The sequence below is a fragment of the Hemicordylus capensis genome, chromosome 5, assembly GCF_027244095.1.
Source record: "Hemicordylus capensis ecotype Gifberg chromosome 5, rHemCap1.1.pri, whole genome shotgun sequence".
NCBI lineage: Eukaryota > Metazoa > Chordata > Lepidosauria > Squamata > Cordylidae > Hemicordylus > Hemicordylus capensis.
This window is the reverse complement of record NC_069661.1, coordinates 256,082,377-256,366,994: the sequence shown is the minus strand read 5'-3', so window position 1 is coordinate 256,366,994 and position 284,618 is coordinate 256,082,377. Positions and strand designations below refer to the sequence as shown.

Below are 284,618 nucleotides of genomic sequence, written 5' to 3'. Positions count from 1 at the left end.
GGGGCCTGGAGCACCTTCCTTATGAGGCTAGGCTACGGCATCTGCGGCTCTTTATCTTGGAAAAGAGGTGACTAAGGGGAGGCATGATCATGGTGTATAAAATGATGCATGGAGTGGAGAGGGTGGACAGAGAGAGCTTTTTCTCTCTCTCCCAACACTAGAACCAGGGGTCACCCCATGAAACAGAAGGTTGGGAAATTTAGGACTGACAAGAGGAAGTCCTTTTTCACACAGTGCATAATTAATCCATGGAATTCCTTGCCATGGGATGTGGTGATAGCCACCAGCTTCGATGGCTTTAAAAGGGGCTTAGGCAGATTCATGGAGAGCAGGTCTATCTATGGTTACTAGTCTGGTGGCTGTGGGCCACCTCCAGCCTCAGAGGCACGTTGCCTCTCAATCCCAGTTGCAGGGGAGTAACAGCAGGAGAGAGGGCATGCCCTCAACTCCTGCCTGTAGGCTTCCAGCGGCATCTGGTGGACCACGGTGTGAAACAGGATGCTGGCCTAGATGGGCTTGCTTGGGCCTGATCCACCAGGGTTGTTCTTTTGCATGTCTGTCATGTGCTGACCAAGGCATCACTCCTCACGCTGTGTTATATGGATGCAAGCACAGGTTTGCTGCAACCTGATAAGAGCGGGCCCTGGACAAGGAGCTTTAGGCAGTCCTGTCTCTGATGGGTGCAACTATATGATATGCCTCTTCCCAAACATTTTGTCTCATTCTCATGTTACATGTGGGGATGTGCACGGAACCGGTTCGGAGGCCCTTTATGCTCCTCCAAACCGGTTCGAAGAACCAGAGATTCTGCCAGTTTGAAGATGGAGGGAGGGGGTCTCCCTTTAAAAGCGGGGGGAGGGTGCACTTACCCCTCCCGCCCCTTCCCCCCTGCCGGCTGCCACCCCGATGGGCTTTTAAAAAAACTGACGCCGGTGGGGGGAAAGCGGAGGGAAGGGTAAGTGCACCCTCCCCCCACTCTTAATGGAAGACCCCTGCTGCTTTTGAACCACCCCGCCACAGTTCCATGCACATCCCTAGTTACGTGTTTAGATGAATAAAAAGCAGGGAGGGATGCACGAAGGTCAAACAGACAGAAGCTCAAACACATCGTATGCTTTTGGATGGAGAAGAAATAAATATAAGGATGTCTGTACGCTACGTGAGCTGGCCCTCCATTGCTCAGATAAAGATGGGAGGAAAGGTTTGCCTAAGTCAGTGTCTACACTGATGATTTCACTTCATGCTTAGGAGTCGGTTTGCAAGCAGACAGTCTCCAGGACCCCGTCTTCCCACAGCAACCTGCCCACATGCTTTGTTCATCAGGGGAGATTCCACTCTGTGTACCTCTGCCTTCTGGGGTGTGATGGGCTGGGATGTGAAGCAGGGCCTTTTTAATTGTGGTGCCCAGATTATAGAATTTGCCCAGGATCAGCTGATCTGATCTCTCTCCCTGCCTTCTAGTGCTAGGTAAACATGATGCTTTTGGATAGAGTTAACAACTGGGAATTTTCTTATGGATATTTTTGCTTCTGCAGACAGCAGCCATGCGATCTTTTATTTTATTGGTAGATTATTTATAATTGCTATTTCATAGGTGTATGAATAGGTCTGCTGACCAAACAGACAGAACTTTAGCATCCCCCCAAACACAAAGTATGCTTTCTAATGAAGCCCATTCACCTAAGGCAGGGGTTCTTAAACTTGGGTCCCCAGATGTTGCTGGACATCTTGGCCTTGTGGCTGGGGATGAAAGGAGCTGCAGTTTGGCAACATCTGGACACCCAAGTCTGAGAACCTCGGACCTAAGGGGAAAGCATGATGGCCATACAACAACTAGGTGCCCCCTGGAAAGCCCTTTAAATGGGGTGGAAAGGTGGGGCATAGGTATTGGAATGACATAAATAAACAAGAGTGGGTGCTTGCAGTTGCACCTGAACCTTCTATTCTGCCTGCACCATTTCATGTTAACAACACCCTTTTCTGTTATTATTTACAAAGCCAGGTATGTCTCCAAAGTTCTCTCCTCCAAGTGAAGCGGTCTCCTAATCCGGAATCCCCACTCTTGGGAGAAAGAGGCACCCAACAGCGTCTGATGCAATACTCCGAATTCCTCTTTCACCCAGAGAAAAAAGAAAGTGGTGCCTCCTCCTCTCGTTCCAGATTTCCTGCTAGTTCCTGTTGCTGGAGGGTCTAGCCTGACATCCGTGCCAGTGAGCCCAAGGCAGCTGCTCCTTGCTTACGTACATGAAAAAGGGCTGGGGAGGGAGGGAAGGTTCCAAGCAGCAGGACCACACACACAGTCCCAGGGCTGGCAGCTCCAGAGCCTCTCCTGCATCTCCCAGCAAACAGAGCTGTGATGGAGAACGAACCACCCACCCACGTTCAGCTGGGAGGCCAAGAGCAGTGGCGTCACAGCCTGGCGAGGCACGGAAGGAGCCTGTTGGTGGGGAGGAGAGCCTGGGACCTCGGCACGCTGGGGGATCCGGGACAGAGGATTTCTCTGCGCCTCCCAAGTCTTCTGGGGAGATTTGCTGCAGAGCTGAGAGGAGACCAACACGGGGGCCCAGTTTGTGCTTCCTTCCTCTCCGCAGTGCCAGGAGGCTGCATGCTTCAGGCATCCAGCAAAGGGGAGTCTAGTCCATGGAACTTCTGTTGGAATCAATGCGCTGGGCATGAAGGTGCCAGAAGGCTGTTGGTTGTTTTTGTTGCTGGCTGCCCCTCTGGAATCCGCTTCTCTTCCTCTTTTCTGTGGCTGATCCCCAAATGGTGCCTCTGCGCTGGTCAGATGCATCTTTATGGAGAAACAAAGCCCCCTTGTTCATAGACCTCTCTAAGCTTTTGCATGGCGGAGGGTCCGTGGACCTCATCCATGGGTCGTAGGCTCATTAACACTGTTTTTAGGGAAGGAGGCTTCTCCTGGGTGTGTGTGTAGTTTGGGAGCTGCACACAATCTCGTTTTCTGCTCGCCTGTGAGTTAAAACCAAGGTCAGAGGCGCGGGCAGTGATCGTGTGCTAAGCGCAAGCTGGATCGGAGGACTCCCTCTTACCCAGCGGCTCTACCCAGGCCTTTAACAAGGTTGGAGAAAAAGCCCCCTGCCCCAGCAGCTGCATAACACACAATCGCTTCTGGTGCCTCCTGGTTTTTTACTCACAGACCATCAGAAAACAGGAGTGTGTGAAGCTCCCGAACGAATTGTAATCGTGTGAATGAGCTTAATGTGAAGTAGAACCTGGGCACCACCCTGAGGTGTGATGCCTGAACATGCTGAGGCCCCCACTTGCTTGATTTCACCCTCTCCCCCATTTTTGAGGGAGAGAAATAATAGGAGCCTCTGCACTGTCACACATAGTATGGAGCTCCATCTCACCCTTGCATTACCTGGGAGCCAGAAAGAGTGCTGCACATCTGGGACTGGCCCTTCGGGTTTCCTGATTCCCAGGACCAGAAAATGACTGGCCTCCAGCGCTTTCATTCTCTGGGCTCTGAGTCTGAATCCCAACTGCGGTGAGTGTGGAATCCACAGCAGGGAAGGGCTTGCAGGTTTCCTGGAAGAACCCAGCTGGCAAATGTGGGAATCGGAATACTGGACTAGATCCGGGTTGCAGAACCTCAGCCCTCCTGCACATGTTGGACTACAAATCCCATCATCCCTGACTATAGGCCACTGTGACTGGGGATGATGGGAGGTGTAGTTCAAAAGCAGCTGAAGGGCCAAAGTTGTTCAGCCCTGGGCTAGGTGGACTCTTCAGGTCAGATTGCACATTACAATATGCCGGGGGGGGGGTTCACTCGGGGGGAGGGGGGAGGCAGGCCTACAACTCCCATCATCCCCTGCTACAATAGCCAAAGGCTACAACTCCTGGGTCCCTGTCTGAGAACCTCTGCATCCCACCATTAATATGAGTCTTAAGAGTATTTAAAGAAGGGCCTTCTTCTTCTCCTTCTCCTCCTCCTTCTTGAGCCCTGCTGCCGCCTATTAAGACCATCAGGGGAGTTCCGGCTGTGGTTACCTCCGGCTCGGTTGGTGGCGTCCCAAAACCGGGCATTCTCTAGGGTTGCCCCAGGGCTCTGGAACGCCCTCCCAATGAAATCACAACCTCCCATCTCTGGCTGTTTTTAAGTGACTCTTGAAAATGCACCCGTTTTATCAGATGTTTTAGTTTACAGTGCTTTAAAGTTTTATTGATGGTTATTCTAATTCCTTTGATTTGATTTTAGGTTTTAATTATTGTTGGGTTTTAACTGTAAATCACCCAGAGGTTTGATATGGGGTGGTATATAAATACTATAAGTATGATAGATAGATAGATAGATAGATAGATAGATAGATAGATAGATAGATAGATAGTCAGTCAGTCAGTCAGTCTGTTTGTCTAAGGTGCCCCCTTTTAAATAAATAAAAGGCCCTCATCTAGTTTGGGGTGCTAAGAGTTTCCCCCCCTGGGCTGTTTTCCAGCTGAAAATGCCCCCAAGCAAATCTTGGCCCCTGAAATGCTACAGTGTGATCCACCAATGCGGCTCTTCTGTTTTCATCCCTTTGCCTCATCTGACAGGTGATGGTTCTGATGAGTTTTTAAAGCAGAAGCCAAAGGTTAGACAGGGACTCCTGGGTGCTGCTGGGGCTCTGAACGGCTACTGTATGTTTACCTGAATCAAAGACTAGACTTTCCCCCCAAGTTCTTTGATGTTAGAAATCAGGGGGTTGTCTTGAATGCAGCGTACCTCTTCCTTTAAATCGAGGGATAAGCTGTATTCAACCTGTATCCTTGAGGGTCTTAAATTCAGAGTCGTCTTTGATTGGGCCAATGCAGTCTTCGCTAGGAGAGCTCTTGTCAGCATGGAAGCTCCATTCTGCTAGCAGAAGGTGGCCTTCTCTTTCCCAGATGCTGAGGAACGGCTCAGCAGCAAAGAGCTCCTCTCTGCCAAGCCCAGTCGCGTGTGCGTTTCCCATGGGGCACTGGGCCGCAGAGCAAGGGCAGCTCCAAGGGTGGGCATGGGGGGGGGGCAAGCATCTCCCGAAAAGTGCCCCCCCCCAACTGCTCTCCCAGTTTCTGTTTCCGAAATCTAATGTGTGGGACCGGGCTTGCCCACCCATAAATGGACTTGGCCCAGGGGCAGAGCCACCATTGAGCAGGTAGGTTCAAAGAACATGGGCTGCCCACCCCCTCAGGGGCTGCACCTCGTGCCTCAGACACGCCCCCCCATCTGATGTAGGGGGTGGAGCCAGGGGGCCACGGGGGCAGCAGAACCCCAGGCCTCCACTGGCCTCCCTCCTCTTCTGACTTCGTCCCTTCTGTGCCTGCCCTCAATTCATGTTCTGGTGCTGCCACTGTCGAAAGGCTGGATTAGGACATGCCAAGGCCCTAAACTATGTCAAGCTTAAAAGGCCCCATAGAGGGTTACCAAGTGGGTCAAAAGTCCCACCCCAGCACGCCACTCGCCCCACCCCACCCTGCTGCTCACAGATACAGCAACTGTGAGAGCCTGAAGAGGAGAACGCCGCCTGTAACCACGATGGCAGGGCTTGGAGCATTCTCCATCTGCCAAGAAAGTTTTGAATCCTAACCCACAGGGACATAGGAAGCTGCCTTAACCTGAGTCAGACCCTTGGGCCACCGAGCTCAGGATTGTCTACACTGACTGGCAGCGGCTTCTCCAAGGTTCCGGGAAGAGGGTCCCTCCCCACCTTGTCTGGAGATGCTGCCAGGAGTGACCCTGGGACCACCTTCGGCATGCACAGCAGGGGCTCTGCCACTGAGCTACGGCCCCCTCCCCTTGCCAACTGGGCAAGGAGCCCCTTGGTGCAAGGGCTGACTTTCTGCTCTTGAGCCAGAGGAAGAGAGCAGCCAATCCTATTGGGCCCAGCACAGCATCCCTACAACGGCTGTTGCTGGGGTCTCCCTGGTGTTCAGACTGCAGACCAGTGTTCTCTCTCATTTTTCTCATCTGTGTGAAGAACGAGTTTTGTTCTGGGTGGCAGTAGCAAAGCAGGGGGTGTGCACCTGCATTCAGAGATTCAACCTCATTCGACATGCCTTCCTGATTCAACCTCAGTGGGATCTAAAATTAACTGAGTGGACATCTAAAAACTTGGGAGCATGCGTCCAGGCACACACCTTAGAGGGAACACTGCTGCAAACCCATTTGGTTTGGGGACAAGGGCCTTCCTAAGAACACAAGAGTAGCCCTGCTGGATCAGGCCCAAGGAAGCCCATCTAGTCCAGCATCCTGTTTCATACAATGGCCCATCAGATGCCACTGAGAAGCCCACAGGCAGGAGGTGGGGGCATGCCCTCTCTCCTGCTGCTACTCCCCTGCAACTGGTACTCAGAGGCATCATGCCTCTGAAGCTGGAGATGGCCCAAAGCCACCAGACTAGCAGCCATTGATAGACTTGTCCTCCATGAATCGGTCTAAGCCCCTTTTAAAGCCATCCAAGCTGGTGGCCATCACCACATGGAATTCCACAGATTAATTGTGGAATTCTCTGCCACTTGTGGAACCTGCTGCCACAGGATGTGGTGACAGCCAACAACCTGGATGGCTTTAAGAGGCATTTGGATAACTTCATGGAGGAGGGGTCTGTCAACGGCTACTAGTCAGAGGGCTATAAGCCTCCAGCCTCAAAGGCAGGATGCCTCTGAATACCAGTTGAAGGGGAGTCACAGCAGGAGAGGGGGCATGCTCCCACCTCTTGCTTGTGGGCTTCCCAGAGGCATCTGGTGGGCCACTGCATGAAACAGGATGCTGGACTAGATGGGCCTGTTCTCATGGTCTTAATTCTGCGCTGTGTGAAAAAGGACTTCCTCTTGTCGGTCCTACATTTCCCGACCTTCCGTTTCATGGGGTGACCCCTGGTTCGAGTGTTGGGAGAGAGGGAGAGAAAGCTCTCTCTGCCCACCCTCTCCACTCCACGCATCGGGGTCCCTCTTTTGCTGAAAAGCCCCATAGATAATATGGAAGGCAAGTCACCCCAGGGGGTGGGCAGGACCCCTTGGGGTCCTTGGGTGCAGGGGCAAAGGCCGGCGAGCGGTGGTGGGGAAGCGGCTGGCCTCGCAGGAGCTTCTTCCTTCCTGCCTTCCAGGGGTTGTGGTGACTGGCGGCCCACCGGGCAAAGGCCTCGTCCCTTAGTGCAAGAGCTGCGCCGTTCCAGTCCGTTTCCTAAAGAACAGGAAAGATGGCGAAGGTGTGAAGCGCTCGAGGGCCCCGCAGCAGCAGACATCATCTGGCTGGCACACCGCAGCAGCAGCAGCAGAGGAGATGGAGCACCCCGTGCGGCGCCGGCCGGAGTCTCCCTCCTCCTGCCCGCCGTTGCTGCTTCTCCTCGGTAGCGAGACGGAGCGGGCTGCAAAGGGCAAGGAGGAGCTGCCGCCGCCAGACCGCCGAGAGGGAGAAGAGCCCCTTCGCCGGCCTCTCCCCGCCCCTGCAGTCGAGTCCCTTGTTACGCGCGGCCGTGACCAACGGCTGGGATGGGAAAGGCTTTCCCCCCCGGAGGGGGCAGAGCGAGCGGCCGCCAGTGACTTCTCAGCCAGCCCAGAGGAAGCCCGAGCGGCAGCAGCAGCAGCGAGCCGGGCGCCCCTCCCCGCTGCCAGGCGGAGTTTCTCCTCCTCCTGCTGCTGCTGCTGCTGCTCTCCCCCAACTTTCTCTCTTCTTCTTTTTCTCCCTTCCCCCCCGGCCCCCCCCCCGAAGGAAGGCTGAGCCTGAGGCCGCCCCCTCGAGCTCGCGCTCCGCTCTTCTTGCCTCGGGGGCGGCTGTTTTTGCTCTGCCGGAGGAGCCTCTCCACGTTGCCGCCGCCGCCGCCGCCGCGCTCCCATTGTGGACTGGAGGCAGGAGGGGGAGAGGGAGGCGGCGAGGCTCGGCGCCGCTTCGCCCCGCTTGGCCGCCACCATCCTTCCCCGCCGCCGCCGCCGCCGCATTCTTGAGAAGGGAGCAGCGAGCACAACAAAGAGAGCCCCGGAGCAGCCGCGGCGGGCAGGAGGGGAAGTTGGGCGCGTGTTGGGCGGCGCAGGAGACAAAGGCGGCGGCGCCCAAGAACTTCGGGCAAACTTTTTGGAAAGTTGCGGGGGGCGCCGCTGCCGGGCCTGGAGCCCTCCCCTGGGGCGGCGAGCCAGAGCGGGGCTCGGGGAAGGGGCGGCCCGCCGGCCGATCATGGCCTCCGGGCGCGGGGGGCCCCAGGCCGAGGCGACGCTCCCTCGCTGCTGCCGCGGCGGGGGCGCAGCAGCCCCCCGACGAGTGCCCGGGCGAGGCGGCGCGGCGCGCGGGGCCCCCTAGGCGCACGGAGAGCGGCCGGCCGGATGGCCCGCGGGGGCTGCCGCTGCTGCTGCTGGCGCCTGCTCTGGGGGCTGCTGTGCGCCGGGCTGGGGCCCCTGGCGGGAGGCGGCGCGGCGGCGGCTCTGAACGGCAGCAGCAGCGCGGTGGCGGCCCGCGGCGAGGAGCGCTGCAAGCGCGCCGCGCCCTGCGAGGCGCTGGAGCAGAGCGTGTGCCTGGGCTCGCCGCTGCCCTACGCCGCCACCTCCACGCTCCTGGCCGGGGACTCCAACTCGCAGGCGGAGGCGCACGACAAGCTGCTCCTCTGGTCCGGTAAGGCGGCGGGGGGGGGGGGCGCGCAAATGTCTGGGTGCAGGGCGAGCCGCGAAAGGGGCCCGCTCCAAGGGGGCCCGCCCGCCCGCCGCACGCACAGGGGGAGTGGGAGCAGGGCCTCTTTGGAGATGGGCCGCCCCCCCCGCCCCGCCCCGCCCCTGATTCATCCCATAACCCCAGTCTTCATCTCCAGGAACAGAGTTCCTTTCCGCCTCTTTGGGGATGGTTAGGATCCCATGTGGGGGTCGCTCATCAACTTACTCCTCTAAGAACAGGCCTGTCGCACAATCCCTAAACAGGTTGCAACCTCATTCTTCCGGGGTGTGCACAGATCACATTCTGCGATTTGACTCGAGATCGAGTCGCAGAGCCCGCCTTGAACGGATTCGTCGAAAACACCTTGCCGAATTGCCTTGGAATCACCCAGCTCGAGTCGGGTGGTTCGAGAGCCATTTTGAGGCCCCTCTTGCTGGGGAAATGGGCCTCAAAATGGCACTCCCCACCCCTGCATGGAGAGCTGGTCTACCAATAGGGGTTGGCAAGTAGACCAGCCCCCCCCCCAGACTTGGCGTGTCAGCCCGCCTCGGAGGACTGGCCTGTGGACCAGTCCTCCGAGGCGGGTTGACACGCTAAATCCTGAGCCTACCCACTGACCCCAAAAGCGATTTGTCGAGGTCGAATAGAATTGCAGAACCCTTGAACGGATTCATCAATGAGAAGTGGCTTTCCCCCCTGCGACAGCTAGTCTGCCAATTGGGGTCAGCCCTCCACTCCGGACTCAGCGTGCCAGCTCGCCTCGGAGGGCTAGTCAGTCAAGCGGGCTGACACGCGAAGTCCGGAACGGAGGACTGGTCTACCTGCCGACCCCAATCGGTAGACCAGCTCTTGCTGGGGGTGGGGGAGAGAAGCCGCCGCTTTTTGACGAATCGGTTCAAGGGCTCTGCGATTCTGTTTGACTTCAATGAATTGCTTTTGGGGTCAGCGGATCGACCACTCCTCCGCGCCGGACTTAGCGTGTCAGCCAGCCTTGGAGAACTGGTCCACCCAGGTGGACCAGTCCTCCAAGGCAGGCTGACACGCCAAGTCTGGAGCGGAGGGCTGGTGTACCTGCCTACCCCAATTCTACCTCGATGACTCGCTTTTCTTCTGCCAAAGGCCATTACAGCTGGGGATTAGGGGAGTTGTGGTCAGCCACAACTGGGAATCCCTGTTATAGGGAACACTGGTTAATGGTGGTTAGTGGAGTGGAAGACAGCGTATGCCTTTTCACACCCAGTAAAAGCTCCCGCTGGCCACCTAATAGTGCAGTGGGGAAATGACTTGCCTAGCAAGCCAGAGGCTGCCGGTTCGAACCCCCGCTGGTATGTTTCCCAGACTACGGGAAAACCCTGTATCGTTCAGCAGCGATCTAGGAAGATACTGAAAGGCATCATCATCTCGTACTGCGCGGGCGGAGGCCATGGTGGTCAACCCCTCCAGTGTTCTACCAAGAAGACCACATGGCTCTCTGGGTCCCAGGAATCGACACGGGCTCGACGGCACTCTTTACCTTTTCAAAAGCTCCGCCTGCCCAGCATCTCGTATGGCCAACCGACTGCACATCCCACCACTGAGTTGGCAGATGCACATGTGCCAGCTGAGGGGTGGCGAGGAACATGACTGATTGGCTGAGGGGAATGCTGGGGCGGAGCGTCAAAGTGTACTCCACCTTCCACTCCTGCCCTTGCCTCTGCACCTTGAGTTGAGCCTGGAAGCTGTCTGTTGGCTGGGGCCACTGCTGCAGAACTGGCTTCCTAGACCACCGCTGCCTCACATTCTCCAGGATGTGGACTAGGCCCAGAACCTGGTTTATATCTCGATGAAGACGTGCCATTTATGTATCCGTTTATATCTAGAGGGGAAGAGAGCTGGTCTGGTGGGAGCAAGCATGACTGGTCCCCTTAGCTAAGCAGGGTCCGCCCTGGTTGCATATGAATGGGAGACCAGAAGTGTGAGCACTGTTAAAATATTCCCCTTAGGGGATGGAGCTGTTCTGGGAAGAGCAGAAGGTCCCGAGTTCCCTCCCTGGCAGCATCTCCAAGATAGGGCTGAGAGAGATTCCTGCCTGCAGCCTGGGAGAAGCCGCTGCCAGTCTGTGAAGGCAATACTAGATGGACCAATGGTCTGACTCAGTCTATGGCAGCTTCCTATGTTCCTATGTAAGAACAAGGAGTACCACAGGCCTTGGCAGCTTTTATTTGGATCTAGGAGCCAGACCAAAAACTTAGGAGCCAGCCATTGGACACTTGACAAAATTACTGGACTTCGTGACATGCTATGGAGGGAGGAGGTAAATGGGCTTCTCTTTATCCCCTTTATGGGTAACTTGCTTAGAGCAGAATCAAGGCTGTCTGGGACAAAGAAAGAATTTATGAAATAACTTTGATCTTGAATACCCTAGTGCAGGTGCCATGGTTAAATTTCTAGGCGCCATGTTTACCTGGCACCTGGGATTTGTCAAGCCCTGGAGTACCACACATACTATATTGAAAATCTCCCTATGTTTTTGGTAACTGTACACGCAAAGCCATTCTGAGTTTCCTCCTTTGAACACTAAATCGTCGAAGTAGGATTGGTTTAGGGAATGCAGCTAAAATATCTTGACTTTACAAGGTTTTTTATCTAGTTGCACATGAGATGCATCCAAAGAAATCTTATGGCATGTGCAGTGCATGGTACTGAAAGCAGTCATTAGTTGAAAAACAAAGACCACTCCCAGGGCTATCCAGTGGTCTCCCAAAGGAGGGTGCACACTGGGTCTAGTAGTGACTTTGGAGAAGGAATAAATGCACGACGCTGAATGGATTCACAAATGGCACAAAACTGGGAAGGACCGCGAGCTCTTCAGGGGATGGTCTGTGGCCAAACAGAAGCATTCTTAAACTGGAGAACTAGTTGGATCCTTCCATTCTGTTGCTGTCAAGAGGGAATGTAAGCCAGGCTAGGCAGGGAAGGGGTGGAGTGGGAGGCACCCTTACCTGCAGGTAAACACTCCCACCATTGCCACCTGAGAGCCGGAGTGGGCAAGAGCCGCAACTCCCGCCTCTGCCACTCAGCTGTGCACCCGTGTGGCGGCCATTTGGGGCCAGACCAGGACGGGTGTCCGCCACGGATTACGCCTTGCAAGCATCCTCCGCTACCACGTGTGGAGAATCCTGAGATGGCCGCTGCCCACTTCCGGCCTCCCAGCACCATTCTTCGCCCCCCCCTTTGCATCTCAGTCAAATGGGGTGAGGGCTGAGCGCCACCCACCCAGTCTCCGTCGCTGTTGTCTGGGAAGCTGCTGCCGTCTCCTCCTCCGCACTCCCCTCGGATGGGGATGGCAACCTTTCGTGAGGGGGCTGCCCCCAGCCTTGGCTGTCACACCGCCCTGGCGTGCCCCATCTCTTGTCTGGCCCAGCTTCGCCTGCCCCCTGCCTGTCCACTTCCCCTCTGGGAATGCTCTCCTTTGTTCCTGTCAGCACTCCGGCCAGCCCCATAAGCCTGGCAGTGGCCTGGACAGAACTGCCCCCTGCTGATAAAGGTGAAGTGGTGCTGTCGAGTCGGTGTCGACTCCTGGTGCCTACAGAGCCCCCCTGTGGTTTTCTTGGGTAGAATGCAGGAGGGGTGGACCATGGCCTCCTCCCACTCAGTGTGAGATGATGATGCCTTTCAGCATCTTCCTATATCGCTGCTGCTGCCTGATCTAGGTGTTTCCCATAGTCTGGGGAGCATACCAGCAGGGATTCGAACCGGCAACCTCTGGCTTGCTAGGCAAGTCCTTTCCCCACTGCGCCATTAGGTGGCTGCTCTGCAGACAGAGCAGCTGAAGCTCCCTTCAACCCTGGGGTTCAGATCTCGGGTTCTCTGAAGCAAGTCCATTCAGATAAGTTGGGGCTGGTGGGCTCAGATGTTGCAGTCGATGCCAACAGAAGAAGCGAAGGAGACGCCAGCTTCTTTCCGAGCTCTTGTAGTCTTGCTTACTGTCCAGGGGCTGCCCTCATCAGCAGCGGTGTAGCGAGGTTGGAGCCAGCCTTGGGACAAAAAGTGAAGATGGGCCCCTGCCCCCCCCCCCCATCCCTGTGATCTTTGGAGAGGCGGGGGGGCAGGCCCATTCTCCCCCCCCCGGGCCCAGGGACACCCCCCCCATTTCTGATGATGGCTTACTCCCTGCTCATCAGTTATAGTCTGCTGTAGTTGCTGAATTCCCAAGACTTAGAAAGCCATTTTTGAAATACTTGTGGATTAGGGTTACGCAAGTATTTGCCTATTCCTATCTTAGTTGCTGTTAAGAAATTCCATACAAAAGGATCATGCTTTGGATGCAGCTTCTTAACTGATCCATAAGGGCCGGAGGGTATCCTTTAGTGGTTCGGAAAAGCACCTCCCATCCCAACACCGCTTGAGTGACTTGGTGGCCGAGGTCAGAGGTTTCCAGTTGGCTGCCATTTTATCCAGCCTTTGGCAACCAGTTTTGATCAAGGAGTAGGAAGCATTTTGCTCACGGTTTGTGTGCAGCAGCAGCTGCTGCTGCCTCTGCTTCTCTGAGCTCTGCTCTTCTCTCTCTCCCACCCGGCCCGCTGCCTGCAGAAAGGCCATTTGTCAGAGAGAGCTGCATGGATAGAACTGCGCAGCCCTACCTGATGAATGGCCAGCCTGCAAGCAGCATGGCAAGCAGCATTAGCACTGGGGCAGGCGGGAGACAGTGGAGCAAACAGAGCTCCAAGAAGTCCTGCTTGCCCCACGCCCCGTTCATCAGGATGAGCTACTCCTGTTTGTGTGCAAGAGATTCCATGTTTCACCCAATCCATGTCCAGCCGGGAGTACATATAGCAGCTCTTTGAGACCTAGAGTTTCTAACTCCGAGGGACAGTGGCCTCCCACGGACCTGTTTGCCCACTGTCTTTCTGTACTCTCAATTCAAATAGTGGCCGTCCATTGGCTAGAGATGTTATTTGACTGATCATTTACTTTCCCCCCAGCTCTGTTGGTTTCAGAATGTTTTAAAAATGCATTTTCAGCCAAGTTTCTAGTCCTTGTGGAGACGAATTTTAAAAATGAAGAGCAAGAATGGCCAGTGTTGCTGCTGGCAGCGCGTGGTGCCCAGGCAGTTATTTTCACCCCCATTCTTGTCTCTTTCTCCGAAGGTCTACGCAACGCCCCTCGCTGCTGGGATGTGATCCAGCCCCTGCTGTGTGCTGTGTACATGCCCAAGTGTGAGGATGGCCAGGTGGAGCTGCCCAGCCAGACCCTCTGCCAGGCCACCCGGGGGCCCTGCACCATTGTGGAGCGGGAGCGAGGCTGGCCCGACTTCCTCAAATGCACCACAGACCTCTTCCCGGAAGGCTGCCAGGTAAGGAGGCCCAAGGCCGGATGGGATGCTGGCCCAGGAGGAGCACCCCATCTGGGGGCCGTGCACAGACCTCGTCTTTCTGGGCCCAGGACAGACTTGCAGAATGGCTTTGCTGCTGCCCTGTAAGAACAGGAGGCCTTCTCCGTTGTGGGAGATCGTGGGGTCCTTTAGCTGCCCAAACTCCTTTTCAGCAGGGGACCTAAAGCAGCCTTATTTGTGTTCCTAGCCAGACATGGGAGCATTGCGTGCAGGTATCCTCATCCTACCCGAGCGACAAACGGGTTTTGTTCCCTGCTCCTGGGATCTTGGCTCAGTTATTCTGGGCACTTTGGAGGCCAGAACCTGACCTCACCCATTCTGTATTCCAGGCCTTGTCCATCCTAGCAGACACTGAGATCCCTGAAACAGGGATTTCCAGTTGTGGACTACAACTCCCATCATCTCCAGCTGCAGCAACAGCCTTTGGCTGGGGATTATAGGGGTGGTAGTCAACAACATCTGGGAATCCCTATTACAGGCAACGCTGCTGAGATCCCAAAGTCCCCAGTTAAAATGGCGCTTGGCTCTCCCTCCTGCCACACACCTCCCAACTCCTCCTGCTTGTACATGGCGATAAATGGGGCTTACTGACTTCTGGGAGAGTGTGGGTGGGGTCTCACCCTCTGAATTAGGGCCTCTTGAGGGCAGAGATCTGGACCAGTGTTCCCTCTAACAGGGATTCCCAGATGTTGTTGACAAAAACTCCCATAATCCCCAAGCAAAATCCATGGCAGCTGGGGATTCTGGGAGTTGTATTATTTTATTTTATTTAAAATATTTCTATACCACCCAAAACTTGTGTCTCTCGATGGTTTACAATTTAAAATATATTGTAGTCAACAATATCTAGGAATCCCTGTTAACACACAAACGCTCTTCATTTTCTGTCTCTGAATTGGGTGGTTTAACATTCTGTACTCTGCCAATTATGCTCTACTTTTGATGTCTGACACCTAATGACATCTTAGAGCTTTTTGTTCACTCAGACCTTTTAAATTTTTATTTTTAAATTTGATTTTTAAAACTGACATTTAAAAGGATTTTTTAATTGTTTTGTATTGTATTGTGTTTTGGGGTGTGTGTGTTGTGATTTCATGTGTTATGTGTTTTTACTTGATGTTTTAATTAGTATCATTATTTATTTACACAGTCAGACAGGTGTTATTGACTGGTTTGTTTTATCCAGACATCAAGTTCTTCCCAAGGACCTGGGATGGCTGAATTTTATTATCAATGTTGTTGCTGTTATTATAGATATCGTCGCAGAATATAGGCTGTTCCCAGTAAAGTTGCTTTTTGTAATGTGCTGATGGAGATTTCTGTGGCCCCTATGGTGTTGAGGTGCTCTTCAAGGTCTTTTGGAATTGCACCTAGGGCGCCAATGACCACTGGGATTATTTTGGTCTTTTTCTGCCACAGCCTTTCAATTACAATTTGTCGATCTTTGTATTTGGTGATTTTTTCTATTTCGTTTTCGTATTGCTATGTCGATTATTTTAACTTGTTTTTCTTTCTTCTCGCTCGACTACAGTTATATCTGCTGTATTGTGTGGCAGATGTTTGTCTGTTTGTAGTCGGAAGTCCCATAATATTTTTGCATCTTCATTTTCTACCACTTTTTCAATTTTATGGTCCCACCAATTTTTGGCTACAGGTAGCTTGTATTTTTTGCAGCTGTTCCAGTGTATCATCCCTGCTACCTTGTCATGCCTTTGTTTGTAGTCAGTCTGTGCGATCTTTTTACAACAGCTGATTAGGTGGTCCACTGTTTCATCTGCTTCTTTACAAAGGCAGCACTTGCTGTTTGTTGTTGATTTTTTGACTTTTGCTCTTATTGCATTTGTTCTTAGTGCCTGTTCTTGTGCAGCCAATTCTTAGTGCCTGTTCTTGTGCAGCCTCTGTTTCTTTCTTCAACTTGCCTTTCTTAAGCCATTGCCAGGTCTTGGTGATGTCTGATTTTCCACATATTGTGCAAATATTGACCATGCAGGGGCTTATTTTTCCATTTTTCTGCTCGGTTCTTGACTTGTTCTTTCTTGTAGGCCTGCTTTGTTTCATTGGTGTTGAATAGTTTCGCATTATTGACCATTTGAAGTGCATCTTCTTCACTGTCCTTGATATATTCTTCGAGGCCTCTTTTCTCCTCCTCTACTGTTTGATGGACTTGCAGCATTCCTCTTCCACCTGAGCTGCTAGGGAGGTAGAGCCTATCGACATCACTGCAGGGGTGCAGAGCATGATTGATGGTCATGATTTTCCTGGTCTTACGATCCAGCGTCTCTAGCTCTGCCTGCGTCCAGTCTATTATTCCTGCCGTGTATCTGATAACAGGTATAGCCCAGGTGTTTATGGCTTGTATGGTGTTCCCGCCATTGAGTTTGTACTTGAAGATTTTTCTAACTCTCCTGATGTATTCACTTCCAATTTTTCTTTTAACTTCAGTGTGTGCGATGTTATCAGCCTGGAGAATGCCCAGGTATTTGTAATGTTCTTTATCTTCCAGGTTCTTGATGTTGCTTCCATTGGGCAGTTCTATTCCTTCTGTTTTTGTTATTTTTCCTCTGTTCATTATGAATGCAGCACGCTTGTCTAGTCCAAACTCCATTGCTATATTGCTACTGAATATACGGACAGTGTTTAGTAGTGATTCGATTTCTGACTGGGACTTTCTATACAACTTCAGATCGTCCATGTACAGCAGATGGTTGATTTGACTTGATGTTTTAGCTGTTTGGTATCCGAGGCCTGTTTTGTTTAATATTTGTGAAAGTGGAGTCATGGTGATTACAAACAACAGAGGGGATAGTGAGTCCCCTTGGAAAATGCCTCTTCTAATGCTAACCTGTCCAAGTGTCTCGCCATTGATTGTTAACTGTGTACTCCACATGCTCGTTGATTTTTTAATAAATATCTGAATGTTTTTGCTGACACCAGTTGTTTCTAAACATTTTAGTATCCATGTGTGAGGCAATGAGTCGAAGGCTTTCTTGTAGTCAATCCATGCAATACTTAGATTTGTTTTTCTTCTCTTGCAGTTTTCTAAAATCATTTTGTCAATCAGCAGCTTGTCTTTTGTGCCTCTGGTGTTCGGGCAATTTCCTTTCTGTTCAACTGGAAGCTGTTTGTTAGTTAATAAGTGTTGCATCACTTCATCTGCTGTTATTCCAGTTAATAATTTGAACATGGTTGGCAGACAGGTGATCGGTCTATAATTACTTGGAACTGCACCTTTTGCTGGGTCTTTCATGATGAGATGAGTTTTCCCAGTTGTTAGCCATTGTTCAATATCACCTCCTTGCAAAATGTGATTGAACTGTTTTGATAGTTGTTTATGAAGGCTTGTTAGGTGTTTAAGCCAAAAGCCATGCAGTTCATCGTTGCCTGGTATTACTGTTGTTATTATTATTATTATTATGTATTAATGGTGTGCTTGTTGCACTAGTCCGCTTACATTCCAGACTAGTGCTGTGTGACTGTGCTGTGAGACTTGGGCAACAGGTGTGTGACCAGCGGCATGCCTCATGTTTTAAAAGGAACTTGAGCACAAAAGTGTACAGTAGTTGTAACAATCCCCATGACTTTTTGTGCAAGCACAACTTGGTTCATTGTGCAAACACACCATTAGTCAGGATATCGGCCAATATCTTTGTCTTCTGTGATTAATAGATTGCATAATTTTCTAACTTCTAATAGTTAAGCTTGAACCATAATACATGTCGGATGAAATATTGGTGTGGGACAGGTGAGGGGAGCCCTGAGCACCCCAGCTCCTGAAAAGGGTCTTGGCAATAAGTGGTTTGCTTCATTTCTGCCCTGGGATTGTTTTTAATGAAAGGTGGTATATAAATTCAACAATAAATAAATTCATAAATAAATAAATAAATAAATAAAATGTCCCTCCTGCCCCATGCCCCGCACAGAATGTGGTCCAGGACATCAAATTCAACAGCTCAGGGCAGTGTGAGGCCCCCCTTGTCCAGACAGACAACCCCAAGAGCTGGTACGAGGATGTGGAAGGCTGCGGCATCCAGTGCCAGAACCCTCTTTTCACCGAGAAGGAGCACCGTGAGATGCACGTCTACATCGCGGCCTTCAGCTCTGTCACCATTTTCTGCACCTTCTTTACCTTGGTAAGCAGAATGGCGTGTGGGGAGGGGGCAGGGGTGGAGGGAGATGGGGTAATCACAGGGCCAGCATAGCCAGCTTTCTGGGGGGACTCAGCCCCATAGCTCCTGCCGGCAGAAGGTCCCAGGTTCAGTCCCTGGCAGCCTCTCCAGCCAAAAAGATCTCAGATAGCCGGTGCTACGGAATGGACCAGGGATAGTCCCAGCTTTGGATCTCCAGATGTTGTTGGGCTGCCGCTCCCACCCTCCCCAGCCACAGGGGCTGAAACAGACCGTGGAGAGCTGCTACCTGTCCGAGTAGTCAGTACTGGCTGAGATGGGCCGGGAGTCTGACTCGGAACAAGGCAGCTTCGTGGGTGCTGGGTTAACAGGGGAAATCTACAGAGAGGAGAACACCGTTGCCCTCACCCTTGAGACAACAGGGTCTTGGGCAGTGTTCTCTCTGTACCATTATTATTATTATTTCTTGTTTGCACCGTCAGACAGGTGTTATTGAGTGGTTTGTTTTATCCAGACATCGAGTCCTTCCCAAGGACCTGGGATAGCTGAGTTTTATTATCAATATTGTTATTATTATAGATATCATCACAAAATATAGGCTGTTGTTGTTGTTATTGATTTGGCACATTTCTATTCTGCCCCATTTAGAAATCTCCAGGCGGTTTACAATTTAAAATACATCAACAATTAAAACAATTTAAAATATAAATAAAAACTCTAAAACTTTAAAACTTCAAGGCTAGACATTAAAAGCCTGATTAAACAGATACAATTATCCCTCACCAACCAGGAGGGTTCCCTTCCGGGAAAACCTCGCGGTTGGCGGATTCGTGGTTGGCAAGCCATTGAAAAGCATTGTGAACAGAGGGTTAGGGGAATCATGGTAGTGAAAAGACCTAAAAATAAAGAAAAAATGACAAAAAAAACCACCCACCCAGAATCCCTTCAAGTCCCCAATAGACAGCAACCCGAAATCACCCCCAACCCCCCAGAAATCACTGGGACACCCCCCCCTTGCCAAAAAATCTCACCAAACCATGGATACCCGGGTCATGGTTGGCGTGACCTTGCCACAAATTCCTGGTTGCAGATACTTAAAACTACAGTTGGGAAACCCGCAGCTGGCGAGGGATGGCTATGTTTTCAGAGTTTTGTCAAAAACATCGGCTCTGATTTTGTTAGGGAGCACATTCCAAAGTCCCGGGGCAGCCCTAGAGAAAAGACCCAGGTTTGAGTCGCCACCAACCGAGCTGGTAGCAACCGCAACCAGACCTCCCCCGATGATCTTACTAGGTGGCAGGGTTCATGAAGGCGAAGGTGTTCTCTTCCATCCCCAGGGCCTAAGCTGTTTGAGGCTTTGTCGGTAATATCCAGCTCTTTGTATTTTGCCTAGAAACTTATTGGCAGCCCGTGTAGTTCTTTTAAAATGGGTGTAATGTGATCTCTTTGGACTCCCATCATCCAAAGGCCATTGCAGTTGGGGATGATGGGAGTTGTAGTCAACAGCACCTGGGAATCCCTGTGAGAGGGAACGCTGGTCTTGGACAGGCAAGTCCCATTTCCAGTTACTTTCCTGTTTTCAACCCCTTGCTGTCACTCGATTCTTCAGGAATGGGCCTGCAGTGGGGGAAATCATCCACGGCTAATTTCTTTCTTTATTTAAAATATTTATACCCCGCCCCTCCGGTGCACTACAGCTCAGGGCGGCTCACAACAATAAGATAGACACAAATACAATAAAAGTAATAAAATTAACTAAATTTAATTTTAAAGGTCAGAGCACAATTATTAGGTTTAAATTAAAACTGAAAATTATAAAAAGCTCAAGAAGCTCAAGAACCTACCAGATATAACAAAATAATAATGGAGCATTAATTAAAATAATAATGGAGCATCCCCTTTAAAAGGTGTGTTTTAAGATGTTCTTTAAAAACACTGATGGAGGGAGCATGGCGAAGCTCTTCAGGGAGGGCATTCCAAAGCCAAGGGGCCACAACCAAAAAGGCCCTGTCTCTAAACCAGCCAGATCTCTGTTAGTGGCGGCGTCATGAGCAGGGCTTGAGATGATGAGTGGAGGGCCCTGGCAGATTCATATGGGCAAATGCAGTCCAACAGGCACCCTGGCCCTAAGCCATGTAGGGCTTTAAAGGTCAAGACCAGCACCTTGAATCTAGCCCATGAAGCGACTTGCACCCATGAGCATCCTTGCGGCAGCATTCTCAACCAGCTGAAGCTTCCAAACAGTCTTCAAGGGCAGCCCCACGTAGAGCGCATTACAGTAGTCCAATCTGGATGTTAGCAGTGCATGAGTGACTGAGGTCGGGTCCGACTTCTCCAAGTAGGGTTGCAGCGGGCCTACCAGCCGTAGTTGGTAAAAGACACTTCTGCACATTGCCGCCAAGTGTGTTTGTGCTTTTGGACCTGCCCTGCCTTCCCTGCCCTCCTTTCTTCTCCTCTCCAAACGTGCCCTAACTGAGGCCGCCTCCTCCCACAGGCCACCTTTGTCGCTGACTGGAGGAACTCCAACCGCTACCCAGCCGTCATCCTCTTCTACGTGAACGCCTGCTTCTTCATGGGCAGCATCGGCTGGCTGGCTCAGTTCATGGACGGGGCTCGGAGTGAGATTGTGTGCCGTGCCGACGGGACCATGCGTTTGGGGGAGCCCACGTAGGTGCTTCGGGTTGTGTGTGTGTGTGTGTGTGCTTGTCAAGAGAGCTTCCCGCTCCCTTCCTTCTCTGATCTGCAAGAGGACCAGAAATAGACTGCCGGCGTCCATCTCCCCAGGGGCAGCAGGAGGAAGGGGAGCAGGCTGGCACTTGCAAATTGGCGAGACCAAAGCATCACACACATGTCTGAGGTTTCACTGTGGTGGTATGTGCCCCTTCAGACTTCATGTGACTGAACGTTCCAAAGAAATTTGTTGCACGTAGAAAGTGAGTGTGTCAGGGAGAAGGCTCGGCTGCTTCTTAATGGGCTAGCTATCTCAGATTATTTTTATTTTTTGTATGGAAGAGGATTCACTCCCTTCACCCTGCAGTCTGAAGAGGTACAGCCCAGACACCGGTTGACCACCTCGGTGAGAGCTAGGCCTGAGTGAGGGTTCTTCAGCTCCGGGATAAGCTGTGCCTGTGAACAATCTTTGTGGCCAAGCATGTCAGGCTGATGGGGAAAAGAGCGATATGTATTCCTTGATTCCGTGTTCTTGCTGCCCAAGTGGAACTGAGCGCAGGATCCGGCACCCTGGGAATCTTGGTGCCTAGCTTAAGAAAATGAATGTTCTGGGCCTTCTGGAGAGTAGAGGGATCCTTCTGCCCTTGTCTTTCCTTCCTGTCTGGGTGGTGGAGGATACCCTTCTGGCTCAAGGATGGTGCACTGCCAACCCCTAATGCTGAATGTTTGACAGGATCATTTTGGCTCCCCATTATTGATCCCGCTTCAGAGCACTTTGGTAGAGGGGTGCTGGGACTTCCATTTTGGATTATGTCAGGGTGGGGTGTTGTTAGCATTTGGGTGGTGGAGAATTTTGAGGTGTGGGCTAGACCCCCCTTCCCTTTTCCCTAGAAGGGGGATGGCTGACAAATGTCATGTCAGAGGAGAGCTGGTCTTTTGGTTGCAAGCATGACTTGTCCCCTTAGCTAAGCGAGGTAAGCCCTGGTTGCATATGAATGGGAGACTTGATGTGTGAGCACTGTAAGATTTTCCCCTCAGGGGATGGAGCCACTCTGGGAAGAGCATCTAGGTTCCAAGTTCCCTCCCTGGCAGCATCTCCAAGATAGGGCTGAGAGAGACTCCTGCCTGCAGCCTTGGAGAAGCCTCTGCCAGTCTGTGAAGACGATACTGAATGAGATGGACCTATGGTCTGACTCAGTATATGGAAACTTCCTATGTTCCCCTCTCCAGCTCCAACGAGACGCTTTCCTGTGTTATCATCTTCATCATCGTCTACTATTCCTTAATGTCGGGTGTGATCTGGTTCGTCATGCTGACCTATGCCTGGCACACATCCTTCAAGGCGCTGGGGACCACCTATCAGCCGCTGGCGGGCAGGACCTCCTACTTCCACCTTATGACCTGGTCCATTCCCTTTGTCCTCACGGTTGCCATTTTGGCTGTTGCTCAGGTAACTGGGTGGGTGTGATGTCTTCCCAACAGGCTCTGAGCAGCTTTTTAAATGGCATTTAAAAAAGTAATTATCCAGCACCCCAAAGGGGCTCACAATCTTCTTTTTTTTAAAAAAGCAAGTCAGGGGAGAGTCTGGAAGGCATTTGATCCTTCCCAGGCCAATGGGGGGCATGTTGCTTGCCTCCCCCTCTTCTGCAATCTGAAGGTCATAGCTGTGGAAGAGCACTTGGTTCCTCACTGTTGGTTGTCCTCAAGCCAATGGAGAGGTGTGTGTGTGTGTTTGTTTGAAGTCTGTCCTTCCTTTTTTCAAAAGATGCAAGGCGACTGACATGAAAATTTGAACAACCATAGACTACAATGTGAAACATCGTACAAGAGTTCTGCTGGACAGGGAGAGAAACAAAAGCAAGCATCAAACAAGCCAGTTGAATCTGTCTAGGCGGGGAGTTCCACAGGCTGACTTCCATGTGGTTGCCCAATGCACCTCAGAAGGAAAGGGTGCTTGGGAGAGGGCCTCTTGAGATGTTCTCATGGGAGGTTCCTGAGGGAGAAGGTGGCCCTTTGGGTCCAGGTTTAAAGCTTAAGATGAGCATTTTGAATGGTGCCCGGAGAAAAACTGGAATGCAACTGCAGAAGTCCTAGTGTGGTATGTTCTGACGATTTGCTAGAGGTCAAGACCTCACAGATGGATTCTGGACTATTTGATGTTTCTGAAGGGTCTCTGAGGGCAGCCTCATGTAGAGCGCAGCCCATCAAATTCAGCTCTGTCTGGGGAGCTCCAGCATCTGAGAACTGAAGCCTGGTCAACGCATGTCATTGAATGAGGTGGTGGAGTGGGTTGTGTCCTTTCAGAATGCAGGTCGGGGGTCCCATTTTTTAATGTTCTCCTATGGGAAGAATCTTCTGCAAGTGGAAATCTAGCATAGCAAAGAGTCTAAACACCTTTCCCTCTGATGTGCTAGGTTTTTGTTTATTGTTTATTTTTTATTATTTCTGTGCATGGAGTTTTATTTATTTGTATTTTTATTGTGGTGGAACACTCAGGTATGGCACTGTCCACCCCCCGCTGCAGTCTGAATTGTTGCATGGTGCCAACTTTTAAGTAGACCAGGCCTGAGTCTGCAAGCCTGTTTGCTTTTACAGACCTCAGTCTAGGAGTTCAAAGCACTTGGCATGTGACGTGCTCTCCCCGTATCTAGTGATAAGCAGGGAGGAGGGCAAAGCCTGAGAGCAGCCTTGGAAGAGGGAGCAGAAGCAGCTGGCTTGGGAGACTAGCTTGTTCTCTGTGGTAGTGGGAGGAGAGCTGGCCATGTGGTAGCAAGCATGACTGGTCCCCTTTGCTAAGCAGGGTCCATCCCAGTTTGCATTCGAATGGGAGACTGCATGTGAGCACTGTAAGATTCTCCCCTTAGGGGATGGGGCCACTTTGGGAAGAGCACTTGCATGCAGAAGGCTCCAGGTTCCCTCCCTGGCATCTTCCAATAAGGCCGATGGAGATCCCTGCCTGTAACCTTGGAGAAGCCGCTGCCAGTCTGTGTAGGTAATACTGAGCTAGATGGACCAAGGGCCTGATTCAGTAGAAGGCAGCTTCCTCTGTTCCTGATGCCTTGGGCTCCTCTTCTTCTCAGCGTGTTTAATGGGGAGGTGGTCTCCTTTCAAGTTGCATGATGAAGGTGGGAGGCATTTGCAGGCTGAAGTCTGGCCTGTGCTTATATCTAGGGGACTGCAGTGCCCCCCTGTTTATCTTTTCCGTGGCTATGTCTTCTTTGTGTTTTCCTGATAGATTGTGAGCCTTTGTTGGGGGCTGGGAATAATTTTCTCGTCTTTTTGCTATGTAAACCACTTTGAGAACTTCTTGTTGAAAAGAGGTACAATAATCATACGAATACAGGAGGCCCTTGTTTTTCACAGGCGTTCCATTCTCGCCCACACATTGCAAAACCAGAAATTGTGAATAACTCTAAGGGAGCCTGGGGGTGGGGGGGTTAGGTTCTTGAACATACCAAAATAGCCAAAAATCAGAAAAAAGCAGGGGGGTGGAAGCCAAAATAAGAGTGGTACAGCACAATACCTGCCTCTCCAGCTGTGTCTCTCCCGCAAACCCCAAAACAGTATGTGTGGAAAAGTGCCACAAAATGGCTCCATGCTGCCTACAAGTCAGACATGCCACCAGAAGGCTCACTGGAAGTCATTTCCAAGCGCACAGGAACCGCAAATAGGCAAAAACAGCCTATTTTCACCCCTAAAACAATGGAAACTGAGTCCCTATGACCCAACTGCAAATAGCCGAAATCGTGATGGGAGAACCTGTGAAAAATGAGGGTCTTCTGTCATTTCGTACTTGTAAACCTTAAATGACCTTATTGGTAGGAAATGGGCTGGTAGGTTGTGAGAGAAAAAAGCTGGGGCTTGTGTAAGGGGAAGGCAGATCAGCTTTCCAACTTCTCTCTCTGCCCTTCCCAGGTGGACGGGGACTCTGTCAGCGGCATCTGCTTTGTAGGCTACAAGAACTACCACTACCGGGCTGGATTCGTCCTGGCTCCCATCGGTGTGGTGTTGATCGTGGGTGGCTATTTCTTGATCAGAGGTTGGCATCCTTCCATTTGAATGGTCTTGCTCCAGGTCCCTCTTGCCAGGGGTGCTGGTTTTCTGCACTAAAAGAATATTGGATGTTGCACGTGTCTGAAAAGGGATGACAGGCTGCTCTGTTCAGGCTGTGGTTCTAGGTGGCCCACCTCAGGGCATAGGGCTTCCTTCTTATGGAAGAGAAGATGCACAGATAGGCAAATAGACAGAGATTTCGATAAATACACTTAGAGGGTCACATTGCAGGGAGAGACAATGCATGCAGTCACCTATTTCTGGCATGAATGTATATGCTGGTTTGGAATTTATGTGTTAGCGTAACCAGTTAATTCACCACCTTAGAATTAGAACAATGATGTTCCTGAAAACCACAGGAAGGTGTCTTTTAACAAATGAGATAACCATCCAAAGCAGACTTTCATCATAACAGACAATAAAGCTGCTCTATATTTTATGGTCATGTTGTGTATGTTTTTCAGACTTTTTATTAGATTTGCATTTTTATATTCCAACTTAATATTTTTATTGTGTAACTTTTATAGTCTTATATTCTTTTAAACATTGTGTAAACTGCTTTGAGATTGTTTTAATGAAAGGCGGTATAACAACTGAATGATAAATAAATAAAAAGCTTATGAGCTCGACAGAAATGTCCAGCATCGCATAATGCTTTCAGTGAGTAGCATGAGAAGATTCAGGCTTTCAGTCAGATTGAAGTTGAGAGCTCTTTAATATCAAAGCTATTCTGAGCAAGGGGAGAAGTGCAGGTCCATACAGCATCTAGAGTAAATGTATGCAAATAAGCATGTCTTTTAAGACTTCTTTTATCCTGCAGCATGACTCCCTAGAATCCCCACTGTGGCAAATAATTTTTCAAAATTATACATGACAATAAACTTAATGAAAGCAGTACTGTTGACACACTTGCATAAATATGTATGCTTTTTAGCACTGCGCTTCCTTTCAGAGGGATAGTAGTTTGCAGATCTTTATGTTCTAGGTCCTTTTAGCGCAAGATTATGGAAGAAGGCCTTTGTTGAGGGAGAGGGATGGAGAAGACCTACACATTTCTTGTCTTGTATGATTTAATCTTTATTTCGTAGGATTTATCTCCTGACTGCTGGCCAGCCACCCTGACCTTCTCTGATTTCTAATTGGGGAGGAGGGCTGGTTTTTGTTATAGCAAGCATGAATTGTCCCCTTTGCTAAGCAGGGTCCACCTTGGTTTGTATCTGAATGGGAGACTACATGTGTGAGCACTACAAGATACTCCCCTTAGGGGATGGCTCAGTAGAAGAGCACCTGCCTGCTTGCATGCAAAAGATCCCAACTTGTCCTAGGCATCTCCAGCTAAGACTGGGAGAGACTCCCACCTGCAACCTTGGAGAAGCCGCTGCCAGTCAATGTAGCCAATTCTTAGCTAGATGGACCAAGGGTCTGACTCAGTATAAGGCAGCTTCCTATGTTCCTTATTCTTTAAGCGTAAGGTCCAGTGTATTACAGGGCTGTGGTTCCATGAGGCCTATAATCACGGTGGGCTTGTTTTTGCGTCTTTCAAATCAGAAGCTGACAAAGGGTGTTCTGCTTGCCTTTTGCACTCCGAGCTCTCTGGAAGGGAATTCCAGGGCTTTTGCTGCAGCCACTCATCCTGGGCCACGCTGGTGGTCCCGTTAAGGTACCAGACATATCACAGAACTTTTGTGGGTTCCTTCCAGGTGTGATGACCCTGTTTTCGATCAAAAGCAACCACCCTGGTCTGCTGAGCGAGAAGGCTGCCAGCAAAATCAACGAGACAATGCTTCGCCTGGGTGAGTGAGTCCTTCTGGGTGGTCTCTGCCCCTCACACAGATGGGCGTCCGCTGGAGAGCCAAGGCCTAATCGGGAGTTTGCAGGCTCCTTCTTTTCTCTCTCCTGATTGGTGGCTCCTCTCCTCCAATACCTGTGAGGTTGTGTGGCAAACCCTTGCCTTCTTCGTTTCTCATTGTCCGTGGTATAGTGGTTAGAGTGCTGGACTGGGGCCGGGGGTCCCGGGTTCAAATCCTCATTCAGCCATGAGACTTGCTGGGTGACTCTGGGCCAGTCACTTCTCTCTTAGCCTAACCTCCTAACCTACATCACAGGGTGGTTGTGAGGAGAAACTTAAGTATGTAGTACTCCGTTCTGGGCTCCTTGGAGGAAGAGCAGGATATAAATGTTTAAAAAAACAAACACCTCAGGCTAGTCAGAGAGTTCTTCATTCTGTGCCCTGTTTTCAAAAGAAAAGAAAGCAGGCGTTCTCTTCCTCTCAGATTCTCTTTTATATTTATCTCTCTCCTCCCTCTATCACTTTTTCTTCTCTACCTTTCTCTTTTTGTGTTTTTCCTCAGCCCTTCCTCCCTCTGGGGAGGCCACCTTCTGAATCTGCTGCCGCAAAGGCCACATTTAAATGCTGTTCCAGCTGTAAAGTAACATTTCCCCTCTTCTGACGGCCGCCATCTTTGTTTGCTCTGCCTTGGTGAAACGCACATTGTTCAGTCCCGTGTACATTGTCGGAACTTTGCCAGGCAAGTTCACCGGAACAGAGTTGCTAGACTGCCAGCTATTCTGCGGGAGACAGCCTCGCTTCACGCTGATGACAAGGCCTCCTCAGGCGCTGAACACTCTTTGGAAACGTTTAGATTTGGGAGGCGGGGGTTTTGTGGGCAAAGTCCCGGCGGGGGCATTTGCCACCCATGCTTCAGACGATAATGCCGGTCCCAAAGGAGCTCTGCACACGAAGAGCCGCAAAAGAAAAAGAAGGTGCCAGTTCCTTCCTCGACACCCAGCACTGTGGTGGCTGGCGCTGCCCCATCCCTCCTGCAGAAACCTGAGTGCCTCTCGCCTCGGCCAAGGAAACGCACAAAACAGATTGCACCCTGACGATGCCAAGCACCACCTGCTTCTCGGTACTAGTACTTGCCTAGGGCGCAAGGGACTCCGTGGCTACTTTCCCCATGCCTTGGACAGCCCGTCACTGGGTCGAGCTGTCTCCTCCTGCTCTGACGCAGCTTCCGTGGCCTTGCCCTCCAGAGGGACCCTGCTCTTTCTGGAGGGGAAGACCACCCCCCTTCCCTCGCCCACGGCCGATACCGGTGCTCTCCCTCTTGGGAGCATTATCATTCAACCCCTCCTTGAGTTTGAAGAGACTACGCGCCTTATGCAGACACTTGCTCACAATCATCCTGCTCCCTGGAGAGTCTGCCTGCTCCTTTGGGCATCAGTGGCGCTTCTGTTATGGTCCTTATGATTTGGGCAGACACCACCACCACCGCCATTCCTCCGATTGGCCCTTTCCTTATGACAGAGCCTGCCTTCCCAGGCCGCGCTCAAGATCACGCTCTCCATGCCGTCGCTGCTCTGCAGCTTCACCCTCCAGCCACCACCCGATCTCCTCCGCGCCCAGGCCAGGAAGGCGGGCCCAGGGTTGCCCCCAACTTTATGCCACCACCAGCCTTTCACTCCACACTGCACCACCGCCTGTCACAGCCTCCTTGTGCTCTAATGCTGCTGTCAAACCGCCCGGAAGCCAACAACCTCCTGTGTCTCTAGAAGTTGTGGACCATCCCACCCGAACAGACTCTTCAGTCCTCTGACTCAGAATTGGACTCGTGGGAAGGCTTGAGGACCCAAAACCTAAACCTGCATCGCCCTCAGAAGCTCTGCACTCTTTTACTGAACCAGTGTCTAAAATGGCTTATATTGCCCTTATATCACCAACTACAAGGCCGAGTCAAGCCTTCCTCCAACCCGATTTTTAAAAAATATTTTTTATTTAGTTTTTCCACAACACAAAAAGAAAAGCACAAATCAAACAAACAAACAGAAAAAGGAGAGAGAGCACATAAGGACTTCCGTCTCATCAGCGAAACAAGTGTCAGTAACAATACCCAGGTTTTGCCTTTAGTTTCATCATTCTCTCCCCGATAAATCATACAGAAATAAACTCTGGGACATTTTTTAAACGTTTGTTATTACCCCTCGAAGGCCTGATAAAAATCCATTTTATAATGTCTTTTTTAGATAAACAAGAAGACGGTCCCAATCCCTTTTAAATACTTCAAGTTTATTTCTTAATAATGCTGTTAATTTTGCCAATTCTAATACTTTAAGTATCCAATCCTCTTTATTCGGGCAATGACTGTCTTTCCATTTGTGAGCAAATGTCAGTCTTGCTGCTGCTGTCAGATACATAAAGAGGATCCAGTATTTCCTCGGCAACGCATTGTTGTGAATACCTAATAGTATTGTTTCTGGGCTCTTGGGAAAAGTCATTTTAAACACTTTTTTGAGCTCATTATAAATTAAATCCCAATAGCCTTTAGACTTTTTACGTCCACCATAAATGTATATAGGAACCCTCCTCTTTTTTTATACTTCCAACATTTATTTGACATGTTCTTGTAGGTTAAGGCCAACTTCTTGGGAGTTAAGTGCCATCTGTACATCATCTTGCGATTATTTTCCTTTAAACTAGAACAGGCAGTATATTTCATGTCTTTTATCCATAGCTTTCCCCATTTCTCCAAGTCAATATTATAACCAAAGTCCTGAGCCCATTTTACCATAGAAGTTTTCACTACTTCCGTTCTTGTATCTTCCAATATTAACAGACCATACATCCTAGAGACTAGTTTTCCTTCCTTATCACACAACTGTTGTTCAAATTCTGACTGATTGGTTAAAACCTTTTTTACAATCTTGCTTGACTAAGGTACTGATCTGATGGTACTGAAACCAAGAGATATTCCAGTCCTGCATAAGATCTAGCTTTTTGAGTTCGTATTTTGTGCCTTGAAGAACAAGCAGTTGTTGATACGTGGGCCATGTCTGTTGCATATTTTTCTGTTTTCTAGATATAACTTCCAGTGGAGATACCCATAGTGGGATTTTTGGTTCTAACACAAGTTTGTTATTCATCCATACCATATATAGACTTTTTCTAATGTAATGATTTAAGAAATCTTTATTTACTTTTACCTTATCATAAAATAGATATGCATGCCAACCATATCTTATATCGAATCCTTCCAAATCCAACAATCTTGGGTTTTTTAATGTAATCCATTCTTTCATCCAGCTTAGACATATTACTTCAAAATATAACTTAAAATTTGGTAGTGCAAACCCTCGTCTCTTCCTATCATCCGTTAGATTTTAAAAATTTATTCTTGGTTTTTTCCTTGCCAGACAAAATTCTTTACATTTTTATGCCATTGTGCAAAAATTGACATTGTATTTATTATTGGTATTGTCTGGAAGAAATACAGTGGTCCCTCTACTTACGAAATTAATCCGTTCCGAATGCACATTTGTAAGTCGAAAAGTTCGTAAGTCGAAAAGCGGTTTCCCATAGGAATGCATTGGGAACGGATTAATGCGTTCCGGAGCCTAGAAAAAAGACCCAGACCCCCAGTAAGGCTTGCAAACTGCACAGGAACATTTCTTTTCAAGAATAAACAGGCAGTAAACAGGCAGGCACGTCAAGGAAACCGCATGTAAAATTCGTAAGTCGAGGAAACCCCATCTAAAAATTTGTAAGTCGAAAAAACCGCATCTAAAACCGGATCTAAAACTGCTGTTTGTAACTCGAAAAATACTTATGTCGAGTAGTTCGTAAGTCGAGGGACCACTGTATAACATTTCTTCCAACCCGATTTTTGATCTCATTGATGCTGACCCTCAGTTGTCTGTCGCTCTACCCAGGAATGCAGCACTGCTGGAAATTACCCACTCTTGCTGGGAGAAACCATCTTCCATTACTCCAACCTCAAAGATAATTGAAAAAATGTATCGGGTGTAGTTGGAAGACTGCCCTTTTCTTCAGAGACATCCTGCACCAAAACTCTATCGTTGTCAAAGCCACACAAGCCAAGTCCCGCAACCACATTCTTTCTACTCCAGTTGACAGGGAAGGCAGGAAACTTGACTCCATTGGTAGGCGCTTTTACTCTACTTCCCCCTTGTTACTAAAGATAGCAAATTACCAAGCCTGCATGTCCAGATATAACCACCTCCTTTGGGAACTCCTCTCACCAGTTTTAGACTCCCTTCCTCCAGATCAAAAGGAGGCCTCTCTCACCTTGCAATGCAAAGCCTTCCACCTTAGTAAGTTGCTTTTCCATAGCTCTAGACATGTCACGATTCTGCTGCCAGGTCCATGGCAAGCTCCGTAGCCTTGTAGATGCACTCATGGCTCTGCTCCGCTGGCCTTGCCCTGGAAGCAAGAACGCAGATTGAGGATTTGCACTTCGATGGGTAGGCTCTCTTTGGGCCTAAGATAGATGATACAATGAAAGAGAAGTGGCGTACTACTGCCGACAAATGGAGGTACTTTTCCACACAATGCACAATCAACTTGTGGAATTCTCTGCCCCAAGATGTGGTGACAGCCAACAACTTGGATGGCTTTAAGAGGGGTTTGGATAACCTCATGGAGGAGAGGTCTATCAACGGCTACTAGTCAGAGGGCTATAGGCCACCTCCAGCCTCAAAGGCAGGATGCCAGTTGCAGGGGGGATAACAGCAGGAGAGAGGGCACGCCCTCAACTCCTGCCTGTGGGCTCCTCAGAGGCATCTGGTGGGCCACTGTGTGAAACAGGATGCTCAACTAGATGGACCTTGGGTCTGATCCAGCAGGGCTGTTCTTATGACAAAGGTGCTTTGGGACAAGGTTCACGCTCTGTTAAACAAAGGTGCTATAGAACCGATACCTTCGCATCTAATGGATGGTTTCTTTCCCCTCCTACTTCGCAAACCCAAAGACGGACAGCGACCTATGTCCCATCATGGACCTAAGAGATATGAACATATTCATCACCTACAAGAGATTTTGCATGTTCACTGTATTCAAGATCCTGCCCTTGCTTGTACAGGGAATGTGGTTCGCCTCCATAGATTCAGAGGATGCATACTACCACATTACAATCACCCCACAACATAGGAAATACCTACGTTTTCAGATAGACTCTCAAAAGTTCCAGTTCCGAGCCATGCCGTATGGCTTGTCTTCAGCCCCAAGTTCTACACAAATTGCATGGTGGTAGTAACTGGACACCTGCAAGAACTCTGTGTCCAAATATTCTTCATTTTGGACCATTGGCTCTTGATGGTGCAGTCCCACGCTACCCTGTGCAAGCGTCTTATTCCATATTTACTCAGGCGCTTCTGACTCAACTACAAGAAGTCTCAGTTGCAACCGACACGTGTCATCAAGTTTCTAGGGACAATTTAAAACTCTAATCAGGCAGCCATTTACTTTCCACCAGAGCAGGTAGTGCATGTAAAGGATTTTTCTACCTCCATCCGATAAAGTCCTTTGCACTTGGCAAGGGACATCCATCAAATGTTGGGCCTCATGGCTTCAACCATTGCCACCCTGCTTCTTGCTCGGCTATTCATGCACGCACTTCAGCATTGGTTCTTAGATGTCTTCAACCCCCAACGGGACTCTCAGCACAAGATTCTATGCGTCCCCTTCAGGGTTCACCAATCCCTCCTCCGGTGGACCTCTCGGACTGACCTCTCCCACATCTCACCGGTTATGATGGACAATGCTACTGTAAAAGCATATATAAATCAGTAAAGCTACCTCTACAGGTACCTTTTGATAGAGGATTGCCCTTGGACTTCATCTGCTGAGCCACTACATAGACTGCTTCTATCTCCTTTGTTAAATATTACAATTTGGATGTTCGGGCTAGGAGCAAGGCTGCCTTCGGACGCACGGATTTGCAGTCCATCTTTTCCTAATTCCGGAGTCCCTCACCTGACATTACCTTGAGTATCTCTGCTGCAGTGTTCCCTCTAACAGGGATTCCCAGATGCTGTTGACAATAACTCCCATAATCCCCAAGCAAAAGCCATTGCAGCTGGAGATTCTGGGAGTTGTAGTCAACATCTGGGAATCCCTGATGGAAGGAACACTGCTCTGCTGCCCAGACTCTACTGATGAAAGCTTGCGATGTGCCCATCTATGGGATGGACAGAGACCACCCAGAAGAACTTCGGTTGCTTACCTGTAACTCTGGTTCTTCTGGTGGTCATCTGTCCATTCACAGACACTCCCATCCTCCCCGGTGCAGAGCTTTGTGTCTTAGTGATGGATTCCTAAACCAAGGAGGTAAGGGTTTGCCACACGACCTCATAGATGTTGGAGGAGAGGAACTAATCATCATGAGAGAGGAAAGAGGAAGCTTGCAAACTCCCGATTAGGCCTTCCTTCTCCAGCTGGAGCCCATCGTTGTGAATGGACAGATGACCACCAGAGGAACCAGAGTCAGAGGTAAGCCACCAAAGTTGCCTTTGGTCAGTGGCATCATGTCTGGGAAGACGCTGCCAGGGTTTCGGTGCCCTCCATCACCATGAGCTGTGGGGAAAATAGAAGGTCCCACAGTGCAGTGGAAAGAGCACCTGCTTTGCAAGTGGGGAGTCCCAGGTTCAGTTTCTGGTGGCATCTCCAGTCGTGGTTTTCGGAACGACCGTTCTCTGCCTGAGACAGAGGAGAGTTGCTGCATCGGCAACTCTGGGCTAGAAGGCCAGAGACCTGCTAGGAGACCTAGCCTGGCCTTTGTGATGAAGGGCTGGGTAGGGCACAGCAGACCTGTTGTAGCCGGCAGCTCCCCAATACACCGTTTTCATAATAGCCCTGTGAGGTATACAGTTTTTTTGCATCTGACGAAAGGGGATATAGGGGTCTAAGTGGGTGCATGGTATCGATAGAAAATTTTCTGCTCCAGCAGTCATTCCCCACACCACCTCTTAAATTCAATATATTACCTTCAAATCCCAGCGAGGTGTGGGGTGCACGGAGAGCCTCCCATCTTGCCTTGAATCCCCCAGCTGCATCCCCAAGACATCCCCAGGCCTTGGGAGTGGCGGTGAGTTCCATTCAAAGGGCAAATGAGGCCAGCTCCCCGACAGGTACCCTGCGGGTTTTACACAGGTGTTTCTTTTCAGAACTGGTGGCTTTCTGTGGGGAATACTTGGGTGTGAGTTATACTCCATTGCGGGGTGCCATACGATATGGTATGTTATATGTTCTAGCTGGCTCCAGGCAAATGTGGTGCACCCTGGAAAAGGTTTTGCATGCGCAGTGGAGGAAAGGAGGCTTTCACCAGTCTCCTACTTCTCTTTGCAGCCTGCTGTGCCTCCTGAAAATATGTCCCTGACAGGCATGTTTTCTGGAGGCATGGTGGGCTGCCGAAAATCACTCCCCTCCCATTGTGTGCTGGAAATCACTTCCTTTATTTGCCCCAGTGGGCTAACAGATGGGAGAACATGTGGCTGGGGGAAAACACACCCTAACCCACAGAATACTGACTCTTTGGTTTTCCTGAAATGAATTAAAGGGGTTTATTCAGGCATTAAGTGTTCTACAGAGAAAATAAGGAGAAATTAAAGGAATAGAAAAGCAACAGAGAAACGCTTTCAGTGCAACACAATAAGCTTCATACGACGATGCAGTTCAGTCAGACTCCTTCTCTCCTGCTTAAGTCATGGAAAACTCTACTCGTTTCCAGCAATAGAAAGTATTAAAGAAAATTCACAGTCAAAATACAAAGAAACAAAATTTGATATCTACCAGTCTTCAAGCTGAAGAATCTCTTGAAGTCTCGGGAGTTAGAGGCACTCTACCGCAAAAATAAAGGTTTGTCTGAAAAGGGGAAAACAAGGAAAGGTGGAGAGAGCGCCTCTCAAAGAAGCTTCCTTTCATCCTGAAAAACTATTAGTTTAAAAAAAGAAACAAACAAAAGCCCAAAGGCCCTGAAAAGAATCACTCTCAACGTATCAGGCCTCCAGCCTTTATACCTCCGCCAAATTACCCCAACCTTTCAGGCCTTCCATTGGCTGCAGTCTCTTCCTAACCCAGCAATATCCATATTAATTAATAAAATAAGTTCTGTATTGAGTAATGACGACTCGGGGTATTTTCAAATATATCTTTTTTGTTCTCAAATTTTCCATTGCGGGTACACAAGCAAGCTCAGATTTATACAAGCAATGTATCAAGCAGCAACGAGACAATCAAGGTCCTTCCACTGGTTACAGTTTTAAAATCTGTTGTTTTCCATGTCTCAGTGTTGGCTTATCCAAAAAGCAGCATGTGGTCTCGCTCCATCAAACTGCTAACGTGGTTAAAAAGCAAATCATGGCTCAGAATGGTCACTTCGTGGCTTGGGCTACCCAAGATGGATCCTTCCAGGTTAAGTCTTCATCTAGGTGAAATGATCACTTCATCTTCAGGCGCTTGAACCTTTTTTCAGTGTGTGTAACGTTAGTCTGGATATCGGCCAATAATAACAAAAGGTAGTTATTTCTTGCCTGTACTTGATACCTTTCTTGCCCATCCTTTACAGGGATTTTTGGATTCCTGGCCTTTGGGTTTGTGTTCATCACTTTCGGCTGTCACTTTTATGACTTCTTCAACCAAGCGGAATGGGAGAGGAGCTTCCGGGAATACGTGCTGTAAGTAGGGCGTGTTTCCATCCCCTTTCTCTCTGCTTTAGGCAGCATCGCCAACTTGCTTGACATGTTGGCTCATTGCTGATTGATCTGTTGTTTAGAGGGGAAAGTGTACTGTGCCAAAGACCCTACCTCACTGAATTCTGCACCAAGAAATCCAGATCCTGCAACCGAATTACACTAAAACTCAGTTCCTCATCTGGGAGATAGGTTCAAAAACATTACAGCATTGGGAATTCCCAAGAATATGGTGTGCTTTGCTTTCAGGTTCCAAGTAGTACCTTTTTGTACACAAGCATTTTTCGGATAGCAGTATTTTTGACTCCTGAGAATAAAGGCTTCTTGTTAAAATATCAGCGTTGAAATTGTAATATCGCTGGAAACTTAGAGGGTACAGTCCAGCTAGGGTTCAGCACCACTTTTAAGTCCCTTCTGCTCTAATGGGAGTTGTTTAAGCACATGTGTAACGCACATTTGAGAACCCATGGCTTAGGCACAACTGCAGAAAAAGCCCCTCTTGTAATTGATGGCCTTAATTAAATCTGCAAACGTTTGCAGATGAGGAAAAACAATAGTTCTGAAGAAAAAAGCCTAGTTCATTTTTACATGTTTGAGAATGCACTCCCCAGAATGCATTTCAGATCTGCTTTTATCCACGGCAGGTGTGAAGCCAACGTGACAATTGCTACACAGACCAATAAGCCAATTCCAGAGTGTGAGATCAAGAACCGGCCCAGCCTGCTGGTAGAGAAGATCAACCTCTTTGCCATGTTTGGGACGGGCATTGCTATGAGCACCTGGGTATGGACCAAAGCCACCCTCCTCATCTGGAAGCGCACCTGGTGCAGGTAGGAGGAGCCAGATTGTCTGCTGTGGGTTCCTGGGTGGGGGTCCCTGTTCTCCAGGTGGGGCCTGGCTGAGTGATCTAGCACTCCACTGGTGCCTCTCCTCTCCCTTAGGCTGACCGGCCAGAGCAGCAACGAGCCCAAGAGGATTAAAAAGAGCAAGATGATCGCCAAGGCCTTCTCCAAGAGGAAGGAGCTGCAGCACGACCCCCACCAGGAGCTCTCCTTCAGCATGCGCACCGTCTCGCACGAGGGTCCTGTTGGTAAGTCCTGGAGAAATGGGAAGCCAGGTGCTGAGTGTGTGCATGACGCAAGAGACAGGATGTGGACACAGAGAGCGCAGGAGCAGGAGGAGCAGAGCAAGACGGAGTTAGGGAGCCCGAGAGAGAGAGCGAGAGAGCGCTTGTGGACTTGAGATGTCAGGAGGGTTGGGGAGAAACAAGCCAGGAGCTGCCGGTCTGTGCAGTGAAGAACAGTGCTTTATTTATTTATTTTAATTTATTTATTTATTTGATTTCTATACTGCCCTTCCAAAAATGGCTCAGGGCAGTTTACACAGAGAAATAACAAGCAAATAAGATGGCTCCCTGTCCCCAAAGGGCTCACAGTCTAAAAAGAAACACAAGATAGACACCAGCAACAGTCACTGGAGGTCCTGTGCTGGGGGTGGAGAGGGCCAGTTACTCTCCCCCTGCTAAATAAAAGAGAATCACCATGTTAAAAGGTGCCTCTTTGCCAAGTTAGCAGGGGCATAACTCTAGGGCCTGCTTAATGTGGGCCAGGCTGAGGAGGAGAGCTGGTCTGGTGGTAGCGAGCAGGAATTGTCCCCTTTGCTAAGCTGGGTCCACCCTGGTTGCATTTGAATGGGAGACTACATGTGTGAGCACTGGGAGATATTCCCCTGAGGGGATGGGGCTGCTCTGGGAAGAGCAGAAGGTTCCAAGTTCTCTCCCTGGCAGCATCTCCAAGATAGGGCTGAGAGAGATTCCTGCCTACAACCTTGGAGAAGCCGCTGCCAATCTGTGTAGACAATACTGAGCTAGATGGACCCGTGGTCTGACTCGGTAGAAGGCAGCTTCCTACATTCCTATGACTGACAGCCCTCTTTCGGAAGAGTGTTCCAGTACTACGGTGCTGCTCCTGAAAAACATATCTTAGCTCTTTTCATCCTCCTTTAAAAGCCATTTGAACGAAGAGCCACCCTAAATCTGTCTCTCTCCCCTTCCTCGCAGCTGGTTTGGCTTTCGATATCAATGAGCCCTCAGCAGACGTCTCTTCAGCCTGGGCTCAACACATAACCAAAATGGTGGCCAGAAGAGGAGCCATCTTGCCTCAGGATGTCTCTGTCACCCCTGTGGCGACGCCCGGTAATGCTTGTTCTGCGGCGGTGTTCAGTCACGAGGGGCGAGGGTTGGCCTTGAAGCATTAAAACTTCTACTACGGTTCCTTGTTTTGAGGTTCTGTCGGGCACTGTAGGGTCTGAACCGGGAGCCCTTTGGGCCAGGTACTGCCTCACCAGAGCTGCTGACTGGAGGGGTGAATGGCCAAGAGTTCCAGCCAGGAGACTCAGAGAAGCAGCCCATAATCCTCCTGGCCTGACCAGTGGGGTGATACAGCTGGGCCGGTCCAGCATGATCAGAAAGTAGAAAGACCTTCCGGCCTTCTGACTTCTTCAGTCTGGGCAGCCCAATGCTAAAAGAGGCCCCGTGCCTCTCCTGCTTGCCGGCCTTCTGCCTGCCCGGCTCCAGAAAACATCTGTCTGCCGTCAGTCCTGAGTGCCTGAAGAGATCCCATTTGGAGGATATAGTCAAGGGTGGGTTCGTCTAGCCTGCCGTGGCACAAACTTGGCAAAGGAAATATCAGCCCATTTAATTTATTTTATTTTAAAATTGCAAACCCTGCCGCTCTTACAAGTAATTTGAAGTGGCTTGTAAGATAAGAGACCTCTTAAAATAAAGCAGTGGCTCATCCTAACGAGCCAGGATGAGTCGGGGGCGCAAAGGAGGTGCAGCCGCCTCTGCTTCCTGGCAGCTCGGGTTGCTCCTCTCTCTCTCCCGCCCCGTCCGAGAGCTAAGCTGCCTGCAGGCTGGCCATTTGTCAGGTAGAGCTGCGACTGAAAACAATAAAATGCAACAATAGGAACAAAGGCAGCAAGTATTCAAGTGTGGCAGAGCTCAGACCGTGTGTACCAGCCGAGTCAATCCATTTCCAACTCCTGTGTAAAAAGCCAAATTCTGGCCAGGTGTCTGAAGGTATGCAGTGAAGGGAGGGGCCCTGCAGTCTTCCTTAAGGACGGTGTTCTACAGGGTTAGTGCCAGCACAGAAAAGGCCCTGCTCCTTACAGAAGGTGACTGAATGTCAGTCTGGCTTGGAGCACGGAGCTGAGAGAGGCAGAGGCTGCCTGCTAGCATCCATATTGCTGGCCTGTTCCTGTCACAGGGCTTCATCTTCACCCAGCTCGGGATTCCTTCCGAAAAACAGGTTTGGGGGCATTGGGGTGTGTCCTCAGGGGTGTACTGTAGGCAGTTTTGTTAACCCTTAATCCTGGGGTTCTCAACCTTGGGTATTATCAGTATTTCCTCTAACAGGAATCCCCAGATGTTGTTGACTACAACTCCCGTAATCCCCAAGCAAAAGCCATCGCAGCTGGGGATTCTGGGAGTTGTAGTCAACAACATCTGGGAGTCCCTGTTAGAGGGCACATTGCCCATGATGTAGGACTGTCGCTCCCATCACCCCCAGCCTTTGGCCACTGTGGATGATGGGAGTTGTCCATCAAGATCTGGAGACCCCAGGTTGCGGACTCTTGGTGTGCCTAGTGATCCCACTTTCCTGGTCTCTTTTCCTCTCCCCTCCCTCTCCTAGTGCCCCCAGAGGAAAGGGCCAACTTGTGGATGGTGGAGGCAGAGATCTCTCCCAGGCTGGAGAAGAAACTGAGCCGGAAGAAGAAGAAGAGGAGGAAGAAGAAGGAGCAGGTGTGTCCCGTGGGGCCAGTGGGCGAAGTCTACGACGCAGACTACTTTGCCCCACAGGGCCTCAGCTCCATCCCACACCTTCCTCAGCTCCCCAAGAGCAGCAAGGGTCTGGTCTCCGGCTCCAGAGAGTCCCAGGCTTTGGATGAGGTGCTGTCTCCTAGGGCCTACCCGGATCTGAGGCCTGGGGCTTGGCAACAGGAAGGCCCGTCTTCCAGAGGCGCGTGGGAGCCCCCTGCTGGGTACAGGCGAAGCAGCGCTCTGAATCTCATCAGCCACCCCTTTTGCCCTGAGAACAGCCCTCCGGACGAGGTGGGGCCCAGAAGCCATGCCTGGCTGTTCCCTGGGCGGCGGCAGCAGCAGCAGCAGCAGCCTCTTCATCATGGTGGCTACCTCCAGCCTCCCTCCGGCAGCACAGACTCTGCCTCCCTGTTCCTTGGGAACACCCCGTCCAGGTGGCAGACTCCAGGAAGGAGACGGGGGTTGCCCCCCATCCACTCCAGGACCAACCTGATGGATGCTGAGTTGGTAGATGCCGATTCTGACTTCTAGGGAGGGGCTTTTCTAGGAGGGGCTTTTTCGGGGTGGGCTTGGTTGTAGATCAGCCATGAATTTTCTTGGGGTGGGGGTGTGAAGTGGATGTTCGGCTTTGGGAAACGTCCCCCCGCACCCCACCCCGTTCCCCGGCTTCTGCTGTATCTGGAGACCCGGTATGATGCTGCTTGAAAAAGGAAGAGGCCGCGTCATCAGGATTGCCATCTTGGCTTCAGCCCCGCCACAAACCTTTCTCTCTCATTGGAAGCAGGTACCTTGGTCAAGTGGCCAACCTTTGAGCGCTCCGTGGTTACTTTTTGAGCTCCTGCTGCTCGCCTTCCCACCGAACCGTGCTCGATCTTACAAGCCCAGCGTGACCTTGGTTTGCTTTGTGGTGTGCTAGACACATGGACAAGCCTAGAGATAGGATAGCTCCTCTTCCCCCCACCCTCCCAGAAAGCTGCCTGAGTCTTGCAAAGTATTTATTGCTTTGAGGAACTGAGGACAAGGGGGGCTTTCTGGCAGCCACCTCTGTAGGAGAAAAACCAAGACGTTAGAGGGTAGTCTATCTTCTCCCTACTCCTCTTGATAGAACCATCTCTCAGTCTGTGGGCACCTCTGTCATCCTGCTAAATTACCACCTCAGCGCAGTCCCTGCTCCAGAACAGATTTGGAGTCCGTTCCTTGAAGGCGGTAGGCTTCTGCAGAGGCGTGACACCCAGGGACAGGTGGGGGGCCCTCTTTCCGGCAGAGAGAGAACCCCTTCTGGAGGCAAAGGTGCAGTCGGATGACACTTGGAAGGAAGGAGTGTCACCAGTTTATCCCACTGGGCCAAAGGAAGGCAGTTGGGGATTCACACTCTCTAGTACCGGAAGATGGAGCGGCCTCGTGATGTACGGCAGCTGTGCTTTGGATCTCTGGCTCTGTTTTGCCCCTTTGCAAATTAGCAGTTAGGCAGGAGGGCACTGGAAGGGTGGAGAAGGATTTGGGGTGGTGGGGAGGGGAGGTGTTGATTTGACAAGGTGCTGGAGAAGGGGAGCAAGTTCCAAGTTCGATTTAGGTTTATATATGTGCTGTAATTGCCTGAAATGCCATTTGGACAGACTTCTCCGTGGGGTGAGGCTATAGTTCTGTGGTAGAGCATGCACAGTCCCCCAGGCTCAACCCTTGGGCATCTCCCGTTAAAAGGATCTTGAGCAAACGGACTTGGAAAGGCCCTCCTCTCTGACTTGGACCTTGGGAAGCCTCTGCCGCGCAGTACGGAGAGTGCTGGGCTAGGTGGATTGAGGGCTCTGTTGCTGCTTGCAGGTCACCTGACAGGAAGTAGCCCTTCACTGCCTCTCCCAATCAGAGCAGAGAATAGTGAGCTCGTTGAGCCAGTTTGAGGCAACTTCTTGTGTCCGTTTAAGTGGGCTGGTGCTCTGGAATTCACCCCATTCTGCAAACATTTCCAGCAGCAAGGTTTCCAGGTGAGGCTCTTAGGGTGAATGCCATGGGCCTCGGGAGGGCTATGCCTGCCAGCAGGAGGCGCTCTGCCTTGATCTTAGGACATAGCCTGTTGAGAATTGTAGTCTTTCCTGTTAATCCTCTCTATTGTAGACCCTCTTCAGTTGCACACGGTCGTGCCCAGATGGAAAAAAGCAACCGTACTATTAATAGGACGGTGTTCGTGCCCCATGGGCAGCGGCTGCTCTGCTCTTCATGCTGAAGTCTCTCTGTTGCTTTGGGGTTTAATTTGTTCTTTTTTATGTGTTGCTCTTTAACATATCTATGTATAATGCACAGAATTTTTTAAGAGTGTCAAAGCTTTGCCTTTACCCACTTCTCATAGGGAAACTAATTTTAAAGGCGAAGATTCTGCCAACAGTTCTGTGGAATAGTGCTCCCTCTGATCTTCCAGTTTGTAAAATCATTCCTTTTCCTAATTTCCAAAAAACCTAGGGCAGAAGTGGCCAACCTGAGTCTCTCCAGCTGTTGTTGGACTACAACTCCCGTCATCACTGGCTACAATTTATTACAACTGTGGATGATGAGAGTTGCAGTTTAATAACAGCTGGAGAGACTCGGGTTAGGAACATAGGGCGCTGCTATATACTGAGTCAGACCATTGGTCTATCTAGCTCAGTATTGCCTACACAGACTGGCAGCGGCTCCCCCAAGGTTGCAGGCAGGAATCTCTCTTGGCCCCATCTTGGAGACGCTGCTAGGGAGGGAACTTGGAACCTTCTGCTCTTCCCAGAGCGGCTCCATCATCCCCTGAGGGGAATCTCTTCCAGTGCTCACACATCAAGTCTCCCATTCAAATGCAACCAGGGTGGACCCTGCTTAGCTAAGGGGACAAGTCATGGTTGCTACCACAAGACTAGCTCTCCTTATTTGGAGCTGGATTGGGTTGGCCAATCCTGTTCTAAAGTTCTGTTTTGGAGAGGGATTCAACTACAGAAAGTGGCGGGGTGGGGGGGAGAGAGAGAGAGAGACCGATTGAAGCCTACAGTTCATACTTATTAGAAGGAAGCTCCAAATAAGGACTCCCCACAGTGTCAAAATATATATTGCATTAAGCAGTTAACAAAAGCGGTCTACAGGGCTTTTTCTATGCAGTAATTGGAAATAAACTCCTAGAATACTTCCTCCTTTGCATTTGCATATCACTTTTGTATTCATAGGAGTTGGGGCACTTGAGCTCAATTCAGACATTTCAACAAACACCATCATTTTGTGGGCTGTCTGAATCGACGAACAGTGGCTTGCAGTCAGCTGCCAAACTAGAATCAGAAACCAGGGTCTGAAGAAGGTTTGCATGCCATGGCTTAGAGTGAGGTCTGAATATGTAAAGATTGATAACTGGCTTTTCCACTTAAATATATGCACGAGGCAGCTTACAGGAAGTTAATAACAAGAAATAAAACACACCAACAATGCAGCAAGAGCAACAGCTCTAAGTGACAGAAAAATGAAGTGATTGCAAAAAGCCAGAGGTGAGTGGAAGGAACAGGAAAGCAGATAAGCAGCTCTGGAATATGATCTGGGTTCCACACCCTGGTTTGGTATGCAACGTCTTAGAGTGATCATTGCAGTGCCCCTTTATGGTCACTATTATCTCCATTCTGCAGATGGAGGGGATAGCAGGGGACGTAACAGAGACTTGCCTGAGCCCACCTAAGGTTTCCCCCCAGATGCTCCGATGATCTGACTCTGCATGAGGCAGCTGCCTATGTTCACTGAGTCAGATCACTGGTCCATCTACACCAGGCCTGCTCAATTTGGACACACACACCCCAGTTGTTTTTGGACTATCCCCAGCCACAGTAGCCAGGGATTATGGGAGTTGTAGGCCAACATCTGCAGGAGGGCTGAAGTTGAGCAGCCCTGGTCTTCACTGACGGGCAGCAGCTGTTTGAGGGAGGAGCTTTTTCCTCCACCCTACCTTGAGATCCTGGCAAGGACTGAACCTAGTTCCTGCTGCCTGCTCAGCAAATGCTCTGCCACGGAGCCTTGCCTCCCTCCCACAAGCCAACCAGGAGCTCAGTAAGGATTGTTCAGATTGTGCGGCTGGAGCACTTTGAATGCTCAGAAGTGCTAAATAAATGTTAGAGGAGTTTATGTCTGATTAATGCCCACAAGGCCTTGTGAGAAGCTTTTAAAAATATAAAATACCTTAATCTGAATGGCATCCTGTTTGGAAAGGAATGATCTGTTTGAACAAGATCAACTCACCTGTGCTTCCTTTTCATGTTAGTGCCCCCAGATTACCAGCATCGGCAGCCTCAGCGGAAGATAAACCTGGCCTAACATGCTCTTTTGTCACAAGCAGCTGAGTGTAGTGTAGACAGGTACCGGTATGCCCAAGTGATGTAGCACACACAGGTGTGCACTTCCTTCCTGTATCCCCCATTTCAGGGGACCTGTACTCTTTTCACTTTTAAAATGAACGCAGGTACGGTCATTCACACAAAAACATACTTGTGTAGGGACATCTGAAGACAGGTATGTCTGAATAGCTCTAGTGTCGATTCCAATGCAGATTCGCACCAAGGCAGTTTCCCAACAATCTAGACTCAGATGGTTGGGGGGGAAATGAATGGTGCTGTGGTGCTATTTCCGCCTCCACCCCAGGCTACACACACACCCCCAGTGGAAAGCAAGACCATTTCATGGGCTGAGCCCAGTTGCCTGAAATCAATCATTCTCGTTCATCAGCAAGGCCTGGGAACAGAGCCCTCTGGCAAGGGGTGGGGCCTAGCATAACAGCAGTCTCTCCCCAGAGATGAATAACATTTACAAAAGGGCGGGGGGGGGGGGTAAAGCACGGCTTAGCCTCAGTTGCTTTTCTGGCAAGGGTCTCCGAGCAAAGCACAAACACTTTCTGGCTGGTTGGTTAACTCTCGGAGCAGGACAGACTGTGAAGCATATACGTCACTTGCTGTAGGCTACAATGATTTCATGTGGGGGTCTCAAACGTGGGTCTCCAGATGTCAGACTGCACAACTTCCCTCATCCCCACCGGGGAGATGATGGGAGTTGTAGTCCAACATCTGGGGCCCCACATTCGAAAACCCTGATTTAATGTCAGTGCCAAGTACTGCATGAAGCAAAGACGTAGCCTGATCCCTGCTGAAGAGAGCCAGGTGGACCCCAGAGGAAAGTGGGGGGGGGGCGGTTTCACACTTGGGTCCCCAGTTGTTGGACTACAACCTCCATCTTCCCTACCCACAGTGGCTCAAGTGGTTGGAGAAGATGGGAGTTTGGAGTCCAACAGCAGCTGAGGACCCAAGTGTGAAAAGCCCTGGGGTGAAGAAGGCACCACGACCTGCAGGTGTGCAAGCATCCTCCACCAATGTCGCTAACCGCGCAGGCATTTTCCTTCCTTGGTCCCCGCCTCTTCTCTTGCAAGGAAGCCGCAGCCTGAGGGTTGCTGGTGGTAGCCCTGGAAGGTGCAGGCAAGAAAGCCATTCACTCCCCGCCGGGCCACTGGGAATGGTACAAATCCACGTTCCAGTTTTGTAACCCAAGTGCATGGTGGGGGGAAAGGAACACACAAGTATAATTTCAATATGCTGTTCTCAAATAAATATATCCTGTTTTATACTCCAGTTGATTTCCGTGTGTGCCGGCATTAGGGGTGGGGAACGGGCATTCAAGAACTTTCCCCATCTAGAGCAGGGGTAGGGCCACCTTGGCTTCCCAGCAGTTGCTGAGCTGCAACTCCCACACTCCCCAGCTGCAATTGATTCTTATGTCTGGGATCTAGAAGTTGTAGTTGAGCAACAGCTGGCGTGCCAAGGTTGCCTACCCCTGCAGGACTAGGGGCTCCCAGCTGTGGGTCCCCATCAGTGCCCCCGGTCACAGGAAACCCCAGATGTTGTGGGCTGCAATGCCCACCATCCCCAGGCACAGGCCATTGCAACAGCATCTGGGCTGTCCTGTTACAGGGGATGCTGGTCCCAATATGCTGAGGTAATGGCAGTTGTCGTCCAACAGCAGCTGGGGACCCGAGATTGGGAGCCGCGGCCATTGCCTATGGCACTTTATTTATCTATTACATTTATATCACACTCTTCCTCCAAGGAGCCCAGAGCGATGTACACGGTTATGTTTCTCCTCACAACAACCCAGTCAGGTAGCTTAAGCTGTGAGAGAAGTGACTGGCCCAGAGTCACCCAGTGATTGGCATGGCTGAGTGGGGATTTGAACTCGGGTCTCCCTGGTCTTAGTCCAACGCTCTAACCACTACACCACATTTGAATGGAGGCTGCTGTACAATGCTCCTGAACAAGCATTTATTGGGTTTTCATTGGCCACATTATTCATCCCCATTGATCTGCTTGTTGCATTACAGAATAAGAGGGCAAATCTCTGCCCTGATTGATTGATTGATTGATTGATTGATTGATTGATTGATTAAGTGCCGTCAAGTCGCTGTTGATTTAACAACCACATAGATAAGTTCTCTCCAGGATGGTCTGTCTTCAACTTGGCCTTTAAGGTCTTTTAGTGGTGCATTCATTGCTGTCGTGATCAAGTCCATCCACCTTGCTGCTAGTCGTCGTCTTCTTCACTTTCCTTCAACTTTTCCCAGCATTATGGACTTGTCGAGGGAGCTGGATCTTCGCATAATGTGTCTGAAGTATGATAGTTTGAGCCTGGTCATTTGTGCCTCGAGTGAAAATTCTGGATTGTTTTGTTCTATGATCCATTGGTTCATTTTCCTGGCTGTCCATGGTCTCCTCAAAAGTCTTCTCCAGCACCAAAGTTCAAAAGTGTCAATGCTTTTTCTATCTTGCCTCTTCAGCTTTGGCATCCATAGAGTGTCACAGGAAAAAAACATGGTCTGAATGATTCTAATCTTTGTAGGTATAGACACTTTACGGCATCTTAATATCCTTTCCATTGCAACCCTACCAAGTGCTAGTCTGCAGCGTATTTCTTGACTGCTGGATCCTTTACTGTTGATAGTCGATCCTAAAAGGCAGAAGCTACCCACCACTTCAGTGTCTTCATCAGTTCTGAGGCTGGTTGCTGTACCTGTTGTCATGAGTTTAGTCTTCTCTACATTTAGTCGTAGTCCAATTTTTTCACTGTGCTCCTTGACTTTCATTACTAGAGCTTACAGATCATCCACATTCTCAGCCATCAGAGTGGTGTCATTAGCATCGTGCAAGTCATTGATGTTTCTTCCTCCAACTTTAAAACCACGCTCATCTTCCAATCCATCTTCTCTCAGTATATGTTCAGCATATAAATTGAATGAAGATGGAGAAAGTAGACAGCTTTGTCTTACTCCTTTGCTAATCTGGAACCAGTCTGTTTCACCATGTTCTGTCTGGACTGTGGCTTCCTGCCCTGTGTATAGATTTCTCATGAGAACAATGAGATGTTCTGGGACGCCCATTTTCCCAAGAATATTCCACAACTTGATATGGTCGATGCAATTGAATGCTTTTCTGTAGTCAATAAAGTACATATTGACTTCTTTTTGGTATTCTTTGGCTTTCTCCATTATCCAGCATGCATCAGCAATGATGTCTCTTGTTTCTCGGCCTTTTCTGAAACCAGCTTGAACATCCAGCATTTCCCTTTCTATGTAGGGCTCTAATCTGCGTTGGTTGATGCGTTGGATGATTATTTTGCTGGCATGTGAAATTAAGGATATTGTGCGATGGTTTGCGCGATCTGTCAAGTCTCCTTTCTTTGGTATGGGTATGTAGACTGACCTCTTCCGATCTGTTGGCCACTGTGGTGTTCTCCAAATTTGCTGGCATAATTTGGTTAGAGCCTTGACTGATTCTTCTTCTGTTGCTTACCATATTTCAGTAGCTATTCCTGTAGCCTTCCGACTTGATAATGACCGGAGTGCTGATCTAACTTCATCATCCTGTACTGGAGGTTCTTGCAAGTAGGGAACATCTTCTAGAGCAGGCCTGCTCAACTTAGGCCCCCCAGCTGTTTTTGGACTACAACTCCCATAATTCTCAGACACAGCAGCCAATAGCCAGGAATTATGGGGATTGTAGGCCAACATCTGCAGGAGGGCCGAAGTTGAGCAGGCCTGTTCTAGAGTATCTTGGATGTTGACGTCCTTGCTGTACAGATTTTCAGTATACTCCTTCCATCTCCGTTTGATCTTCTCTGAGTCAGTTACTATCTGTCCTTTGACATCCCTTAACATACCAATTTGAGGTTGGAACCTCCTTCTGAGTTCAGAGATCTTTTTGAAAGCTTTCCTTGTTTTTCTGTGTCTATTTCCCTCCATCCTCAAGGTCTTTACAGATATCATTGTAATACTTCTCCTTGTCTCTTCTAACAGCTTTCTGATATTCCCTATTAAGTTCTTTTGTGAGGTTTTTATCTTTCTTGACTTTGGCTTCTTTCCTCTTCTTGGCAATTTTCACTGTCTGTACTGACATCCATTTTGCTTTCTTCTGTTTCTTGGTCTTTGGCAGTCCCTTTTCACATTCATCCTTAACAACTTCTTTGATTTCATCCCACAGTTCTTCTGGTTCCCTATCAATGAGGTTCAGAACTTCAAAGCGGTTCCTGATGTTCTCCTTGAAAATGGTGGGTACATTCTCAAGATCATGTTGTGGAAGCTGGATAGCTTTGTTTTTCCGCTTAAGCTTGACTTGGAACTTGCACAGGAGCAGTTCGTGATCTGTTCCGCAATCGGCCCCTGGCCACGTTTTTGCTGTTATAACTGAGGTCTTCCACCTCCTTGCACCAATAATGTAATCAAATTGATTTCTGTGTACTCCATCTGGTGAAGTCCATGTGTATAGGCGCCACTTTGGTTGTTTGAAGAATGTGTTAGCAATGGAGAGATCATTGGCTTGGCAAAAAGTAATAAGCCATTCTCCTGCTTCATTTCTGTTTCCGACTGTTTTCCTCCTTACCTTTTCCGACTTTGGCATTCCAGTCTCCAACCAGCACCAGCACATCTTGCTTGCATGTTCTGTCAATTTCAGGCTGATGAGCATAAAACTCATTAGCATCCTTTTTTTCTGCATCAGTTGTTGGGGCATAGACTTGAAGAACTGTCATGTTAAAGGATTGTCCACAAAATCTAATTGATTAGTCCGTCACTGACCACATTGTACCGAAGTACTGTCATTGCGATATCCTTGCTGCCTATGAAAGCAACACCGTTCCTTCTTTGTTTTTTGTGTCCTGAGCAGTAAACAGTATGATTTTCTGAGTGAACGTGTCCCATTCCAGTCCACTTTAATTCACTGATGCCCAAGATGTCAATCTGTAGTCGATTCATTTAATCTTTCACTGTGTCGAGCTTTCCCATATCCATGCTTCTCACGTTCCACGTTCCCATTGTAATTCTGTCTTTGCAGTTCTGGATTTTCTTTTCCCACATGGCAACATCAGCCACTAGATGTCTAAAAGGCTTTAGTCTAACCACTTCATAAACACGATTGGTACTCTGAGAGATCCTCAGCTCTTCCTCAGTAGCATGTTGAGTGCCATCCGATCTGAGGGGGCCCATCATCCGGCACTACATCGACAGTCATTCCATTTTGTCTACCTATGTGGTTTTCTTGGTAAAATACAGGAGTGGTTTACCATTGCCTTCTCCTGCGCAGTATGAGATGATGCCTTTGTCGTTGTCACTGAAGTGATTGTCCGCCTCCAGCACCTTCCCATATCGCTGCTGCTCAATATAGGTGCCTGCTTGCTTTAGCTGGGCAGCTGGGATGACCTTCGCGCTTTGGGTGACCTTACGGGGAGTATACCTCCCAGTGTACTCTCCCAGGAACACACACACACACTGCTGTGATGAGGCAGCAGAGCAGGACTTGGGTGGGAATCTCTGCCCTAGGAACTTACAGTCTAACATTCAGCACAGAGGAGACCACAGAAGGAGAAGAGGGAGGGTTCTAGCAGGGGCACACCCACTGGCTACGAATATATGCAGTTATTTCACTTGTGTGGAGTTAGGGCTAGTTACAGCAAAGCTGTGCCAAATATTTCGTAGAAAAAGGCAGATTTGGAGGGCGGACATGAAAGAAGACAGAGGCTCTCTCTTCTATCCATCACTGAGGTGGGTAAAAGTGTGTTGTCAGTACAGAAATTTCTTTTGCTTTAAAACACAAAACCAAAGAACGCAACGCCTGCCATTCAATCTATCAAACATTTCAGGATCATAGAAGTTAATGTCTTTAGATTTAAGGGAGGTTCAGTCCCTGAAAGGGGCCTTGCCTGGTTGTGTGAGCGCTGGCTCTGGGGTAGCTTGGGGGGTCTCTGCGGATATTGGTATGTTCTCAGACTCTGAGAACTCTGAGCTGGGGGTCAAGAGCTGGGAGTCCCAGCAACACAGGGTCACCCGGGTTCTCAGGCATAGCTTCTTCCCACCCAGCCTCATCCCCGGAATATTCTCTTTGTTCTCCAGGAACAGAGGAAGCTGCCATATACTGAGTCAGACCCTTGGTCCATCTCGCTCAGTATTCGCTTCACAGACTGGCAGCGGCTTCTCCAAGGTTGCAGGCAGGAGTCTCTCTCAGCCCTATCTTGCAACGTACTGTATGCTTTGGTAGTTTGTTGGTTCAATTAAAAAAATCTTGTCCTATTTAAAAAAAAATCAAATCTTGTCCTATCTTGGAGATGCTGCTGCCAGGGAGGGAAACTGGAACCTAGATGCTCTTCCCAGAATGACTCCAGGACCATGACATCTTTGCAGGCAGTCTCAGGCTCTCCCCCTTGAACAACCCCCTGAAACTGCCACTAGGGTTGCTCCCTTCGCTGATGCTCTTATTATTCCAACGTGATCCATTGCAGGGAGGTTCTGCCTTGCAGAAAGGACTGGAGCAAGAATCTGCCTGGCTCCTCCTTTTTGGCTTGAGTAGCAAGTTACAGCCTTTAGTCTTTGTCTTAAGTCCCTAGCGCTTCTTGATGCAGAGGAAGCACTGTAGAAATGGGTGGTGCCTGCAGCCTTCAAGCTTCGGAACTCCGGACCATCAAGCCTCAAGTTGTTGTCTCATGGTTTTAAAAGGTTTCTTTGAGAACCAAGTCCAGAAACAGAAGGGGAGCTGGCGTTAGCAATGCTTTTGCCAGCAGGGGGCACTGCCAGGCTGGATTGCACAGCTTTTCTCCTTGAAGGAGATGGCTCTGCTCAACCGTGGCCTGAAAATCCGCTCTTCCCTCTCAGAGGGGCTAAATTGCCCCCTTGTTATGGCTGCCACATTGTTGCAACTGTACGAATGTGTGTGTTTGTTCGTCCAATTTTTATACCATCTTTCATCATGTATCTCAAGGCAGTGAGCCTTCCATGAGCTGCATCCCATGCAGTGGTTTGGGAGGGATGGTCCCCCTCCTGGAGCCCAAATAAAAGGAACTTGGGAGCAGGTTCTAGGCAGAGCTTATGAAGAGGAGTTGTTGCTCCAGCAAAGGTCAGGTGGCAAAGGCTGGACTTCTATAGGTAGGAAACTGGAACCCAGCTTTTTCCTGGAGTTGAGGTGGGTCTAGGACGGCAGCAGAGGCATGAGCTGGCCTCCCTTCCTCTCAAGAAGGCCCATTGAGGGCTGTACTGATACTGACCCATACTGATGCTAGAATTCATCTCCTGGGGTCCCCCAAGGGATGATGATGATGAGGGCTGGGGAGATGGATCAAAGGGCCAGTTGGGAGGCATGTGATCCTCCAGATTCCCTGCCAGGGGCAGGGGGCGCGGAATCCTGAGACCAAGCCACTTCAATCAATCCAATTTATCCTTTAGAGAGAGAAAAAGGATAAAACAGTCTGCTTGGGGGCAATCAGTCCTAATCTTATAACAACAGTAAAGCCTGATCAGTTGTTAACAGAGTCACAAAGGGAAAATAAAATGTTTAAATTCAGAGGCTAAAGGGCAGTATAGCAACGACCATAATGCTCAGCTGGGTCAAACACCCAGTTGGTTGCCTCTCTGGGAAGCTCCAAATCAAAAGTCCGTAGCCCAGCAACTAATGCACTACCTCTGAACATGGAGGATCTATTTAGCTATTGTGGTTTGGAGCCTTTCACAGAAATATCCTCCACATATTTGTCCAAGCCACTTTTGTGGTGGCATCTGTAAATTGATTCTGCACTTTTGAAAGCCTGGCTGGTCCTTGAGTGAGGCTTAGCGATGTGGTCACCTCAGCTGATAGACTATCAGGGTGGTGGCACAGTCACGGCTCAGCAAAAAAACATGGCTAGATCATCCAGAAACAGGGATCAGCAGCCAAGTGGCCACATTTGCAGATGACACTAAACTCCTTCAGGTAGTGAAATTCAAAAATAAGATTGTGAGGAGCTCCAAAAAGATATCTCCAAATGGGGTGAGTGGGTGACAAGATGGAAAATGTGGTTCAGTGTTGGCAAGTGTAAAGTGATGCATATTGGGGCAAAAAACCTAAAACTCAACTTCACATATACATTGATGGGGTCTGAGCTGTTGGTGACTGACCAGGAGAGGGATCTTGGGGTCGGGTGGACAGCTCGTTGAAAGTGTTGACTCAATGTGCAGCAGCTGTGAAAAAGTAACATTCCATGCTAGGGATCATTAGGAAGGGGATTGGAAAGAAAACTGCTAATATTATAATGCCCTTATACAAAACTATGGTGCAACCACACTTGGAGTACTGCATACAATTCTGGTCACCACATCTAAAAAAGGACGTTGTAGAAATGGAAAAGGTGCAGAAGAGGGCAACCAAGATGGTCTCTCTCTCCCTTCTTCTCTCCCTCCCTCCCCCCCGCCCTCTCAGCACTGGAACTAGGGGTCATCCCATTAAACTGAAGGCCAGGAAATTTAGAACTGACAAATGTATAATCAATCTATGGAATTCTCTGTCACAGGATGTGGTGAAGGCCACTATTTTGGATGGCTTTAAAAGGGTCTTAGACCATTTCATGGAGGACAGGTCTATCGATGGCTACAAGTCTGGTGGCTGTGGGCTACCTCTAGCCTCAGGGGCAAGATGCCTCTAAATACCAGTTGCCAGGGAGCAACAGCAGGAGAGAGGGCATGCCTTCATCTCTTGCCTGTTGGGCAGCCTCTCAGAGGCAACTGGTGGGCCACTGTGCATAACAGGATGCTGGACTGAATGGGCCTTGGGACTGATCCAGTAGGGCATTTCTTATGTAATGTATGTGCCTCCTCCTCCTCCTCCTCCTCCTCCTCCTCCTCCTCCTCCTCTCTCACTGAAATGGCAGCTGCCATCTGACTCAGCAGGCTAGCCGGGGCACATACTCCCTCCTCCCCACCTCTGTCAGGTGGCTGCCAGCTATGAAAATGGGGAACTTGTGGAAGAAGAAATGCAGAGAGTGTAGAGTATCCTCTCTGGAGAGCGTCTTCCCAGGCCTCCATCGCCCCTCCCCTTCTCTGGGGGCTTCCTCTATTGCCCAAACACAGAAAATACCAAGAGCTGTTGACCCATTGAACAGGACGGCACTTGATTTAAGGGGAATTAAAGGGAATTAAAGTTCTGAGCTCTCTAAAACCTTAAATGCCCTGGCAGGAGAAGGGAAGGAACTATGGGTTTTGGAGCATGAGCAGTCAGCTGGGAAATTATACCGTATTCGCCCAAATAGAAGTTGACTTTGAATGTAAGATGACCCTCTTAAAAATTAGAGGTTAAACTCAGGTTATACCTCTATTGACCCAAAAGAAACAGGACTCTGGATTTAAGATTACTCTCCCAACTTCTAACATCAAAGAACCTAGACTTGGATTCAGGTGAATACGGTACGTATTAGATCATGAAATCCTTTGAACAGGTAACTCATGTTACAAACATGCTAAATATTGTTTGTTCTTCAGGGGGCTACGCACCTGGTGACTTACCACGCTGAATGCAACACATCTGCACTGGATCGTGGTCTGCCAGGTCCTTGGCAACCCTCCTGGCTTTTGTAGTTCTGGGCATGCCGCTAAAGCTGGGGGTGCTTTTGCCAGTCCCCTGGGAAACCACCCAATGTGACTAGTTAGTTCCCTGCACTGTTTCACAGAGGAAACTACCCGGGGCTTGTAACAGAGGTGCTCTTACCCCTGGACTTCCGGGCCTCCACAGTCCATGGCCTCCACAGCCCCTGGGCCCCCCTCCGAATCCTCTTTAGACTATCCTGGGTGGTGCGCTCACCTGGCCGAGCATGATGATGCTTAATTTGCAGAGGAGGGGGTGCTTCCAAAGGCCCTCAGGTCCAGGCTCCAAAATTACCTAGGGGCACCTCTGCTTGTAACATGCAAGTTCTCATACCAAGGATCACTTGCTGAGGCAGAGGTGCACGGTAATTTTGGATCCTGGGCCTAAAGGCCTTTGTAGCCACCCCCCCTCCCCACGTGCTGCAAGTTAAGCATCATTTTTAACATCAAGGTTCTTGAGGGCACAAACCACACCACCCAGGACAGACTAAGGACAAGGGGGGGCGGGGGTGTGGAGGCCCTGGATTTTGGCCCTGAAGACCAGGGGTAAGAGCACCACTGCCCCCCCCCGCAAGTTAAGCATCATCATCATCATCATCATCACACACACACACACGTATTTTTACACACATGTATTTTTAACCTGTGGGCTCTTGAGGGCACAAACAACAATGCCCAAGAATGTAAGAATATAAAACAGGTTGTCTCTTTATGCAAATATGCATCAGCAGAAACGTTTCAGCATGCCACTTAACATATTCCCATCCCACATCATTCTTTCTCCACTCCCCGCTCCCTCCGTCTCTAAAGCACCCGGCCCAGGTCACAATCACACTTGGCCACCTGGCACAGTGCCGGCCAGCAGCAACCACAGCACCCGGGCCAGACTAAAGAGGGGGCCCCAGGGTGCATTTGGAGGCCCTGGACTTCTGCCCCAAAGTCCAGGGGTCAGAGCGCCACTGCCCTGCAGTGCCCACCACCACACATTTACAGGAAGCTCTGCTGCTGTGCCCTGAGCATCTCTGTGTTCATCATGTCTGAGCCTTTCATTTCCATGGAGATGCAGCAATGGAGAAAATGCCAGACATGCAGCTGTTCAGTTGTACAGGTGATCTGCCAGGAGGCAGCCCGAGGGTCCCCTTCCACCCATAGTTTCCTTGGGGAGCAGGTGTGGAGGAGCCTGGTTTTCCTCCCCACAGACTGGGAGTAGTATGCCAAGTTTAGCCACAAAAGCAGCCTGGGCAGATTCATTGTCACAAGCAAGTTTTTGCTTCCTGCCAGCCCAGGGAGGAGAGTTGCTCTTGTGGTAAGGAGCATCACTTGTCCCCTTTGCAAATCAGCATCTGCATTGGTTTGCATTTGAATGGGTGATTCAAATCACCCTAGCACTGTAAGATATTCCCTTGAGGGGAGGGGGCCATCGTTCAGTGGAAGAGCACCTGCAAGCTTGCATGGAGGAGGTTCCAGTTTCACTCCCTGGCAGTATCTCCTCTTCAGGCTTGAGTTGGAAAAGCTCCAGCTGGAAACCTTGGAAAGATGCTGCCAGTCAGGGTAGACAATACTGAGCTGGATGGACCAATGGCCCGACTCAGTATGTGGCAGCTTCCTATGTTCCTAAGCCTGGAAGCCCACCAGCAGGGTGTCAAGACAACAGCCTTCTCCTGCTGTTCCTCCCCAGCAACTGCTGTTTGGTGGCATTGTGGATGTGGTGCAATCATATGCATGTGCACAGTGTGCCACTCCTTCTGATAATGTCTTAGGAAAAAGAGGACCACCTAGAGGACCTTTCTTATGAGGCAAGACTACAACACCCAGGGCTATTTAGTTTAGAAAAAAGATGACTGTGGGGAGATATGATAGAGATCTATAAAATTATGCATGGTGTGGAGAAAGTGGAGAGAGAGGAATTCTTCTCCCTCTTCCATAACACTAGAACCAGGGGTCATCCCATGAAACTGATTGCCAGGAAATCTAGGACCAGCAAACAGAGGTACTTTTTCACACAACTCATAATCCACTTGTGGAATTATCTGCCACAGGATGTGGTGACAGCCAACAACCTGGATGGCTTGAAGAGGGGATAACTTCATGGAGAAGAGGTCTACCAATGGCTACTAGTCGGAGGGCTATAGGCTACCTCCAGCCTCAAAGGCAGGATGCCTCTGAGTCCCAGTTGCAGGGGAGTCACAGCAGGACAGAGGGCATGCCCCTTTCAACTCATGCCTATGGGCTTCCCAGAGGCATCTGGTGGGCCACTGTGTGAAACAGGATGCTGGACTAGATGGGCCTTCTTGGGCCTGATCCAGAAGGGCTGTTCTTATGGTCTTATGTTCATGTGAGGAAGGGAAGGTGAGAGGCATAGAAATATTCTGCATTCATGAGGACTGGTAACTTGCTTTTTAAAAAGAAGTAAACTAAGATTGTTCCATGGCAAATAGAAGGTCTTGTTCTTGCATGGCAGCCCTATGGATGCTCAGAACATGCATCACCCTGTCATAGTAAGGTGAGAAAGGATCCCCTGTTTCTTCCTCTGTGGCCCGTCAGAGGACTTGCACTGGTTCCATGTTTGTGAGAGATCTGTGGGTGTGAAGGAGTGGACATTTTGGCAGAAGGATGTTAGTGACTTGTATTTTGTCTCATCACTGATACCCATCTGCCAGAGGGTCCTCCATGCCTTCACTCCCACAGATCTCTCATGGGCAACTGTGCCCAGTTAAGAAGTGGGAAGGGAAGTTCAAATATCAGAGAAGGAAAAACACAAGCAGATTGGGCTGCGCACATGGAACCAGCGCAAGTCCTCTGACGGGCCACAGAGGAAAAAACAGAGGGATCCTTTCTCATTTCCCCAGATGCTGTAACCTAGCCTCATAAAGAAGGTGCTCCAGGTCCCTGATCATCTGCACCTTTTCTAGTTCTACAATATCCTGCTTAAGATATAGTGACCAAAGCTGTATGCAGCACTCAGATGTGGCCACACCATAGATTTGTATAAGGGCATTATAATATTAGCATTTTTATTTTCAACCGCCTTCCTAATGACTCCTAGTGTGGAATTAGACTTTTTTTTTACAGCCGCTGCGCACTGAATTGACACTTTCAACAAGCTGTTCACCATGACCCCAAGGTCTCTCTCCTGGTCAGTTACCGACAGGTCAGATCCCATCAGTGTATATGTGAAGTCTTGTGATGGTGAGTTCCAAAGTTTGTTATGTATTGTATAGTGGGGAAGAAACTTTTAATTTGGTCTGCCCTGAATCAACACCTGATAAATGAATTAGTCCCCCCATTTCATAACATGACTAGAAGAAACATAGGAAGCTGCCATATACTGAGTCAGACCGTAGGTCCCTCTAGCTCAGTATTGTCTACCCAGACTGGCAGCAGCTTCTCCAAGGTTGCAGGCAGGAGTCTCTCTCAGCCTGTCTTAGAGATGCTGCCAGGGAGGGAACTTGGAACCTAGATGCTCTTCCCAGAGTGGCTCTATCCCCCGAGGGGAAAATCTTACAGTGCTCACACATCAAGTCTCCCATTCATATGCAACCAGGGCAGACCCTGCTTAGCTAAGGGGACAAGTCATGTCTGCTACTACAAGAACAGCTCTCCTCTCCTAGACCAGCTCTCCTCTTGGAAAGGGGAAGAGAAAAAGAGGACATTATTTATTTGTTTGTTTATTTCGTTTCTCTTCACAACAACCCTGTGAAGTAGGTTAGGCTGAGAGAGAAGTGACTGGCCCAGAGTCACCCAGAAAGTATCATGGCTGAATGGGGATTTGAACTCACGTCTCCCCGGTCCTAATCCAGCACTCTAACCGCTATGCCACGCTGGCTCACACACATAACCTGGGACACCTAATGAGACTGACAATGGTCTTCCTTTCTCAAGAACTCTTCTAAAAGAGGGAGAGAAAGTCCCTCTACTAAGTCAGCCCCCAAACCTTTTCCCACGCTGCCCCTCCCCACACCTGCAGTCAGCTGCAGTATTCCCTCTAACAGGGATTCCAAGATGTTGTTGACTACAACTCCCATAATCCCCAAGCAAAAGCCATTGCAGCTGGGGATGCTGGGAGTTGTAGTCAGCAACATCTGGGAATCCCTGTTAGAGGGAACACTGGTTAGGTGTCCCTCGCATAGCTGTGCAGATGGGGAATTCCTGCTCTTTTAAGAAAGAAAGGGGCTCCTGCCAAGAAAAAGTTGGCAACCTCAGCTGGTGCCAGTTTTACTCTGCACTTAAGGTTTTAGTCATTTAATCATGCCAATTTATGAATGAATTGATGATTGATTTTCTGGCTGGGGCCACAGCTCAGTGGCTGAGCACTTCCTTTTCATTCAGAAGGTCCAAAGTTCAGTCTCCAGTTGAAAGAATATTATGTATTTATTTATTTAACATATTTGTATACCACTCAAAATGCAAGTCTCTGGGTGGTCTACAACAAAACAATAACAACAAGAAGTACAAAGGTTAAAACATTACAACAATTTAAAACTTAAAATGTTGAAACTATTAAAAATCATCAAACGATTAAAACTGTATCTAATTAAAAGCCTGGGTGAACAAATGTGTCTTTGTAATGACTGCCTTTGTAAAAGTTGTCAGAGATAGGGAGACTCTTATTTCACTAGGGAGCACATTCCAAAGCCTCGGGGCAGCAGTGGAGAAGGCCCGTCCCTGAGTAGCCACCTGACGAGCCAATGGCAACTGCAGACGAATCTCTCCAGGTGATCTCAATGGGCGGTGTGGTCATAGCGAAGAAGACATTCTCTTAAATACCCAGGGTCGAAGCTGCTTAGGGCTTCATAGGTTATAACCAAAACCTTGTACTTTGCTTGGAAACTTGTCAGCAGCCAGTGTAGATCTTTTAAGGTAGGAGCGATATGGTCTCTCCGAGATGACCCAGAGACCAACCTGGCTGCCGCATTCTGGACTAACTAAAGTTTCTGGACTACGTGCAAAGGCAGCCCCACATAAAGCGCGTTGCAGTAATCAAGTCTGGATGTGACCAGCAGGTGTACTACTGTTCTGAGGTCATTTAGCTGAAGAAACCGCCGTGAGCCATTTTTGGAGGGGCAGTATATAAATAAATACATAAGAAATGGATGCAGCTGGCGTAACAACCGAAACTGATAGAAGGGACCTCTGGCCACTGCCTCAACCTGGGACAGGTTTGTGTCCAGAAGCACCCCCAGACTGTGTACCTGTTCCTTCTGGGGAAGTGTGACCCCATCCAGAACAGGCAGATCAAAATCATCTCCTGAGTTCCAACCCAGCACAATAAGTACCTCTGTCTTATCTGGATCCAGCCTCAGCTTGTCTCTCATCCAGCCCATCACTGCCTCCAGGCAGGCATTTAGGGCGGTTATGCCTTCTTCTGATGATGTAGTATTTGGGTGTCATCAACATACTGATAACACCGTGCACCAAATCTCCTGATGATCTCTCTCAGCGGTTTCATGTAGATGTTAAACAACTTCGGAGACAATACGGAGCCCTGAGGGACACCATACCAAAGTTCAGTTTTTGAAGATCAGTCCCCAAGGGATACCATCTGCCCGAGAGGTAAGAGTGGAACCACTGCAAAGCAGTGCCTCCCACCCACAACCCTCTCAGACGTTCCAGAAGGATACTATGGTTGATAGCATCGAAAGCCGCTGAGAGATCCAAAAGGACCAACAGAGTCACACTTCCTCCGTCAAGTTCTAATTGGAGATCATCCATCAGGCCAACCAAGGCTGTCTCCACCCCATAGCCCACCCAAAAGCCAGTTTGAAACAGGTCTAGATAATCAGTTTCCTCCAAGTCTTCCTGGAGTTGGGAGGCCACCAGCCTCTCAATTACCTTGCCCAACCACACAAGGTTGGAGACAGGCCTATAGCTGCTTGACTCTGAGGGATCCAAGGTAGGCTTCTTTAGAAGCGGTTTAATAATTGCCTCCTTAAGACAAGGAGGCATCCTGCCCTCCCTCAGAGAAGCGTTTATGATCTCTACCAGGCCTTCTACAACAACCTCCCTGCCAGATATTATAAGCCATGTCGGGCAAGGGTCAAGAGAACAGGTGGTGGGCCGCATCGCTCCAAGCAGCTTGTCCACATCCTCACGAGTCACAAACTGAAACTGATCCAGCCTGACCACAGAAGAGGAGTCACTGGACACCTCAGATTCAGACACTGTAGTAATTGTGGGGTCTAAATCCAAGTCAGTCCGAATATGAGAGATGTTATCCATAAAAAAACCTCATTAGGCATATCACAGCAGGTAATAGATGGTTCCAAGTTCTGATTCAAGGGAGGAGGGGCATTTACTAGCCCTCTCACAACCCTGAACAACCCCGCTGGACATGAGCTTGCGGACACAATACAGGCTGAAAATAATCTCCTCTTTTCAGAATCTCCTCCTGTATTGCCAGAGCATAGATCTTCCTATGTGCTCTATGTTGTAATCTGTCGGATTCGAGTCGAGTCTTCCTCCACTTGCACTCTAGTCATTTACCTTGCCACTGCAGCCCCCGTAGTTCTTCCATATACCAAGGGGCCAATTTTGGAGTGAGTCAGAGAGGAAGCTTAGGAGCAATCATGTCTAATGTACCTGGTGAGTTTGCTGTTCCAGTTCTTCTCCAGGGCATCAACAGGATCACCTGCAGAGCCAACATTAAATCCCTCCAAGGATTCTTGGAACCCTTCAGCAGGCTTTCTTAACCTTGGGCCCCCAGATGTTGTTGGACTACAATCCCCATCATCCCCAGATATGGCCTTTGTGGCTGAGGAAGATGGGAGTTGTAGTCCAACAACATCTGGGGGCCCAAGGTTTTTATTTATTTTATTTTACATTTTATATCCCACTCTTCCTCCAAGGAGCCCAGAGCGGTGTACTACATACTTAAGTTTCTCCTCACAACAACCCTGGGAAGTAGGTTAAGAAAACCCTGGTCTAGAGTACCCTGGAGGAAGAAGCTGGGACCACCAGCTTCCCCCAGCCAAGTCTCTGTAATACATACGTACCTGGTCTGCTCCTTCATCCAGTATCAAATCATGGATGGTTTCAGACTGATTCTGGACAGACTTGGCATTACAGAGGAGCAAGGTCAGGGTCAGTGGGAGCTTGGCACTGCTCCCCAAGGTCAAAGAGCTGGCACAGCAGCCAGAAGGGGAAATAGCTAATAGAGTTCTGGCTTCCCTTCACCTGTAATGACTCACTGACCTGCTAACTTTACTTCTTCTATTCCACACCTCCACCGGAATAGCCACCCCATGGTCAGTGGACGCGCCCCCTGTCTCCCCATCCCCAGAAACACCAAGACACATCTGAAACTCCCAGGACCTAAAAATAACAGAAGTCAAAATACCACCACCTGGCCCTCTCCCTCATTGTCCCCCAGGGGGGCAATCCCCTAGGGGCCCACTGCCACAGGGCAGCAGCCCTTTTATAGGCCCAGAAAGATGGCTAATCTGGGTAGATGGCCCTCAGGACTGCTGACTCACTCCCCCGGCCCCAATCCTGCACAGACTCACTCACAGGGGGGCAGCCACAGCCCCACATGTTAGAGGGGCACACAGGCTGGCAGGCCGACAACGGCAGTCAACAACAACACAGGCTCTCACCACTGGGCAGCAGCCGTCTCTGGGAAGCAGATGTTAAGGTGTCTTCCTCCCTGCAAGACTTCTGGGTAGGAGATATTGGGTAGGAGAGCTGAGTGGGACGCTAGGGCAGGGGTTCCCAACCGGAGGTCCTCAGAGGTTGTTGGACTACAACTCCCATCATCCCCACCCACAATGGCTGAAGATCATGGCCAGGGATGATGGGAGTTGTAATCCAACAACCTCTGGGGACGCAAGGCTGGGAATCCCTTCCTTAGTTAGGCAGCAATCCTGTGCAAACGGATTTGGGAGTCAACATGCATAGGCCTGTTGACATGCATAGCTGCTAGATCTCTAATGCTACAAGATTCAAATGTCTCTTCATTTATTGCTGCAGACAGAGAGAATCTGAGGAAGTGCCACGCTGTTCAGTAGGACATTAGCAGCATATAATGCAACCAGCAATTATAAATAGAAGACACCCAAATTCTATGCATCCCGACTATTCCAGAGAAGTAGCTGAGTTATGCTATGCAGCTAGAGCGGCTTGGCCAGCCCTCAGTTGACAGCACTGAAGCTCAGCTTGGACTACACCTCCCATCATCCCCAGCCACAGGGGTGGAGGGCAGGAAGAACAACCGCAGGAGACCGTCCACAGGCTGGCCAGCCCTGAGTGAACAGCGGTGTTCCGGTCAAAGAGGTTTCCAGATGTTGCTGACTACAACTCCCAGCATCCCCACAGCTGCAAGGGCCTTTGGCTGGGGGTTATGGGGGTTGTAGTCAACAACATCTGGGAAGCCCTCTGACAGGGAACAAGGGAAACAGCCTTTCAGCTCAGCTCCCTCCCGCGGGAATTTCTTCCCCCCAGGAGACAGGACAGGGATCCGGCCCGAGGAGAACTCCAGCTCCCAAGTCTCCCTGCGGCCACGGCCTCCCGTCGCGGTGCCTGCCGGGAGAGGTAGTTCTGCGGGCCGAGCCTCCTCCGCGGAGCCCGGCTGGCGGACTGTGCCTCCCAGGATGCCGCGCGCGCGGCCGCCAGCGGGGCGGGGCCAGCCGGGGAGCGTGTGTGAGCGAGGGGAGCCGGCGGCGGCGGCGGCGGTGGCGGTCTGAGGGAGTCATGATGTCGGTGCGGGTGGCGGCCCCGCCGGCCGTGGAGCTGAAGGACCTGCCCGGGCCCCTCGACAAGGCCGCTGGCGGCGGCGGCGGCAGCTCCGGGCCCTGCGCCCCCTCGGCGCCCAACCCGGCGGCGGCGGCAGTGGCAGCGGCGCCTTCTCCTCCTCCAGGCGAGCCGGGCCCGGCAGCAGGCGGCGCGGCCCCCAAGGCGCCCCAGGCTTCGGCCATGAAGCGCAGCGACCCGCCGCCGCCCGCTTCGGCTCAGGCCCACCACCACCACCACCAGCAGCATCCGCCGCCTCGGCTGGCCGGAGACGCGGGCGGAGGTGCGGGAGGGCCGCTCGGCGAGGCCCTGGTCAGCCCCGACGGGACCGTCACGGAGGCGCCGCGCACCGTCAAGAAGGTAGCGCCGCCGGAGGCGGGGTGGGGGGGCGGGCGGAAGGATGGAGGGAAGGGGACCCCCCGCCCCCGGTCTCTCCGGGCTCCACCGGCGGGGCAAATAGTGGGCGCTGCTGTTCTCCTCATGACCCAGACTAGGGGGTGGGGGGTGTATGTAGCTGCCCCTTCGCCTCCTGGAGCCCCCCCCCCCGCACGCTGGGCGTCTTGGAGCCCCCCCCCGCACGCCCCCCCTTCCTCTACTGTGCCCGGGCACGGCCGGGATTGAGCCGGTGGGTGCCCCTCTTGGAAGCCGCGCGATGAGGCCGGATTCCGCTCGCCGTCCTGGGGCTGCGTCTCGCTTCGCTCCAGGGTCGTCGGTCTTGCTCGCAAGGAGAGCTGCTGGCCAACCTCTCTAGGGAGGCTGTGCCCACCGCCACCGCCGAAAAGGCCCGGTTTCCGGTCGCCCTCTGCCTCACCTGTGCAGGTGGCGGGAGCCGGAAAAGGGCCTCTGAGCCCTGCACAGTGGGAGGTCCTGGCACGGCCCTTGACAGCCTGAAACGGCTGGCTGCTGGGCCACTCAGAAACCGCTTTTTCCTCTCCGCAAGCTTGCCTGTGGTGAACAGAGATCTTCCCGTAAACCAGTCTCCCCCCGGCCCCACATGGGTCCTTGACTGCTAGGTGTGGCGTGACTGTTCCCTGCACCTGCCATTCCTAAGACCTCTTCTCTCTTGCACGCTCATGGTTCCTTCTCATGAATGCAGATGGAGATGCTGTGTAGTCTCCCATCCCAGCCAGAGATCTCCAGCAAGGGGCCTTGTTCCCCACCTTGGCTCCACACATGTTGTTGGACTTTAGCTCCATTGGAACATAGGAAGCTGCCATATACTGAGTCAGACCACTGGTCTATCTAGCTCAGTATTGTCTACACAGGCTGGCAGTGCTTCTCCAAGGTTGCAGGCAGGAATCTCTCTCAGCCCTATCTTGGAGATGCTGCCAGGGAGGGAACTTGGAACCTGGATGCTCTTCCCAGAGTGGCCCCATTATCCCCTGAGGGGAATACTTTAACAGTGCTCACACATGTAGTCTCCCATAGGAAACTGCCATATACTGAGTCAGACCATTGGTCTATCTAGCTCAGTATTGTCTTCACAAACTGGCAGCAGCTTCTCCAAGGTTGCAGGCAGGAATCTCTCTCAGCCCTATCTTGCCATTCATATGCAATCACGGTGGACCCTGCTTAGCTAAGGGGACAAGTCATGCTTGCTACCACAAGACCAGCTCTCCTCTCCTAGCCTCATAGACATTATGAATGGGGATGATGGGAGCATTGTTCTCTCTCTATTTTTTTCTGTCTGTGAGCGGAATGAGTTTTGTTCTGGGTGGCAGTATCAAGGCAGTATCATGCATTCAGAGTGGGACCTTCCTGATTCAATCTCAGCGGGATCTAAAATTAACTGAGTGGACTTCAAAAATCTTGTGAGCACATGCATGTGCACATACCTTAGAGGGAACACTGGATGGGAGTTGCAACATCTTGGGACCTAAGGTGGGGAATCTCTGGTCAAGCACAGGGGAGGAGCATTCTTGGACAGCACCATTTTCTATGTGCCATAATTGCTGCTGGGTATAGCTGGGTCTACAGCTCCTGGTCTATAGTTTGTGTATAGCTCTTGGTCTGTCCCTTTTCATTTTTGTAAATATCTTGTCTGTTAACATGACTGTTGCAAAAAAACCCCAACAACACATACTGCCATCCCTTAACAGGAGTACAGAGTCCACTGTGACCCTCACAGAAACTGGATTGGTTGTTGTGGTTGTAGGGTGAAAATTGGTTGTTGCCTGTTGTAGAGTGAAATGTTAATGTTCAAACTGCAGGTACCCACATTCTACTCAAAAAGTAAATTCCACTGAGTTCTTTGGAGCCTTGCTCCCAGGTAAGTGTGTATAGGGTTGTAGTTTAAATGCCATAATATGGATTATCCATTGCTCCTTAAGAGACCTGCTTGGTTCTCTCTCCCCTAACGTGGTGAGTCTCCTTACTCCCATCTGGCCTGTTTTTGTTAGACCAGAATCCTGAGTGTCTTGAAAAAGCTGCTTTTTCTATACAGTGCAAACATTCCTTTTCTGTAGCAGGAGTTCTCTTGGAAAGAGTCTTATTGCTACTGCAGAATCCCCCCCCCAATGTTTCATAGTTATAGCATACTATGGCTTTGATCTTGGCAAACCTTGCTATTTTACATATAAGAGCCCCATTCCCACCACTCGTGTCTCCGGACCACTTGCTCTTGACCTACCATCCCTTTCTCTAACATCTGTCTGCCACTGAAATCTTTGGCTGCTCATGCACAGAGGCTGCTTCCTTACCTTGCAATCATCTGATTGTAGAAAGACATACTTGCAGTCTGTTTCTTTCAGTCACTCCTCCTTTTTCACAGAGGGATTCTCTGTGAATGCTAGCTCTGAGAGCCAGCGTTGTGTAGTGGTTAGAGTGCTGGACTAGGACCGGGGAGACCTGAGTTCAAGTCCCCATTCAGCCATGAGACTTGCTGGGTGACTCTGGGCCAGTCACTTCTCTGTCAGCCTAACGTACTTCACAGGGTCGTTGTGAGGAGCATCTCAAGTATGTAGTATACCGCTCTGGGCTCCTTGGAGGAAGAGTGGAATATAATAATAAAGCATATAGTGTTGGGTCTATATTTGCTATATTTACTATTTTTCTTTCTCTGTATCTATATCTCCTAGCATATGCTCTCATTCACTGGTTAAAATTTTACTTATTCTCCAACACACAAAAATATATGCAGCCATGTAGGTATATATTAATACAAAAAATCCAGACTAGCTGTAGCATGTGACCTCTGTATGGGCCAACTGAAAGCCACAAAGATACAAGCAAGCTTTCAGGTTTTGCAGAACTCTTTCTTAACAGCAAAGAATAGCACAGATGGGACTTCACCGCTGTTCTGTGAAACTCAAGGACTAGCTCAGAACTTAGTGACTTCCAGTTGATCCTAATTCAGGTATGATAATGCTGCTGTTTGATTTTCAACTATGCATGTTTCCGATCCAGGAGAATTAAGAGTACTGAGCCTTGGGAGGGAGAATTCTCTCATCATTGTAACTGCCCCCAAAGACAGAGCACCCAACAAGGCTATTATGCCTGTACTTTACTCCAGTTTCATAGGAAAATAGGAAGCTGCTGTCTACCAAGTCAGACCCTTGGGCCACCTAGCTCAGTATTGACTACACTGATGGGCAGCAGCTTTCCAAGCAGGAGTCTTTTGTAGCCATAGCAGAAGATGCCAGGGATCATGAATGTGGGCCCTTCTCCATTCAAAGCAGGTGCTCTGCCACTGAGCTACAGCCCTATCCTCAAAGTGCTGTCCTATACAAACATAGAAGCTGCTTTATGCTGAGACAGACCCTTGATCCATCTAGGGGCAGTATTTTCTACACTGATGTGCAGTGTCTGGCTGAGGTTTCAGGCAGGCTTACTTCACAGATTTACTTGGGAGATGTTACTAGGGATTTAAAACATTAGAACAGCCCTTCTGGATCAGGCCCAAGACCCAACTAGTCCAGCATTCTGTTTCACACAGTGGCCCACCAGATGCTGCTGGAAGCCTACAGGCAGGAGTTGAGGGCATGCCCTCTCTCCTGCTGTTACTCCCCTGCAACTGGCACTTAGAGGCATCGTGCCTTTGAGGCTGGAGGTGGCCTATAGCCCTCTAACTAGTAGCCGTTGATAGACCTCTCCTCCATGAAGTTATCCAAATGCCTCTTAAAGCCATCCAGGTTGTTGGCTGTCACCACATCCTGTGGCAGATTATTCCACGTCGATTATGCATTGTGTGAAAAAGTACCTCCGTTTGCTGGTCCTAAATTTCCTGCTAATAAATTTCATGGGATAGTGTTATGTGAGAGGGAGAAGAATTTATCTCTCTCCACTTTCTCCACTGCATGCATGATTTTATAGACCTCTATCATGTCTCCTCGCAGTCATCTTTTTTCTAAACTAAAAAGCCTCAGGTGATGTGGCCCTGCCTCATAAGGAAGGTGCTCTAGGCCCTGATCATCTTGGTTGCCCTTTTCTGCACCTTTTCCAGGTCTGCAATGTCCTTTTTTAGATGTGGTGACCAGAATTATACACAGTACTCTAGGTGTGGCCGCATCATCATTTTGTATAAGGGCATTATAATATTAGCATTTTTATTTTCAATCCCCTTCCTAATGATTCCTAGCATGGAATTGGCCTTTTTCACAGCTGCTGCACATTGTCAATACTTTTAACGAGTTGTCCACCATGACCCCAAGATCCGTCTCCTGGTCAGTCACCGACAGCTCAGATCTCATCAACATTTACTTGAAGTTGGAGTTTTTAATCCCAATGTGCCACTTGCTAACTGCATTTGCCATTTTGTTGCCCACTCACCCAGTTTGGAGAGATCCTTTTGGAGCTCCTCACAATCTGTTTTGGATTTGAACCTGGGACTCTGCATGTAAATCAGATGCTTTACCACTGAGATACAGCCTCATTCCCATGCTGGGATTGACAAATACCAGGCAACATGGCACCTGGACGGTTCCATGGCTACCCTCCATGGCATCACAGTGGACAGCTCCCACTATTCAGAGGTAGAGTTATGAAATGGTCTTTATCCAGGCAGCTCTGTTCCTCTTCCAAGTTATCTTACTTGTAAAGGGAATAAAGAGAAGACCATTTATCCTCTCCCTCCACAGTGTCCATCATGAAGTCCAGTAATGTCAACTGTCTGTTGTCTGGCTTCAAAGTCAGGTAACAGACAAAGGAAAAAAATATTAAGGTCTGTCTTATGTGGTGGAATTGCTTGTCTCCAATCCCAAGTTTTGGGGATCCATTTTCCTTTCTATATCTGAGTAGTGTTGTGTATTTTATCATGTCGGTAAGTTATAATTGAATCAAATTGATTTGTGCATTGCCATAGGCAATGAGATTTATTAAATACTGCAACAGCAATCTTTTCTTTCCTGTGGCTTCAGTGCAAAGACTTGTTCTAGCAATTGAAACAGGTTATTTTTCTTGTAGAAGTTTGCAGTTTTAGTTCCCACTCTCCAAGGCAGGTTGCGGGGAGATAGCAACATAAATCTATGAAACTGCTAATTGACATTCAAACAAAATGTTCCCAACTGGAGCTTGAAAAACCTGAGTCCTGGTTGGCACCTTTTGTCTGGGAGTCTGGTGCAAGTGAAATGGTTGTAAGAACCAAAAGGCATGATCTAAGCCAGTCCTTTGTGGCATTCCCAGAGACTGAAAGGAACCAGCTTATGAAAGCCGTGGTTAAGGTGTGCTATTTTTGCAGTAGTTAATGTGGCCATGAACAGTTGTTGCCCTGGGACTCTCCAAGGCATCTGTTTGGCTGCTGTGGTAGGTAGAATGATGGACTAGATGAGTATTTGGGATGATCCATCCATCAATCTACCAGTAATGCAATAGGAAAAGGTAAAAGAATCATGCATGCCTTAAAAGCATTGGAAGGATATTTTGTTTGATAGCCCAAATGAAAAGAACTCTAACCAGCCAATCATATTTTCTGAACAGTTTAGATAAGATCTGTTCTTATTTGAAATATCCTTTTAATAAAAGCAAAAATATGTTTTTTTACATATACTGTACACGAGTAATGATGATCTTGGGGTCTGGTGTAGTAACTGTCATGACTTTTGCTTATAAGGTGGATAAGCCCTTGTACATAAGCTGTCGATTTACAAGTCCTAGCAGTGATGGCTTTGCAAATGAATAAAGCTTAAGCTGCTTTGTTCCTTTATGGGAACCTTTTTGTTAGTCCTCCTTGTTACAGAGCTGCTGTCCACCTCAAGGTGGGATAAAGGTTTCTCGCAGCCTGGGATATAGCATTTGTAATGTCTGGAGGCTGATACCTCAGTGGATCTTTTTGGTGCTATGTCATTTTTGAAAATGTTTTTATTGAAAGGATGATTTTATTATTCACAAACAGTAATACCCAATTGTGGCTGAGCTCTTGTTGCTGGCAGTTGAAAGTCAAAGCTCAGTAATTAAGCTGGAGATAACATCTGCTAGATGTATTGCAAAGAGAGATCCTTAGGATTCATTGGTTTATATTTCAAATCTTATGGCCCCTTATGATCTGCATTGGCATGCAGATCTCGGGTCTCCCAAGTCCTAGTCCAGCACTCTAACCACTACACCACACCGACCCTAACCCATCTCTGAATCTGGTGTCACTGAAGTGTTCAATCTTGACACTGCCCTCAGAAGAGGCTACCTGTCATGTATTTCTGCCTTAAAGCTATCACTTCCCAATCAAGGGATATATCCAGTTCAGTGGTTGAAACCCACCACATAAGCTCGGCTCTGAGAACAGGGAATTGTTCTGCCACACTGTGGTAAACCATGTCTGAAATTCTAATTCAGGAAAGTGTCACTGCTATCAAGATTTGGGCAACAGTGCTCTAATGCTTATGAGGCTTATTAACATGTTAAGAATACAGAAACCTTTACAGAAATATTTTATCTGTTAGCATTTAAACTAAGAGAAGCTCTCTTTACCAAACACAAGCCAATCGTTGTCTTCTAACTGCCATCACAGCTAGCAAGCTTAAATCAAACTGTCCTTTCTACTTTTAAAAACATTTATTTTAAATTTGATGTTACAGATATTTGACAAGTAACAAAACACTTGCTACAAAAACATATAAAAATGTATTCTGGGATACAAATCTAACTTTTTAAAATGTTGCCATAATTTTAAAAACATTTTAACTTTAGCAGTACTTTATATTGGATGGCGCCTGAGTGATCAGCTTAATTCCAAAAAGGATATCAAGTAGCGCATCACGTTGGCATAGTCTGACCCTTTGCTTCTTTAATTTGGGTGAACTCTTCCATTAAGTGATTCTGGAGGTGAACCACACTGCAGTACTGGGATTTGATGGAACCTCTAGTTCATCCCTGTTTTATCTCTTGCTGCAACTCGGCGAAGCAAAATAAAATATTTTTTCAGAAGGCCTGCTCTGAAAATATGCTCAGGATCATGAGGATTGGTGCTTTGCATGCCACATTTTGTCTTATTTTATCAGTTTCAGGAAAATACCCAGTCTTGGGATTCTCTTACAGATGAAGAAGACCACCAATACAGTATGTGTGAACATTGCAGTTGCTTGGCAACTTCTCTAGCATTTGTTGAAGCTGTTTTTGAATTTCAGGATACAGTCAGAACTAGTCAGTGGATGTGAAATCTCTGATTAATGAGCGTTATGGATAAAGAGATGGATATACATGTAATAACTAGTTTTTGTATTTGCCAACTGCTTTCTCAGATTCACTGTAGATATACATCTTCCACCTGACAAAAGGTCACCCAAATACCTCACATCTTTGCTTGTCCAGCTGATACCTTAAAGTTGTTGCAAAGTTAGGATGTAAAAATAAGTAACAACAATTGAACCTGCCTTTTCCAGACTGCAAGGATCACCTGCATAAAGGGGCTCTGAACCAAGTGCCATTTTTATTCCATCAAAATGATCTAGCACTGAAACCAAGCTAACAATAGGATAGACTGAAGCTTTTCCATAATTAGAATGCCATTTTGTTAATGATGCCTGTAAAAGTGAACTTGATTGTTAAGCTTGTCAGATGCAAGAACTAGAAATACAGATCACCTATGTATATCGTATGTGATCTGGTTTTTTAAAAGCTGCATTTGACTGGCTTAACAATGATGCTTGTTTTCACAGACATGGCTACCAGTGTTCCCTGTAACAGGGATTCCCAGATGTTATTGACTACAACTCCCAGAATCCCCAGCTGCAGTGGCTTTTTCTTCGAGATTGTGGGAGTTGTAGGCAACAAAATTTGGGAATCCCTGTTAAAGGGAACACTGATGGCTACAACAACACAGAGCATACCCTTAATTTGAAACAATTGCCTGATACAACTAGTGAGCTGGTCAATAGCTTGCAAGGATGATCAAAGGGTTCGCTGATTCCTTTCTAAATGAGGCGTTTGACACAATCTGATCTGTAGAAGGGCTGAGAATTGCTGCTTTGAATGGGAAGCTCCCAACTATTTGCTTGATGTATTGGTTGCAGGGAAGGGCTTTTAGAGGCTCTGCTCCTTCAACTTAGAATTCATCTTGGTCATATATTCACTGACTGCTCAGTTTTTTCCTAATCAATAGGAATCAATGTTAATCATTCTATAAAATGTTTCCCTTCATGGGCTGAATCCCCAAGCTTGTTAGAAGAATCCTATATTTGGAGGCAAATTCACCCACAGCTTAATGCGTACATGGGTCATCTCCTTTCACATGTACTTGGTTTTTTAGGAAGCATCTCTGATGGATCTGCATCTGGAGATCCATCTCTGGTAAAGACTCACTTCCAGCTGTAGAATGTTACACATATATATGCCTTTGGTTTCTGGTGCCTTCAGCTGGACTGTAGATTTAGATATAGTCTCTTGCAGTCATGAGAATTAGAATTCTGCTTTTGATTTTACAAATCAAAACTGAGATGAGAAACCAGATCTGTTCTCTGCTTCACAGAACATAAAGTCCATTAGATACTCCACTGTTTAATTGTTGGGTATGGTGTATTTTTCTGAATACTTAGTATGCTACTGTAGAGGTGTGCGCGGAACTGTGGAGCTGCGGTCCGGCACTGGGGTGGGGGGTTCCTTTAAGGGTGGGGGAGGGTTTACTTACCCCTCCCACCGCTTTCCAAACTCAGGCGCACGTATTTCCTTTAGTAATTGGGGCAGCAGGATACCTCCCTGCCACCCCTTCTCCTGCTTGGCTGCAAAAGGCTTTAAGAAGCCTTTTGCGTGTGTGCACGTCGTGCGTGCGCTTCACATCTCTGCGATGTGCGTGTGCACGCGGCCACACACGCACGTGCACGTTGCAGAGACGTGAAGTGCGTGCACGACGTGCACATGCGCAAAAGGCTTCTTAAAGCCTTTTGCAGCCAAGCGGGGGAAGGGGCGACAGGGAGGTATCCTGCCGCCCCAATTACTAAAGGAAATACATGCGCCTGAGTTTGGAAAGCGGTGGGAGGGGTAAGTAAACCCTCCACCACCCTTAAAGGAACCCCCCACCCCACCCCAATCCACCTGAACCAGAACCGCCCTTGTCCAGTCCGGTCCGGAGGCCCGTAGAAAGGCCTCCGGACCGGTCCGGGCACATCACTATGCTACTGTCCCAATCTCTTAAAGAGCTGAGATGCTTTTAATTTAGTATCATGGGTAAATCTGAGGAAGATGTCTGTTTTACACCCATTTCTATGGATGAAAGGCTTTCTTTGGAAATGATACATAATGGTGGCAGTGTGATGAACTGCAAAGGCTGGGTTGACAGCTCCTGATCAATTAACTATGGCTCAGGTATTGGGATTGGGCTAGAGATTCACACATGGATTATCTCCCGCAGACCTTAGTAATAGGCAGATTATATATCTGCACCGACTCTGACCAACTAACCAGGGTTTGAAACTAGAATAAAGGGACCAGAATGGGGATGTCTGCATAGGCCTAGCATTATCCTTGCCAATGGAAAATGGAGTTGATGGAGTTACATAAGAACAGCCCTGCTGAATCAGGCTCATGGCCCATCTAGTCCAGCATCCTGTTTCACACCGTGGCCCACCAGATGCCTCCGAGAAGCCCACAAGTAAGAGGTAAGGGAATGCCCCCTCTCTTGCTGTTGCTTCCCTGCAACTGGTATTTGGAGGCCTCTTGCCTCTGAGATTGGAGGTGGCCTATAGGCACCAGACTAGTAGCCATTGATAGACCAGTTCTCCATGAATCTGTCTAAGCCCCTTTTAAAGCCATCCAAACTGGTGGCCATCACCACATCCCATGGCAAGGAATTCCATAGATTAATTCTGCGCTTTGTGAAAAAGTACTTCTGCTTGTCGGTCCTAAATTTCCCAACTTTCAGTTTCATGGGGTGACCTCTGGTTCTAGTGTTGTGAGAGAGGGAGAAAAATTTCTCTCTGTCCACCCTCTCTACTCCATGCATAATTTTATACCCCTCAATCATGTCTCCCCATAGTTGTCTCTTTTCCAAACTAAAGAGCCTAGATGCCATAGCTTTGCCTCATATGGAAGGTGCTCTAGGCCCCTGATGATCTTGATTGCCTTCTTCTGCACCTTTTCCTGTTCTTCAATGTCCTCCTTAAGATATAGTGACCAGAACTGCACACAGTACTCCAGGTGTGGCTGCACCATGGATTTTTATAAGGGCATTCTAAACCTAACATTTTCATTTTCAATCCCCATCCTAATGATCTCTAGCATGGAATTGGCCTTTTTCACGGCAGCCACACATAGAGTTAACACTTTAAATGAACTTTCCACCACGACCCCAAGATCTCCCTCCTGTTCAGTCATCGACAGCTCAGATCCCATCAGCATATATGTGAAGTTGGGGTTTTTGCCAACTACGTCACTTTACATTTGCTTACATTGAATTGCATTTGCCATTTTGTGACCCACTCTCCCAGTTTGGAGAGTTCCTTTTGGAGCTCCTCACAATCTGTTTTGGATTTCACTACCCCAAATAGTTTAGTGTCTTATGTGAATTTGGCCACTGCTGCTTACCCCAACTTCTAGATCATTCATGAACAAGTTAGAGAGCACTGGTCCCAATACAGATCCTTGGGGGACCCCACTTCCCTCCATTGTGAACCAAAGATCAAGGTCAGTGCAAATTAGCATTTATGTTGGACTGTAAAAATATGGTGACGCTTTTGTTAACAAATGTCAGAAAATATAAGTGAAAGGATTCAAAATCATGTTAAATGATTAACATGTATTTTACAACCAATTCTTTCAGTGTTCCTAGCCCAGAGCTCTGAAATACCAAGTGCAGAAATATGACTGAGTCACTCAAGGCCTATTGTTCTCAAGGATTTTGCAAGACGTATAAACACCTTTGGGCGTGACATCTTCAAAAACCTATTCTGTGTTTGTGTTTTTTGTTTGTTTGTTTGTTTGTTTGTTTGTTTTTTAAAGGTTGCTATGTGTTTACTGAAGAGGTTTTCTTGTCTAAGACCTTCAATAAAGAATGTGCAAATTTCCTTTTATGATTAAAGTGTCAGTGCTTTGCAGAGTTGGAGATGGGTCAGATCCTTGGAACCTAGTATCCTGTCTCCAATGGTGGTCTGCTATATACACAAGAGGAGCAGTTTTAAATTGCTCTATGTAAGAAACCTCTAACATAGTTTTTAGTTCACGAATATGAATATGACAAATATTTATATACCACTTTTCAACTTTTTCAACAAAAAGTTCCCAAAGCAGTTTATATAAATATAAATAAAATGGCTCCCTGTCCCCAGAGGGCTCACAATCCAAAAAAGACACCAGCAACAGCCACTGGATAGGGCCACTTGCTCTCCCCCTGCTAGATAAAGAGAACCACCACTTTAAAAAGGTGTCTCTTTGCTCAGTTAGCAGGGGACATCCAGTTTAATGCTTCAGGACTCTTGCCGTGAAGGGGATGTATGCTATGATTGTCTCACTTAGTAGCTGTTGTTCACATCTTCCTATGGAATGGTTCTGTCTAATCTCCTGATGTGCCAAGTAATATAGTTGTCTATATGCTAGCCCAAAGGACAATGGGCTGTTGTCCATATCTCCCCAAAATCTATTTCTGGCAGTTGATTGCAGAGGAAAATGTTGGCACAAGAAATGAGAAATCAGATCATGAGTCCACAGCAATATTTGTAACCTGAGGAGGCTACTCTTGAATTCCTTCCTGAAATTAATGGTAGAATGTTGAAGTTGTGAGGGAAGGAGCTATAGGCCTACTGTGAGAATGAACCAGATCTCTCACGTGTATATAGATAGAAGATCTGATGAACGAAGGCAAGTAAGCAAAGCAAGAGGCAGGCTTCAGTTTTATGAAACAACCTTTCCAGTAAAACAATAAAAGTGGTGAAATATACAGGTAATGTGCCAGTGGTGGAAGATGTAAAGATGATAGGAGGAGGAAGAAAAAGTTCATTTGATGGGAGAGGAAAAGTCCTAAAGCTAGAGGTTCCTCTTACTCAAGAGGGTGTTTTTTGTCCTGGAGGCATTTAAATAAAGGATGTTGAGATGTGCCAGAAGGCATGAGGAAGAAGGATGCGTCACTGGAGATCTAGATCTAGGGAATAAGGTAAACTCCAGGCAAGCATGTTGAGGAGAGGGGGTGACGCTGGGCTTCTCCCACTAGCTGGTAGTCAGAGAGTTGGAACTGGAACTGTTTGTACTAGAAGAACTGATGCTTGAGCATTTGTGTCCTTTCTGCCACACCCACCAAGTTCTTAGTGAATCCTGAGATGAGTAGCCCTTCCCTATTAGTATTGAGGCCAAGAGTTTGTGGGCTGGGTGGGCTTTCCTTGTACTGTTGCAGGCTTGCAAAAGAACAGAAGAGCCTGCTGGGACAGACCATTTAGTCCAGCATCCTCTTTCCCTCAGTGGTCAACCTCTAGGAAGCAGGACTTGGGCAGTAGCCATCCTCTGCTGTTGCCCTGCAGCTGGTGGTGGGTGGTATAGTTTCCTGGCCCACCTGCCCATGGACACATATGTGCGTTTTCTCTCCAAATGACTACTTTTTGTAATGTTTCCTTGCTTGGTTGCCTGGGATGGGCTCTTTCTTGCAACAGGGTGATCAGACAAGGAACTTTGCACAAACCTGTGCTATAGCTGGGGTAGTCTTGAGCAACAAATGTGCAGGGGGAGTAGGGTTTTGAAAGTTTCCTGGGGAAAATATGTGGCACTGAGGTTTTTGGAGAAGAAGAAAAGGTTAAAATGGGTCGGTGTTGAGATGGTGTAAGGTTGATTTAGCTTGGATGGGTTATTTAGTTGGGCAATTTGTGGTGACTCTCGTGATAAGCAGGAAGTGTCACTGGGTTCACATGTGTGCTGGAGACTGAACCGAGTGACTGCTTGGTTGTCACGTTTTCTTAAATGGAAAGCTGGCCAGAACTTCTTGGTCCCCAAAGCCCACAGTGCTCCCCACATTCAATGTCTAGCACAGGCCTTGACAACCTTTCTGGTTTTGGGATCCATCCCAAACAGGTAGGAGCAAAGCAAAGGACATGATGGAAGTACCAGGTTTAGTGATGGGGTGGGGGTGCAGTAAATGAGCTTTTCTTTATCCCCTTTACAAGTATTGTACTGTGAACAGAAACAATTATTTTTCCCATGTGTCTGGGACAAATAACTATTTTATTAAACAACTGTACTTGCTGAGTATCACAAATCCATTTTCCAGCTTGCTGGAGGTGGGGGAAGTGCCCCTGGCCCTCTGGAAAGCATGACACCCAGCACCACACAGATCTCCCCAGAGGTTCCAGTAGCATTTTTGAGAAGGTAAGAAGCAGCAGGAATCCTTTTGAGGGCTCCTGCTGTTTCTCACCCTCTTCATATCCTAGTGCAAATGAGAAAAGACCTGTTTCCCTCCTAAGCCTTTTGCCTGTGTGCCAGGAATGCATTGGGGGAAGAGGGGGTTGGTGGTGACCATAAATAATGGCTGGAACTGGAAAGATAACCCTAAAATTGTGGGCCCCTGCTAGACATCATGTCTCTCTGGTGCCTGGGATTTGTCAAGGTTAGGTCTCACACCCAGTAGGTGAATTAGCTACAGTCTGTGTCAGTCCTCCTACACTCCATCTTCAGTCTACAGATCTTTGGGGGCTCTTGTACCATACCCAACTTCCTCTGCTTTTCTTTGCATCCAGCAGGGTGAAGGGTTCTGGTGAGCTTGACAGCTGGCTTGCTCAAAGCTTTGTGTCACTTGGTGGGTCCTAATAAAGGCATCACCAGACGGTGGCTTAGAGATGGTTTCTGATGGACCGTCTTTAACTGTGTTTGTAGCGCTTTTGCTGTGTCGGTGTATGAAACGTGGCCATACTGAAGGAATTGAGGCACTCCAGTACAATATACAGTACGGTGTGAGTACGGTGTGTCGCGAGGGACAGGAAAGGGGGTACTGATGCAAATTCCAGTTAGTTTTATTGCTGATAAATATTTATGCCCCACTTGTTTGGGCAGGGTGGTTTACAAAAATAAGAAAACCACCATAAAGATAACAAACAAAAAGGCAATTCAGCAGCAACTATAAAACATCCTTTAGCAGCAGATACAAAAGCTCAGCCTTCAGGCAGCATAAAAGCCTTCTGGGATAAGAATGGTTTTACACAGCAGTAAAAAAACTTTAATGGAGAAAGGGCAAGACAAACCTTCCTAAACAAGGAGTTATAGAGTCTGGACTAGAGATGTAAAATGTCTGCAAATTTTGAAGCCATGGGGGGAAACCCAGAATATTTGGGAAATGTAGACAGTATTTATTTTTGCAGCATATTTAAACCTGCTTTACTTTTTTAAAGGTGCAAAATGAACTATTTATAGTTGAGCACATAAAATACTGCTTTTGTACTTAAAAAATGAAGGTATTATACTTTCAAATCTTAACAGTAATTATACATATATGTAGTGCTACAGGCTGCTGTAGTAGGCTGCTGCAACCTGAGGTATCTGGACAGGTCTGACATCTTGTTAGCTGAAAAATTAGGGAGCGGGAATGGAAAATAAGAACCATCTTGATGGGATGCAGAGGAGGGCCTCTTTAGCAGATCTTAGCATTTGGACAGGTTCGTACGGTAATAGGTACTCATTCAAGTATCCTGGTCCCAAGCTGTTTCAAGCTGTGAAGGTCAAAATCAGCACTTTGAGGTGAGCCTAGAAATGGACTGGAAGAGTGTTCCCTGTAACAGGGATTCCCATATGTTGACTATAACTCCCATGATCCTCAGCCAAAGGACACTGCAGCTGGGGTTTATGAAGTTGCTGCCTCGAGGCTTTGGAATGCGCTCCCTTCTCCATTGCTGCCCCAAGGCTTTGGAATGCACTCCCTAGTGAAATAAGAGCCTCCCCATCTCTGACAATTTTTAAAAAATCTTTAAAGACGCATCTGTTCACCCAGGCTTTTAATTGATACTGTTTTGCTTGTTTTTAATGTTGTTTTAGAATATTGTTTTAAAAATTTTAAATTGTTGTTTTAAATTTCTTGTTTTTGTTTTTAACTAATGTTTTAATGTTTTTATCTTGTAAACCACCCAGATACGTAAGTTTTGGGCTGTAAAAAAATATGTCAAATAAATAAATAAATAAATAAAATCTGGGGATCTCTGTTTACACTGGACTGGAAGCCAGTGCAGTGGCTTCAACAATGGAGTTGCTTGGCTACAGTCAGCAGTTTGTGTGTTTCCAGACACGGACTGGAAATTTGTGCAGAACGTATAGCAGGCAGTTGCATGATCCCTATATGCTGTACCTGGCTGCAGTAATCTGGACTATTTGCAGTATCTAAGCACTTTTCAAAGAGAGCCCTGTGTGAAGTGCATCACAGTAATCCAAGTAGCAACTTGTTACCAAGGCTTGTGCCACCATGGCCAGGTGACAGGTCTGCTCTCTCTTGGAATGGGTGCAGTTGGAGCACCCACTAGAGGTTGATCAGGTGGGCTCCTGGCACACTGGGGTGAAAGTTGGGTCCAGGAGCACTTCTTCATTACAAGTCTGGGCCAAATGGAGTGCTGAACCCCTGTTTTTGAGTCTGCAGGTGTTTTGACCAAGTGTTAACCTCTTTTTAATGTATCTTTAAACCCCTGGGTGCCTGAGAATAGGAATAAAACACTCCAAGACAGCTTGCCTACTTAATGGTTCAGTAACAACAATTCTCCATAACTGCCACGACCAGGCTTTGTTAGGTACCCCAAAATAAACACAGGCTGTAGTGAAGAACTGCCTTATGGCCAGAGACCGCCTTGTTCGAACCATCCAAAGTCTGGCATTTCTTTGGCTCACCTGAGTATGGAGCAGTGTTCCTTCTAACAGGGATTCTCAGACATTGTGGACTACAACTCCCAGAATCCTCAGCTGCAATGGCTTTTGCTTGGAAATTCTGGGAGTTGTAGTCCACAACATCTGGGAATCTCTGTTAGAGGGAACACTGGTATGGAGCCTTTTTCAGTGAGGCATGTAACCCACCAATCTAGGCTGGCACTCATAAAATACTGGTACCTTTAAACTCTTTTATAAAATACTGGAAGCTTATTACAGAAAAGATTTATTGGCTTCCAAAATGGAGTTTGGGCATTGTAAAATGTCAGTGGCTGTGCCAAGCTCAAGTTTATCACCATGGTACCCTGTTCTGCTCTGGAAAAACATTGTGAAGCTTTGAAGAAATAATCTCCTTTGACTGGTTTTTCTTGAGAGCTTGCACTACCCAGTTGCTTGCACTTTTGTTGTGGTTCTGGGCTCAGATAGGACTTCTTGGTTAGAAGAAGCTATTGGTTGACCTAGGCTGAACAGGTTGCATGAGGACATGCTTGAATAGCATGAGGTTATGCTATTTTTGGCTAGCCAAAGTAGTGGCTGCCTAATGCTGCCGCCCCCCCCCCCATGTTTTGGCCAAGCCTCCCTCTGCCGGGAAGCTGCCACTTGGTCGCTGCTCCTGGAATGCCCTGGCTGAGCCACAGCCAAGCCCTCTCCCCCTCTCCTTTTTCCTCCTCAAAAGGGAGGAGGGGAGTGTGGCTGGGGTGCTGCAGGTGGCCTGACCAAGCATTAGCCCTTCTTTCCAGCCTTGGTGCTGGGGAGGGATAGGGATTGCTGCCTACCTGCTGAGACAATCCCTGCCCATTTCTGCAGCTCTAAGCTGGGCACTCCTCACACTTGCCAGATGGCAGTGACTCGCTTTGCTGTGGTGAGGTGGCAAAGAAAGCTGTGGAAGCCTTTCCCTAAGGAGATGGACAGTTTAGGACTGACCAGTGCAAACATCCAACTTGATAAAATGCATTTCAGCAAGTCTAATTTTAAATGAACCACTTGTGCACTGGAAAGCTCTAAAGCTATGCCCTGTGGGGTTAAGTATGTAGATGTATCCAGCTCTTGTTCTAGTAGATCAGGAGTGAAGCTGGTGGGTAATCCATGTGGTATGCAGATTTCTTGGGAACTACACTCCAGGGTCTTTCCCTAGCAGGTGCTAATCTCTTATTTCAAGTGCTTACTGCAATATAAATTACTCACAATGTCATTCACTTTCCTATCAGAAATATTAGTTTACCTCAAGGCCACTAGTAAGGGTGTATGCATTCCTTTGAATAAGTTATATTGTCTATGGCCCTGAACATTGTGTTTGAACAGAAGCTACACTTGCAGGAAATAAGCAACCTTTTACTCATTTCGGGTCAAATTAAATCTGAGGTAAGCAGTTCAGTGCCTGCTCCATGTATGCTGAGATGGGCTAGTACCTCTCTTTTTAACTTTCTCTTCCTGTTACAACAGCAATTAATGACCAAAGGCAATGGCACTTTCACAAAGGAAGAGAAGGAAGAATGAGTTAGGTGCCCTTGGGTACAAGGACCCAACATAATCAAGCACCAGGCCGAATTGGTTCCCTGGGGGGATAGGAGTGCTTCAGAGACAGTTGGTGTGGAGCACTCATGAGTTTTGAGGAAGGGAAGGCCATTGAGTCTCCCCACATGAGACTAAATTTCTGTTTGCAAATGAAGTGGTAATAAGAGAGAGTGTGTGGCTTGTGTTCCAACTGGGTGCTGGAGACCAGTCTTCCCTGTAGCAGGGGTTTCCAGATGTTATCTACAACTCCCATAATCCCCAGATGCAATGGCCGCTGGGAAAGGGGATTCCCAGATGCTTTGACTGGGGATTATGGGAGTTGCAGTCAGCATCTGGGAATCCCTGCTACATGGAACACTGCTGGAGACACTCTAAAATGTAGTTTCCTGTGAATTCAGAGTGAATCTGTATTGGTGGTCAAGAAGCTAGCACTTAAGACAGTTAAACCACCTGCATGTGACCCAGAATAGGGGCAAGTGTGTGCAATCAAAATGCCTTGGACTCCTGCTAAGACACCCTAAATTAACCTCTGAAACCACAGTGATTGTGTAGAACAGAAGTGAAGCTGGGAGGTATGCTCTGACTCCTGGTTTTTGTGACCATCCAAATTTATAATATGCAGTCTTAAAAATAACAATGTGCTAATCTCTTGGGAACATTTGGGTATTATGAAAGATTCTGCCTCTGTACCTAAATGACCCTTAGGTCCTTTTTTACGTGATTAATTTGTTCTGTCCATTTTCCACAGCTACACATGCAATATAACAAGTTAAGATGCTGTGGTGTGCAAGTTATTTATGTAAGTTGATCACCAGGCTTGTTTAGGTGTCTCACTGGGAGAAACAATTAGTTTCCATGCAGAATACGGAGTGCTAGTTATAACTTATAAAGCCCTAAACGGCTTAGGCCCTGGGTATCTGCCTTCTTCGTTATGTGCCCCACCGCCCATTGAGGTCACTTGAGGAGGACCATCTCCAGTTACTGCCAGCTCGTCTGGTGGCCACAGGGAGACGGGCCTTCTCGATTGCTGCCCCGAGATTGTGGAATGCTCTCCCTGCTGAGATGCGATCCTCCCCATCTCTGACTATTTTTAAAAAACATCTGAAGACCCATCTCTTCACCCAAGCTTTTTCAGCTTTTAAAATTTGTAGGTTTTAATTTTATATTTTTTTAAAAAAATGTTAAACTGTTTTAACCTTTTATATTTGTTTTAATTGTTTTTATGTCATTGTTAACCGCCCAGAGACTAAAGTTTGGGCAGTATACAAGTTAAATAAATAAACAAACTTTATAAGAGTCTTTGGAGTCAGGTGGTATATAAACAAAATAAATAAATAAATGGCATGTTCTCCTATTTAAGTGTGCGCTGCTTCAGCTGCCAGTTTTGGTAGGAACGCAGCATATAAATCTTACATGTTGTAGTCCAATATGAAATGGGCAACTCTTTTGTGTCAGCTTCAATACAAATGTCTAATCTGTCAAAATAAAGTAGAATTTATCGAGAAATTCTGGGCACTGGGAATTTATTGAGAAATTCTGGACACATCAGCATCTAGACCAGGCTTCCCCAAACTGCGGCCCTCCAGATGTTGCTGAACTACAACCCCCAGCATACCCAGCCACAATAAATTGTGGCTTGGGATGCTGGGAGTTGTAGTTCAGCAACATCTGGAGGGCCGCAGTTTGGGGGCGCCTGATCTAGACCTTCTGTCTTTGTGTTTGCATTTGGAGATGTGTGTGGAGAAGAGCTGCTCATGCTTCACAGCCAGTGTGGTGTAGACCACAGAATTATAGGACCTAAGGGTCATTCAGATACAGAGGCAAAATCCTTCGTAATACCCAAATGTTCCCAAGAGATTAGCACATTGTTATTTTTAAGAGTGCTGGACTAGGACCAGGGAGACCCGAGTTTAAATCCCCCATTCAGCCATGAGACTTGCTGGGTACCTCTGGGCCAGTCACTTCTCTCTCAGCCTAACTTACTTCACAGGGTTGTTGTGAGGAGAAACCTAAGTATGTAGTACACTGCTCTGGGCTCCTTGGAGGAAGAGTGGGATATAAAATGTAATCAATAAATACATACATACATACATTCACTTCTCTTCACACAATGGGTTGAATTGGGGGGAGATGTATCTTGATCCGGCCCAAAGACAGAGAAGTAAATGCAAATGGCTGTCCGTATGGGTTGACCATACAAGATGAGAATATGCAGACTTTGGATTGCATGCTTTTGTATTGCTCGTTATGCTTGAGGGAAAGTGTTGTAACTAAAGAACCTGAATACTTTCAGCAGAAAATGGTCACGTAAGATCTGCCCATCTCATTTCTCAAACCTCCAGAGGTTGTTGAATCTGGAGAACTTGGTCCACACATACTATCAGATCCAGATGCTCTTGAAACTGTTTGCCATCCTATCTAAACCGGAATCTGGAGCTGGAATTGCAGCTCCCTCCTGTCAAAGGAATCTCAATCTCTTTTGAGGACAGCGGTTTCTTGAGTACCCTTTAAACACAACTTTTGTGGTTGCCAGACCTTATTGCTCTTGTACTTCATTTCAAAGTTGTACACAAAGCTGCTAGACAGTAAGCCTTGAGCATTGACCTTTGTGCACAGCCATAATGGTCGTCGGGTTTATAAATTTTTTATTAAATTAGGATGAGTAAACGGAATTATTTATTTGGCACAGTTGCTGGAAGGATCTTGGCTTAGCTGCCTTTCTCTTCCCTTTCGTAGCCTAAGCTGAGCCATAAAGCACATCTAATTCCTTGGTGGTTTTATTTTGAACTTGCTTCAGTCATATACTTTAAGGTAGGAATACCTGGAAGAAGTGTGATGAAAATCAATCCCATGTTGTGACCTGATAAACGGAAGAAAATCTAGAATGGGGTGCATTTCTGAAGCTGCCCTTCAGTGGAATGTTGGCATAAAATCTGCAGCATGGCAAACTTGCCATGCCTATAACATGGCCTGTAGGTCAGTTTGGTAACTGTTACAGAAGCCTGTTGGTAGTCATATGCATGTGCTCCATTGAAATAAGCATCCAAGCCAAAGTGGTTAGGATAGGGGTGTTCTGAGCTCAATGTCTGGGCCATGTTCTGAGCTCAATGTCTGGTGGCAGCATTTATCAGCGTGAAGAGTAAGAACACATGGGTGGAAGGCTGCCTGGGAAGGGAGGGAAAGGATTATCAAAACTAATCTCTTGAACACCAGAGGAGCCTTTTGTAAGCGGTGTGTCTATTTATCAAGCATCTCTGACTATAAGGGCAAGAAACTTGCTTTAATGCCTCACTAATTAGCAAAAACTGGAGTCCTGCACACTAAGGCTCACTCTTATTGTGGCATGAGCTGTAATACTATCCAAGATAACTACTCCTCTCACTTTCCCATCCCTATCCTACACCGGGGATCTGTGTGTCTGTGTGCATCTGATTTAGTACAGTACACAAGTTCATGCAATGATACATTTGTTCAGCTTTTAAATGCCAGAGGGAACATTGTGGAAAAACAGACTTATAAGGCTGCTCTTCTGGATTCTAGGTGTAATTTTGATAGCATGAAAAAGTAGAAAACCAGCTGTGCTAAGTGAATTAGGTTAGATTATGGGAACGGTGAAATTTACACCTTGTGATTGGAAAAGACATTAGGATATTAACTTTTACAGTCCTGGAGGTCTCTTCCAATTGGGCACAGTGCCCTGTCTGGTTGTTCAAGGAAGACTTGTGAGCCTTTTATCTACAGCTGTGTTTTGGCAATTGGGTTTTGATAAGAATAATGCAGGCAGTGGGGGGGACAACTCTCATTGGTGCCTTCCATTTCTAGACACGGGCATAAACAGGTGTGAAGCACACTGCTTCTTTTCTTTGTGACAACACAAATGGTGGATCAGATGGGAATTAAAGCCATTCACTGCTACAGGTGTGGCCTTCCCAGCATATCCAAGGATGTATTTCAAAGCGGCACTATGGCTTAATGATGCCTGGAGCTTTGATCTTGTCTGCAGTTGTCAGCATCTGTATATCCCATCCCCTTCACAAGTTGAGAACATAACTTATAAACATTAGGTGATCTTAAGAGAAAAATTTTCTTTAAAGCAAGCTACTTTGCTAGAAATTTCCCTTGCTCACCTTAAAAACTGACATTTGGCACCTAACTTATGTCTCCCTGTTAACATCCTGCTGTATTAAATTGTTGTGTTAAAACTTCCAACACATTTGGAGATTGTATGGTTTGTAAAAATGCCTATTTCATATTTCCCCTGACCCCTTCAAGGAACCTGGCTCCCTGCTGAAGAGTCAGGGAGTGTGATAATATTGAAAGTGTGATAGTTTTGTGTTTAGAATAAAGTGTAGAGTGTCATTGTGAGTGTATGAAGCTGTGTAGTATGGATGCTTTTGTACTGTTTATTCTCACCAGCAGGAGGTCTTTCCCTGCCCAATTGGTTGAGATCTTTGAACTGGAGATGCCAGGGATTGAACCTAGCGTCTTGTGCATGTGATTTACCACAAAGAATACAGGAGATGGGACTGTTGTTCAGAGGCAGAGCAACAGCATCCTGTCTGCTGAGGATTCTGGTCTGAATATCTGGCCATGTTGGTCCTGCTGAACAAGAAGTGGAGATGCCTTTACTAGGTCAGCTAATGTTTACGCTGTTGTTTGTGAGCTGAAAACTTGAAATCTTGCTTCTTAAACATTGGCAAGTCCACAAAGGTGCATCTTGCTCAGTGTCTGTGACACTAATGCAGAAGGTGTAATGTATGTTCTTTTGAACTGCTTAATCCAGAGCAAGAAGTTTTCAAAGGCCTCTGTGGTGATACCTTTTAGCCCAGGAGGTGGTAATGACTAGCACTTTTCCTCTTCCCCTCTCCACCTTGTTTTTCTTTGTTTGAAATTGGAAGGTTGGGAAGAGGCACCTTTTACCGTGGTGATTCTCTTTATTTAGCAGGGGGAGAGTAACTGACCCTATCCACCCCCAGCACAGTACTTCCAGTGACTGTTGCTGGTGTGTGTCTTATGTTTCTTTTTAGAATGTGAGCCCTTTGGGGACAGGGAGCCATCTTATTTGTTATTTCTCTTTGTAAACCGCCCTGAGCCATTTTTGGAAGGGCGGTATAGAAATTGAATAATAATAATAATAATAATAATTATTATTATTATTATTATTATTATTATTATTATTATTATTAATTAAGATCCTTGACAAACTCGCAGCTGCTTTAACTTCTTGCATCCTTGGTGATTAGAAATTTCTATCCTGAAGAGCACACCTGCAATTCAGACCGCCTTTTTCTCTTCCTGGTGAACATGTGTGGTAACCTGATTGAACTTACACACAGTTTCTGAAGTCTGGGTTGTGTTTGTATTTTGTATTTGGGGAAGCTGAGTTTTCTTGATTAAGAGACCCACACAAGGAATTGCCAGTTTGCAGCATTGCAGTACATAACATATAACGGACTGCTTATCCTTCCTTCCTTCCTTCCTTCCTTCTCAAAGCAGCCCATTGGAGATGCTGCCTGGGATCACCTGCATTCAGTATGCAGATGGTGTTCCACTATGGAACAGTGTTGACATGTTGTCACATCCAAATGCAAAGTGGTACCTGCTTAGCAAAGGGGACAGTTCATGCTCTCTACCACAAGACCAGATCTCCTCCAGGGCTCTACATTTGTCTGTTGATGTGGCAACTATAACATCACCTGCTGCTTGGGATTTGCACAAAACCGGCCAGGCTGGTTCAGTTCAAATCAGGGCCAGATTTGAACAGGCCCAGTTTTGATCAAAATGAACCTGGTCTGGTTTGACTGCCAAACCGATTTGAAGTGGTTGGGAGCTTTACTGGTAAAGGGGAATCTAGTGATGATTCCCCTTTACCAATCAAGAGGCAGGCAGGGGGGCTTCCCTAAACCCAGAGGTAGTGGGAGGGGAGTTAGTACCTATCAGTTCCAGGGGTGGGAGTGCCTCCCCCATCCCTGCCAGCCTATCTCAGAGTATGTCTCTAAAATGGCCCCCACTTGTACGCAGAGGCCTGAACCAGACGGTCGGCACCAGTGGTCCTGTCTACTCTGGGGGGAGGTTGGCGGGGCTGGGGGTGGGGAGCTGCTGTGCCCCCCCCCACCATTGGGACTGTTAAGTACTAACGTTAAGTACTAACTCCCCTCCCGTCTCTCTGTGGAAGCCCCCCAGCCTGCCCCTTTACGAGTAAAAGGGAATCCTCACTGGATTCCTTTTTGCCAGTAGAGCTTCGAGTTGGCTCGGTTTGGACCCGGCCCGGTTTGGTTTGAACTCGGACTGGCTGAGGCTGAACCCGTGGGTTCAACCCTGAACCCATTGAGCTGGGCTTGAACCGAACCAGCTTGCACACCCCTACCTGCGGCAATGCTCCTGAAAGCTGCTTGAAAGTCTTGGAATGATCAGAATCTAAGGGCCTAACAGGTGGGGGAGATGGGAGTATGTTGTATCAGTGCTGCTGTGCTTGCACTGGTTCCTGTTGTCTCCTTCAGTTATCAGGATGTGTGTTTCTTTTCTTTTTTGTAGTACTGTTGCAAGCAACACAATTTGCAGGCTCGAGCTTCTATACTTGAAACTGAGTGCAAGTGAGTCATCCTTTTGCTGAGAATTTAACCCTGTGGACATAAGCTCTGTATTTGGATCTTTTTTGATTCTACAGAGGCTCTCTTTCTGCATTCCCCTATCTTTGCACCTATTTGATTGTGTTTCTGCTGTGAAATCCTGGTATTAATGGAAACATTTGCCTGGGGTGATGGTGGGGCTGGTCTTGGCTGGAGGAATCTGTTAGCAGTGTCAGTTATATCTATTCATCCTTTATCTTGTGACTCTTGGTTTAGTGTGTCATCTCTCTCGTGTTCATTGGTTTTCAACCACTGGTCAGTGGATCATTTCCTGTCCATCTGGAGCTGGGTGATTTAAAATAGTTCTTTACAAGTCAAAATTATGGTACATTTTGGAAAAAAATCCAGTGTTTTGAAATTGCCTAGTTAAAAATGAAAACCTAAAACAGACATATGAATTATATAATTATAGCCACTTAAAACTGAATCCATGACCCTCAAATCTTATATTGAGTTAAATGTCAGTGTCTAATCTCCTTTTTTGGAAAAGGTGATTGAACTTTGGCAGAGCAGCTCCAGGGCTTCCTGGATTAGATATCTTTCCTTGACCTCTTTCAGTCTGGTTTCCAACCTAGGCAGCTTTAATTACCCTACTGGCCAATTTTCATCTAGAGATAGACAAGCGAAGTACTTCCTTGTTGATTCTTATTAACCTCTCAGTAGTGTTTCCTGTGAATTGTGACATCTTATTCCACCATCATATAGGGCTGTAGAGGTTGGCTGTGGACTGCATTAGCTCCTCATCAGTTATCCTAGAAGGTGCTTATTGATGATGTGGTTTTCCATCCTGGGAAAAGAGGTAGGGGTATGTGTGTGTGTGGCGGGGAGGGTTCCATAGATTCAGGTCAACCATGTATATTGTTTTATATCTTTATGAAACTGCTGGGTGAGATAAGCCAGAACTTTGGGATCATTCGGTATGCTGATTGACTTCTGATTCTAAGCAACTGGGAGTAGCTATTGCTGTTCTGAATTGGTGTCTGGAAGCTGTGATCAGGTAGATGATGAGGGTCAACAAGCTTAACTTGAATCCAGTCAAGGTGGAAATGATGGTTGTGGGGCTGGAAGCTCTAGGAGTGTGTGCTCTAGCTGCTATTGGTGGTCTGTGTATTTCTCTCTTGGAGCAGCTATGTAGTGCCAGTGTTTTCCTGGATTCTCTGCTGCCACCTGCTTTCCCAGGAATGCTTATTTACTGGTTGCATCCATACACCAACTGTTTTACAGAGAGCCAACACTCTGTAACAGTTACCTGTGTAACTCAGGGGTGGACCACTGCAGTGTCCTCCAAATGGAGTTGCAGCTGAAGACCATTCAGAGGCTGCAGCCAGTCCAAAATGTTGCAGCCTGCTTAATATAATTTGGTAACCAGTCCTAAGCTGAATTCAGCAGCAAGCTTCCAGGGCTAACTTTAATCCTGGCTATTGCTTTTTAATGCCTTTCACAACCTGGTGCCAATGGAGGAATCGTCTCCTGCTCGGTAAGTTCTTATGGCCTTGGAAAGCCCTACATAGAGCATCTTTCTTACGGAGGAAGGTTAAACCATCAATGGTAAGGAGGAAGGTTTTCTCAGGCTTCTGGTCTTCCTTCTTCCTGGTCTTAAATGCCTCTGCATTAACTTCAGAGGTCAAGCTCTGAAAGTGAGGCACTGTATATCAGTGATCTTCACTATTTTTCAAGCAGGGGCCATTTTGGCCAAACAAACCAGCACACCCTTCAGTGTGTGGGCTGTTTCCCACTGTGCTGACCTCTGTACAGCGTCGCACTGTTCTGCCCTTTGTGTGTGTGAGTGAGTGAGTGAGTGAGTGAAAGAGAGAACCCTTATTAAGAGCTCTAGAAAGCCCTGGAAAGGGTTACACTTCCGAGCACTCCATGCACACCTCCCAAGATGGCGCAGGGGCTCAAGAAGGTTCTGTTTCCCTTAAAGGAGCCTCCTAGTGCTGGGCAAAATACAGCACTGCATAGCAAGAATGGTAGTCTCTGCATGGTGCCAGGGAGATTGTGCAGAGTATTTAGCTTTGGGCAAAGCTTCACACTGGCCCAAAAAATTATGAGGCCACCTCTGGCCCCTAGGTCTTACAATGAAGAACACTGCTGTACATCATATATTTATTATTGTGGACGTCCCACCCATCTGGGCAATCTTGTCCCCTTTGTTTGTGTCCTCAGACTATATGAGCTCTGTAACTTGTTTATTTCTCAAATTATGAATACTTGATGCTGTCAAACAGCTTGGATGTTTTACTTTCTATGTAATGGACATTTATTTTCTGTCTCGGCCCAGTAACTAGCAGCTCTTGCTTCTGGAAGGTTCTGGGCACTTTATCCAGCATAGAGTAGTGGTTAGAGTGTTGGACTAGGACCAGGAAGACCGGAGTTTGAATCCCCATTCAACCATGAAACTCACTGGGTGACTCGAGGTCAGTCATGTATCTCTCAGCCTAACCTGCTTCACAGGGTTGTTGTGAGGATAAAATAAGCATGTACACTGGTCTGAACTCCTCAGAGGAAGAGCGGTATATAAATGTAAAAACAAAAACAAACAAACTTGATCTCCGTGTTTCAGTAGAGCTAAGCAGAAGTCCATGCATGTTGCAACTGCCCCCTTTATCTTTCTTGAGCTACAACTATGCAGTGCAAAAGACAAGTCGGCTGCATAAGGAAAGACTCTGGAAGTTTGCACCTAGATAACATGAATGATTCTGTTCCATTTAAGAGCATAAGAACAGCCCTGCTGGATCAGGCCCAAGACCCTAACAGCATCCTGTTTCACACAGTGGCCCACCAGATGACTGGGAAGCCCACAAGCAAGAGGTGAGAGCATGCCCTCTCTCCTGCTGTGGCTCCCCTGCAACCGGTATTGAGAGGCATCTTGCCTCTGAGACTGGCCTATAGCCACCAGACTAGTAGCCGTTTCATACCAATATGCTCTTAACTGAGCAACCCGCTAGTATTCATGCTTGACTGGGAAATTTAAAAACAGGAAACTTAAGTGCTGATTAAGTTGGTCTTTCCCCTGTACTGACTTAAATCATTGTCTTACATTCTTTGATTTAAATCAGTCTTCTCTGGTCTGGAGACAGGGCTCCAGATTTTGACTGATTTTGGGAGCCATTCAAAGTCTGTGCTTGTTCCCAACCCCTCACTTGAGGAGGAACACAGTGTGATGTGCTGTACTTTGAAGCTGCTCAGAGCACCTCTAAGGCCCAGCTCAATTGTAGGGACAAGCCTCCCCCATCTGCCTCACTTTCAGGCTGAATGTGGGGATGGGGGTTCATCTCTGTGCTGATCTCTTGCTGCTCTCCAAAGGTAGCACAGATCATGGAGATCCCCTGACCATTTCCAGACTTGGGAGAAGGCTAATCTTGTCAGAATGGACAACTTCACTTGGTGGTGGTGTCTACAAATGCAGACCCTATCTGGAATGGTAGGAATTTGATAGGTTTTGGCCACTGGTTTAAATTCTTGCACTTTCTAAACCATGCCACATTCTTGGCTTCCTCCTTTTCCTCCTGGTGAGAACTGTTTGGTAATTTGGGGGGCAGTCTTTTATGAGCAAGGAAAGCAAAACTGCTCCACAGAGTTGCCCTTTTAATTAGGCCAAGGGGTTACTAGTGAATCAGTGATGTGCTTCTGCTCTTGCTGGGCAGGTAGGTACCCTGGCTGGCTGAAATATAATTTCCAGAAGCTGGGCACTTGAGGTTTCCTTGGGAAGGCTGTGGCATGCCAATGGCTGCAAGTGCATTCAGAAAAGTGCGTGGGACGTTAACTGTAGCATCATGTTACTTAGCAACCAGATCTTTGCTTTAGCATTTCAGGAGATGCAACCTAGAGCAGCTTGTACTTGTTCCCTGAACATGGCAATATAATCAGCAGCATGCCCAGCAATTATGCTGCTGTTAAATCCATTTCTATAGTGCTTGAGAACACACAGATGTCTCTGATTGCTTTTATGGGCAAGGTAGGGATTTCAGAACTTTGGTTCAAAAGAGATGTCTTCCAGAGGGTAGTCAAGAGCAGGTCTGTGTTGCAGCAAGAATATGCTCCACAGAGTATTATGCTACGTTGCTGTGGATTTCAGATGTCATTTTATGAGAGAGTGAACAAAAATGATCTCCCAGGTAGACTGACTTTTGGTGTGTGGGAGGAGTAATGCCCAGCTACAGAAACTCTGTGCTGAGACTAGAGTAGCAAAGAAACTGCCGTGTGTGTCGCTCCAGTCTCTCAAGGTCTTTGAGTGGGGACTGTCTCACACATTTAAAGGCTAAGAAAAGCCTCTAACTTTAGATGATGAATATTTTCCCCCTTCTCAACTGAAGAGTTATCTGCCCTGTTGCATTACTCAGCAGTTGCAACTATCTAAATATTAGCACTTGGCAAAGCTGAAAGCCAAACAGATTTTCCTTGTGAGAGAACAAGTGCACTCATACTCCACCAGCCATTGTCCGGTTGCTGCCATTTCATGTTAAAGGTTTAAATGTATAAAGATAAACTATTCAGCAGTTTTGTCTTGGATAACTGTTGAGAAGAAGGGAATGCTCTTCTGTAAACATAGCTGAGAATGTGTGAACATTGAGACTTTAATTTTAGACTCGGTAATTCTGCATGCTTTGGGATGGCACATACATGTAACCCTGACCATCCTGTGCCTTTGGCATTTGCATCCACTGGAAGTGAGCTTTATAGAGGGCCGTGCGTGCTGTGCCATGTCAGAACTACATGATTGTGCCTACACTCAAGATTCATGCTCCTTCTTCCTGCCCCTTCAGCCTACACAAGAGAAGTCAAGTTTTGTCAGTCTGCTTCTGTATCGAATGCAGAGAAAGAGGGAACAAGCAGCATGCTCAGTTTGCATCCTATCTTGAAGAAGCATGTGCTCTATACCAAGGATTCTCAACGTTGGGTCCCCAGATGTTATTGGACTTCAACTCCCATAATCCCCAGGCCCAGTGGCCTTTGGCTGGGGATTATGGGAGTTGAAGTCCAATAACATCTGAGGACCCAACGTTGAGAGTCCCTGCTCTATACTATGCTACGGGAGTGGTGGAGGAAGAGCAGAAGCAACCACACAGATGCAGCATAGAGCAGTTGCTGCTGGCTTACTTGCATGATGCATAACGTGACGTGTATTCTTTCTCTAGCTCTTGTGTGCTTAAAAGTTGTTTGTATTTTTTCTTGCAAGAACTCTCTAATGTAGGTCCCCGAGACTGCCATTTGCACAGTTAGTGTTTAGGAACTAGATTTCCAGGACCATCTTAAGAGTCCTTGGCTAAGCAGGGATTTGAAACCAAGATCTCTAGTCTCAGGGCTGAGACTTGCTGGATTAGACAAATCCCTTTTAGAGGTGTGACTAGAGATTGGAACCAGACTGGTCTCCCGCTCATTTGGATTCCTGGAGCCTGTGATCTACCTCCTGCCACACATGGAATAGTTCTTTGTATCACTGTCAAAATGACTCTTGGAAAGTGAGATTGAAGTCTCTTCAGGGCATTGGAAACTGTAGCTGTCCTTTGCCAAGAAATGCCTCATTTGGTTATGTGGTGTTCACCATCAGTGCTGCACTTGTAGATTTCTAGAGTACTAGCTACAATAATTTGCTTGTAATTCGGGACTGGTGTGCTTTTATTTTTCTAAAGAACCAATAATTGTATGTTCACAAAAATAGGCAAGTTTTAAGTAGATTTAAGTTCTGGGTGCAGGGGCACCTAGTTTTGGTACGACTCAAAGCATGACTCAAAGCAATTAATAATCTTAGTAAAGCCATTTACCTTGAACTGGCTTCATCCCAAATAGCTAACCACTATTTAAAAGTTCTTTGCTTCATGGAATAACAACTGCAGAATTCTGAGGTCATATTTGTGGCTTCAATTTGAGGTTGGTTTTCCTAGGAGGAAAAAGCACTATCCTTGTGGAAGCTGTCTGTAGTTTCCTAGCTGTAAGGAATAATTGGAGCAGAGTGGCAAGTGCTGCCGGTGCAGATCCCACAGCATAATGGAGGCAGGGTCCAGATCTGTAGCCAAGCTTTGTGCCCTAGAATCTGCTTTCCATGAAGGGTAGTGATCTAACAGACTTCGTTTTACAAAATGGAGGGCTATTGGTGAGGTAAGAATAGTCCACTTAAGTTGAATTGTTGATATTACTTGTTGGATCCCACCTTATTCCAAGGAGGAGGCAGTTTTCTTTTTGAATGAAGGGAGACATCTAGTTCAGTATTGTCTTCACAGTCTGGCAGCGGCTTCTCCAAGGTTGCAGGCAGGAATCTCTCTCTCTCAGCCCTGTCTTGGAGAAGCCAGGGAGGGAACTTGGAACCTCAATGCTCTTCCCAGAGCGGCTCCATCCCCTAAAGGAAATCTTTTACAGTGTTCACACTTCTAGTCTCCCTTTCAGAGGCAACCAGGGCAGACCCTGCTTAGCTAAGGGGACAAGTCATGCTTGCTACCACAAGACCAGCTCTCCTCCTAGACATAACATGGCCATGGGGCATCTCTTTCCAACTGCATTTTTCTGTATAGCCCTATAGGCTTTCTACAGGGAATTTGGAAAAACATCAGTGCATGAGGAGAGTGGAGGCTCAATGGGTAACTTTTCCTGCTCTCAGTCCAGCTCCTGGGTTTTCAATATTAAGCCCCAAGAGGGAGTACATGTCAGAAGTTCATGATGGAAACAGAACATGATTGCTGATCACTTATATGAAATTGGTCCTATTGTTTATATTTCTATGGAAAGAGCTGGTGGCAGCCTAAATTGCAGCAACAGTTTTCCATTAATGTGGACATGGACCAAGCGTTGCCAGTCCTTTACCTGCAACTGAGCATTCCAGATTGTTCATCTAGTCCAGGAATTCTTAGACATTGCCATGTGGAGACATTCAGGAGCAACCATTGAAGTGTGTGGGCAATGTGTGGTTCACCTGATAGAACTTTTATCCCTGTCATTTAGGATAACCTTTCATTACAAAGGGATAAAATTGGAAGAAGAAAGAGAGAACTTAAAGATCTCTGGTAATTGCTTGCAAAAGGCTAATAGTTGCCCATCATTGCATCCTAGCAACAGAAAAAGGTGGGGCTGCCGATCTGAAGGAAGTTGGTGAGTGTTCCACTAGGCTCTCCCTGGCAACGCTTTGCTTCTTCGTAGGGAGGCTTCCTTCTTGTGCCTTGAGGTCTGCAGTTGACAGCCTGAGATCACAGGCTGTTAATTGGGTAGATGACACCTTCATCATTTTCTCTGAGCTAGCTGGTGCTGCTTGGCTTTATCTCCGGCAGATTAATAGGCATTCCTCTAGGAGTCTAGGTTGTTTGAGAATCTCAAACTGGGTCAAGAAGGTTTTAGTTTCCTACACTACACTTTTGGTACATGGCCCTTATTGTGACAGTTCCCTTGTCCCACTCCTGATGGTCCTGTCTCCAACTGCCAGACAATTCCCTCCATCCATTTCTTGAAACATTTGCCCCAAAATTCAAACTTGCATGTTACTGCTTGTGAATGGTGAGGATTCCAGAATCCAGTTTTCCAAAGAAGTTTTAAAGTTGTCTTAATGCAGTTTTCATACCAACATTGGTAGGTATTTTACATGTTGACTGCTGTGACTTAATGCTTCAAAGTGATGTATTTTGCAGTTAGCCGTTTAGGCTAGTGGGTGTGAGGATGAGGAATGAATGCTAATAAATTGAGTCTGCAAAACCTGCCAGGCTCTGATTATTGAAATGGAGTTGTATGAGACCATGGGCATGGTCTTTCATAAGTCTCATTAAGTTCAGTGGGGAGCTTGTGCAGAAGTGGCCCTTGTGGTTTATTCCCCCTTGATTCTTGATGTCACAGACTGTAAAACTTTAAATGCTACTTCCAGAGGTTCATGGCTCAAGAATAGGAAGGATGTCATCCTTCTCTCTTCCCTCACTCCTTCCTACAGTTGTAAAACTTGTCAGTGTTTCAACAATATATTATATTTGATTGATTGATTGATTGATTGACATTTCTATACCTTCCTAAACTCACGTCTCTGGGCAGTTTACAACAAAGACTCTTGTCTGTTATATGACACGAAATATGTAGAACTATCCAGTCTCACTAAAAAAAAAGTTTAAGTGTATTACTTGCTCGTGCTTGAGGAGTGTTTTTTCCCCTCTGACCTGCCAAGTTGGATCTTCTCTGCCTGTCTTCTGGACTGAGGTTTTCCTCAAGAGTCAATCCCCATTTTTTGGGGGGGGGGGGAGGAAGAGAGATGAATTTGGAGGAGATGCCCATCAGAGAAGAGTTGTATATCCAGCTCCGTCCGTTCTACACCACAAACCTGAATGGAAAAGTGTAAGTGTTTCTTCTAGTGACAGAAAGCAAGGATTTGATAAGGTTCTGGTTCTCTGAATAGGCTGCATTGCACAGTATCTAGTTTCCATTTTCTGGATTCTAGGGAGGCTGGGATCATGTAGGATCCCCAGAATCTTGCCATAAATAAAATCTTGGAAGACTTTAGAACTGGACCACTCAGAAACCAAAGGATTTATGGCTGTAATGATTGTTCAAAACAGAACATCCCTGATACAATTTAGGGCATGTTATGAAGTCAGACTGGTGGGAGAAGAGGTTGAGTTGGGGGTCTGGAATAGGGATGTTCAATTGTTGATGGTCAGACTTATAGTTAGAACACCTTGTTCTGAAAGGGAAAGGTGGGGTTTTTTGTAGAGGGAAAGAGCTTATGATAGTTTTCTAAGCATTCCTGACAAAATCAGAACAGCTGACATCTCTGCTGCCAGTGCCAATTGTAGCAAACTCATTGTGTAACACAGTTCCAGAGGTTGTCCTTAAGGTGTTGGCCACCTTAAAGGATCAGTTGCTATCTTAGACTGAGAAAGTAAAGGTTAAGTGGCTTATCAATGTCATTAGAGCTCCCTTAAGCCAATTACTTGGCTGGTCCTGCTTTACTCTGAGCAAAGCTGCTAGCCTCAGGAAAAAAAAAAAAACGCCTAAGTGTTCAGCACCTGACAACTTCATTGTTGCTTGAGATTCACAGCTTTAGTGTCTGTCTATCTGTCAGGGAGGGCAAAACAATCCTCACAAGCTAATTGACCTGTTCCCCTTGGCAGCAGATGGCACTAAACTGCTGGCTATTGAGGGATATTTGCTAAGGTGTCCTTTTTATACCCAGAAGGGCTGTATGCTACCCCGGCATTTAACATCTTCAGTGCATTTGTCAGGAAAGGTTGGCACACCTCACACATGAAAGGAACAGTGGCCAAATTATGAGGAACTGCAGCAAAGAAGCTGCTTCACACACCCTCTTCAACAGGGCGGCTCTCTTATAGGTAGCTCTAAATTCCTGATGTTGCATAATGCAGGCCAGAGCTTGGTGCTTCCTTCTGACCCTTGCTGTCAAGTGTGACTCCTGAGTGTGCGCTCCTGCATGTTCTGTAAAAAACCCTAAAGCTTGTTTTAACTTTAATCACCTCAGAGTTTCTCAAAGTACTTTGGCCAGTAGAACCAAAATGTAGGAGTGAGAGTGTTGGTCTGATGGCAGCACTGTCTTTGCAAAGAGAGGCGTGAAGTTCACCATTTGCAATAAAGCCTGGGAGACTGGACTTTGCATCAGAATGTCACAATGTTGAACATTCTTAGTGTAGAATGGAGCTGTTATCTTTGAAGAGAACCAACCTGGACTGGCTGGGCTGTGGACATGGTCTGTCATACTAGGCCCAAGTAAAATATTTATGCAGCTCCTTGCAACTCCCTAACTCAATGAACAATTAATTAGAAATGCTCTGTTCCCTTTATGACTTCTGGAGATTAGCAATATTGTTTAGGCAGGTTTAGTAGCTTTTTTTGTTCCAGAATTACACTGGGGAAAACTTGACATAAGACGGAAGAAAGTAGGGATGTTCACCCATTGGATTACCCATTTTTGTCCCAGTATCAGCTCAGTAATGGAGATTCTCTCAAATTTGGCTATCGCTATCTACACCAAAATGTTCCTTATGAACTGATTGGCTTCAGCAAGGATTGTATGGGCTTGGCCCTGGAAAGCCATTTTTATTATTATAATTAATTAGTGGCTGATCAAGATTCTGGAAATAGCAGAATGGACGATAATATGTTGAACTAAGCTGCATGTTGCAGTTACCTTAACTAAAAAATGGACTTCTTATTTACAGGGGTAACATATGCCTGAGTGATTGGAAATACCTGTGTTTGTAGAGTATCTTGATTGAGATCACATGAGCTGTACAGTGGTAAAAAGACTGAATTGTTAATTCAAAATCTGATTAGACAGTTTGGGGATTTAGGTATACTGTTTAATTTCTAAATTTCTAAAGCACTTTCAGTTCAATTAAACATTTGTGAGCCTAAAACTTAACTGCTACCGCAAGTATGTGAAAAGTGTTGCCAAGAACATTTCTTCTAACAAACTGTGCATCAGAATTCCATGGTCTCTTTGCATGTGCCAGGCCTCCCACTCCTGCTCTCTGCTTCATTCCAGTGAAACGAATGTCTCCCCCTTGCTTCTGTAAAGAGCTCAATTAATGCCATCTATTATGAATAAGATTTCCCCCATAATAGTAGTAGCCAGGACTGGCAAGGAGCTCTAGCAGTTGGCCTTTAGCTGTGGATATAATCCAAAATAGGGTCACACTCTGACCTTAACCATATTGCACCAGCACCAGCACCAATAGGTTTGTTAAAGAGAGAGGCAAAGAGAGACTGATGTGTAAACCAAATGAAGCTCTAGGTTTCATGTCGAAGGTGAAGGCTGAAGTGGTATCATACAGCCCAGGCTCTTTGTTCCAGACAGACAGGCAGGAGGACTTGAGACTGAACTGACTGGTAAAGATCTCAGCCCTATGAAGTCACTATTCTGATGTGCAGAGCCTGCAGAGCCAGATCTTAACTTGGAACAGCAGATTCATTTAGAGATGAAGAGGGGCTTCAGTTGGGTGGCAGAGCACATGCTTTGCATGCTGACAGTTTCCAGTTCAGTCTCCAGCATAGTGCTAGAAAAGACTCCTGCCTGAAACCTTGGAGAACAGCTTCTGGTCAGAATTCTAATCTGACTTAGTAAAGACAACTTTGTATGTTCAAACTAAGCTGCAAGAAACATGCTTGCTGAGTTCTGCTGACTATTATTATTAATGTCAGAGCAACCCAGATTCAGCAAACATTGACAAACGATACTTCATTCACTTCTTATCCCTTCTGATTTGGATCATTTTCCTCTCAACACTATCCTCACTTGCTTGTAACTCATTTAGAGCCAGCGTGGTGTAGTGCTTAGAGTGCTGGACTAGGACCGGGGAGACCCGAGTTCAAATCCCCATTCAACCATGAGACTTGCTGGGTGACTCTGGGCCAGTCACTTCTCTCTCAGCCTAACCTACTTCACAGGGTTTTTGTGAGAAGAAACTCAAGTATGTAGTACACCGCTCTGGGCTTCTTGGAGGAAGAGCGGGATATAAATGTAATAAATAAATAGATAAATAAATAAATTTAGGAGAGGGGAGGATGTATTCCTTTCGTATGCACAACAGTGAGCTTCCACATGCCTTCCATCTACACAACGGAGAGGCCAACAGAGGAAGAGACAGCATTAAATGCCGTTCAGTGTTTCCCAGGTGGGTATACATAGGTGCACCATAGCTGTTTGAAGGAACATTTCATGATATATGGATTGGATTGGCATAGGAATGGCCACTTGTAAGTGCAAGTTCTTTTGTAGCTGGGACACTTTAGGATGGTAAAGCTTTTGTCAAATCAGTGGCAAAAAATCAGGGTCTGATTAGAGTGGGGTGTATTGATATTAAATGGAGTTTTCCAATTTCCTAAAATACACAATAGGTGGTTTCCTTAAAAATCCATTTAAAAATTAACTTTGGATAGAATCCATAGGTTTCCTTACTCCAGAGCAAGAACAGCCGTGGATGCTGCCCATTATAAGTTTTCCTCTAAAAAAAAAAAAAAAAGCTCTGTTAATATTTCATCTGACTATAGGCATGTGCATACACTAAAACAATAAACAGTCTGCTATCAAGTACATTGTGTTAAAGACTGTCTCCTTATGTAAATAAAGAACCATGGGAAAATGTCTTTTTGAGCAAGCATTATAAATGATACACACACACTATATTGTTATGGGCTTGATACTGGGTGGCGGGGGGGGGGGGCGAGATTAAATCATCACAGGGATGCTCTTATCAGCATCATCAGTCCCCGCCCCACACAGAAAAGTTCCCAAATTGAAACCTTGAAAAAAAGCAGGAGAGGCCCCTTGTTCCAAAGGGGGCTCACAGTGTAGAAAAGGACACTCAGCCCCTGGAAGGGATGCTTTGTTGAGCAGAGCTGAATGGGGCAGTTGCTTCCCCCCTGTAAATATAAGAGAGCCACCACTTTAAAAGGTGCCTCTTTGCCTGGCTAGTAGGTGTTAGCAATACCTTGCTTTGTGTTCTATATTCTGATTACAGAGAACTAGAGGTTTGCTCTTGCATGGCTGAGTAGTTGAGTGAGCGACTCAGCCGCAACTGACCGCTTCCTTTTCCACCAAAATTTTCTAGAGAAATAGATTTTTCTTCTGCTGTGAACTCCCACTCTAGGCAGTTGACAGTATCCTGGGCATGACTTTCAAGTACAGAACACCAATCACCCAGTTTCCTGAGTGTGGGAGTAAGTTTTTGCCAACCCCACAGATGACATAATAAAGCATTTGCCACTTCAGCTGTCAGAATGTTCTCATTTGCCGAGACTGAAAGTGTTAGCTATTTTCCATTACTTTTTTTTAAAAAAATCACTCTCATTATTTAAGTATTCTTCTTGGTCCCTTAATACGTCAAATGCCTGACTAACTTAGCCATACTTAAGTTTTTGTTCTGTGCCTAATGCATGATTTGTTAACTTAATCTCTGTACCCCTCTCCACCCACGTCACCTAAAGTTGAGACTTTTTTCCTGCCAGGGTGAACTTTCCGTGAGAGTATCTGTAGAGCTTTGTGACTTGGCAAACATTTTTACATTAAGCCCCTTTGCTTGATGATGAGTTAAAGGAACTGTCAAGCTGAACGTACATCAGAACCTTGGTCTGTTAGTAACAATGGTGACAGATGCTTCAACCAAGCCTTCTCCTAGCTATTTGTTAAACCAATTCATTCATGTATTTTTAAACAATATTATTTGGAGGATTCAGTAACACAAGCAGCCATTGTGGGAATTATCAGTGTACATCTTTGTGTTAGAACCATTAACTCTAGTTAACACTCTCTGCCAGTGTGCCAGGGAGGAAAACAAATAGGATTAAATATGCATACGTTCTTCTTTGACTGTGTTTCCTGTCCCATGTTTGGAGTTGAGTGTGGCTTTAGATACTATTGAACAAAACTTGCAGATGGATCCAGAAAGACTTTTGAGAGGGATCCAAAGCAGACATACCCAGAGGAGTGTTTTACTCCTCTGGCCCATGCTGTATCACAAATTGCCATGCAGCATGGTGGGTGGATGGCAGCTACTGTTTTGGAAGCAAGCCCTCAAAAGTTCCTTGTGCAGACAGGACTAAGTTGTATGATTCTCTGGAGCATAGCCTTTGCCGTTAAAAATTTTGGATTATCCATTGGATTCAGTGTATTGTGTCAGACCAGTTGCTGGCTCAATTTGGACTTCATGTAAACATGGTTTGTGCCGATTATAGCTGATCTATTCCATAATTTTAGCCTCCAAATGCACATGCAAACTGTGGTTTACAGCTGCTTGTCTGCTCTCAAATTTGCTTTTGATCAGTACTCAACTCTTTGGGTGCTGTGCCTTCTGGAAGTGGGGCATCAGCCCTAGCTGTGGTTTGTCAGCTCAGAAACAGTACTCCAAACCATCGTTGACAACCGCACTTCAAGCTGTGGTTTCTAATTCTGGCTTGGCAGTTGGTGTCAATTCAGATATCACATTAAACCATAGTTAGTCTTCCTTAGCCATGGTTTAGCATGATGTTGAAATTGAGCCAGTTATATGGATAGTTTTCTAGCCTCTGGTTTATGTTTCCTTTGCTGGTCCGAGACACCGGCTGGGCCTCTTAAAAGTTTTTTCTATGCCACTGTGTTTGAAACACAGTGGATCATTGTGCTTGTACTAAATTGTAACTGCAGTGGGGTAGGGAAAGGAAGCCAACAAGGCAAGTCATATGGTAGCTGGACTACTGGCTTCTATTCGGTTAGTGTCTAGTTTTGGCACAGCCTGAGGCCTGGATATCTTGGGATCAGTGTTCTTTCTAAGGTGCATGTGCACACGGTCACATTTTTTTGATACCGGCTCCAGAAATTTTAGATCCCGCTCAGGCTGAATCAGGAAGGCTCCACTCAGTGCACATGTGCCTTGATCCTGCCGCCCATAACAAAACTCATTCCGCACACAGATTTAAAAAATGAGAACACTGCTTGGGATGCCTCTCTTGCTGATCTCTTAGTACTGTGAATGTATTGTTGGGGACTATTTGCCGTCTAATTTTGTGAGAATTTAGGTTGGTTTGTAGGATGGGCTTTTGACACATGAATGGCTTCAAAAGGTGGGAAGTCCTTAAACTTAATATTTAAGTCATCTGTATTGTTCCAACACTTTGATTTGTATTGTGGGCATGTTACTCATTTTCATGAGGTTTTGAGTAGCTGATCCCAAGTATGAGGGCCATGAGTCAACTCCTTTCCACCTCCCTCAAATCTTGAAGGTTTCAGAATTTGATAAACACAAACTAAAACTCATGTACCCAGTGATCCATAAAACTGCTGCAGCATGCAGTGTGGCTCACTTCAGTTCCTGTTGTGCCTTAGCACATTGTATTTGCTTAATTTATGTACTGCTTCACCCTTAAAAAGCCCAAAGCAGTAAAAGAATGCACATTCTTCTGGATTTGCACACACTTCAGCTTTTAAACTGGGATTTTTATTTCCATTATTCTGTTGTTTCATACTTCTTAGCTGTATTGGACTAAATTGTTTAGAAAGGTGGGGACTATATTTGTATAAATACTTTCTTTGGGATGCATCTGAAGAAGTGGGCTTCTCATCCATGAAAACATTTAGCATAGTGGTGGATATCCTGACAAAATTACATAATGGCTGTCCCACCAAAATTAATAGGACTAGTCAGTCGTGGCTGACTTGTCCTATTCATTTCAGTGGGACTTCGGTCAGCCACTGTATGTCTCTAAGATGCTGCAAGACCCCTGGGTTGTTGCAGGGAAAACGACAAACATGGGGCCGTGGCTCAGTGGCAAGCATCTGCTTTGCATACAGAAGGTTCCAGGTTCACTCCCTGGCAGCATCTCCAGGTGGGGCTAGGAAAGGTAAAGGTAAAGTTTGCCGACAAGTCAGTGTTGACCCCTGGTGCCCACAGAGCCCTGTGGTTGTCTTTGGTAGAATACAGGAGGGGTTGACCATTGCCTCCTCCCGTGCAATCTGAGAGGATGCCTTTCAGCATCTTTCCTATATCACTGCTGCCTAATATAGGTGTTTCCCATAGTCTGGGGAACATACCAGCGGGGATTTGAACTGGCAACCTCTGACTTGCTCGTCAAGCCTTTTCCCTGCTGTGCCATTGAGTGGCAGAGCTGGGAAAGACCCTTGTCTAAAACCCTGAAGAGCTGCTGCCAGTCAATGTAGACAATACCAAGCTAGACAGACCAACAGTGTGACTCAGTATGACAGCTTCCTTGTTCCCCATTGGAATGCTGAAGTGCTGATTTTACTCTCTTCCCATGGGGAAAAAGGGATGGGCATGAGGAGGCTGTCCATTATTCTCTCATATAGAAGGACACTTACTCTGACTGGAGCAAGGTCTGCTGATTAATATCCAGCTCACTAACTTCATTTTCTCCAACCCATTAATAGCTGTGTCTCTTGTGTGGTGTGAAGGAGAGCAACTAATTTCCCACTGAATGTTTCGCAAAATTTTTCTTCTACTCAGAGGGTAGGTTTTGGAGCACAAGAGGCCTCTCACAAATGCACAAACTAAACAGTGCAACTACCCAACTACATGTAACTTCTTGTTGGCGTGCTTTCCCTCCTGTGATTCACTGGGAAAGCAGGGTGTGTGTGTATGTCTTGTGTGCTTTACTAAGAGCAGTGACAGGTTGGTGATGCACAGTGGGGTGCAGAGAGGGAAGGCTAGCTGTTGTGAGCATGCAGCTGCACCAGGATGCTTGCAGCCTGCCTGATCCCTATGGAGAGTTCTGGGAGGAGAGCTAGTCTTGTGGTAGCAAGCAGGAATTGTCCCCCTTGCCCTGGTTTGCATTTGAATGGGAGACTACATGTGAGCACTGTAAGATTTTCCCCTTAGGGGATGGGGCCCTCTCTGGGAAGAGCACCTGCAGGTTTGCATGCAGAAGATTCCAACTTTCCTCCTTGGCATCTCCAGATAAGGCTGAGAGAGACTCCTGCCTGCCTGTGTAGACAATACTGAGCTAGATGGACCGACGGTCCAACTTGGTATATGGCAGCTTCCTATGGGATCTCAGCAAGACAAATCTCAATCAGGCCTGAACACAAGTTTTCTAACCAAGATCTTCTCTGAGGCAATGTGACTGTTCTTCCAGTTGGAATCAATGCATCATGGCTCAACAGAGGAAGCTATTAGTCTTGGACCTTTCATCTCATCGTAATTCTCTTAACACTTTGGAAGCTGCTTTTCTGCTGGTTCATCTAGCTCAGTGTCGTCTACACTGCTTGGCAGCGGCTCTCCAAGGTTTCAGGCAGGAGTCTCTCCCAACTCTACCTGGAGATGCTGCCAGGAACTGAACATGGGACCTAGATGCTATTCCACAGAGCTTTGGCAACAGGAGAGGAGAGCTGGTCTTGTGGTAGCAAGCATGACTTGTCCCCATAGCTAAGCAGGGTCTGCCCTGGTTGCATATGAAAGGGAGACTACTGTAAGATATTCCCCTCAGGGGATGGAGCTGCTCTGGGAAGAGGAGAAGGTTCCAAGTTCCCTCCCTGGCTTCTCCAAGATAGGGCTGAGAGAGATTCCTGCCTGCAACCTTGGAGAAGCCACTGCCAGTCTGTGAAGACAATACTGAGCTAGATAGACCAATGGTCTGACTCAGTATATGGCAGTTTCCTATGTTCCTATGTTCCCCAAAGGAGAGTATCTTACAGTGCTTACATGTAGTCTCCCATCCAAATGCAAAGCAAGGCAGACTCTGCTTAGCAAAGGGGAACAATTCATGCTTGCTACCATAAGGTCGCTAAGAGTCGACATGAACTCGTGTGGTTGCCAGGAATCGACACCGACTCGATGGCACAACTTTCCTTTCCTTTCCCACAAGCCCAGCTCTCCTTCAGCTGCTTTACACAGTATGTCTTCAGACATTCCCCTTAAAAAGTGTGTGAATGAGATGCACATGTGTTAGAAACTCATCATGGTGTAGTGGCCTGAATGACTGGGGAGACCAGAGTTCAAATTCCTGTTCAGCCATGAAACTCAGTGGGTGACTCTGGGCCAAGCATTTATCTTTCATTCTAACCTGCTCACAGGGTTGTTGTGAGGATAAACATAATCATGTTCACTGTTTGGGGGTCCTTGAAGGAAAAGGCGGGATATAAATGTAAAAATAAAATCCTATATCCTGCTCTGGAGAGCTAGGATTAACTGCAGCTTCTGGTTTGCTGCCTCATCATGCATGGCCCTGAGCTGATCTTTTAATCTTAATTCCTAGTCTCCACAACAAATTACTTGCTTGTTGCTACTCCTAGGTTGATAAGCTTGAGGAAATTGAGGGCAGTGAACCCAGAAAACAAACGTGTGCATGGAGAAAGATGGTAGTCAACATTCTACTTGAACCAAGGTAGCCTGAAGGGGGAAATGGGCCCTTAGGGTTCAGTTTCAGGGCAATGGATTTGGCTGGGGCCTGGCAGTTGCTGAATGCTGGTTGCAGGATAGAAATGGCTACTTATGAGTTTGGGGAAAGGGAAGGAAGTTGAGGTTAGGCTAAGGTGGGAAGCTAGAACCGGAGAGAGGCTGTGCACGTATTCAGGTGACTGGAAGGGAAGCTTTTAGGTGGATGGAATTGTTGTGTGTGATACAGTGGGAAAGTGCGTCCTTGGAATTGGAGCCAAAGGTGTAGGTGAGGCTTGGTGTAATTCTAGATGGTGAACCTCTGGGACAGGGAAGTTTTTATGTTATGGGGATGCCACAATCCACCTGGAGCCCTCTGGCTAGGGTGGGGTGCAAGTTAAACTCCTTTTGTTTTCCTTCTCTGTAGCTCTTAGTTATCTAATTTCTACAGTGCTAATATTCAAGTACTTAAGCCCTTCACTTACTCGGTGGATTGTTTTGAAAATGAGCACGTACATGGTGGTTCCCATTTTACAGATGGGGTGCTGGCTGAGAGAAAATTGCTGCCCAAGAAGTTCGTAATTTGCTTGCTCTTTGAACCCAGGTGTCGCGGATTAAAGTGCAGCATGTATTGATTGGTTCTATATCTCGCCTTTGACTCAAGGCAGCTTCCAAGAGCAGTAATAGTATACAAGAAAAGTACTGCGCTGTATTAAAGAAATCAAAGGAGCCGGCCAGTAGGTAAAAACAGGCATCTCAAACTGAAAAGGGCTTTGGACGGTAATTAAAAGCACCAGAGAGAAGGATGGACTTTCCTTGTCCACTAACAGATGTCTAGACAGTGTGTTCAATAGTTTGGGTGTCGCCACAGAAAAAACTGTGCCGAAGCAGAGGGCATGCAGAGAAGGGCCTCTGAAGATTATCTTAGTACTAGGCAGGCATGTTTGTGTGGGAGAAGCTGGTCTTTGAGGTAGCCTGGCCCCAGACCCACAGTGGCTTTAAGAGCTCAGGACTATCCCTTCACAGTGGACCCAGAAACCAATGGGAAGCCAGTGCATCCCACCGCAGCCTGTGAAGGGGTGTGGCCCCTGGACCTCAGCAGCTCCCATCGTTTGAGGGTTCTGGCATCTGTCATGTAGGCTTCTAACCCCTGTGTGCTCATGGCTGTGCCTCCCGTTGGCTCCTCGTCTACCTCTCCCAGTGATTTGCAGCTCTGCTTGAATGTCTCCAATGTACTTGGTGATCCTCCGGCACAGTATCGGGTAGCTCTTTGCAGCAGCTGCATGGAAAGGAGCAGGGTGGCTTCGAGGAGATCTTTCTTAAGCTGCTGTTGAAGCCAGGCTTCCGCCCCATCACCCCCAGCATTAATGCTATTCCATGCACTGATTATCGAGGTATGTCCTGGTCTGCTACTTCTGCATTGGGTGGCTACTTCAGTCAATTCCCATTTGGCAGTCTTCTGCACAGTGCAGGAATAGAGTGTTCAAGTGTGCAATGAAAACGAATAGGCTTTTAACTATTTTTGTACTGTCTGTTTGTACCATCTTCTTGAGAAGCTGAAATCCTTTGGAGACATCTTCCCAGTAAGCTTTGATCCAAGACAGTCACTGTCTATTTTGCTTTGAATTATTCCCTCTGTTTCTGCCCCGAAGTAGACTTAGTGGCTTTTGGAAATAGGAACCGCCTAATTCTTATGTTCTTATTTTTATTTAATTTATTTGATTTATATACCACCCTTCCCAAAATGGCTCAGAGTGGTTTACCTCAATTCAGTTTATTCTTGGCATTCATATAGCCATTTTTCATACTGTTCAAATGCTCCACACATATGATCTCAAGAATCCTTACAACAACCCCGAAAGGCTGTAGTCTCAAATTGCAGGCTGTGAACAGAGGCTGAGGGGATGGTGGCTTGTCTCAGGCCCTCCTTATTATGAGTTCAAGGCTGAAACAAGATGGGGATGCAGGGCACTCTGATTCACCTTCTTCACCACTACCATACGCCAGCTCTCCTTGCATTTTGCAGAAGTTGTCTAGGCCCTAATAGAGGAGATTGTAAACAACGGAGTTGCCAAAGTAGAAATTCTGTCCTTTTTCTTGAAAATTTCCAAGAGCAGAACTTTACCAACACTCCCTAGGTGTTCTCATCTGTTAAAAAGAATAGTGGATAGGTGCAGAAAAATGTTTATTACAAAAATCTCAAGATCCCAACGTGTGGAGTCAGATGCTCTTCATCAGGGGGCTGCATAAGAAAATAAAGAGAAAGATGAACAAAGTGTATCAATACATTAACAAAAAAGCAAATGTCATAAAGCTTGGAGTAATGTACTTAAGGGATGGCTATTATCATATATGCTGTCATCAATGGCTATTATCATAAATGCTGTCCAGTCTATAAAAATTGACCATAAAAAATAAAACTAAAAACATTTTGAAAGGTATTGAGCATGCATTGCTGAAAAACTACCTGATAAGAGTTTAATTTTAAAAAATATCTTCATAAAAATTTCCAAGGAAATACAATTTAAAAACAAAACAAAACATGAAAATATCACTTTCCTAAACATACAATTGAAGATGAAGGTAAACACACAAATTAAAATGATTGCGAGGTGCACCATTTAAAATATTGAAATAAACCTACATAAGAACAGCTCTGCTGGATCAGGCCCAAAGCCTATCTGATCCAGCATCCTGTTTCACACCATGGCCCACCAGATGCCCCCGAGAAGCCCACAGGCCAGAGGTGAGAGCATGTTCTCTCTCCTGTTGTTCCTCTGCAATTGCTATCTAGAGACATCTTGCCTCTGGGGCATCATAATACTCAGACTAAAAATAAGATAAAATAGCAGTGTTCCAAAGAGATATTTCTAGCAACTTGAAGGAGACTGAAGAGATTATATAGAGATGTAATGGATGTCAGTGGAAACACCTGCATTAGCAAAGCACACTAATTGAATTCAATCAATGCTGGGAGTACCATTTCTTCATTTAACCCCTTAAATGCCAAATGTATCAGTCTGGTCACTTAGATTGAAAAACTGTCAAAGAAAATCTCTGCAAAAGATATCTCTCGGATTGATACTGACAGATCAATTTCTTCATTTAACCCCCTAGGTCCCACTGCCAAGGTGTTAAGAATCCAACTAGCCTCTTTGAACATTAAAATACTGTCTTTGTGGTTGGGTATCTGTTAAATGGCCCCAAATGACAGATTAAATATAGTATGTTTCTTTTCTAGCCAATGTTTAACAAGAGGGATTGTGGTGTTCTGATATTTAATGTTACTCAGATGTTTCCCTATCCTCATTTCTATTCTGGTGGTCTTGCCTACATATAGACACTCACATGGGCATATGATAAAATAATTTGAGCTACATGTAGTGAATTGTAAAAGAACAAAACATTTATTGTCTGCAGGATTAACACATCTGTTGCTCCTCTTAGAATAACGGCAATATGCACAATCACTTCAAGGAAAAAGTTCTTGTGGAGCTTCAGTGCTCATCCATTACCAAACGGCTGTTGGAATTAGCAAGTTGTATCTTGTGTTGAGGCTGTATGCTTTGGTCTCCCACTTGCCCAAGATTATCAGAGCACCCTTCAATAGCTATGCAACAGTTCTTCTTTATGTTTGAGTATCTTACCAATAATATTTGTGTGAATTCATAAGCAGAGGATATGCTTGGGAATGAGGCGTCACCTTGGTGGTTGCCCCACCACTCCATGGGATGGGTAGTTGACTGATCCTTATTCTCTTCCACAAATCTTGGTTGGCCTTGGGAAAGTGGTTTATCTCCTTGCCTAATCTGGCTCACTGAGTAGGGAGGATAACACCAGAGAGAAGCTGGGAAAGAAATCCAAAATGGTTCCCCCCTACCTCATCCTCATTTTGAGCCAGTTTGCCAAATCTCAAACATGGGCAAGTTCCAGAAGTGATAAAATATTATACTGTGTGCTGGCAGAAGGCACGTGGCAGGTCGCATTTCAAGCAGTTGTGAATATTTTTAGGCTGATTTTTAAAAAAATATCCTGATGTTTTTAAATTGAATTGTAACCCACCTTGGGTCCAATGTATGATGAAAGGCATGATCATTCTAAAATTTCCTATGAGCTCTTTCGGACATGGTATTCTAATGAACTGCTCTATTGGAACAATACTTGGGTAGAGTAGAAAAGACATGTCTTCTCTCTTGCAAGAGCCAGACTACGAAGACCACACTGAATGACAGCCTGAAGCAAATTGTGGTAGGCAGCACAACTAATGGTACCATCCGTAGCAGATGCCACACGCAGTCACTTGCCAGTTTCCTTGGCGCTGTGACTTGTCTGTTTGAACCCACACGTTTGTCCAAGTTCAGAACTATGGGAGTGCTTCTTTCATTTAGGGCAGGGCTGCACAGCTTTGGCCCCCTAGATGTGTTTGGACTACAACTCCCATCATCCCCAGCCACAGTGGTAAATATTTATTTATTTATTTGTACACCCTCCCAAACCTCTATCTCTGGGCAGTTTACAGCAAATAATAAAACACATTAAAACCTTAAAACAATTTAAGTCTAGTTAAAGTCTAGTTTAAAAGCTGGGGTGAATAAATGTGTCTTTCGAGACTTTTTAAAAGTTGTCCGAGATGCGGAGGCTCTTATTTCAACACAAAAAATGATTAAAACATTAAAATCATTTAAAACCCAACATTAAAACCTATAAATCTAATTAAAAGCCTGGGTGGATAAATGTGTCTTCAGTGCTTTTAAAAAAGTTGCAAGAGATGGGGAGGCTCTTATTTCAACAGGGAGCACATTCCAAAGCCCAGGGGCAGCAATGGAGAACACCTGTAGCCACCAGTTGAGCCAGTGGCAACCTTAGACGAACCTCTCCAGATGATGTCAAATGGCTGGTGGAACTCATAGCGAAGAAGACATTCCCTTAAATATCCAGGGCCTAAACTATTTAGGGCTTCATAGGTAATAACCAGCACCTTGTATTTTGCCCAGAAACTTTTCGGCAGCTAGTGTAGCTCTTTCAACACAGGAGTAATATGGTCTCTCTGAGATGACCTAGAGACCAACGTGGCCACTGCTTTCAGTACCAACTTCAGTTTCTGAACTATGTACAGAGGTAGCCCCACATAGAGCACATTGCTGTAGTCCAGTCTGGAGGTTACCAGCATATGTACCACTGTCCTGAGTTCGTTCATCTCAAGAAATGGACACAGCTGGCCTATCAGCAGAATCTGATAGAAAGTTCCTTTGGTCTCTGCCTCAACCTGGGACACCAAGAGAAATTCAGATCCAGAAGCACTCTGTCTTCATACCTGTCCCTTCCGGGGAAGCACGACCCTATCCAGAACCGACAGATCAAAATCGCTTGAGTTCCAACTGGGCACAATAAGTACCTCCGTCTTATCTGGATTCAGCCTCAGTTTGTTATCCCTCATCCAGCCCATCACTGCCCCCAGGTAGGCATTTAGGGAGGTTATGCCTTCTCCCGATGATGTTGAAATGGAGTAATAGATTTGGATGTCATCAGCATATTGATAATACCCTGCACCAGATCTCCTGATGATCTCTCTCCCAGTGGTTTCATGTAGATATTAAAAATCACTGGAGACAGGATGGAGCCCTGGGGAGTAGTCAGGGATTATGGGAGTTGTAGGCCAACATCTGTAGGAGGACTGAAGTTGTGCAGCCCTGTTTTAGGGGAACATAATCTGAGACTTGAAGCTGGAGTATCATTTGCCACTGTAAAAAAAAATCTTTTTTGATAGCTGGCTGAATCCAAGTGATGTGACTACTTGGGTGTTTCTGAGCTCAGTTAAATCCCTGCAGAGGATAGGGAGACCCCCCCCCACACACACACACACACTGTGCTCTGCTACCAGAATGGGAGACTCTTGGCAGCACAGTCCAGCCTCTTGCATCTCCAGAGCAAGATCCAGTTCTCCTGGGGAAATCTGGGGCTTCATAGCCCTGGAAGCAGCGGCATCTTAGAGCCTGGGCAGATGCAAGCAGTGCAGTAGCAAGCAGTGTTTCTCCCTGGGAGAGAGTAAAGCGGATGGTTGAGGCTGACCAGATTGAGATTGAAAGAGTCACAGGCTTCGGAGTGGGAGCAGGAGAGCTTTCTTCCTAGCAAGCATCTTGGCAGTCATCCTTGTGTAGCTAGTGACTCCTTTCTCTGGCTCTCCTGCCCCTCAGTTACTGCACAGTGCTTAAACTCACAGTCCATACTCCCCCATGGGACTCAACCCAAGTATGGATTGCTGGAGTGGGGAATGGGACTGCAGCTCAGGTGTAGAGCACATGCTTTGCATGTTCCCAGGTTTGTCAACTTCTGTGGCAGTTCTTCTGTTGTGAAATGCCACCAGATGTATCTGCCCCAAGTAGTACTGCTTCTCTCCCCCATTTGGTGCCAGCTTCAGGTTTTGTCTGTTCTTGGTATTTTTTTTATTTTTTTTAAGGTGGGGGTGACATTTTCTGTTCAGGGTAATGCTCAGCCTGCAATCTGGCCTTTCAGGCTATCTAGCTACTGTTGGCAGCTCTATTTATTACAGAGGCGACAGCTTAGTTGACATAAGCCCCGTTAAGCCCATGGTGCTAAGAATAGTAAAAAGACCCCAGTTGCACAACCAAGATGGCTGAACAGGGCAAATGTTCCCATCTTAACACATAAGCAGGGTGATAAACTCTCCATTATTGGTGCTGATCTGATTATTTGCATGAAGCTAACGTGTGAGCAGTTGCACTCGGTTTCATGCTCCCTGTTAGCTAATAAACAGCGGCTCCTCAGTACATCATGCAAATCTCTTCCGCTGCTATATTCCTCTCCCCAAGGATATTATCCAGCGTGTTCTTGAATGACCCATCTCCTCCCTGTGAGTCAGCCTTTGACAGTTTTGCTAGCAGAGCTGGTTTCGCATGCCTGGGCTTGGTGTTCTTTCAGCAAAAAGGGCTTTGGGACCATCTTGGAGCTTTGTACTTTGGCTTTCTTCCTACCCTGCTCCCATCTCTCATCTCCAACCCCCTTTGTCCTCGCCGTCAAGAAGGAAAACACCGATCGCGGCTTACGTGCCTTTACTTGCCACTTTATCTCTTTCTACCTTTAATATATTGACATCTTCTTGTAATGTTTTTGAGGCTTCTTGTCATGAACTTGGACTTCTTTGCTTGTGTAGGGCTGCTAGATTAAGAAGAGATGTCATTCAGCGGATGTGATGGTGGAGAGCCATTCAGGAACACCCTGGATAAGAGAGTGGTCCGCTCCGAAGCGTGATACAGCTTTGTCGCATAAGAAGAATCTCTTATGCGATGAAATCCTGCTCATGAGGTTTGGCTGTGACTGAGCATGCTTTCACTCCAGGGGAAGGGGTGAGAGCAAAATTATGAAAAACCAAAGGGGCAAATCCTAAATAATCTTAACTTATTCATAGAAGTCTAATCCTATCCGTCCACACACAACCACTCTTACACAGGATAGGGAAGAGGGGTCTGGGGGAGGAAAATAATAAAAATCCCTGGAGACATGGGGAGGAATGGACGATGCATCTCCTAATATACCAGCTGGAGATTTGGGCAGTTGTGGAGTCCTGGACCTGGCATGAGGGCCGAAGAGTAAGAGAGAGAGGTACCTGATGCAGCCTCCTTGAGTAGGGTTGGAACCACGTGGTTGGAAAATTCCAGGGGTTCTGGGCCCCCTCGAGGTGTGGCCGGGAGACAAAGTTGGGGTAAGGGATATGTTAATGTGCCAGTCTTGGTGCCAGACAGGCAATGGGTTTTTCCTGTCCGGACAATCACCCAGGTGGATTGAAAGGGTGGGCTTTTGTTTGCCTAGGTCGCAGGGCTGTTCACCTTCGGCCCTCCTGCAGATGTTGTCCTACAACTCTGGCTATTGGCCACTGTGGCTGGGGATTATGGGAGTTGTAGTCCAAAAACAGCCAGAGGGCCAAAGTTGAGCAGGCCTGGGACTCTAGGGACTGTGTAATCCTGGGGGATCAAATTGCATCATCATCATCAATTCAATTTCTATACCACCCTTCCAAAAATGGCTCAGGGCGGTTTACACAGAGAAATAATAAATAAGATGGCTCCTTGTCCCCAAAGGGCTTACAATCTAAAAGAAACATAAGATAGACACCAGCAACAGTCGCTGGAGGTCCTCTGCTGGGGGTGGATAGGGCCAGTTACTCTCCCGCTGCAAAATAAAGAGAATCACCACGTTAAAAGGTGCCTCTTTGCCAAGTTAGCAGGGGAATGCAGGAAGGAATGCAGTCAAACATGTTTAGTAAACTGGAATAGGCAAAGGGGCTTCTGATTCATCAGTCGCAAGAGGCTAGGGCGACCTCGGTCCAGAAAGCTACCTTTTGGGCATCAGCATGATTCTGCAAAAACATGAGGCATGTTGCCAGGATTCTCATATGTGTGACTTTTCTGGCCCTTCCTTGTGCCGGCCTGTACATGCATCTTTCCTGGACTTCAAAATTGAGGTCTTTTATTCCAGCACTATGTGTGGGTGGGTGTGTTTAAAAATGGCCACTGCCTGGAACAGCCTCGTAAAACTAGAGCACAGTTACCAAAGATAAGAGCTGAAAAGCCATCTTGCTGAACTCTGCCCTGTCAAGTCATCCCATTTTATTATGTCGGACAACTCCAGCGTGTTGACCTGGCCTTCTCCAGTTTCTCGCTGGCAAGGTCTTTTGAAACAAGATGTGGTTACAGAGAGCTCCAATCCTGCAAGCAGCATTTCCTTGTGCATAATCTAGCAAAAGTATTTTCTTTGCAGTTGTACAAAATATCCCCAATTAATTCTGAATTCTCATCTTACTTAAAAGTTATACTGTGTGTCTCACTAAAAGTAGTAAAAGTTATACTGTGTGTCTCACTAAAAGTAGATCTGCAATTCCTGTGATTGTGATTTCCCTAGATAATTCAAATGCGAGTTTGCGTGCTGTTTGACATGCTAGCTAATGTGCAGTTAGCTGATCGACTTGCTATTACAAGGTGCCAAACTGTTGCTTGCCTCCCCCCCTTCAAATAGCTGGCTTCTTCTGTGTGCTTAGTTTACCCTGCTTCTGCTAGTCATGTAATACGGCCTAGTGAGCCGTATACAAGCCACTGAAGTCCTGCTTCAGAAGCTTTTCCATCATGAAAGGGGAGAGGTCATCCTAGCTTAAGAGCAGAGAGCTAAAGGCTTTGAGAGCTAAAGGCCCCATGTTCAGTCTTCAGCAAGCGGGGAAAGATCTCTGCTGGAAACCCTGGGGGACCAATGGTCTGATTTGCCTTAAGGCAGCTCCATATGCCACTGGGACTGATATTGTTCATATATGCATGCACAAAAAATGGGCGGCGGGCAGGGAGGGGAGGCAGAGACTTTTAGGACGATGAATACAGCAGCCAGTACTAAACTCAGTGGCTTTTCTCTGCTTGTACAAAACTGCAGAATATACACTGCCATAGTTTTGCCTGGCATTGAAATCTGTGCCGGGGCCTCCTGTTGAGATTAGGGCTTGGGTGCTGCAGAGAGGGTCTGGCACGGCCTTTTTTATAGTCATCCTTGGGGAGGGGTGGAAATGAGTGTTCAGGCATATGGCATGGGGGCGGCTTGGTGGGCTTTGTATCAGAGGAGGCATGAGCAAGAGCTGGAATGAATCGTGCTCAAAGATGGCTTCGTGGCTGCCAGTTCAACAGCCCAACCACTTCCGTCTCCTTTCTGAGCATCCTTGGAGCCTGGCGTGGCAATTCAGTATTGCTTGATATTCTGTGCTGCTCCCCTTCAGAGAGAGAATGTTACTGCAGTCATAACATTCGCTATGCCATTGTCAAAGGTCCACACAAAGTCTGAGTTTGCATTTTACAACTTCGGATTTTATTTTTTTTGGGGGGGGGTAGCAAAACAGTAGAGGGAAGCACAGAAAGCAGAGATTCTGTGCTGACAGGGAAGGCTGGCTGGCTGCTGGCCAACTTTCCCGACTGCAGGCTAGCAGATTGTAGATTAGTGGAAAATTTATACCACTCTGGTTTAGGTTTGGTTTAGGTTCATAGGGATCCTGGCCATTATTACCTTTTCAAGCTCAGGACCAAAGTTTCTCAAAGACCGTGGCCTAGCTTGCTTAGATTTGCCCATTCCATTCAGTCGGATGGGGAGGCCCTCTGGTGCATGCCACCACCTTTGGAAGCTTGACTGGTGATGATGCAGAAGCGGGTCTCCACCCCGTGGCACCTAGCCCGTGGAATTGCATGCCATGAGTGATGTGACCTTTGGTGGTGGTCGACCGCCTCTGAAAAAACCAACCCACTTAGATTTCCTTCTTGATTATGCTCTTCTGGTTCTCTTTTGAATAGGTTTGGAGTTTTGTGTTTGCTGCTTTTTAGTAACATTTTGTTTTATGGTTTATTTGGTTAAAGTGCTGGACCAAGACCAGGGATATTTGAGTTCAAATCCCCATTCAGCCTTGAAACTCACTAAGTGACTCTGGGCCTGTCACGTATCATGTCCGAACGAATGAATGAATGAAATATGTATATCCGGCTCCTCCAGCACACTGCTGCTTGGGGCAGCTTACAATAAAAGCATAATATAAAATCTATGATAAAAGCATAAAAGAGCAAAAAGACAATAAAATAGGATGAATCAGCTAAAACAATAAAAGACAGCAGATAATATAAGCCAGGATTATGACTAGATGACAATCATGGCCAGTCTTTAAAAGTGTCTTTAAAAAGTAAGGTTTTTCAGTTCTTTTTACAGCTAAGCAAAGAGGGAGACTGACGAAGCCCTTCTGGGAAGGCATTTGCACGATGGGAGGCCGCAGCTGAGGGAGGTTTCCGAAGGGTAAGCGTGGGCGGTGAAAGGTGCCCACGCTGCATTCCCAGTCACAGGGAGAATATGTCTCTGAGTACAGTTTGTCTCCTCCAACAAATCTGTACTCACACACAGCGTGCGAGCAGGCCTTGCTGATGCTTGCTTGTGGATGCCAAACCTGGATACGGCACCCGCGTCATGTCGGAAAAGAGCTAGTGGAGACTGCAGGCCTTCTGACGGCACCACGTCACAGTCTTACTTTATCCCCACAGCATTTTTGAAATGGGCGGCTCTTATTTCAAAGAGGGAGGGGCTGAGGGTTAGGGTTGGTTTGGATGAACTGGTCTTAGGGCATGCTTTGGAGTGATCAGGAGCAGCTGGCAGGGGTGGGGTGGGGGGCAAAAGGGGCCCTGCTGCCTCTCTCTCCCATCCTGCCCCACCCCAGCATTGTGGATTGTGCGATCTGCAGGGAAGGAGAGGCAGCTGTGCCTCCTGCCCCGCCCCAGCTCCTTAGGATGAGAGGCTCCTGAGTATGACTCCAGGGGCGCAAGAGAGGCAGAGAAAACAGAAAGGAAAATCCAAACAGGTTTTAATAAGGAAAGGGATCAGGAGTGAGCAGGCCTCTGTTATCCAGCTATGGGTATCTTTTGTTGCATCTTAAACTCATGGGAATAATTTTCCATCACTCTGGTGGAGGATAAAGGGGGTATAGGAACTGGCACAAGGGCCCCAGGGCAGTTGTGGGGCTTAAACCAGAGTGTCTCCTGTTTGGACCACACTAGCTGCTTAGCCCAGGGCTGTGTCTTACTGTGAGAGTCCCAACTTTCAACCTTCCTTTTGATGGGAACTTGATGGTATTGTGCTTGAATCTCATTAAGGCAGAAGTGTTGATGATGAATCTTTTTCTGAGTGCAGTTATGCTTGAAAAGGCCTTGAATGGGACAGATTACGCACTGTAAACCGAACAGAGCTGCAGTGACTAAACTCATAATCAATTATTGACTTCTCAGAGTTCTCAGCAAGAGATGTTTGATTTTAATTCCACTTCTTTTCTCCCCCCCCCAACTCCTTTTTGCAGCCACCTAACTTGTGAGAGATGGTTCTTGTGTATTCACAGCTCCCTCTGGTGTCCATGTTGAACATTTCACTACATTCTGCTTTGCCAGCCTCTTCAATAGACCATTCTGTTTGGTAACCCGATTCTTGACCAGCTTGGACTATTTGTAATCTAATTAGCAATGTCTGCATTAACAGACATTGTTATTACTTATGACTTTGGTCTAGGAGGAGAGCAGACAAAGCTAGGTTAAAAGCACAGCTACGGGACAGCATTCTGTACTGAATTTTTACCCTGGACAAGGGTTGTTGTGGTGTGATACAGAAGTTTACATCAAATGTTTCTAGCAAGGATCAGTCTTAATAAAGATAGCATCATGCTTGCTCTGTATTTATAATGTATCCAAGTACAGCACCATAGATCAGCTCTATACAGTAAGAATTAAATAGGGCCAGGTCACACAAGGTCTGAGATTTTTGTTTTTGTTTATTTATTGTTAAATTTATACCCTGCCTTTCATTAAGAAAATCAAGGCAGCTGACAATAAAATTTAAAAACAAGATTATAAAAAAGACACATTAAAACATTGAGCTAAAAAAATATAAAGACAAATCTGATTTTTTTTTAAAAAACACAAGCATAAAAACAGTACAGAATACAAAGAGCAGCAGCCGAGACAATCATATAAAAGCCTGGGTAAAAAGCCATGACTTGACATGCTTTCTAAAAGCTGTGATGGAGACCCAAGAGCGAATGGCCACTGGGAGAGCATTCCAGAGTCGGGGCAGCCACAGAGAAGGCCCTGTCCCCTGTGCACGACAACTGAGCCTCCCTCATTGTTGGCTCCCAGAGCAGAGCCCCCTCAGATGACCTCGTCAAGTGGGCAGCAACCCTTGGGAGCAGGCGGTCCCTCAGGTATCCCGGGCCCAAACCGCTAAGGGCTTTGAAGGTCAAAACCAGCACCTTGAATTGGACGCGGAAACGAACTGGCAGCCAGTGCAGCTCTTTCAGGATGGGTGTGATGTGCTCCCACCAGACAGCTCCCGATAAAATGCTAGCTGCCGCATTTTGCACTGGCTGTAGTTTCCGGATATTCTTCAAGGGCAGACCCACGTAGAGCGCGTTACAGTAATCCAGCCTTGACGTGACTAAGGCATGGGTAACTGGCCAGATCTGCCTTCTCAAGAAAGGGATGCAGCTGGTGCACTAGCCGAAGCCGCGCAAAGGCACCCCTGGCCACCACCTCCACCTGAGCTTCCAAAAGCAGAGCCGGGTCCAGTAGTACCCCCAAGCGGCGTACTTGCTCCTTCAAGGAGAGTGCAACCCCATCCAGAACTGGTAAAATCTCCTCATCCCGATTGGCTCTCCGACTGACCAACAGTACCTCTGTCTTGTCTGGATTCAATTTCAGTTTATTATTCCACATCCAACCATCACAGCCTCTAGCCCCTGATTCAGGACATCCACCACCTCCCTAGGATCAGGTGACAAGGAAAGATAGAGCTGAGTGTCATCCGCATATTGCTGACAACTCAGTCCAAGTCCCTGGATGACCCGAATGCAGAATCTGTGATACAGGATGCACAGGACCTCTGTGCATCCTCCCCTACCCAAGTACAAAAATGACCTGCTTTGCATTTGTGAAAGTGTGTGTGGGGGAGGACCTTTACTCCAAGCCAATCTGGAGAACTAGGATGCAGATGTTCTGCCCAGGGCCAGCTAGTTCTTATTATGTCAGTGTTCAGACTCTCTAAATTTTGATTTATTGTTTTGTCCCTCGCTATGGATGTGTCGCTTGGAAGGCTGTCCTGAAGTAGGGTGCTGCTTGTGTCTCTTCCCTTTGTTTCCAGCCACTCTGGAGTTTGGGCAGCAGGAGCGACTGACTCAGCTTTAGTCTTGGAGTTTGCCTTAGACTTCATAATCCTCTTGTGTGTTAACAAGGTGGTTTTCCGCTGCTGGGAATTTTGCAGACTTGCTGTGGTCTCAAGACTTTTATAGTCTTTGCTTATCTTCTTGTGCTGATCTTTCTACCACTGTAGCTTTTTTCTTCCTTCAGCAAGAAAACCAGCTTATTTACCTTTAAGTTGACACTTTGTCTCCTGATAATTCATGGGGTCAGAATCTGTCCTCTGCTTTCTCAGGAGACTTGAAATAAGTTATGGCAACAGGAAGCAATAAAATGTTTGAAGAACAGTGAAGGACTAGTAATCACAAGCTAATTACTTTAGTTCAAAGGGTATCAGCCCCGGTGGGTAGAATTAATTCATAGAAAAAGCTACTAGAATTAAGCACTGAGAATCAGTGTACCCTGCAACAGGGATACCCAGATGTTGTTGAATGCAACTCCCATAATCTCCAGCCAAAGGCCATTGCAGCTGGAGATGATGGGAGTTGTAGTCAACAACATCTGGGCATCCCTGATGCAGGGAACACTGTAAGGATATTTTTAGTGCTTGCTCCTTCATATATTGAACAAAAAGAGATTACTTTTTAGACAGCCTTGTCTGACTGGATGGAAAAAACAGGGCGACAAAGTAAATGTTGTGAAAAGGTGTGACATCTAATGGTGGTTTAATTTTGAACTAAGCAGAGTGAGTGATTTGCCTAGGCTGGTGTGGGAGGGGGCCAAGATGTCCCCCAGGCTTCAGGTAGCCCATGTGGCACTCTTCCATGGCCTCTGTGTACTCTTCAGAATTCTGCCCCAGGTCTTTTTTTCTTTCTTTAATTTTTTTTTAACCTATCCCGTTATGCTCAGGTAGGTGGTGATTGTGCAGACCTAAGAATACTATAGTTTTAAGCCCATACACCTGAAATAATAAAATATTTGAGCTAAAACAGCTAGTAGCTAGCTTAGATTTAGGTGCACAAGTCTTTGTAGGATGCTTGTCCCTGTATGCAGAAGATGAAGGCCCTGCATTCAAATGTGGGATGTGCCAGAATAGCAGTCTTGGCCATTTGGAAAACTTTGCAGAGTGGCTGCACTTCTGTTGAGACCCAGTTGGCTTGGTTCTCACCAAACGCTTTGCAGGTTTTTGCTTGTTTTGCATAATGTTGATATGGGAGGCTTTGGAGGATATTGGATATTTGGAGGGAATATGGGATTTCTTGGAAAACAGAGCATGGCAAATAATGCGCAGACCCCACTGTCTCTTCCTGGACATATATGCTAAGATCTCCTTTGAGCCATCCAGTTTGTGTGTGGTGGATTGACATGCATGCCAACCTGCTTGCTGTCCGGTAGAGGGAGCTGCTAGCAAGCAGATAACAGAAATGGTGCTTGGGAACAATTGCCTCCCAGATCTCCCAAAAGTCAAGACTTTGAGAAGTTAATTTTAAAAATACTGGCTTGCTGGTCTGCTGCCAGGCATACTTGCTTGGCAGCTAGAAATCCTACTGGGCCTTTTGCTTCAGTTACATGAACTTTTAATGCTATCAAGTACCAGAGCTACATGTGAGAAGACGTGTTTTGCAATGCATGCAAGAGAACACCTCCTTGACCTTGAGCTTTATCGATCCCGGTATCGGCTCTTTTGGTGACGTAACTCGTGGGATATACATAGGCTGGTGGTAGATGGCCGCGTGTGCGCACACAGCGAGGCTGCCTGTCGAGTAGTCTGCAGTCTGTCCGAACTAGGAGTCAGTACAATTTTCTTCTGAATTGTCTGTCTTGAACACCTAAAGTTATTGCCAGAGATACTTTGTCTGGCCCCAGGATTCCCAGCAGAAACGAGTCGCACTCTCTTTGGGAACTAAATGGTTTTTGTGGACTACTTGAGAAGAGCAAAAAGCCTGCTGAAAGGAGACTGCAGCCACCTTGACTCCGGCACCTGCATTTGTGCATGCACGCACACACGCCAGGTCTAATCTTTAGATTTAAACCAAAGCCTCGTTCCTGTGGCGGCAGCAAATCCAAGTTTCAGAAAGTGTTTGCCATGGAGAAGTGGGACAACAGTGCAGGTGCTGCAGCTTTCCACATGCCAGACTGGATGGTGAGTGGTTTGGCAGTCAGCTTCATTTAGCACCCAGCAAGAGGGGCCAAATGGATTTCCCCCATGCTGCGGGCTTTTGTCTTTAACTAGCACCCCATCCATAAAGTCCGAGGTTCTGCTCCTCTCCGTGATTTTATTTCTTTCCTAAACTGAGTAGTAAATGGGCAAATGTCAAGACTCCATCTATAGAGCATGGCATAGTGTGTCTGCCTTCTTTCAGAGTGTTTCTGCAGTTGACTTGAGCATTAAACAGAATTGTAGATAAGAATGCAGTACGGACCCATTTGCCAGAAGCAGCAAAAGGAGGCAGTCTCCATGGACAGGACGTTTTGGAGTGCCACTAAGTGTGGAATGATGGGTGCAGTCAGCTGGGGTTGTCGTTTGCAACCCCCATGGAAGCAAATGAGAGCTGTTCAAGGAACTGTATTCTTACGCAGCTCCATTTATTTCTATCAAGCTTGCAGAAGAATCTTGTGGTGGAGTGTTCCCTTGGGCTTTTTACTTCTAGGAACCCAAGTGTCTTGTGTGTTCCCTTTTGCTGTTTGCAAGCACTGCTCTCAACCCATCCTCCTGTACGTCTGTGATCTGCAGGGCCAGCTTGAGCAGTGGATTCCTGTGATCTGTTTGCCTGGAAGAGTTTGTGGCTTGCCTACTGGACAAGTGGCTAACTCCAAGGCTAATGTGAAGACCCGTCTTCTGTGAGAGTTAGGTTGTGCCTGCATCTTATGGGTTTTCCCAGACATGGGGAAATGGCTTTTATTACTGTGGACATTATTTCCCCCCACTATATGATCTTTTTTTGTTGCTGTTGCACTTTTTTTGTTGCAGCTAGGGATGCCTATCCCATATTCCTTGATAATGGACAGAAGTGTCGATGAGGCTGCGTGTGACAAGGATATCTTATGTGGCTAACTCCATTTTTATGGGAATGCACCATATTCCAGGACTCTGTGTATGCTTCCCCTTTTTAATTCTGGGTCCCTGGGATGCCCAGAACTTATTGCTGTTTCTTCATGCCATAATTAAATAGGAATTAATACTGCACTGCTAAAAGAAAAGTACAAACCCAGAGATTATAAGAGGGCGACCAGTGGTAGTTCCAGTAGTTGGGAAATACTAATGGAGCGATTCTTCAAGAACACATTCTTGAAGGCAGTTTGTCATGATACCTTATAGTGCACAGAAGTCTTTCCTCGCAGGCATGCCTTAGTGCTTCTGTTTTCACTAATGAGTGTTTAAAAGCTCTTGTTTGCTTAACAGAACAGTTTATGTTCTGCTGTTCCTTCTTGATTAGGGCAAAAAAAAAATAAGACAATAAAAGGCAGGAGGGAATTGTTAATAGAAAATGGTTAGACTTGAGGTTTTGTTATTTGCTGGATTCCTTTGCTATTGGGAACTATTCCATTTATGGTCTACTCCAGCTCAGATGTTCAGTGTGCGTAAAAGCATACTTTAAAATAAAAATTAAAAAGCTTAAAACTACCACCATTGATGCATTCCTGTCCACCAAAAAGCAGCTGAAATAAAGTTGCTACATACCTGAAATCTTAGCAGTCACCTAGTACTCCCTACATAAATACTTTGGAGTGGAAATATTCCTTGAGAGTCTATAGTTAAGTGACAGTATAATAGGATTCTTTGGTTACTGTAAGGGACTAAAGTTTGGTGATGGTTTCGATATCTTGGAACAGTGGAGAATAAACTGGACTGAGGCGCAACCCTCTCAAATATTTGAGGGGGGAAATGCTCGGTGAAAAATTCAAGATGGCTGCCACCAAACTAATTTTAACTCATTTTCCTTTATAGAAACCTGAAGAAATCTGAGTTTGGTGCCTAACTAGGAGTATCCTGGGTCAAGGCATAAGTTTTTGTCAGTGCAAAGCATTCATTGAAAAACACATGGATTCCTTAGCCCCAAATTACCTCTCTTTGAACATGGTGGGGGGAAATAGATTTTTGTAAGGGAAAATGTGTTAAAACTGCAGTTTATCTTGATTTTTTTTTTTTTTTTTGCCAAGAAAATGTTCAAGTATTTGGGAGGATTACCCTGACCTGATTCATACTCGGCCTTTCTAAGGTACCTAAGTAGCTGTCATACTTGAGTCTCTATAAAATGGATATAGAATCCTATTTCACCTCTACTAAGTGGTGCAGCAGGGAAATGCTTGACTAACAAGCAGAAGGTTGCTGGTTTGAATCCCCGCTGGTACTATATCGGGCAGCAGCGCTATAGGAAGATGCTGAAAGGCATCATCTCCTACTGTGCGGGAGGAGGCAATGGTCAACCCCTCCTGTATTCTACCAAAGAAAACCACAGGGCTCTGTGGTCACAAAGAGTTGAAATTGACTTGACGGCACGCTTTACCTTTATTGTTTGTTCAAACTTGTGTCTAGTTTCAACAGAGGGCTACTGGCTTGGTTTGGGGTCTTTTTGTCAATGGGGTAGATGTTGCATACGGTAATTTCTTAAAATCAGTTTGCTTATCCTTACTGCAACATTTTCCTGACTTTTAAAAGCACAGTGCTTCACAAATTAAGTCTCTCTCCCTGGACTAATTAGTGCTTTCCCCCCAGTTTGGTGTAACTACTCTGTATATGTTTTATATGCATGCACATGCTTCTTTTCCCCTGCACTTTCTACTTATCTTATATTCTATTAGAGAATGAATAAGAATATGGTGCATGTTGTATTTAAAATGCCATAGCCAACTATTTTCTATTAGAAATCTGGAACAAGTGGAAAGACACACTTGAGTGCTGGAACTCCCTCCATCATTCCTCGTGCTGGGATATTCTAAACTGTTGCTGAAACTTCCAGAACTGTGGATTTTTTTAAAAAAAAATGTATTGCCTTGCCTTTTCAAGTGCTCAGATTGGCTTAAAACCCACACAAACCACAAAAATATCATTCCTAACTCCACTAATTGCTGCACTCATGGCATTCTGTTGCCAGCATTTCTTTGTGCCCTAAACTGTTTTCTTAATAAATGGGCTTAGCCCAACTCTCTGTAGGCCAGGAAATTGTAGGGATGTGCACGAACTGGTTTGGCTCTCCTATTCTGGAGCGCCAAACAGCTTCAGAGGTCCAGCATTCAGGCCGGTTTGGAGGCAGGGGGTATACTGCCACCCAGAACAAAACTCATTCTGCACATAGATGAATAAATTAGAACACTGTTCTTTAGTCTGGATAGTCTTTTTAAGGTACAGGGAGGGTGGCCAGCACGTACACTTCAGGTACAACGCTGACCAGGGCGGCACGCTGCCGCCCTGCACCAGTGATTTTGGGGAGAGTGCTGGTGGGGATAATGAGGTGGGGCAGGGATGAGCACCCTCCCTGCACCTTAAAGGTGACCTCCCCGCCTCCCGGGAGTGCACAAACCCCGTTGTGCACATTCCTACACAATTGTATTGCTTGAAAGGAGGTTAGTCCACAATTCTGGTAAAGGTAAAGTGTGCCGTTGAGTCGGTGTTGACTCCTGGCGACCACAGAGCCCTGTGGTTTTAATTTGGTAGAATACAGGAGTACCACTACTGAAAAGTTCCTGCTTCTTGTTACAGCGGTCTTTGCTTCCTCTGTAGATGGGATCTGGAACAAGGCCCCTGGGAATCCCAGCAGATGTGGGGTGTGGTGTTGTAAGATATATTGAACTTATTTCAGGAAGCAGCACAACATCAATCTACCACTGAAGAAGCACAAAACCCTTGCTTCAGGGACCTTTGACCTTACGGGAGATAAACTGGACCTGTGATGCACTGAGGTGCTCAGCTTAATAGCTGGCACCTTCATCCTGATGCTGTAGTTAATTAGCATGTTCAGCGGTGGAGCCTGATCCTGTGGTCAAGTCTGACTTGCTGGAAAGCAGTTAAGTTCTGGGGTGTGTGTGTGTGTGTGTGTGGGTGTGTGTGTGTGGGTGTTGGGGCTGACTTTGTTATCCAAGAATGTAATTTTATCTTAAATAAACATACTTTTTCAAAATGCAATAGAGGAGGATAACTTATTAAAGGCTAGAAGGTGACCTGTTATTGGGCTTTGCATGGGCTGACATTGTTGGCTGTACTTTTACCCAACTTATCTTGCTCTTTGTAGCACCCTGTAGAAGACTGCTAAGATTAATAGCAATGGTGTCTACATAATGCTCCCTCTTTAAGTAAGGGGTGAGTACACATGCTTGTTTAGTTTAATGTATTCCTTTGCAATTAAAAGGTCACTGCAGTAATCAAGCTTTGCAAGATATATCTTTCGTAGGGACGTTGTGCGTCTTGGTTCTCTCTTTGCAGCCACAAAGTTTCTGGAATCAGTGCCCACTGTTTCAGTTGAATCATTGAGTAAGAGTTACTGTGTTGGCAAAAAGTCAGCATTAAATTCTAGAGCCATGAACCCTGTTTCTTATCCTAAAACATGCCAAATGTGCAGAGCTTGGTCATAATTTAAAGGTTAAACTTTAACCCCGACCAGAGCCAACTTGTTAAGAAAGCTGGTTAAAAGAAGATGGATTAGAGCCATGGTACAATGTGCAGAACGAAGTGTGGTTATAAAATGTTTATAGCCCCAAATGCTGTCAGGGGCTTGGTGATTTTCACCTCTCACTTATCCTGAATTCTGGAAATGCTGTGATAGCAGCAATTCTTGGAAAATCTGATCTCTTGTTTACTGAACCCAGGCCAGTGTGTGAAACAGGATGCTGGACTAGATAGGCCTTGTTGGGACTGATCCAGCTGGGCTGTTTCAATGTTCTTATCCCCCCTTGCCTACTTGCCTGAAATGTGGGTGATATAAAGCCACCTAATGGCGCAGCAGGGAAGTAACTTGCCTAGGGAGCAAGAGGTTGGTGGTTCGAATCCCTGCTGGTATGTTTCCCAGACTTTGGGAAACACCTGTATCGGGCAGCAGTGATATAGGAAGATACTGAAAGGCATCATCTTATACTGCGTGGGAGAAGACAAAGGCAAACCCCTCCTGTATTCTACCAAAGACAACCACATAGCTCTGTGGTCGCCAGGAGTTGACAGTGACTCGACAGCACAACTTTTAATACCCTCAGAAGAGGCTACCGTATCCATTATTTTCATTCAGTTTTGGGAAAGAAATAAAGCAGTCCTAGGCATATTAGTGATTTCTTTAGAGAATCATTTTAGCACAATTACAGTGTTGTGCTATATCACTCATTCCACCTCCCAGCTAATCAAACAGCAAAAAAAAAGCAACAATTAACATAGTTTTGTGTTTGTTTTTTAAATAAGAAGAAAATTATCTTAAGCACAATCTATGCATGTTTACTCAGATGTAAGTCCCACTGTTTGCTGGGTCTTACTCCCAGGAAAATGTGCATGGGATTGCAAGGCAGTCATTAAAGGGGAGCAGTCTGAAGGATTTCAGGAAGAAGTGATTAAGGATCATTGCTGCTGCTGATCCATAACAGCAATGTCCAGAGACACTGGTTGTCAGGCACTGTTTTGTTTCTTCCATTCCAAGCACCACAGAAGCCTCTGTACAAAATGTGCATGTGTAATGCTATGGAAGTTCAATAACCCAGAAGCCGATGACAATATAATTTAATTTTGTTTTTTAAAGGGCTGGGTGAGGCAGTAGGAGAGAGATGAGGGGTGGGGAGGGTACAGACAATGTTTTGCCCCCCTGTGTGAGTGGAAAATAGTGACAGGAACATACACACGAAACCTATGAAAACTGCTACATGTGGAAGTTCAGCTTCTTTCACATGCACATCTGTCTGGAAGCCCACAGAGGTGAGCACAGAAAAGCCCTTCGTCTGAAAGAGATATTGGTTCCTTTTCACCTACACCCCTGAAGTTGCCATTAGTTGTAATTATTTGTAATTCTACAGTGGTGTGTTATTCAAGAGTATCCAGACTAAAGAACAGTGTTCTAATTTTTTCATCTATGTGCAGAATGAGTTTTGTTCTGGATGGCAGTATCAAGATAGTGTGTGCACAAGTGCATTCAGAATGGGGCCTTCCTGATTCAACCTGAGTGCGACCTAAAACGAACTGAGTGGACATCAAAAAGCATGTGTGCGTGCTCACATGCACACACTGCTAAAGAAGTATTAACTTGTTTGGTTAACGTTTTCCCATGTTTTGTTTTGTTCCGGAACAAGGGACATGCAAGAGTTAGCCATTTGACTAGTCCAAAAAGATTTGGTCAATTATTTTAAAGCAATAACTGTAACCATCAACAGATTTTATATGAATACTCATTTTAAAAAAACCAAGTTAACTTATGAAACATAAGTTAACTTTAAAGAAAGGTAATTAATGAACTTTTAGGTAAGCTTTCTAGGAATGTGAATGATTCATGGAATAGTTCTTCCTTTCGGCTCTACAGTCAACCTTTCTCTTTGTAATGAAATTAAAGCAAAGATATAAAGTCAACATTTAAAGGCAGTTATGCTGAGTAGATTACCATCTTTTACAGCATCGTGGCTTCATGGAATACTTGACAGATCAGTTGACTGGTGTGCCAGCTTGAAGCCATGTACTCTCATTTCTTTGCATGTAGCACTAGCCTTTTTTATCCACTGGACTTGACTCCATTACTCTTTTACTGTGTCTCAGTATGGAATTGAAGACCAATTTCAGTTGCTCAATTAGCATGACGTAGTTGTTTGCCTTTTAGGGCATGTTTGCAGCTTTGGGTTTTTCCACCCTACATCCTCCCTCCAAGTTGTTTTGGTTCAACAAATCCTGCCTGTGACAAATGACCTGCTTGCCTGGTAATCAGTGGGGCAGATTAGGTGGCACTGTGGGATTTATGTGGACACTTCTCCATGCAGTGGAGAAAGGTGTGAAACTGTTTCGGTCTGTGGATTGGTGAGGGAGAGAGATTCAGGCTGAGCTTAGGAAATGTGAAGAGTTAAAAAGTGCAGGTTAATCCTGCTGCGGCCAGAGCTCACATGACATTCTAGCTGCAGGCTGGAATCTTAACTGCTCTGAGGATTTAGAAAAGGTCTTGGCACCAGGGCCCTGGTTTGAGGCATGAGAGTTTGGCACAAGCAGCCACCTCTGTGAGGGGAAAAGCGTTGTTGATCCCTTTGGCTGGAATTTAAGGAGCAACTGGCATTTCCCTGTTCTAGCACCCCATGTTATGTAAGCCAGCTGCTCTCGACAAGAGGAGGGAGGTGTGTGTCAGCCACCGAGCCCAGTCTGCCTTGGCAAGCCACCTGTGTGTGTTTTGGCTCCCCTCGGCTGGCATCCCGAGGCACATTTCTGGTTTCATGCACAAAAGTAGGGCAGCTGATAAGCATCTTGCCCCCTTCCCAAGGCATTTTATCTTAAGCTGCTTCCATCTCGTGGTTTTCCTTTTCTCCCGAATCAGGAGATCTTGGACACCTGGTAGGTTCCTTTCCCAGCCTGTTGGCTCAGTGGGTGGCACCATTTTGGGTGTGCAGAGTTCACTTCCAGGCGCCACTCCTCTCCCCGAGCCCAGTAATCCTGGTCCTCCAGTACTGCAAACAATACCTCCGTTGCCACAGAGTGAGGATACTCAAGACAGGAGATACTGCAGACGAGTGAACTGTTCGCAGTCTGCATAGCTAAGGTTTCCTGAGAGCTGGTTTCCTTGACTTGTACGACCCAGTTTTCCAGGATGTTCATTGTGGGGAATGAAAGCCTTTAGCATTACCTGCTCTTGGTTGTGCTCCCGATAGCCTGAGTGAGGGTTTCTTTTTGATTGGGAACTTTGGTATTGGAGTGCTCCCTTGAGATATGGTGTAGATTACCCTCTGGCCCACTGAAAGTGCTCTTGGGACTTGATTAATGAGTACGTATATGGCCGAACCTAGGCATGTGGTGTGTAACAGATGCCAGTCAAGGACCTTGGGAAGCATTTTGTGCTGCTGTTTAGCTCAGGGAGAGAGAGAGAGTGTGGTGTGTGTGTGTGTGTGTGTGTGTGTGTGTGTGTGTGTGTGTGTAAAACATGCTGCAAAGCCATGATGCTGTAGCATCTGAAACTGAAGATGGAATGGCACGCATGTTTACGTAGACAGCAATTTGCTTGATTAGATTCATAAAGTGTACTGAATGCCCTTTCATGATTTGGAGTAGCCCTCCACGCCAGAGCCAGCTGGTCCAGAAGTGTCCTTGCCTGCTTATGCCTTGCCTTCAGTATCAAGTGATGACTCACATGTGCAAAGGAGCTCTTGTGGCAGAGAACTTTTTCTCTTGCCTTCAGCACAATGGAGGCTGCTCACACATTCAGCTGACTGTTGATGATGTATATTTATGTGAACTAATCAATCATCAGTATCTTTATTTCGGTCTTTGACCAGCATAAGGTAAAAACAGACACTGTGAAATTAACAGCTCTAGCATTAAAAGCAGTCTGTGCCTAAAACTATAAGGTTAAAAGGTGGAGATGTAATTAAACTTAAAACTGAAATTTAGTTAAAACTAAAGGGATGACTGTACACTATAATAATAATATTAATGCTAAAATATATTAAGATAAGGTTGCTTTAAAACTTAGATCTATGAGAAGCTATAAAGTTAATTAAAATTCAGTTGAGGGCTAGAGGGATAAGCTGAGACAGTAGAAGCTGTAGGCCTGAGTAGCTGGAGAGACCAGTACAGGTATGAGCTGTGTGTCGGGTCTGATTAGCTCTTGCTGGCAGTCGGTTCCCGAGGAGTTTTGCACACTGCTGGGCAGAACTTGACAACATGGTGTGTTACGAAGGGGTTACAGTCAGAGAGTAGTAGAGAGACATAGAACTGGCCTGTACAGCCTGGCAACTTAGTAAGCAGCAAAAGCATAAGGATACTGCGGATGTCTCTGTAGAATAAGCAGTGAAGGAGGATGTGCTCTGTGGTTTCAGCTTGCCCGGTGTTCCAGGGGCCCAGATGTTCCGGGAAGGGGAACTTCCTTTATCTTCTGTCTAACACAGCCAAAGGGAGGGTGCTGCAGCAAGCCATGGTGAAGGCCCTTCTGAGGTTAGGCGCTTTTAGCTGTGTAAGATGATGATGATGATGATGATTTACATTTTATATCCCGCTCTTCCTCCAAGGAGCCCAGAGCAGTGTACTACATACTTAGGTTTCTCCTCACAACAACCCTGTGAAGTAGGTTAGGCTGAGAGAGAAGTGACTGGCCCAGAATCACCCAGCAAGTCTCATGGCTGAATGGGGATTTGAACCCGGGTCTCCCCGGTCCTAATCCAGCTCTCTATGTACCTTTTAGGCTTTCAGTGATAGGGAGTTTGGAGCCCTGCCTAAGTCAGTTTGGTGCTCTGTGTCCATTATGCACTGTTTGAGTGTTCTGGCCTGTTCATATCCCAGGGGAAGTAGGTGGGGAGGGAGGAGCCCAAGTGATGATAGTTTCACCAGCAGGGTTCGTTTCCATCTGGATTGATATCCATCTTCCAGTAGGGATGTGCACGAACCTGTCCTCAGGCCATGTTAGAGGCCTGCGAACCAGTTTGCAAGTGGCCCAGTCCGGCGGTCCGATGCCGGGGTGTGTGTGTCACTTTAAGGGCAGGGGGGTTGTACTTACCCTGCCCGCCGCTTTCCCCCCTCCTGCGCTCCATTTTTTGGTGAAATTTTCGGGGTGGCAGCATTCCTCCCTGCCGCCCCTGCCCCCTTGTTTTACCTGCGAAAAGTGGAAGTAACTTCTGCGCATGTACACGTCACATAGTGTGTGTGGCGTGTGCATGCGCAAAAGTTACTTCCGCTTTTCACAGGCAACAAGGGGGCAGGGGCGGCTGGGAGGAATGCTGCTGCCCCAAAAATTTCACGAAAAAATGGAGCGCAGGAGGGGGGAAAGCGGGAGGGGTAAGTACAATCCCCCCCCCGGCGTCGGACCGCACCTCCACAGTCCGTGCACATCCCTATCTTCCAGCATTAAGGAGGCTAGGCCCATTGGGCAGAAGGATAGTTCTAGCCAGAAAGGGGGTATGTATGGCCATATTCTGGCCTCCACTTTCAACAGGCCTGTCTCCAGTTGTAGACTGGTATTGGAGACACAGTGGGGTACCTGGAATACTGCTCTTTAGAGTTTTGACTGGGCGAGCTCAGTAGAGGAGCTGTGCCAGTAACATGGCTTCAAATCGTTTAAGGGTTGCAGATATGTAGTAGCCTCCTTCTGACCTGAAAAAGGGGCGTCGGGAGCAACATAGCTGCTGTGGGCCTTCCTAGTGCCAGAGGCATGGAAGAAGACCCTCAGGTGTGAATTAACCCACACGGTCTCAAGTGTCTCCGCCCTTTTGGGGTGTTTGATAGGAAGACATGTATGTTTGGATCTTTCAGTAGGCTGCATGCAGAATCCCCCAGGAATGTTTCCTGCACAAGTCCATTGGAATGAGCAGAATTGGCAAGAGGATTTTGGCTTGGCTTTCTAACCACCCCTTATTTATGGTTTCTGCCATCCCCTCAAGTCTTCTGGAACTTGCAAAGCACTTGGGTAGGGTGAGGTGGGGTCTTCTCTCACTCTGTGCTGGCCTTTGGAGAAGAGGAGCATGACAAGTGTCTCTCCTGAGCAGTGAGAGAGTCTGTCAGTATTCCTTACCACCTACCTCACCAAGTGAGAGAAGGGCCCTCAGAGGCCTCTTCAGGGAACTGCAGTAGGGAAAGAAATACGTTTGGGCACGTGATCGGGGCAATGAACAGATGGATACAGGCCACTGGCAGCTGGCTTTGTGAAGCCTTGATTATAGGGGGTTCATGTGTATAAGCAGAGGGAGTGGGAATAAAGAAGGCAAAGAGGGAGTGACTCTAAGAGGAATGGGATGCAGATGAGGATAGGGTTGGCATGCCAATCAATCTGAGGGATCGCATTTGGAATAAACGTCTTCAGGAAAAGCATTTGGTGTTGATGAGGTACTCTGCCCCTGCAGAATTGCTATTGTCCATTCATACTGTCCCTTATACATCGTTGGCCACACCAGCCGCCCGGGAGTCTTATGTGAATGCCAGGCTCTAAATTGGTCAATATGTGTAATTCAAAGTTTATTGTCTCTTGTCTATTTCCAGTAATAATTGAATTCTTTTTTCCACAGCCCATGGAGGTCATCCTCCATAGTATGGGATTGTGGACTAAGCATGCTCCAGACAGGACTAATGAAAGAACTGAAGGCATGGCTAGCTTACTGTGTAGGAGGCCAGCCCCGGTTCCGGTCCTGTCTTTGCTCCACACATAGGTTGGTTCTTTTGGTCTTGAAGAAGTTGTATTTTTTACCAAATTCAAAAGTCTTTAATTTTGTGTCTGTCTAATTCGGCTATATCATTGGCGTGTTTTCCATTTTGCTTTCATTTTTCCATTCGTGTCCCTATGGAATGCGCTCATGCGGGCACTCCATTGGAGGGCTCTCTCTCTGAGGGGTCCATGTCTGATTGGTGGCCAGAACAGCCCTTCCATGTGTCTGCTCTGCCAGGAGAGATTGTTCCACCTATCTCTTCCCGTGGCGAATGCTGTCCCCAGAAACGGCCAACTGTTCCCACCACCTCAACGGGGCACTCAAACAGGGAGCAGAAGAAAGAGAAAAAGAAGTCCAAATACCTAAAGGACGAAGCTCAGAAACTCTCTTCTACCTCCAAAACATGCTCAGTGCCTTCTTCGGCTGTGCACCTGAGCGAGTGTTGGTTGATCCAGGCAGTTTGTGAGGAGTGCCTGCCCCGCCACCTGCCGGAATCTGAGCACAAGGAAGCTGACGCAGCGGTGGACCAGGGCACTCGGCTCCTGCTTTTAACTCCGATCCCTCCTCTCCTTGTTGGAGGAGGTGATCAAGAACCAGTCTGCATCAATCGACCCTCCTTCTCCCCAACCATTGAAAGGGGAGACGGAGTTGCCTCTGAGAGAGACCATGTCTCCGCTGCCACCCAGAACGCCTCTCCCGCCCTCAGCACCTGCCAGCTGAACCGGCCATGCTGACGCAGGAGTGTCCCCCGTCGCCATGCCTGAGCCTTCCAGCCCGATCGTTGCCCCTGCAGCCTGATCCTCCACCGGGGTCTTCTGCACTGCCTGCAGGCTTGGGGGATGTGAGTAGCCTGCCAGTTCCTGGCGTTAACCCCTTCCCACTCAATATTGCGGCTTGGCTAGGGGATTTTGTTAACCGGCAATGCACTGATCTTATTAGGGCTCATGTGCCACTCTTGATTCCGCAGCCCTCTCTCCCCCCACCTTTGGTACCCAGGGCTAAGCGCCACCATTCTCGCTTGTCGTCCCCAGACTCTAGTCTGCTAGACACCCCATTCCAGCTAATGAGAGGGGCTTGTTCCAGCCTCACCTTAGGGCTCCAAGGAGAAAGAGGAGACCTATATCTCCTTCACCATCCTCATCCTCATAGGGGGCCTCTTCACCCAAGTGGCCTACCCCTCACCAGCAGCCGGGGTGCCATCTAGACCCCTCCCTGCTCCTTCTGCACCTGTACAAATCCCTCCTGTCCCACGCCTACCCCCCTCTCAGCCCACCAACCCCCTCTCTGACCATGAGGAGGGATCGAGTGGTAATGATGGTGATGATGTTGCCTCCCAGTCAGGCAAGGAAGAGGGAGAATTCTTGAATGAGAACACTGTGGCTCCTCTCCCATCCTCTTATCGCCTATTCTCCTCCTCTGATTTTGAGTTTATGCTCTCTAAGGTCATGCTCTCCTTCCAGTTTTTGAGGTCATGCTCTCTTTCCAGTTCTGCACCTTTGGCTACAGTCCCTTTCCCCCAGCAGTTAAAGGATGTTATGCTGGCTGAATGGGCGACCCCCGCCTCATCCAAGGCCTTGTGTCTGATCCCTAAAAAAACATTACAGCCTACCACCGGAAATTTCCTCTCTCCTGGCGGTGCCCATGGTGGATCCTCCCATGGCTCAATTGGTATCTGCTTCTGTAGTGGTCAAGGAAGGTGAGGGACAACTCAGATCTCCCAAGGATCGTAAGGCAGATATGCTCCTTCTCTAGTCGCATTCTTCCTTGGCCATAGTTATCAAGGTGGTCACCACAAACTCCATTTTTGCCAGGGCGTCCATGCTCTGGGTTAAAGAAATCGCTGCTATGATTCCTCCCAAGCTCACCAAAATACATCAGAGTTTAAACAAATTGGCAAAGGCCACTGCCCTTATGGCGGATTCTGATCTGGTCTGTATCCAGTATGCAGGCCGCGGGGGCTTCGGGGGTGGCTGTCCGCTGTTCCTTGTAGCTCAAACACTGGAATGTGGATTCATGGTCTAGACTTAACCTTTCGGTGACTCCCTTTGCAGGAGCCTGGTTCTTTTGGGAAGTTTTGCGCCCGATCTTGGTAGAGACGAAAGATAAGAAAAAAGCTCTACGAACTACCTGTAGGGATTTTTGTAGACCTTTTAAATCAAATACCCAGTCCCTTCAGGGGAAATCAAAGGCCTTCCTTGGCATCACCAAGAGACAACAGGGGCTTCCCTTATCGCCCCTCCTAGCATAACCAGTGGTGGCAATGGGGAGGTGGATCAGCCAGAGATCACTCATTCTGACCCTTTGCCCAGACATCATCCCTCCCCACTAGAAAGCAATGACTATCCTCTGGTGGGAGGCAGGCTTCTCAACTTTTCTGTGCAATGGGAGGCCACGTTGCAAGATTGTTGGGTGCTCTCTACCATCTCCCATGGGTACACCGTGCACTTCCTAACATATCTCCAGGATCACATCACCAGAACCCAAAGATCCAAGCTTTCGGACAACATCTGCGGATGACACTTGCTATTCAACATCTCCAGCAGATCAACACCATTGAAGCTGTGCCGTCGACCAAGTTATGGTGCGGTGTTTATTTGCTTTTATTTCTAGTTCCAAAAAAGGATCGAACTTGGAGAGCTGTCTTAAACCTCAGTTCGCTCAATTGGTTCATACACAAACGGAAGTTCCGCGTGGAATCTCTTTGTTCTATCAAGGAATTGATAGCACTTCACAACTTCCTGGCATCGATCAATCTGTCTGAAGCTTACCTTCATGTACCTATCCTCCCTGCTCATTGTCAGTTCCTCAGATTCATTTATGACAGCCACCATTATCAGTACAGAGCCCTCCCCTTCAGCCTGTCATCAGCCCCGAGGGTTTTTACCAAGATAATGGTGGTTCTGGTTGCCCACCTTCGGTCCAGCTGAGTCCACGTATACCTGTAACTGGATGATCTTCTTATCTGGGCGTCCTTGTTCACTCAAGCCCAACTATCTGTGCAGAAGAACCTGTCTGTCCTCAGTGCCTACTCTTTCCTGGTGAACCACCAGAAGAGTCCGCTTGTTTCTTCCCAAACTCTCCAACATCTGAGGGCTATGTTCTACACCTGGTGTCCGTTCGTATCCTTACCACCAGAACGTCGTTAGAAACTGGCCTCTCTCATTGGTCCCCTTCTTCACGCACCTTTGGCGGACCTCATGATGCTGGCTCAGGTGCTTGGGTCCATGATCTCATGCCTGGAGTGCACTCCATGGACTCGTTGGCACTCCTGCCCGCTTCAGTGGCTCCTCCTCCCTTTCCAGGAGGACATCATGACCTCATAAGAAGATCCTCTTACCATCTGAGGTCTGTCACTCTCTACGATGGTGGCTGTCATCCACCATGCTGAAGGGTCTCCCTCTCACTATCCCACATCGGACGATAGTAACCACGGATGCCAGCCTGTTCAGCTGGGGAGCCCACTGCAGCGGCCAATATGCCCAGGGCGTATGGTCAATATGGGAGAATCAACACAAAATCAATTGGTTGGAGCTGTGGGTGCTCCGGCTGGCTCTACTGCAGTTTCGTCCTCTGGTCCTTCACACACATGTCCTTGTATGCACGGACAATGTAACCACCAAATCACATATCAACAGACAGGGAGGCACCCGGTCCCGGACGCTTATGGCAGAGACCGACAGTTTCTTTGGGCAGAGTGTCACCTATCATCAGTAGTGGAAGAACATCTCCAGGGCACGACAGACATTCAGGCCTACTGGCTCAGTTGACAATCGATAGATCAAGCGGAATGGTCTCTCCATCCGGAGGTTTTTCTTCAGGTTGTACATCGCTTCAGCCAGCCACTCGTGGACCTGTTTGCCTCACCATGCAATCATCTACTCCCCAGGTTCTTCTCCCACTTCTCCCCTCAAGCAGAAGCGATGGATGCTGTGACCTCGACTTGGCCACCAGTTCTCCTATACGCCTTTCCCCCCATTGCTGTGATGGGCAAGCTGGTTCCAACACTTAGTCTAGAAAAGGCAGAACTTATCCTCATTGCCCCATTCTGGCCTTGGAGGCCGTGGTTCTCCAACCTGCAGCTCGCCGTCGCTCCACCATGGTATCTCCCTGTACGGCTGGATTTTCTTCTTCAAGGCCTTCTCCAAAATCCAGAGTCTCAGTGACTCTACCTGGCCGCCTGGAGGTTGAATGGGCATTGTTAGCAAAGTAGGGTTATCTCTCTTCAGTTCAAAAAATTATTCTAGCCTCGTTTCAACCCTCTACAGCCCACATAAACCAGGCTTCTTGGGAAGCTTTTTCCAGATGGACGCACAGGAAACATATGGACCTTCTGTCAGCAGGTGTTCCCAAGGTCCTTTCCTTTCTCCAAGCAGGTCTCTACATGGGGCTTCGCCCCAGCACCCTGAAACGCCAGACCTCGGCCTTGTCTTCAGTTCTCCGCTAACATTCTAGTTCATCTTTGCAACTTCATCCCCATCTTTGGAGGCTCTTAAGAGGGCCCTCCTGTCCACAGATTCCCTACTTGGAACCTGAACAAAGTTCTTAATGCCCTTACCAACCCCCCCCCCCTTCAAACCTCTCTTGGAGGTTGACCTTCATTTCCTTTCTCTTAAAGGTCCTCTTCTTGGTGGCTATCACCTCCGCCCCTAGGGTGTCGGAACTAGGTGCTCTGTCAGCACGGAAGGAATCCTGCGTTTTCCAATCAGATGCTGTAATCCTGAAGCCTGACCCTATTTTCCTGTAAAAGGTCAACACTCCCTTTCATCGGTCACAGCACATAGTCCTGCTTTCCTTTTGCCCCTTCCCTTCCCATCCCAAAGAAAAACTTTGGCACTCACTGGATGTCAGACGGGCCCTCCGCCTCTATCTGCACAGGACCAAATCCGTTCGACGTTCAGATTCCTTTTTTGTCTCCTTCCAACAGTCATCCCTGGGTCTTAAGGTCTCCAAGGTCACTCTTTCCTCCTGGATAAAATCTTTCATCTTGGTGGCCTATGACTCCATTAATCTTCCAGTACTGTCAGGAATCAAGGCACATTCTACCTGAAGTGCGGTTACCTCCGCAGCGTTCACTCCAAATGCCCCCTTAGTGAAGATTTGTAAGGCGGCCACCTGGTCATCCATTACGGCCCTTATCAAACATTATAAGATTGCTTCTTTTGATGATCTACAAGCGGCTTTCAGCCGCACTATCTTACAACAAGTGGTCTGATCCACATCCTCTTCTGATCCCTCCCATTTGGTTTCCATTCTTAGCTTGGGTATGTCCCATACTATGGAGGATGACCTCTTCAGGCTGTGGAAGAAAAAAACATTGGTCTTACTGTGAAGGCTTCTTTTTCATAGCCGAGGAGATCATCCAGCCCACCCGAGGATGTGTGCTGCAACTTCTAATCGTGACTTGTTTTTGCGTGGGGCGGGGCATGGTGTTTCTGAGTGGAGGTGACTTCTAGGGTAAATTAGCTTTGTAGGCTTTTGTGGTTCATTTGGTTTTACTGACTCTGTTGTATTTGAGCTAACCTTTCTGTTTTTCCCTGTTCTCTTGAGCACTTCAGTCCCAGAACTGGGGCTGGGTCACCTCTTGCACAGTAAGCTAGCCATGCCTTCAGTTCTTTCATTGGTCCTGTCTGGAGCATGCTCAGCCTGCAATCCCATACTATGGAGGATTACCTCCTCAGCTATGAAAAAGAACCCTTCACAGTAAGACCAGTGTTTCTTTCTACTTGGGTGCATGTGTGCGCTACTTTACACACTCAGTGCTGTACTGTATACTGTACATGCTTACATTATTCAGCTTGCATAGCAATGGATACCAAGAATAACTACTGGAGAGTGTGAGCAGAGAGTTTTGGCCAACCTAGAACACAAGTACATGCTTGGAATCCAGAGCCCTGGATCTTCATATGCCAGCTACTAACCCTGAATTGCAGCTGAAGTGCAAACCCTCTCTAGACACTTTAATGCCAGTTCCAGCAGTACAGTAGCAGCGTTTGGGACTGCTTTAGTCATGGACAGTGTGACCTTTGCCTTGGACATGGATCCCTCAGTCTCAGGCCTGTTCAGTAAACTTAAAAAAATTGGCCAGGTCAAAGGTTTCTGGTTGCAAAATAATCTGAATATGGTTGGAGAGTGGCCCTTGCTGCTGCCCATTCAATTGGTGGTTGAGTAACTCCAGAAACAGCTCCCCCACCCCCTTTTGTATGCTAGTATCCTGCATGTTAAAACATGAGCCTCAAGTGAACCACAGCTTGCCACAGCTTGTGAGTAACAGGGGGAGGAGGCCTAAAATATCCACCAGGTCTTTTACAATGAAGAACTGTGATGTTGAATTCAAACCAGCAAGAGAATGGCTTGAGACAGTTACCTCCACATGTGGGACCAGCTCTTCTGGCCCCATCAAGGAGGTTGAAGAGAATGGCAAAAGAAAGCACTGCTTACACTCTGTGAGTGCTATATTTTTAAAGAGGGCTTAGAAATATGACCAGAGGGCTAAAATTACTAGTCTTGGCAAAGTCAGCATTACAGCTAGTGATGGGCTTCTCTCTTTGAACCTTGTGATCAGATTGCAGGGACCTTTGGATAAATCGCCTCCTCTCAGTCAATCCCTCTGCCTGCAAAATGGGTAGAGTAGCTTTCTATTCTCATAGTGTGGTGGTGAAGGAAAATGAGAAATACAGAAATTACTTGATCCAAGCTCAAAGTTAGGTTGCATCTGTCTTCATGGCAGAGGATACCAAGCATATACCTGTGCCTGAACTGAGCTTCTCAGGGACAGAGGCTAAAGAACTGAGTCAGATAGAGATGACAAGAGATGATGTACTAAACTGTCTGAAGAAATTAACAAATCACCAGGGTGAGATGACATCCACCTGAGAGTCCTTAAAAGAACTGAAATGTGAAATTGCCGACCTCCTTGCAAAAAAAATGTAACTTATCCCTACAAACAGGCTCTTTACTAGAGGATTGGAAAGTAGCCAATGTAAGACCAGTTTTCAAAAAGGGATCCAGGGGGGATCTTGGAGATTATAGGCTGGTTAGCTTAATATCTGTTCCAGGCAAATTCATTCATTCATTCGATTTTTATACCGCCCTTCCAAAGTGGCTCAGGGCGGTTTACAATTAAAAAAACCCATTAAAACCAATAACAGTTAAAAGAGAAATATAAACAATGTAAAACATCAATTAACAATTAAAACATCATAAATAACAATTAAACAATCAGAACAGTTAAAAAAAACCCTGAAAGGCAGGTTACATTATTAAAACAATGTTGGTCACATTGTAGCTGAGAATGATGAGAGTTGTATTCCAGCAGCATTGGGGGACCAAGGTTTTGGAACCCATGGTGTAGGAAATGGCATTGATGAAATGCTGTGTATCGATGTATGTGCTTCAGTGAACAGAGATCAGGAACCCAACTCTGTTTCTGAGTGAGGGAGGGGTGTGTGTGTGTGTGTGTGTGTGTGTGTGTGTGTGTGTGTGTATAACTAAAAATTGCAGTTTGGTACTATAGCTCTCCAGAGAGGGAAGGCCATAGCTCAGTTGTACAGCAGATGATTTGCATGCTGAAGATCCCAGGCTGACTTCCCCGCAACTAAGTACATGTAAACACAGAAAAATACTTATTTGAAACAATAACAAATTCACATCATCTGAACCATGCTCGTATTTCCCCATATGGGTGTTGTGGTTGTAAGCGTGTCCAGTACTGGTGAGACACTATTTCCTTGGAGCCAGAGTTTTCAAACTTTTTTTTGAGTCTCCTTATAGGGGTTTAAAAACTAACAGGAGAAAAGCTATGTAGAGGCATCCATTGCAGTTCCTGAGACAAGGTCAAGCTAAACAGGGCCCTCAAAACCCTTGGGGTAAACTTTTAAATAGAGACATTGTATTTATAGTTAATATCTGTACTTTTGTGTTTTAATTATATTGTAAACTGCTTTAAGATTATTGTAATGAAAAGCAGTATAGAAATTGAACAATAATAATCATTTCCTTTGGACACGCTTTAAGGAAAGCAGTAAGCCTATAAAAATGCCATTGGGAGACCAAATTGTAGCCCCCATCCCAATTATATGAAGCTGTCTTGCATGGTCAGATTGTTGGTCCTTCGAGCCCAGAGCTTGTGCACCAACTGGAAGCGGAACTTTGTGGCCTTGGGTGGCGGTCTTTCCTACTTCCGCTATACAGGGTTCTTTTAATTTGAGATACATTGATCTATCGATCTATCGTTAAATTTATATACCGACTTTCATTAAAAACAATCCCATGGCGGTTTACAAAAGTTAAAAAACATACAATACATACATACATTTTCATGGAGAGTGTCCAAGGATGTGCTCTCTTATTGAGCTATAGACTTCTCCTACAACTATAGCTTTTGTTGAGCTATGGACTTCCTCTCCAGTGCAGAGGACATACAATTATGTGGTAATAAGTAGTTTGAGTTAGGAGCCCCCTCAAATGATGGCCCCTGCCTCTGTAGAGAGACCTTTCCCTCACTTAGAATCATGGACAGAGATCATGGTTAGGGATCCATGTACAGAATAATAATTTGGAACAGTCCTCCTTGATTGTACCTCCTCAGAATGCTGGCTTGAAAACTGCCCACAGCAGACTCTCTGCCTGGGGTGACTAGCCTTTCAAGGAGAAGGATTTTTACCTAGTCTTCTCCTTGAAGTGGTGGATTATGTGTGTAGGGAGTGAGCTTGTTTCTAACATAGAGGGGCATTCAAATTTGCAATTTCCCCAACCTACATTGTAAATTAGTACAATCTGAGGAATGCTGTATCATGGTGTTTTTTCAGAACCTTGACTTTAAGTGTCCCCTAGCATTCTGTCATCCACTCCAGCTGTGGTAATCCATGTTGTCCCTGTAGTAAGCCACTTCTTCTCAACCCTGTTATAGTCTGGTACACATGAGTTCTTCAGGTGAGTTCTTCTCTATGGCAGTATCTTTTTTCTTTCCCATTTTTAATTGGTTGAATTCCCCTTGAATTTCCATGAGTGATTTGCCTTTTGTCTCTGGGAGGAACCAGAAGATGAGAACCCATGAGACTGCAATGTAGCCCATAAAAATCAGAAAGCAGAAGGTGCCCAGGTGATTCACCACATACGGGAAAAACATCCCAATCAAATTCAGTCCTGTCCAGTGGAGGCCCATGCTAATGACTAACGCAGCAGGCCTGGATGATTGTGTGAAAAGTTCAACTATGACAGGGAATGTTACTCCAGCTGGCCCTGATCCAAAGATGATGATGAAGAGGAAGATGAGAGCAACATTGCAATATGGCATCCAGAAGAAGTGATGTTGGAGTGACAATGTAGCTGTTAGGAGTGCCAAGACAAGCATCATCAGGCCATATCCCCACAGTAGCATCTTTCGTCTGCCAAAATGCTCAATGGTGAAGAGGCAAATGAGGATAGAGCAGAGCTCACAAGCTCCAGCTCCAAGAGCTACGTAGGAGATGCGTTCCGGATCAAGCCCAGAGGTATAGAACACATCAGAGGAGTAGAAGTAAATGGCATTTACTCCACTAAGTGATAATGTTGTTCCTACTACAATCAACAAGCATAGCTGGTGTCGCATGGAATGGTCTTTTAAGAGCTCTAGGACATTCATGATTTTTGCTTTTTTGATAGATGCCTGTTCCTTCAACATGTCATCTACTTCTGCTTTATGGTCTCCCTCACCCCAAAGCTGATTCAGAGCTTTTAGGCAGCCTTCTAAATCTCCCTTCTGGATCAAAAGGTATGGCGGAGTCTCGGGGAAGAAGGGAACGGTAAACAGCAGCACCAGTCCTGTGGCCCCACTGGTGGCCAACAGGATCGGCCACAGGGACTCTGTCCCTAAAAGTTCACGTAGCCCTGATAGTTGCCCTAGGAATTTCCCTAGGTTGGCTAAAACTCCAACAGTGACATTGGTTAAACCCCGGAGATGCTTGGGGGAAATTTCTCCCAGATACTGACCTTGAATACAACAGCCCAAACCTGCATTCAGACCATAAAGGAGCCGTCCAAGCAGAATCATTTCAAAAGACTTTGCCATTTTACTAGTGCTCATGATTACTGCAGTTGCTAGCATGAGTACGCTACAAAATATCAGACAGTTCTTTTTCCCGTATTTTGCTGGCAGGTATCCTGAGAGGAAGGTTCCTATCAATCCTCCAATACCAAAGGCAGACACAATGAAGGACCATAGGAGTGTGAGGCTCTCCTCATCGATGGGAGCATTGTATCTCTCCAGCCAGGTCTCATTTATGAACTTCTTGATATATGGTGAAGTATAGTTGATCATTGAGACTTGGAATCCAAAAAGGAAAGTTCCACCCAAGCCCAGAATGATGGACATTTGAAGGACTCTCCGATATAAAACCAGGTCGGAGCAAAAGTTGGTCATCTCCGGTCTTCTAGCCCTTAAAAGTGATTTGGGAAAGCACCTTCCTTTTGTGATCCTAACCCAGTTTCAGTTCTTCTCTTTACTGAGCAATGTGCCGAGGACAACAAATCGCTGGGGGCAGCCAGAATGTAACTGCAACTTTGTAATGTTTGCCTAGTAGTCTGTCTTCTTTGGTGGGTAAAGTCCATGCTTGCAGGGAGGAAAAATCTCTCTGTGAGGTTCAGCTAAACTCATGCCTTAATTCTATGTCCCTCCACTTGACTCCCTTGTGTGCTCTACAGTCCAGGCCATGGTGACTGTCGGGCTGCTGCAAGCATCTCCAGATGGCTACTTCCTGAATGCTCTTAGTTGGGCAGAGTGTGTCGCTTGCTTCCAATTCCATACAGGTGCCTTGTAAAAGCAGCTGCCTCTTTGATGGGCTCGTAACCAGTGTTCCCAGTAATAGGGATTCCCAGATGTTGACTACCACTTTCCTAATCCCAAAGTGGCCTTTGTCCATTGCAGCTGGGGATTATTGGAGTGATAGTCAACAACATCTGGGAGTCCCTGTTACTGGGAACTAGGGATGTGCATGGAACCGGTCTGGAGGCCCTTTATGGGCCTCCAAACCGGTTTGAAGAACCAGCAGTTCTGCTGGTTCAAAGGCGGCACAGGTCTCCCTTTAAGAGTGGGGGGAGGGTCCACTTACCCCTCCCACTGCTTTTCCCCACCGGCATTAGGTGTTTTTTTTAAGCCCATTGGGGTGGCAGCATGTCTCCCTGCCGCCCCATTGCCCTCATCTTCCAGATATGACCAGAAGTTGCTGGCGCACCTGTGCACACTGGCACTGCTGGGCGCATGTCACACATGCATGTGCGCCCATGACTTCCGGTCATATGTGGAAGACAAGGGCAATGGGGCCCCAGGGAGGTACGCTGTCATCCCAATGGGCTTTCTAAAAAACTGACGCCGGCGGGGGGAAAGCGGCGGGAGAGGTAAGTGCACCCTGTCTCCGCTCTTAAAGCGGCACCCCCACTGCCTTCGAACCACCCCGCCATGGTTCCATGCACATCCCTCCTGGGAACACTGTAACCCTGTTTCTGCACAAGCACAGAAAGTGATTTTAGGCACAAAATTCAGTTCTCTAAAAATCTCACCATTCTATCTTTTTAAAGCACGTTTCTAGACCCTGTGGCTGCAGAGATTGTCTCAAGAGCATGTTGGTAGTGTCTGAATGTCAGCCAAAGGGATGATTGGATAAGATTTTCCAGCCGTTGGAGAAGGGGCTTGAGTGTTGGGCATGGGCTTCTTGCCCTTCCCCCTGACCGCAGAAGTGGAATACTTTGTGCATAATCTGCAAATGTATACAAATATTATGACATCACCAAGATCTGTATTTCTTGGTGTGGTATTTGAAAGTTTTTGTGCACACATCTCTGATCACAGCACTTGCCAAACTGTCTGCCTGGTCTTGTAATCGCCAGTACCTGTCACGTATGGGCCCATGTGGTCTGTTGGGGTTGGAGGTGCACTTGGGTGCTCATCTGTTCCTGGAAACACCGGTAGCCACAGCTGGCCAGTGGGCTAGAAGCCGTTTGAGACCGATATTAACCTGATATTAAATTAATGGAGCAAACTCTCCATTGTGTTCAGTGTTGGATATGTGTCTCTGTGAAGCAGTTGTCACAAGAGGGGAATAATACACAAAACAGAAAGCCACTTTGTGCACTGCCAGGAGTCATTCCTCCAGAGGCTAGTCTGTCAGCCAGTTCAAGGGTCTCCTTCACTCAATAGTAAAGTCTTGGCAGGTATGGAGTACATGCCCTCTGATGGCATGAGGTCACTAACTGGAGGGGAATGAGGAATGCAGATGCTTCTGGAAAGGTCTCTTCTCTCAGGAGACAGGCTGGTGATGGCCTTCTGCCTTTCCGGAGTGCTCAAAAAAGAGCAGTACACAACGTTTGTATGAAGTGCACAGATTCATTGCATTTCCTCCGTCAACAGAAGCAGTAGGCAGAGCATTGTACCAATCTTGATTTAAAGTTTGGTAGCACACACATGCGCCCCTGGCCAGATACGTTTTGGGGAATCTGCCCCACGGACTACTGGTTGCCTGTCCCTGCTGTATGGTCTTTAGTAAAGTGTTTGATTTAGTCTTTCCATATTTGTCCTTGCAACTAGCAAGATGGGTGATGGTAGCTTTTTACAAATGGAAAATGGAGGCTTGGAGAGAAGCGACTTGTCCAGGGCTGCCCAGGTGTCTGAAAAACAACTTGAACCTAGCTCACCTAGTCTCTCTCTGTCCACTGCTCCCAGTTAGCTGCCTGTTGGGATGGCAGTGGTGCTGCACTGTGCTTGATTGGTTGGGGATAGATCAGGCTTCCTGTGCGCAGGGGTGTCTGATATGCTGGGTGGGGCTTGTTCTGTGGACGTTTCAAGCCGAGGGGTTGGGATTGCCGCCAGTGAACTCTTTCTACAGTCAAGGCCTGGCCCTTTAATCAATGAAGGCTTTGCTTATGTTCTTTGCCCCCTCGGTCTCGACCATCTGCATGCAGAGTTCTGGCGTGCTTGCATCAGAATACCCCTGGTACACCGTAGCCTGGTGTCCTCATCCAGCCCTATGACGGGTGATGTGGTCTTTGCTTGGAAAGTACATAACAAAGTTGTTCACTACATCCTCATTCCTTTTCCTTTTCAAGGAGGTGCCAAAAGAGGGAGAAAAACCGCTGTGCAGGTGTTGGCTCCTTGAATTACCCTGCTTGGCAAGAGGTCTTGACCCTCTGGAGGACACAGAATTATCTTGCAGTTGCGTACACACACATGCGCACAGAGAGAGAGAGAGAGACCAAGACCACAAAGCCTGCCAACAAATGCCTTCATTGTTTCAGTTGCTCATTAGTAAACTTTGTACTAACGAGCCTCTGTTTAAGCATAATCGTGTGACGTTGAGAAATGGGAACGGGAGGAGGGGGAAAGATACCCAAGTTAAAAGGTGCCTAATTAGCCAGTTAATTATAGTAGGCAAGGAAATGTACTGGTTATATAAATAAGCTATTGTTATGCGTACACAAGCCAGGCCATGTTAGAAACCACGGCTAATGGTCCTGAGGTGAGGGGAACATTAGAAAGCGAAAAGCAAGGGTGGGGTGGGGGGGACAGGGGGTGGGGAGGAGAGGGGCAGCAAGGCTTTGTTAATCAAGCACAAGTAGCAATGCCTCATTAAACCTTGGGGTTCTCTCACTGCCAAATGGAGCCCGGGAAGAGAGGGCTCGAGCAAGCAGGCAAGAGGAAGGAAGCCTCTTTACCTCCCGCAACCTCCCTCCCCCCCCGCCTCTACCCCATCTTCCCTCCCCAAGCGAAAGAGTTGAAACCAGAGCAGACAGGATCACTGGTGCAGGGAGGTATAAAGGAATGGGCAGCGGCCTCTCTGGAGGGGGGGTGGCAGCAGTGGCGAGCAGCGGGCTCCAGGTGGTAGCAGCACAATGCCGAACCGAAAGAAGTACCAGGTGAACGGTGACTCAGAGATTAAAGCCCAGGTGAGGGAAGCCTTTCAGCCTTTTGGGGTAGTGGAGGGGACCGTCCTGGGTCTTTCCCCATTGTCTTCTGGAGGCCATTTGGCCACAAGGTCAAGTTCAGAAGCACAGAGTTAAGGTGTGGGAACAATCCTGCAGTTTCTGCTCTGCCTGCACTGCCACAATGTGCTGTGAGGAAAGATGGACAGACTCACTGCGGGAAGCGGGACCCAGGGGCGCTCTGCACACCCAAGTGCTGAGAGCACAACGTGGGACCTCTGCTGGTCCAGGGATGGTGTCTTCCTGAGATGGGGAAGATGTGGATGGCGGCTTAGCAATCATTGGAGTTTCCCTCACTTCAGATGTCCTCAGCTGTCAAAGGCTTACATGCCTTGTGTAAGCAGCACTTGCCTAATCCCAGCAGTCCTCCTTGCGGGGCTGTCCCATGTTGGGGGGGGGAGTGGGGCCCAGAGCAGATGTAAGGGTGTGTGGGGCCCCAGCCATGCCCCTCATGTTGAGGGGCATCGTCATTCCACCTCCTTTGCTGTGCTCTTTCCTCAGGCTCCCGGAGCCCAGCATGCAGTCTGTTCATGAGGTGGGAAGCTGGCGAGAGAGAGAGCAAGCCCTCCATCTAGTCGGCCGGCTGCAAGCCGAGCTGAGAGAGTTCAATAAAGGACGCTGCCCGGGCCAGCCTCTCCTCCCTCAGCCCCGTGCATGGGCCAGCCCCTCTTGTTCCAGACACGCAGCGCTGTCTTACCTTCCAGGCAAGCTGTGCAGAGGCATTAAGGCACAGCTCCACCGCGGTTGGCGAGGGAGGGCTCCCTTGCCAGGCGCTCCTGCTCTCCCCTTTAGCACTGGGATGTCAGGCAGAGCTGGGCATCGAGGAAGAGATGGGGAGGCAGGGCCAGACATGGGGGCTCTGGGTTGCACAGGGCTCGGGGCAGCTGCCCTGGTTTGCCCTACGAAAGGACGGCCCTGCCTACTTGAGCCGCCGTGCTGTCTGCGGTTGGGGTCCCTGGAATTGGTAACAGAAGAATCTGCTTGCTGGAGAGATGTTTATCTTTCAAGGGATTCTTGTTTCTTAGGGCAGGCTGGTCCCTGAGGTAATGGGTATCCCTGCTCATTCTGGTCTTGGATAGCAAGAGGAGATCTGGTGACTGGAACAGAGGCCCTTCGGCTGTACTCGACAAGGAATTGCTCTTCCTTCTCAGAGCAGGTTTCTCGTTGGGCGGCAGTCTTGAAGTCTTTGCCTTGGAGTCCCACCTGCCAAATAAAGATTCCAAAGCAGAATTCATTGTAGTCTGCATTTTCACGTGAGTGCGTTTCTACACCACCCCGTCACTAGGAAAATGAACCAGATGAGACTTTCAAGATTTGTGCAGATTTCAGAGTTCTAGCACGGCATCTGGCTTTTCCTGTTGCACACTTCCTGTCCTGCTTGAGGGTTTCAGTGGACAGAGCTCAAAATGCGCCTGCCTGAGCCTTTTCTGTTCCATGAACTCTGAGGTTGCTTTAAAAGCTCAACCTTCAGCCTGCTAAACTAAATGTGGGAGTGGAGTGCATTTGCTTTGCCCAGATGAACCGAAGGCTGTAACTCTGGTCTGTGCACATTTGTGTACAGACTGCACTCTTGTGTGATAAATTTGATGTCTAAGTATAACATATGACAAATATTTGTATACTGCTTTTCAACAAAAAGAAAATAAATCCCAAAATGGTTTACATAGAGTTAAAGTAAATAAATAGGCTCCCTGTCCCCAAAGGACTCACAGTCGAAAACATATGTAGGTGACAGTGGTAACAGTATGACGAACAATTAAGTCTAAATTCTGGTGGTTTCGTGAGATGTCTGGAAGTGCAAGAGATCCAAGGAAGGGCTGACATAGTATGAGCTTTCTGAACAAAGGTCCCAGGTGCAAACTGTGGTCCAACAGCAAGATTTCTGGCATCAGGCCTGGGAGAGACTGGGAGGAGCTGCTGCCAGTTTGAGCAGATAACTGCTCTTGGAGGACCAGGGCTCTGACTCGGAGTAGGGTGGCTTTACATTCGTAACTTCATTTCCGGTTGGGCATTGATTGTTAAAGGGAAAGTCATAAAGGCAAAGTGGGATTGAAGTGGGGAGTACTTGGTCCCTGGGTATATGAGCAGCTGCCGCTTGTATTTCTTAATCGTGGTCTACTTGGCATTTTGATCAAAAGTGGCTTCTCTTCTCAGCTGAAACAGAAACATGGCTGCCACCTCCTAAATCCTGCAGGCTCCTGCATTGTTGGGTTTTCTGTAATACAGAGAGAGCAACCTGTATGTTCTCATTGGTTGCTAAGAAGCCTCTTGAGTCAAGGTGCCTCCCCTCTTTTCTTCCTCCCTTGTCCAGAGTCTAACTTGGTGTCTGGGCAGGTCCCATGCAGCCTTGAGTAGCAAAGGAGGGCCCTTCACTATTCTATCAAGTAGCTTTACCATTTATCTTTATAAGGATCCTGTTCCAGATGTTACAACTGCGAAACACAGAGTTTTTCGGAGGTGACTTTTTGACACCCCAATTCCCTTGTCTTAGAGGACTTACATTGCTGGTTTGGGCCCTGAGAGGTCAGTCCAGGCAAACTTACATGTGATACCCTTTGACTGTTAACTACTGTGAGCCTTGGTCTGGTATAAGGCTGGGGGAAAAATTCAGGCAACTAAAATTATCTCTTGGTATTTAAACTTTGTTCTCTTGTATCTTGCTTTTTTAAGGAAAGGAAAAGATATTCCGGGTGTTGTACAATAACGAAAACTATAACACAAACAATACTACCACCCTAAACACAGGCAGATAAAAACCCAGTAGCAGATTATCAGTTAACATGTATGTAAATGGCAAGCACTGCACATTGGTCTGCTGAGCTGATCTTGTCCAAGTGAGAATTAACTGCCTCCCTGGATGGGTTTAAGCCGAGCTGACAAAGGGATGGCGAGTTGGTTCTTCTTGGGACTCTCGCTTTGCCTGTAGAGCCACTACCAAGTGTCGTCCTTATACTGGCACGTGGCAGGATTGTACCCAAGACCTGCTGGTCAACCAAAACACTTGGCATGGCAGCCTAAAGTTGGCCGCAAGGATATATTTTCACCTGTTGTAAGTAGAGCACAGTATGTCTTGTGCTCTGACGTCAAAGGTCAAGAGCGAGCTGCACAGACGCCGCACATGGCTGTTCTTTGGAGAAGAACGACTCTTGAGATTGGCAGGCCAAAGCCGTTTTAGATCCTCCATCCCAAGATGCTCATCTGATTAAGGTCAAGTCTGTGAGGAAGGACTGAGATGTTCTCCCAAGTATTCAGAGCAGTGTAAACTGAGTTTATACACCCATGTGCTTGTATGTACACTTGCTTAGCTTATATAGTTGAAGGGTGAGCCAGTGGAAGTGCCTGGGCCAGATCCTGTGCTCCTGAGAGGTTCGTCTAGTTGGCTAAATGGAATTCCAGTTCAGAGGCAGGATGCCTCCAAACACCAGCTGCAGAAGAGCAGCAGCAGAAGAAGGGGCATGCCTGCATCTCCTTGTGGGCTTCCTAGAGGCATCGGGGTGGGGTGGGGTGGGGTGGGGAGAAGGATAATTATGTTCTTAAGGTGATATCTGTGGCAGAACCTATTTGAAGGCTACATTGGGGATGAAGGCACTGTCCCACTCCCCTCTCCGTCTTCAAGTGGCTTCCCAGGAAATCCAGTTTTACTCTGGGCTGAGTATTTGAACCCTTGTAGAATTCGGGCTTCTGATAGGAGGCATAAGTGAGGCAGTATTAAAAGTGCTGGTGATACACAGCCAAGGAGGCATGATAGGTCCCGGACGCAGGAGCACCACCTTGTAAATGTTCGAGCCTCTTTCAGATAGTGCCTACAAACTTTCAGATGCGTCTGAACAGCAATGAGGACTAGAAGTTTGCTATTTTAGAGGCAAAATTAATGTGAAGGGTTCACAGGAGTACAATTTGTGCTCAAGGTAGAGGGCAACACACGTGTCCTCTACATCTGAGGATATTTTTAAAAGGCAGTGCACACTAGTCTTGTGGTAGCAAGCATGAATTGTCCCCTTTGCTTATCAGGGTCCACCCTGGTTTGCATTTGGGTGGGGACTATATGTGTAAGCACTCTAAGATATTCCCCTTAGGGGATGGGGCTACTCTGGGAAGAGCGCTTGCATGCAGAAGGTTCCAAGTTCTCTCCCTGGCTGCATCTCCAAGATAGAGCTGAGAGAGACTCCTGCCAGGAGAAGCCGTTGCCAGTCTGTGTAGACAATACTGAGCTAGATGGACCTGTGGTCTGACTCGGTAGAAGGCCGCTTCCTATGTTCCTATGAAGTATAAATATTACTTGCCATCCATCCAGTAGTCCCTCTAATTTTTTTTCATCTCTGTGCGAAATGAGTTTTGTTCTGGGTGACAGTATCAAGGTAGTGTGTGTGCACCTGCATTCAGAATGAGGCCTTCCTGATTCAACCTGAGTGGGATCTAAAATGAACTGAGTGGACATCCTAAAACTTGTGAGCGCGCACATGTGCGCACACCTTAGAGAGAACAGTGCATTTATCTTGCACTGTAACTGCAAATAATAACTTAAATTTGACACCGTTCCCAGTTATCCGCTTTTGCTTTAAACTAAGGAATGCTGCTGAGTCATTTTTTCTTGCAGAATGGTTGGAGACTCTGCCTCCTGGTGGTGATGGAAATAAGTCGCTTTTACATAGCCTTTTTGAGAATTATGGCTGGATTGGTCCCATTTGAATGAAATACATGAAAACAGGAGCAAGTGACAGATTTCAGGGGGCACATTTCTGTTCACAAAAAAGCAAGCAAGCTCTTGAACCTCAGACTGAAATTGCTTTTTTAAAAAGTGTGCCCCCTGAAATCTTTCACTTGCTTCTGTTTTCATGTATGTTATTCAAGTGGGACCAATCCAGCCACAATTCTCAAAAAGGCTGTGTAAAAGCAACTTATTTCCATCACCACCAGGAGGTTGTTACCTCAGACACCTAATGGCACAGCAGGAAAATGCCTGACTAACAAGCAGAAGGTTGCCAGTTTGAATCCCTACTGAAACTATATTGGGCAGCAGCGATATAGAAAGATGCTGAAAGGCATCATCTCATACTGTGTGGGAGGAGGCAATGGTAAATCTCTCCTGTATTCTACCAAAAGAAAACCACAGGGCTCTGTGGGCGCCAGGAGTTGAAATCAACTTGACGGCACTCCTTACCTAATATTACCTCCTGAAGATCAAGTAGCCAAGCCAACAAATGTGTTAAAGGAGGTTTCTACTGAAGAAACTGCAACCTGGTCTAATTACCAATATAGACACTTATTCCTTGACACCAGTAGAGAGTCTAGAATTGCTTCATGGTTGCCCTTTCATTTTCCTTCATTTTGCTAAATCTGGGCTGCTTTCTTTACAGATCCAGTTTGCTGACCAAAAGCAAGAATTCAACAAACGACCCACAAAGATTGGTCGCCGTTCACTGTCCCGATCCATCTCTCAGTCATCCACAGATAGTTACAGCTCTGGTATGTACTGTTGCTCCCCGCTTTCTCTCAGTTCTTTAGTAGGTTTTTACATCTTTTGTCTCCAGCAGTAGTTCACATTTCTAGGGAAATCAGATTTTTCTAATTCTTCCTCTAAGATTTGCACCTATGAGCTTGAAGATGGGTTTGGGAACATACTAGTTTTCTGAGACCATTTATAGTTGGCATTGGGAAATGGAAGCAAATGAATGGCCACCCAACTGGCAGCTTGTAGACAGCTCCAGCCCCTGATTGCCCTCCCAAATAATAGCCAAGGTATAGTAAAATGTTTACCATGCATGCACGAGTGCCACGTGCATGCTGATGGCACACGGGGCTTTGGGGGATGTGTGCCACCCCAGTAGGAAGCTGGAAGGGGCGGGAAAAGGGAACTTTTTCTTAAAGTTTCCTTTCAAATTTCCCTAAAAGTGTTCCAACTGTGGTTCAGGCACATCCCTGGTTTTGCACTTATTTATATATATTTATGTGGTTTAAAACAAGATAGATGGCTTCATTGCATTTAACTCTTGTGTACATTCAGGAAAGGTGAAAAAGCACCACTTTGCCTCTTGAAGGGGCCTTTTAGGAAGTGCATTTAGTTGTTGGTCCTGCAGAAGGTGACCATCTCCCATGCCTGTATGTACCTGTCAATTTACTTGGACAGTAAATAATAAACATGATGTACTTTGGGAGTTTTGTTTCCCAAACATAAGTAAAAACTTAGAATGTTTTAAAATAACCACTCAATTTAGGGCAATGGGTAGGTTTCTGGGGAAACCACATCATTTCCAAACACCTGGATGCCATATCGTCATGTGAAAAGCAGGTTAATTTTTAAAAAATGTCTAGATCTCCAGTCCCAAGGATATCTTGGCTGCTGTAAATAAATTCCAGGTCAGAGAGCCATGTGTGTGATCTATTTGATCTTGACAGTTCCAGTATAACAACTCTGGCTTGACTGAAATGAGTTTTACTCCAGTAATCCTTTGAACAATAACCATTATTTTTTCCAGTATGGGACAATCTTAGCACAAGTCCACCAAATATGTAGAAAATTGATGTTATTACATCTCCACCTGCTAGAATTGGACCCTGTGGAGTATAAAGCAAAAAGAAGACTGGGATGGGGGGTTGGTCTCTAATGGAGGAGACTCGCCGTACCTCTATAAAGCAGTTGGTTATACTTCAATCTGTGCTAATTTACAAGGAAATTAATTCAAGATACTTCTTCCATGCATGGGTGCCTGCTAGGCAACATATCTTTCTATTCTAGATAATACAATCTGGCAGTATAAAGTAGCCCTGTGTTTGTATGAATTCAGTAGCTGCACTTCCTGGAGCTGTCGTTCAGATTTTTTAAAAAAACCCAATGAAATATCATGCTGCATGAACTAGTCACATTTTAAGGGATGGAGGGAAACTCTGCATTATGTAAAATAAGCTTTCCATGTTGCTTGTGAAACACAACACCCAAATATTGCAATTAATGAATCATGCATGTACTGCATTTGCTGCCCCAAGATGTAGCAATGGGCACTGTCTCAGACAGCCTTAAAAGAGGAGTCGTCTGTCAGGGGACAGTAGCCATGATGGCTAAATGGGAACCCCAACGTATACCACTGAACGGCTGTTGCAGGAGGCACAACATCAAAGGGGGCTCTTGCCTTCAAGCCCAGCATGTGTGCTTCCTGGGTTCATTTGACTGGCCACTGTGAGAGGAGAATGATGGTCTAGATGGACATCTGATCCAGCAGGGCTGCTCTTACGGTCTTAACTGGAATGAGTTGTGTCAAGTTTAGTGTGTGCACTGTCGGTTTCCTTGCAGAATGGCGAACACATGCGTGCAAGGACTGGGTTGGTTTGAATAAGAATATAACTAGGATGGAAACAACGTGCAACTTGGGAACTATGGGGAGAAGCTAGGTGATATCTGCAGTTCTTAAAGGCCCTCAGCCTGTTTTTGCTGTATGGCTGCCGTGTTGGAAACCAAAGTGTCTGACAAGGACAACTGGTATGGTGCTTGATTCCATCCTTTCTTTAGAACCTAAGGTCACAATGACCACTTATGACTCACGTCTAGTCCCTGAACAAGACTTTGACTGATCAGTCACAAGGAGATCTAGGAAGATCTCTCTGAGATATGCTCACATGCACAGGTGGCTTTCCTCTGCTGAGAAGAAGGGTTCTGGGCAGATGCAATGAGCATACCAAGGGTCTTCTCGATTGATTCCGACACTGGAAGTAGAATCACTGAGCTGTCTCAGATTTCAACCTGGTCACAACCAGACCTTCGTCCATCGAGGCTTCGGGGTAAGCAGGTGGAACAAGCAGATCAGAAGTGGCAGAGCTCCTCAGGAAGACCTCACTGGGAGGAGAGGCAGCAGTAGTGAGGGCTGTGCATTGAGGGTGTGTAACTTAAGAGACGCATTTTTTGTTCCATACTTCTGCCAGAAGAGCACCCAAGCAGCTTCTGAATACTAAAAACACAAGAACAATAATACAAAAGTCAAAATAGCAGCTTTACTTGAAAATTAAAAGAAAATCATGCCACAGATTGCCTCCTCTTGTGAAATAGCTCATTACAACACCCCTAAATCAAAAGCTTGTTGAGACAAATTCTTCAAAGAATTCTACCAACAAAAAGGGGTGGGGTGAGGTTCTCCATGGGGCAGGTAGCATTTCACTGTCTGGTGAGCATCATGGATGCCAGTCCTGTTGATCATCTTCTAACTCTTACTCCTGTCTGCTCCTGTGTGGTGGTCAAGAACTTGCTCAGCTTTGCAGAGCAGCAGGCGAAATTTACTGGTCCACTTACCTGCACATAGCTGTGTGCCATAGGATTGACAGCTTGAGGACTGGGTCTCCTAAGCTAAGCGAGGTCTTGGAATGGGTAGGCAAGGCTAGATTGTTGGTGTGAGACTGCAGTTTCATAGCCGAGGGGGTATTCCTGAGCCAAGTGCCGGCTTCGATCTGTAAAGCAACTTTGGACAACAAATATCCCGCCTTCATCCCAATGGGAATGGAGACAGAGTGCTCTTGGCTCCTCTAGCTTTTTTGTCTGCTGTTCTTGTTAAGGCTCCTGGCAGGCTGTGTTTTTGACTGAAATTGGGAAGAGTCAGAAAGTAGGGCTGGTGAATCTCAGTGAGGGCCCCTTTGCCTTTTTCTCCCACAATCTGAGCACTGCCTTAAAATATCCTGTTCTGTGGTCACTTTTCAGATTGACTGTGCTTTTAAAATCCCACTGGTGATGTGTAGCACTTTGCCACTGGTGCCCATGTGTCACCCCCCGCTCAGCTGTTTTGCCTTCCATGCAACTTGTCCTTAGATGATCTCTGGAAGTACAGCTGTGGAAGGATCCCGTCTTGAGCTGCAGGGCTGTGACACTTGCAGACTGTATGGGTGATCTGTCCTTTTATATGCACCTAGAGGAGTCATCCTGTGGGTGTTGGAAGGCAGAGAGGTATGACTGAGCTGAGAATCTGATTAGCTGCCATTTCCAGTTGGCCCAGTAGATGTTGTCCTATTTGACTATGCAGCTTATCTCAAGACTGGGACGGGGTGCCTGCTGACTGCTTCCAAGAATAAAAGAGATTTTTGTCGAGAGCTAAGCTCAGCAATATCTCATATCCCCCACCTTGCCCCATAAAGCACGAGAATCCAGTGGCTGTCTGGGTTATTGTGATGAGTGTCTCATTGTACCTCCACCTGTCCCTTCTTTCTCCAGCTGCCTCCTACACAGACAGCTCCGACGATGAGACCTCTCCCCGGGACAAGCAGCAAAAGAACTCAAAAGGCAGCAGTGACTTCTGTGTGAAAAACATCAAGCAGGCTGAGTTTGGGCGCCGGGAAATTGAAATTGCTGAACAAGGTAAGGAAGAGATGCCAGCCTGTGTGCTTGGATGTGGGAAGAGTGCTTGGCCTTGCAGGCATCATCTGTAATCCTTTCTGACATGGCTGATGGGCAGTGGACAGATGTTGAGAAGGAGAGAAGGGAGTATTGATGGTGGACTCTTGTGGTATGCCTGCCCCTGAGCCCCTTGATGCACCCTGACAAAAGCGAAGGAGATGCCACCTTGCTGAAGAATCACCACTGGAGGAAATGGCTTTAGGGATCCCTGCCCCCCCGCCAGCAACATGCCTGTTCGATTATAGAACAGGTCAGTTATCTTTGAACATGAAGTGCAATCGAATGTAAAAGAAATTACAGCTCACAGCCGTTATATTAAACACTGAAGGCATTTGGCTGCTTAATGAACACTTATATAGCAATTCTTGGACTAGTGCAGCAAATTACGAAGCAAACATAGGGTTCCCAATGGGGGAGCAGAGAAATTAGTAAGTGAGAGGGGGTTCTTAGCACTTTCCCCCACTTGCTGATTCCTTTCTTCCATCTTTGCCCCCATTTCCCCCCACCAGTCTCAAACTGGAAATAAGTGCACCTCAGGAAAATCAGTTGGGATGAGGAATGAGGTGTTTTGGGGAAAGAATCATAGGGACATGCATTTGCCAGGGTAATAAATAGTTTTGCCTTGAAACCATGTTTGCAAAATTGAAGATTCTCGAAGTCACTTCCGAATTCCGAATTCACAATTGTTGTATGCCTTGGCAGGGATCTCCAGATAATTTCCTTTTCTCACTGTGGCCTTTGAATACTTCCCCTCCAAACACTATCTTTACACAAGAGAAGGGCCACATTACCTTTTCTTATAAAACCGATAGGGAAATGAAGAGCATTCAGTAGTTCTCTGATCCACTACGCTCCAGCCTCCTAGTTAATCCCTTGATCTTGCTATCAAATAGCTTGTACTGTTCTGGGTCTGGAGACCCACTTGGTATTACAAAATTAAACTTTTAAACAAAATTAACAGTCTTTTACAGTCTTAATTTTCCACTTCTGCTCACGGTGCAAATGAAAAACCAACGGCATAATGCATGGGTCCCAGTGAACTGCCGCCTTTCCCTGTCCTCGCTCCTTGTCCTTCCTTGTCTACAGTGAGGTGGACCTGGCTTGGACTGTGGAGGTTTCTTAAAGTGTCATAGAAGTGCCTGAGGACGTGGTAGAATCTCCTTCCTTGGAGATTCTGTTGGGGAAGCATCTCTTGGGCAGCCTTTAGGTAACAGCTGCCCTGTTTTAGGGCAGACAGTTGGAAGACGGTGTAGCCTTCAACCCTGGACTTCCACAGTTCCCATACCTAGTTATCAATGTAACTTTGGGGTGGGGGTGAAAATCCTTGAATATTTCCTGATACTTTAGGCTCCTGTCTCTGGGGATTATCTCCCCAAAAGTTACATGGATACCAGATTCTGGCAAAAGTTGACCATATATCCAGGTCTTCCTTTTGGACCCTAAACATGATGTTGGACAAGCTCCCCTGTCCCCTGCTTTGTCAAGCCCCCAAATCACATGCTCATCAGTGATTTCCTTTTTCTTCCTTCCTAGAAATGCCTGCGCTCATGGCTTTGAGGAAACGAGCTCAGGGAGAAAAGCCATTGGCTGGAGCCAAAATCGTGGGCTGTACGCACATCACAGCCCAGACCGCTGTAAGCCTGCCCGCCTTCTTTCTAAAGCTTGCAGCCAGTGTGTGTGCTCCGCTTAGCACCACCTCTTGCTGAAATATATGATGCCCCACTCTTTGGCACTGGCAAGAAAAATAGGCAGCTGATGAGGAATCAGGCACTTATCTGGGGAATCTCCTGATTTCTCCTGATTATTCTGTGGATCTTCTGAATCCAAGGGCCAACTAGGCCAGTTTCCACTTAGGAAAAAACATGTCAGGAAACTGGCATCTCTCCAGCAGCTGCGTGTGAAGGCTCACTTGATAGCGGGCGTATGGGGAGAGCAAAGCTGCAGAGTTTCCCACCCTGCCTCCATTGCACCATCTTCAGGGGCTGGTACTTGTTGTCTCAATGGTGGCTCGGGGCTTTCCAGACAGCTTCAGCCAAGTTTCAGTTTTTTCAGCCTCTGGCACAGTAGCAGCTCATCCTAACGAGCCAGGCTGGGCGGGGGTGGAGAGGCAAAGGAGGCACAGCTGCCTTTGCTTTCCGGCAGCAGCTGGGGTGGCTCCCCCCCCCCCCCTCTCTCTCTCTCTCACGGTCATGTTGTAACTTATTCTTTAGGTTCATGGCAGTTAGCAGCTATGCAAGACGTACTAACAAATACTTTAAAATCATAGAATTGAACCAAACACACATCTCAAAATGGGTTCAGAGAGTTTTAGCAGAGATTCAGAATTGGAACACACAAAGTGGTAACCAGCTCAACTTGAGTGGTTGGTAAACAGGTACTTAGCTTTCCATTATCAGATTCCTCATTGTCCTCCTTTCATCCAAGCTTGTAGTGGTTGTGCTCTCTGCTTAAAATATGCCCAAGGATGTGTGCATGTTTGGTGCTAGAAGAGAAGAAAAACAGGCCAATGTGAATATTACCGTAGCAGATCACTGGGCATAAGATCTCGTTGGTGGAGATTGGGCTGCCCCAGCACTTCTGCCCCGCTCATGTTGACTCCTCTTTGGTGTAGGTTCTCATGGAAACCCTCGGTGCCTTGGGTGCTCAGTGCCGATGGGCTGCCTGCAACATCTACTCAACCCTCAACGAAGTGGCGGCTGCCCTGGCTGAAAGTGGTAAGTTGCTAGCTGCTGTCGGAGTTCTAGCCCGAGATCTTAGAGATGTTCAAGGCATGGCTGCAAGTGAATGAGAAGGAAATGTTCAGAAGCGTTCCGGATGGCCGTGTTAGGTCTCAGCCTGGAGGGGCAGGTACAACTTGGGTTCCCAAAAATAAAAGTGGTGCAGCCAGAGAACCTCTCTGTATCTGAACCTCACCAGTATCTTGGTCACAGGGATTTTGCTGCTGTCGATCCTGGGAGCCAGCTGCTCTTGACACTGCCAGCCTGTGTGTTTGATGTTAGGGCTGAAGGAACGCTGGCTTGCAAGCGTTGGCCTCCTGACTCATACAAGGAACAGCAGGAGGGCATGACACAGGCACCAGTGAGGCCTCGCTGCTCACCAATGGCGTGGGTCTGTTGCGGGGACCTTGTGGTATGTGTCTGAGCCAGAAAGATGTCTTTTTCCGCATGACCTTGTCCCTTCCTTTCTCCCTCCCTCCCTCCCTTAACTGTAGCAGACACTGGATGTTGGGTAGCAGTGGTTTGTGCCCCTATAAAATATGCCCTGCAAAAGAGGGGCTGCAAAAGAATTCACCCCCCTTCCCCCCCGGTAAGATTGGCAGGTGACACCGGGGAGTTGTCCCTTTTGCTTCTGCACATTGCGGCTTGGCAGTCACTATTTGTTCTGCAGATCAGACGGTGCTCTTGCTCTCATAGCACACTTTTAGATCGGTCTTGCAGAGGATGATGGTGGGCAGCTGAACTGGACTTTCTGGCAAGGGGTGGGACTAGGTGGCCTTCTAGTCTCTCCTTCCAGCTCAGAATGCCACTCTCTAACGACCGTGCCATGCTCACAGTCTGGCCGCGTTATTGGAACTGCTCCCCCACAGTCAGGTCTTGTGCTCTCTGTGAATGACTGTAAGAGACGACACACAGGTCATCTAACCCATGTGGCTCCTTCCGACAGAGGTTATCGGAGCAACAAAGGACTGCACCATTGGGAAGCGCTTTTTCTGCCCTTCCAGTACTGCACAAGCCAGATCTCTTAGTGGTCAGGCACATGGGGAGAGGGAGACATTTTCCAGTTCAATGTGCTTGTCTGTATGTGGAGGGCTCTAATCCGCTTTAGTGAGTCACACTCTGAAACTCTGGTGGGATGATAGTTGGTTCTGACTGAGGCAGAATACAGAGGCTGAGCGTTTCAAGATGGAGTGTTTGGAATGTGATTGCCACATGTTTTTCCCTTTTTATGGAGAGTTCACACAGTGCAGTCATCCATTGACTGGCAAACTGTACTGAAAGCAGCATATTTAGGAATGCAGAAAAACAAACTTATTTTAAGATGAGGCAGCTACATTCTCTCTCCAACGTGTCTGCTCAACATTGACCCCCCCAAGCTGTTTTTGGACACAACTCCCGTAATCCCCAGCCACAGTGGCCAGTAGCCAGGGATTATGGGAGTTGTAGACTAACATCTGCACAAGGGCCAAAGTTGGGCAGCCCAGGTGTAAACGAATCACAGTGCAGCTATCCTATGGCTTTGGTGCAGGTAGTTCTGGAGAATGCTCTCTGTATTTATGGCCTGTCCTTCCCCATTAGCAACAAGAAATGCTCGTTTTAACCCTTCCTTTTCTAAAGGGTATTGCCTTACCCCCATTTACAGCCATGAGGGTGGGGGAATCAAGGTGGGATTGTGGTGAGAGAGAAGGAGGGAATGCTTAGCCTCTTACAAGCATGGTTCTGACAAAAATCACCCCCACACATGCACATTTGGGGCTGCATGCCCAGCTGCTTGTTGTGTGGGAGCAGAATTGCTGTGCTGCTTGAAATGGAACAGCAGTGATTGACTGCTGCTGGAATGCCCGAGCCTGGAGGCGGCCCTTCTTATTCTCTTGTGCCTGCACGATCCCGCGCTGTGATCTGCTTGCTGCCACCTGCGGTACTCACTCTCCACTTTCCTCTCACAGGATTCCCTGTCTTTGCCTGGAAGGGAGAATCTGAGGATGACTTCTGGTGGTGTATTGATCGCTGTGTCAATGTTGAAGGGTGGCAGCCCAACATGGTGAGTCCTGGAGCTGCCCTGCAGTGCTGATAAAAGCCAGCTGTCTCTTGGGCAGTTGCTGTTCTGCTGGTGCAGTGTCGTGGCTAAGAGACTGAGCTGCAAATCTGGCCTTTCCTGGTTCGAATCTCTCACCTGTGGCACGCGCTCACTCGCTGGCCATAGGCGCACACTGCTTCTGCTCAGTCTCCTTTCCCCAGTGGCAAGATGGAAATAAGAATATTTCAGCGTCATGTCATGATAATCCATGTGAAGTGCTTTGCCCACTCAAAAGTGTTATACAGATGCTGAGGGTTCTTATTTCAGGGAAGTGCAGCTTCTCCAGTGCCCCCTGTCGTCTTGGAATTGATCATGAGCCAAAAAAGGCCGCCCTTTAGGTGGCTACCTCTGGCAGCCTGATCCTCTGTCCTACACTTTTCTCATATCCACTGAGTGTGACCCCTTGAAACTACCACTGGTTTGTGGTGTGATGGCTGGAGTTGAAGCATTTCAGGGAAGCTTTACTACTGTACCTTTTTGTTTGAACTGAAAGAGCTGAAAATGAGATGCTGAGTGTCTGCAGAAGCAGCACGTGAAATGATCAGGTGCTGGGTGAAAGCTGGGAGCAGAGGTGGTCGCTGTGTCCGTCCTGCTGCAGGAACCGGGTGACACTTAACCCTCGGACTTGGTGAATGTTTGCCTCTAAGATACTTTCCAAGATCATAGAAATGTCTTGCATCTTTTCGCTCACCTGCTGAGTGTTCTTGATCCAGCAGACCACCAGTGGGTGTGCGCTTTGGCCCTTTGTACGTGCCATTGCAGCTTGCAGAGCTGAAGAAATTGCCAAACGTTGAGGTTCATATGTTTGTGTCAGCTGCATAGATGAGAGGAGCATGTGCCTTCTAAACCAGAAGGTGGCGGTGCAACAGAACCTTTGCATCCTCTGTGGATGTCGGTAACACTGGAATTGCAATCAGACACCAAATAGCTGAAGAGTGTGCAGCTGCAGCCATGCATAGAGGCTTTATTTTAGATAGGAGGAGGCTGAGAATTGGAAATCTTTGCAAGTCTACATGCCCCTGACGCCCAGGGTTCCCCGGATAGCCCATATGAGCTTCTGATACTACCTTTATACAGAGCCAGACCATTAGTCCGTCGTATTTGTATCTGAGGAGCAGTGTATTCCGCTCTGACTGGTAGTGGCTTGCCAAGGTCTCTGGCAGCAGGGGAGTCTTTCAGCCCTGGCTACTTGAGCTTTCTTAAATGGGAGTTGCTTGGGATTGAATGTGGGGCCGTCTGCATTCAGTCTGTGTTAGAACATGTAATTCTAGTGCAAAGGCACAGCAGCTTTGCAATAAAGGAAGGTCAGAATGCGGGGAAGCTCTTGCAAATTGATCAGGGAGGCGTTGGTGTGTTGGGGTGTTCTAAAAAAGCAACACCATCAAAACAAAATGGGGTGCTGTTTTTACAGGATGTCATGCTGCACTTGGGAAAGGAGCCTCTTCTACCCAAGGAGGAGCTTTTAGGCTCTGTTGGGATGTCAGATATGGGACCCCCCGCCCCATGCCACAGAATAGGAATGCCCTGCAAAGTGGGAGGGGCAGTGCAGGGAAGCTGTGGGATCTTTCTGAGCATGCTTGGCCTAGCGGGGCGAGGATCACTAACTGGTGCCAGGGGAGCAAAGGGTTGGCTTTTTTTGCCGGAAAATCCCCAGTTCCCGGAGGCTCCAGGCCTCGGCTTGCTCGCCTCAACCTTTCTGTGGCAAAGTGGTATCCAGCAAGCATCTGTAGGCCTTTTTCATTTTCAGTCACTGGATTTTCCAACCTATTTCAAGCCTGATCTTTTAGTAGGGGGGAGGTTTTGACACCAAAGAGAGCAACACACACTGGTTGTCAAAAGGCATTCAAACCAGCCTGGCAAATAACTGTGGAACAAGCACGCCGACTCCTTTCCTTGCACACAGCCCCCCGCCCCCCCAACTGAGTGAACTGTGCTGGCAGCGCTCTGGCTTTGAAGAGCCCGGCCATGCATGGCCCTCCTCCTACTCGCCAGCTGGAAAGAGCTGCTGCCATGCAGGGCGACCTGGGCTGTGTCCCCATTCTGAAGGGTTGGGGGCAGACAGGTAGCACTGTGGGGGGCTCTTTTTAGCTGGAGAATAAACTGCTGTGGTGGTCAGTGAGGGGGGGCGTCGTCGGGGCAGCTTCTCACTTGGCCTTGATCTCCTGGTGAATAGGAAGCTGACTTACCAGTTGCAGGGGAGGAACAGCAGGAGGGAGGGCAGGCCCTCAGCTCTTGCCTGTGGGCTTCTCGGAGGCATCTGGTGGGCCACTGTGCGAAAGAGGATGCTGGACTAGATGGGCCTCCTTGGGCCTGATCCAGCAGGGCTGTTCTTATGTTCTTACAACTGTCTGAAGAAGCACAGTTTAAAGTCCTTGGATAGAAAGGGGAAATGTAAACACACGGGCTGCTGCTACGGTAGCAGGGACAACTTGTTGTTGGGCTTCTGCATTGCCCCTCTTGTGCCATGACAGGTTTCATGGTTCAGACATGCCAGTTGCAATGAAAGCGGCAAGGAGAGAGCGAGCTGCAAGGCAGAGGCCCTGGGGGCCAGGTTGGTGCTTTGTGCTGGCCAAGGGCACCCCTCCCACTGCCCCAGGACCCAGAGGATGCTTTGGCAGTGCTCCTCGTTCTTCTTTCCCAGGAGGATACAAGGGAACCTTGCCAAAATGTGCAACTTGGACCTCTTTGTGCACTTGAAAGAAAAAAGAGGATTATGCAACCTTCTTAATTAAATACAGATTAATGAGCTCAGGCCTTGCTTGGTGCGGGGAGGGGGGAGGAATGGACTTTGCGTTATAACGTTTTCTGCAGCCGATTAATCCATTCACTTTTTTTAGTTATGAACATCAAGATGTTATAACAAAGAACTGTGAACCAAAAGCTCCGTGTCTGTGTGTTTGTGCGTGTGTATGTACCTGTGTGTTCAGAGTCGTCCTTGGTATCAAGCTAAAGCTATGCAGACTCCATCAAAAAGGGAAGAGATGTCAGTATTTGCACCTTGCCCCAGCGGCTTTCGTATTTGTGCTTCAGATTGGATCATTCACGTTTTGTCAAAGGAACTTAGGCCAGAAATGTTCTGATGGGCTGTGCGTCCCCTGCCACCGGTATAGAGCCCCAGCATCTCCTCAGTCTGTGGCATCAGGGTAAAACCCCTTGCGGTGACCACCTGTTGCTAGAGAGGTAATCAAAGATCCAACCACAGTGTGATTCTGTTGATCTTCGGGCTTCTGAAATCTCAGCAGACCCATTGCCCACACACTTTAAATCATAACTTCACAGCCCATGAGGGCTAGAAACTTGCTTTAAAAAAAAGCAAGCTGAGGGGCAGAGTTCTGTACCTGCTGCCGCTGTCTGTGCTTTGTCAGTGTTCCCACAGCATCACGGGCCCTACACACTGCCCTGCCTAGCCCCGCTCATTGGAATGGCTGCTCTACAGTGCTGAGATCCCTCATGCTGTGGTCAGACGCTCTAAATCCCAAGTATAAAGTAGATGTAACCAACCCCACCCAACCCAAAGTTTGTGTTTTGGGGAGAGATTTCTTTACTGGAAATACTTGTATGCTGTTTTCCAAAAAGACTTTACAAAAAGCATTTACTGTTAGAACAGAAACACGACGAATAAAATCATGAGAACAGATAAACGAACAAGACCACAACAACAAAGAGATTCCAGGTCTGGCACCAAAGCTCAGACTCGACTCACAAAACTGAAAAACTCATTTCTTGTGCTGCAGAACAAATTGGTCTCTGAAATCCAGACTTCTCATCTTGAAACTCCCACTCCTGGAGTTGATTTTCAATGAATTCAGATTCCTTCATCTTAAACCTTGTCTAATTTAAAGTAGCTCATTTCTTGCCATAAGCTTATTGACCTACTCGACAAGCAGCATTCTGTTGATTCTTTTGTCTTCTTCCTTTTGAATTGTGGCCATCGGTTTCTTGGTGTTGGTTCTCTGGGAGCCAACTGGGCTCAGTTTGTAGGCCGGAGGTTCCCCTGTAACATCCAGTTGTGCAGAGATGTGCTCTGGTTTGGAAATGCAAAGCAAGAGTTGCTGCAGAGGGTGCTGCACATGGCAGGAGGCTCAGGGTGGACAAGGAATGCTTGTTTTGGTGCGGGGGGGGGGGTGTAGCATAAGAGGTCAGTGTTCTTGCATTGTACACATTGTGGCGCTGCATAGAGAAATCCCAGATCTGCCGCTGCCTCTTTCATGTTTCCACCTCTAGGCCCCACTGCTGATACGTCTGTACCCATGTTATGTCTTCCAGCTGAGGATAGTGCTTTATGCATCAGATGAAGTAAACTCTGGCCTGCAAAGGCTTTTGCCACAATGAATCTCTGAGGCATCACAAGATGCCTTATGGTTTTTGCAACAGACTAACATGGCAATTCTGCTCTGATATTTCGGGCACCACAATTATTTGGACTGTACTTGTCATGGGCTAGATTTGTTGCCTGAGTCTTCGTAAAATGGCTTTGCATTTCAGCATGAATGCCACCTCCTTCTTTTTCTCTATTTCAGTCACCCTAATAGGAGCTTTGGTACCTCCACAAAGCCCCGTCAGGAGCCTTCTAGAGCAGGGATAAGGCCACATGGGGCTCTCAAGGTGCTGCTAACTACAACTCCCATCATCCCCAACCACAGTTTTAACACCTGGGAATGATGGGGGTTCAGCAACATCTGGAGAACTATACATGGCCTTATCGCTGATCTAGAGCTTTACCTCCTTCCTTTCTGTGTGTGAACCCTGCCCCACTGACATCCTCTAGTAGACTCGGTTCACACATTCCCCTCAGTTTTTCATCAAGCTCCACTGCATTAACCTCATTGGAATCTCTCAGTCAATCATCTCCTCGGCTTTAATTTGCTCATTAACCACATGGGCATCTTCTAGGATCCCCTGACATCTCTCTTAATTTGTGGCATGCATTCTGTCTGAACTTTTCTTACCATGGTTTTAAATGTTCCTAGCTTCCTGAAGAGATTTGACCATCTTGACTCTCCTTTATAATTAATCAAATGTTTTCTACGTTCACTTTGTTTCCTCTTCCTTTTGAAATGGTGTGATCATGTTGGCCTTTCTGAGCAACTTTCCACTTGCATATATTAGCTGCTGTATTCCATGCAACTAACTAACACGTTTTCAGGGTTTTCGATGCAGTTCAGCCACTAGCATCTTGCACCAGGACCTGAGCAATGCTCAGAATTAAATCCGGTTTGACCTCCCCTCTAGTCTGCTCCATGACCAGCTCTTTGAAAGCAGTCCTTTGGGGCGGGGGTGGGGTCATGCATGCCAGATGATGCTTTGCCAGCCCATGTGATTAGGAAGGGGATGCATCGAAAGTGTACCTGTTGAGATACCTTCCACTTGCATCCCTCCAGTGCCTCCTGGCACATCCTGTTATTGCATGGGGATGGGCTGTTTGTTCAAATGGTCACAGAGCAGAAAGAGCTGTGCAGAGCGGCCATTCAGACCAACAGCCCACCCCTACAAAATAATGAGACATGCCAGGAGGGTCGGGATGTCCGTGTTCTTGGCTCATCCCCTTTTTAACCAGTCATTGATATCGCCCATTCCTACACCACTTTTTCCTTCTTGGATTCCTTCCGATTTTCTCCCTCATAATCATCCACAGAGTATTGGTTGGGGAGATGACAGTCTGTCCTCCTCAGTACTAAATTCCCGTTCCTGTTCCTGTCAGCACCGTGTCTTTCCCAGTGGCGGTTTGCTGGTGTCTCCCTTGTGTCCTTTTTGCTTTTGGATTGTGAGCCCTGCTGGGACAGGGAACCATTATTTCATGTCTGTTTGCTTTGTAAACTCCTCTGAGAACTTTGTTGTTGTTGAAAGAGGTATATAAATGTTCTTAAGTAAATTACACTTGGAACCTGATATTTCTACCCACAGCTGTTCTGTGGAAGTGTCTGTTTCTCCTGTGTGTTCTAGTTCATGGGACTCTATGACCTTCTTAAGATACAGAACAATACCATTCAATGTGGCCACCAATGTCCTTTCTATAGATTTTTCTTTTATCAAGAGATAATCATAGTCCACTGATTATTTGGTATTCCGGCAGGCTTCTGATACACCCTTTAGTGATCAGCCACCCCTCCCCTAAAGAGCTAACCGGAAGTGAACCCTGTCCTAACTGACAGGCTGGTGAACTCCAGGGCTCAGCCAATCAGCACACCAGGTGGGTGGGTCCTAGAGAGCTGTTGGGAGAAAGAAGAGAGTTCTTTGTTAGAGATGAGGAGGACATGTGACCAGGAAGGATGGCTGCAGGAAAATGATTCTGTAAGTCCTGGAAAGCCAGGAGGCCAGGAGACTTGAATTCTCAACTGGAGTTTAGTGAGTTCAAGAAAAGGAAGGAAAAGGAAGCCTGGGCTTTGGCTTCGGGAAGCTTAGTCTGGGGGAAGGTTTTAGACAGACTTTGCGTTAGAAGTTATATTCCGTGTGTGTGTGTGATTTGCTTATTCCTGATACTTTTTAAATTATTGTTACCTGTAACATAATTGAAACAAGAAACACTAGCCTATGATCCATACACTTAGGGCATAGAACAAGACTCTCTGTGCATCAAGTGTGTGTTTGCATTTTCCTGCACACCTGTTCTTTGCAACTGGGTAACCAAGATTTTAAAAGTGTGTTGCCCCAACATCATTCAGGGTGTTTTTGAAGTATTCTTGTAACCTACCGAGTATTTTTATCTGTAACTAAAAGCCGAGAAAGCCTCAGACAGAAGCAGTCTGTGGTACTTGAATAAAGCTGGTTTTCTTTTTGTTCTTTTCTTTTACAAGCTTCTCCGAGTTGGTTTTTAACTCGGGTGGAGTGGGGCTAAAGGGGGGTTTACTGTAGTGCAAACACATCTCCTCAGGTGTTCAGCAGCTATCAGTTTTCTCACTACATGTAGGCTTGCACGCGGAAGATTTTTGTACTTTTTCCAAGAGCCAAATTAAGAGAGTTTTCCCTGGAACTCCACCCCAAGTCCAGGGAGATTCCAACTCTGTAATAAAGAGGGGTGGTGGTGGCGGCAGCCATTTTTGAACCTACCAAAAATACAGAAGAGTTGTAGGAGAAGCCTAGTCATGTAGCTCAGCAGGGATGATTCAGCATTTATTTCCCTCATGTGAGCTTGCTCCGAGACAAATGCTTTAATCTGCTACACACCCACTATGTGTATATCATATGCATAGGCAAAACAGGAACAATGAGGGAAAGGTAGCATCTTCCACTGCATGAAATATCGAAATTACCTTCTCTGGGCTCTTTCATAAAGCAATATAATGATAATGCACCCCTGTCCTGTTGTAGATCTTGGATGATGGTGGGGATCTCACACATTGGATCTACAAGAAGTACCCCAACATGTTTAAGAAGATCAAGGGGATTGTAGAGGAGAGTGTTACTGGTGTTCACAGGTAATAGTGCTTGATTGGTTGGAGGGGGGGACACCCTAGCATCGTGGTGTTCTTTGTGGCAAATCAGTTCGGTTTATTTTGTCAGTATCCGCTCCAGGCAAATTGCTCAGAGCAGCACCTGAGCTTGATAATCACCTTGGGAACTAATCCATGACTACCATATCTGCTGACTACCAGCTGTATGTCTAAGAAAAGTGAAGGGCAACAGTGTGTGTTGGGGGAGGGATGCATTGTCCTTGTCCTCTCTCCTGAGTGTAGTTAAGAAGCAACAGCCATAGAGGCTCTGGCCCACTGAAAATAGGAACTGCTTCCTACAGTCATTTTCCCTGCTGCTGTGCACATCTGTTTGGGTCTGCAGGATACACACATGAGCAGTGCAAGACGGGAGGGAGGGACTTGCAAAAGATTTCAGCTCTGTTTCCCTTTGCATGGAAAAGAGGAGCCACAGTCCTCTAGCAAGCTCCTTCCTCTGGCCTCTGTTGTTTGCGTGCATATATGTACTCTAGCTGGAGAAGGTAATATCTGAATTCCTGCTGGGGATTACTGTGTGTCGGTCACGATCACTCCTTCATGGGTGGCTTTTCAGTGGCAGACCTCATGGTTTTTGAGGGTGTTTGGAGCCCCTTGAGTGCCAAAGATATTTCTCTTCTTAGTTTCTGGGCTGCGCTTCTCCTCTCTTGGATGGTTTTGCTCTTGCCTCTTATTGGATTACTTAATTCTGTGGTTCTCAAGCTTGGGTCTCCAGATGTTGTTGGACTGTGACTCCCATCATTCCCAGCCACAGTGGCTGAAGGCTCTTGTGCTGGAAGTGATGGTGGCAGTTGGAGTCCAGCAACATCTGGGGACCCAAGCTTGAGAACCCCTGGCTTGATCTGTGGCTGCTGTTTTGACACTGTTGGCCAACAAAGTGCATTTTCCCTGGGTGAGGCATTCTTTAAGTAGGAGTCCTTCAGTGTTTCAGAGGGTTGCAGTTCTTAATTTTAGAGAACTCTGAACTGTTCAGCTGGATCATATTTTGTCTGCCCTGAAGCAAAAACAGGCTTATCTGGAGCCAAACCCAATTTATCTGAAGTGTGACATTTCACAATCTGTCACCATGGACTGTGTTGGTCAGTTGACTAAGCATCATCATGGAAGAATGAAGAGCATTCAGGGAAACTGGAGAAAACCTGTGTCCATTTTTCCTTTCTGCCTCTTCCCCATGCCTACCCTGTTTCCTTTTGTTTGCTGCAGATTGTACCAGCTATCCAAGGCAGGCAAGCTTTGTGTCCCTGCTATGAATGTCAACGACTCAGTTACCAAGCAGAAGTTTGACAACCTCTACTGCTGCCGAGAATCCATTCTAGATGGGTATGTCTATCATTAATGGATAAGTTGGTTCTGGTAAGAACTAACCTGCCTACTTTCCTTTCACTATAATCTTAACTGATAATTAGCATCCACAGAAGTTAGCCCACTTCAGCCTTAAATGTTCATGCGTCCGCCATCTTGAATCAGGGTGGATGACTTCCTTTCCTTAAGGAAAATAGACTAAAAACAAGGTAATTCTGAACTCTTGGCTTAGTCTTAGGAACATAGGAAGCTGCCATATACTGAGTCAGACCCTTGGTCCATCTAGCTCAGTATTGTGGAGTCTCTCTCAGCCCTATCTTGGAGATGCTGCCAGGGAGGGAACTTGAAATCTTCTGCTCTTCCCAGAGCGGCTCCATCCCCTGAGGGGAAGATCTCACAGTGCTCACATGTGGTCTCCCATTCAAATGCAACCAGGGTGGTCCCTTTTTAGCTAAGGGAACAAGTCATGCTTGCTACCACAAGACTAACTTTCCTCTCTTCAGGTTCATGTTCCTCCTTCCTTAAATGTTTAAAGACTTATGGCAGGAAAACCCTCAACATGGCACCATTTCCATTTTCCTGTGCTAAAGCTTGCTTGTGAATGCGCTCCCCATGTACTCAGACCATGGCTGGAGCTGGTGTGGAGAAAGAGTGTGATTGGATCATTTCCTCAGGATATGGTGGGTTTTGTTAAGATGCCTTTGGATGGATTTAAGCCTATAACCAGACCACTTAGAAGCATCTTCACCAGTGTGTGTCACTGTGGAAAAAGGCAAAGAACAGTCACCACATGGTGAAGCTCTCCTGCCCTAAATGTCTCCAACACTTCCCCTAGTTGTTGGTAGCTTCAGGAGAAGCAAGATGTCCTCCAGTCTCTCAACACAGCTGACAGCAGGTCCAGATCATTATCACTGAGCAACCTTGTTCTGAGCATTCATCTCACTGGGACAAACCGTGTGGTGTATTCATCTCTCATAATTTCATGTTTAAGTACAATACATTGATTGCAGCAGAGGAAATATTGTGTATGGATTCACATGAGAGAAAATGTATTCCATTGAGCGATAGGTGAGATTTAGTTCCCACAGAATTAGTCTGTGGGATCAAAAACAGTTAAATGTTTTTCTCAGCTGCTGGGTGAGGACATCTCACATGGGGTATCCTCCCCAGCATGCTCCAGAGGGCAGGACTATTTAAATTAGTCAAAAAAGCCTTTAAGAGCCCTGGGAGGATAGCCCCTCCCAGTTTAGTTTGTCCTGCAGAGCTCCAAAGCAGACGACGCTGCCTTGCTTCTATACCACTGTACCTCTACTTTTCTTTTTTCTCTGCACCTCCTCCACCCTTCCGTACCTCGCCTTCTACACCTTTAAACAACCCCCCCACAAAAAAAATCTCCTCTACCTTTTCCATTCTCTTCCCCACTCTTTCTCTTCTCCTGCCGATGAAGTCTAAGACATCCGGCATCCTTCATGTGCTGATGCTGAAGGGGAAGAAATCGGTGAATTCCTTCCAGCCCAGTAAGCCCCATCACCATCGCATGATGGTGCATGCCACCCAAAACGCCCTGTCATGGACCACTGTGTCTTTGTCGGGCATGACGGGGGGAGTAAGGGCCACAACCCACTGCTGGGACACCAGAGTGGCCGTGTTACAGCAATCCAGCGTGCTCGGAAGTACAACTGTTCGACCTCCCCCCTCAACAGGCCTGTAATCCCCGCCGACCACATGGTCCTAGAGGAGGCCATCTTCTGCGCTCCGGATATCTCGCGGCCAGTGCTGCTTCTGGCCAAACTGCCTGGTTCCCTCAGAACAGACGCCGACGCACCCACCCCAACAAAAGGGAAACCAACATCCGGAGAAGGGACAGGCGAGATAGCCATGGGCTCCTCCCTGCCAGCGAACCCTGCTGGGTTCCCAGACTCTTTGGCGCAGGGAGAAACGCCTTCTCCTCGATCCATGAAGGAGGGCATGGGGGGAGGAGCTCCAAATGCGACGCCACTCCAACAAACTCCTCTTCAGCCAGAGAGCACACAGATATAGGTCCCGACAATGCTGGTCAGCCCTCTTCAGCCTGACCCAGGACCCTTTGGGCCAGTAGCCCCTAGTAGACCAGTGCATCCCCAACCTTCCACGGGCGCCACCATCCCAGCCCCACCTCCCATCAGGGAAGTACATGAACCCGGGCATCTCTGGTTTTCCTCTTTATGAAACCAGAAGCTTGAAAAACGTTGCCCTCATAGAAAGTTCAATAAGCGCAGGGATCAGTCCTCTTCCTCACAGAACTCTGACTCCTCTGCGGCGTCCCCCAAACCTTCTCCTAAAATGAGAAAAAGGGGTCATAAGCATAAACACGGGAAAGAAATGTAAAAAGTCAAACCGAAAGCACAAGCAATCTTCCTCTGAGCATTCATCCCTGACTATGATTCCCATGACCCTCTCACCCAGGCAGGCCTATGGAACCCCTGCAAACCACATGGGCCATCAACTCCCCAAGAAGATCCCATGGGATCAGGGCAGAACCCCATGGAACCAGACCCAGAACTTGAGTCCAGAGAAGAGGGAGAATGGCTGGATGGCCAACAGGTGGAGCCCTCCCCCCATTCCTGCAGGCTCTTTCCATCTGAAGACTTTTCTAACTTATTTGTGAAAGCCTTACAGACCCTGGGCCTGAATATTGAGGGCCTACAGAGTAATACGGCTCCTTCCAGGGAATCTTTGGTCCTGCCCACCACTTCTCAGGATCTGTTGTTTCCACTAGCGGAAACCTTTGCAGAAGTACTAAGACAGGTAATGGCAGGCTCCTTCTGTACAGAAGAAAACTACTACACTGGCTAACAAACACTATGGCTTTGTCCCGGCAGCAGCAACTTTATTTCAGATAACTCCTGTTGACGCTCATGTGGTCGTTCTCACATCTGGTGCCATACTGCCCTGAGACGAAGAATCCATGCTCAAGGACCCCACTGAAAAGAAGCTTGAATTCCAACTCAAGAAAAACAATGAATGAATTTAATTGTCCATACGGGCCTCCATAGCAGCTTCTATCCTTTCTAGGGCATCACTACTCAGGATGGACAAACTCCTTCATTCGCCACCGCCTGATCCACCCAGACAGAGACAGAGTCTATTAAAAATTCAAAAGGCCCAAGTTTTCATAGCAGATGTAACACTGGATTCAGTACGTTTCGGGGCACTTGCCACAGCAAACAAACAGCGTTGTGGCCAGACGCACCTTATGGCTTAAACATTGGCAGGTCGACACAGCTTCCCACTCCAACCTGTCCTCAGTTGCATTTACAGCTAATAAACTTTTCGGGAATGAGGCCTTACAAGATATCTTAGTGGAAACGAAGGATAAAAAACTCTCCGTTTACTCGCAAAGATGACAAACAACCTAACAGAAGATTCAACCAGTCCTTTCGGCTCTTTTTTCGTCTCAGAGACAGGGACGCAAGACCACAGCACACCAACTGGAACAGGCCTTGCTTCAACCTCAAGGCTACCACTGCGAAACAACAATTTGGACAACAATCCAAACCTCAACAACCATCGTGACTCACCAGGGATGGGAAGCTGCAGTCTCGTTGCTTTCACTCCTGGGAGGCCTCCATTTCCGACAAATAGGTCCTGGCCACGATCCTCCACGGTTGCAAAATAGATTTGATCACCCATCCCAGGGACAGCTTCCTACCCACACCCCGCTCCAAATCTCAACTGAAACACATGGCCCTACAACAAGCTATCAACCAGCTTCTTACCATTTTGGCAATCGAACCAGTTCCTCCTCATCAAGTCCAAAGCATTTACTCTATCTTGTTTACCGTGCCCAAAAAAGATGACTCCTCCAGAGCTGTTTTGGATCTCAATAAGTGGGTCAGATGCAGAAAATTCTGAATGGAAATGCTCCACTCCATAGCGGAAACCCTACATCATGGAGACCTTATGACACTGATCGACCTCACAGAGGTATATCTTCAAATACCAATCCACCCACGCTCCCGCCGCCTCCTCCGTTTCTCCTACCAGGGATGCCATTACCAGTACACAATGCTGCCATTTGGCCTCTCATCGGCCCCAAGGATCTTTACCAAAGTGATGGCCCCCTTAGTGGCCCACCTCAGACTCCAAAAGGTCAGACTCTTTACTTAGCTAGACAATCTCCTCATACAATCCAGAGAGTCTGCAACACAAGACATAAACACCACCCTTGCTACATTATCTTCTTACGGGTTTTCTAATAAACACTGCCAAGAGTCACCTGGCTCCCTCCAGGCAACTTCAACACCTAGGGGTGGTCATAGACACGTTGCAAGACAGACTCTTCTTCCCCGAAGAGAGAAGGGACAAGACAATAGTCTTAACCCGATCTGTATTGTGTCAAGAGGGTATCGGTCACGATCTTAGCCCAACTACTGGGTCTCATGATGTCCACTTTGGAAGCTCTCTCCTGGGCACACTTCCATCTCCGCCCACTACAATGGTTCCTCCTACCACACCAATTGGAGATTGCACAGAAACGTCACACAAGGGTCACTCTACCACTTTCAATCAAGGAATCTCTACGTTGGTGGATAGAGCCTTCCCATCTGAGTCAGGGCAGACCTTTTCTGGATCCCCCCAGGATAACTGTCATGACAGATGCCAGCCTCTATGGCTGGGGAGCACATTGTCTTTCACACTCAGCACAAGGCACCTGGACTCCACAGGAAAAGCGCCACAGCATGAACTGGCTGGAACTGAGGGCCATACATTTAGCACTCAGGGCCTTCCAAAAAAAAAGGTCCAATTCAAGGATGTCCTGATACGCACAGACAACATGACAGCAAAAACGCATGTAAATTGCCAGGGAGGGACCCGCTTCCACTCCCTCCACCAAGAATATGTTCTACTAATGCATTGGGCAGAGACACACCTGTCCTCCATCATAGCACATCACGTCAGCGGTTCCCTCAACACTCAAGCAGCCTGGCTGAGTCACCAGGAGTTGCACCCAGCGGAATGGAAACTCAACCCTCAGGCCTTCCATCTCTTCACTAGAGCCTTGGGTCATCCGTCGGTGGATCTCTTCGCATCTCTCCTCAACACCCAACTACCTCATTTCTTCTCCCACTTTCCATGCCAACAGGCTGAAGGGGTGGGTGCCATGTCAGCTCCATGGCCCAGCCTAACCTACTTCACAGGGTTGTTGTGAGGGTGCCATGTCAGCTCCATGGCTCAGCCTAACCTACTTCACAGGGTTGTTGTGAGGAGAAACTCAAGTATGTAGTACACCGCTCTGGGCTCCTTGGAGGAAGAGCAGGATATAAATGTAAAAATAAATAAATAAATAAATAAATAAATGGCCCAGGAACTACTGTACGCCTTCCCACCGGCCCCACTCCTCAGCAGACTTCTACGCCACATTCGATTGATGGGAGCACAGGTGACTCTTAATGGCTCCCTACTGGCCTCGCTGCCCATGGTTCACAGAAATTCTTCACCTGGCGGTGGACAGCCCATGGTTCCTCCCAACAAGGAGCAATCCCAGTCAGGGTCCAGTCCTCCATCACAACCCAGCCTGGTTCAGGCTTGCCGCCTAGCGACTGACTGCAACATACTAGGCCATCTTGGATATGACAGATGAGTCCAAGATACACTCTTGGCATCCAGAAGTTCGTCCACCAACCGAATCTATCAGTCTATCTGGTGCGTTTTTCTTTGATGGTGCAGGCAATGCAAACTTTCAGCGATAGCATGCGAATTTCCAGAACTTCTACTGTTCCTCCAAGACGGTCTAGACAAAGGACTAAGCGCCAACACCATCAAGCGACATGCAGCAGCCCTGGGATCGCTTCTCTCATCTTTCAAAGAGAAAGGCCTGACCTCACACTCTCACTTGAAACGCTTCTTTGAGAGGGGCCACACTGTCATCCCCTCCAGTAGTTCACAGGTTCCCTTCTTGGGACCTCCTCAGGGTACTACGTGCACTTCTATTTGAACCATTGCGCGCTATCTCTCTCTGCCTTCTGTCCATGAAGCTAGCCTTCCTGATAGCTATTACATCAGCTAGGCGAGTTTCCGAACTCAGGTCCCTATCCACCAATCCCAGATTCTGCATCTTCTCCTCAGGTTCAGTTACTCTGATACCAGACCCCTTGGTACTACCAAAGGTGGCTTCAGTATTTCACAGATCTCAGAATCTAGTTCTACCCTCTTTTTGTCCTAACCCCTCTCTCCCAAGAGAGAAAGAGTGGCACAAGCTAGACGTTCGCTGCTGCCTGAAAACCTACCTGTCTCGGACCTCTTCATTCTTTTCCACAGAAGCATTGTTCGTATCCTTCCTACCATCCACAATTGGACAACAAGTTTCGACATCTGCTTTGCCCAGATGGATCAAGGCCTGTAGTTCCCTGGCTTATGAAGTCTGGCACCTTCCTACTCCACTGAAGCTTACAGCTCACTCCACTTGCTCAGCAGCCACCACAGCGGCCTTCTCCACGAACGCTCCCTCGGAAGATATCTGCAGAGGGGCAACGTGGTCATTTCCATCCACCTTTACAAGGCATTGCAAGTTAGACCTAATGCACTCATCTCAGGCTGCCTTTGGCAGGTGTGTACTTCAACACGTTCTTCCTCCCCAGTAGCCAGGGTCGTCCTCCCTCTCAGGGTTTTGTTAGTTGTGGCGTGTCCCACATGAGATGTCCTTACCCAGCAGCTGAGAAAGGAGCATTGGTCACTCAACATGAAGGCTTCTTCTTGCTGCTGGTGTTGAGGACATCTCGATCCACCTGGGGCGTCCATGGCTACTGGTCTGTATCTTGTTTACCTGTGTTTTTCATTGCTAACAGCATCTCTTATAGGGTTTTTCCTTCCTTTCTAGAAGCTTGGCTTGACTAACTAAACTGGGAGGGGTTATTCTCCCGGGCCTCTTAAAGGCTTTTTTGACTAATTTAAATATGTCCTGCCCTCTGGAGCATGCTGGGGAGTATAACCCACATGAGATGTCCTCAACACCAGCAGCAAGAAGAAGCCTTCACGTTGAGTGACCAATGCTCCTTTTTCTTCCTTCTCCGCCCTGTCAATTTTGACTGAATTTTAGCAATGCTAAGTAAACAGAACAACATTAGTCCATTTGGGCATCTTTATAGCCTCCCCCCGCTCTGCAATGCAGGGATCCATAGATAAGGAATATTTTGTCATTCTTTGAGCTATATTTAGTATTGTTGCCAATCCTTTCATTTAAGGAGCAGGAGAACTCTGATGTGAGACCACCATCACCACATAAAAGGGAGATGGGGTCTGGCACATTGTCTGAATCCACCAAACATTTCTCCTCTATCCAATCACAGAGGCTGGGTCAGTCCATGCAAGCTGTGACTTGGGTGCTCCTTCTGCCTGGGGCCCAGACCTTACCTTAGCTATCAACTTCAATGGGTATCCTTGAGCTTGTCAATTGCTTTGGACTGCTCCACACTTGATGCAACAGACATGTCTTTTGTGTGTCCACCGCAGGCCTCACACTGATGGCCTCTAAGTTTGAAGGGGAGCTGTGCATCTGAAGAGCTGCAGCCAGTTCGGGTTCCCCGACCTGGTTAGACCTGTCCCCTTGTCAGTAGTCGCTGCAAGATGCGTAGGCCTGGTTCTCGAGGGTGGCTAGTCCTTTCTGAAAGGTGCTACTTCAGATTGCAGGGAAGGACTCATGTGACTGAATATGCCCTCATACGAAAAACAAAGCCCTACTCCTGGAAAACCAGCATGTAGGGGAGAATGTGAACCTGGCAGTGCCCTCAGTGGAGGCAGTGCCCTCAGTTGGGGCACTGCTCCACTGCGTATGAAAGATAATTCAGTCATGTGAGCCCCCACCTTCCCCTGCAGGCCAAACCCAGGTTTCCCACTTGACTGAGAACTAGGCTGTAGTGGGCACCCTGGGAGCATGCTTGTTGCAGGCAGGGTGAAGGGGCTGGCAGGAAATGCAACCCAGTGACTATCTTCTCTTTCCTTATTGAGGTCATACAAATACATGGAGGTGTCTGTTACACCAGCATCTGTCTTTTTCTTCCTGCCTGGCTGTGTAGCATGGAACTGGTTAAGACTGAAAGCACTTTGCCTAGGCCTCGTAAAATGGGCCACAAGAAATGGGAGCAGAGTAGCAGTCCAATCCTTGGGGACTGCTGTCTACATTCCGTGGAAGATCAAAGTTGCACACTCCCTACATTGCTAACCTATTTTACTCACTGGCTAAAAATAGCCGACAATGTAGGGCACAATTGCAAAGATGTCAAGTAGGGAAAGAGGCATTCAGAGAAAGCGTCTGCCTGGTTTCACCTGGAAGCCACTCTCCATCTGTGCCTTCTGTGGCTGTCTCAGCTGAGCCCATGGGAAAGAGTCCTCCAGGGGAGCAGACACACTGGAGTCCTGCAGTTCTCAGTGTCTTAACGGGATCTCCCTTCAGAAGCCTGGATGCTGACTGGGCGTGGGGGGTACAAGCAGGAATAAAGAGAGACAGTAGTAGGAGACGGAGGTATATCCAGAAGGAGCACCACGTTAAAAGAGCAGCGGAGGAGAAACCCTTCTGGAAAGGAATAGATTGCTGTGGGTGTGGCCCGCTGGCCCGCTGTCTAGAACCCCTGGGACAAGGCGGAGGGGTTCGGACTTTGTATTTGTTTTATTTATCATATTTTTATACCTCCTGTTATGTACATCTCTAGGTGGTGTACAAAATGCAACACAATATTAAAAGTCGCAGATTAAAATCCACAAAACACACTCAAAACAATAGCATAAAACAGTTATTAAAATAAATTACTAAAATTAATTCTAATTAAAAGCCTGCGAGAACAGGCTTGAGGTCTTCCTAAAAACAGAGGAGGACAGGAGGCTGCCTGGCATTGGCTGTTCTGCTTGTGTTAAACCTGATATTGCTGCTCCTTCACTGCCAACGGACTCCCCTCCACCCGTCCTCCCCACACACTGACAGATTTATTTATTTATACGTTTTATATCCCGCTCTTCCTCCAAGGAGCCCAGAGCGGTGTACTACATACTTAGGTTTCTCCTCACAACAACAACCCTGTGAAGTAGGTTAGGCTGAGAGAGAGTGACTGGCCCAGAGTCACCCAGCAAGTCTCATGAGGCTGAATGGGGATTTGAACTCGGGTCTCCCCAGTCCTAGTCCAGCATTCTAACCACTACAGCACACTGGCTCTCATTCCCACCTCTCCCCCAATCCCTGACTTGTTTGCAAGCCATGGAGCCACTTACAAGGTCGAAGCTTCTGCGTGTGAAATTTGCAGGGAAACCATGTGCACATAATAAACATGGGTCAACTGGGAGTGCTGCAGCGTGATCACAGCACGCATGTGGGAAGCTGCAGCCTCCCAGCAGGTGTGCAGACAGCAAAAAACAATAACACTCGTGTATGGTTGTGACAAGCCTGCATACGAGTACCCCACAAAGGCCTAGAGGGATGAGCCTTCCCAGTTCTGCAAAATGTGAAGCAGTCTATAAATGAGGTGCCCCCCCTCTCACACACATACTCACACTCACGCACACACACACACACACTCTCTCTCACACACACCCACACCAGTTGCCACTTTTGTTTTGACATCTTATATCCATCGTTAATATAACATCAGTGTTTAACTTTAGTCCTAATGGTGGTGTGTTCACATGAGGCTTCTTACTCAGAAATCCAACATCTGCCTGAAATTCCATCTGTTGCCTGTTTCCCAAAACAGCTGGAAAAGTTAGGATCCTTATGGACTCATAACTGGAGCATCTGCCGGTGAGAGGAAGGCACTGGCAGATGCAGGGTGACCCACTGACACGTTGTTTCCAAAGAACCTGAAAAAAAACCTAAGGGGGCAGACCCACCTCCCCTCCGCCAAAACTGCCTTAATGAACTCACTGAAGTGGAATGTCTGTGAACTTGGGGATCAGTTAACAGACAGCTAGATGGGTGGAGCTGAAGGAACTTGGTGATGAGGAGCGGGGGAGGAGGGCTTGACCAAAATTTCTCAGCTCGAAGAATGCTCCTTCAAAACAGTCACACCCCCTTCTGCTTCCAAAGGGGAAAGGTGCCTAAAAATTTCACCATGCTTGGACACAAGTTCAGGTAACACATGCACACCAGAGATATACTGCAACATTTTGTTGCAAATCCATGCTGGTACACATGGAATTGCTGGAGATGAATTTTTGCAACTATTTCCCCCCTCCCCCCTTCTTCCCTCAGCCTTAAAAGGACAACCGACATGATGTTTGGAGGCAAGCAGGTGGTGGTTTGTGGCTATGGAGAGGTAAGGCTGGTGCACGTCCTTCAGAACAAGCAATGCATGCTTTGTCCTAAGTGGGAGGAGGGTGTGTGAGTGTGAGAGAAATGCAGCAGAGGTCCTGCTTCAGTAGTTCAAGGAATGACTTCTCTCCTCGGCTGTGCCTATGTTCGGGGCTTACCTCTAGATGGAGGTTTTAAAAGGGATTGGGAAAGGGTTTTATTCTACGAGTTTCCAAACACTGACAGTGTGTACAGTTGTGTATTACCTAGATCTTCTCCCTCTTGAGTACCTGGCAAGATGTGAGAATTTGAGCCCCATGTCAGGACAAGCCCTGGGTTTTGCATCAATTACCTCTCCACTATCAGTAGGGAGGGGCTGTGCTCTGTGCTAGAGGGAGCTCTTCCTGTTGGCCTTCATCACAGCATGAAATGATGTAGAAAGCTGTCATGGAAACTGCTTTCTTCCTCCAGTCCCATTGCATTCTCTAAGGTGAAGGGAGTGCCTTCTTGGATATCATATCTGCATGCTGCATATGAGAGGGTCAGGCAGAGAGGGGTTCTGTGGCTGTTCAAGAACTGTGGAACTCCTTCCCAATGAACACCCATCAGAGGTAGTCTCTGAGAAGTGTGTTTAAAGCCCAGCCCTTTCAAAGCTCCATGGGAGGGTTGCTTTGACTCCAGCGTACAGTGGGTTATCCTTCCAGAGTACAGCTCGTTGGGCAGTTGCCTGCACAAATTCTAGTGGCTTGGACACCGTAGCAGACCTTGGGACATTGTGCTTGTCGGTGGAGTTTGCCCGCTTGGTTTTCTGCCGCTAATTTAAATAGGCCCGTTAGCTGGCACCGCCTGGATGGAGCTGCAGCAGAAGATACAGAAAGGGCTGAGTGGCTTCAGATAGGCTAGCCCAGGGGTTCCCAACCTTCGGTCCTCAATAGGGATGTGCGGTTCGGAGGTCTGGCATTCGGCTGGTGCAGCGGTGGTGGTGGGGTTACCTTTAAGGAGCAGGGAAGGTGCCCCATCGCGTTTCCCCCTCCAACTCTCTCGCCAAAGTGGCCGGCACGGGGCAGCAGCATACCTCCTTGCCACCCTGGTCAGCGTCAAACCGGAAGTGCCCGATGCACAGGGGTAAGGGCACCCTTCCTGCACCTTACAGGTAACAAAACCCGAACCAGCTGAACTCCGGAGCATGCACATCCCTAGTCCCCAGATGTTGCTAGGCTACCATTTTCAGCATCCCCAGTCATGAGGGCTTTTTGCCATAATGACTGAGGCTGATAGACATTCTGGTCCAGTATCGTCTGGGGAATACAAATACAACAAATATTTATATAGCGCTTTTCAACTAAAGTTCCCAAAGCGGTTTACATAGCTAGAAATAAATCAATAAGATGGCTCCCTGTCCCCAAAGGCTAAAAAAGGAACATATGACAGACACCAGCAACAGCCACTGGAGGTCCTGCCAGATAAAGAGACTTGTCACTTTTTAAATGTGCCTCTTTGCTCAGTTAGCAGGGGAGCCATGGCTGGGAATCCCTGGGCTAGGGTTATGCAGGCCTACAGTATGTGAAGTGCCTTGGAGAGATCCCCTTCACAAATGTGGGAGGAGGGAAGTGTCTCTTCCATTAAGCATACTGTTGAACCCCTCCCTGAAGGAGTTTAGATTCCCTCCCTGCAGTTTTTTGAGGCAGCAGCAAAGACCTTTTTATTGCATGGTGCAATTGGTGATAGCAAAGGCATGACAGTGGGCTTGTTCTGGTTGCTCTTGCTGCTGCTGTTTTGACCTGGCTGTCCTTGTCTTATTGTTCAAATTGGCTTTTAAATTATTGTATTTTTCTTCGAACCACTTTGGAAGCACTTATGGGATGGGAAAGTGAATAATATATTAGAAAACAGTGTCTTCTGGCAGAGGGTGTTAGGATGTGGGTCCAGCCTGGGAAACCATGAAAATCAGAGCAAGGGCCGGGTGGCTTGGTGTGGCCCCAGATGGTCACATGTCCCAATGAGCCCATGCAACGTTGCACAACTGATGGTCCTTGAATTCCTTGTGGGGTGGGTGGAGGAGAGACTAAAATGCTGCTAATGCTGCATTAGAGAGCCAGCGTGGTGTAGTGGTTAGAGTGGTGGACTAGGACCGGGAAGACCCGAGTTCAAATCCCCACTCAGCCATGAGACTTGCTGGGTGACTCTGGGCCAGTCACTTCTCTCTCAGCCTAACGTACTTCACAGGGTTGATGTGAAAGAGAAACTCAAGTATGTAGTACACCGCTCTGGGCTCCTTGGAGGAAGAGGGGGATATAAATGTAAAATAATAATGCTGACCAGCCATGTCTGGATGGAGCTGGCTCTGGTAGAGAAACCTGGCCTGCAGAGGATGGGTCCACACAAGAATCTTCCTTGCATTACAAAGTGGGAAGGTATGGCATGTCTCAGGGTTCTTGCACCACCCACTTTGTGCACCACAACACGTGTGTGTGTGTGTGTGTGTGTGTGTGTGTGTGTGTGTGTGTGTGTGTGTACTATGTTGGGGTATAGCAAATAAGGTCCTGTCCAAAATTCCCCATGCAGGAAGGATTTGTGCTATCCATTTGGCTATTCTGTGGAATGGAAGAATCTGCATGTGAGGCACCGCAGAGCATCTAGACTCCCACCTAAGATAAAGCATTGTCTCTTTTCCCTTCCCAAAATGGAGGGGTTTTAACTCTACCACAGGAAGACTTCTTGCTTATCCATAAGAGGCTTCTTGCATATTTTAGACATGCTGTTCTTATACTTGGATGTTCTTGGGATTCTCTTGAACACAAATTCTCCAGCACCACATGTATATCCCCACTTGGGGATCATGTCAAGGTGCCAAATACTTGGACTCATTGTGCATCCCCACCCCTACCCCAGTTCCTGGTACTGCTGGGTGGATATACCAACAAGTGTTGCTTTGGCCTTCCCCTGTACCTAGACTGCCTCCAGTATCTCGCCTGGGAACATAATGCTGTTCTGTTGCACAGTGGATGCCCAGCTGTGGGTTCCTTGCCGTCTCTTTCCTTCCATTCTGCTCTCTTGCTGTAGGTTGGTAAAGGCTGCTGTGCTGCACTGAAAGCCATGGGCTCCATAGTGTACGTGACGGAGATTGACCCCATCTGTGCCCTACAAGCCTGGTAAGAACGGAGGCCATTGAAGAAAGAGGGTGGCTTTCTTCAATGTGGACTGGTGACTGAATGGCTGTGTTATAGTGATTAAATAGGAGGAAGGTTTTCCCACACTTGGACAGACAGCTCTTGGATCCAGTTAAAAGACCTGGTGGATCTTGGATGTAACGCTGGTCTTGAGCTAGACCAGGATTGAGATTTTCTCTCCAAACTGGAGATTGCTTCTTCTTAATGGGTCTGAACTTACATGTCTAAAGGTAGTTCTGATTTGAGCTGGTTACCTATTGTGAAAAAGGGATTAAGACTCTACCTTGATGGCTCTGGCCCATCAGTAACAAGAAGCAACAGATTGCTTCAGTAAGTGACAAAAGGAAGGAATGTCCCCCATTCAGAGCACTCCAGGTGGAACTGAAGTCTTGGGTGGAACTGAATGAAGATGGAGATCTGCATTTCCTCACAGATGAAAAGACTCAAAAAGGGCTGCTGGAACAGAAGACAGCAGAACTGACATGGCTGCCACAGAACTGACATGGTGGCCATGTGGTGATGGCCACCAGCATGGGTGGCTGTAGAATAGATTTCACACGTTTGTACAGGAGGAGATGTCTAGTCGTAGTGGCTAATCTCACAAAGCTTCCATGTTCAGAGGCACTCTAGCTCTGAACACAAGTTGCTAGGGAGCGTGCAGTGAGAGAGGGTGTTGCCTTCATGTCCTACTTGTGGGCTTCCCAGAAGCATCTGACTGGCAAGTTTAGCCAGTAGCAGGGCTTCCTTCTGTGGCTTTCTTGCTGTCACCCAGGTGTAGCTCAGTCAGCAAGACTGACATTATCCTGGCAATCCCCAGTTGGTTTCTTGGCTTTGTATGTCTCATTCCGGTAGGGAAGCCTCTAGTCTTCCATGGAGTGTGTGAAAATTGCAAGTTGAACAGCATCGTTCAGTTCTGCTGAGCAAGCAGGCCTGGCCCTCTGATTCGGGCAGTAGCGAGGTATGTTGGTGGCCCCCAGTCACCAGCTGTGAAGGGTTAATGCACAGCATACTGTGAGGGTTTTGGATTGGGATATATTTCTGCTGATATTCAGATTTTAGGGATCTCTCTGCTTATTTCTCACAGTATGGACGGCTTCCGACTTGTGAAACTCAATGAAGTGATCCGGCAAGTTGACATCGTTATCACCTGCACAGGTTGGCAATTTTATACTGTCATGGGGTTGTAGCTGTAAAGATGGTAAGATAAGTTTCACCAGTAGAGGATAGCAAGAAATTTATGGTGGGGAAATATCTGGAAGGGAGGGCTGAGCTTGGCTCCCATCCATTTCTAGGGGGGCATCTGCAAAGGAACTTCTCAGTGTTGTGATGCTGTTGGGAAGCGTCTGCACTGATTTCCCCTCTTGTGTCCAAATACTTGTTCTTGCCTTTTAAGCCCAAAGGAGCTTGGGTCCTGATGATTTCCGAGAACAGCTCATCCCATAGGGCTCTCCCTGACACGTTAGCTCTGCTGACGGGGTCCCACCCCTCTTTGTCGGAGGCTGCATTAGCCTTCACTAGGAGCACAGCCTTTTCTCTGGCATTTGCTTCCAAAGGAGGGTCACGTAGCCTCTTCCCTGCATGCCTTTTAAAGGCAAGTAAACCTGCTTCTGTTTCAGCTGGCTTTTCAAAATTAAGTGGATTGTGAAGTTATTTCTGCTAGTTTTGATGCTGTTTTGATTTGAGTTTGTTTGTTTGTTTGTTTTTGTATTGTGAATTGTTTGTTGTAGATGAGAACGATGGAAATTCACTAAATCAAGGTAGAGGCGCTGTTACTGAAGGTAATTATTGTTTGTTCTTATTTCCTCCTCTATAGGCAACAAAAATGTAGTGACCAGAGAGCATCTTGACAGAATGAAGAACAGTTGTATTGTTTGTAACATGGGGCATTCCAACACTGAAATCGATGTGGTAAGAACAGGACATTCTTCCTCTGTCATCACCCCCTCCTGACCTATCATGTGGTGCATTATTTGGAAGTGTGAGAGAGTTTTGGGTCCTCAGTTTTTGCTAACCGAGTTCGAGCTAAATACAGGAACATGCCAGAGTTGCTCTTGCATGTGAATCTGAGCTGGAAACCTTGTGTCAGCCTACTGATTTAAATAAATATATAAAAATCAGCATGGCATTCAGGTTCTCCTCCTTGAGGCAAATTCTTTTCTGAACTAGAAAATGGGACTGCAGAGGTTTTAACTATTGAATGTGAGAACCTTAATATTTGAACGTGAACCGTGTGGGTCATGGTGATGCCATTGGGAATGCACAGGTAATTCAAAAAGCAATATAGAAAGCTTCCTTCCTTGAGACTTGGCCATCATCCAGCCTCTCAAAGAGGGGGATATGTCTCTCTTCAGCCTCTGACCTTTCAAAATGGCACGCTAGAAGGGCTGGTGTTCTTTTTGAACCCCCCAAAGCACTGGCCTGGAATGCCCATATTTTGGAAAGACTGATAAGCAACAGAGCTCACTTGCTCGTCCTTGAGCACATCTGCTGGAGCGCCAGTCTGTAATTGTCTGCTAAGCAACCCCTGCAGTAAACAGCTAGTAAACAGTGTGTTGCCCTGAAGAGCTTCCTTCAGAACAGAACCTCCCTGTGTGGCAGAATGTGGCCGAGGAGCTGGGTCATCGGAGTCCTCTGGCATCCTCAACAAAGCTCTTGGGTTTGGCAGTGGATCTTAAATCTGAAAAGGACAACGGCGTGTCCCTCTAATTTAGGGGGTTGTATTGCAGCTGGCCACCTGCTGTCCAGGTATCCCTTTGACAGTTTGCAGTCCAGGGTGGCTGGCTGGGCCTTACAATACAAGGTTGCACCCCACCGTTAGTTGCAAGGTTTACTGGGGTGCATTGTTGGGTCACATTTCTTCATGGGCCCCCCACCCCACCCCCGGCAAATATTGCCGCCTCAGGCAAACGGATGAAAGCCAGTGTAGTGTAATGGCTAGAATCTCAGATGCCCGGGGCGGGGTGGGGCGTGGACCCAGTTTCAAACTCCCCCTTATCCATGAAGCTTTTGAAGTGATCTTGGGCCAGTCACTATCTCTCAGCCGAACTCACAGTGGTATGAGGGTAATAGTGAGCGAGAACTGTATATACTGCCCTGAACTCCTTGGAGGAAAGGTGGGATAGAAAAGGAATAAACCAGGGAGGTAACTGGAGTAGGCAGGTTGGTCCTAACTTGACCTGCTCTTCAGCCAATCCGAGCACTCGACTGACAGGGAACTTGAACTTGTGCAGGTCCCTCACTGTTCTGCACATTTGGTTTCCCACTGTGTGAGTGTTGCAGAAAAGCGGTGAGGTGGAGTGGGGGAGGAATGGGGGGAAATACTTGACTTTTCTGCAGGTGTTTCATTTGTGCCAGTTCAAAAAGAAAAAGATTTGCAGTGGTTTTAGTCCAGAAGACAAAAATGACTCAATAGGGACAGGATAGCTCAGTGGCAGAGCACTTGCTTTGCATCCTGCAGGTCCCAGGTTCAGTCCCTGGCAGCTTCAGTAGGTGGGGCTAGGAAAGACCACGGCCTGAAACCTTGGAGAGGCCACTGCTGGTCAGCGTGGACAATACTGGTGGATCCGTGGCCAAGACAAGACAGCTTCCTACGTACTGGAGAAGCTTTTGAAATCATGCCAGGTGCAGAAGCTGAGAAAGGAAGAAAAACTTCTCTGCTGCTGCAATCCAAGGACGTCTCAATGTGGGTTATACTTCTCTATGTGGCTCAAAGCCAGGACGGTGCAAATTGAGTTGAAGCCTTTTAAGAGTCAAGGGAGCATGGCCCCACCCAGTGCTTTTAGTCCTGCATTTGGGGCCAGGCCAAAAGGCTCTCAGTATTTCTCTTGATTGCTTCATTGTTTTCCCCGTACCTATTTCCATTGATTTTTCTTGACTGTCTAGTTTGTTTCTTTGTTCAAAGATCTTCTGAAATTCTATCTTATAAAAAAAAAAGAAAAAGAAAAGAGAGAGTGAGAAAAGGGAGGGAGAGGTTAGCTTAATTTTACTTTCAGTTTTGTTCTCCTCCCTCCACTGCTTTTTCTTGTCTTCTTTCTTTCCCTTTGCTGCGTGGACCAAGCTAGACACAAAGTTCACATTAGGGTCCCGAAGGGAAAGCACCTGCAAGGCCTTCCAAAGGCTATTCAGGCAGCCGGTAAGCTGTCCAGGAGGCCGCATTACCGCAACTGCCTAGAGAGCCCCCAGAGCTTCACCCCCATGGCAGTGGGCGGAGCGGGAGCAGCCGCTGAGCCTGGCCGTGAAGCTGCGACGTTTCCCCCCCACCCCAGGTTCCCCTGCCCACCAGCCGAGGTGGTGGATGCACTCCCAGCTCACTGGCCGGAGGGTCTCCTGTACGCCTTCCCACTGACCCCGACCCTTGTCCGGGTCCTTCAGAGAGTAAAACTCAAGGCGCAAGTCAACCTTGTGGCTCCATTCTGGCCCGAAAGACCCTGGTTTGTCAGAACTCACCCACCTGGCCACACCGGTCACTGAGCCCTTCTTCAGCAGGGCTCAGTGTGTCATTCAGCTCCAGGCCGGTCAAAGCTAGCCGCCTGGAGACTGAACGGCACCTCCTATGCCTCCAGCATAGCATAATGGTTAGAGTGTTGGACTAGGACCGGGGAGACCCTAGTTTGAATCCCCATTCAACAAGGAAACTCACTAGGTGACCCTGGGCCAGTCATGTATCTCTCAGCCTAACCTATCTCACGGGGTTGTTGTGAGGATAAAAATAGGCATGTTCACTGCTCTGAGCTCCTTGGAGAAAGAGTGGGATATAAGTGTAAAATATAAATAAAATGGCACGGCTATTCATCCAAGGTGCTCGGCACCATGTTAGCCTCAAGAATGTTAGCCTTCAAGAAGCAGGATTTACCCACATATCTGGAGAGCCTTCCTAAGATGGTCTGCCAAGCATGTAGTCCCCAAGGGATCGGCTACCATGAAGCGGCACCTCCAATTCCTCCAGGACAGACTGGGGTCCCTCTGCAAACACATTAAAATGCCAGGCTGCCTCCCTGGTGGGACTCCTCTCAGGGGTTTCCAAACGCTCTCTGCAACAGCAAGTGTTTCCTCAGAGGGGCAATTCTGCTCTCTCCCCAGTGGGCACCGACTCCCTACCTGCAGTGGCATCCTGTCCTTCAGGCTCTCCAGGGTTTCCCTTTCGAACCAGTGAAGTCCACTCCACTATGCCTCCTCTTTCGAGCTTGCCATCCTCATAGCGGCCACTTCGGCCTGCAGGGTGTCAAAGCTCCATGCCCTGACGGTGCATAAGAACTTGTGCATTTTTTCTGAGGTCTCCGTTGGGCTAATTCCGGCCTCCTTTTTTCACCCAAAGGTAGCCTCACCTTTTCACATGTCACAAGATGTGGTTTTGCCCTTGCTTTGCCAAAAGCCGGTACACCCAACAGAGTAGGCCTGGAGCAAGTTGGCCGTTCGTAGATGTCTAAAGACATACATAAAACATACAAAATTATCCGTACCATGGAATCGTGTTTTGTTTCCTCTTTACCTTTCAGGCCGTTTCCCCTGCCACCATAGCTCGGTGGTTAAGGGCTTGTATAGCCCTGGCTTATGAATCCCAGGACCTTAGGACTCCCATTCAAGGGGTTGCTCCTCCTACCAGGGCCGCAGCTCCCTCAGCTGTTTTTAATACTAACGCTCCTGTCCGGGATATTTGTAGAGCAACTACCTGGAGGACGGCTCCTGCATTCACCGCACTATATGAATAGGACTCCTTCACCTCTGCCCAAGTGGCTTTTGGGAGGCGGGTTCTCGAGCTGGTGCTTCCTCCAGAGTAAGCAGGGGTGCTCCTTCCTTAATTGGGGCTAAGGGCTGTGGTATGTCCCCACACTGAGACGTCCTTGGATTGCAGCAGCAGCAGAGAATGGAGCATTGGTTCACTCACCATGAAGGCTGTTTCTTGCTGCTGCATCCAAGGATGTCTCAACCCTCCCTTCAGCACCCACGCCTCCTTTTATCTAGGGCACCTTTGGGAGTCAGTTTTTTCAGACTGTCCGCCAGTTGTTCCTGACACTTTGGGTTTTGTTTTTGTGTGTCATGGTTTGTGGTTCTGCTTGATCAGTGTTTCTCTTTGAGGTACTCTTTGCCTCTTGGTCTAAAAGCACTGGGTGGGGCCATGCTCCCCTGAGTCTTAAAGTCATCAACTTAATTTGCATAGTCCTGCCTTCGAGCCAGGTGGAGAAGCATAACCCACACTGAGACGTTCTGGTGGGCCACTGTGGGAAACAGGATGCTGGACTAGATGGGCTTCCTTGGGTCTGATCCAGCAGGGCAGTTCTTATGTTCTTATGTCCTTGGATGCAGCAGCAAGAAGCAGCCTTCACGGTGAGTGAACCAGTGCTCCAGTCTCTCAGTGCTGGAACTCTGGGGTCACTTGGTGGTCAATTTCACTTGGTGAAATTGTGTGGAGGTTGATGCCACACAGATGAAAGAGAATATTTTTTTCACATGTGTGGAATTTGAAAATGCTTCTGTCTGTTGGTCTCTTAGATTAACCGTTACTGGATGTTTTGTCCAGAATTACTTTGTATAATAAAACTGTTATAACAAAATGAGCTGAGGCAAACTTGTGGATGAGGACACATCAGCAAGGGCTCTTGCTTTCATGCCCAGCTCGTTGAATTCTCTGTGGCACCTGGTTGGCCACTGTGAGAAACACAACGGCAGACTAGATGGTCCAGCAAATTGGTTCTTGGCTCTTACCTGCTAGAGTGCTGATTTGTGGGTACAGGAACCTACCCTTTTGGCAGGACAACAGGACTGTCCAAGTGGAACATGTGCTCCTCTGATCAACTGACATCTGTGTTTGTGCATCTTGGGAAAATTAAATGGTTGTAAGCTTGGTGTGCCCCATGCCATGCTCTGAAAAATATCTCCAGCCGCTCTCCTGCAGCATCTGCAAGCTCATAACCATATGTGCCCTTTCAAATCCTGTCTTTCAGGCAAGCTTGCGTACACCTGAGCTAACGTGGGAGAGGGTGAGATCTCAGGTAGATCATGTCATTTGGCCTGATGGGAAGAGGATAGTGCTGCTGGCAGAGGTGAGTGAGAGGCCCCTGGCTCCTGGGAGGGCTTCGTGGGTTGCATCATGTGGAGCCCCTGTGGATGGGTGTGCACCAGAAGCTCCTTGGACGTGGTGGTGGTTCAGAAGGCGACTTCCTTCTTGGGGTCACCATCGAGTGAGTGGGTGGGTGCGTCTTCCTGACTGAATCAAAAACCAAGCTAACTTAAATGTGCTTCCTTTCGAACTGGTTCCTGGTGGTGCCTCTTCATACGGTTGGCGCCCCATTCAGGATCTGCCTTTGGATGCAGCAAGCTGTTTGTCTTTCAGGGCCGTCTGTTGAACCTGAGCTGCTCGACAGTCCCTACCTTTGTGCTGTCAATCACAGCAACTACCCAGGTGAGTGGGATTTGAAGAGCCTTCGCATTGCCTGCCTGGATCGGAGCAAAGGCCAGCTCTTTTCCCAGAGTGCCCCAAAAGGCAGCATGGGAAAATGCTTGGTTTACACACCCGGCCGCTTGTCATCTAAGGGAGCCCACTGAGGGTGCCTTGCTTGAGTTCCCCTAAAATCCTGGAGCGCTGACTGTTGGGCTGTCAGGATTGACAAGCAAGTCATGATTAAAGAGCCGCCCTCTGCTCTTTGGCTGCCTGGCAAGCACCTCGTGTTGACAGGTGTGCTGCCTGTGAACGTGGCTCCATTTAGCTACCGCGCCTAATAGCAGCTGATACATTTGTCTTAATTTTGTTTTGTTTTTGGAAGCAGCTAAGCTAGTGGCGATCATCCCATCTTGCCTCAGTGAATTCCATATGTTAGCTGGGGAAAGTCCTTTCTTTTCTCTGGCCAGATCACTTTCACTGGATGACCAGGCTTGAGTATTGTGAGAGAGGGAGAGGAGCTTCTCAATTCATGGTCTCCACACCATCAATGGGTATATAACTCTTAGTCATGTTACTCCCCCAGACCTGTCCCCCCCCCACCCCACCCCAAACGACAGAGCCCTGAACACTTCTGGCTTTCTGCCTAGTGAACTTCCTCCAGCCCCTTGACATCAGCTTCTCTTTCTTTGCCCAGCTCGCATATCCTTTTTGAGGTGACACATCCAGAACTGTACACAGTATTCCAGAATACAGCCACACCGTAAATCCCTTTCACAAAAATTGCTAACACAGAATTTGCCTCCCCCCACCTCTGTTACACCACAACTGAGCACACCTTTTCAACATGCCTTCCAAAGTGATCCCAAGACCTGTCTCATGAGTGGTCACAGCCAACTTAGATTCCATCAGTGATTTTATGAAGTTCAGAATTTTTTGCTTCTGTGTGTGCTGCTTCATGGCTCTCCGCTCCTGTTCTGTGGCCCAGTATCCCACTTTGGAGAGATCCTTTCGGAACTCTTCACCGTCTGCTTTCAGTTCTACCGCCATGCATAATTCGGTGCTGCCTGTGAGCTGTTGTGTGGAGAAAGAACCCTTAGGGTGTGAGGGAAGCTGCGTTCCGGTCATTAAGAGCACCACAGGAAGGCAAGCACTTCAGGGCCTCCTCCAATATCTGTGTCAGCTTTTAGCTGGAATGGGCAGTTCTGTCCACTGTGAGAGCTTCCCTGGGGACACAGGTTCATGCCCCACCCTGCGTTCAGAGCCACGCTGCTTGAAAAGTGGCTATTCACCAGGTAAAGCTGTGCGCAGCTCTATCTTATGAACAGCCGGCCTGCAGGCAGTGCAGGTTGGGATGGGAGAACCAGCTCTACCTGATGAACAGCTGCCCTGCAGGCAGCGCAGCTCTCATTAATGCAGGACAGGGTGGGATGGGAGAAATAGGCACAATCCAGCTGCTGGGAACCAGAGGTAACAGGGTCTCATTGGATGCGCCCCTCCCACAGCTCCTTAGGATGAGCCTCTGCTGGTACTTCCCCAATAGATCCCCCCTGATACACACCCTCTCCTACAATACTGAGTGGAGCAGACCTGTGATCTATGAAAATTTCCTGAGGTGGGGGCGGGCAGCTATGGTTGGGTTTTGCTTAATGTTCGGTGTGTGAACTGATTGCTCTGTCTGGAGTTGTCGTGGGAGTTTCCTTTGAGGTCAGGATGGCTACTGAGACTTGCTGTGAGGTTGCCTACTGGGTTTTCCTCTGCTGACACCTTTCCTCTGGTGCCAGTGTTCATCCTGTGGTCTGTGGGAGGGCCTGCTTTGGGGTAGAGAGCTAGACGGGATGAGGTGCTGCATCCTGCTTAATTCTGTTTCTAAGACATCTTCATTTGGCTAGCCTGAAGCAGCCCTTGGTGGATGGAGACACTGCTGAACGGGGCTTTTCTCCGGGTGGGTCTCTTTCCAGGCTCTGGCTTTGATAGAGCTCTACAATGCCCCCGAAGGACGCTACAAGCAAGATGTCTACCTGCTGCCTAAAAAAATGGGTAAGTGTCAGCCCTTGTGTCCCATGGCAGACCACTGTCCCTCTGCTCCTCCTGCCAGGGCAGCTGGAAGGCAGAGCCCAAGGACGGATGCCCTGCCATGATCTCTCCAGCACCCAGGATACTAGCGGGGCGGGGGGGGCAGCAGCAGCAGCGGCCATGTGCTGGAACTGCAATGGGCTGCACTGTTCTCTGGAGGCAAGAGGAAGTGGGGGCCAGTGGTTGCTACATGACTGAAGTGCAGGTGCAGTTAACACAAGAACTGTCCCGCAGCATCAGACCCAAGGCCTATTCTAGTCCAGAGAACCTGTTCTCCCCGCCAATGCCTCTGAAGCCAGAAGATGAAGGCATGCCCCCTTGCCCTCTGTTGCTCCCCTACAACTGGGGTTGAGAAGCATCTGGCCTCTGAGGCTGGAGGTGGCCTATAGCCCTCGGAGCAGTCGCCGTGGATAGACCTGTCCTCCATGCATTGGTCTCAGCCCTTCTCAAGCCACCCGAGCTGCTGGCCATCGCCCCACCCCGTGGCCGAGAATTCCGTGGATTAATGTGGCAGCAGCCAGCCCTCGTGCTCCCGTGTGGTGTGGATGCAGCGGACGCCAGTACTTGGCCAGTTCCGCATGCACTTCAGCTGGAATGTGCTCTAGTTTGCCACTCGGGTACTTGCCCCCAGGCAAGCTGTCCTCCAGGCCAGGTGACAGAAGCCTGCTTTCCCCTTCCGGGTTGACCTTAGCCAAATGCAAGGCTCGTCTAGGTCAGCATTCTGTTTGCCCCCATCGGCCCACCAGGTGCCTTGCAGGATTCCCCAAGCAGAGTGAGCCGGTGATGTCGTCTGTAGCCTGTGGACCATCGAGGCAGGCGCGCTCAGAAGAGGGAGGCTGCAGCTCTGAGCATGGCTGGTGCTGGGCTGATGGGGCCCTGGGCGGCGCTTGGGCCAGGGCTGCGGACCTTCCGGCAGCATTGTGGCCACTTTGGGAGTGTGCCGCATCCACACTCTGTCCTGCTTTGGCTCCGTTGCAGATGAGTACGTGGCAAGCCTTCATCTTCCGACGTTTGATGCACACCTGACAGAGCTGACAGACGAGCAGGCAAAATACCTGGGGCTAAATAAAAACGGGCCTTTCAAACCAAATTACTACAGGTAAGCTTCCCTCCTCCATGTGAAGGCCTGTGGCTGTGGGAAACCTTTTCGCTGGGCCTTGCTTGAAGGGAGTCTCCTCTGCCGTTTCCTACGGCTGTGGACTGGAGGCCAGGTGGCTGATCCCCTCTCGCATGTCCCGTTGGCCAAGTTGAGTGGCACTGCTGGCCACCTTGCGGAGCAATCCGTCCGTGGTGTCACTGTGTGTCCTTGTGGCAGTGAAACATCCTCTTGTTGCAATGCCCCAGCTGTGTGCCAGGAGAGAGGCAGGACATGCTGAAAAGCACCGGTGAGTCCAGAGTATCCTCCCCCCCGAGGAGGCTGCCTGTCTGCAGGAGCCACTGCTCTGGCCTGGCCTCCTGCCCGTCAGCGCCTGCTCTCCCTGGATGATGGAGCCGTCTCTCAGCACGATGGGGTTGGAACATTCAGCCACTCTGGATGCAACCAGGCATGCCGATTACCTGCTTTCCGAAGAGGCTGTCTGCTGCATGTCTGCTGGGGGCATTGCTTGGGACAGTCTTCTTTCCCTTCGTCAGGAAGGATTCCCAGCTTGAGAACTTCACGTAAAAGGAGGTTTGGGCGGGTTCTCTGGCCTCCCAAGGACAGGATTAGAGCCAGTGAGTTGAAATGACAAGGAAGCAGAGTTAGGGTAGACATTAGGAAGCATCTCCCAACTGCAAGCACTGTTTGCTCTCCAGCAAAGGAGAGCCCACCACCGTGTAAGGCAGACAGCTCCATGTTCAGCCTTTTGAGCAGGGCTGCATTAGAAGACCTCCCCGGTCCCTTCCCACGCTGTGATCCTGTTCCTCAAGCAGTGGCACCAGGGTGGGCTCTTCTGGGGGCAAGGGACCTTTTCCTCATACATGGTCAGAACAAGGGTGCCTCCGGTCTTAATCAAGCGGGTGGGGGGAAGCAGGCCTTGGCTGTCGGAAAAGTAGGAAACACTACAGTCGAGCAATCAGGGTGACTGGTCCCTGCCTGTGGGCTCCCCCAACTGCACCACGCATCCCATCTCCCTCTTCTCAGGATGCATAATGCACTGTGGGCCAGAGCAGTGAGAGGAGGGTTCCTGGACTGTAGGCGGGATAGTGAGCAAGCTGGTAGGGCTCTCTGATTGAACAATCAGAGATCAGAGGTATAGTCGGGTCTTCTGATTTGACCAGCATGACTTGGGGTGAGTTTGTGCAGGGCTTTCAGTTACGCAGAAATGTTAGGCTGGGGATTATTTCCCAGCAAGTGATGGACTTTTGTCATCACTTGGTGGTGGGAAGCAAACAGAATCTGGTCTACTGAGCCATGGACTTCATAGCTCGCAACCTTTGGACCAGCTGCAGGATTTTAACCTAGGGATTCTCGAATGTGGGTCCCCAGATGCTATGGGACCACAACTCCCATCATCTCCTGGAGTCTCATAATCCAAATGTGGACTTCACATGGTCACTTTGGGGTGTACGGCTGGCGGCTGCTTCTGAGCACAGTTTAGCAAAGCGCATTAGCTGATCTAATTTGTGCGTGTCTTTGGGGGGACCAGCATAGCAAAACCCCCAGGGACACGGCTGATCAGTTGTTTTTCCTTCTCACTAGGTATTAATCTCCTGTGGCTGTAGCTGGAAGGAAGGGGAGGAACCAGAACCCGAGACCTCTCTGTGCTACTGACCAGGACAAACCAGTCCAAGCTTCTGAAGTTAGAATCAGGCTTGCTCCCGTAGTACACCGTGTGTTAGGTTATTTATTTATTAAACTAGAATACTGTAAATGCGGCCTCTGCCAATGGTGTGTTTAAACTGCCATGGGATTGTGAGATGATGGACTTTGGTTTTTTGATGGTGGGGGTGTGAAAAGCTGTAGTTTGGTGGTGGGGGGGGTGGGGAAGGAGAGAGACTGTCTGGCCATATGATCGTACTGCAAATCCTGTCCGCTTCAAGCACTCTGTCATCACTGTTCTGTCTCATCCAATGTGCAGCCAGGGGCAGAAGGGAGCAGCCCAAGCCGGGGGAGGGCTGGGGTGAGCCCCGCGGGCTTCCTTTCTCTGGTGTGTTCCAGGAAGGCGGCTGTGGGTTGGCGGGGCGCTGAGGAGCTGCTCCTGCCGCCTCTGGGTTCATCTCCAAGAGCCTCTGGTTGCTCGAGATGCTGCTAAGGCAGTTTCAGCCTCATTGCTGGAAACCTTGTTCTTAATTTAACCGCTTTGGGAACTTCTGTGGTGGGAAAGCGGTATATAAATATTGGTCGTATTTGTGATTTAGCTGACGAGGAGCTGGCCAAACCTGCGTGGTCCCCCTCCGGCTGGGGAAGGGGATCTCTGGAGTCTGCAGGGCAGGCACCACTGACAGGCCCTCCTTGTCTTGCTTCTGCAGCAGTCTCCCCACAGGGCTTGCTTGGATGCACGCTTGTGACCAGCCCCGTCCTCTCCCAAGCCTGCCCAGCCGGGGGTGTTCTTGCAGGCCTGCCGCGTTGGGGCCTCGTGTGCTTCTTGCACTGCTGAGTGGCTGAGCAACCCCTTTTGAGGCAACTGTTATTGGCGTTCCATCAGCGAAATTTGCCATTCCATGCCGCTGGGCAGTTGGGCAGCAGAATAAAAAGGCTCCTGAGGACATTTCTGGTCACACAACTGCTTCTTGGCACGCCCAGGGATTTCATTCCTTGCTGAGAATAGGTTTTTGTTTTGTTTTTACAGACCCACCTAGATTTGATCCTAGGAGATCTCCAAGCCTCCCTTTTAGGGTGACGTTTTAACCAGGTGTTTCAGTCACGTGGAGATGTGACCTGGGGATTCCTTTTCTTTGCTCCCACCCCCTTCCTCCCCAAGTAGCTGAAAAGTAGATTTTATCACTCATGAGAACAGACCAGTGTCTGCTGATCTGGACAGAGGTGTTTTCTGGTCACGTTGAGATTCGGGCACAGTCCTTTGGGCCTACATCCCACCCTTAATTCGGAATTGCAGGCTCAGATTTTTGAATTGGTTGTTAAAACTCTGGATTTGCACAGTTGCACCTCCCCACTTATACTAGCCTTAGTCCATTTTGATCAAGTTTAATAAATTTGCCAGGAAAGGGGGTGGAATGGGAGGAACCTTGAAATGGGCGTATGAGGGAGCTGGGTTGTGGGATCATTTCCCTCCAACAAGTGAGTAGATCCAATTGACGAGGTGTCTGGGTGCTCATGAATGGTGTGGAGCAAACTGAAACTTGAAAAGGAGGCAGGAAATAGAGGGAGGGAGGGGCGCAACAGACTGAGAAGTGGGAGTGCAAGTGGCAGAAGCTTGCGTCACTTTGAGGCCCATGTCTTTGCCTGCCTGGGTAGTTTCCCCTACAAAAGCTGCTAGTTTAGGTGCATCCTTCCAGTAGGAAAGGGTAGTCTGGCCATGTTGACGGTCCTGGCGACTGTCACGGCATGAAGAGCAGTGTTCCCTGTAACAGGGATTCCCAGATGTTGTTCAGGCCATTGAGCAGAGGATTATGGGAGTTGTAGTCAACAACTCCCTGTTACAGGGAACACTGATGAAGAGCCTTTTGCCCGACTGTCCATCTAGCACTGAAAGTCTTAAACCTCTTCTGTTGGCTTTAAGGCCAATTGTGGACTCCCTAGGGAGAGGGTGTCTGGCATTTGGTTTTCTAAGTGCAAACTGGCTGTGCTTTGGTTTTTCCAAAATCATCTTTAAAAATTCCTTTGCTTCAATAAGTACAGCTTAAGAACATAAGAACAGGCATGCTGGATCAGGCCCAAGGAGGCCCATCTAGTCCAGCATCCTGTTTCACACAGTGGCCCACCAGATGCCGCTGGAAGCCTACAGGCAGGAGTTGAAAGGGGCATGCCCTCTCTCCTGCTGTTACTCCCCTGCAACTGGTACTCAGAGGCATCCTGCCTCGGGGGCTGGCCTGTAGCCCTCCAACTAGTAGCCATTAATAGACCTCTCCTCCATGAAGTGATCCAAACCCCTCTTAAAGCCTTCCAGGTTGTTGGCTATCACCATATCACATGGCAGAGAGATGTGGCACATCTTGTGGAACTTGCCGCCACTTGACTTCATGCTGGACTCCAGATTGTCTGTCGCTGGGGTCCTTGTAGTGAAAAGGGCCAGGGCATCCCCTGCCTGCAGGCCTCTGGGGAGTGCAGCTAAATGGCAAGAAGACTGGGGCTCTGGCCCCTCTTGCCCCATAATTCTCGCTCACTGCTGGCAGTTAGAAATCTCCCTTGCAACCAGGAATGGAGGCTGCAGTGGATCTGGCAGTCTTGAACCAGCCTCAAGAAAGGACTCCAGCCGTAAGGCAGGCTGGTGCTCCTGTGGGCCATCCACAAGTCCTCCCATCTCGGCTGCCGTGCTTCCTTTGGGGCAGGGGTTCCCAACCAGGCTATTGTGGCTGAGGATGATGGGAGCTGTAGTCCACCTCCTGGAGACCCAAGTGTGTGTGTGTGCCTGCCTGCCTGCCTGCCTGCCTGCCTGCCTGCCTGCCACACATGCTGAGATTTCCTCGTAGGGACCAGTGATGTGAGTACATTGGCAGTGGCTACTGGAGCAAGCTTTTAAAGCAGTCCCTCCCTCCTCCCCCCCCCCCCTCTCCTTTTTACTTAGCAAGCCAGTCTTGCCTCTGGTCTAGGATTCGTAAGCACTGGGACGTTTGGGAGTAAGGTATCCTCTTTCCTGGCTGCATTTTGGACACTTTTCTCTGGCACCCTTTAGCCTACAGAAGTAGAGTGTCTCCATCCTCTGCCCCCAACAAAGCATGAGGGCGTAACAACACTCCAGTCTGTCCCTCCTTGTGGGAAACACCACACTTATGTCTGTCTTTTGCATGCTGGCATATCAACCCTGGGCTCTTCAGAACTGACACACCAACCTTTGCTCACCAGCCTCTTGAAGAGCAAAGATCAACTTTCTTGTGTTACTTTCTGAAGATACAGGAGCACAGTCCAGAGTCATGGCCACTTTGGAAGATGGGTGCAGATTAATGAATCAAGAGCAGAATTAATTTTTTCAACCAATTCCTGGCCTTGTCGTCTGAAGCAGAGGTTCTCAAACATGGATTCCCAGATGTTGATGGACTACAACTCCCATCATCCCTGGGGCTGTATATGATGGAAGTCTAACTTCATCTGGGACCTCAAGTTTGGGAACCTATACGACTGGGGAAACCAAAACATTCCTTCCTCCCCCCCCCCATATTCTGAAGTTAAGGACTCAGCAGTGTGAAAGTGACTGGAAGCCACGTTAACATAGGAGGCGTTAAAAGAGCAAAAGAGCAAGGACACCCAAATGCCATTGGTGGTGCTGCATTCATGCTCCTGGAAATCTGATTCTCCTTAAAAGGGGTTTGGCTGTGGGCGTGCCCTTGTGCAGTCTGACCAGTTGCTGCTGCTGCTTTAATGGGAGGGGAGGGTCAGGCCCATCCAGCCCACCTTCCCATTGCTTAGCTCTGGTTTTGTGGAGAAATCCACAAAATGGCTCATATCTCTGTCATTGAAGCCTTTGCAGGTGGGGAAAGCCTTCTGGGTATAATAGAGCAGACGGGAGTCCCGTTTCTGGGCAAGAAATGCAACCATTCCACCCCTGTGACCCTAAAAGGATGCCACCTGTGGGGAGCAGGGAGTGTGTGGGGGAGGAGGGGGGCCCTTACCGATTCAGCGACTGTTGCTAGCTAGAGTGTGTGATCTTGCTGTCCTCATTTGTAAACTTGTTTGTGCTAATAATTTTATCTTCAAGGTGGGGTGGGGTGGGGAGGAACAAAAATGTCCCACAGAAAAGGCTCTGGTTTCCCTCTGATTTTTAAAAACTTTCTCTGTACTCTGCTTATTTTTTTAATCTGTAAGCTATTTTGCTTGCTCAGCTTTTCCTAATCAATCTGGAATCACCATACGTTGTGATCATCTCTAAATTTAAGTGTAATAATGTTTTATTTTTTAATGTAACATTTTAAAGAATATTAAAGAGAGAAATTGATAGGAGACACCAGCAGAAACAAATTCGCATAAGGAAAAACATAGTGAATTGTGTTCCAAATGTCAAGCACCAGGGAACAAACATGTTGTCATTCTCCAATAAGGAAGTTTAAAAAAACCCCACGAGATTATAATATTTTCAAAAGGATGTTTTAAATATTAATGTCTGAGTGATTGTATTAGATCAGCAATAAGGACTCTGTAATCTCAAAAACACAAATAAAATCTTGTAAAATCTGAATTGGACTCTGGAGAGTTTGTAGTGAGCACTTGGCTTCTTCTGACATACCTGGATCAAGACAGGTAAGGTTGAGACAGGTTCGGGCTCCATAGCTCTTAAGTCTGTGGGGCTAGTCCATAGGAGAGCTCCCCATCCACCTGGCTGCAGCAGAGGGGTGGGTGGACAGCAAGCCCCCTTCATCAGATTGGCTGGGGCAGTCTGTCATTTGGTCCTTCCCTCCTGGAAATCTCTCGCACAGGGCCAGGGTATCTGAGCTGGTTTATTTTCTCCGTCCTTCCCTGGCCCTTTTGTATTGTGTCCGTTCAATTGCACAAGACCTTATTTTAAACTCCAAACAGCCATTGGCAGAAAGGCGAAAACCAAAAACAACCCGTGAACAAAATGATCTAATAGGCAATTAAATAGAAATAAGATGGAAATAAGATTTAATCAATAAACATACTAAACATGATATAGAATATACCCCAAACCAGTATATATTCAAAAAGTGTATGACTGAAATATGCTATACACAAAACCAGCCATGTAAACCTCTACAAACAGCATGTATGAATGAATAAATGAATTCAATGCACATAAACAGATAGTAAATAGTAAACTCCCACTAGGAGCCCCAAGTCTGGTGGAAGCAAAAAAAACCCTAACAGCCAGAAGTTGGCATCAATAGCCAACTTGGTCGGCCTGATGGATGACCTCTACTGGGGAATCGACAGAGGGAGTGTGACTCTGCTGGTTCTTCTGGATCTCTCAGCGGCGTTCGATACCATCAACCATGGTATTCTTCTGGATCACCTGGGGGAGTTGGGGATAGGGGGCACTGCTTTGCAGTGGTTCCACTCCTATCTCTCGGGTAGATTCCAGATGGTGGAGCTTGGTGACAGTTGCTCCTCAAGACGAGAGCTGCTATATGGAATCCTCCAGGGCTCCATTCTGTCACCAATGCTTTTTAATATCTACATGAAATCGCTGGGTGAGGACATCAGGAGATTTGGTGCTGGGTGTTATCAGTATGTTGATGACACCCAAATCTACTTCTCCTTTTCATCTTCAGGAAATGGCACTCACTCTCTAAATGCCTGCCTACAGGCAGTAATGGGCTGGATGAGGGAGAACAAATTGAAACTGAATCCAAGCAAGACGGAGGTGCTCATTGTGGGGGCTCAGAATCTGAGGGATGAGTTAGATCTCCCTGTGCTGGATGGAGTTACACTCCCCCAAAAGGAGCAGATGTGCAGCTTGGGAGTATTCCTGGACCCAGGCCTCACCCTGGTATCTCAGGTGGAGGCCACAGCCAGGAGTGCTTTCTATCAGCTTCGGCTGATTCGACAGCTGTGCCCATTCCTTGGAGAGGATGACCTCAAAACAACGGTGTATCAGCTGGTAACCTCCCGGCTTGACTACTGCAATGCACTCTACGTGGGGCTGCCTTTGTACAGAAACTTCAGTTAGTTCAGAATGCGGCAGCCAGGTTGGTCTCTGGGGCAACCCGGAGAGACCATATTATGCCTGTTTTGAAACAGCTACACTGGCTGCCAATATGTTTCCAGGCAAAATATAAAGTGCTGGTTATTACCTTTAAAGCCCTGAACGGCTTAGATCCGAGTTATCTAAGAGAGCGCCTTCTTTTACATGATCCCCACTACACGTTAAGATCATCTGAGGAGGTCCGTCTCCAGTTGCCACCGGTTCGTCCGGTGGCAACGCAGAGGCGGGCCTTCTCTGTAGCTGCTCCTGGGCTGTGGAATGCACTCCCGGCAGAAATTCGTAATTTGAGATCATTGCTGTCCTTGAGGAGAGCCCTTAAAACCTACCTATTTGGCCTGGCCTTCCGGGTTTTTAAATGATTAACTGTTTTAAATAGTTGCCCTGATTTTCAGGGCTTTTAGCTGTTTTATTGGTTTTATTGTGTTTTAATAGTTTGATTTTAATTGTTAATTTGTTTTAATTGCTTTTATCATGCTGTGAACCACTCTGAGCCATTCTGGAAGGGCGGTATATAAATCTAATAAATAAATAAATAAGTGGCTCCAAATTCGCTCACATCCACAATAACAGCTCTTGTAGTTATCTTGTATTCCGTTGATTGGGAGTGATGATAGGGATGCAATTGGTTGTACTCAAGGTTTCAAAAGTTGATAACAGGAATACAGTACATGCTGTGTAGTCTGCTGAATGCCTGCTGAAGAGACTGGAAAAGGCGCGAGGCCAGGAAAGGCACACCAACAGCTGCCCCAGGATAAATAGCTGTTTCGCTAAATGCTTCTTCAGGAGCACATTTCATCAGTCTCCATTGCTATATTAACAATGCAGGCTCAGAAGAACATAGTAACACTCAATAAAGTTCCTCCAGGCTGGTAAAATCCTAAAAGCATACCGTATCATCGCTCCCAACTATCAGAATACAAGATAACTACAAGAGCTGTTATTGTAGATGTGAGCGAATCTGGAGCCACATATTGATGCCAACTTCTGGCTGTTAGGTGTTTTTTGTTTGTTTGTTTTGTTTTGTTTTGCTTCCACCAGACTTGGGGCTCTTAGTGGGAGTTTACTATTTACTATCTGTTTATGTGCATTGTATTCATTCATTCATTCATTCATACATGCTGTTTGTAGAGGTTTACATGGCTGGTTTTGTGTATAGCATATTTCAGTCATACACTTTTTGCATATATACTGGTTTGGGGTATATTCTATATCATGTTTAGTATGTTTATTGATTAAATCTTATTTCCATCTTATTTCTATTTAACTGCCTATTAGATCATTTTGTTCATGGTTTGTTTTTGTTTTTCTCCTTGTGGTGCCGTGGATCTCCCCCCCCCCTCCTTTTTTCCTTGGTATTGGCAGAAAGGTAGCACATACAGACTCTACAGCACTTACAGTAGTAAACAGATGGGAAGTGGATCTGAGTTGCTTGTGCCAAAAGCAAGCAGAGTGCTCTGAAGTCACATGACCAGGTGCGTCCATTGAAGTGGGGGGATCTGGCCCCGTAAGATGCTTGAATGAGAGATCACCCAGAAGCCATCTCTCAGCAGCTGTTCTGGAGAGAAAGCAAGGAATAAATGGTACGGGTAGATAATAAGCGAATGCCTTCCTCCTTGAGATGCAAGCCGCTCGAGAGCATGGGAAATCTTCCAGAAGGTGGTGTGTCCCATTCCCTGCCAACATGCCTGTGCTCACTACTGGAGACAACTAGTGTACACACTGGGCCCCCTGCTTCTCCATCTGTCTCTATCGGTTGTCTGGACCTGCAGGGAGCCATCACAGAAGGGTTGACCCCACCCTCGAGGCTGGGTTGGAGGCTTGGAAAGTGGAGCACTGGATTCCCACAATCAGAGCCATGTGGAAGTCCCCTTGGATACTGGAGCAACTTCGGGGAGCATTTCTGTATGTTCTGGACCATGAGTTTTGGGGATGAGGGGCGTGGGGTGCCACTGCTCCTCCAAATTGGGGCTTCTCTAACTTCATAGCTTCCCTAAGTCAAGACTCGATCAAGCTTCAGACACTGAATATCTCGGGGGCTGTGAGCATGCATGCAAAGTAGCACCAGTAAAGCAGACTAACACGTGGCACTTGCAAGGAGGAGAGTCCCTTGCCTCTTGCACCCGTCTTTATTTCTTCCGGGTCATCTGTACTTCTGTGTAGCAGCTTTGCAGATGCATGTGGACCTTAACTGAAGTCGCCACCTTAAAACAAAACAAAAAAAGATTGACCTCACACACACTGTACCATTGTGAAGCCAAACAGAGAGCGTACATATCTTTGTACATCTTTTACAATTTAACAAGCTCCTTTTTTGACTAAAAAAAGTCCCAAAGCAGAACACAACAGTTATAAAGTACAATACAAATTTTAGTAATAGCATTTTATAAAGCTGGAACTTGGAGAAGCAAGCTTATAAAGCAACCAGCCTGGGAGGAGAGCCTGCTTTGGCGTCAGGGAGCCATGACCCGGGTGACCGGCTTCTGCTGTCCTGTCTTCAGACACGCATCTTCCCTTCAGAGCAATATCTGCTCAGCTGGGCCAAGGCTGAATCTGCCCTTGCTGAGCCAAGCTGATCGGACAGCCTTGGTAGAACAGTACATACTTTGGCGGCTGGTTGTTTGGGATTCCTCCTTGTTCCAAAACTCTCCTTGGCGAAACAGATCTGAATGCATGTCAAACAAAAAAAGACCTTGTTCTTAGACAAGGTCATTTGTGCTCTTACTTGATTGTGGGCTTTGGGCCTGGGCAGAGGCCACACACAAGCTTCCATTTCCCTCTCAGCTTTTTGGCGGGAGCCCTGCCCAAGCTTGCTTCCCTCCTTCAGTCTTTCTTCGTCCACCAATGGATTGACTTCATCCAGAACGCTTTGAGCACCTCAAAAAATAAAATCATAAAATTCTTATTCCCTCTGCGTTTCTCTTCTTGCTAGCTTTACTTTGATTGTTTTCCTCACACTTCATTCTTTGCCTTTCTCTCCTTCCTGGCAGGGAATTGGGAGAGCAGGGAACACGTCGTATCAACTAGCACATGGCCAGCGGGGGCACATTTAAGAAGTGTTCAAGGTGTGGGACCAAGCTGCCCTCTGCCGATGAGCACAACTGCTGCCTATTTTGTCTTGGAGAGTTGCACATTATAGATATGTGCCCTCACTGCCCTAAATTCAAGCAAGTGTGCAAAAACAGAGCATCCTGACTACACTCCTGTTTCTGGGAACAAGCCTTAACAGGCCTTGCAGACCACATCTATCCTCACCAGTAAGCAGCAGCCAGCACAGGGCAGACTGTGGCCACAGCATTGGATTTGCCCATGCCTCTGACACATTCGGGCTCTGCTGACCCCCCAGTCCCGAATTTGTTGCATTGCCCAAGCTCCAAGACTATACAGCTCAGCCTACTCAACCTGCTCCGGCATTGGTACTGAAGCTGTCGGTCCCAAAAGGGCTATCTGCCAAACCATCAGTCCCAACAGGGCAACCTATCAGCACTCAATCGACAACCATGCTGTTAAAGAAACGGAAAAAGAAACAAGTGCTATGCCCCTTGGGCTCTGATCCCAAAGCCAGCCCACCCTTGTTGACGGGCAAAAATTCCCCGTGGAACCACAAGAAAAGGAGTCAGACTGTAGACCCCATGACCTCACCTAAACCAAAAAGGATGACATAGAATACACAGTATCCACTTTCACCATAACAACGAGCTGCAAGCTAGATAGCGTTGACTTCAGCCCCTGGTGGCGCAGTGGTAAAACTGCCGCCCTGTAACCAGAAGGTTACAAGTTCGATCCTGACCAGGGGCTCAAGGTTGACTCAGCCTTCCATCCTTCCGAGGTCAGTAAAATGAGTACCCAGAATGTTGGGGGCAATATGCTAAATCATTGTAAACCGCTTAGAGAGCTTCCAGCTATAGAGCGGTATATAAATGTAAGTGCTATTGCTATTGCTATTGCTATTCAGTAGAGCATGAGGATCTACCTGGTTCAGAGAAATCTAACAGCCCGGGCTTCCTGATACACAGCCCCCTGGAACTGCATTCACCTCTGTCAACGTGCTCATTACTGAACCCTTACTCAAACCCAGAAGGACCAATACAGCCTCTCTCTGGACCCAAGGAAACTTGCTCTGAAACCGAAGACACCCCCTTTCGAACCTGAGAAGTCTCGCTTCCAGCTGAGAGATGCTCATTACCGACACTCTAATTTGACAGATCACTGCCCCAGAGCGGATCTTTACGACGAGCACCACTGAGAACGGGGTAGACTACCCTCATTGCCAAGACATGGAGTCATGTCAAAACCCTTATGGCTGGGAAGACAGGCAGCGATGACTAGGAACAACAATCTGAATTCGAAGATGACAAATATTGGTCGTCCTAACTCTTTTCACCCATTCCATTGATTCCCAGAACTCTCCTCAAAATTCAAGATGGGGCAGATTGCATTCTAGTGATGCTATATGGTGGCCCCGAAGACCATGGTTTCCTTGTCTCCGTCAAATGTCGGCCAGTTTCTATATCTGCTTACCCGTCACATACTCACCACCTCTCTCAGGCTTGGGGGAAGGTCCTCCATCCAGATGTGAACGGCCGATACCGCAAGCGTGGAGGGTGGTGCGGATCACCTCCTTCCTGCCAGAAATGCAGGGAGTCCTCAAAGCAGCCAGGAAATCTGCAACGTGGAAATCATACGTGTTAGAGGTTGTTGATTTTTACCCACAATAGGTAAAACAGCAGAGCACCAAGGAATGAGCACACACTCCAGTTACAGAGTAGGTAGCAGAGGATGGTTTGGATATTGCGGCTATTTAGAGAAAACACATGGAGATCCTTGTATGACTAAACACTACACATTTATTGGTTAAATACACTTAGACAGGAAAGACCTATCTCTAATCGAAAGGACTACATAGTGGATAGGTAAGGAGAGAGAGAGATGTTTCCATCTGCTCCCTAGGAGGAAAAGAAGGATTGTGACTCAGCACAGGAAGTGCTGCAGAGTCAGTTCAGGGGTCATAGAGTAGGGACAGATAGGGAGACCCTGACTCACTGTCTCTACTCCCAATGCACCTAGTGGTCATTAGGATAGTTGGTGCAAAAGGTCAATGCACTGGAAGTTCATCTCCAACAATATGGTCATAAATGGAAATGGTTCTTGGCATTCACACAATTCAGATACTTCATTCCGATGACAATGACTCCTTAAGAGGTCTGTGCCTATTTGCTGCACCTTAAGGAATCGGATTTAAAGACATGGTTGCTTAAAGTGCATCTGGCCGCCACAGTGGCTCATGCCCCTAGAGAGGAGAGCTGGTCTTGTGGTAGCAAGCATGACTTGTCCCCTTAGCTAAGCAGGGTACGCCCTGGTTGCATTTGAATGGGAGACCACATGTGAGCAGTGCACTGTAAGATATTCCCCTCGGGATGGAGTCGATCTGGGAAGAGCAAAAGGTTCCAAGTTCCCTCCCTGGCAGCATCTCCAAGATAGGGCTGAGAGAGATTCCTACCTGCAACCTTGGAGAAGCCGCTGCCAGTCTGTGAAGCGAATACTGAGCGAGATGGACCAAAGGTCTGACTCAGTATATGGCTGTTTCCTATGCATACCTCCTTGGTTTCAACACCTAACTGTCAAACAGTTTATGAAATGGCTAATGCACCTCCATCCTGACGACCCCATCATGGCACCAGCCTGGGATCTTTATCAAGTACTTTTATGCCTGATGTTGCCTCTCTTCGGGCCCTTGGCGAAAGTCATATTATAATCTCCTGACTTGGAAGGTTGCCTTCCTCACAGCAATCACCAGGGCCCACAGCAAGCTCAGGGCCTTGGGAGCAGATGCCCCCTATTTGATACTGCATAAAGAAAATGTGGTTTTACATCTTCCTACCCAAGGTGGCATCTTCTGTTCACCACTCCCAACCGCTGACACTACTGGTTTTCTTTCCAGAACCCAAAGGTCAAGGCCCGGCACCTTCTACGTTCTTTGGGTCTTAAGAGAGTGCTGGCTTTCTATCTTCATCACACAGCACTGTGGCAGAAAACCAACTTCCTCTTGGTATCTCATGTGAGCCCTCATGGCAACGCTGAGATCTCAAATCAAACCTGGTTTCGCTGGGTGGTGAGGACCATCCAGCTATGCTAGACGTTAGCCAAGAAACCACTACCTTCCACCATCAAAGCCCATGCCACCAGGGCTCTGGCCACGGCTGTCACCTTCGACCAGTCAGTGCCATTGGGTGCCATATGCCAGGCTACAACATGGTCTTTGCCACACTCCTTCTTCATGCAGTGCTACACATTAGATGTCAGAGCATGCCAGGATGCTTACTTCAGGGAAGCAGCACAGAGACCACATCAAAGAACAGGTTGCTGACCTGTAACTTTGGTTCTTCTAGTGCTCATCTGGCTCTTACACACCCTCCCATTCTCGCTGCTGTACTCTTTGGTGGACTGAAGGAGGGAAGGTGACACAGGTGCAGATGGCGGGGCGGGGGCTTCTGCAAAGGTAAATCTTGCCTCACCAACCTTTTGGGCTTCTTTGAGAGTGTCGGCGAGTGTGTGGATCAAGGTGATCCAGTTGACACAGTCTACCTGGACTTCCAAAAAGCTTTTGACAAAGTTCCTCATCAAAGGCTCCTGAGGAAACTTAGCGGTCATGGGATAAGGGGACAAGTACATGTGTGGATTGCTAACTGGTTGAAAGACAGGAAACAGAGGGTAGGTATAAATGGAGAGTTTTCACAATGGAGGGAAGTCAGAAGTGGGGTCCCCCAGGGATCTGTACTGGGACCAGTGCTTTTTATTTATTCATCAATGATCTAGAAGCAGGGGTAAGCAGCGATGTGGCCAAATTTGCAGATGATACCAAACTCTTCCGGGTAGTGAAATCCAAAACGGATTTTGAGCAGCTCCAAAAGGATCTCTCCAAACTGGGGGAGTGGGCGACAAAATGGCAAATGCGGTTCAATGTTAGCAAGTGTGAAGTGATGAACACTGGGACGAAAACCCCCGACTTCAAGTATATGCTGATGGGATCCGAGCTGTCGGTGACTGACCAGGAGAGGGATCTTGGGGTTGTGGTGGACAGCTCGTTAAAAGTGTCGACTCAATTGTGCGGCAGCTGTGAAAAAGGCAAATTCCATGCTAGGGATCATTAGGAAGGGGGTTGAAAATAAAACGGCTAACATTATAATGCCCTTATACAAAACTATGGTGTGGCCACACCTGGAGTACTGAGTACAATTCTGGTCACCACATCTTAAAAAGGACATTGTTGAACTGGAGAAGGTACAGAAGAGGGCAACCAAGATGATCAGGGGCCTAGAGCACTTTTCTTATGAGGCAAGACTACAGCACCTGGGGCTTTTTACTTTAGAAAAAAGATGACTGCGGTGAGACATGATAGAGGTCTATAAAATCATGCATGGTGTGGAGAAAGTGGAGAGAGAGAAATTCTTTTCCCTCTGACACAACACTAGAACCAGGAGTCACTCCATGAAATTGATTGCCAGGAGGCAATCTAGGACCAACAAATGGAAGTACTTTTTTACACAATGCCTGATCCACTTGTGGAACTCTCTGCCACAGGATGTGGTGACAGCCAACAACCTGGATGGCTTTAAGAGGGGTTTGGATGACTTCATGGAGGAAAGGTCTATCAATGGCTACTAGTCAGAGGGCTGTGGGCCACCTCCAGCCTCAAAGGCAGGATGCCTCTGAGTACCAGTTGCAGGGGAGTAATGGCAGGAGAGAGGGCACGCCCTCAACTCCTGCCTCTGGCTTCCAGCGGCATCTGGTGGGCCACTGTGCGAAACAGGATGCTGGACTAGATGGGCATCCTTGGGCCTGATCCAGCAGGGCTGTTCTTATGTTCTTATGGGGGGGACTCCCACCAAAAAGCTGAGGGGGGAATTGGAGCTTAGAATGTTCCCCACGTGGCCTCTGCACTGGCACAAAGCCCAATCCTGCAAGAGCACAGATGACCACTAGAAGAACCAAAGTGACAGGTCAGCAACCCGTCCTTTTCCCCTGGGTAGGAAAGCCACCAGCTTTCTCTTACAGCAAGAACTCTCAAACCTGGATCCTTAGATGTGGTTGGAACACAGCCCCCATCATCCTTTGGCCATTGTGGCTGGGGATGATGGGAATTGTAGTCCAGTGTCTGGGGACCCGCAGGTGCGATTCCCTGGGCTAGGCAAGCCCATGGTCTGTCTCTGTATAAGGCAGGTTTTAAAGAGGCCGTGCTGGCGGAGAATGGCGAAAGGGGGTCAATTAGACATGTCCTCGTAGTCAGCAAAGTTTTTATGAGCAGAGGCATCACTCATCCCTTCTGCCTCCTCCACGTTTATCTGGGGAAATAATGGAAGGGATTTGAATAATTCAATGTGGGAAGCCAGTTGAGTTGCTCCATGCTCCTAACTGCTCTAAAGCGGCTCCTGGCTGGTTTTACAGCAGCTGGCAGCCTAGAGATTGATGGCTCTGCCCCTCTTGCTCGTAGGAGCCCCCATGTTCAAGTCCCCTTGGATACTGGAGCAACTTGGGGGAGCATTTCTGTATGTTCTGGACCATGAGCTTTGGGGGTGAGGGGCGTGGGGTGCCACTGCTCCTCCAAATTGGGGCTTCTCTAACTTCCTAGCTTCCCTAAGTCAAGACTCGATCAAGCTTCAGACATGGAATATCTCGGGGGCTGTGAACATGCATGCAAAGTAGCACCAATAAAGCAGACGAACACGTGGCTTCTGCCTGCAACATCTGCTGGAGACCTAGACTCTGGATTTGCTTCCCAGCGGACGGCCTCCCTTCATCCTAAGCCAAGAAAACTGGGCAAGTAGATGCTTTGTTTATGGCCGTGGTTGCCCAGCCTTCCTCCAAGGAGCTCTGCCCACTGCACATGCCATTATCCCGACAACCACCCTATGTGGCAGGCTGGGCCAAGACCCACAATCTTCCAGTGAGCTTGCTCCTCGTAGAAGAAAGATTTTGAGCTAGACCAACAGCCAGAACAGAAGGTGTGCTTAGGAGTGGATAATGGCATGTAAATAGCTCTTGCTCAAAACAGTCAAAGACCCACCGATGGTGTCCTTTTCTCTGTGAGCAGGCAGAGCTGTGCCCTATAGATGCCTCCCAGCTCCCTGCCCAAAACAGTCTGGTGAGTTTCTCCACTCCCCCGCTGCCACCACTTCCTTGGCCTCTTCCTTAGCAAGGGCTCTGCGGTTCTTATCACAGCATTCAGGGGCAAGCCCAGCCAAAGGGTGGCAGAGGAAGAATCAACCACCGCAAGCGGATTCTGGCGAGAACCAGGTCGCAAGTCACTTCCTCTGCGCAAAAGAACTTTGCTTCAGTGACCAACAAGGTCTGCAGAGAAACTCCAGGCAACTCAAGCAAGTGAATCGTGCTGCAAATGCTGCCAAGGGAAGCAAAGAAAATCTCTCATGGATCCCACCAGTACAGAAATGCCCAAACAGGTCATTCTGCAGCTGAAAAGAGGGACACCCTTTGTGCACATCAATTTACTCTCAAACTATTGCTACTCTTGGTTTACTTATTTAAAATATTTCTACTCCAGCACACTGCTGCTTGGGTGGCTGGCAATAAAAGCAACAAAACAGAAAACAAAGGGGAAACACAAGAGTAGGAGCAAAAGCTTTAAAATGGCTAAAACTGGAAAACTGCTTAAAACTGGAAATTATATCCCGTTCTTCCTCCAAGGAGTGCAGTGTGGTGTTTTTCCTCACAAAAATCCTGGGAGGTAGCAGTTTAGGGGGAGAAAGTTGCCCAATGAGCTCTTTGAACCCAAGACTCCCCATTCCTTCCATTCCAATGGAAGGAACCACCCCATCCGCATAGGTAAGGATAGTGCCCTGACTATCCCTGACACAATGTGGTCCACCTGCTGGATTTTGCACTAGAGATTCCTGACCTCCCATCATCTGCAGTCACAATGGCCTTTAACTGGGGCCAATGGAAGTTGTAGTCCAATAGTATCCGGGGACCAAAGCACAGGAATTCCTGATACAGGAAAACAACATTGCTTTCAGCGGCATTTTGAATGGTGTGTTGTGTTAATGTGTGGCTTCCTACCTCCAGGGGAGCTATTATTTTATTTATTTACCTATTTATTGCATTTATATCCTGCCCCCCCTTGGAGGTGCTCTTGCTGACCTATAGCGTGTTTCTCTTGAATCCATTTTCAGAAATCTTTAACATGGGTTAGGCTGAGAGAGAACTGGTCCGTGGAGGGCAGGCCTGTCAATGGCTACTAATCCGGTGGCTGTGGGCCACCTCCCGCCTCAGAGGCAAGAGGCCTCTCAAGTCCAGGTGCAGGGCAGCAGGAGAGAGGGCCTGCCCCTCTCAGCTCTTGCCTGTGGGCTCCCCAGGAGCATCAGGTGGGCCACTGTGTGAAGCAAGAGGATGCTGGACTGGATGGGCCTCCTTGGGCGGCTCTTCTGTCCAAGGTCACCTGCAGCTTCACGCCTGGGTGGGGATTGGATCTGACCCGGACTGGCTGCAGCTCAGCCTTGCACCAGGTTGGCTCGCCTCCCTCCTGAAGGTTGCTGGTCTTGCCTTTGGAGAAGAACCATGGCGGGGGCGGGTGATGCCACCGCCGGCCAGCCTTGCGGGGTGGTTGTGGCGCGCTCACGCCCGCCCGCTTCCCGGGTCTAAACAAGCACCAAGACAGCAGCAGCAGCAGCAGCGCGCAGACCCCGCTTCCCTCAGAGTCACCGCGACTGGGGGCTGGGGACACTCTGCACATGCTCAGTGGAGAGCGGCCAGCCCCGCCCCTCCCGCTCTCCCTCTGCCCTGGTTACAGTTCTCCCACGGGGGTCTCCCTCCCGCTGGTCGCAGCCAATCGCCGCGAGGGGGTGTGCGCGCCAGGCACCGCCCAGAGGCAGTTGCCGACCAATGGGGGTGCGGGTGGGCGGGGCGTCAGGCTCCGGGCAGGGAAGTGCACGGCCAGCCCCCCACGTGTCTGCTCGGCGGCGCAGCGCAGCGCAGCCCCGGGGGCGCATGGAGGAGCCCGGCGGTGCCCCCTCGTCGCCCGCGGCCGCCGGGAACGGGGCGCTGGGCAAAGGGAAGCCCCCGCCCCAGGCCAAGGGCAGGGAGCTCTTCAGGAGCCAGCGGAAGGAGTCCCAGGTGGCTGCTGGGCTGGGGGCCGGGCGGGCGGCCGGCCCTGCAGAGCCGGGTGGGGGCGCATGGGGCGCAGGGCAGGGCTGGGGGCAAAGGGGGCTTGGGCGGGGGGCGCTGCTGCAGGGAGGGGAGGGAGGGAGGGAGGGAGGCGCTCTGGGGCAGCAAGGGGGGGATGCGGGGCGGGGGTCTCGCAGGAGGAAGCGGCTTGCCGTGCCGCGTGGGGAAGCTGGGGGCCCCGAGGGGGACGTGATGGGGAGCCCCCCGCTAGCCTCTCCGTCGGGAAGGGGGCACCGCCGCCGCCTCCTCTGGAGTGGGGAGGGAGGCGCAGGGGCGAGCCGGCGGGAGCTGAGCCGCCCCGGGCAGGCAGGCAGGCACTGAGGCAGCGATCCGCAGAGAGCGATGCGGGGAGAAAGTGGAAGGGAAGCGGCCCCTGCGATTGCGGAGGACTCGCGTCGAGTTGGGCGGCTGGCTGGGTTCTGGCGGGGAGGGGGCGCCTGTGTGGACTCCTCCTGCTACCCCGGAGAGGGGCGGTTGGGTGAGCCTGGCCACGTGGGGGCTTCTTGCGGGGTGGGGGGCGCCCGGGGGGTGTTATCTGCGCCGAGGTGTGCGTGCCTGTCTCTTCTCCCACACGGGGCCCCTTTTGCGGGGGCTGGGAGAAAATGCCGCTGTCAGCCCTTCGGTCACCTCCCCGCCCGCCCCAAGGGCGGCTGGGCGGGGGGCATCGGTGGGCAAGTGCCTCCCCCAAGCCGCCCCCCCATTTCTGTTTCAGGAACCGAGTGCCTCCCCCCCCAGCCCGCCCACTCAGAAATGCCCTTTGCCCCTTCTGTGCCCCCCCCCGCGCTTTTTTCCTGGTCCCGCGTTTTGCGCCGGGGCAGCGAGCAAGCCTGTCTGCCGCCCTCCTGCGCTGGGGAGGAATCCTGCCGGCCTCCGCGGCCACCAGCTGTTTGCAGCACGCTCCCCTTGGGGAGGGGGGGCTCCCTTGCGTGGCAGAGCCGGGGCCCCCCCCACTCCCCGCCGGCCGCCTTGGCTGGATTGCCCTCCCCTTTGCCCACATCTTTCCTCCCCGCCCCGTTGGGAGAGGCAAGCCGGTCCCCTGTGGATAATGTGCAGGAACAGCTGGGGGGAGGGGGGAGAATGGAAGGGGCTGGGTGTGTGTGGGGGGGGGGGCGATGGTGGTGGTGTGTGCCTGTCATGAGACAGGGAGGGGCAGAGGGCTGTTTCCCGCTGCTCCCTCCAGAGCACTCCGCCTGCAGCTCTGGAGCAAAAGCCTGTGGCTGCTGTACAGACACCCCCCCCCATTAATGTCTTTGCTCTTGGGTCCGATTGTGGTGCTTTGCAAGGAAAGTGGGGCAGTGTATGCTCAGGTTGGGGCATGAAATGGGGGCAGAAGGGGGGCTGCTAACGGTGTGCTGCAGTCAACCGCGGCTTGAGCAGAGGCACCATGGAGAGGGGCGCCTAATGCCAGGGTGATGGGCACCCCTGGAGTGGCACAGTGGATTGCTGAGCCAGGCACGGAGCAGAAGGTTGATCTGCTTCAACCAGCAACTTGCATTTGTGGCTTTGGGTGGGCCACCGTGTGTGTGTGTGTGTGTGTGTGTGTGTGCACGCGCCATCCATGTTGGCCATCCTTTGCCCGTCAGATGAGCCGCTGGCTGTTCTTGGAGAGCCCTGCGGGGTGGGGGGCAGGCCTGAGGCAGATTGGCTAGTGGGGGGCTCCTTCCCGGTTAGCTTTACTGGGGTTAAGAGAGTAGGGTCCAGGATGTCACCACATCTTAAAAAGGACATTGTAGAACTGGAAAAGGTGCAGAAGAGCGCAACCAAGATGACCAGGGGCCTGGAGCACCTTTCTTATGAGGCAAGGCTACAACACCTGGGGCTGTTTAATTTAGAAAAAAAGACGACTGCGGGCAGACATGACAGAGGTCTATAAAATCATGCATGGTGTGGAGAAAGTGGATAGAAAGAAATTCTTCTCCCTCTCCCATCACACTAGAACCAGGGGTCATCTCATGAAACGGATTGCCAGGAAATCTAGGACCAACAAATGGAAGTACTTTTTCACACAACGCATAATCAGCTTGTGGAATTCTCTGCCACAAGATGTGGTGACAGCCAACAACCTGGAGAGCTTCAAGGAAGGGTTTGGATAACTTCATGGAGGAGAGGTCTATCATCGGTTACTAGTTGGAGGGCTTTAGGCCACCTCCAGCCTCAAAGACAGGATGCCTCTGAGTACCAGTTGCAGGGGAGTCACAGCATGCCCTCAACTCCTGCCTGTAGGCTTCCAGCAGCATCTGGGGGGCCACTGTGCAAAACAGGATGCTGGACTAGATTCAGCCGGGCTGTTCATATGTTCTTATGGCTGCTTTCCCTGCCCTGAGGGAAATTCCCATTGGCATCTCGCAGCTGCAGGATCTTGGGTCTGAGATGGTGGCTTGCTGTCCTGTCATCTTGCCAGGCCTCTGGGTCCTGGGACATCCTTGTTTCATTCTGGCCCCCCTTGGGGAAGGGGCTTAGTGGAGAGAGCTGAAAAAGCCAGTGGAAAAACCAGACTGGTTCGAGGCTGCTCAGTGGCTTTCGCAGCGGTGTGGAGGTCTGAGTCTTGGGCTCAGGAGATCTGAATGCTTCCTCCCCCTAGGAAGCACCCATGCATCCACGCTCTGATGGAGAGGAGAGCTGGTCTTGTGGGGTAGCAAGCATGACTTGTCCCCATAACTAAGCAGGGTCTGCCCTGGTTGCATCTGAATGGGAGACTAGAAGTGTGTAAGATATTCCCCTGAGGGGATGGAGCCGCTCTGGGAAGAGCAGAAGGTTCCAAGTTCCCTCCCTGGCAGCATCTCCAAGATAGGGCTGAGAGAGACTCCTGCCTGCAACCCTGGAAAAGCTGCTGCCAGTCTGTGAAGACAATACTGAGCTAGATGGACCACTGGTCTGACTCAGTAGATGGCAGCTTCCTATGTTCCTATGCCTCACACTGGGTACCGTTTCCTTCTGAGCCTGTAGCCCAAACTAGATGCATGAGGAGGCTCCGGGGAGTTCCTTTGTGGTGGTTTTAACCCAGAGACTTCCGCGGAAGGGGAGGCACGGAGGGCCTGGGAGGGGCAAAGCCATTCAGCTGCGTGGCGGAGTGCCCTGGCCTGGATGCAGGAGGTCCCCACCCAGTTGGAAGAAAAGCCCCCCCTTGCCTGAAAGCCTGTAGAGCCCCATCAGCCAGAGGAGATGGGCCAAGAGAGTGAGTTGGTAGCGCTAATCGGAGATTACGTCTAGGGGGCTGAGGCCGTAGCTCAGTAGAAGGGCATCTGCTTGGCAGGCAGATGGTCTCCCGGTGCAGTTGCTGGCAGCATCTCCAGGTAGGGAGAGGTCCCTTGCGGAAAACACTGGAGGGCCACTGCCCGTCCGAGTAGACCCTTCTAAGCTAGATGGACCAAGGCTCTGGCCCTGTCTCTTGGAGGGGCTGCTGGTCTTTCCTCTGCCTGCTCAGTTTCCCTCCCTGAGGCTACTTTTCTTCTTGCAGGGAGAAGACAAAGTTTCTTCTCCCTGCACACGACCGCCGGAAGTGCCCCCCTGCAGAGCCGGACCCTGGGTGGGCCCTTCCATGGCCCAGCCTCATCTGCTGGAAGCTCCCTTTCCGCTGGAGATGGAGCCCCCCCCCCCGGCCCTTCAGCTGGGCCCTCTCTGCGGAAGAGGTGGAGAGAAATGGGGACCTTGTGCGTCTCCCCCTCGCCCAGTGTGGGGCAAGCTGAGGGCAGGGGGGGGCTGTTCTGCGCAAATGGAGGGGGCTTCAGTGCTGGCTTGCTCTCCCTAAACACCCCCCCCATCCCATGCTGTAGTTATTCTGCTCAACTTGGAGCCGCCCAACTTCATCCAGGCTGCAAAGACTTGGCTGGCTCTCCACACCTCTCTTGCCTCATTTCTCGTTCAGCCTCCTGTTGGCAGCTGTGGAAGAGAAGGGAGCGGGTCTTGCAGCAGCCAGCAGGGACTGTCCCCTCTGCTGAGCAGGGCCAGCTCTGGTTTGCATTTGGATGGGTGACGGCCTGTGAGTTCTGTCGGCTGCTCTTCCCTTCAGGGCAGGGCTGCAGGTGTCCGCCTACAACTCTCAGAACCCCTGAGTAATGGCCACTGTGACTGGATTATGGGAGCTGTAGTCCAAAAAAGGCTGGAAGGCTGAAGTTGTGCAAGCCTGCCGTAGTGGGTGGGTCTTTATTTATTTGTTTGTTTATTTATCATGTTTTTATACCACCCAAAGCGCGAGTTTTCTGGGCGGTTTACAAGACAATAAAAACCAATAAAAAGATAACACATTAAAATTTAAAATGTTAAAACTATTAAAACACAATTAAAACACAGTTGAAACAATGTCTAATTAAAAGCCTGGGTGAACAAATGCATCTTGCCTGCCTTTTTAAAAGTTGTAATTGATGGGGAGGCTCTTATTTCAGCAGGAAGTGTGTTCCATAGACTCTGGGCAGCAATGGAGAAGGTCAAAGCTCATAGGAACATAGGAAGCTGCCATATACTGAGTCAGACCAGTGGTCCATCTAGCTCAGTATTGTCTTCACAGTCTGGCAGCAGCTTCTCCAAGGTTGCAGGCAGGAATCTTGTCTCTCAGCCCTCTCTTGGAGACGCTGCCAGGGAGGGAACTTGGAGCCTAGATGCTCTTCCCAGAGCAGCTCCATCCTCCGGAGGGGAATATCTTCCATTAATCACACTTCTAGTCTCCCATTCAAATGCAACCAGGGTAGACCCTGCTTAGCTAAGGGGACAAGTCCTGCTTGCTACCACCAGACCAGACCAGCTCTCCTCTCCATCTAGCTCTCCTTCTGCTTTGCATGCAGAAGGTCCTCCCAGGTTGAATCCCTGGCAGCATCTCCAGGTTGGGTTGGGAAAGACCCCTGCCTGAAACCTTTGAGAGCTGCTGCTACCAGTCAGAGTAGACCATACTGGCCGAGATGGACCAGTGGTCTGACTCGGTGTAAGACAGCTTCCCCTGCTCTGTAAAAAGTGGGCTCTCTCTCTTGTGGTAGGCCCTTGTGCCATTCCCATCCCTTCCCAGGAGTCCTGCCGGGCGGGCCAGGTGCTTGCACCCCCGGAGTGCTCTGTAAAGTGGTCTTGGGCTGATGTGAGAGTTTTCTTTCGGCTTTTTGCTGCTGGCTTGTTCTGGCTGGGTCTCCATGGCTCGCCATGTTGGTGTGCCACGGTGGGGAGCTGGCCAGGCCAGGGGGCCTCAGCGTGGCTCTCCAGATATCTCTGGACTGCTGCCCCCACCATCCAGGTGGCCCAAGCACGTGTGGGGACCCATGCCTGGGGACACGCCCTGCAAACAGGCCGGTGCCCCTTTCCCACCTGGCTCTCTTGGTGTTGCACAAGCTGTCCCGGAGGATGGCCACCTGCTGAGGAGGTGGCGTGCAGGGCCTGCCTGACCCCATGCACAACCCATTTGGTGGTTTGGCCCAGTGCCTGCAGGGGTCTCTGGCCATAAGGCACCGTCTCATCCCAAATGGGTGTGGCGTGACCTCTTGTCCAGACATCCACAAATCCACTGGCCAGCTCACCAGTGATGCCAGGGAGATCACTTTCTTTCCCCCCCATCAGTTGCTGCCATTTTGTTCATCTCTCCACCTTTTTAATAAACACATTTCCGTTCTTTGTGTCCGTGCTGTGCTGGGGTATATACTCCAAGATCAGTGGCCTTAAGCCATGCTTAATTCTGTGCTGGCATCTTGTTTGAATATAAGCAAATTAAGGCTGCCGTGCCGAATTGCAGAAAAACTGGGGAATCTTACATGGCAAGGCTGTAGGTTCATCTGGATGCAGCACCAAACCGTGGCGTAGCCCTGGCCGTATTCTAGCTCTCATTCCTTTTGTGGCTCTGATTTTCCTTCCAGCAGAGCAGTTCCCAGTTTGCCAGGATCCCTCCATGGGACAGGCCATCGTCTGCCCACAAGCCAGGCTTGCAGCTGCAGTCCAGACTGGATTTGCCAGTACACTGGAGCATGCAAAGGCACGGCAGAGCAGTGGTGGCGCCCGAAAAAGGGACGGGTGCAGGCCAGGAGGGGCAGAGTGTCTTTCCAGGGGGCTGAGTCGGGTCCAGTATCCAGGATGTAGTCAACAACATCTGGGAATCCCTGTTGGAGGGAACACTGCTTGGGTCCCAGACGTTGAGGGGCAGCTGGGTGGGGAGGGAAAGGTAAAGTGTGCCATTGAGTCGACTCCTGGCGACCACAGAGCCGCCCTGTGGTGGTCTTTGATAGAATAAAGGAGAGGTTGACCATGGCCGCCTCCCGCGCAGGAGGAGATGATGCCTTTCAGCATCTTCCTATATTGCTATTGCCCGATATCAGTGTTTCCCATAGTCTGGGAAACATACCGGCGGGGATTCGAACTGGCAACCTCTTGCTCCCTAGGCAAGTCACTTCCCTGCTGTGCCATTATGTGGCTGGGTGGGGAGGGCGACTCCTTCTTTTTTTGGAGGGGTGCTTGCCTTCCCTTGAGGAGGCGGGAGTACATGAGGCCCACCTGCATCATGCAGACTTCTGGCTTGGCAGCACATCGAATCCAAGGCTGTGTGCCGTTGGTCCTCCCGCTATGGTTGGACTGCAACTCCCATGACCCCCCGCCACAGTGGCCAGTTGTTGGGGATGATGGGAGTTGTAGTCCAGTATCTGCAGGAGGGCCGAAGTTGTGCAACCCTGATCTGAACTGCCCCCAAGCCATATCTCTTGCACCCCATGGCCTCTTTGGCGGGTGAGAGGGAGGACAGCACAACTTGGTTTCCACCATGATCCAAGTTGTATATTCAGCATGTTGCCGTTTGGACTCTTGAGTTCGGGATGGTGGTCAGTGCCAGCAGGTCTTGAGGAAGGTGTTTTGCAGCAGAGACGAGGGTGGGTCAGGATCCCCTTGCAGACGTGGGCTAATGGTTGGTGGATGATTGAGTGGTTGCTGGGATTCTGGCAAAGGATGCCAGACTGGCTGGGCCTTGATTTGAGCCAGCAAAGGACATCTCACATTCTTAAGGAAAAGTTCATCCTTGGGGCCCTTAGCACCAGGGGCCCACAGATTTTGGCTGGCCTTGGCAGTCAGCTGTAGTTGCCATTGGTTTTGCTCCCCATCCTAGAGAAGGGAGATGAGGACTCTGCCAGGTCTAGACTAGACTAAACTTCAGAGGCACTTGGAAATCAGCAAGAAGTCTCCAAGCACTTTTGGTCAAGGGAAGGTCCTAGTCTTTGGGGAAGGGCATCATTCCTGAGCTTAGCTTTCCTCTCACCCGAGACCCTTTTATCTGGAGGTGTCAGGGATGGAGCCTGTGTCCTTCTGCATGCCGAACAGAAACTCCACCGCTGAGCCATGAGAAAAGCAGGGCATCCACTGGGAATCCTTTCCCCCTAGATTAACCACCCCATGCCTGACCACTTGCAACTTTGAGAGGAGAGCTGGTCTTGTGGTTGCAGGCAAGTTTATTTCCCCTTTGCTAAGCAGGGTCTGCCTTGGTTTGCGTTTGAATGGGAGACTACATGTGAACCCTCTAAGGCAGGCATCCTCAACGTTGGGCCCCCAGATGTTCTTGGACTTCAACTCCCATAATCCCCAGGCCCAGTGACCTTTGGCTGGGGATTATGGGAGTTGAAGTCCAAGAACATCTGGGGGCCCAACGTTGACGATCCCTGCTCTAAAGTATTCCCCGTTGGGGATGGGGCCGCTCTGGGAAGAGCAGCTGCCTGCTTCAATGCAGAAGGTTCCAAGTTCCCTCCCTGGCAGCATCTCCAGAAAGGGCTGAGAGAGACTCCTGCCTGCAACCTCGGAGAAGCCGCTGCCAGTCTCTGTAGATGGACCAATGGTCTGACTCCATATATGGCAGATTTCTGTGTCCTCGTGTTTTCCTTCTTAAAAGAAAAAATCTAGAGGTATATAATCATGGGCTTTATCTGCAGTGCCTTCTCTCTCTCTCTCTCTCTTTTAACCGAGGCAGCAACCAACTTTTGACTTGGATCCAAGTTTCCTATTCCCTCAAACTAATGAAGGGCAGCTATTTCTCCAAAAACCTATTAACTTTTTGTCTGCTGTGTTTAGCTTGTAAATAATTAGTCAACTTTAGCGTCTGTGCCAAGTCTCAGGTTTTATCCAGTCATTCTTTAGCAGTTGGCAGTCTTTGGTGCAAAAGCACCTTGTCATGTTTAAAGAGCCGGGAAAATAAACATTTTGTGACTGAAGTGCATGCCTGCTTTTGAAAATCCGGAAAGAAAGGGCACTGGGGCTCCTTCTTCTCAGCCTTGATGTGTCCTTGGCTTGACGGAAGGAGGATCCCTGCAGGGTCGGGCTCAAAGCCCTTCTCTCGTCCAGCACGTTGCCAGCAGCCAAGCAAGTGGCACAAATCACGGAGCAGGACTGGGCAACCGGGGGCTCTCCAGATGTTAGACTACAATTCCCACCATCTCCAGCTGCAATAAATTGTGGCTGGGGATGATGGGAGTTGTAGTCCACCAACACCGGAAGAGCCTCCAGTTGACCATTGCTGGCACAGATGCAGCAACTCTTCCCTCCTCTTTGTCCCCAGCAACTGGTGTCCAGGAGTAGACTGCCTCTGCAGGTGGAGGTTTCATTTAGGTGCCATGGCTAATAACCTTCAAGAGACCTGTCCACCAAGCATCTGTCTAATCCTTTTATTAAAAGGCATCTAAGCCCGACCAGTGGCGGAAGTAAAATCAGACTCGGAATTAAAATATTTCCTTTCCTTCAGAATCATTTTCTTTTGCTCAAAGCAAAGAACAACCATCGTCTGGGAATTTCTCTCTGCACAGGCTTGATGGAGACCAATGAGAGCTGCTTGCAAAGGGGAGGTTTCCTGTGGGCTGTCCCTAAATATTAAAATGCTCTGGATGGACCTGCTTCAAGGCTGAACAGTAGATATAAAGTTCTGCTCTGTTCACCCTGACCAAACCACCTGCAAGACTTGAAGTCAATGGTTCTCTAACTTGGATTTCCAAGTGTTTTTGCACTACAACTCCCTATTATTTAATAAACAGACAAACAAACAAACTCCCATCATCCCCAGTCACAACACCCAGGATGATGGGAGTTGTAGTCCAGCAACATCTGGGGAACCAAGTTTGAGAACCCTTGAGCTAAGATCTTGATTGCCTTAATTTTTGCAAGGAGACTGGGATTGACTTGCACCCCGATATTTCCTCCCCCCACTCTTTCTTTTGGGGTCTGCAGATGGGGTAGCCGTCAAATTCTGTCCAGGGGCATTTGTGCTGCTGGTTAAAAAGAGATGTCCATAAATGGTTAGAGCCACAGACATGCTTGTACCACAACACCGATGGGAACACCCAAACACCAGGAAACTAGATGTGCCTTTAGCTGCACATTCTGAACTTAGCCCAGCATGTATCTGCCCTGCAGATGGACTTGCACAGGGGAAAGTGTTGATCAGGGGTCCCCAGTTTTGGTTGCCCAGATGATGTTCAGTGTCCCCTTTAACAGGGATTCCCAGATGTTGTTCACTACAACTCCCAGCATCTCCAGCTGCAATGGCCTTTGGCTGGGGATTATGGGAGTTGTAGTCAACAACATCTGGAAATCCCTGTTAGAGGGAACACTGATGGTGTTGGATTACAGTGCCCATCATCCACTGTCACGGCGGCCATGGTGGCAGGGTGTGATGGGAGTTGTAGTCCAGCAACATCTGGGGACCCAAGGTTGGGAACGCCTGTGCTAGCTACTCAGGTGTTGCACAGTTTACCCAATGACTATGTAAAGCAGCCATGGTCTTGTCCAGGGTTCAGCTGTGGTTTGGCAGTGTCCAGATGCAGAGTGGTGTGTTGGGTTAAAGCAAAATGCCCCAGCTGGTCCTTTGCCAACAAAAGGATCGTAATTTGCAAATGGCTTTGCTCCTTCGCTTGCAAAGTGTGGGCAGCTAGAATTGTCAGGGACTTGTAGGAAACTTCAAGAAAGGGCAAATGAACCAGAACTGCCTCCCAAGTGTGGAAACCAATTTTAGGATTGGGGATTTTGGGGGGGGGGGGGCGTGTGTTTGTGTGTGGCGCCTTGCTTGCCTCCCTGCGACAGTGGGCCTGTTTTTCTTTGTTGGGAGCTGCAAATCTTTTGCCTCTTGCAACATACTGGGAAAATAACCTGCACGAGATGTGACCTTAATCTGTTAAAATTCCAGTCAATTAACTTTTCCTTTATTGGATTATTGGCCTTTGTCTGAACAGGCAGTGTTCAGATACGAAAATTCCGCGGCTGACACGTCTAGTTTGCTGCTCAGAACTGAAGCAGCGTTGCCCTCTTGCTGGTCCTGAGATGGCTGCAGCCCTTCGTTTGTGGGGTGGATTACTGCTGACAAGGCCTGCTAATTAACTGAGTTCTTAGTACTCTTTAATACCCCAAAGCTCGCTTTGTCAGCAATCAGCATCCCCCCCCCACCCCACACACATCTAAGCGTTGGTTCTTTGCAGCGTATTATGCAATCAAAGCTTTCCCTAAAAATATTTGGCTGCAAATCAAAGTTGGAATTGAGGGCTTAGTGAAACTGGGAGCAGGGGAGAGTTGTGTTCACGTCTGCATCTCCGACTGCAGACATTTCTTGAGAAATGTGCTGAAACTTTCAAAATGATGTATGTATAGCGATGGTGTAGGGAGGACATGACTGCTGTCTGCCTTCCGCAAGGGGTGCTTTCACCAATGCACATTCATGCTCATGTCGTCCTCTGCATAATGCTTCTTTTTTTCCTGTCCTTGGGTGGAGTAAATAACTCCATGACATGTAATCTCTTTGCCTCGCCCTGCCATAGCTGGATACAGTTTAGACTCTTTCCCTTCTGTGCTTGAAGGTGACCTTCTGAGGATGGTTCTGTGTGGACTAGTTCCGTGTAAACACAGGCAAAGCCCTTGGTCTTGCAGCCCGGGCGACTATTTTTCTGAAGCCGTGTGCTTACGCACTGCCTAACGGCTGACTAAGCAGCAAGTATGCATCTGGAGTGCATCTACCACAAATCAGTTTTTTAAAAGGGCATCTTTACTCGCTGAGAGTCAATTCATACATCCAGCAGATTCAAGTGGTAAAACGTTCCCTAGACTGTGTCGCTTTCATCGATGGGGAAACCTCCTTTGAAGGTTCCCTCTGGGGGTCAGGAACACATCGAGGAAATGGCTAGGCTGAATCCTTTCCCCTGATGTGGGTCTTCCGTTTCCATGGGGCTTATTCCATTGCTGAGTATCAGTGATGTGGGTTTGCTAGAAAATTCTGAATTGGGTTTTCTTCTTCTTCTGATGCTCTAAATTGCTTGGGATCTGATTTTGCATGTTTGTTTGAATTCTATTTAGAAGAGAAGACTCAAAAAGTAGGCCATGTTAGAGACTTGCAATTTTGGATGACGATAGCAGAACCAGAGCTGTCCCTGACTTCAGCCTGCTGGCCTGGCCTGTTCTTGTCCCTTGCTGAATTTTGTGCTTTGGATGTTAATCTTGGCATCTGTCTGTCTGCAGAATTAACGGAGGACTCCTTTTAATTCTGGGATTTGAGGCACTTTTAATAAGTATGCCTATTAAGTCCTTCACATGCTAAGCTTTCAACTGACATGGGGCATCATTATTATTCCAGATTGCTGCTGGGCAGGGGTTCAAGGCCCACCTTTGATTTCTCGAGTGGCTTTGGGACAAACTGCCCGCCTTCCTGCTTCAATTTTATGATCTGTGAAATGGGGACCGTGACCTGCTTGATGGGGTGTGGTGGGAACAGAGTCCGAGCAGCACTTTGCAGAAATGGAAACTGCTGTAGAAAGGATGTTTTGAAAGGGGGAATGCATTGCACAAAACGTCTTTTCAGTGGTGGTTTCTATCTCCCCCCCCATTGTTCATGCCCCAGTAACCCTTCATAGTGGGAGGGGGCCCCTGATGGCAACCAAAAGGGGCTCTGTCCCATATAGGTCAAAACATGGCCATGGGGCATCGTTGAAAGGGTGTGGGGGAAGGCTAACGGATATCTCGGGGGTGGAGTGAGATGGTTGTCGCTTATGGAGATGCTGTCTCCACGATCCTCTTGGAATGGGTCTGGCAGAAGTGTGGGAAGAGGATGCCGCCTCGTGCGCCAGAGAGAGGGCAGTGGGGAAGTGAGCAAGGGGTGGCCGGAGTTCCAGCTCTCTGCATACTTGCTTGGGGGGTGAGCCCCATGGAACTCAGTGGGGCTTAACGTCCAGGGAAACGGGCTTCGGACTGGGCTGTGCACCTCTGACAACGACAGCTTTGGGTCTGGACTCTCGGAGACGTTGCCTCTCCCGCACTCAAGGACGCCTCCAGTCAACGGAGCGGCTTTTGGATCCTACTGGCCAGCCTGGGGGCACCTAAAGCGGAGGCCACCGCGGGATCCGTTGGCATTCGCCTGGAGTGCCACAGCAAGAAGAGAGAGGAGGGTCAGGGTCAGGCCGGCCGGTGGGCCCCCTCCTGCCCTCAACACAACTCCACAGCAGTTGCAGTGTCCAACGCCAGGCTGCCAAGCTGTAGGCAGAGCTGCCCCCTGCCTGCCCCCCCCGCCTAGAACTGCACCAGCCCCGCCTTCCCTGGGTCACCCCTCGTCGGAGAAGCGGCTGCAGCAGAACTGAGCTCCCTGCTCCCTCTTGCCCGCCTGGCTCCTGACCAGCCGCTCCTTTGAGCCCAGCGCCAGCCTCAAAGCTCATCCCCCCCCCCACGTGGGGCGCACGCCTCCCTCGTCCCGCTTCTGCCCCCTTTTTGTAGACTTGCAGCCGTCGACGACTCGGCGGCACCCTTGACTTCCTCTCCTGTGCGGTAGGCGAAGCCCAAAGAGAGCAGCTTGTGGCTTGCGGAGGATTTGAACCCAGGCCTTCACAGTCCAGCACTCTATCCACTAGGCCAGGAGGGCACAACTCCAAACGCCCCGCTGGGCCGGAACCAACCAGGACTTGGTGTGCGGAGTCAATTTTTCAGTCCATTAATTATTACATTGACCGTGTTAATTGAAGCAGGTCTTAGCTCCTTGTGGATCTTCCCCCCGCAACAAGGGACCCGCCATTTTAACCAAGGACTGCGGCCAGAAAATAGGCCGCCTTGCTGCTTCGTCTGCGGGGCACCTGGCGCGCAGACCAGCCTCACACAAATGCCGGGCATTGCATTGGCATTGCAAGGCAGGTTCTGGGGAGGGCAGAGGAAGAGGCAACGGGCCGGAAGAGTGACCCTCTGCCTTTGCTTGCCTGCCTGCCTGCCTGCCACCGCTGATCCAGCCCACGCCATCCGTCATAGCTGTTGCCACTGAAGCCGCAGCAGCCGGCTCACTCGGCCGTGGGCCCATCACTGCCAGGTGCGTCTCATTTGGTCTCAAAAGTGGCCGCCTGCTGCTGCTCGTCACTTTGTGGCTTCTGCTGTTGTAGCAGGATCCTCCTCCCTGGGGGCCAGCCCAAAAGTCCCCGCAGACCGGAACCGGCCCCCTGGGCCATAGGATGCGCAGACCTGCAGTACACCATCCTGCCTCTTCTCTTGTTTGGGATGAGGGCTGGCACCCATGGACACCTCTCTTTCCAGCATGCCCCTCGCCCGAAAGTTCTGGAGTTTAGTGGGCAGAAAAGGAGTTTCTCCGGAAATGCCTCAGATCTACACTTCCAGCGGCACAGTGAGCCCGCTAAGGCTGCCCCAGGAAGGCAGCTTTTAATTTCTCCCTGTGGCCAAAAAAAGCTGGCCATTCTAGGTCAGTGAGCCTCATTCTCTCCAATCTCCAGGGCCACTGGCTGAGCCACTCTGATGTCATGGAATGTTCAGCCACTTAACGGCTTGTGTGTAAGGTCGGGGTGGGGGGTGGGGAGCAAGTCTTGTGGTAGCAGAGAGGAGAGCTGGTCTGGTGGTAGCAAGCGTGACTTGTCCCCTTAGCTAAGCAGGGTCCGCCCTGGTTGCATATGAAAGGGAGACTTGATGTGTGAGCACTGGAAGAGATTCCCCCTCAGGGGATGAAGCCGCTCTGGGAAGAGTAGAAACTTCCAGGTTCCCTCCCTGGCAGCTTCTCCAAGATAGGGCTAAGAGAGATTCCTGCCTGCAGCCTTGGAGAAGCCGCTGCCAGTTTGTGTAGACAATACTGAGCTAGGTAGACCAATGGTCTGACTCAGTATATGGCAGCTTCCTATGTTCCTAAGTCATTGGACATTTAAAAATTGGTGATGTTGCTATGGGGAGCGGTGTTGTGGCTGGAGATAAGGGAGGAAGGGCAGCATTTAGGAGGTTGTGAATGATGCATTGATGATTGATTTTGAGCTTGAGCCTTTTTATAATGCCTGTTTTATGGACTAAGTGCAGTCAGGTCAGAGAGAGAGAGAGAGAGTGTACACCCTCGTCTTGCTATTGTCTGCCAGTGAATATGTGGCAGTGCCCACATCTGAACCTTAACCTCTCTTCTGGGGCGGGTTTCCCAACTTTGAGTCGCCAGTTGTTGGGTGGGAACTCCTGTCAAGGGGATGATGGGAGCTGTAGTCCAGCAACTTCTGGGGACCGAAGGTTGGGAAGTCCAGTTCTGGGGCCACATCCAGTATGGTCCACCAAATGGTGGTAGTTTGTGTGTCTTTCCATTTCCTGCACTGGTCTCGATTAATCTGGACTCTTTTTCTTTGCAGGGCTCCATGGACTGTCCAAATCTGGAATTTGAATATGGAGATGCTGACAGCTATGCAGCTGAACTCTCGGGTAAAAAGAGTGAAATGTATATCTCCAAGGCACTATAGATATGCTTTAAAATACAATTAAAAGGGTGGTGGTGATTATTTTTAAAATTCCTGTGTGGCAGACAACCATTGTTTCTTTCAGGAAGTTCGAAGTGGGTTGAGAGTGATTTTGTATCCCATGGAGTACATTCTCACTGCTTTTGTTCCACGGCTGCCTTTGGTTGAATAAGCGCAGCAGGTTCCTGAAACAATATGAAAACCTGCCCCACCTGTTTTCCAGAGGCGGTAGTGGGACGCGTGTGTGCACCACAAGCAGTGATCCCTCCTTCCAGCTAAGATGAAAAATATCCATCCTCTCTCATCACCCGCAGTCGCTTCTGATTTCTGAGGTCCTGGAAGTGTATGAAGGCCATCAGGGTGGCTCTGGGCACTCCCAGGATGCTGCTGAGGATCGTTGGCTGGGAGCAAGGCCAGGGGAGAGGGGGTCTTGGGCTGCTTGGGGGTTCCCAGAGGCATCTGGTGGGCCACTGTGGGGAGGAGGGTGGACCCAAATGGACCTTTGGCTCTGATCCAGGGGTGCTCCTCAGTTTATTTAATATTGCATCAGATCATGAGCCCTGCTGGATCAGGCCCAGGGCCTATTGGGTCCAGCATCCTGTTCCACATAGTGGCCCACCAGATGCTTCTGGGAAGCTGTGATGAAACGGACACAGAGGCCCACAGGCAAGGGGTGAGGGCGTGCCCTCTACCCCAATGGTCCCTCTAAGTGGGATTCCCAGAGGTTGTTGAATGCAACTCCCATAATCCCCAAGCAAAAGCATTGCAGCTGGGAATTCTGGGAGTTGTAGTCAAAAACATCTGGGAATCCCTGTTAGAGGGGACACTGCTCTCTCCTGCTGTGACTCCCCTGCAACTGGTACTCAGAGGCATCCTGCCTCTGAGGCTGGAGGTGGCCTATAGCCCTCCGACTAGTAGCTGTTGATGGACCCGTCCTCCATGAAGTTATCCAAACCCCTCTTAAAGCCATCCAGGCTGTTGGCTGTCACCACATCTTGTGGCAGAGAATTCCATAGCTCTATGGGCTGGGATCATATGCACTTTGTAAAGTTCCATCTGTGCTGATTGTGCTGTATAAATAACTGGAGCCTTCCTTCAGCAGTCTGTTTAGAGGCACCAGTGTCACAGCAGCATGAGACCAGAGAGCTCCCCCTGAATCCCTGGTAGGGAAGCTGGGGCACAGCTCTCGGGCCATGCAGTGCAGCCCTTTAGGGAAGGAAAAGGTCTTGGGGGCATCCTACAGCTGTGTGTGTTGTGCCCGCTGCAAATAAAAATTCTGCACAGGAAGAAAGTGGAATTCTGCAACTTGCTTCTCTGAGAAAGTTGTGGAATTCAGCTTTCTTCTTGTGCAGAATTTTTAATTATTGGGGTGTGTGTGTGTGTGTGCGCGCCCATGCCCACGTGCTCAAATAAGCACAGCTGTGGTTGCCATCCCCTCTCTCCTCCTTCTGTTTTCAAAATAGACTTGTGTTGCATGCCAGATCACTCTTAGGCCAAGGCAACAGTGGTGTGTGTGAGCGGGAATGTATAATAATATCATTCTGTATTTATAGAACACCTTTCATCTCAAAGGATTCCAGGCTGGTGGGAGTGCCAGCCACAGTCAGAGGAAGGCGCTGCTGGGCGTCCTTGCACAATACAATCCAGCGCGAGGAGAAAAGGCCACAAGGGGGTGGGTGGGGGTGGGAGGCGGGGTTGTGTGTTGAGCTGTGTTTTAGGCCAGCGGTTCCCAAATTTGGGTCCCCAGGTGGTGACGTACTACAACTCACATCATCCACAGCCCCAACAGCCAAAGACCGTTTTGGCGGTGGATGATGGGGGTTGTAGTACATCATCATCTGCGGACCCAATCTTGGGGAAACCCTTTTCTAGGGGTCCACACCTCTGTGGGTGGCCCTTCTCAGGCCAAGATCTGCAGGGACGGTGCTCTTCCCCCCCGAGTTCAGCGGGGGTTGGATAACTGGATCCTGAGGTGTGGTGTGGTGGGGTAGAGGACCCTGCTGTGTTGACCAGGGAAGAGTGACGGGTCTGGCTCCTTCTATGCACGCCAGGCCTGGCCGATCCAGACATGGTGCTCCGCCTGCCAACCCCAAGAGTGGCGATTGTGCCTGCCCAAGAGCCTGAAAGATGTGCCGAGGCCTCGTCTGATTCAGGCTCAGGCAGTTCCCCCAGCCCCTGAGAACACCTTCCTGCCCCTTCCAGTTACCCCCCCCACCGCCCCCCTCTCTGAAGCCTGTCATCTTCTAGGCATGCGCAAGTGCTGGATCAGACTTGTGGCCAAGGGGACTCGGCGTTCCCTCTCGCCCCACCTTCTTCTAGTCGTTTGCAATCAGTCTTTAAAAACCGAAATTGCATTCTTAGGCTCCACCAGCAGAACCCGCTCTGTGAGGTCTTCTAACCCCATTTTTTAAAAAGCCCTGCAGGTAGGAGCATCGGCTCTGCGCAACATCCTGTGCCAATGAGTTCCGCAGACTGGCTGTGCAGCGTGTGGACGGTTCCCTTTTGGTTTTGAACCAGTTGCCTGCCAGTGTAACCAGATGATTGCAGATTTTTGTTCCTGGTGGGGATAACCTTCACCCCACCCACCCACACACTCTCCAGGCTGCTTCTGTCTTACCTGACAATCCCCTGTCCTGCATGGAGGAGTGCGATTCTGGGCCTCCTTCTGCACACCCTGCAGTGTGCAGCTCCAAAGAGACACCCCCAGGCGTGCTCTGCCCTTGGGAAGAGAAGGGATCTTGCTGGGCTGGATCGGGCCCCTCCCGAGTTGCCTCCAGTTAAGGGCTTTCAAGTAGCAGCGGCAGTGATGGAGACGGTGGGGCCGGCTTGTCCGCCTCCCTCTGCCGGCTTCAGTGTCTCCTCGAGAGTTGCCAGCACGGAGCTTTGGGTCTGTTTCTCTTCTTGGGAGCCACACCAGCGCCTCGCCTGCTGCCGCCTCGCCCCCTCTTGTGGCGCGATTGTGCTTTGGCAGACAGAGCGGCTTGGCAGCAACTCAGACGGGCAGCAGCCCTCCAAGGTCACAGGCCGCTGGTGTCATGGTCCTGGCGGGGGTCCTGGCACACACCCCTGCCCAGGCGCCTGCCAAGAGGCTGGCTGTTCTTAGCTCGGGGGGCTCCTGTTGCTAGTTGCCGGTCCTCCCGTCGGCAGGGTGGCCCGCTCTGGTTGCCGGGGTTGCTTTTCCCCTGGCAGGGATTGCATTTCTGAACAGCTTGCACGGCATGAAGAAATTCAGCAGGCGGAGGTTTTGTCCCCCGCGTGTCTCTGTGCTAAGAAGAGATGCCGCCACTGAGTTTCTGCTGATTGCATCGGCAGTCAAGGCAGAGGAGCCCTGTCAGGTGGCAGCCACCTCCTTCAGAGTCTCTTTTGCAGCCTCCCCACCTCCGGCATTTATTTTGTTTATTTTATCCCCACTGCAGCAGTGTCCCCTCTAACAAAGATTCCCAGATGTTGTTGACTACAACTCCCAGCATCCCCAGCTGCAATGGCTTTTGGCAGGGGTTTATGGGAGTTGTAGTCAACCTCTAGGAATCCCTGTTAGAAGGGACACTGCTCCCCAGGTGCTGTTGGACTACAACTCCCATCAGCACCAGCTGCAATGGCCTTTCCATTCTGCATAAAGAGCCGTCCCAGACTGATGATGCCGTAGAAAGGATAACAGTGGCGCAGTGTCACCCAGCTTCTGCACAAAGTCTCCTTAGTTTAGAGACCCTCTGTGTGCCTGGGAGAGCCACCTTACACAATGGAGGTCTCGCTTGATGGTGGCTCTGAAGCACGGCTGCTCGGAGAAGGGGGTTGTGGAACCGGGTTCGAATCTCGTCTCTGCCACGGACGAGTTGCACTCTCCTGTCTCAGTCCTGCATCTAGGGTCGGGGTAATATTATCCCTGTCTTGCAGGCTTGTTTGCAGAGTTTACTGTCTGGACGCTCTGAAGTTGGGTAGAAATTCTAAACATTGTCAGAGCTCTGGTGTGGTTTTTAAACAGAAAAATCCAGCTCTGCTTGTGTGTTTGCACCATTCCCCACCCCCACCCCCCATTCAAGTCTGAATTTTTGCACCAAGAAAACCTAGATCTGAAAACTGGATAGATTCATGCCAAGGACATGGATGTTTTGTATAATTCTGTTATGCTTATTTTAGAGCGGGGGGGGGGGAGGGGGTTTCCTACCCAGAGGGAGGTGTGCTTGTCCCCTCTCCAAAACCAAGAGCTTGCCACAGGCACCTGCCTGTCTGTGTGCTCTGCTTCCTCTGCCGCTGAGTCCTGGATTCTGCTCTGCAGATGTGCAATTGCAGATGTGCAGAACAATGGCAGCTTTTCTCTGGGCTGGTCCCAGCCGACTCCTGCAGGCACCAGAATGGGGCGCAGACATCCTCCACTGATGGACCCCTGGGGTTACTTGGAGGAAGCGCTCTTCTCACATGCTCTGAGTGCTTTTCTGTATTATTAGCTGTCAACCCATAAATCTAAAGAGCTGCCTTCTGACTCGCTTCTGTCTGCCAGTGATGGGACTTTTAACTCCAAAATCAATAGCATTTGCTTCATGGAAAAGAGGTTTAGGATTGGACCATTAGTGTGAATTGTATTGTAATTGCACTTCCAGACCTCTATGTGTGGGGCAAAGGTTGCCTCCGCCACCAACGTATCCCCCCCCCCGAGGTCTTCACTGTTCATGCAGGAAAGGGCTGGTCCTGGCTGGCCTCTCTTCTCTTGGGAGTGGGGCCATTCCTGGCTGCAGAACCTCCAAATGTAGATGGGCCCAGAGTGCCTGTTGTGGGGATGGAGGGCATGTCAGAAGGGGGAGCCAGACCCCACAATATTGGCACACCTTGCATGAGGAGAGGCCATGGGTCCGGGGTAGAGCACTTGCTTGGCATGAAGAAGGCCCCGAGTTCAATCTCTGATACCTCCAGGGTTGTTTTTTTAAATGGTTGCATAGCAGATTTGATGAATAAAGATTTGACTGATTGTTTGGAGGGTGATGGGTGAAACCCTTTGCCTGAGCATCTGGGTAGTTCCTGCCAGCAGCGTTCCCCCAAAGAGGGAGTCCCAGATGCTGTTGACTACAACTCCCAGAATCCCCAACTGCAGTGGATCTTGCTTGGCAATTCTGGGAGTTGTAGTCAACATCGTCTGGGACTCCCTCTTCAAGGAAACGCCGCCTGCCGGTCGGAGTAGGCCGTGCTGGACTTCGTGCGTTCCTATGACAATGTCCGCTCAGCCCATGCACGGAACAAACCTTGTGATGCTGTGTGCTTTGCTCAGGACTCTTCATCATGCTGATTGTGGTTCACCTTGGAACTCAAGATCTCCTCGGCTAGATGCCTTGGCAGGTGACCTAATGGCTGGTCAGTAACAACACGGCCGTTGGGCAAGAGGCTCTCCTCTCCAGCACGGCAGGGTTAGACTCTGTATCTGCCTCTTCTCCAAGAGGTGCTTTTCAGCCTCTCGGCAACCAGCCTCTCGGCTGGCTAGCTCACCAAGGGAGTCCCTGGCCCGAGGGCAGCCAGTGAGCTTTGGACCTGACTTTCCTGTCTCTGAGCTTTGCACTTGCATCGTGCTGTTTCTCGGGTCCCTTTAAGTGGGCTCTTCCTAACATCCGGGATTGGTGGGTTGGCTGGCGGAGCAAAGCGGCCATCCTGGGAGTGCTCTGGTTCACCGTTGCGGCTTCTTTTGCCTTCCTCAACAGAACTGTACAGTTACACGGAGGAGCCGGAGTTTGCCATCAACAGGAAGTGTTTTGAAGAGGATTTCCAGAAGCAAGGTAGCCCGTCTTTGTGTGTGGGAGGGCTCATTGTGGGAGCTGGAAAGCACAAAGTGCTGGGCTGCGCCAAAAGTCCAAATCCCGCTTCACGAGAACCCGGAATAAATTGCACAGTTTCCGCACGGACTTAACTAGCACGCTTCTTCCTGAATTCCGGTGCTTCTGCCGGTGTGTGTGTGTGTGTGTGTGTGTGTGTGTGTCCGTCCCCGCGTGTGCAGGAGCAATGTCACTGGAGGAAATGGTATGTATGTAAACAGGAGGGGTAATAGAGTGACTGGATAAACACAAACGCCAGAAGGAAGTGCAAACTCTGCTCCCTAAATAGAATCCTTTGCCAATCCTGGCTGCACCTTTTCAGACACGTTTCCAAATGACTCTCTAGAAACTGAATCTAAAAAAAAAGTCCCTAACATTTTTCCCTCGGGAAGTTATATTTTGCATCCCTATGTCATGTTTCTCATTTTTATCTATCTATCTGATTTCTATACCACCCTTCCAAAAATGGCTCAGGGCGGTTTACACAGAGAAATAATAAATAAATCAGATAATGTCTTTTCCACATGAGCTATGTTCACAAGTACAGGTCTATACACAGGAATGGTTATTCACACGTTACGTTGAATGCAGGTACCGCAGTAAACCTCCTGCTTGCACCATGCATTGGAGGGGCCTGCACCCAGGTTCCCTTTTGACATGAACGCAGGTACAGTCATTCACACAAACACAAGTACAAATGTACTTTCATACCACATGAAAGTCCCATCCAGACGGTCTAAAGAGCTTACCCAAAGTCCTACCCAGCACATCGGTAATTTAACCCCCCCGACCCGTCTCTCACCCGTCAGTGTTCCTCTGAAGAGATGGGGGCTGTCGGTGTGGAGGTGCGCACTTCCGTGGCAGTGACAGTGATGCTGAGATGTGGTCACTGAACTAACTTTTAATAGCGCCTCAGCTCTCTACTCGGTGGAGGTGAATTTATTAGGGGGGAAGTGACCACCGGGTAGCATTTCCCTGTAAAATCTGCTCCTCAGAGCTGGTCTGTCGCCCCTCATTTGCTCCCCAGTCGTTTTGGCCCAAACAAAGAAAGCTTTAGGAGGCAAAGGGAAGCGCTTCCTATGGCAGCCGAGGGCGCTTGTGGCCCGAGGCTTTGGCGGAGTCCCGGGGCGTGGGAGGGAGGGAGGGAGGGAGACGCGCCGTCGGCAGTGCCAGGGACGTCTCCACTGACCAGCCGGGTCTCTGCTCCAGCGAAGGGCAAGCGGTGGTTGGAGCTGGACCTGTCTCGGCAGAAGGCCCACGTGATGCAGTTACTGGATGGGCTGGAGGTGGTCAACCGGGACAAGAGGCTCAGAGTTGCCCGCGCGATTCTGTATTTGGCACAAGGTAACTGCATGTCCCAAGTAGCTGGGAGCATCCCTGGGTGCTGTTAATCTGCAGGAAGAGCCCAGCGGGGGGGGGGGGATCTGGCGGTGGGGGGAGGAGTTGGGGGGGGGAGGTGTGATGTCCAGGGGAAAGAAACATCAGCCAAGCATTACCAGGAGCAGTGCTGCTGCCCCCATGAAGAAGTAGGTGCAGCTGGAGGTGGGATCTTCTAGAACATGGGGAGCTGCTTTATACTGAGTCAGGCCTCTGGTCCGTCTGGCTCAGCGTTGTCTGCACTGATCAGCAGCAGCTCTCTGGGGTTTCAGACCGGAATCTTTCCTGGTCCTACCTAGAGATGCTGCCAGAGATTGAACCAGGGACCTTCTGCATGCGTGCAAAGCTGAGTCCCAATTCTGAGTGGAAAATCCTTTTAGAAGAACATTTGCATCGGCACTGTGTGTTGCTACTGTTAGGTGCTTTTCTGGATTTTCTTTGGGTTGGGCTCATTTCCTTGTTGTATCTTACATCAGAACAGCCCTGCTGGATCAGGCCCAAGGAGGCCCATCTAGTCCAGCATCCTGTTTCACACACTGGCCCACCAGATGCCTCTGGGAAGCCCACAGGAGCAAGAGTTGAGGGCATGCCCTCTTAAGGGCTCTCTGACTTGAGTCCCCAGGTGTTGTTGGACTACGGCTCCCATCACCCCCTGTCACAGTGGATGGGGGGAGCTGCAGTCCAGCAAGCTCTGGGGACCCAAGTTAGGCGGCTTCTGTCTTAGATAATTGGTTGCCTTGGTAGCCCAACTTCGTGGGACAGAAAGGGGTGTGCATGTTTTAATAAATATATTCCCTCAAAAGTTGCAAGCTGAAATGTCCTGACTCTTGTTTCCCAGGGGTCTTTGGGGAATGCGACACAGAGGCAGAAGTTCTCCACTGGGCCCGGCACAACAACTTCCTCTTGTACCAGATGGGAACATTCACCGCCTTCCTGGAGCTGCTCAACATGGAGATGGCGTAAGAAGTCTCCCGCACCTCAAAGGCTTAAATATATACATGCTTTCGGTGCTTCTGATTTTGTTCCTAGAAGGGATTTTTAAGACAAACACAAACAAACTGTTGTTTCCCTCAAAATGTATACATTGGTGTATGGAACTCATTGCCACTGGCTGCTATGTGGCACAAAGGACTGATTGAATCGAGCAGGAACGGCCAAGAGACCCTTCTTGTCTCCAGGCTCTGGTATGGGGCAGGAAGCATATTTCCCTACAAGCGGCTCTCCTTCCGCCCCCATCCCCATAAGTGGTGTGGCCAAGCTCCATAACTGTGTGCCCCATTGAGCAGAAAGAGCACCTCACTTATGGGGTGCCTGCTCATCATGTATAAAGCCCAGCAGCCATCTAGCACTAGAGCAGAATCTCTCTCTCTCTCACACGGCTTGAAATCATGTTTTTAAATCTGTCTTGCAAAACTGGCCCAACCACACTTTCAAATCCAGCAGGTCTGCAAGTGGCCAGGAAGAATGGCTTGCGGGAGGGATCCAGCCCCAGGCTGCCATCTGGCCTTCGCAGAGCATAGATCTCTTCATGGCTGCTAGGCCTGGCAGGCATGAATACAAGCGGCTTTCTGCAGGGTTTCCTGCCTCCGCGCCGTCTGCTCAATGCCGGAGATCAGTCTGGGGCAGATGCTCTCTGTGTGTCCTGCTTGTGAACCTCCTGCCTGGGTGCCATTAATTGTTGTGACGTTTCTGCAAAGGAGCGGCTTGGGCAGCTCATGACGGCTGCTCTCTCTCGCTTCCTTCCAGCAACAGCCAAGCGTGCAGCAGCGCCCTGAGGAAACCGGCCATCTCCCTGGCGGACAGCACGGAGCTCAGGTGAGGGGCTGCCCCTCCTCCTGCGATCTGGGCCTGCCTGCTGGGAGGGGGTCTGGCTGTGCCTGGGCAAGGAGAGGCAGGCTGTGCCCAGCCCCGTTCAGAGCCCGCCAGGAAGGCGGGGGCTGCCCGTGGAAGTCGCTGCCAAGCAGAGCTTGGAGTTTGTTTTGAACTTCAGGTGCAAGCTCGATTAAGAGTGCTTCCGTGGATTTCGTGTGTGTGCGCCTAATATTCAAGTTCAAATACTTAGGAAGTGGAACATCTGATATAGTTGTACTTGCAGTTTCACTTCTGGAACAGGGACGGTTTGTTCCGGAGGGAGGGGAGCGGTGTGGATGCCATCAAAATGAAAACTAACATGCTGTGCTTGCTTTGTTTTTGTTTTGTTTACTAAAAACATGCTAAAAGAGATCCCGGTCACCTTAGGGCCAATCTGAAGCTCTCTGGCTGCTGGACTACAACTCCCATCCTCCTCAGCTATAACTTATTGCAGCTGGGGATGGTGGGATTTGTAGTTGGACAACAACTGGAGAGCCTCAGGTTGGTCACCCCTGATCAAGGGCTTCTGAGAATGTTGCTTGTATCGGTGGCCCCACTGGCGGGGAGGGCAGGGAAGCAGATATGGATACCTGTCTCCCCACCTTCCAGGGAGGCTAATAGCAGAGCTGGTGCAGGCATGGGAGGCAGCTGGCAGCTGGGAAAGCATCCGGAGATTGGGTCCGATCACAAATCTTCCGTGTGGTGCGGGTGTTCGCTATCGGATGTCAGAATTCTGGCTCATGTGAGGGGCAGTTCCAAGGGTAACGGAATCAGGCACGTCACCACTTTTTCCGTGACTGCAGCCATCAGCAGATTTTCAAGTTGATATTCTATGTACCCACTGGCAGGAGAGCATCTCCTCCTATAAGGCCATTTGTTCACAAAATCCTTAAATATAGATAGTGTCTGAAAAGTGCAAAATATGTCAGTAAAGGAATCTGAAATTTTGAATCATGTTTCTAATTCCATTACAGACGTATTTTGCATGTTCTAGACGAGTTTTGGTGTTTTGTAAAAATAAGGCCTTCTAGTAGGAAATAGATCAACCTGAAAATTTGCTGGTGGCTACAGTTCTTGAAAATGTGAGGTCGTGCCTGATTCCGTTACTCCTTGGCGTTGCCCTGAGGAGCCACTCCGTGCAGGGAGGCTCTGACACACACTCTCCCTCTCTGCTTTTCCATCAGGGTGTTGCTGAGCGTCATGTACCTGATGGTGGAAACCATCCGGGTGGAGATGGAGACTGACCCACCCAAGTGGAAAAGCTCCCGAGAGACATTCAGGACGGAGCTCAGTAGGTTCCTGTAGCTTGTGTGGTGAAGCGTGGTGCTGAAGCATCAGACTAGACTGGAAGGAGGGGAGTGGGACACCCTCCACGCCCCCCCCAACAAAAACCGAAGGCGCCACATTGTGTGAGGTTTGGCACAGCAGGTGGGTTGGGGGATCACACCATCGCTGCTGCCAATGATGCCCCAGACCATGGGGTGGAGGGAATAGCTGCCACTGATACGACAATTTCTCACAAGGAGGCTTTTTGTCTCTCTGCCTTTTAATCCCACCATTCCTCTGAGAAACTCAGGCCCGCATGCGAGTGCACCACTCCTTTGATCTCCACAACCTCCCTGTAGGGTAGGTTAGGCTTGGGGGTGGGGCTGTGGCTCGGTGGCAGAGCTTCTGCTCAGCATGCAGAAGGTTCCAGGTTCAATCCCTGGCAGCCTCTCCAGGTAGGGCTGAGAGAAATTCATGCCTGAAGCCCTGGAGAGCCACTGCCAGTCAGAGCAGACAGTACTGAGCTGGATCGGCCCAAGGGTGTGACTCAGTAGACAGCGGCTTCCTGTCTTCCTGCCTTTGAGATTGTGACTGGCCCAAAGTTATCCAGTGAGTTTCAAAGCTGAGTAGATTTGAATCTGGGTCTCCCTAGTCCTTGTCTGACCCTCTAATCCAGGAGTTCCCAACCTTGGGTGCCCAGAGGGTGTTGGACTACAACTCCCATCATCCTCCAGCCACTATGGTCAAGGGTAGTCCAACAACAACAACAACTGAGGACTCAAGGTTGGGAACCCCTCCTGCCAAGGGGGATAGGTTTATCAGTTACTACCTGCCATGGTTTGTGGCTCAAAGCAGGATGCCTCTGAATACCAGCTGCAGGGGAGCAACAGCAGGAGGGAGGGCAGGCCCCTCTCAGCTCCTGCCTGGGGGCTTCCCTGCGGCATCTGGTGGGCCACTGTGCGAAACAGGGTGCTGGACTGGATGGGCCTCCTTGGGCCTGATCCAGCAGGGCTGTTCTGAGGTTCTTATGTGTATTAAACAATATCCTGCCTTTCTGATCAAATTCAAGGTGGCTTGCAGAAAATGGTTAAAAGCACAATATATAAAAACACATTTAAAAAACAAACAAACCCCAATAAGCCAGATCAAAAAGTTGCTAATGAAGAACAAAGCAAAGAAACATTCATGTAAGGGGGAGAGGGAACGCCAGCAGAAGCAAAGCGGACTTCACGTGCTGATGAAAAACTGGGAAAGATGAAGCCAGCCTGCTGTCTTGTGGGAGGGAGTTCCTAGGGTGGGAGCAGCCACTGAGAAGTCCCTGTCTCAAGTGGTCATGCAGGAGGGCTTCCGGTGAGATGAGCAGATTCACGTGGGAGGAAGCAGGCCTTCCTCCTGGTTGGAGGCTAAATGCTGGGCTGGGCTGGGCCATTGCTCTGGCCTGCTCCACAGGTCCTGTGTCTCACTCTTGCCTCTGTCTCTCTCCTCAGGTTTCCCTGTGCACAGCGAAGAGCCTTTTGCTCTCTTGCTCTTCACCATGGTGACCAAGTTCTGCAGTGGGCACGCTCCGCATTTCCCCATGAAGAAAGTTCTGCTTCTGCTCTGGAAAGTGCTCATGGTAGGTGAGATTCCTGGTCTCAGCAGTGGGAATTGCAGCTGTAATATTGTGGTGGTGGGAAGGTCCTCCACTTCCACATAGAACTCGAAAAGTCACTCTGTGGAGGGGACTTCTGGCGTACCATTGATGGGTACGGAGCTTTATGTCATGTGAGGGTGCAGTCTCTGCCCCAAGGGCCTTACAGTCTATATTGTAAAGTTTGTTGTGTGTGCAGAGCACAGGCTATGACAGTGACAACCATAACACAGAATTATACTCTAAAATTCCGGATGAATATATATTTAAAGCAAATGATCCACCATCCCCTGCTGTTAACTGCTGTCTCAGCCAAATATTTTTGACACAGCTTTCTTGCAAGTACTGTGAAAAATTCCACCCTATGTGTGGCGAAAATAGATTTATCAGCAAGCAAGCTGAAATTTTTCTCCTCTGGTCAGCCAATTCTTGAATGAAGAGAACCCCCTCAAATCTCTCTCTCTGGGCTTATCGTAGAGGGGTTGCCTTGATATATAATCTGTAGCTCAACAGAAGGGGAGGGCACAGAGGCAGGGGAAACGGTTTAGCTTCAGTAACTTGCTGGTTGCTGTTCAGAAGTGCCCATGAGATTTATAGCCTCAAGAGATGGATAAGATAACAGAATAATTGCTTTGCTGGATCGTGTCCAGGGCCCATCTGCTCCAGCCAAACCATTCTACTCAGGAAACAGCCATAAACACTATTGGTTGGCTCTAAACAGCTGCTGGAGCCACGTCCTCCTTACGCTGCTACATCCAGCTCCTTTGTGGTGCTGGTTGGAGCTCTCCGGGGTCCTGATTGCTGCCCCAGGGAGCTGTCCAAGGTCAGTGTCCCTCCTGGATCCCCGCCTCAGCAGAGACCCCGGCCCGGCCTGGAACAAGATACAGAGGAGAAGTGGGGAGTGTTTGCTCTGAAGAGCCCTTCTCCAGCCACCCAGGAGGGATGCTGAGGAAGAGAAGGAAGCAGCTTAAAAAACCAAGATGGTGGCTTTCCTGCCAGCCATCAGTGAAGCATGGTTAGGAGGTGGTGACTGCAGAAGGCGAGCTTTGCCTCTGGCCATTGGACTGCGAGCTTCAGGGTCTCCCTGCCAAACAGAAGCTCCGCCTGTGGCCTCCCCAATGCTTGCAACGGTTCCTCTGAGACCGTGCAGGGTGGCAGGCTGGGGCTGCCCTTCAGTGACGTTCGCATCTCTCCCGCTTGCCTGCAGTTCACCTTGGGTGGTTTTGAAGCCCTCCAGGCCCTGAAGGTGAAGAAGCGGGAGGAGCTGGGCCTTCTGCCCCTGCCAGAGGACAGCATCCAGGTCATGCGCAGCATGCGGGCCGCCTCTCCTCCTGCCTACACCATTGAGCTGATGGACCAGCAGCAGCAGCAGCAACAGCAACAACAGCAGCAGCAGCAGCAGAAACGGGGTCACCGGAGCAGGAGGGTAGGCGCTGGTGGGAGCCGGACCTTCCCTCATACCGCGGATGGCAAACTTTTGATGGCTTGACATTATCCTACGTGAAATGCATCTAAACCAGGGGTTCTCCCATGATCCCCTGCTACAGTAGCCAAAAGCTGTAAGAGCAGGGGATGATGGGCTTTGTAGTACCATGTCATAGACACATAGGAAGCTGCCATAAATGGGATCAGACCATTGGTCCCTCAGTACTGTCTACACAGACTGGCGGTGGCTTCTCCAAGGTTGGAGATACGGTACAGTCCAAGATACAGTACAGTTCTGGCCACTTTATCTTAAGAAGGATATTGCCGAACTGGAAAAGGTGCAGAAGAGGGCAAGCGAGATGATCAGGAGCTTGGAGCACCTTCCTTATGAGACTAGGCTACAGCATCTGGGGCTCTTTACCTTGCAGAAGAGGCGACTAAGGGGAGACATGATCAAGGTGTATAAAATTATGCATGGAGTAGAGAGAGTGGATGGAGAGAAAAACCTTCTTCTCCTCAACACTAGAACCTTGGGTCATCCCATGAAACTGAAGGCCAGGAGATTTAGGACTGACCAAAGGAAGTACTTTTTCACACACCACATAATTAGCTTATGGAATTCCCTGCCACAGGATGTGGTGATGCCTACTAGTTTCGGTGGCTTTAAAAGGGGCTTAGACAAATTCATGGAGGGCAGGTCTATCGATGGCTACTAGTCTGGTGGCTGTGGGCCACCTCCAGCCTCAGAGGCAAGATTCCTCTGTGTGCCACTTGCAGGGGAGCAACAGGAAGAGAGAGGGCATGCCCTCAGCTCTTGCCTGTAGGCTTCCAGCAGCGGCATCTGGTGGGCCACTGTGTGAAACGGGATGCTGGACTAGATGGGCCTCCTTGGGCCTGATCCAGCAGGGTTGTTCTTACGTTCTTAAAGTTACAGGCAGGAGTTTCTCTCAGGCCTAACTGGAGATGTTGCCAGAGATGGAACTAGGAACCTCCTTCATGCAAGCGCACAGGTGCTCTTTCTGGAGTGGCCTCATCGCCTAAGGAGAATCTCTTATAATGCTCACACATATAGTTTCCCGTTCAAATGTAAACCAAGGCAGACCCTGCTTAGCCAAGGGGCCAATTCATGCCTGCCACCACAAGACCGTCTCTCCTCCCATCTGTGCACTGAAGCTGGAGAAACCCTGGCTTAGATTCATTTCTTGCAGAATAATGTCAAACTCTTTGGCTTGTAATGTAGCTCTTTAAAATCAATACAAAAACTATTGCGGGGGGCAGAGGGAGAGGGCATTTTGAACAGTTCAGCTTGCAGTGTGTTTAAGGGTTTCATAAACCAAATACATACAACAGATTAAAAGATGACCCAGAAAAACAAAATATTCGTCACACAACTGAAAGCGGAGTGCATGATTTTGGAGCCAGCCTCCGCTTTCTAGGACGAGGGGTTCTGCTCTGGCTCGGAGTCAAAGCCACCGGGACATTTTAGCTTTCATCTTGGTTCTGGTTCACTGCAAAAAGCCTCCCTGGATGGTTTAGGGTTCCGGCTGGGGTGGCTCCCTAATTCCCTGTTCGAGGCAGACCTCGCTCAGGAAGGGCAGGCAGAAGAATTCGAGTTTGGAAGGCCAGCTGGATTCCCCCCCACCCCATCCCCCTTGTGGGCAGGTGAAGAGGGGGCCTCGTAGGCGATGCTGCTGTTGTTGTGATGGGGGCTTTGAGATGTCTTGGGGCTGGGGCACCACAGCTCAGCTGTGCCGCTCCACCTCCTCCCTCTCCTAGCTGAGTGGCAGAGCATCTGCTTGGCAGGAAGAAGGTCCCCGGTTCAGTCCCTGGCAGCATCTCCGGGCAGGCCTGGGAAAGACTCTTGCCTGAAACCTTGGAGAGCCGCTGCCAGTCAGTGCAGGCAGTCCTGGGCTGGACCGAGGGTCTGACTCGGTCTAAAACAGCTTCCTGTGTTCCAGTTGGGCTAGAGAGACGAATGGTGCCGGGCAGCTTCTCATGCAAGTGTGCAGAGTTTCTTCCGCTGTTGCCTGGCCCATGTGAGCGCTCATAGGAACATAGGAAACTGCCATATACTGAGTCAGACCCTTGGTCTATCTAGCTCAGTATTGTCTTCACAGACTGGCAGCAGCGGCTTCTCCAAGGTTGCAGGTGGGAATCTCTCTCAGCCCTATCTTGGAGACGCTGCCAGGGAGGGAACTTGGAACCTTCTGCTCTTCCCAGAGCGGCTCCATCCCCTGAGGGGAATATCTTGCAGTGCTCACATTTCTAGTCTCCCTTTCATATGCAACCAGGGCAGACCCTGCTTAGCTAAGGGGACAAGTCCTGCTTGCTACCATCAAACCAGCTCTCCTCTCCTAAAGCTCGAGGGTCTCTTCCCTTAAAGGACGGGTCCGTGGCTCAGTGGCAGAGCATCTGCCTGCTTGCATGCAGGAGGTCCCAGGTTCTCTCCCAGGTAAGGCTGGGGAAGACTCCTGCCTGAAGCCCCACAGCGCCCCTGCCGGTCCACAGCGTAGGCCGTGCTGGGCTCGATGGACCCCACAGCCTGACTCTGTGTTCTCTGTCCCCCCTCCATTCTGCACAGCCCCTGATGAAGCAGGACAGCTTGGACATCTACAACGAGAGGGACCCCTTCAAGAGCGACGAGGCGATGGTGGACGAGGAGGAGGCTGACGACATGGACAACGGCATTGAAGGGGAGCTGGTCATGTTGGAGCGGGAGACGGCCATCCAGGCAGTGTCTGTCCCACGCCCACCTGTGGAGAGGGTCTCCTTCCCCAAGGGTCTTCCCTGGGCCCCCAAAGTTAGGTATTATCATCCCTCCCCGCTTCCGCTTCAGCCAGCAGAGCAGGGGTTCCCAGTAACGTTGGGTCGCCAGGTATTGCTGAGCTACAGCTCCCATGAGGCCGTTGTGGTTAGGGGTGATGGGATTTGTAGTCCAGTAACAGCTGGAGACTAGAGTTTGAGAACCCCTGCAGCAAAGCATCCTTCCGCTGTAATCAAGGTGCCCCCCCGGTCTGTGTGGGCCTGTAGAATGCAGTGATAGAGTGCATGGTACCGTTTTAACGACAGGGAGAAGAAAAATCACGTGCCTTGTCTGTAAATACGAAATCGCACACCCTCCCAACAAAAAGGAGAGACCCTAACCCTACAAGTAGGAAGCCAGCCGAACAAGGAGCCGACTGAGCTGAAATCTTGCTCTTCTGTGCTAGTTTTCTACTTGAAAAGAGTTGGGGGGGGGGGTTTGTGGAGTGGAGCATTCACGTTTGGTTTCCCTTTCCTGTCGTCTGAAGTGGTCCCTCTGAGCAGCAGTGCTTTGCTGGGCTGCATTTATAGACCAGGCCTGAGAGAGCATCCTTGAAAATCAGTTGAATGCAAAAACTGTGTCGTGTCGTCTCCTTGATGCCATTCTGTAATGTTCGGAAACCTCACAGATTACTCTAAGCTGCTTCTAGAGTAGTTTGGCTTTGCTGGTGGATCTGTAACATGTTGAGTTTTCTTAAATTACGCAGAAAGCGGCCTTATAACTTTTGTTGAAAAGTGGTATATAAATATTTGTTGTTGTTGTTGTTATACTGGTGACAGTGATGGATATTTATTTACCACTTTTCAGCAAAAAGTTCCCAAAGCAGTTTACGTACATATAAAATAAATAAATGAAATGGCTCCCTGTCCCCAAAGGGCTTGCAATCTGAAAAAGAAACCTAAGACACCAGCAGCAGCTACTGGAGGGATGCTGTGCTGGGGATGGAGAGGGCCAGTTGCTCTCCCCCTGCTCAAGTAAAAGAGTATCACCATGTTCAAAGGTGCCTCTTTGCCAAGTTAGCAGGGGTTTCCAGCCCTACCTGGAGATGCTACCAGAGCTTGAACTTGGGACCTCTGGCATAAAAGGAAGAGGCTCTTCTGCTGAGCTATGGTCCTCAGACCAGGGTGTGAAACAAAAGTTCCTGGAAACCCTCATTAATTTCAGGGAGACGATTCATAGAGAAGGGGTGTGAAACGGATCTGCTGCCTGGCATTGCTCCTGGCAGCCTGCTTCTTTAGTCCAGACACCCACCCACCCCTAAAAGATGCACAATAGTGACATCGTGTTACTCTGGGGATGTAGAACAAGAGATGGTGGCATCCGTCTGTGTAGGGGGACAGAGAACTAGGCACCTGGTGAGTTTCATTCAGCCCCGAAGCCATCTGAAATGCTCTGCCCCCAATTCCCTACTTACAAAGGAGTGGTGACCTCCCAGTCTTTTACCGAGAATTCCTCCCACACCAGCATGGTAGGAGGGGAGGAAGGTTCTCCAGTCACAAAGGTCAGTGTGGCTGTAACTTCTGGCATGCACCTGTTGGATGCCTTCATGGCTGACATGGTGAAGTGGATTTTAACTGGCTTTGCATTGGCTGTGTGATCCAGCCTGCCTCCAGATTTCAACCCAGAGGGATGTATGTTGTGAAACGGTTGCAGTGAATGACCACAAAGGTAGTTTGTCCTCACCATGCTGAAAACAATCTCAAATCATGGTGTGTCCACCCCACCCTCAGTAATTCAGTCCCTGCCAAACTCAGCACCATCTGGTTTTTGCAAAGGGAGCCGACAGAAAAGGTAGACTGAAGCCAGTGTTGAGACTTGCGTCCCAGCCCCTCCTGAGAAAGAGGGCTGCTTCTTTGCATCTGTTGTAGGAGCACAAAGGCATTCCGAGAAGATGCCGCAATCTTGTAGCTGGCCTATAAACCAGTCTTCAGAATAAATCCTCCTCACCTCTGTGTGTGATGCTTCTGAACACAAATTGGCTGGAGGCTGCATTCGGCAAAGCGAGAGGCAGAATGTTTTGTCTCAGGCTGCCAAGACACAAGGAGGGTTTTCCCCACAATGGGTGGCGCGTTTCTTATTTCTCCCCCAACAAGCCCCCCGCCTCTTTCCAATGCCCTGCTTGTCTTCCAGACAGAAAGACATAGAACATTTCCTGGAGGCAAGCAGGAACAAATTCATTGGATTCACGCTTGGGCAGTGAGTATTGCGCATTTGGGAAGACTGTCTGGCTCTTGGGTGGGCTATTTTTTGCCACTTAAATGCATGCTTCCACTTAACGGTTGTGGCCAAACTGGCAGCTGGCTGAACGGAGAAGAGACCCGTGTTTCTTGAGGCGTGTGACGGAATTGCACAGAATCTGCACACATTAACAGCACAGATGTATGTGTGTTTGTTCACAAATTGAGTTCAGCAGCAGTGACTCCCAGGAAAATGTGCCCAGGATTACAGCCTAGGAATTGAATGCAGGATTTGTGTGACTTTTGTGTCGCAGTTTTGCAAGGTGAATCAGGGCTCGCTCTTCTGCTTCTGTGCTCAAGTGTCTGTCCTTGTATATAAGAAATCTTATTGCCTGCCTTCACAAAATCTACTTGAGCTAGTCTGCAGCGGTCTTAAAACATAAAGCCATACAACAAATAGCCGGCTGTGAGATTCTCAGGAATACCCCAGGCCAACAGCCAAGTTCTCCAAGTGCAGTTTTCCAGTTCATTTGTTCATCAAGCTAATCACGGACAAAAAATAAGGGTCTTTGCTTTTCTCTGGCATGTAAGGAGAAGTAGACACAGATGGAGTTCCTTAGGGAGTGGGTTCTGGAGAGGCTGTGCCACCACCGAAAAGGCCCTGCCGGGGGGCCCATAGACTGCACCCTGCACGTCTATGTGGGTGTCTTTCTGGCTGGCCACTAATATAGGCAAACTGCAACAGGAGGCTTGCTCTCACTCTCTCCCACTCTTGACTATGCACATGAGCGTCTTCTAAATTTGTGCATCTGTGTCACTTTTCTGAGGTGCATTTATAACTGCAGAAGGGTGAGGGTGGGAGGGAGGGAGGGAGGAAGCCGTGAACAAATGCTCCTAGCGAGGTTAGAACAGACTGGGAAGAACTAGAACAGAAGGAAGGAAAGCTACATTCACTTGTTTAACTTCAGTTTTGGCATTTAACGTCATCCTCCCCCACCCCTGCCGCTCTTGCAGGGACACAGATACCTTAGTTGGGTTACCACGGCCCATCCATGAAAGTGTGAAGACTCTGAAACAGGTAATTTGGAAGTGATCACTTAGTTCTAGCCTCAAAGGCGATGGGTTTCCCATGTAAAAAGCACTTGAATGGGTGTGCCACGTAGTCTCATGGTAGGGCTGGGGGTGTTGGGAGTCAGATTCCCTTTTGATCCACCCTGGGGCGATTGGTCAGAGGGAGATGTGGCCTTTCAGGCCAGCTGATGGGAACCTCTGAACAGAGCCCTCCTAGCCAGGGCGATGGGTGACCATGGAGCAAGGCGGGGGCTGCTTTCAATGAAACTGATTAGTAGGAGATTTAAGACATACAAGAGAAAGTTCTTCACTCCCCGCCCCCACATTGTAGGGGAGCAACAGCAGGAGGGGGGCAAGCCCTAACCCCCTGCCTGTGGGCTTCTCGGAGGCATCTGGTGGGCCACAGTGTGAAACAGGATGCTGGATTAGATGTGCCTTGAGCCTGATCCAGCAGGGCTGTTCTTATATCTACTTAATACGTAATCGATCTTTGGAACTCACTGCCACATGATGCGACAATGGCAATAGCTTTAATGGAGGAGGAAGAGTCTATCAAAAACTAGGAGCATGACTATGAAGAAATCTCCATGCTCAGAAACAGACAACTACTAAATTCAACTTGTATTTTGTTCCCAAGGAAGCTCCCCCAAAGCAGGGGTTCTCAAACCTGGGTCGCCAGATGATGTTGGAATACGACTCCCATCAGCTGAGACCACTGTGACTGGGGATGATGGGAGTTGTAGTCCAACATCACCTGGGGGACCCAAGTTTGAGAATTCCTGCCCTAAAGCACAGTTTATTTTCAACACACCTTGATTTTTTAGCTCGGTGTCTCATATTCATGTCTTGCCCTCAGCACAAGTATATCTCGATCTCCGAAGTGCAGATCAAGAATGAAGAGGAGATGGAGAAGTGCCCTATGTCTTTGGTAAGCCTCTTCCAGGGACTTTCCCCCGGCATCTCAGCCTACGTGGTCAAGAATTCTGAGCATCGCAACGCAAGCTCCAGATGGGGTCATGCAGAATCTCATTCAAATACCCGTCTGTAGGCTCAGAGGGTCTCGAATGAGGGTCTCCAGATGTCCTTGGACTACAGCTCCCATCAGCCCCTGTGGCTGAGGTTTCTAGGAGCTGTCATTCACAGACATCTGGGGACCCCCGTTTGAGAAGCCAGTCTTAGGAGGAGATGTGCAGGAACTGCGTCACTAGACACCCAGTGGAATAGGAACATGGGAAACTGCCTTCTGCTGAGTCAGATTATTGGCCCCCTTAATCCAGCCTTGCCAGCTCTGACTGGCAGCAGGTCTTCAAGCAGGGCGAGCTCTTTCCCAGCCCTGCTTCAAGAGTTGCCTTAACGGGAGATCTCAGGGATTGAACTAGGGACCTTCTGAGCTTCACTCCTCCAGAAGGTCTGGGAGAGAGAGGAAGCTGTCATGTACTGAATCAGACCGCTGGTCCATCTAGCATTGTCAGCACTGACTGGCAGTGGCTCTCTAGGGTTTCAGGCAGGAGTTGTTCCCTGGCTTGCCTCAAGATGCTGCCAAGGATTACCCCTGGGGCCGTCTGCATGCAAAGCAAGCACGCTTGCACTGAGCAATGGCCCTTGCCCATTGCGTGCTGAAGCTGGTCTTGCCGGGGGAGGAGAGCTGTTCGTGCAGTAGTGAGCTTGCATCGTCTCACTTGCTAAGCAGGGTCTGCCCTGGTTTGCATTTGGATGCCTGACTCCATGTGAGCTCTGCCTGCTGTAAGATATTCCCCTTAGGAAGGGCTGTACAACTTTGGCCCTCCGTCTGTGGCTGGACTGTGCCTTCCATAATCCCAAGCCACAGTGGCCAGTAGCCAGGGATGATGGGAGTTGTAGTCCAACCACAGCTGGTCGGCTGAACTTGTGCAAGAGATGGGGCTGTGGCTTGGTGTTAGAGCGTCTGCTTTGCCCCAAGTTCCCTCCCTGGCAGCATCTCCAAGAGAGGGCTGGGAGAGATTCCTGCCTGAAACCTTGGAGAGCTGCTGCCAGTCTGTGCAGACAATGCTGAGCTAGATGGACCAACGGTCAGACTCGGTAGAAGGCAGCTCCCGATGTTCCTAAGCAGTGACTTGAACGCTCTGAGAGCCTGATGAGAGCCACTGCGGGGCTTGGGATGCTTCTCTGTTTCCTTCCTCTTGTTCCAGAGGGAACTTAGCAAGAGACGGAGAGGTTTGAATAGGGTAGATTAACATCATGGTGAAATCTGCTTTGGGAAAGGCTCTGGATAGGTTTCCTTCACGCTCGGGGGGGTTGGCTGGTGACCATATTTAATTATTTTAAATATATATATCCTGGTTATGTTTATCCTCGCAACAGCCCTGTGAAGTAGGTTAGGCTGAGAGCGAAGTGGCAGGTTCAGAGTCACCCAGTGAGTTTCGTGGCTGCGTGGGGATTTGAACTCGGGTCTCACCCGTCCTTGTCCAGCACTTGAACCACGCAAGTGTCTTGGTCCAGAACTTCAGAAGGAGGCGTGGCTTGCAGGAAAGTTCCACCCTCTGCAAAGACATTCATTTCTCCCAAGCTTTGCTTTGCCTGCCTGCCTGGTTGGTTGGTTGGTCAAGAGTGTGTCTGGAGGACTTGGATTTCATGCTCTTATTTCCTGCCCCTCTCCTTGTGTCTGCTCTTTTGTGGGTCAGGGGGAAGAGAACGTGCAGGAGACCCCCTGTGAGACGCTGTATCGAGGGATGCTGTACAACCTGCCACAGTACATGGTAAGTATCTGGCGGGCTGTGTGTGTGTGTGTGTGTGTGTGTGTGTGTGTGTGTGTGTGTGTGTGTCGGGGGTCGGTTGCTCACCTGCAGCCGGAGGACACAATCCTGTCGACGGCTCCCCCCACCCCTTTTGATTTATAATCGCACACGAAATTAAAATTGATTTTTAATGGTGCGGAGGCAGGGAAAGGAGCTCCCCGTCAGCGATTCAACAAACCGCTGACTGGCCCCGCCCCCAGCTTTGGCCCCGCCTCCTGCCTCTGATGTCAGAAGCAGGGGGCGTGGCTGCTGCCCGGGAGAGGGTCCGTTTAGACCCTCCCCCATCCTCCCCAGACCGTGTTTCATTGAAACGCTGACTGGCGGGGCTTCCCATTCACTGGCTGGCTGCAAGGGGGTGCCCTGGCCGAGGGCGAGGAGGTGTCTTGGCGGTACCCCCAAACCCTGGCGGCCGAGGGATGACCACCCCGCTTCCCGCCATTGTCCCCACCCCCCGGTGTGTGTGGATGCTCATGCATGAACTGTGGGTGTCCAGGAGAAAAGAGGGACCCGGCCGTCTGCGGTGGTGGGAAATGCCAAAGGAACAGATCCCAGGGCCCAGCCCAGGTGTGTGCCCGGTTCCTTAGGGGCTGAAGGGGCTGCTTTTGGCCAGCTAGGCTGAGGGCAAAGAACTAAGGGCTCTTGCAGGGCCCGAGGAAGCTTCCTGCTCTGGATTGTTGACCTGGTTGAGCTGGGAGCAGGGAAAGGGCTCGGAGTGCCGTCTTCCCTCTGGCCAGGGTGCTGAGAGGGTGTCGGACTAGACAAGCCTCGTCCCCATCCCCAAAGGCCTTTGCTCAGCCCATCTGGACCCCCGAGGCTGGAAACGCCTGCTTTAGTCTTCATGACACTGGCTCTGACTCTGACCTTGGGGGACCCTGGAGCGGCTGGAGACAGGGCCGTTCTCTGGGGGTGGGGGGGTAGTTGTTTCCAAGATGTTCTCCTCCTGCCACTGGAAAGTGAGGGAGTGAGCAGTTTTTTAATCTATTTTTATTTAGTGTTAAATTTATATACCCCCTTTCATTAAAACAATCCCAAGGCAGTTTACAGCAGAATTTAAAACAAGATTATAAAAATGACACAATTAAAATATAAGCTAAAAATATAAGAACAAATGTGATTAAAAATTTAAAACACAAGCATAAAAACAGTACAGAATACAAAGAGCAGCACAAGAGACAATCATATAAAAGCCTGGGTAAAAAGCCACGACTTGACATGCTTTCTAAAAGCTGTGATGGAGACCCAGAAGCTAATGGCCACTGGGAGAGCATTCCAGAGTCTGGGGGCAGCAACAGAGAAGGCCCTGTCCTGCGTGCACGACAGCCGAGCCTCCATGGGTGTGATGTGCTCCCACCAGACAGCTCCCGATAAAACCCTAGCTGCCGCGTTTTGCACTAGCTGCAGTTTCTGGATGTTCTTCAAGGGCAGCCCCACGTAGAGCGCGTTACAGTAATCCAGCCTTGACGTGACTAAGGCATGGGTAACTCTGGCCAGATCTGCCTTCTCGAGAAAGGGACGCAGCTGGCGCACCAGCCGAAGACGTGCAAAGGCAGCCCTGGCCACCGCCTCCACCTGAGCTTCCAAAAGCAGAGCCGTGTCCAGTAGTACCCCCAAGCTGCGTACTTGCTCCTTCAAGGGGAGTGCAACCCCATCCAGAACCGGTGAAATCTCCACATCCCGATTGGCTCTCCGACTGACCAACAGTACCTCCGTCTTGTCTGGATTCAGTCTCAGTTTATTAGCCCACCTCCAGCCCTCCAGCTCTGCAACAGAGTTGGCAGCTGTAGGTCTTCCAAATGCCTGGTTTTGGAACAGGGCTGGGTGGCTCTCATAGGAGCAAAGGAAGCGGCTTTTTACCATGTCAGACTTCACGGGCTGGCAGCAGCCCTCCAAGGTTTCAGGCAGGAGCTTCTCCCAGCCCTACCTGGAGATGCTGCCAGGGAGAGAGGGAACCTGGGACCTTTGGCCTGCCAAGCAGATGCTTTCCCACCGAGCTACGGCCCCATCCCCTCAGAGGGATGTCTCTCAGGGCTCACACGTAGTCTCCCATCCAAATGCAAACCCAAGCAGACCCTGCTTAGCAAAGGGGACCAGCCCTGCTTGCTGCCACCAGACCAGCTGGCCTCGCTCCTCTCTGCCTCCTTGCAGATCGCTCTGCTGAAGATTCTGCTGGCTGCAGCTCCAACCTCCAAAGCCAAGACGGACTCGATCAACATCCTGGCAGACGTGTTACCAGAGGAGATGCCGTGAGTCCCCTCCTTGCTTGCCAGCCGGGTGGCATCCGGGAGAACAGCTGGGTGGTCTCTCGGCTGGCTAGAGCTGGGCAGACGCCCGGGCGTGATGGCTGGTCTGGTTTCTGCCATGGGAGGGAGATGCTGCGAGTTTGGGATTTAGAGTCACTTGCCGCTTGGCTTGTAAACTCCACTTCCTTTCTGGATGGTTTAATCCGGGGCTTCTCCAACTTGGGTCCCCAGATGTTACTGGACCTCGGCTCCCTTTGTCCCCTGGCACAATGGTCCTGGGCCATTTGTCACTTGAACTGGCTCAAAGACTGTGTGTGGTGTGTAGGAAGTGTCAAGCGTGAAGCTGGCTGGCAGGAGACTTAGGACTGACAAAAGGAAATAACTTCTTTGTGCAGCACATAATTTACTTATGGAACTCACTGCCACAAGATGTGGCAATGGGCACTAGTTTAGATCACTTTGGAAGTAGATTATTAGCTATCTATATATTTAATTCTCTTAAACGTACCTGTTGCTAATCCCATGCGTACCAACTCTCGCAAGAGAGCTGCGGATTAGCGACGGGGATGGGAGGAGAAGCTGCAGCCAGCAAGCTGGCATATGGGGCTGGAGGGGTGAGGAGACAGAACTAGAGGCACAGATGCTCTGCACCAGGTCAGCTAGTTATTATTATTACTTTTTTATATATCCCGATCTTCCTCCGAGGAGCTCAGAGCTCAATACATGCTTATTTTTACCCTCACAGCAACCCTGTGAGGTAGGTTAGGCTGAGAGATACATGACTGGCCCGGAGTCACCCAGTGAGTTTCATGGTTGAATGAGGATTCGAACTCAGGTTTTCCCGGTCTTGGTCCAAAACTCTAAGGAGTCGTTCCACAGCTATGGACCGGGAAAGTCAAGGGGAACCTTCATGTTCTGCAGCAGTGTGCCTCTGAATACAAGAGTGGCTGTGGAGGGAGTTAGGTTGCTGGAAGCATGGAGCTGGCCACTGTGGGAGGCAGAATCCTAGACTAGACTTTTTTCTTTTTTTAAAGCGATTTGGTCTTGTCTTTCCCCTGCATTAGCATCACAGTCCTTCAGAGCATGAAACTGGGGATTGACGTGAACAGGCACAAAGAGATCATTGTGAAGAGCATCTCGGCTTTGCTGTTGCTCCTCCTGAAGCATTTCAAGCTCAATCACATCTACCAGGTGGGCTTTGGGGCATGAAGAAGGCAAACTAGTCTAACTTACTTCCTTCCCTCGTGCAGTCTGGCTTTCTTAGGGGGTTTCCGTGGATCGGGGTTCCCCACTCCGGGTTGCTAGGTGGTAGAGGTGGACTACTACTCCCATCATCCCTAGCAACAGTGGCTGGAGCTGTTTAATGGCTGGACTCCTGCTAACTGGGCAAAGAGGCACCTTTTAATGTGGTAATTCTCTTTATTTAGCAGGGGGAGAGCAACTGGCCCTATCCACCCCCAGCACAGGACCTCCAGTGACTGTTGCTGGTGTCTATCTTCTGTTTCTTTTTAGATTGTGAGCCCTTTGGGGACAGGGAGCCATCTTATTTATTTATTATATCTCTGTGTAAACTGCCCTGAGCTATTTTTGGAAGGGTGGTATAGAAATCGAATTGATGATGATGATGGTGATGGTGATGGTGATGATGATGTGGTGGTCTCCTCTCTCCTTCCAGTTTGAGTACGTCTCCCAGCATTTAGTCTTTGCCAACTGCATCCCGCTGATCTTAAAGTTCTTCAACCAGAATATTATGTCCTACATAACTGCCCAAAACAGGTACATTGAAATTGTTTTCCCTTTCCTCCTGCGCACAGAGGCATTTTTAATCGGGATGCTTTAATGCTTGTCTATGATGGCAGTGAGCTGATGGGTGCCTGTCCCCTTTTATCTCCCCGAAGCATATCCGTCCTGGATTATCCCTCCTGTACAGTCCATGAGTTGCCAGAGCTCAGCGCCGAAAGCCTGGTAAGTGGAATAAGGTTTAGTCATTGTCTGGTTAGCAGGACGATCATCAGCACCTTGGACCAGCTGGTCGTGTGGTCACAAGCATGAATTGTCCCCTTTGTTAAGCATGGTCCACCCTGGTTTGCATTTGGACGGGAGACTACACGTGTGAGCACTGTAAGATATTCCCCTTAGAGGAGGGGAGCATTCTGGGAAGAGCATCTGCATGTCGGCATGCAGAAAATGCCTAGTTCCCTCCCTGGCAGCATCTCCAAGACAGGGCTGAGAGAGGCTCCTGCCTGCAACCTAGGAGAAGCTGCTGCCAGTCTGTGTAGACAATACTGAATTAAATAGACCAAGGGTCTGACTCAGTGTAAGGTGGTTTCCTATGTACCTATGATCAGTGCAGCAAAGGAGTAATCACTCCTAAGACATGACACCAGTCAACACTCTCACAGCAGCATTTGTAGAGTATCTGAAGCTTCTGAACCATCTTCAAAGGCTGCCCCATGTATAAAGTCTTACAGTAATCCAGTCGGGGTGTTTCACTAGTGTAGGGCTGCTCATGGACCCGGCTTTGCTCCTAGATTCTCAGGTGGAGGCAGCTGTGGCCAGGAGCACTTCAGCTCACCTTAGGCTGGTGGACAAACAGCAGCCATTTCTGGGAAAGGCACAGCCGTAGTATCCAGGATGTTGCCAGCCAGAGAAATACTCATTTCAAAAACAGAAGTTCTTACAGCTTCTCTGTTCATCGTCCAGAGTACATCCTTGGCTGTTCTGCAATTCACAACGCCATCTTTACCTTTATCTTAAGTCATCTCAAAAGCCTTGATTCTTATAGACCCCTGCTAACTGAGCAGAGAGACACCTTTTAAAGTGGTGGTGCTCTTATATTTAGCAGGGGGAGATCAACTGGCTGTATCCAACCCCAGCACAGCATTCTTCCAGTGGCTGTTGCTAGTATCTGCCTTTATGTTTCTTTTTAGATTGTGAACCCTTCGGCGACAGGGGACCATCTTATTTATATATTTATTTTATAACTATGTAAACCCCTTAGATCTTTGGCTGAAGAGTAGTATATAAATATCTGTAGTGGTGTAGTAGTTATAACAGTTTGGCAGCAAATGGCCAGCAGATGGTGCTGTGAAATTGCATGACAGCCAAGGACATCATAGGAACTTGGGAAGCTGCCCTATACTGATCCCTGGTCCATCTAGCTCAGTATTGTCTACACCACGGTTTCTCAACCGCCAGTCCGCGGACTGGTGCCGGTCCGTGACAAGTTGAGTGCTGGTCCGCGCCTTGGGCAATTACACCCAATTACAACAAATACATGAGGTTTTCGGCATGGGAAGGCAAGCAACAAGCAGAGCGAGGTGCTGCACAGTGGGGTGGTTCTTTCCATCAGTTTGGTTTTCAACTTTCTCTCCCTCCCTCAAGCCAAACCTACCTATTCTTTTTCCACCTTTCTTTTCTTGCTTTTTCTCTTTCTTTCTCTCCCTTCAAGCCTGCCCCATCCCCTTTTCCTTTTCCTATCCCTCTGTCTTTCTCAAGCCAAGCCTTTCCCTCTTTCTTTCCCCATCTCACTTCTCTCTTTCCTTCTTATAAAAGCCTGTGTGGTGAAGGATCAAAGTATAATCTTATCAAAAATGAAGAGAAAAACTTCTCTAATATTTTTCCTTAGAAGTGCTCCGTGTTAAATGTGATGATTTGGCAGAGGTGGAAAAGAAGAACAATGCATTTTATTATGATGTATTTTGTACAGATTGTATTTTATTTTATTGGAATTTTTAGTTCAATTTATTTTATTTTAATTTATTAATCTTGGCCTGCCAAACTTCAAAAGTTAAATTTTGATTAAATTCATTTTAATTAATTTCACTTTAATTTGATTTAATTAATTGATTGCTATTCAGTGTTACTTTAATAATCAGTGTCCTAAAAATTGACCTCAGCCCCTATTAGCCAACACGGTCAGTTTTGGTCCACCAGGTCATTTGAGTTGTGCACATCTGTAGTATAGTACTAATAGATAAACTTGAAACTCCTTTACTAATTGCTGGTCAGGGAAACTGTGCAGGAAGAATGTAGCGGTCCTTGAAAGTCCACACAAAGAATTTACCGGTCCTTGATTCCAAAAAGGTTGAGAAACACTGGTCTACACAGACTGGCAGCGGCTTCTACAAACAGGAGTCTCCCTCAGCCCTATCTTGGAGATGCTGCCAGGTAGGGATGTGCACAAAACCGATTCGCCCGGTTCAGTTCGAATTCGAACCGGGTTCGAACCAGGAGGAGGTGGTTCGGTTTTGGTTTTGGTTGAACCACCCCCTGGTTCGGTTCGAATTCGAACTGGTTCGAACTGGTTCGGACACTCAAAAATTGGTAGGATGGTAGCTGGCACCCAGGGGTACCTGTCACCCAAACCCCAAAGCAATCGGACACTCGTATGATTTTTAATGAATTTTTGGAAATTATTTTTATTTTTTTCTCATAGGATATAATGGGACTCCAACCAGCCCATTATTCCTTATTGTGGAGCACCCATGGGTGCCAACAACCATGCAAACCCCGAAGCAATAAGACACCACTATGATTTTTTATGAATATTTGAAATATTTTAAATTATTTTTCTCATAAAGTATAATGGGACCCGAACCAGTCCATATCCCCTATTGTGGAGCACCTAGGGGCACAAAAGCGGGGTGGGTGGTAGACAGACAGGGGTGCCTACCACCCACAAAACCCCAAGGCAATTGGACACTCCTCTGATTATTGGTGAATTGTTAAAAGTATTTTTGAATTCCTCATAGAGAATAATTAGGATTGCAGCAAATAAGAACATAAGAACAGCCCTGCTGGATCAGGCCCAAGGCCCATCTAGTCCAGCATCCTGTTTCGCACAGTGGCCCACCAGATGCTGCTGGAAGCCACAGACAGGAGTTGAGGGTGTACCCTCTCTCCTGCCATTACTCCCCTGCAACTGGTACTCAGAGGCACCCTGCTCTTGATGCTGGAGGTGGCCCACAGCCCTCCGACTAGTAGCCATTGATAGACCTCTCCTCCATGAAGTCATCCAAACCCAAATACATCCAAATGTATAGCTTCACGTCGGGGGGAAAGGGGTGTCATAGAGTGGAGTGTGGTGGGTGGTAGTTCCTAGGGTGGGCAAGGAAGCTATCAGAATTATTTGAAAGGAATTGGGCAAAGGGATGATTTTAAAGTGATTTTTGAAGTTTACGAGTCTTTAAGGTTTTTCTCCATAAAGAAGCATGGAGGTGTCAGCAAATGTATAGCTTCACGTCGGGGGCAAAGGGGTGGCCTAGAGCAGTGTGGGGTTGGTGGTAGTGCCAGGTAGGGGCAAGGAAGCTACCTGAATTTTTTTCAAAGGATTTGGGCAGAGGGCTGGTTTTTGGTGAATTGTTGAAGTTTACGCGTCTTTAAGGTTTCCCCCCATTAGGTATAATGGAGCTTTCAGCAGCCCCATAAGTGCACTTGAAGGGTGCTGGGGTGGCCCAGAGTGAGTGGTGGTGTAGTGCACATAGGGTGCCAACCACCCCCATGGGTTTCTAACCCATGGGGTACAGGTTTATGTTGTTTCTGAGGTATTCTGAGTGTGGATTCTATGATAGCAAATGAGATTTTCAATGAGACACCATGAATCCACTCTAATTTGCTATCATAGAATCCACACTCAGAAAACCTCTGAAATAACAGAACCCTGTACCCCACTACACCACCACTCGCTCTGGGCCACCCCAGCACCCTTCAAGTGCACTTATGGGGCTGCTGAAAGCTCCATTATACCTTATGATGAAAAACCTTAAAGACGCGTAAACTTCCAAAATTAACCAAAAACCAGCCCCCTTTGAAAAAAATTCAGGTAGCTTCCTTGCCCCTACCTGGCACTACCACCAACCCCACACTGCTCTAGGCCACCCCTTTGCCCCCGACGTGAAGCTATACATTTGCTGACACCTCCATGCTTCTTTATGGAGAAAAACCTTAAAGACGCGTAAACTTCAAAAATCACTTAAAAATCATCCCTTTGCCCAATTCCTTTCAAATAATTCTGATAGCTTCCTTGCCCACCCTAGGAACTACCACCCACCACACTCCACTCTACAACACCCCTTTCCCCCAGACGTGAAGCTATACATTTGCTGCAATCCTCATTATTCTCTATGAGGAATTCAAAAATACTTTAACAATTCACCAATAATCAGAGGAGTGTCCAATTGCCTTGGGGTTTTGTAGGTGGTAGGCACCCCTGTCTGTCTACCACCCACCCCGCTTTTGTGCCCCTAGGTGCTCCACAATAGGGGATATGGACTGGTTCGGGTCCCATTATACTTTATGAGAAAAATAATTTAAAATATTTCAAATATTCATTAAAAAATCATAGGGGTGTTTTATTGCTTCGGGGTTTGCATGGTTGTTGGCACCCATGGGTGCTCCACAATAAGGAATAATGGGCTGGTTGGAGTCCCATTATACCCTATGAGAAAAAAATAAAAATAATTTCCAAAAATTCATTAAAAATCATACGAGTGTCCAATTGCTTTGGGGTTTGGGTGATAGGTACCCCTGGGTGCCAGCTACCATCCTACCAATTTTTGGTGTCCGAACCAGTTCGAATTGAACCACCCCCTGGTTCGGTTCGAATTCAAACCTGCAGCTCAAACCTGATGGCTGGTTCGGTTCAAATTCTAACCTCTGAACCACCCTGGTTCAAATTCGAACCGGTTCGCACATCCCTGCTGCCAGGGAGAGAAATTGGAACCTTCTGCCTGCAAGCACGCCGATGCTCTTCCCAGAACAGCCCCCCCCAAGGTCATCTGGATGATGAGTGACACATACATGCACTATTCTCAAACTTGGGTCCCCAGATGTTGGACTACCAATCCCATCGTGGCCTCCAGCTTTTGTGGCTGAGGGTGATGGGCATGGTAGTCCAACAACATCTGGGGATCCAAGATTGAGAACCCTTGCATGAATTGTTAGAAATTTGCAAAATACCTTTCTTTGACCCCAAATGGAGCTTTTTCTCTGGAGCAACAGTGACCTCTGGTGGAGTTTCTGCAAATGGAATCTGACACATTATTTCATGGCTGTGCAAGCAGCCATTCTTACCATACAGCCTTACATCTTAGCATATGTGACTTGGGAGATTTGTGACTGTGATACCTAAAATCGGGATTCTTTACCTGGTGCACAATGCCCAATTAATTTGCACACCAAGGGAGACCGTTTCAAAAGCTTTATTTGACTCTGCAGAGCAAAGAAAAGTGCTAGTCCCTGGGAAATAGTTTTCCAGAAAACAGGGCAGCCCAAAATGGTGTCTGCTCTGAGGTCTTATACAAAATGGATCCAAATTGCACACATTCAGCAATACAACAACTTGACAGGTAGGCTTAGTGATACATCACAATACTAGTTCTTTGAAGTTACAAGCTGGCATGGTTTCAGTGCCCTAAATTCCAAGTTCCTACAGAGCAGTTTCTTATCAGCCTTTCATTCCCACCTCTGATCCCAGAGTGTAGGCAGGAAGGCACATAATTTATGATATGCTGCAAATTGCAAGACTGAGACGGAAAAGGGTAAGAAAGTTGACCACATTTATTTATTTATTTATTTTTACATTTATATCCCGCTCTTCCTCCAAGGAGCCCAGAGCGGCATGCTGCAGCGTGCATGGTTTCTACGTGCGGACAAACAGATCCCGAAATGGAGGGATAGACCCTTGCCCTGTGTGTGTCAGAGAAGAGTCTAAAATGGCGTTACTAATGCCAACTGTGGCTGTAATGCTTTCCAAGGCTAAAAGCTATTTTTCAGGCAACAACTGGATTGTCCAACCTTTCATTGGTAGCCTTAAAAGCAGTTGTAGGATCCTGCAAATTAGATCAGGGCCATGGTGCAGCTAAAGCGTGTGTGGGGGCGAGAAGGGTCCGCAGCAGTGTTTCTCCTGTTTTAAATTGCCTTCCTTCCCCAAGCTGGTCTTAGCCACAGAGTCAGGAGGATACACTTGGTAGTTGACTCCCCGCCCCACCACCCCCCATCACAGCTAATAGGAGCTCCAGCAGAGGGGGCAATATAAACGGGGGGGGGATAGTGGGAGGGAAAAGGGATAGCTAAGGGATCGCTCCCCTGCCAACTGAGCAAAGAGGCACCTTTTCAAAGTGGTGATTCTCTTTATTTAGCAGGGGGAGAGCAACCGGTCCTATCCATCCCCAACACAGCATCCCTCCAGTGGCTGTTGCTGGTGTCTATCTTAATGTTTCTTTTTAGATTGTGAGTCCTTTGGGGACAGGGAGCCATTCTGTTTGTTTATTTATTATTTTTCTATGTAAACCGCTTTGAGAACTTTGGTTGACGAGCGGTATATAAATATTTGTTGTCATTGTCAAAACCTCTCCCCCAACTGTTGCTTTCACCCTAAAACCCTCCATCTCCTGAACCCATATGTCATTTGTACATAAGGGGCTAAAACATGAAGGATGCTGTGGTTTCTAGGCAGGTGCGCTTCAGGAAGGGGTGTATAACTTAATTTATTTAGGTTGTGTTTGTGTTCTGCCCCATAGATCCCAACGGCTCTGGGCGGTTTGACAGTGTTAACCCCAAGTACCTGGATTAAGCTCCGCCTGGCCCGCAAAAACTAGTTTGAACAAGTGTGTGCCTTGCACCTTTTCTGGAAGACGCAAGACAGCCAAGCCCCTCTCCAGGTTTCAGGAGGCCCTTGGCAGAGACCCCTCCCCATGGGGGGTGCGGTGGGCCTGACAAGCTTTATGTTTGGGCCTCCCTTGGGGGCTGGGGCAGGAGAGGGGACGGCCACGGAGAGTCGTCCCCTTACCATCTCACAAAGGCAAAGGACAGGCCACAGGTTCTCGGCAGCGGCCCAGCAGTGACAGCTGGGTTTGGGTGAGGTCTCCAGGGGATTCCACCCCCAAAAATATTATATTATCTGACCTTAAAAAAAAAAAAATCATCCTTCCTCTAAACAGCTCCAGGTGGTGTACATGGTTTGTTCTCTTCCCACCCCCATTTTATCCACACAACAACCCCTTGAGGTAGTCTAGATTGAAAGATAGTGACTCCTGCAAAGTTTCCCACTGAGCCGGGTCCTCCTAATCACAAAACCTAAGGGAAGCTACTCAGAACATCTTTTTGCACCGGGTTGCAGACCTTGAACCTGATGCATACGTCAGTGGTTCTCAACCCTAGTTTCCCAGATCTTGCTCGTTTGGTTGCTAAGCCTAAGGAAGACGGATGCAATGAATTTTAATGAAGTTCTGCATCCTTCCGCTTGTACGAAGCCCTGTGGACAGGGCTTTCCTCAGGGTGCATTACCTTCCGCGTTGAGGGAGCCCATTTTAGTGGAGTTCTCAGTATGTCAAAGTAGTAATGGGAAAGGGAATGTACGGAGGGTGCAGAATGCAAACTCCACACCAATGTTTTGCCCGGACTTTCACTGAGAGCTGCTTTTTAGAAAGCTGTGTTCAGTGGCCATCCAGTCTTGTCATCTCCCCACCGTTCCCTTGCATGCAGGAAGCTGGAGACACCAACCAGTTCTGCTGGAGGAACCTCTTCTCCTGCATCAATCTGCTGAGGATCCTCAACAAGCTGACTAAGTGGAAACATTCCAGGACGATGGTGAGTTGCTGGCTGGGTGACTTGTTGTCGAAGGAGAGCCTTGGCTGGAACAAACCAAAGATTATCCAGCAGCCTGGGGTAGCAGCAGCAGCAGCAGCAGGAGAGGTCTATTTGCCTGTGTGTGTCCTGCTCTTGGGATTCCCAGAAGCATCTGGTGGCCCAGATAGCAACTGGTGGTATTCAGAGGCCTCCTGCCTCTGAAACTGGAGAGTCCATTTAGCCATCACGACTAGTGGTCAATTGATAAGGTCATCTAAGAATTTGTCTAATCCTCTTTTAAAGCCATCTAGGCTAGTGATCATTGCCACATCTAGTGGCAGTGAATTCCACAGATTAATTATGTGTTGTGTGAAGAAATGATTCCATTGAAGAAAAATTACATGGACTACATTTAAGGTGATGGCCTGGGACCCAAGTAGTTCGAGAAGTGGGTCCTTGCGTATGAACCTGCCTGGGCAGCATGATCCCCCTCCGAGGGCTCTGCTGTACAACGATCAGCTCTGTAGGGCCCTGCAACATCACAGTTGTACAATAATTGGGTACAATTATTTTTTCTGTTGTGGCTTCCAGGATCTGGCATAACTTCCCGAAAAAGCATCCATAAACCTCCATCACTTGCTTTCAGCAGATTGTTCTGATTAACCAGTTTTTCTCCATTGCTGCTTCTCAAACAACTCTTCTCTGCTGCTGCTTTTCAGCTTTGGTTGATTTACATTTGTGTGCTGTTTCTAAGGCTTTTAAAAATTGTGTGTTTGGCTTCTTGTGTTTGTGTTAAGTATTTCTATCCCACAGTTTCAGTACAAAATGAAAACTGCACAGAATGACAATTACAAGATGTTAAAGCTATTTAAAGTGGTTTTTGCAAGTTCCAGTCTTCTTCCTTGTATGTTTGTGAGTGATAGCAAGCCAAAGGACTTGACCAGCAGTAGGCAATGTGGAGTTCTTTCTTTATAGCGGGGGACTTGATGCAGAAATGGGACGCATATCAAATGTAAAAGCCAGCAGGCCGAGTGCAATAGGACAGTTTGATTTACCCAGTATTACAGGCAAACCTGTGGATCCAGCATCCATGGTTTTGCGTTCCCCGTGACTGGAGAACTGACACCCGACCTTGGTATACTCAGGGAAAAGGGGGGGATAGGTTAAATTCGTGGGTTGGGTGGGTAGCTGGAAATGGCCTCAGAGGTCCTATCTGGCTGCTATTTTGAGTGCGGGAGCCATTTTGTGGCTCATTTTTAGTTTAAAAAACCCTTTTTTCCATGAAAAATTGCAGAATAATGGCAACATTCAGATTTCTGGGTGGGCATTGCTGGACTGTTGGAGGCCCGTGGAGCACAGCAGGGCCCTTTACTTTGTGTTTTTTTGCTGTTTTTAATGAGATTTTGGGGCCTCCCAGAGCCTAACCCCCACGATCCCATAGACATAAAGACTTGGTATTTGCGGTTTTGCTCTCCGCGGTAATACCGAGGTCCACCTGTCCTCCACTGCCAGTGGAGAATAGCCAGCGCAGCGTAAGCTGGGCCATGGGTCTGACTCGGTGTCTGGCAGCTTCATCTGTTCCTAGGGGTACAAAGAAGAAGGCTGGGGTGTGGAGTTAACACCGACCCCAGAGGGGGAAGCTTGGCCACTTGATCGGAAGTGCCAAGGAAGATCAGGCCAAAGGGTGTCGCTATGGGGAGTGCTTGAGGTCAGACCTCCTGCACACCTTTGAAGCCATAAAGCTCTTGCTTTTATGGGTGGGGAGGCAGCTAACCAGAGGGAGTGAGCTATTGCAGCCTCAGACCTCTGCAGTTCTCTTGGCCAGGTGGTGCTCTTGGTGCCTTCATTGTCCTCTGTTCTTTTTCTGTGGAGTCTTTGGCACAACCCTCTTCTCATACTCTTCTGCAGGCGTTCCTATGCTTGGGTCCCCAGATGTTGTCGGACTATAAATCCCATCATCCCCAGCCATAGTGGCCATCCCCAGCCTAAGTACATACAGCCGAAGTAACAGCATCTTCCTCCCCCATTGACCCCTGCCTCTGGCCTCTCCCTTGTGTCTGATTTCCAGATTGTAAGCTCCTTGCGGCAGGGACCTGGCACCTAATTCTTTGCAAAGCTCCATGTCCATGGCTGGTGGTGCTATATCATAATGAGGAGAGCTGGTCTTGTGGTAGCAAGCCTGACTTGTCCCCTTAGCTAAGCAGGGTCCGCCCTGGTTGCATATGAATGGGAGACTCAATGTGTGAGCACTGTAAGATATTCCCCTTAGGGGATGGAGCTGCTCTGGGAAGAGCAGAAGGTTTCAAGTTCCCTCCCTGGCTTCTCCAAGATAGGGCTGAGAGAGATTCCTGCCTCCAACCTTGGAGAAGCCGCTGCCAGTCTGTGAAGACAATACTGAGCTAGATCGATCAATGCTCTGACTCAGTATATGGCAGCTTCCTAGGTTCCTATGAGTAAAAACCTGTTGCTTTAGCATGCCTCTGGCTGTTTTGTTTTGGCTTGATTCTATTCTGTTAAATGATCTTGCTATCACATTTTTAACAGTTATACTTTTAATTGTCTTAAATGTTGTCCTTGCAAGCTTCTTTGGACACAATTACTAGAAAAGCAGGAGATAAAAGTAGGTTAGTAAAATAAAAAGTGAATTGGGCCATTGCTGCCGCCTCCTAAAATGGGGCAATGCTTGTTTTGTCCACTCTTGGTGAAATGGGTTTAGCAAACCGTTTACTTGGGGCTGCCTATGAAGGAATGAGATCCAAAAAGCAGTTTCCCTCTGTGCATTATTTCCCCCTTCTGTTGTTTCTCTGCACCTTCACTTGCTTTCTGAATAAGAAGGATTTTAAATACGAAATCGGCTTTGTCCCCTTCCTCCCTGAACGGGTGTGTGGGTAGATGCTGGTGGTCTTCAAGTCTGCCCCTATTCTGAAGCGGGCTCTGAAAGTGAAGCAGGCCATGATGCAGCTCTACGTCCTGAAGCTGCTGAAGATCCAGACCAAGTACCTGGGGCGCCAGTGGAGGAAGAGCAATATGAAGACCATGTCTGCCATCTACCAGAAAGTGCGTCACCGCATGAACGACGACTGGGCTTATGGCAATGGTGAGTGTCCCAGAGGCCTTCCTTTCCCGGAAGGGGGGTGGCCGGCTGGGCTGAGCACGCTGTGGTCACTCCTCCCATTTCTGTACCAGCCACTAACAACTTGGTCACATTTAGCTGGACAGCGCACTAGCCATGTTGACCCCTGGCTTACCCTTGTGCCGTGAACCCCATCAGGGCAATTTGTTGCAAATAATTTGCGTTGGTTTTGGAACTTGTCGTAATCGGGCTCAGACGAAATGTGCACGCTGGCCACGATTTGGATGGGAACGACTCTTCTATGGATTCAGAATCCTTTATGTCAGGGTTCCCTAACACTATTCCCTCTAACCGGGATTCCCAGATGTTGTTGACTACAACTCCCAGCATCTCCAGCTACAATGGCCTTTGGCTGGGGATTGTGGGAGTTGTAGTCAACATCTGGGAATCCCTGTTAGAGGGAACGCTGCTTGAGGGGGGGAGTGAGGGATTTAAATCCCCACCCCCCCAGGGTTATCCAGCAGTTTTCATTATACGTCAGAAGTTTTCATTATACCTCTGTGAAACCAGATTTAAAACTCCAGGCTTAATTGCTCAAGTCTCTGGGCTGGATTTGTGATTATCAACTAGCTCTTAGAAAGAAACCTAGTGTGCCAAACTCTTTTTTTAGCCTACTTTCCAGTAGGCTTATGAGATCACCCAGCATTCTGTGTGTGTGTCTCTGTGTGTGTGTGTGTGTGTGTGTGTGTGTGTGTGTCTCCAACAACTTTGCAATGCCTGAACCAATGTGAACAAAGCCAGGTACAATTGTAGGAACACATAGGGACACCTCAACGGTATAGTTTGTGATGATGTCATTCATCCCCATCCAAATGATGAACGCATGGACTTTTGAGCCGCAAGTGCACTAATTTGCGGACTGTCTAACCCATTTGAACCAAATTGAGTTCAACTGCAGTGAGTGACACACAGGGACACCTCAGTGGCATAGTTTGTGATGATGTCATCCACACCGATCCAAGATGGCGGATGCATGAACATTTGAGGTGCAAGAGATTTAACTTGTGGACAAATTTAGTCCAGTTGTAGAGACAGTGAAAGGGAAGTAGGCAGATTAGTTCTTACTACAACAGCTACTAGAACAACTTGTTTTTTTTAAGGAGAAGAGAAAGGAGCAGCAGTGACTTTTGCATGTGCCATGTTCCATGCTGGGTTGGCTGGCTGGCCTAGGTGGCTGACGAGGGAGCTGTTTCTCTCCAGTTACCCTCCTGCTTAGCCTTCTCCAAAGAACCCAAACACGGCCTCGGAGTCTAACCACACATGATGCTAAACATGTCACTTCTGACTCTTGTGTGGGGTGGGGCTCCCCAACTTAAAATAGAAGCTGGGGGTGGGATCCATCAGTGTTGGGACTGCAGTGGGTGAGGAGGGTCAGATAAATGCATAACACACCGTGACTGAATATATAAAAGAGGAATGCTCCAGACATAAACTAATCATCCCCAATTCTTTTATATATTAGACATATCAGAGCTAAAGTAACAGTCCCACTTGATGTAACAAAGTGCATAAAAATAGAGTCCAAAATTCTCAAACAGATGCATAGTTCAATAGGCGCTTGGGTGTAAACAGTTCTTATCTTGTAGTCCTGATGGTTGAATTACTTATATTATCTCCACCTCGAACAAACTGAGAAGGAGACTGCTTTACTGGGAATAAGAATGCACTATTAAAACATGATGAGACGTTTTCTCCCTATTGGATTCAACTGGTTTTGAACCCCATCAGTTGACTATCAGGACGACAAGTTAAGAACTGTTCACACCCACGTGCCTATTGAACTATACATCTGTTTGAGAATTTTGGACTCTATTTTTATGCACTTCGTTACATCAAGTGGGTGAGGAGGGGGTCATTAACTCCTTCCATCCATGCTGAAGTCCTGATGAAGGTGGCCCCTCCTCAAACTGCAGTGAGCCCCAGGAGGGAATTTTGGGTTCCAAGTTTGTCAGATGTGTTTCTGAAACACAACATGAAAGCCATTCTTCTCACTAAGAAAGCTTAAGAAGACTCTTTCCCCACCCACCCCCAGGCCTCTCTGGGGTGCCCCAGCCCTCTGATCACAGAAAGAACCTGTCCACTGTTAGAGCAATCCTCTCTGTAGCATGGTCAGTGTGGCTGGTGCGAGGGTGACACTTCTGAGTGAGTCAGTGCCAGGGTGGGCCTTGCCAGCACTCTCAGGGTTCCGTACACAGATACAGTGTCCAATTATTATTATTATTATTATTATTATTATTATTATTATTATTATTAATTAAAAAAAAACATTTATATCCCGCTCTTCCTCCAAGGAGCCCAGAGTGGTGCACTACATACTTGAGTTTCTCTTTCACAACAACCCTGTGAAGTAGGTGAGGCTGAGAGAGAAGTGACTGGCCCAGAGTCACCCAGCAAGTCTCATGGCTGAATGGGGATTTGAACTCGGGTCTCCCCAGTCCTAGTCCAGCACTCTAACCACTACACCACGCTGGCTCACATATGTATACACATACAACGTCTGAAGTGGGCTACTGGAGCAAATGACTGGATAAACTGCAATTGCAGAACTTCCATGTGGACATTTATGACACTCCTTGTTGTAGGGAAGCACTGTGCATTTTATGGAAGTACTGGGCAGAAATGTGTTGGGCTTGTGTGTAGTGAGTGTTTGCACAATCTCTACCTGTTGCATCTCTGCCCAGATGCTTCCCCCCACGCCCACATTCCAAAGTCAAGCTGAAAGACCAAGGCAAAGTGAAGGTGCATGGAGCCCAATTTGTAAGTAAGCCTTGTAGGCAGGGCTGGGCAAACTCTTAACTGCTTACACATGTCACAGAAGTTGAGGCAGGAGCCTTAAATTAGGATTTTCAGTTGTGCTCCAAAAAGCATGGGAATTGAAAATGTGTGTGTTCTCATCTTAAGCTGGAGGGCTTTTAAAATGATGAATTTACTATGGTGGGTAGCAGCTGTCAAGCAGAATTGTACCACTGAGTTATGGGTCCTCCCTGTAAATGGGAACAATCACAGCTGGGATTAAGGTGTTGGTATCAGCACAGTGCTGAGAGAGATCTTGGTATCTGAGTATCCCATGCCACGTCCTGGCTTTTTAGACATGGGCATTCCGTCATGAGACAGCTCTTCCCATATCACCACTGACAGAGCCAGAAGTGATCTTTCTGTATTGTAGAGAACTGAAGTCTCTTTTTTTGTCGTCATTCTTCTTGCCTCCCTGATACATAGATATTGATGCACGACCATGGGACTTCCAGGCAGAAGAATGCACTTTACGGGCCAATATTGAAGCCTTCAATAGCCGGAGGTATGATAAACCCCAGGACTCTGAATTTTCTCCAGTGGACAATTGTTTACAGAGCGTCTTGGGGCAGCAGCTGGAACTTCCCGAAGATTTCCATTACTCTTATGAACTGTGGCTTGAGAGAGAGGTCTTCTCACAGCCCATCCATTGGGAAGAACTGCTGCACTATCAGTGATGGTGCTGAGCAACAACACTGAGCCAATGCCATCTCGTGCCAGAGAAGTGGTGCTGTGTCCTGAGGAAAGGGAGAGCTCTTCCTGTGTTTGGGGATCCTTATGTTGTTGTCTGGCAGGAAACCTTTTATAATTAGTTTAAATGTCAGTCACTCTAAATGTAATGCCCTCATCTTGGTCAGAATGTTCCCTTTTCATCCCTGACTACTACAGTCTCTGTAAATAGGCCTGCTATTGGCAACTGAGGTTCTGATCCATTTACACTGATCTACCTTATGTAGATCACTGTGACTGCCTTTAAATATTATATATTTGAAGATCTGATTATTGATGGATTTCCAGACATGCTTGTCTTGGTGTAAAGGTTGTTGCATTTTTCACATTTTCTGAGACCAGGTCGCTCCCACAAGCAATTTCCATTTCCAGATTGCCTCATGTGTCCACCTTTTTTAGAGCTGTGGTACCACCTGCGTCATCCTTTCCTAGCAACCGTACATTGGAAACTCCATGGCTTGTCTAAAGACAGGTGTGTGTCAATCAGACCTGTGAAAGCTGTATTTCAAGGGTATCCCGGCATGGAAATCACCTGTGGAAGTGATTCTTGAAACTTTTAAGAGACTCAGTCCTCACAGATGTAGTTGGGGGGTCTGGTTATAACTTAGGGGCTCGTATGTGTGTGTGTCCCAGTATGAAATATTCCTTATGCTTCTTCAATAATTTGTGCATGTTATAGGAAATGTTCTCCTTTTCACATTTGAGGATGTTTTTGTACATCACAAAATCTGCCCCCAGGTGGGTGATACATGGGATCTCCCAGGGACTATCTTGGGATGTGTAAATGCCACATACTTGGGATATGGCAGTAGCTAGAGGGGTTGCTGACCCAACCAAGTTCTGACACACAACAGCTAGACAGCCCTGTACTTAGCCTGAGACATTTAGGTTTAACATAAATCTATGCATACTGGAGGGTGTGTGAGACAGTTTTACATGACAAATGTGCAACACAACAAAGCCGCCTCTATTGCAAATTGCAAGAAAGAACGAGAGGATTTCCAATCTCCCTCCATTCCCATCAGCCTGAAATAGTAAGTGCATTGGCCAGAATGTCTGGATGATTTTCCATACTACCTCTTAAAGGCACAGCTTTATTCCCCTGTTTGAAGAAAAATGCAAATGTCTTCTGTAAATGGGCAATGCATATATTTATCACCCAATCAGATGTGTGCACTACAAACTCCAGAAATAGTTCTCCACATTGTTGGTATGACTGGCAGCCAAGTGTGCCTGCTATGCATTCTAGTCAAACATCTGCACTGGAGATCCCTTGCGTCTTTAAGCAGTTGTGTGAGAATTGGCCTTTCTGCCTGAACTCTTCGTGCAGAGCAAAAAAAAATTTTTTTAACCTAATTTTATTGGGGGTGGTTCTTATTTGGAAACCCAACATTCATTTTTATTGTAGCAGCATGTACCAGTATATGCTAGACTAAACTGCACATCACTTATGTTATCACTGTTTATCAAGAATACACACAGCTTCAAGAGTACATGTCTTTCTGTTACTGTAGAATGAGAATGTTTGTTTCCTAGTGTGAATTGTATCAACAAAGCATTTTTTCCAAGGAAATGGCTATATTGAGTCATCAAATTTTTAAGCACAAGTGTCCAAGAATAAAGACAACTCCTTAAAAAGATGTATGTGTATCATTCGAGTCTGTCAGTACAGTGCTAATAAATAGTGCTAATAGCTGCAGCAGAAATATTTTCAACTACTGTAAGAATGTCCTGCATTAGTTAAAAATTTTCTAGGGGTTTGTTTTTTTGAGAGACATGTGGACCCTGAAGTGGGAATGTTTCCACAGAAAGTTCATGAGGAAATGCACGTTTTAATTCTTTTTGGTCTAGATATTCATGGCCTAGAAATTGACGATTTTCTGCTCCCCTGTTTTCTTAGTCTCCTGTCTGGTAGCCATGATCACTGTGTGGATCTAGAAGGGAAATGGCCATGAATTGCCAGGAAGCAACAGTGGGAGAAAGCAGGATGTGCTCTTTTTTCCCCCCTGGGTTCAGTTTAGCAGAAGCAAGAAAAACCTGCTGTACACTATCCACATCATTGCCTTTTGATATATATTTGTCTGTTTATTTATTTAACATATTTTTATACCACCCAAAACTTGAGTTTCTATACCAGGAATAGCCCAAGTGATTATTCTATTTTTTGTTCCTGTAGTGAAAAGATGTAGGGATGTGCAATTTGATTCACCCACGAATCAATTTGGGTCAAATCCCAGGTGATTCAGATTATTTGACCCCAAATCAAAATGCCCTGAAAACACCCAATTTGACCCAAAATCTATTCTGTTGGGGGAAAACAGGCCTCAAAAGGGTGCTTCTGACCAGGGAGACCTGGTCTTGCCCATTGGAATTGGCGGGTAGACCAACCCTCCACGTGGGACTTCGCACTCCCAACTTAGTGCATAGTCGGGTAGCGGGCAGTGTTCCCTGCCAGGGGGATTCCCAGATGCTGCTGTTGACTACAACTCCCAGCACCCCCCCGTCAGAGGCCATTGCAGCTGGGGATGCTGCAACGTTGTAGTCAGTAACATCAGGGAACACAGGTGGTTTGGGGATTGCAAAAGAAAAGCTGCAGTCATGGAGGAGGGAGGAGGATTTTATTTACTGTTTTATTTATTTATTTGATTTATATACCGCCCTTCCAAAATGGCTCAGGATGCGTTCATCTTCTGGAAGGAGGGGCTGCTGGTGCTTTTTCTGCCCGGAAGGGCAGAATGAATGAACATGAATATAAAATAGCACCCCCGCCCCTCTTTCCCTCAGGCGACCGTTGGAGGCTCGAGACGGGGGGGCGCGCGCCCCCCCCCTTCTCCCGCAACTATTCACATCGTCTTCTCCCGCCACTATTACTTAATGCGCACGCGTAGACTCCGGGAGCGCGAGGTACGCTCGTTGATCGGCAACGCGAAATAGCCCCTCCCCTTTACCGTGGTAACGGAGCCAAGGGGGAGGTAAACAGGAGGCAGGCCCCTCCCTCCCTCCCTCCCTCCCTCGAGAAGCCCCGCCCAGTGAGCTGGAGGGAGGCAGAGGCGCGTGCGCCTACCGGTGTGGCGCGCGCTCAGCTTCGGGCTGGGAGCGGAGCGTTGGCCGTTCGCAGGTGAGCCCCTTCACGTGTAAACTGACCGGACCTTTGCGACACGTGTAACTGGTCGCGCACGTGGGAATTGGGGCTTTTGTGTTGGGGTGTCGAGGGGACCAAATCGGGTCGCAGCAGGGCACAGCTTGGCTGGCGAATGCTTGGCGCCACTTCTGGGTCAGGAGCGGTCCGGTGTGTGAGGGTTGCCCGCTGACCGCACTCGGAGGAAGAACACACTCACTCAGCAGATCCGCCGCCCCGGCCTGGCAGGCGCTTCTGCCCTTAACAGCAGCTTGATTTGCAGGCATGATGAGCGGGTGAAGCTTTTGAGGGCAGGGACGGGAGATGGCCAAGACTGCCGCACACCGCTGTTAAAGGTATAGCTGCAGAGGCGGGTTGAAATTATGGCAACCCTGAAGGTATGAGCGTTGCTATACGGTGGGCAGAGGCAGTGGTGTGATGGTCACTCCCCCCCCCCCCGCAAGGTGATTGTGTCTTTAACAGCAGTGTGCGGGGCAGAAATTCGACGGGTGAAGCTTCTGTTGCCTCTCTATGGCAGGAGGAGGACTGCAGCTGCTACTGAATTTATGTCTGCCCTGCAGTTGTAGCCAGGAGCCCTGCCAGGAGGGGAAAGTGCTCAACAAAAATCTAGCCATGCCTACAAACTAGGGTTGCCATAGTTCCAACCAACCTCTGTAGCTGCCTAGCAGTCTAGACCGGGGGTAGGCAGGCAGCCTTGGGTCCCCAACGCTTGTTGAACTACAACTCCCATCATCCCTAGCCAAAACTGTTCAACAAGGGCTGGAGAGCCAAGGTGGTCTACTGCTGGTCTAGGCAGAAGGTCCGACTCCCCCTGCCCGCCCATCCTCCAACCCTTCTTAAACGCTGAAGGGATGGCATTTCTCCTCCACCCTCCATCCTTTGGCAGTTCTCAGTCATCAGGGATTCAGTGAAAGGCGGGTTTCGAGGGACGATAGCGATGGTGTGTCAGGGTCGCACAGGGCAGCAAGCCCTCTTTTGCAGCTTAGTACGAGACTCTGTTCCTGATGGGTGTTACTGTATAATATTTCCAAACAAATATTTTGTCTCATTCATACATCACCTTGTTTAGGCGGACAGCTAAGATCTTCTCAACTGCTTTTCTTGACACAAGCCATTGTGGCAGGCGATGATGGGGACTCAACAGGTGGGGACCCAAGGTTGGGCCCCCTGCTATATAGCATCCTAATCAAAAGTCTATCCTGTCAATCCAGTCGACTTAATTCTCACATCAGATATCGCTCCAGGTCACTGGAGTTCTGGTGTGCATGGTCCAAAACTGCACAGCTGATGTATAAATGCATAAAGCAGTCTCTTATTCATTTGCAGAAAATAACTCCTCCTGCTACAACACACACGTATCACATTTCACGGTCCAGATTCCTGTTCCGTTGCTCCCATCTCCATGCTTAAGAGATCTCCATATTGTTCAAGGGAGAAGTTTAGTATAGCAATCGAGACGCTGGGAGTTGTAGTCCACCACATCTGGGGACCGAAGGCTGAGAACCTCTGAGCTAATCTGATGCAGCTCTTTCGCTTTGAGGATTTGCACCATGATTCTTTGGGGGGAGGGGGGCGTGGCTGGAAGCAGTCGTGCAGTGCATTGGATCTCTGTTGTCCCCATATGTGGATGGAGGCAACTGGAGGTTCGGAGGGAGGGGGCTCTGCAGCATGCCCAGGTACCTTCTTGCGCCCCATGATGGGGTGCCATAGGAAGAACAGGCACCTGCCTTTTCCAGCCAGGAGGCTAGGCAGCTTGTGATTAATGCAGCCAGAAGCCTTTTGAGGTGAAGGCCACTGTTCTTGACTAAAAGTGGTGAATAAATCAAATACAAGAGCAGGGAGCGTCTGCGTTGGGCCATGAACCCACTTGGAGTTTTGGTTGGGTCTTCTCGTTCTCTAGAAGGCTTATTTTGGAGGAAACGAGAAGTTATCCTGTGATTCTTGTACAAAATGTGTAATCCACCAATACTTTTTTACATTGCAGGCACTACTCATTCTGTGCCCCTTTCAGCTGTTTTGCTTTGGGAGCAGACACAAAATGGTTGCCAATCCAGCTGACTAAAAGGATAGCACGATGGTAATGTATAAACCCACCATTCTCAGTGTCTCAAAGCAGGCAGGCCTAAGGGTTAGGGAGTGATCAACAGCAGGGGTTCTCAGATTAATAACTTGTTCATAAACGATCTAGAAGTTGGGGTGACCAGCAAAATGGCCAAATTTGTAGATGCCACTAAACTATTTAGGGTAGTGAAAGCCACAACAGATTGTGAGGAACTCCAAAAAGATCTCTCCAGACTGGGGGACAAAATGACAAATGCAATACATTGTAAGCAAGTGTAGAATGATGCACATTGGGGTGAAAAACACCATCTTCACATATACGCTGATGGGATCTGAGCTGTCAGTGACTGACCAGGAGAGAGATCTTGGCGTCGTGGTGGACAGCTCATTGAAAGTGTCGTCTCAGTGTGCAGCAGCTGTGAAAAAGGCTAATTCATTGGATCAATACATTTGGAGTACTGCATACAGCTCTGGTCACTGTATCTTAAGAAGGATATTGTAGAACCGGAAAAAGTGCAGAAGAGGGCAACCAAGATGATCAGGGGCCTGGAGCACCTTCCTTATGAGACTAGGCTACAGCATCTGGGGCGCTTTACCTTGGAAAAGAGGTGACTAAGGGGAGGCATGATCAAAGTGTATAAAATTATGCATTGGGTGGAGAGAGTGGACAGAGAGAAATTTTTCTTCCTCTCTCACAGCATTAGAACCAGGGGTCATCCCATGAAACTGAAGGGCAGGAAATTTAGGACCGATAAGAGGAAGTACTTTTTCACACAGCACATAATTTGTCTATGGATTTCCTTGCCACTAAATGTGGTGTTGGCCACCAGCTTGGATGGCTTTAAGCGGGGCTTAGACAGATTCATGGTGGACAGATCTATCAATGGCTACTATTCTGGTGGCTGTGGGCCATCTCCAGGCTCAAAGGCAAGATGCCTCTCAATCCCAGTTGCAGGGGAGAAACCGTAGGAGAGAGGGCATGCCTTCATCTCTTTCCTGTGGCTCCCCAGAAGCATCTGGTGGGCCACTGTGGGAAACAGGATGCTGGACTAGATGGGCCTCCTTGGGCCTGATCCTGCAGGTCTGCTCTTATGTCCTTAATGAGTCTTCGTGGATGAGTTTTGACCACAATTAGTTTGATGGGTTTTTTTAATATAATAAACTTGAGAAACAACTTACAATTGAACTAACTGTAAAGTAAAATTTCTTGTTTATATCTGCAGGAAAATTGTAGCTTCTGTTTACTCCACCCCATGCCTCTAGGCTTTACCCAAGTTTGTTTTTGCCGCAGAAAGTCTGTTGTGGTAGACTCAGCCTAGAGCACAAAAGTCTACTTGGTGGCAGCAGTTAAACTGGAAATTGCCAGGGAGATCTGTGTCACCTGTTAGCAGTGGTGTGGATCCTCCACACCCTGCTTATCAAGGCTGTATGTGGAACAACTCAATGGTGGTTAATTCCCTAGAAGCATCTACAGGTAGGGCTGGAAAAGACCCCTGAGCCTGGAACTCTGGAGAGCTGCTACCAGTCAGAGTAGACAGCACTGAGCTTGATGGACCAACAGTCTGACTCAGTAAAAGGCAGCCTCATGTGCCCAAATGGAGCTTGCAAATAAGGAAGGAGAGTTTCAGCTCAGGAGAACAACGCCACAAGCTCTGAAGAGGTCAGGGCAAAGTTATCCCTGCACCTACCCAAGGCTTAGGCCAGCACCCTGCTTGCTCTTGGGACTGTCCATTCAGGCAGGAGGTAGCCTCAAACTCTCACCCCAAGGACTTTCTGTTGTCAAGTAGACCTCTCCCACAGTTCTGTAGAAATGGACTCACCCACAATTCTTGATTGCTACTACATTGTTAATGACCAAGCTAATCCAGAAGGTCATTCGGCACCATGACAACCCTGCGAGGTAGGTAGATAGCTATCCCAAGCAGACAAGAAGTGGAGGTGAAGGAAGGCCAGGCAAACTATTTCAAAGTCACCAGCTCCGAGGTCTGCTTTGCTTTCTTAAGAAGCTCAGCACAGATTTGCTTTCTTAAGGAAACCAGCACTGAGTTTTCTGTACACCACTTCTGCACCCAGCTGAACACTCCCCAGCATCTGTTTTGAGTTCCTACACACCCAGGGGATTAGTGTTCCCCCAGCTCTGAATCAGCCCTTTCCTAAGGCCATGCAACTGAATTCATGGCTGACCAAGCATCCTGAGCAAAGAACCCTCCTCGGGCCAACGTCAGACCTCTCTCATTCTTTCTTTGTCAGTGGTGCCCAAAGGCTGGTTCACCACTAACAGAGCATCATGGAGCTGTCAAAAATACAGCAATAGGCAACCAAAATGATCAGGGCAGGAGTTCACAACCTGAGGTCCTCAGATGTTGGATTACAACTCCCATCATCCCCAGCCACAATGGAAAGAGATGGAAGGGTCGCCGGAAGAGCTCATGGCATCAAATAAAGCTCCCAGAATCAGGGAGTTCTTGGAGAACAAAAAGTCCAGGGGAAATAGGTAATATATACTGTCCTGTTCCCCCAACCAAAAATGGCAAGGGACAGAATACAGTCCACACTGTTGCAGTACTCCAGCTGTGGCCACACTATAGATTTCTATAAGGGCATTATAATATTAGCATTTTTGTTTTAAATCCCCTTCCTAATGATTCCTAGCATGGAATTAGCCTTTTTCACTAATGTGAAAAAGACTAATTCCGCACACTGAGACGACACTTTCACTGAGCTGTCCACCACGATGCCAAGATCTCTCTCCTGGTCAGTCACTGACAGCTCAGATCCCATCAGCGTATATGTGAAGTTGGTGTTTTTTGCCCCAATGTGCATCATTCTACACTTGCTTACATTGTACTGCATTTGCCATTTTGTCGCTCAGTCCCCCAGTTTGGAGAGATCTTTTTGGAGTTCTTCACAATCTGTTGTGGATTTCACTACCCTAAATAGTTTAGTGTCATCTACAAATTTGGCTATCTCGCTGGTTACCCCAACTTATCAATCGTTTATGAACAAATTAAAGAGCACTGGTCCCAGTACTGATCCCTGGGGGACCCCACTTCCTACCTACCTCCATTGTGAAAACTATCCATTTATTCCTACTCTCTGTTTTCTGTCCTTTAACCAGTTACAAATCCACACATGAACCTGACTCCTTATCTCATGACTGCTAAATTTACTCTTAGCCTTTGGTGGGACATTTTGTCAAAAGCTTTTTAGAAGTCCAAGTATACTATGTCAACTGGATCACCTTTATCCACATGCCTGTTGACACTCTCAAAGAACTCCAAAAGGTTAGTGAGGCAAGACGTTCCCTTGCAGAAGCCATGCTGGTTCTCCTTCAGCAAGGCCTGTTATGTTTTTGTCTTTAAATGTGCTTTCCATCAATTTACCTGGCACCGAAGTTGAGCTGACCAGCCTGTAATTTTGCTGATCCCCCCCAAATCCATTTTTGAAAATCAAAATCACATTGGCTACTTTCCAGTCCTCTGGTACAGAGCCTGATTGTAGTGTTACATATTTTAACTTATAAAAATATAAGTTACATATTTTTGCTAGGAGATCAGCAATTTCACATTTGAGTTCCTTCAGAATTCTTGGGTGGATGCCATCTGGCCCTGGCAATTTGTTAATTTATAGTTTTTCAAGATAGGTTAGAACATCTTCCCTTGTCACCTCGAATTGGCCCAATTCTTCAACCTCCAAGCCTGAGAAGCGTAGTTCCAGAGCGGGTATATGGTCAGTATCCTCCGCCATGAAGACAGATGCAAAGAACTCATTCAGCTTCTCAGCAGTCTCCTTATCCTTAATATTCCCTTTCACACCCTCATCATCTAAGGCGCCAACCGTCTCCCTGGTAGGTTTTCTATCTATCTATCTATCTATCTATCTATCTATCTATCTATCTATCTATCTATTGGATTTATATACCACGCTTCCAAAATGGCTCAGGGCGGTTTACAAATTAAAACAAACCACTAAAACAATAAAGAGGTAAAACAAATTAAAAACAATATAACAACAATTAACAATTTAAAAACATTTTAAAACAACAATTAAACAATTACAGTGATTAAAAGCCCCCAAATTAGTTAAAATATTAAAACAAATTTTAAAACCCTGGAAAGCCAGGCCAAACAAATACATTTTAAGGGCTCTCCTGAAGGCTAATAGAGAATTCAAATTGTGGATTTCCGCAGGGAGCGCATTCCACAGCCCCGGAGCAGCTATAGAGAAGTCCCGCCACCGAGTCGCCACAGGGTGGCAACTGGAGATGAACCTCCTCAGAAGACCTTAATGTGCGGTGGGGATCACACAGAAGAATATACTTCTGATATAGAAGTTTTTGTTATTTCCCTTGACACTTCTAGCTATATGCTCCTCAAACTCTCTCTTTGCATCCCTTATTGTCTCCTTGCATTTCTATTTTTGCCAGAGTTTATGTTCCTTCCTGTTATCTTCATTTGGGCAGGGCCTCCATTTTCTGAAGGAAGTCGTCTTCCCTTTTATAGCTTTCCTGACTACAAGTTAGCCATGCTGGTATCCTCCTGAACTTGGTGGTACCTTTCCTCCTTCTTGGTATACATTCCAACTGAGCTTCTAGTATTGTGTGGTTTTGAATATGTCCCATGCTTGCTGGACCCTCTTGGCTTTCTGGACCCTCCTGACTTTCCCTTTCAGCTTCCTTTTTACCAGTCCCCTCATTTTTGAGGAGTTTCCTCTTCTGAAGTTCGTTGCATCTGTGTTGGACTTCCTTGACAATTCTCCACTTGCATATATGCTGAATTGGATCACACTATGTTCACTGCTACCCAATGGTTCTGCAACTCTGACATCTCTCACCAGGTCCTGGGCACCACTCAGGATTAAGTCCAAGGTCGCCATCCCTCTGGTTGGTTCCATGACTAACTGCTCTAAGGCACAGTCATTTCGCACATCTAGAAATTTGGCCTCTCTTTCATTACCTGAATGTGAATTTACCCAGTCTATGTGTGGGTAGTTGAAGGCACCCATTATTACTGCCCAGTCTCTCTTTTACTCTTCTCTTATTTGCTTCTCCAACTCCAGGTCACCCTCAGCATTGTGTTCCGGAGGTTGATAGCACGTCCCTAGTAACACATTTCCTTTCAGGACTTAAGAGTCCTTGATTATCACTTTTAGCAACTCCTTGTTCATCCTCAGGTCTTGTTCTTTCCAGTCCTTAGTGATTTCCTTTCTGCAGAGATTTCACCTCTTTGGCAGTGATTTTAACAGCTCTGTGCCAGCAGTTCTTCAGTTCTGAAGTCTCTCACCAGACTCCGATTTTTTCAGCTTGGACTGCAGCTTCAACTACCTCTTGGACTCTCTTCTTCAACTCTAACTCTTCTGACTTTCTCCAGGACTCTTTCTCTCAAAACTTCCAAACTCAACTCTTTCCAGCTTCAGCTCTGACGGACTAACTCTCTATCTATAGACACATTTTTGCCCCAACAGTTTTTCAAATAATCCAATTAGTACAACTCCAAGTTCCCTCCATTTCCCAAAATATAACAATATAATTAAAATTCCATTTCCTTCCAAAATCCAACCAGTACATTGCATCATCCTTAACTGAAACTTGCTTTCCAGAAGCCATGAACATTTGACCCTGTCAGTTTTGTTTTTTAACATAGGGACTTGCAAGCACAGAATTCCTGTTTACAATAATGAAGAGGTTTGGGCCTCATTCATTCACACAGGGGTTCTTAATCTTTTTACACACTATGTATTATCAAGTATTATCTTGATAATACATAGGACCCCCACCATATTTATACTGTGATAAATTAGAGTAAAAATTAGAGTTTAAAAATGGACTCGGCATAGTTGTTTTCAAGAACTTTACTCTGACTAACCTGAAAACAAATTAAAAACAGTGCAGCAAAGATTTTGCATTAAAAAGCTCTGTGCTACTTCCGTATGCACTGCTGGGAACAGTAAAGTCCATTGTACTCTGGTTTTTCTTGTCAACACTGAAGGTATAATTAAAATTTAAGAAAAAGAGATGTACTATATTTTATTATAAATGCTATTTTGAGGGGAGCTACCTTTAATTATATATTTAATTTTCTGTGGGCTACCTTGATGTACAACATAGATCCCCATGGGGCCCATGGACCCTAGCTTGAGAACTCCTGCTTTCTAGGTAACTGACGAGGTGAAGTCAGGCAAGGACTCAGGGCTCTTGCTCCGTCTGGGGCTAGGCTTTCCTCCTTCCTGCTCCTTCCTCCGGAGGGACAGGGACTTCTGCTTCCTTGGCCTGTTGCCTGCGGCCTCACCTTCCAAGATTAACTCTTTCTTCTTTTTGGCTTTTCAGGGAAGCGGGGGCAAAGGCAAGGGCAAGGGCAAAGGCAAGGGCAAAGGCAAAGGTGGGAAGAAATCCAAAAAGGCTGCCAACGAGGTGGACATCCTGAGCCCAGCGGCCATGCTGAATGTCTACTACATTGCCCACAATGCTGCTGCCTGCTTGGAGTATCGTGGCTTCCCGTGGCCCGGCTCTCCGAAAAAGAAAGGGAAGAAGCGGAAGTAGGACACCAACACTGGGAATGCTGCAGGTCTGGGGAGAGATGAAGAGCCCCTTCACAGGGGAGGAGGACTTTGGTGGGACCAGAACCAAGCGCCATCCATCCACTCAGGTTTCTTGCTTTGCCATCGTCACCGTTGCGGCCAGGAGGGAAAGCCTCTGCTTCCAGCTGTGTTAAGGAAGTAAACCTAGTTGCTTTGAGATGCCTCTTGTGGCACTGCAGTGTATGCTTCGTTGCCACAGGAAATGGCCTGCAGAACCCTCCAGCCCTGAGTCCAGTGCCTTATACACCAGGTGTGGGGAGGGCAGCCGGGATTAGCTTTGCACTGAGTGTTTGTGGTGCTTCTGTAGCATGCATGTCCCTTGTGAAAGTGCCGCTGCTGCTGCTGCTGCTGCTGCTGCTGCTGCTGCTGCTGCTGCTGCTGCTGGTGGTAGTTCTCCGTAGTTTAAACCAAGCAGCAGGTACTGCTCATGGGTAGGGATGTGCACAAAAGGTGATTCAGAGTCCGAATCGTGGCACACCCCTTTAAAATGAAGGGATTACACATCCTTTTTAACATGGAGGAGAGCAGGTCCATACCTACTCCTCCACTGCACACCACCACTTCTGAAATCACAGCGCGCCCCACAACTATCTGCGTGCACCGGCGGTGCTCTCCCCCAGCTGCCTCCATGCAGCACCGGCACGCACATGGTCTCTGCGCATGCCAGTGTTGTGTGGGGGCAGCTGGGGGAGCGCTGTGATTATGGAAGTGGCGGAGGGGCAGATATGGACCTGCTCTGCTCCGTGTTAAAGGGGATGTGTGATCCCTCCATTTTGAAGGGATGCGCTGCGATTCCAAATCGTGTTTCATGCACACCCCTACTCATGGGCCTTGCAGGACCCAGGACATAGAGAGTTTTCTCTCCAAAGCTAAGTAGCTGTGCGAAAGCTAAGCAGCCAGCCCAAGTATAACGGCAGTTCAACCACCACCACCACCCCGGGGCAGCTTGATTCAAGGGGCACCACCATGCTGAGAGCTGTGCTGGGGCCAGCCTCTCACACTGCTTCCCACACAGCTGGCTTCTTGAGAGCAAGTCCTAGAGCCCTTTGGGACACCCTCGAGGATTTGAGGGCACAGGCTAGGAGGCAAGAAAGAAAAGAAAACTGATGCCCGTCAGAGCCAGTTGCAGTCACCAGCATTTTGCCCTGAGCAGGCTCACTGCACGGGTGAAGAAGCAAGCCAGTATACTGTGTAACAGGTGAGTGCTGGGAATGCTTCCATGGCCACATGGAGGAGAGGGGTGATCTTCCGCAGTCTCCCCTCGCCGCTCTCAAATATATGCTCCTTATGCTGTTCTTTATCCTTCGGGACATACTTTAGGGGGCACTGGCAGCTGCAGAGGAAAGGGTGGGTGGTGGCGGCGGCCAAAAATCACCCCACCCCTCCCCTCCTTGTGCATCCAGAAGCATTGCTCGTTCATGACTGTTAGTATGTTGGGCTAGATCCAGGATCATTATTGGACCATTAACCTTCTTGAGAATTCCAGACGGGGGGGGGGTCTTTACCAGATAGAGACGTAACATTCTCTGTGACTTGGCTGGTTAAGGAAAGCAAAGCCACATGCCCAGGACCGGTCAGTGTGTGCTTGGACCATCAAGGATTAGATGTTGGAAGCTGAATTTGCCCCATAGGAAAAAGGAAATCAGCTGGCCACTGTGCCAGGATTTCCCTTGGATGGGATATGAAGCAGGGTGTGTATGTGTGGGTTGCCTGATTGGCTCAGGGGTTGTCTCAACAGATTTCCAGGAGTTCAGGCTTGAAACAGTCATCCCAGCAGAGAGGATTTCGCACCTGTCTGAGCTGCAGGGTAATGGGCCACAAAGACTCAGGGATGGGGGTTGCGGGGAGGGAATTGTGCCAACCTGGAATCGCAAGCATGCCAGGAAGTGCCCCTCTGTACTTGCCAAGGCTCACTCAGGCCAGCCAAAGCAGAGGTGGCCCCTTCCTCTTCAGGGGTGGGACTTTGCAGGCCTGGTTTTCTGGGGCCATCTCCTGGGGCAGCCTCTGTCCCTACAGCTGTGTTCTAATAACATGCCACTCAGGAAATCAGCAGAAGAGCCCAGAGGTTCAGAGAGGGAGAAGTGGCCTAGCCTTGCCTTCTTCCTCTCCCCTCACTTTCTGCCAGGGATAGCAGGTGCTGGCTGACAAGTGTGTTTTGTGCCTTTTTGATGGAGAGGATGTTGTAAGGGGCATTCGGCAAGTGGGCACTCTTTGTAGCTAGCAGATCTGGTCCACTTCCCAGTTCCACCCCTCTTTGCTGTTAAGCATGCCCTCCTATATACAGTGCATACGTTCAGAAATATCTTTGGAGGCCAGGTCGAGGTGGATGGTACCATTAGGGTCCAAATAGGTTTTGACACGTTAAAACAACAACAAAGCTGGTGCTGTATAGACTCGTGTAAGGTTGTCCAACTAGAAGCCTGCAGACTTACCTGCACTTTCCTCAGTGGCTGCCAAGAGCTGCCAATGTGAGGCCCGAAGGGTGCTGTAAATGTGTTCCAGTCCAGGCATAGGTGCCTAGCATGCATCGTAACTCCCTTATGGGCATACGCAGATTGGAAAAGAGGCTCATGCCACCCTTCCTACGTTGGCCATAATCCAACCTGCAATTATGTGAGTCTTCCCCATTGAAATCAGTGGAGCGAATGCGTGCCCAACTCTGTGCTGGATTGTGGCCATTAGGAGTCTCACTTTTCCTGTCCCCGTCTTGAGGAAAGTAGTCTGTAGGTCTCCAGGGCTCTATTGAACAATTCCTTATGTACTGTGAATTGTTCACAAGACGTTTTGCATCTTTAGAAAATGTTTTCTTATTAATGGCTCAGAATTATGTTCTCATACAAGTGTTTGGTCTGCACATGGATTAACAGTGTGGACAACACAAGCCTCGGCCTTCTGGCGCGTATCCTGGCTTACTAGCTCCGATTGATCGGGAGCTTGAGTGGGAACGGGGAAGAGCTAGAAACACTGCAGTTTGCTGATAGGAACTTGGGAGTTGCTGGGCATCATTTGTCCTTGTTAATTGTTGCCTGAAAGAGGTGTGGCTGGAAAGGAAAGTATTGACATATAGAAGTAAGATTAACAAAGTGGCCCAACAGCAAATACTAGAGTTGACCCTAGAAGATGGGAGACACAAGTGGACCAGGACAAAAAGGAAACGGAAAGGCAGGTTTCTTAGGGAGGGTGGGAGAGGAAGCATTCCCTTATTCACAGATCTGGGTGTCAATAAGAAGACATATTAGGCTGGTTCACACAATCCTCAATGGGGTAGGAGAGGCATCCTACCCAAGTTTGGGAGCTGTGTGCGGTCCCACTTGCCAGTCGTCTGTGAGTAAAAAGCCAGGGAGGAAGGGGTTGTCTCCTGAGCAGCAAGTGGGCTGGAGGGCTTTTCCTCCTACCCAGCAACTCTACCCTGCTCTTTAGCAAGATAGGACTCCAAGCCCTCCGACTCAGCTGTCGCTTAGCAGACAATCCCTTCCTCCCCCTGGCTTTTTATTATCGGAGGTCAGGAATGCACACCGCTCCCCTACATAGGTAGGCTGCGTCTCCTACCCTAATTAGCATTGTGAGAACAGCCCTTTTGGCTTTCCAAAGCAGCAGATGGGCTTATCACCTTGATAGATTAGATGGGTCCTGTATTCCTGAAGTATTTCCTTTCCCCATCTTGGCTGGGGATATTTAACTACAGGAAAGGAGTGTGCTAAACCTGTCCTCCCATTGTACCCAGACAAGCTCCTGTCTGAATCCACGCACTGCAGACCGGACACAGCATGCCTACGGACTGGACTCCGGTCCCCGCAGCATGGCTACTCTGTTGAAAGGCACCGCAGAGAGTCAGGGGTTGGCCCCTCGCTTGGCCCCTTTCAGGGACTTCACCCTTGTCAGCAACACATTCCCCTGCTGAGGAGAATGAGCCTGTTTGGGTTTGGGATTAAGCAGAACCTGCATGGCTCCCCGTTTGTTTCCTTTGCTCTGTTTGCATGCTCCCGCCCCTTGCCAAATCTCACAAAGCTTTTGCCCAGCATGCAACTGATGTGTACGTGGTTTCATCTGCAGAGGCCAAAAATGGCCAACTCTTTGTCCAGGGCTGTAATCGGCAAGGTATTTATTCTGCTGTGGTCCTAAGGCAGCGGTCCTCAACCTTTGATCCCCAGATCTTATTGGACTACAGCACCCATCACCCCCAGCAGGCAATGATGGGAGTTGTAGTCCAACTACAACTGGAGATCCAAGGTTGGGAACCCCTGTCCGACAGCAATGAGTTATTTGGTTTCAGGCCTCATGACCATGCAGAGCCGCAATGATTTTGAACCTGCTTCAAAACGATGAAATGGATATGGTAGAAGCAAAATGTAAAAGAGGAACATTGGTGGAATTGTTATTATTTGTTAGCTTGTTTAATGTCCAAATCTTAGATTTGATTAGTTGTATAACTATTTGTAGATAATAAAACTTCACTCAGAAGTGTCCCTTCCACAGTGATAGTTCTGTGCTGGTTTCTTGTTCATCCAGGGAGACCAAAACTGATGGTTTTCAAGCCTCTGCAATTTGCCTTTTCATTGTATGTAGTAGCTCATTGCCAGGGTACAGTTCCTGACATTCTGCATCAGGAACCTTCTGCATCGGCGGCGCTCCCCTTCCCCAGAACTCCCAACGGAGCCGCAGCCAGGCATGGGAGCACCCAACCGGAGCAGCTGCTCGTCTGGGCAGCCGATCCAGCCACCCAGCAACGAGCAACTGCTCATGTACAGGGAGAGCGGGTGTGAAGCGCCTCTATGTGTTCCAAATGCAAAGCACACGGCCAAGTTTGAATTATTACAGTTGCTCCTCCTGCTGTGTTCTTGGTTTTTGCACCATTTCCTGTCAGCTGTGGAGACCAGTGTAGGCCAAAAGAGCACTCCCAGGCTCTGTTATCAGGGCAGCCTTGATATCCCCTGAAGAAAGATGGGACCTCGGAGCCTTGGGTGGAGTGCCTGGCCGTTGGCACTCCAAGCCTGTCTGTCCCACAGTAAGGGGAGGAAGAGAGTTGCCAACAGAACCAGGGGTGGAACGTGCCGCTACCTTGTCTCCTGCTTCCAACAGATCTGAAAGACCAGGTTGTAAGGCGGCACTCTTGCCATGACCCTGCACACCGCCCTGTATTAGCACTGCATGCCACTGAGGCTGGGCTTACCATGAATCCAGGTAAATGAGGCTGTGGCATAACAGGGAGCTAGGGCCTTACCTTGAGGGGCATTGCATTGGTTCAGAAAGAAATCTAGGGGATTCCGAGAAATCCCCCTCTTTTTGTACAAGCCCTGGGTGAAGGCTTTTGACTACATCACCGCAAGTGGGTCAGGGAGGGTTTAGGGTAAAGGGGTTGGGGGCACCCTTGTGCAGGTGCATGGTCACTCAATGCACAGGTTACCTTCACACCTTACACAGGTGTCACCTAGAATCAAGGACCTGTCAGTTGGAGACTCTTCCAGGATTGCCAACTTTTCTGCAGAGGCTTTGTACTTGTGCCTTCCAGCCCAACACACAGAAATTAAGCAGGAGGAGCTTTTCATAGCATGGAAGTGGTGCTATGTTGCAGTTAAAAGCATAGGAGCAGAGCCAGTAAAAATCAAAAACATAGCAACGCACACACACCCCAAACCAAAAACCTGGCCATGTAGCAATTAGGATTGCCAACTAAGGCTTCAACAAATCAACAAGGGAGAAAGGACAAGCTTACTCTTGTCACTCTTTTCAAGGGTTTGGTTTCTGGCTGACTAGCGGTTTGTGTATTCGACAGAACAGTTTGGGTGGGGGATGAGCTCCAGGTGATTCACACAGCTTGTGGGAGGGGCCACATTCCTGGAGTGGCTCATTTTGGAAAGCAGTTGTTGAAGACAAGGCTCAGACCAGAGGAACTGTGCAAACAAGAGTTTGCTAACAGATGTCAAAGGAGTTTGGCGTGGAGTTTAGTGGGGAAGTGTGCGGGCAGACCCAGAAGCAGTCCCTATTCATCTCAAAGGAGATACTCTGCATGAGGAGAAGGTGGGTATTACCCCAGCGTAATATTCTTGAAAGACAGAGCTTAAAACCTTTACTTAGCTGACAACTGCAGCAAAGACCTAGCTTTCAAGTAAACAAGCTCTCTATATTCTAACCTGCCAATAAAACCAGTTCTGAAGGTAGCCTGCCAGCAGGGGAGGGGCTGCTTCCCAGTGTACTGCAGAGTGTCACACGCATGACTATTTGCCTGAAGGGCAGAAGTCCTGGGTGTGCTCTTGGTGCAAAGAGCTCCTGGCTCTCAGGAACAAGTTTGTTCCCTTGAAGCCAAGGTGGCTGACCTGGAGAAGCTCTCGGAGGCAGAGAAGTATGTGGGTGAGACCCTCAGGGACGTGATAGAGGCATCCCACTCCCAGGTTGACAGCTGCTCTGCTGTCATGGAGAATGAGGGTCCGAAGGAGGGAGGACATCCATCTGAGGAAGAGGGGAATGCTTGCTCAAAAGAGACCCCTTCCTTGGGTGAGTGCCCATATCCTCTCGCACAGAGGATACTCCTCCAGGGGCCTCCTGTAGTAGATGGTTCAATCCTTAGGGGCACAGAGAGAGGAGTTTGGGACCCACATGTAGACCACATGCTGACTTGCCTGCCTGGTGCAAAGGTTGAAGCCATCACGCAGCATCTAGATAGGCAGGGCTGGGAAGGAGTCAGCTGTTGCGGTGCTGCACATGGGCACCAATGATGCTGGAAAAGGCTGCTGGAAGGTCCTGGAAACCAAATTCAGGCTGCTAGGTAGCATATTGGCCCAAGAACCCCAGGGTGGCGTTCTCTGAAGTGCTACCTGTTCCACACGCAGGGACAAGAAGACAGGTGGAGCTGAGGGGTCTCAATGCATGGATGAGATGCTGGTGCCAGGAGGAGGGGTTTAGATTTGTTAGGCACTGGGATACATCTTGGGGTAAGCAAGGACTGTACAAAAGGGCCGGGCTGTACTTGAACCAAGATGG

At 48.5% G+C, this 284,618-nt stretch overlaps 5 protein-coding genes, 2 long non-coding RNA genes and 1 other non-coding gene across 16 annotated transcripts; 6 read left to right on the top strand and 2 right to left on the bottom strand.

Annotated features, from left to right (window-relative positions):
* Positions 1–7,696: 7,696 nt before the first annotated feature.
* SMO (smoothened, frizzled class receptor) lies at positions 7,697–44,741 on the top strand. Of its 2 annotated transcripts, XM_053258037.1 has the most exons (12): positions 7,697–8,581; positions 13,747–13,952; positions 17,912–18,121; positions 20,610–20,782; positions 22,016–22,235; positions 24,701–24,824; positions 26,539–26,631; positions 35,197–35,305; positions 35,965–36,150; positions 36,262–36,410; positions 37,380–37,514; positions 39,013–44,741. In XM_053258037.1, exons 1-12 carry the CDS (start codon positions 8,296–8,298, stop codon positions 39,669–39,671), a joined length of 2,550 nt encoding a protein of 849 aa, XP_053114012.1. In that variant the 5' UTR covers positions 7,697–8,295; the 3' UTR covers positions 39,672–44,741. The 2 variants fall into 2 exon arrangements, with proteins under 2 accessions (XP_053114012.1, XP_053114013.1); XM_053258038.1 differs by lacking the exon at positions 17,912–18,121.
* Positions 44,742–61,639: 16,898 nt separating this feature from the next.
* On the top strand, positions 61,640–197,910 carry AHCYL2 (adenosylhomocysteinase like 2). Of its 3 annotated transcripts, XM_053253361.1 has the most exons (17): positions 61,641–62,121; positions 150,210–150,318; positions 154,040–154,183; positions 155,756–155,856; positions 156,834–156,936; positions 158,886–158,980; positions 166,325–166,431; positions 167,665–167,781; positions 177,980–178,043; positions 181,082–181,170; positions 182,273–182,343; positions 183,002–183,096; positions 188,130–188,228; positions 188,519–188,587; positions 190,525–190,603; positions 191,618–191,738; positions 193,320–197,910. In XM_053253361.1, the coding sequence occupies exons 1-17, from the start codon at positions 61,723–61,725 to the stop codon at positions 193,324–193,326; spliced, it is 1,869 nt and encodes a 622-aa protein (XP_053109336.1). In that variant the 5' UTR covers positions 61,641–61,722; the 3' UTR covers positions 193,327–197,910. The 3 variants fall into 3 exon arrangements, with proteins under 3 accessions (XP_053109337.1, XP_053109336.1, XP_053109338.1); XM_053253362.1 differs by lacking the exon at positions 193,320–197,910 and having other exon boundaries at positions 61,640–62,121; positions 191,618–191,742; XM_053253363.1 differs by lacking the exons at positions 61,641–62,121; positions 150,210–150,318 and adding an exon at positions 152,442–152,625.
* On the top strand, positions 69,190–73,187 carry LOC128326472 (uncharacterized). The gene is made up of 2 exons (XR_008308067.1): positions 69,190–69,249; positions 72,944–73,187. It is a non-coding gene; the product is annotated as an uncharacterized LOC128326472 (long non-coding RNA).
* On the bottom strand, positions 138,045–141,371 carry LOC128326471 (solute carrier family 2, facilitated glucose transporter member 11-like). Its single transcript, XM_053253364.1, has one exon. It carries the CDS (start codon positions 141,299–141,301, stop codon positions 139,805–139,807), a length of 1,497 nt encoding a protein of 498 aa, XP_053109339.1. The 5' UTR covers positions 141,302–141,371; the 3' UTR covers positions 138,045–139,804.
* Positions 197,911–210,336: 12,426 nt separating the features above from the next.
* STRIP2 (striatin interacting protein 2) lies at positions 210,337–267,504 on the top strand. Of its 6 annotated transcripts, none has more exons than XM_053255533.1 (21): positions 210,339–210,519; positions 225,126–225,195; positions 230,915–230,989; positions 232,235–232,369; positions 233,241–233,361; positions 234,149–234,217; positions 235,438–235,544; positions 237,007–237,134; positions 238,357–238,575; positions 241,156–241,379; positions 243,508–243,573; positions 244,569–244,632; positions 245,482–245,553; positions 247,286–247,360; positions 249,464–249,642; positions 250,704–250,830; positions 251,315–251,415; positions 251,538–251,604; positions 259,126–259,230; positions 262,102–262,306; positions 265,562–267,504. In XM_053255533.1, exons 1-21 carry the CDS (start codon positions 210,394–210,396, stop codon positions 265,810–265,812), a joined length of 2,586 nt encoding a protein of 861 aa, XP_053111508.1. In that variant the 5' UTR covers positions 210,339–210,393; the 3' UTR covers positions 265,813–267,504. The 6 variants fall into 6 exon arrangements, with proteins under 6 accessions (XP_053111513.1, XP_053111508.1, XP_053111509.1 ...); XM_053255535.1 differs by having other exon boundaries at positions 210,342–210,519; positions 249,545–249,642; XM_053255537.1 differs by lacking the exon at positions 210,339–210,519 and adding an exon at positions 219,392–219,413.
* LOC128327172 (uncharacterized) lies at positions 220,684–228,165 on the bottom strand. Its single transcript, XR_008308514.1, has 2 exons — positions 227,848–228,165; positions 220,684–221,997 (listed from the first exon to the last, which is right to left on the bottom strand). It is a non-coding gene; the product is annotated as an uncharacterized LOC128327172 (long non-coding RNA).
* On the top strand, positions 235,899–235,970 carry TRNAA-AGC (transfer RNA alanine (anticodon AGC)). The gene has a single exon. It is a non-coding gene; the product is annotated as a tRNA-Ala (tRNA).
* A 1,356-nt stretch (positions 267,505–268,860) lies between the features above and the next one.
* On the top strand, positions 268,861–282,113 carry SMKR1 (small lysine rich protein 1). The gene is made up of 3 exons (XM_053256983.1): positions 268,861–268,982; positions 270,988–271,080; positions 277,390–282,113. Exons 2-3 carry the CDS (start codon positions 271,078–271,080, stop codon positions 277,600–277,602), a joined length of 216 nt encoding a protein of 71 aa, XP_053112958.1. The 5' UTR covers positions 268,861–268,982; positions 270,988–271,077; the 3' UTR covers positions 277,603–282,113.
* The last annotated feature ends 2,505 nt before the right edge of the window (positions 282,114–284,618 follow it).

Coding starts and splice junctions, on each gene's coding strand:
- SMO (XM_053258037.1), top strand. CDS start 8,296: ATGGCCCGCGGGGGCTGCCGCTGCTGCTGCTGGCGCCTGCTCTGGGGG. Junction 8,582..13,746: donor CAAGCTGCTCCTCTGGTCCG/GTAAGGCGGCGG, acceptor CTTTCTCCGAAG/GTCTACGCAACGCCCCTCGC. Junction 20,783..22,015: donor ATGCGTTTGGGGGAGCCCAC/GTAGGTGCTTCG, acceptor TCCCCTCTCCAG/CTCCAACGAGACGCTTTCCT.
- AHCYL2 (XM_053253361.1), top strand. CDS start 61,723: ATGATGTCGGTGCGGGTGGCGGCCCCGCCGGCCGTGGAGCTGAAGGAC. Junction 178,044..181,081: donor TGGTTTGTGGCTATGGAGAG/GTAAGGCTGGTG, acceptor CTCTTGCTGTAG/GTTGGTAAAGGCTGCTGTGC. Junction 183,097..188,129: donor CCAACACTGAAATCGATGTG/GTAAGAACAGGA, acceptor CCTGTCTTTCAG/GCAAGCTTGCGTACACCTGA.
- LOC128326471 (XM_053253364.1), bottom strand. CDS start 141,301: ATGACCAACTTTTGCTCCGACCTGGTTTTATATCGGAGAGTCCTTCAA.
- STRIP2 (XM_053255533.1), top strand. CDS start 210,394: ATGGAGGAGCCCGGCGGTGCCCCCTCGTCGCCCGCGGCCGCCGGGAAC. Junction 233,362..234,148: donor CTGCTCAACATGGAGATGGC/GTAAGAAGTCTC, acceptor GCTTCCTTCCAG/CAACAGCCAAGCGTGCAGCA. Junction 244,633..245,481: donor GTGTGAAGACTCTGAAACAG/GTAATTTGGAAG, acceptor TCTTGCCCTCAG/CACAAGTATATCTCGATCTC.